This window comes from Ptychodera flava, chromosome 13 (assembly GCF_041260155.1).
Source record: "Ptychodera flava strain L36383 chromosome 13, AS_Pfla_20210202, whole genome shotgun sequence".
NCBI classification, from domain to species: domain Eukaryota; kingdom Metazoa; phylum Hemichordata; class Enteropneusta; family Ptychoderidae; genus Ptychodera; species Ptychodera flava.
Window position 1 is genome coordinate 12336716 of NC_091940.1, and position 283915 is coordinate 12620630.

The 283915-nt window shown below is 37.7% G+C and overlaps 10 protein-coding genes across 10 annotated transcripts; 5 read left to right on the forward strand and 5 right to left on the reverse strand.

Moving 5' to 3' along the window:
* The first annotated feature begins 4203 nt into the window (after positions 1–4203).
* Positions 4204–14615, forward strand: LOC139147444 (lysosomal protective protein-like). The gene is made up of 10 exons (XM_070718552.1): positions 4204–4495; positions 5135–5246; positions 6506–6643; positions 7080–7238; positions 8193–8284; positions 9562–9646; positions 10565–10732; positions 12371–12531; positions 13425–13584; positions 14086–14615. Exons 1-10 carry the CDS (start codon positions 4311–4313, stop codon positions 14254–14256), a joined length of 1431 nt encoding a protein of 476 aa, XP_070574653.1. The 5' UTR covers positions 4204–4310; the 3' UTR covers positions 14257–14615.
* Positions 14616–17225: 2610 nt separating this feature from the next.
* LOC139147443 (lysosomal protective protein-like) lies at positions 17226–29306 on the forward strand. Its single transcript, XM_070718551.1, has 10 exons — positions 17226–17486; positions 18220–18331; positions 19644–19781; positions 20270–20428; positions 21116–21207; positions 23064–23148; positions 23806–23973; positions 27044–27204; positions 27756–27915; positions 28785–29306. Exons 1-10 carry the CDS (start codon positions 17302–17304, stop codon positions 28953–28955), a joined length of 1431 nt encoding a protein of 476 aa, XP_070574652.1. The 5' UTR covers positions 17226–17301; the 3' UTR covers positions 28956–29306.
* Positions 29307–30704: 1398 nt separating this feature from the next.
* On the reverse strand, positions 30705–61719 carry LOC139147445 (phosphorylase b kinase regulatory subunit beta-like). The gene is given in 24 exon segments (XM_070718553.1): positions 30705–32312; positions 33048–33122; positions 33943–34112; positions 34527–34686; positions 37309–37363; positions 37971–38173; positions 39502–39650; positions 40022–40151; positions 42698–42824; positions 43473–43548; positions 43551–43624; positions 44722–44804; positions 45308–45496; positions 46139–46285; positions 49500–49597; positions 49943–50098; positions 50515–50650; positions 51234–51431; positions 52287–52446; positions 53226–53362; positions 54172–54333; positions 56012–56111; positions 57237–57375; positions 61462–61719. Coding segments are annotated over 24 exon segments (3246 nt in total). The 5' UTR covers positions 61580–61719; the 3' UTR covers positions 30705–32108.
* Positions 61720–61801: 82 nt separating this feature from the next.
* LOC139147446 (T-cell immunomodulatory protein-like) lies at positions 61802–75820 on the forward strand. Its single transcript, XM_070718554.1, has 16 exons — positions 61802–62053; positions 62939–63044; positions 63377–63534; positions 64351–64405; positions 64612–64686; positions 65628–65911; positions 66889–66983; positions 67503–67672; positions 68142–68304; positions 69202–69310; positions 69655–69698; positions 69876–69954; positions 70477–70592; positions 71991–72073; positions 74601–74718; positions 74956–75820. Exons 1-16 carry the CDS (start codon positions 61849–61851, stop codon positions 75013–75015), a joined length of 1920 nt encoding a protein of 639 aa, XP_070574655.1. The 5' UTR covers positions 61802–61848; the 3' UTR covers positions 75016–75820.
* LOC139147447 (histone H3-like) lies at positions 73309–74287 on the reverse strand. The gene is made up of 2 exons (XM_070718555.1): positions 74061–74287; positions 73309–73719 (listed from the first exon to the last, which is right to left on the reverse strand). Exons 1-2 carry the CDS (start codon positions 74191–74193, stop codon positions 73442–73444), a joined length of 411 nt encoding a protein of 136 aa, XP_070574656.1. The 5' UTR covers positions 74194–74287; the 3' UTR covers positions 73309–73441.
* A 1521-nt stretch (positions 75821–77341) lies between the features above and the next one.
* On the reverse strand, positions 77342–79544 carry LOC139147451 (transmembrane protein 42-like). Its single transcript, XM_070718558.1, has 3 exons — positions 79205–79544; positions 78596–78742; positions 77342–78031 (listed from the first exon to the last, which is right to left on the reverse strand). The coding sequence occupies exons 1-3, from the start codon at positions 79361–79363 to the stop codon at positions 77879–77881; spliced, it is 459 nt and encodes a 152-aa protein (XP_070574659.1). The 5' UTR covers positions 79364–79544; the 3' UTR covers positions 77342–77878.
* A 230-nt stretch (positions 79545–79774) lies between these two features.
* LOC139147449 (ER membrane protein complex subunit 8-like) lies at positions 79775–83413 on the forward strand. Its single transcript, XM_070718557.1, has 5 exons — positions 79775–80012; positions 80435–80511; positions 82035–82104; positions 82393–82493; positions 83071–83413. The coding sequence occupies exons 1-5, from the start codon at positions 79809–79811 to the stop codon at positions 83228–83230; spliced, it is 612 nt and encodes a 203-aa protein (XP_070574658.1). The 5' UTR covers positions 79775–79808; the 3' UTR covers positions 83231–83413.
* Positions 83414–95067: 11654 nt separating this feature from the next.
* LOC139147448 (kinesin-like protein KIF15) lies at positions 95068–116666 on the reverse strand. The gene is made up of 29 exons (XM_070718556.1): positions 116547–116666; positions 116138–116156; positions 115168–115345; positions 114626–114702; positions 114278–114315; positions 113743–113843; positions 112900–113079; positions 112373–112474; positions 111629–111862; positions 110688–111209; positions 109777–109984; positions 109109–109227; positions 108400–108579; positions 107683–107904; positions 107039–107146; positions 106608–106713; positions 105532–105857; positions 104852–105010; positions 103793–103879; positions 103024–103251; positions 102104–102250; positions 101615–101766; positions 100825–100915; positions 100224–100333; positions 99604–99729; positions 98931–99002; positions 98252–98345; positions 97158–97289; positions 95068–96719 (listed from the first exon to the last, which is right to left on the reverse strand). The coding sequence occupies exons 1-29, from the start codon at positions 116554–116556 to the stop codon at positions 96582–96584; spliced, it is 4266 nt and encodes a 1421-aa protein (XP_070574657.1). The 5' UTR covers positions 116557–116666; the 3' UTR covers positions 95068–96581.
* A 3625-nt stretch (positions 116667–120291) lies between these two features.
* LOC139147452 (uncharacterized protein KIAA1143 homolog) lies at positions 120292–126706 on the forward strand. Its single transcript, XM_070718559.1, has 3 exons — positions 120292–120537; positions 121546–121717; positions 124150–126706. The coding sequence occupies exons 1-3, from the start codon at positions 120430–120432 to the stop codon at positions 124335–124337; spliced, it is 468 nt and encodes a 155-aa protein (XP_070574660.1). The 5' UTR covers positions 120292–120429; the 3' UTR covers positions 124338–126706.
* A 94968-nt stretch (positions 126707–221674) lies between these two features.
* LOC139147453 (importin-4-like) lies at positions 221675–278131 on the reverse strand. The gene is made up of 23 exons (XM_070718560.1): positions 277889–278131; positions 276410–276496; positions 275378–275499; positions 274867–274999; positions 274236–274371; positions 273394–273436; positions 272641–272808; positions 271267–271350; positions 270927–271073; positions 270282–270445; positions 265658–265908; positions 265035–265268; positions 264149–264272; positions 261123–261234; positions 260304–260413; positions 259596–259673; positions 256459–256622; positions 254687–254880; positions 233838–234017; positions 230978–231186; positions 230068–230200; positions 226142–226316; positions 221675–223033 (listed from the first exon to the last, which is right to left on the reverse strand). The coding sequence occupies exons 4-23, from the start codon at positions 274928–274930 to the stop codon at positions 222903–222905; spliced, it is 2901 nt and encodes a 966-aa protein (XP_070574661.1). The 5' UTR covers positions 274931–274999; positions 275378–275499; positions 276410–276496; positions 277889–278131; the 3' UTR covers positions 221675–222902.
* Between the last annotated feature and the right edge of the window lie 5784 nt (positions 278132–283915).

Consider the following 283915-nt stretch of genomic DNA (forward strand, 5'->3'; position numbering starts at 1 on the left):
TTTTGAAAACTGAATTCTAATCCGGACTTATAAAATGACCACATCGTTTATAGCACAAAAACAGTGTTCAAAGTGAAAGCAACTTATACTGCGTACGAACTATTTGGAGCATTCAACAACGAACATTTCACCGGCGGTAACTGCTTGCCCCACCACCGGGCTGCTTGCCCCCTCGTGATCAATCGCGGATCGCGCAGAAGCTGATGGAAATTCAGTTCCATTCCTTATTCGAAGCTAAAGCAGTCAAGAATTGTTTTCGATCCGTCTTGTATGGAGACCAAGCCAATACAGCGCACTTCCGCCGATTTGGAAACTTTGAGGGAGAAATAAACTTGTGAAACGGTCGATCGATCTTCACTTACGGTATACTGCAGTCCACTACAACAGGAGGTGCACATGTACACTTTACGTACAGCGGTTGATGTACCCCTTTGCGATAGGTAATCTGATTTGTATCGAAACGATCGTACGACATTTGCGTTTTTGAGACATTTGAGTAAGTTGCTGCGTCATTGCCGACAAAGGAAGGACACAACGCATCGTATTTTCGAGCATACGATCTGTGTTTGTTTTTCATATTTCGTCCAAAAACCTACCCGCACGCGGACGGCAAACAAAGAATTTATCTGATACCACACAATACCATACGTATACAGATACGACTCACTCGCCTTGCGTACCAGGGGTACAGTCAAACCGACAGATCGGAAATATTGATGGTAGATCTGGGATGTAGATACATGGGTTTCCAGTGTTGACAGCATGATTTTTTAACAAATGTCAGTTTGTGTTTAAAACCGGACCCTTTCTCATACCAACACCTCGTGAAAAGTATACCCTTTCTGATACCAAACAGCGCAAAAAAAACGACCCCTTTCGCGCGGACCCTCCCCGTATAGCCATCTATGGGAGTTACCCCCCCGGGATCGAGGTACAGCGTTGTTGAACGGGATGCAGAAACTCTGCAGAGGGAGCGATCGTTGACATGAACAGTCAATGTACTTCAGCACGTAGTCCGCAGATAGCGGATCGAGAAAATAAACGTGTCCCAGTAAATAACGGAATATTTATGTACATTAACTCGATATTAATCAAATTTCCAGCTCATCGCAAAAAATGTATTGCAAAGATTAATTTGTCACTGACAAATACTGCACTGTTTGGAAAAACAGTCTGTAGAATAGTTCAACTTCAAGTGGTATTACCCGAGACAAACACTTGTGTTGTCAATTTTGATTTCATTTCATAAACTTCATACTTCATCGAGTATCGTGTATTTCAGCCTTTGTGAAGCCATTTTATTGATATTTTCAATTTTTGTCTTGGCTTTGTTGTGGAACATGTTGAATCGTCTCCGTGGACATGTAGGCAAAAGTGTGACGGGGTCGAAGTGACTTGGGTACCTGGGGCCGACCAAAACCAGTGTGAATTACTGGGGTCAAAGCGGACAGCGGCCGGGATGACGTGTTCCCCAAGCGAGCTACCTTCAGAAGTCTGTTTCATCGCAAAAAACGTCAACTTTTAAAACCCGTCATTTATTTACTGATGTTATTCTCAGCATCACAAACATATACGCCTCTGCTATGTATCACAGCAAATAGTTATATTTGAGCGCCCCGTAAATGGGATCCTCGTTTTTTTGCGAACCCGGAAGTGTGTCTTGCTCAATGCATTTCCTACCCATAGCGAGGGAAACTGCCCGCGTTCCCATGCTCCCATGCCCCTTTTTCAATGCCAGTGCAACGCCATCTGTGCAAATTTGTGGTGGTATGCTCCCGTGTGATGGAAAACCTCTCTTATTCTAACAATGACGTAGTTGACTTTGGACTTCGATTTCGTAAATGTGATGTCCATGCAGTGAGTTTGGGTTGGCGCGCTTATAATGCAATCTTCGCCCGCCTGCGGTCCGATATCCCGCATTTATTAGCGATATTTATCTGTTTTGACTTGACCAAAGTTGGCAAAACTTGCTATGTACATTAAAGATACTATGATACAAGATTATTGAAAGTCATTTGACATTTTTTTCAGCCAATTCCCAATATGCATATTTAATGAACCTTCCAAATTAGGGATATATACTGGCATTTACTTGATAAAATTTGGCGAAACATGCTGTGTACATTGATCATTATACCAGGTTATAACAGTATTGAAAGTCATTTTGCATTTTTCATGTCAGCTAATTCATAATTTGCATAAATAGCTAACAAGCTTTCACGGTTGGCATATAGAGCTTGAAGGACTTGACCAAAGGTAATTACACATGCTATATTGTGATACAATGACAGTACTCAAAGAAATTAATTATTTTTATTTCAGCTAATTACATATTTGTATACTTCATGACCTTTTAGAATTAATCAGCGGTGATTAGTTCATTATGTTGATCATAATAATTTCAATGAAGTTGCAAACATGTGGCAAAGGTTCAAATTTACACATAACTTCAATATATAATGAAACACGTGAGCATTTACAGTTCATATCTGGTTCTGTAAGATCTTCCACTTCTCGTTGTCATAAATCAACCACAAACTTGCTTGGTCTACCCGGATTCTCATGAAGTCAAGTTACGTAAAATTCATAGAGTAGGTTCACTTAAACTGTTACACACTGAACTCTGTACCATACTGAAAGTTTTCTGAGAAACAAATTTCCTTCGTAACAAATGTATAGCCGTTTTTTTCTAAAATCATTAATTATGCAAATGAGCAAAAAGTAAGCAAGCCACACCCACCAAAAACTAATCAGTTCTTGCCATTTGCAAACTTAATCTATGTACCAGATTTGATTCTGATCTGATGAGCCGTTTTTGAGATATTGAGCACACAGACAGACAGACAGACAGACAGACACACAGACACACAGACACACAGACATCGCTGCGACATATGCTCACGTGTGTAAACACGTGAGCAAAAATGTGAAGGAGTGAGTGCATAAGTGCTTTTAAAATTATTACTTTTCCACAAAAAAAGAATCAGGCAACTGTGATAAGTTGAATAGTTAATTAAACATAATGGTTTTATTCCGAATAAAAAGGACGCGACATAAAAAGTTAACTTATAGTCTATCGGCATAAAAACTTAACATAGTCTATCCCACGGACACACTGAACGCGGATGCGCTATCAACTCGTGATGTCGATTTCATGATACTATAGTAATTGTTTTGATGACAGATGGCGATGATATTGCGAACTTCTTCTAAATCTGAACGAAGTATTGCTAATACTCTGCACGTCAAATGTAAACTCAACCTTCGGAAAAGAAAAAACTTGGCAACAGTTTCTCTGTCTCATTAAGAAATCCAACTTTTGAGATTGAGAGAAACATTGCGACCGACAGCTTTAAAACAAACAGCACTTTTAAGCCCCAATCCAGTGACACTATGAAACTTATTTGTGATACTGCAGGCGCCATAAAAAAATATCGTAAGTCAATGAAGTTATAAGTGAAGTGAAATACCAATCAAAACATTGAACATGAAAATAACCTGTTCACTGACTGAAATTGGTCACTTTTACTTACCATTCGTGTTATATTCTACGCACATGCGCACACCTATTCACACATTGGCTGAAGGGGCTAGTAGATGTGACTTCTCTTTTTTGTTTTCACTGTTAAAATATTTTCTTAATCTGTATGTTGAGATATTCAGCTTGTCAATGCAGCCTGTACTTGGGTAAACTGCACCGTTCAGTGAATTCTGGTCCAGAAGAGAATTTCAAATGTAAAGAATAACGGTGCGCTTTACACGAATAGACATTGTGTTGACAAGCCAATACTGGGTGTTTACCATGCTTGGGGAGTAGGACAAGAACTTGACTTACAAAACAAAAATGGCGGAAAAATAATCAAAATTTACAGCCACATGCCATTTAAAAGTGTAGCCGGATTTGAGTATTGACAGTACAATACACTTTTACCGAAAGTTAACTACGTATGGTGCAACGTCCGCTTCTCATTTTGTTTGTTCCTTATTTGTCGATCATTCAACCAATAATTCTGTCGAAAAACATCACCGATACAATTTTGGTGCATGGATTATTGAGAGCTAAGCACATAGCAGCTGCCATCATCATTCGCAAAACTTTCGTCGGACTTGTAAATATGAAAACAACTCGACAGACGACCAAACATCAACCGAAAAATAGAACCACCCTTTGTCAGGGACCACGGGATAAAGGTTATCACCTCAGTTGCAAAAGTCACATGACAGGCGCATGAGCGACAAGTTAAGTAGGTGTGTGTGTGTGTCACCTTCCCTATTTGGCTCTACCTGGAAGGACGATTACCTTAATCAACATGGTAACGAACAAATTATCGCCAGGATTTCTGAGCTTTGTTGTTTTTTGTGTATTTTTTATGATATTTGTGGAGGCCGACAACCCAGACGAAATCAAGTCACTTCCTGGTTTGAGCAAGCAGCCCACGTTCAAACAGTATTCTGGCTATCTCAACGCCACTGGTTCTAAACGGCTGCACTACTGGTAAGTCCGTGTTAATATATCACCTATTGTATTCCATAAGGGTACCTATTCTTTGTATGGACTGCTGCAATGGAGATCATAGTAGCTGACAATGTTTTTGCCAGTCATTGATAGTCGCCTAAAAATGGCTAAAATATGAATGCATCATACACTTGAAGACAAGATCATGTTCAGATGTGCATTTTAAACCAATATTAAGAAGTCCTCCTCACATAATTTAAGTTCAAGTTCTGCGAATAACCTGTAGGTAGATTCCATGCTTTGGCTACAAATGCACCACTTTTTTTCACCAAAATCAGAAAATAATGGTTGAAAGACCGCCTGGACTTTATTGATTATGTTGAAGTCGATTGAACTGAACAAATATAAAATGAAAGATTTTGACTTCTATGTTGCATTTTGTATACCTTCCGTGGGTGTCTATTTTGAGGTCATTTAAGGTCAAACATTAGTCATGGTCGCATCACGTGAGGACGCTTTGATGATACAATAATGGGGAGTATATAGTTTCATATGATACATCGAACGATGACGATATACTCGAATCACGCGAACAATTTTCAAGAAATATAGGACGTATGTTGTGAATTCAGTAAAAGTGACAAGAAAACTATAATTTCATTTTCGTTTCGTTTGCAGGTTCGTTGAATCACAGAACAGCCCTAAAGACGACCCCCTAGTGTTATGGTTAAATGGCGGGCCAGGCTGCAGCTCATTGGATGGGTTTCTCTCTGAGTTAGGACCTTTTCATGTAAGGGGGATAAGCACGTTCTTCAAAAAGTCTATACCTTTGTCTGATTTGTTTCCCTGTTGTCTTCCAATTTCAAAAGCAAAACCTTCAGTTGACTACAGCATGTACAGATTGAAGCTAGAATTTGTTTGACTCGGAGCATTTGTAACGTGTACTTCAGTTTAATTTGCATTGTCCTCGCATGATAAGAGTACTGGATTGTTTGACGCTAACATTGAGGAAGGAAAAGCTGAACTAAATCGAAAGTCAATTGAGATGACAACATGCATTGACTTTCACTTTTACAACACACAGCACCCAGACTCACAAACATATATAAATATATTTAAATAACCATACATTTAATTTGATAATACACTTAAATGTGTTATTAATTTTCAGTACACTGAACAAAACTTCAGTGTCCAAATCTGTGCGAGGAAATGATAGCCGATTCATAGAATAGAACAATACTTAGGGGTGGACCATTTACCTGATCCATGGTACATTTTTTTCACTCTCCCACCTTTTTTGTCAAGCCTTCTCTCGCGGATTTTTTTCAGTGATATTTGCTGGGAATATTTTTTCCGAAAATCTTCCAGACCCTGCCCCAGGATATCAAATGGCCCACCCCTTTAGATATCGTGTTAAATATTCATGTCATACCATGCTCTAGTTTTCATGACGAAAAGGAGTCCAATATAACGTCACAACAGCATCAAGACATTGTCAAACCATGAATTGGGTATTACGGTGTTTACACAACAAGTTGACGTCATTGAGTCTTTACATCGACCAATATGTTGTTAAGGTAGTACGTGCCTCGAAAGTGAAAGACTTAAACTGTTGTTCAAACTTTCCTGGTTTGAACTTTCAGCCATTCTCTTACAAAACCAACAATAAAAATCGGGGGGGGGGTCACCGTGCAAAGTTTGGAACTAGCGAAACAAATAACCCAACATTTCTCGACTTTTGAAATTTAGAATGGCCGCCACTCCTGTGTTAACTCTATGGGGGAAATTAACTGAGACGGTGTAAGTTTTTCTTTCTTTAAAATGAGCCCCCACAAGTGCTAGATCAGAAAAGAATTGTAGAAATTCGAAAGTCAGGATATCTGTCCCCGAAGCGCGTTCTACCTTAAGAAACTAGCCCGGCTCCGCTGACGATGGTCAACCGTATCATAACGAGGAAAATCCATATTTTACAGAGAACCCAAAACACAGAACCTAGCGTATGACGTGGCAATGATGCTCATTTAATCTATGTGTCCTGTTTTTCAGGTCAACGATGATGGTAAAACTCTTTACGTGAACGAATACAGCTGGAACAAAGTTGCCAACGTGATCTTTCTAGAAGCTCCAGCTGGTGTTGGATTCTCTTATTCCGATGACAAAAATTATACTACATCGGATGACGAGGTAATCTTGATCCAAACGTTAATGCCACGAATGACACGGCACCTCCCATCGTGTGCACCGATGTTCAATCGCAATATGTCAAAAAACCAAAAGTTAAATTGGTGTTATTCAAATGTATAACGCATATCGCCCTTATGGCTTCTCTGGTTGTATATTTTTACCACAGATTGTGCAATAATTGTATTTAGATTTAATCAGAAAAGCAATATTTTATGGACTTTGGCTGGCTGGTTCATGATTTTGTACTTCTGTTTTCGCAGCTGCACCTTAGTCATATTTCTCTATGAAATGCAAAAGTTTTATATTAACCAACTGCTCTATAGTTGACAAAGTCTAGCAAAATCGGAGTTAACCTCTAAGAAGAAAAAAACCTGGACGGACTATAAATTGCACTCTAGGGTATATTATTATTATTATTATTTCTACTTCTCTGTAGACATCGCTGAACAATTATGCGGCCCTGCAGTCGTTCTTCAAGAAATTTCCGGAGTTTGTCAACAACTCGTTTTACATCACGGGCGAAAGCTATGGAGGGATTTACGTACCAACGTTGTCTGTCAGGGTCATGGATGGAAATGCAACGATCAACTTTAAGGTGTGTGTTTTTTATGATTTATATTTGTACGTAGACAGGGACTGACATGGACAATTTTAATACTACTTGCAGTTCTTGATGATGTCAAAGAAAGCATTCTAAAGCTAGACAAAATGCTTGATATGCGTTCAGTATATGAACTATTGACGTGTGTGGAACACCACATAACAGCGTAACGTCTCTGTATATCTGTAGGGGAATATATCAATACCTTGTATACGTAACGTATATTTATGCAGAACAAGAGCATACGTAATGGAGATCTTTGCGGATCGACCAAGTGTACACTACAGTTGAGTTGTGCATTTTTTTGTATGCTTATGTGTAAGCTTATACTTAGTATATCTGTTAAATGTACAGAATCAGTATATGTATGTATATTGTCGTATATCAAGCATTTTGCCAAGTAAAGTTACTGGCTCCCGCAAAGCTTTCACGTGATAATTTAAGTGCAAAATTGGTATGAAGGTTGCAATCAGGATGCTTTGGAGATGCACCAGACGTAAACCCAATAAGATTATAGGTATTGATTTGAAAACAATGTGAAAAAGGAATGACCATAAACAGACAAACAAACAAACAAACAAAGAAACAAACTCAAAACTTATGTACTTGTGAACATTACCTGACCCACAGAGTAATATCAGACAGTTTATTTTACTCTGTGCCTGACCCGAGCAGTAGTAGTTGTCAAAAGTTCATGACAGATGTTACACGGAGGGGTCAGTCACTCTCAGGTATAGGATTAACTGGGGACCGGGGACAGTAAAAATTAGGTAGGTATATGAGGTAAATTTGAAGTTAGGGTCACATGGAATAGTCTTACATGTAAAGAAGACACCCGCCACACTTTCTGTATGGCATTCCATTGCATGATTCTGCTAGAATTTTATGTCGGCGAAATTGTCCACTGTACATAAGTATCATAGGCTGCATCATTTGCCTTTGTTGTAGGGTTTTGCTATCGGCAATGGTCTCCTCAGCTGGGAACTCAACGACAATTCACTCGTCTACTTCAGTTACTATCACGGCATCTTCGGGGACGAGTGAGTATACACACTATAGACTTCGGTCAAATAAACGCCTCTTTGACCTTTCTGTGAGAATGTTTACTCACAATATATTTCGTTGGATACTTTTCTTGCTCAATTTCAACAAAGACAAAATCAGTCGCAAATTCAAGTTGGCACTTTTTTCTCTGGACTGTTGCATCGGTATTTATGAGACATGGATGTGAATGGTGACATCTCTTTGATGTTTGAATACTTTTGCATATCTTGCTCTCTATTCATGATTTTATTAGTGCGACCATTCACCGACAGACGGTAGTTGCAGGGATGCATAGACAAATAGTTTATTTAGGTGCCTCCTTAAAAAAGGCAGTCAATGTTTATCTTTTTAGAAGTTTGATTCGGACACTATTTTTAATCAGTGAAATTAACACATTCGATGCAAAAGCCTATCCACAAAATATATAGTAAAACCTTTGGGAACTCGGGTTTGCATGTACTTGTCAAGATGCGCTTGCTTGAAATTGGTGTATATGGAAAGCCATGACTAACTTAAGTGGTCATATCATGTTGTGCTGGGCATTCAATATATTGTGCTGGGCATTCAGCATACCATGATATTAGACCACTTAAGTCAGTTATGGCTTTCCATAGGTATATAGGCTAAACATTATCCCGCTATATGATATGATTCGTCTTGTTGCAAATAGGTTTGCATTGACGATGGATGTGGCATGACTTTATATGAAACCTACACACAAATATCACTGTGACAGGGGTTACGTGTCAGGTGGTCCTGGCACGATGACGTCGTTAGGTTTTCATTCTGAATTTATGTATCAGTAGCCTATATCATCAAGTCAAGTATCATCATCAACAATGTTGTTGTAAAGCTCTTCAGTGGGAATTTACTTTCAATGAGATCAAATTAAAAAAAGATTACCTTATCTGTATTAACAAGTACATAGGCACCTGTAATCTAAATATGCCCATATATGGTCAAAGGGGCGTTCCTTGGTATTAAAAATGCCCATATGAGGGCGCTGTTTTTAAAAAGCGGCCACCCGCTTAAAATCTGTGATTGGTTAGATTTTCTCTTTCCATAGTAACTATGGCAAAATTGGAACAGGTGACCTTATCTCTTTAACCAGTACATAGGTAACGCTGTGAAGGTAGGAGCGGGGCGTCCATGATGAAAGTATTGAGCCTAAGTTACGCTTGGTAAAATTTTGCATTTTACGCTTTTTCGTAATATCGACACAGAAGTAATGATGGTATTTTGATAATTGTCACTCTGTATTTTTTTTAATAAGTCTGTGGGCGGACTTGAATAACTACTGTTGCAGCAAAGGAGTGTGTAATTTCCATGACAACACGGATCCGAATTGTCGCATTGCGGTGAGTATATCAGGTCAATAAATACAAATATCCCCCTGATAGCAGTATACCCAAGAAGAAACTGTCAACGAATAATGTAGCTCTGCTGCAGAAAGATCCATGAACGAAGGTACAAGATAAATTACACTTCTTCAACCCGTAGTGAAGATGTTTCGAAAAGGAACACAAAAAAAATAAGCAAGCGTCACTTACTACAAGTTTTTCTCTACAAAAGTGTTGAAATATATGTCTGTTAAAATAGGCGAGAGAATGGGTAGTTTTATATAATTTATTCATATGAAACTATTGAACCTGTGAATCTCGCGATATTTCTGACAAGTAAGGAATGGGCCATTACACCTATAGATGGGTTGGTTAGAGCATAGACAGTAGAGAAACACCTACTGTCTATGGTTAGAGTAAGGACATGCAATCATGTTTCCGTTTGAAGATTTTTCAATTTTCTGATCATACACTTGCATGCTTTTCCCTAGACCTCTTTCAGTTTTGAGTTATGTGAATTTTTTTTCCATGATACGCAGCAATGTATGAAAGCCCATTAGGGACATTTTTTGTGAGAAAAAAATCATTATCTCGCACGCACGAGATACTATCTGGTGCGCACGTAAAAGTACCTGGTGCGCACCAGATACTTTTACGTGCGCACCAGATAATATCACGTGTGCACGAGAAACTCTCTCGTGGCCACGAGAGAGTATCTGGTGCGCACAAGATAGTATCTCGTGCATATCAATGATAGTATCTCGTTCACAGAGATAGTATTTTTTTTCCTCACAAAAATGTCCCTTATGGTCTTTCATAGCAATGTTTTTCGTTTTTTTACAACTTTTTGTAAACAGCTTTTCTCTGTTCGGGGCCATCCCTCCCGAGACCTCATAGTCGATCCCTCATATCTTGCAACTTTATTGACTCTTTCAGATGGACCAAGTAAATCATTTCATAAATGATATCGGTTTGAATACATATGCACTGTACATGGACTGTGCAGGGGGTATCCCACCGCACGCAACGAGATACTTGAGGGACATGAGAAATCTGTTCCGATTCTTCAAATTCGATCCACCAAAACTACGACCGACGAAAAAGGTAACATAAATCGAATTTAATCATAGAGAGGGTATCAGAAAATTAGGCCCAGTGTCAGTCCTGACACAATAAATCTAAGATATCTGGTGTTGTTTTATTATATGCCTTGATGTGAGTGCAAATCAGTGCATTGATTTGAATAGGAACATCCGGAGAGTTAGCGGGCTGGTGAACGATGTACTGACCGGTTTCGATAGTTACCCGGTCCAGTGAAGCCCTTCGACATTTTCGACGTCAAAGTATACGCTTAATGCCAGATGTAAAATATCAATGCTCGCACTTCTATTTTGATTTTCGTTAAAATCTGTTTGATGCTGGTCGATAATGGTAAAATTGTTTGAAAATGCTCTGCATGGAACTAAATGTCATAATAGCATTGACTGTGAAGAGGCATGTAATACAAATATTATTGCCTGAATACATGGGTTTATGTGCCCTCGCAGCAGGAGACAATTTGCCCTCCTGGCGTCGGGCAAATTGTCACCTGCTCTCCGGCACATAATTTAAACCCATGTATTCAGGCAATAAATATATAATGTTTGTTATTATGCGTTACTGCCGTGGCCAGCACATTGTACAATAACGTTAAAATTATTACTGGCCATCCTTTAGACTTGGTCCAAGTTTGTGAGCATTTAATATCAAAACAGAAGGAATAAACTTCACCAGACTGGCACCCTAAGTTGTAGGGGTGAACGCCTTGGCTTGGCCAGCCAGTAACAGCTGCCGAGAAAAGCCAGGCGACTGGGGCCAAGTCTAGCCATCCCTGACTTACAAGAGCTTTCACTTATTTTTCGTATCTTTTGTAAAGTTACACTTTTAACAGTCTCCCTGTTTTCCCGAGTTACCTTGTTCATATATGTGTGTGCACAAAATGGAAATAGAGGGGAGTGTGTGTAGGAGGTCACAACATTTTCACAGAGGTAATGCGAATGAACTGGAGGGCCAGTATTAACTTTCTTGCACATGTACTTACAATGATAACAATATGGAAAAAATGAATATAAACAACAACAACAACAACAACAACAATAATAATAATAATAACAATAACAACAACACAGATTCCCAATTTTATTTTGTCAGTACCAACAGATGTGATGTCTGAGCTCCATCCGTTAGGGTCCGACTGATGACATTGATGTCACGATATGGTCACAAATCGGAATTCCATATCGACACAAAAGTTACACTGTAATTATGAGAAAAAATATGAACCACGACACAGTTTACCACATGAACATCAAGGCGGTTAACGCCATTTCCCATACACATGTTGGCACTTAGCTGAGGGGATGGGTTTAAGCATAGGCCCTCCAGAAAGCGAGGAGCGTTTTTCTCGATCGATAAGTGTACCGAGGATGAATTGTCCGGGGGGGAGGGGAGTGAACTGTCCACCAATGTCACAAGTGATATAATTGTAAATTGCTATAATGGAACATTGTATTACTAGGAAGCACGTGACGCTGAATACGTTTTGGGTTTACGTTAGAACCAAAATATTGTGAGATTTGGTAATCTTATAGAATTATAGCGAGGCTTCGGGTTCTGATTCACGACAAGGGAATTTATTTCAAATCGGTGAATTTTCGTCCTCTCTCTGACAACGATTATCATTCCTTTAAAATTATCATTCAGGTAAACGTCACAGGACTTCCTACAGTCAACTCTGGCAAGAACGGTCTGAAAAGCGTTCCTCCGTGTCTTAACGTAAGCGCAGCTACTTCGTATCTGAATATGCCGGATGTCAGAAAAGCGCTGCATATACCAGAAAGTGTACCATCTTGGGAGATGTGTAGGTACGTTCAGGCAGAGTGATTATAGTCTTTTTTGAATTTGCCTTTCGCATCAACAGGTCAGTCCACAGCGATGATGACGGTCAATCAGCGGTAACTTTTGATGTATTTTTCGTCTTTGTTCTGCCTATAAAGTAGATTTCTTTAATTTACTCCCCAAATCATGTCAAAATGCATTGTGTGCAGCCTGTTAACTCATCCTAAAAGAGTGCTTAAACATATCCAATGTTTTTTTTTATAGCAACTTGACCTATATTTCCTTCTTGACCATTTGACAATAACAATACTGCATATTGTACACACTGGACTACTTTGCAAGGCTACTGATTTTAACGCATGTTTAGCAGAAGAAGAACTTGTTTTCATGATGAAAACAAAGTAAACCCCGTGATCCATAATTATGTGTAATGGCAGTATCTCTTTCCCCGAACTCATTATCCTAAGGTAGAATGCGCCTCGGGGACAGATATTTGGACTCTCAAACTTTTTTCAAATTCTTTTCTGATCTACCTCTTGTGGGGGTCAATTTTAAAGCTCTTGGTATCAGAAAAACTTTTACCGTCTTAGTTTTCCGGAAATCGAAAAGTTTATTTTCTTCCACAGAATAAACACAAGGACGGCGGCCATTTTGAATTTCAAAGATTCGGTAAATCTTTGGTAATTTGTTTCACTAGTACCAAAATTTGCACGGTGATCTCCGATTTTTATTCTGTATTTTGAAATAAAATTGTTGACAGATTCCTTAATGAAAGTCTGAGCAAAAGTTTAGGCCTTTAACTTTCGAGGCGCCTACAACCTTAATGTTGATCTTTGGGGCTAGCTTTTAAATACTTTTCGCCAACATGCAAATCGGACGCAAAATATCAAACTAAGACCTGATCATTCTATCTTCTCAGTGACGAGGTCGGTAATAACTACCATACGACCTACAAATCTATGTACGACCAATTCAAATCCCTGCTGACGCAGTACAGAGGCATGGTATACAACGGAGACACCGATATGGCGTGCAATTTCCTCGGCGACCAGTGGTTTGTGGAATCTCTGAAACTCAATGTAAGATAACTACATTAATAAGTGCCACTTATTATTTCAATTTAAGCAAAGTCTGCAATGATTACATTTTATTCAGTTTTCCATCGCTGATTTAAAGTAAGTGTGAAGTTTTGATTCTGTTATGGTTGTGCTACAATTATATAGCAGAACAGTATGGATGAAGACGAAGATAAAAGATTGGATTTTTATGGCATGCATATTATCATAATTACTTTAGAAAAGCCTAAATATCTAATTATCTAGATGTGTTCTTAGAAGTCAAACGCTTACATACTAGTATATATGAGTAAACTGTATGTTTTCTGACAGTAACACAGACTTAAATACTGTAGAAAGTAAATTTAGGCATAGGGCCAGGAGAGACGAATAAAGCTGCATCCATAGTATGTGTACTGGTTGGATGATACATATTGGATACAAATCATGGAATGTGGTATTGCCGATTGCAGCCTGATTTGATATTTTCTTTGACTTTATCGCCATCTTTTTCTTTTTCTTCAGGAGACACAAAAACGACAGCAGTGGATTTATAACAACCAAGTGGCTGGATTTTATCACAAATTTGACCGTCTGACTTACGTGACCGTGAAGGGCGCAGGTCACATGGTACCGCAGTGGAAACCTGGTCAGTCCCTACTGATGTTCGAGAACTTTCTCAACGGTACAATGTAGTGTACTTGTCGGACAGATAGACACGTGATCTTAATTTGAGGCCTGCTGATTGGCTAGCCATTACCTGTCATGAGAATACATTATCCCAGTCAGAATAGCACATAATATTTCAAATGCTTAAGAAAATGATATCCAGAAAAAAGCAAAACATTTCTGTGAGGAGTTCATCCCCGAGTTCATCATTCGACCCAATCCTGTAATTTTCTTTATCATTTTAATGAAATTCCAGTTTTTATAGATGTTTCGTACATTAGTATACTTTTAGGACTGTCCTGCCTAACTGAGGAATGAATTTTTTTAAAATTGTGTGATTTTTTAAATAATAATTTCAGAGCAGAACAATTTTGACAGTCAAACTGATGTAGTGTACAGTAATTTTTGTGTGATGTAGAATTATGATGTACATGCTTTTTCGAAAGAGGCTGTTGAGTATAGATTACTAAATCAGAAAAGGTATATATAAATACACACACACACACACACACACACACACACACACACATATATATATAATATATATATATATATATATATATATATATATATATATATACATGTGCAAATTTAATAAACATGCAAATTTAATGATATATATGCAAATTTAATAATATATGCAAATATGCAAATTTAATGAGAAAGGGGAAAATGTAAATGTAACTGGAAGTTGTTGTTATCAACATCTACACCTTGACTCAATGTCATCCAGTCCGATATCTATGCTATGATGGCCAAAAAGTGGTGCAATGTAACATCTGGTATGAAAAGTGTGACATGACCTGAAATACACAGCCAGTCCGATATCTATGCTATGATGGCCAAAAAGTTGCATTTGGTATGAAAAGTGTGACTGACCTGAAATATACAGCAAGAGTAGTCGTGGAAACCACACTCAAAGGTCATATGGGACCCATATGACCAATGTAAACACTGTACCAAGGTACCTTGGTGATTGATGAAAGGTAAAACATGTTTGTCATAATCTACATTGTAAAATTTAAATGTTGCAGCTATGATGATGTGATGCATATCAATATGCATATATCATGAATGGAATACATTGTTTGTAAACAAGAAAATCCCTAAGAAGCAGTTCCTACGACCCCTCCCTAGAAACTCAACTCTGCTATTTAGGTGAAACACGTATTGTGTAGCAGTATGCTCTCTGGTGAGGACTGACAGCAACATGGCCAACCCCTTCAACACTTTTGGGATAAAACAACTTGACAATTTTTAGCAAACAGGGGTAGCTGGATTGATGTAGAAGGGTTAAGATCTCGTGGTGAGACGTCAAATAATACCAGAGTAGCATGCCAGACACATAGCTTTGCCAATGTTGTACATGGCACATTTCACTGGGTAACACATTTACACAGAATTTTGAATTGCATGAACAGATGAACAAATTATTCAAGATCGGGGACATTTCGTACAATGGTATAGATAATGGAATAGCTTCAAAAGCACTTTATCCACAACTTGTACACAGGAAATCTACTCAGAACTATAGCACTAAATTGCAGTGTTAAGGTTGTATGCGCCATGAAAATGAAAGACTTAAACTTTTGCTCAGACTTTCCTCAAGCAATCCTTAAACCACTTCTTTCATAATCAAAAATAAAAGTCGGGGATCACCATGCAAAGTTTGGTACTAGAGAAACAAAACACCCAATATTAACCGATATTTGATAATAAAAAAATACTCCATAAGCTTCAAAATGAATTCCCACAAGTGGTAGGCCAAAAGGATATTGTGAGAATTTGAGTCCGAGTCTGATACCGAGGCGCATTCTTCCTTAAGCTTTTTTTCACGTCCCTACAACTGTGCAATGTTAAATTTCACTTCAACTGATAGTTTTCAACAATTACGAATTGAATCTTTATGCCATTGATTCTATAATCAATCACCGTTCCTTAATACTGCCTATCCACAAGGCAGCGGTATAGGGTAGTTCAATACACAAAGCTCACAGAGATTGGTGTGATGATCCACCCATCCGATTCAGTCTATTGTACATCTGTTACTTATTCAGAATGTTGATCTGTATCTTACCAATGTTTGTATAAATTGCTAATAAAAGATGAAATTAACAGACTGTGTATGAACCAAGTCATTTTTGTGAAATAAAGTACATGAAATATACATCTGTGTATACAGCTGAAATAGAAGAGTCGTCCAAGGTAGTTAGAACAGATCTATTGGCAAAGGAACTCTCTCGACATCATGGCTGGAGGACTCTAAATCTTTTAGAATATTGTCGTTTGTACAATCTACTAACTACACAAGTTACGTACATATCAAACAACACACATGCATCAGTTTAATCCATATCAGCAAAATATCTTCATCACCTCTATCATGAAAGAGTAGATACAGGCGGACTAACACAGTTAAATGATTTTCATGCACTGACTTATTACCCACCATTTGAATGGCATACAAATGTGACATAAAAAGCTTACGTGGCAAGACACACAGAAATAACTAAAAAGTACACACCATATTCATAAAATAAAGCAATACTATTTGAGTTGTTCTGTTTATAGACACCATTTATATAAATAACACTTGTTAGGAAAGAATCCTGTCATTACAGCCAATTGCCATTTAAAAGTGTAGCAGGATTCGAGGATTTACAGTACAATACACTTTTACCGAAAAGTAACCACGTATGGAGCAACGTCCGTTTTTCTTTTTATTTGTTCCTTATTTGTAGATCATTCAACCAATAATTCTGTTGAAACCATCACACAATACAATTTTGGTGCATCGATTATTGAGAGCTATGCACATAGCAGCTGTCATCATCATTCGTAAAACTTTCGTCGGACTTGCAAATATGAAAATATGAAACAACTTGACAGACGAACAAACATCAACCGAAAATATAGAATCCCCCTGTGTCGATTTTTTTATTGGCCACGAGATAAAGGTTATCACTTCAATTGCAAAAGTCACATGATTGGCGTATGAGTGACAAGTTAAGAAGTGTGTGTGTGTCAACTTCCTATTTGGCTCTACCTGGAAGGACGATTACCTTAATCAACATGGTAACGAACAAATTATCGCCAGGAATTCTGAGCTTTGTTGTTTTTTGTGTAATTTTTATGATTTTTGTGGAGGCCGACAACCCAGACGAAATCAAATCACTTCCTGGTTTGAGCAAGCAGCCCACGTTCAAACAGTATTCTGGCTATCTCAACGCCACTGGTTCTAAACGGCTGCACTACTGGTAAGGCCGTGTTAATATATCACCTATTTAATAATATATTCGATAAGAGTACATATTCTTTGTATGGACTGCTACAATGGAGATAGCTGACAATGTTTTTGCCAGTAATTGATAGTCGCTTAAAAATGGGTAAAATATGAGTGCATTATACACTTGAAGTCAAGATCATGTTCAGATGTGTATTTTAAACCAATATTAAGAAGTCCTCCTCACATAATTTAAGTTCAAGTTCTGTGAATAACCTGTAGCTAGATTCCATACTTTGGTTACAAATGCACCACGTTTTCTCACCGAAATCAGGAAATAATGTTTGAAAGACCGCCTGGACTTTATTGATTATGTTGAAGTCGATTATATTGAACTGAACAAATATGCAATGAAAGATTTTGACTTCTGTGTTGCATTTTGTATACCTCCCGTGGGCGTTTATTTTGAGGTCATTTAAGGTCAGACGTTAGTAATGGTCGCATCACGTGAGGACGCTTTGATGATACAATAACTTAGAAGTATATATAGTTTCATATCATATACCGAACCATGACCATGACGACATATGCGAATATGTATATTTTACAAAATAACAATACTTCTTCAACATAACTGATTCGGGGAGACTTGCCCTACTATAAGGTCCGATCACTGCTTCCAAGCGTACAATTTTCAAAAATATAGGACGTATGTTGTTAATTCAGTAAATGTGATACGAAAACTTCGATTTCATTTTCGTCCGCAGGTTCGTAGAATCACAGAACAGCCCTAAAGACGACCCCGTAGTGTTATTGTTAAATGGCGGGCCAGGTTGTAGCTCGTTGGATGGATTCCTCTCTGAGTTAGGACCTTTTCATGTAAGGGGGATAAGCAAGTTCTTCAAAAACTCTATATCTTTGTCTTGTTTGTTTCCCTGTTGTCTTCCAAATTCAATAGAAAAACCTTCAGTTGACTACAGCATGTACAGATTGAAGCTAGAATTTGTTTGACTCGGAGGATTTGTAACGTGTACTTCAGTTTAATTTGAACTGCCCTCGCATGATAAGAGTACTTGATTGTTTGACCCTGACACTGAGGAAGGAAAACCTGAACTAAATCGAAAGTCAATTGAGATGACAACAAGCATTGATTTTCACTTTACAACACACAACAAACACACAACACCTAGACTCACAAACACATATAAATATATTTAAATAGCCATACATTTAATTTGATAATAGTCTTAAATGTGTTATTAATTTTCAGTAACTTCAGTGTCCAAATCTGTGCATAGAAATGATAGCTGAGGCGTAGAATAGAAAAATACTTAGGGATGGACCATTTGATATTGAGGGGGCGGAGGTCTGGAAGATTGATGAGGTGGCATTATTTTTTTAACCTGATCCAAAGTACATTTTTCACTTTCCCACCTTTTTTGTCAAGCCTTCTCTGGCGGATTTTTTTCATTCACATTTGCGAGGAAGCTTTTTTCCCGAAAATCTTCCAGATCCCCTAGGATATCAAATAGCCCACCCCTTAGTATAGAGACATCGTGTTAAATATTTATGTCGTACCATACTCTAGTTTTCATGACGAAAAGGAGTCTAATATAACGTAATAACAGCATCGAGACATTGTCAAACCATGAAGTGGATATTGCGGTATTTACACAAGTTGACGTCGTTGAGTCTTTACATCGACCAATATGTTGTTAAGGTAGTATGCGCCTCGAAAGTGAAAGACTTAAAATTTTGCTCAAACTTTCCTGAATGGAACTTTCTCTTACAAAATCAACAATAAAAATCGGGGGGGGGGGGGTCATCGTGCAAAGTTTGGAACTAGCAAAACAAATAACCCAACATTTTTTGACATTCGAAATTCAGAATGGCCGCCACTCCTGTGTTAACTCTATGTGGGAAATTAACTGAGACGGTGAAAGTTTTTATTTCTCCAAGCGCTTTAAAATGAGCCCCCACAATTGGTAGATCAGAAAAGAATTGTAGAAATTTGAGAGTCAGACTATCTGTCCCCGAAGCGCGTTCTACCTTAAGAAACTAGCCCGGCCCCGCTGACGATGGTCAACGGTATCATAACGAGGAAAATCCATATTTTACAGAGAACCAAAAACAGAACCTAGCGTATGACGTGGCAGTGATGCTCGTTTCATCTATGTGTCCTGTATTTTAGGTCAACGATGATGGCAAAACTCTTTACGTCAACGAATACAGCTGGAACAAAGTTGCCAATGTTCTCTTCCTGGAAGCTCCAGCTGGTGTTGGATTCTCTTATTCCGATGACAAAAATTATACTACATCGGATGATGAGGTAACCTTGATCGAAACGTTAATACCACGAATGACAGGGCACCTCCCATCGTGTGCACCGATGTTCAATCACAATATGTCTAAAAACTAACAATAAAATTAGTGTTATTCAAATGTATAACCGCTTATCCCTATCGCCCTTATGGCTTCTCTGATTGTATATTTTTACCACAGACTGTGCAATAATTTCTGATTTAAGTTAAATTAGAAATGCGATATTTTATGGACTTTGGCTGGCAGGTTCATGATTGTGTACTTCTCTTTTCGTAGCTGACCGTAGTCTCTATAAAATGCAAAAGTTTTATATTAAACCAACTGCTCTATAATTGACTAAGTCTAGCACAATCAGAGTTAACTTCTAACGGTTCCTCTTTGCGTAGCTCAAATACAAGAAAAAGTACCTGGCGACGGGCTATAAATTGCACATTAGGGTTTATTATTATTATTATTATTATTATTATTATTATTATTATTATTATATCTCTATAGACATCGCTGAACAATTATGTAGCCCTGCAGTCGTTCTTCAAGAAATTTCCGGAGTTCGCCAACAACTCATTTTACATCACTGGCGAAAGCTACGGAGGGATTTACGTACCAACGTTGTCTGTCCGGGTCATGGAGGGAAATGCAACGATCAACTTGAAGGTGTGTGTTTTTTATGATTTATATCTGTACGTAGACAGGGACTTACATGGGCAATTTTAATACTACCTGCAGTTCTTGATGTCACAGAAAACTAAGTGAAGGACCTCGAATTTAAGCCATTCGAAAGCTAGGCAAAATGCTTGATATGCGTTCAGTACATTTACGTATATTGACGTATATGGAACACCTGGTATGTATATACATATTGTCGTATATCAAGCATTTTGCCAAGTAAAATTACTGGCTCCCGCAAAGCTTTCACGTGATAATTTACGTGCAAAATGGGTACGAAGGTTACAATCAGTATGCTTTGGAGATGCACTAGACGTAAACCTAATAATTGATTCGAAAACAAAGAAAAAATGTGAAAAAGGAATGACCATTAACAAACAACACACAAACAAAGTCAAAACTTGTGAACATTACGTGACACGAGCAGTAGTTGTCAAATTTCATGACAGATGTAGGTCAGTCACTAAGGATTAACTGGGGACTGGGGGACATTAAAAATATTAAGTAGGCCTATGAGTTAAATTGGAAGTTAAGGTCACAAATGGAACAGTCTTCAAGAAGACATCCGCCACACTTTCTGTATGTTATTCCATTGCATGATTCTGGGAGAACTTTATGTTGGTAAAATTACCCACTGTACGTAAGTATCATAAGCTGCATTCTTTGCCTTTGTAGGGTTTTGCTATCGGCAATGGTCTCCTCAGCTGGGAACTCAACGACAATTCACTCGTATACTTCAGTTACTATCACGGCATCTTCGGAGACGAGTGAGTACACGCTTTAGAATTCGATCCCATAATCATAATCTCGTTCGATGCTTTGCTGGTTCAACAAAGACAAAATCAATCGCAAATTCAAGTTGGCACTTTTTTCACTGGACTGTTGCATCGGTATTTATGAGACATGGGCGCGAATGGTGATCTCTCTTTGATGTTTGAATACTTTTTGCATATCATATTATCTTATCATGATTTTATTGGTGCGACCATGTTATTCTATTCACCGAGAAATGGTAGTCGCAGCGATGCATCGACAAATAATTTCATCAATTCAGGTGCCTCCTTAAAAAGGCAGTCAATGTTATGATCTTTTTAGAAGTTTGATTCGGACACTATCTTTAATTAGTGAAATTAACACAATGACATTCGATGCAGAGGCCTATCCACAAAAATATATAGTAAAACATTTGGGAACTCGGGTTTGTATGTACTTGTCAAGATGCGCTTGCTTGAAATGGGTATATAGGATATACATTATCCGGCTATATGTTATGATTAGTCTTGTTGTACCGTTCAGTTTTTACGGCCGGGGGGGGCCGGCAAAATCCAGGGGGGGGGGTTCATCAAAATTTTGGAATCCGCAAAGGGGGGGGTCATCGCTTTTTCACTGGTAGGAAAGGGGGGGTCACCACATTTTCAAAAACATAATACCAACAATAAAGTTCACTTTATGCCATTGCCATGATCGACCCTCTTTACCGGCGGGCCGCCTTCGGCGGCCCACTACAATAAATATACATTATGTATTACCCATGACCCTCTTAACGGGCAGACGCCTTTGGCGGCCTACTCCAATAAGGTTTACTTCATGCAATGGCCATGATCGACCCTCTTTACGGCGGGCCGCCTCTGGCGGCCCACTCCAATAATTGACTTTATGTAATACCCCACGGCAATCTTAATGGCCGTGCGCCTTCAGCGGCCCTGTCCAGTAAAGTCTACTTTATGCAATAGCCATGATCGACCCTCTTTACTGGCGGGCCACCTTTTGTGGCCCACTAGAATAAAGTTGACTTTACGTAATGGCCCATGACCCTCTTAACCGGAGGGCTGCCTTTGGCGAACCACTCCAATAAAGTTCACTTTATACAATGTCCATGGACATGAGTTGTCTATGGAAATGAAGTTAAAAATTGCCTTACAGTCGTCCTAATTAACAGACGTTTCAATGGATGTGGCTGAGAAGTTTGTGCACTGGCATCTCTGCTACACGAATAAAGTGCGCTGCGCACCGGAGTTCAAATCCAAACCATGCGGGTAATTTGACATATGGGTTTAGTTTATTTTTAAGCGGGGGGGGGGGGGTCATCAATTTTTTTAGTCTGACAAAGGGGGGGTCATCTTTTTTTCACGAAAAATGCAGGGGGGGTCTATATTTTTTTGAACACCGGCGACAAGATTTTGCCGCCCCCCCCCCAGCCGTAAAAACTGAACGCTCCCTTAGTCTTGTTGTAAATAGGTTTGCATTGACGATGGATGTGGCATGACTTTATGTGAAACTTACACACGAATATCACTGTGACAGGGGTTACCTTTGATGACGTCATGACACGATGACGTCATTAGGTTTTCATTCTATATTTATGTATCAGTAGCCTATATCATCAAGTCAAGTATCATCATCAGCAATGTTTTTTTAAAACTCTTCAGTGTCAATATGATCAAATTAAAAAAATATTATCTTATCTGTATTAACCAGTACAAAGGTAACACTGTGCACTTTGATGAAAGTATTGAGCCTAAGTTACGCTCGGTAAAATGTTGCGCTTCACGCTTTTTCGTAATATCGACACAGAAGTAATGATGGTATTTTGATAATTGTCACTTTATATTTTTTTAATAAGTCTGTGGGCGGACTTGAATAACTACTGTTGCAGCAAAGGAGTATGTAATTTCCATGACAACACGGATCCAAACTGTCGCATTGCGGTGAGTATATCGGGTCAATAAATGCAAATATTCCCTGATAGCAGTATAACCAAGGAGAAACTGTCAACGAATAATCTAGCTCTGCAGCAGAAAGATCCGCAAGCGAAGGTACAAGATAATGTAGACACCTCTTCAACCCCCAGTTAAGATGTTTTAGAAAAGGAAAACAAACAAACAAACAAGCAATCCTTACCAAAAGTATCAAATAGTCTTTTTTCTCTATAAACGTGTTTAACTATTTGTCTGTTAAAATAGGCGAGAGAATGAGTGGTTTTTATATTATTTATTCATAAGAAGTAATTGAAGCTGTGAACCTCGCCATATTTCTGACAAGTAAGGAATAGACCATTACATCAGTAGATGGGTTGGTTAGAGCATAGACAGTAGAATAAACACCTACTGTCTATGGTTAGAGTAAGGACATGCAACGTTTTCCCTTTTGAAGATTTTTAAATTTTCTGAGTTGGCATCACATGGCACGCTTTTCCCTAGACTTCTTTCAGTTTTGAGTGAAGCGAACATTTTTTCCATGGTACGCAGCAATGCTTTCGGGTTTTTTTTACAACTTTTTCAACAGCTTTTTCTCCGGTCGTGACCACCCCTCCTGAAACTTCATGGTTGATCCCTCATATCTTGCAACTTAATGTACTCTTTCAGATGGATCAAGTAAATCATATCATCAACGATATCGGTTTGAATAGATATGCACTGTACATGGACTGTGCAGGGGGTATCCCACCGCACGCAACGAGATACTTGCGGGACATGAAGAATGTGTTCCGTTTCTACAAATTCGATCCACCAAAACTACGACCGACGAAAAAGGTAACACAAATTGAGTTTGATTACAGATAGGGTATCAGAAAATTAGTGTTTAGTCCTGACACAATAAATGTAAGATATTTGGTGTTTTTATGTTTGTTTGTTGTCGTGGCTAGGTGTTTTTATGTTTGTTATTATTCGTTGTTGTCGTGGCCAGCACATGTAAAATAACGTTAAAATTTTTACTGGCTGTCTTTTAGACTTGCTCCAAGTCTGTGGGCATTTAAAATCAAAATAGAATAAATTGAAGGAATGAACTTCAGCAGCCTGTCCCGCTAAGTGGTTGGCTGTTGCGTAGATCGTCGGGTGTATGACTTGGCTTGGCCAGCCAGTTACTGCTGCCGAGAAAAGCCAGGCGATTGGGGGCCAGCTTAGCCATCTGTGTCACTTGTCGTTCGTATCTATATTAAGGGACCGTCCAGTTTTTACGGCGCGGGGGGGGCAAAATCAAGTGGGGGGGGTGTCATCGTAATTTTGGAATCCGCGATTGGGGGGGGTGTCATCGCTTTTTCACTGGTAGGAAAGGGGGGGGGGTCACCACATTTTCAAAAACATAATACCTACAATAAAGTTCACTTTATGGCATGGCCATGATCGATCCTCTTTACCGGCGGGCCGCCTTCGGTGGCCATGATCGACCCTCTTTACCGGCGGGCCACCTTTTGTTGCCCACTAGAATAAAGTTGACTTTATGTAATGGCCCATGACCCTCTTAACCGGATGGCTGCCTTTGGCGAACCACTCCAATAATAGTTTACCTCATACAATGTCCATGGACATAATTTTTTCATGGAAATCGTAATTTTGGAATCCGCGATTGGGGGGGGGTGTCATCGCTTTCTCACTGGTAGGAAAGGGGGGGTCACCACATTTTCAAAAACATAATACCTACAATAAAGTTCACTTTATGCCATGGCCATGATCGATCCTCTTTACCGGCGGGCCGCCTTCGGTGGCCCACTACAATAAATTGACTTTATGTATTACCCATGACCCTCTTAACGGGCAGAGGCCTTTGGCAGCCCACTCCAATTAGGTTTACTTCGTGCAATGGCCGTGATCGGGCCGCCTTCGGCGGCCCACTACAATAAATTGACTTTATGTTATAGCCCATGACCATCTTAACGGCCGGACGCCTTCAGCGGCCCTGTCCAGTAAAGTTTACTTTATGCAATGGGCCATGATCGACCCTCTTTACCGGCGGGCCACCTTTGGTTGCCCACTAGAATAAAGTTGACTTTATGTAATGGCCCATGACCCTCTTAACCGGATGGCTGCCTTTGGCGAACCACTCCAATAAAGTTTACCTCATACAATGTCCATGGACATAATTTGTTCATGGAAATGAAGTTAAAAATTGCCTTACAGTCGTCCTAATTAACAGACGTTTGCATGGATGTGGCTGAGAAGTTTGTGCACTGGCATCTCTGCTACACGAATAAAGTGCGCCGCGTACCGGAGTTCAAATCCAAACTGTACGGGTAAATTTGACCCATGGGTTTTGGTTATTTTTCAGCGGGGGGGGGGGGGGGGGTCATCAATTTTTTTCATCTGACAAAGGGGGGGGTCATCTTTTTTTCACGAAAAATGCAGGGGTCTATATTTTTTTGAACACCAGCGACAAGATTTTGCCACCCCCCCTCCCGGCCGTAAAAACTGAACGGTCCCTAAAGTTACACTCTTAACAGTCTCCCTGTTTCCCCGATACACCCTGTCCATGCCTTGTGTGTACACAAGGTAGCTAGAATTATAAGGATGGTGTGTGTAGGGAGGTCACAATATTTTCACCGAGGTAATGTCAAGGAACTAGAGGGTCAGTTTTTTAACTTTAACGTTCTTGCACATGTATAATAAAAACAATATGAAATACAACCATTTTCAGTAATAGAGCGCGAAGCCACTGCAGTGAACTGCAATAAAACTGCTTACACTTACTAGTTTCAGCTGTAGCCGTAGCCACTTTGGTGTTGAACAAGGCTTCTTGATACAGACTAAAAGTCTGCTTGTACAAAGGCAAAACTAGCTCTGTCTGAGGCTCGAGTTGTAAATGAGAGTTTACGATTGGCACCCTGTGTTCAAGATTAAGATACAATGTAACATTACCATGCACAAATCTTTTTTATTTCAATTTCCCCAGACAAACTGTCTGCATGGGAAATACAATGTTGTCGACTTTGCCAGCTGGCTACAGCTGAAACTAATTAGTGTGATCAGTTTTATTGCAGTTCACTGCAGTGGCTTCGCGCTCTATTACTGAAAATGGTTGTAATGAATATAAACAACAACAACAATAAAAACAACAGAGTCCCCTAATTTTATTTTGTCAGTTACCAAGAGATACGATGTGCTTAGCTGCAATAATTGTAGCCTTGGCTGGCCGTGGGCTTGTGCTTCTGTCGTGCGCTTTAGGGCAGGGCTAGGGCAAGGCGCGAGCCGCACGACAGAAGCACAAGCCCCATGGCCAACCAAGGCTACAATTGTTGCAGCTAATGATGTGTGAGCTCCATCCGTTTGGGTCCGACTAATGACACTGATGTCACGATATGGTCACAAATCGTGTCGACACAAAGGTTACGCTCATAATGAGAAAAAAGATATTAACCACGACACATTTTACCACGTGCACATCAAGGCGGTTAACACACGGACATTTCCCACATACCAGCTGGGACTGAGGTTAGGGCTATTAGGGGATGGGTTTAAGCACAGGCCCTCGGGAAGCAAGGAGCGTTTCTCTCGATGGTGTATGTATGAAGTGTACCGATAATGAATTGTCGAGGGGGATGTTGGGTTGGGAGTTAACTGTCCGCCAATCCATGTCACAAGTGATATAATTGTAAATTGTGATGGAGCATATGTAATTACTAGGAACCGCGTGACGCTGAATACGTTTTGGGTTTTAATACGTTAGAACCAAAACATTGTGAGTTTTGGTGATCTTATAGAATTATTCTGACAGAGAATTTTCTCATGTAACCGGGTTCTGATTCATGACAAGGGAATTATTTCAAATCGGCGAATTTTCGCCTTTCTATCTGACAACAATTATCCTTCCTTTAAAATCATCTCTCAGGTAAACGTCACAGGACTTCCTACAGTCAACTCTGGTAAGAACGGCCTGAAAAGCGTTCCTCCGTGTCTTAACGCAAGTGCAGCTACTTCGTATCTGAATATACCTGATGTCAGAAAAGCGCTGCATATACCAGAAAATTTACCATCTTGGGAGATGTGTAGGTACGATATGGTTAACTCAGACGGAGTGATTATTTTTGTTATATGGTCTTTTAAATTTGCCTTTCGCACTAACAGGTCAGTCGACAACGATGATGACGTTCCATCAGCGGTAACTTTTGATGTTAAGCCGGCGTTTTTTGTTCTGTCTATTTGGTAGAGTTCTTTAATCCACTCCCAAAATCGTGTCGAAATGCATTGTGTTCAGCCTGTTAACTCATTCTCAACGTGTGCTTAAAAATATCAAACGTTTTTGATGGCAACTACATTTCATTCCGGACCAGAATCCGTTTGACTATAACAATACTGCATATTGTACACACTGGGCTACTTAGCAAGGCTAATAATTTTTATTTCAACACATCTTCGTCAAAAGTAAAAATTCCAAACGAGCGTAACATGTACATATTATACCTTGAACCGTCATTACGTGTAATGTCTGTATCTTCTTTCCCGCAATTATTATCTGAACACGATTGGTAATCTTCTGGACTGACGAATGCGAATAGGGCGCATATTCTCAAACAAACAACTTGATCATTCTATCTTCTCAGTGACGAGGTCGGTAATAACTACCAAATAATCTACAGATCTATGTACGACCAATTCAAAACCCTTCTGACGCAGTACAGAGGCATGGTATACAACGGAGACACCGATATGGCGTGCAACTTCCTCGGCGACCAGTGGTTTGTGGAATCTCTGAAACTCAATGTAAGATAATTATATTGACAAGTGTTACTTATTATTTCATTTAAGGTTAAATGCGCCTCGGGGCAGATATTCGAACTCCCGAACTATTACAATTCTTTCCTGATATACCACTTGTGGGGGCTGATTTTAAAGCTCTCAGAGTAAGAAAAAATTTCACCGCCTTACTTTTCCGAAAATCGAAAATTTTACTTTTCTCCTTAGAGTAAACACAGAGATGGCGGCCATTTTGAATGTCAAATATCGGTAAATGTCAGGTAATTTGTTTCTCTAGCACTAACATTTGCACGGTGACCCAAAGTTTTATCCTTGATTTGGTGACCGACTGGTTTGAAATTTCAATGAGGAAAGTTTGAGCAAAAGTTTGTCTTTCGCTTTCGAGGCGCATACTACCTTAAAGCAAAGTCTGCAATGATTACATTCTGTTTAGTTTACCGTAACGGTTGCTGATTTAAAGTAAGCGAAGAGAATTGACTCCGTCATGGTTTTGCTGCAATAGCAGACTGAAAATTATTAAGAACAGTACCGATGAAGACGAAGATAAAAGATTGGATTTATTGCATGCATATTATCATATTTACTTTTAGCAAAACCTAAATATCTAATCATCCAGATGTGCTCTTAGAAGTCAAACTTTGGAACGCTTACAGATATATGAGTTAACTGTATGTTTTCTGAAAGAAATACAGACTTACTGTAGAAGCACATTTAGGCACAGAGCCAGGAGAGACGAATAAAGCCGCAGCCATACTATGTGTACTGGTTGGATGATACGTGTCGGATACAAATCACGGAATGTGTTATCGCCCATTTAATACAGCCTGATTAGATTTTTTCTTTGACTTTATCGCCATCTTTTTCTTTTTCTTCAGGAGACACAAAAACGACAGCAGTGGATTTATAACAACCAAGTGGCTGGATTTTATCACAAATTTGACCGTCTGACTTACGTGACCGTGAAGGGCGCAGGTCACATGGTACCGCAGTGGAAACCTGGTCAGTCGCTACTGATGTTCGAGAACTTTCTCAACGGTACAATGTAGTGTACTTGTCGGACAGTAAGACACGTTATCTTAATTGGAGGACTGATTGGCTAGCCATTACCTGTCATGAGAATACATTATCCTGTCAGAATAGCACATGATATTCCAAATGCTTAAGAAAATGATATCTTGGGGAAGCAAACATTTCTGCGAGGTGTTTATAATTCGGCCCAATCCTGTCATTTTTTTAGTATTTTAATGAAATGCCAGAGTTTTGTATAGATCTTTTGTGCATTAGTATTCTTCAAACACTGTCCTAACTTGGCAATGAACTTTGAATGGTGTGATTTTTTAAATATTAATTTCAGAGCGGAACAATTTTTGACAGTAAAACTGATGTAAAGTGTAAGGTAATTTTTGTGTGGTTTAGAATTAAGATGTACATGCTTTCATGTTTTGCTTTTGAAAGAGGCTGAGTATTAATTACTATGTCATATATATATATATATATATATATATATATATATATATATATATATATATATATATACATGTATATATATATATATATATATATATATATATACATGTGCAAATTTAATAAACATGCAAATTTAATGATATATATGCAACTTTAATAATATCTGCAAATATGCAAATTAATGAGCAAGGTAAGTGTAAATGTAACTGGAAGTTGTTTTGTTGTCAACGACTACTCCTTGACTCATTGACATCCAGTCCAATATCTATGCTATGATGGCCAAGAAGTGGTGCAATGTAGTATCTGGTATGAAAAGTGTGACTGACCTGAAATACACAGCTTGAAGGGAGGGGGTAGTCGAGAAAGCGCTCAAAGGTCATGTGGGATACAGAGTTAAGGTAGTATGCGCCTCGAAAATGAACGACTTTTAAACTTTTGCTGACTTTCCTCAAGCAACCCTTCAACCACTCTCTTTCAAAATCAAGAAGAAAAGTTGGGGATCACTGTGTAAAGTTGGTACTAGAAAATAATTTACCCAATATTAACCAATATTTGATATCCAAAAATACTCAATAAGCTTCAAAATGAATTCGCACAAGTGGTAGGCCAAAAGAATAGTGTAAAAATTTGAGTCTGAATATCTGTTCCAGCGGCGCATTCTACCTTAAGCTTTTTTTTCATGTCTCTACAAACTGTGCAATGTTAAATTTCACTTAAACTGATTTAGGTTTTCAACAATTACAAATTGAATCTTTTGTGCCATTGCCTTTCAAAATCAACCACTGTTCCTCAAGGTAATGTAGATATTTTTCAATCAATATGCCTATCCACCACAAAGCAGCGGTATACGGCAGTTCAACACACAAAGCTCACTGTGATTGGTGTGATGATCAAAACCCTCTGATTCAGTCTATTGTACATCTGTTACTTATTCAGAATGTTGATCCGTATCTTACCAAACATTTGTATAAATTGCTAATAAAAGATGAAATTAACAGACTGTATGAACCAAGTCATTTTTGTGAAATCAAGTGCATGAACTAGACAGCCTTGTACACAGCTGAAATAGAAGAGTTGTCCAAGGCAGTGAGAACAGACATATTGGCAAAGGAACTCATCATGGCTGGAGGAATACAAATCTTTTAGAATACTATCATTTGTACACTATCATTTGTACAATCTACAAAATACACAAGTTGCATACATATCAGACAACCCACAGGCATAAGCTTAACCCATTTCAGTTAGCTGCAAAATAAAACCTTTTATCATCTATATCAGAGGCATCAAACCTAACAGTGTACATACAGGCATACTAACACAATTAAAAGATTTTCATGCACTGATTTTATTACCCACCATTTGAATGGCATACAAATGTAACATAAAAAGCTGACTTGGCAAGAAACACACAGAAATAACTTAAAAAATACACACCATATTTACAAAATAAAACAATACTGTTTGAGTTGTTCTATATAGACACCATTTATATAGAATAATATTTGTTATGAAAGAACCCTGTCATGTTTTTTGGGGGGATGTACTGGGCGATACTTTGGTATTTACAGTAAACTGTTGTGAAAATGAATCTTGGCATGCAGGATTATTCAACTGTTTAAAAAAGCAGGGTAGTTATGTAAGGTCATCACAACAACCAATAATTATGCTTCAAATTTTGCGGCTGATCAGCCATACAAGTGGCAGCACTGCTGTAATTAACCACTGTTTGATACTGGGCATACAGCATGTATGATACTGAATAATTAATGCAACGTAGCTTCCCTCTCACATTTCACCAGTGTCTTTCACTTACAGTTTGCTTTTAATAGGTAGGCAACTGTCACTGGAAAAATTACCAACAGCGCCCTCGTGAGTTGCAAATAGTGTCAATAACTTACTAAATACTCACACAGACTGATTCTGCTTGAATGCGACTGATCTCCTACATTAAAATAGGAGTGGGAAAGTGCAGAAATAGTTTTAAGCAGGAAAGCATATGGCACATATCGTAACCTGACTGGCATTGTGACATCACAAGAAAGGTTTAGTATGTATCAGTACATAAATTTTGCTATCATAACTTTCCATGCACCAAGCCAGCCAGCACACCAGCACTGGTAGATACATTGATTGTTCAGTATCCACAAAAGGTAATCATATGCTAGATTAACTTACTATGAGTTGTAGTCTAAATATCTATCCCTGATCTTAAAACTAGAAAACACAAACCATGGCAAACGTAAACATGGGACAAAATCATGTCAGAGACGTTTTGACATCAACTGACATCAGTTATCACCAATGAAATCATATTACAGATCTGAGAACTAAGTTTCTGCTTGACATGATAAGAAACGTTAATTTCAAAAATCACTGATTCAAAACTTGTTATTTCAGTGCACAGTAATGTAACAACGTTCCTGCTGACTGGCATGATACCAGAGGTTCTTTTCTCACTGTATGATCACTTAAGACTCAGAGACAAAATTCCAAATATCAAATGATCGAAGCATACTCAGAGCTATGGCATTTTGTGGGATGGTGTTGACTGACATGTAAGAATCGTCTACAGATCTCATTTCCCCTTTCCCTATTGCCATATGGTATAATCCCACTGTCTTCAGTGGCATGGCAGGACCTTTTAAGGGGAAATGGTCAAAAATAGTGATCTTTAGTGGTACATGTAGTACCAAACAGTCTATAGAAGGAGTTCTCTCAACTTCTTTTTTTCACATAACACCACAGGAATCTGGAGAGTCCACTTGGACACCACCTTCCAGTAGTTTGTGAGTCACTGCCTTGGCCATGTAGCTTGCTGTTCCTCTCTTTGTGTACGGGGGTGACATGAAAAACGCCTGCATGTTGTCCTGTTTCTCCTGCTGCTCGTACTTGCTCATGTCTCGCTGGAAATCATCAAAGGCTTCGCGAAGCAACTACAGAGGAAAGAGTGAAGGGGTGAGTGCACACGTTGACAAAATTATTATTTTTCCACATACCGGTAGTGCCAAGATAACTTTTAACTTCCTCAGAAATATTTAAAATTTGCCAAAGAAGAAGGCACAATTTTTCCACACAATCTGACAACTATGATAACTTAATTAGCATAATTAGACATACAAGCAAATGCAGTTTTCGACCATAAAAATAGCTGTAACTTTGAAAATCAAAAGGTTGAAACTTGTAACATTAATGTACATATTTTCAAACTATAGATTTAGTAAACATGTCTTCGTCCAAGATCAACATAATTTATTACCGGTATATCAACTTAAAGACTATGCTAGGCAGAATCTCTTATAGCCCATATGTGTAACGTGGACCAATCCTTCTGTGTGTGCATATGCTCTTAGCAATGAAGCTTCAAGTAGCCAGGCTCTGTGAGCTGTTGTGGACAGCAAAGTCAAGTCATGTGACATAATGCCTAGCTTGCTCTATGGGCTTTACATCGTTGAGGTACCATCAGTGTAAGGCAGACAAATAAGGAACTGCTAAGTGAAGTGCATAAAATGTCCAAGCAATATGATAATTCAAGAAGTACGATTTACGGTATCAAATCCATTTTAACCTCATAATGTTGAGGACTGCTATGCACTGATTTGCCTAAGCACATAAAACTCATCTGCAACACAGGATGATAAAGCTATTGAGTGACAATGTATTTCACTTACTGCATCCATGTCCACACATTCATGGAACATCAGCTCTGGGTTTCTATTGAGGATAGTCGATACTACCACCAACAACTGATCGGAATTAGAGAAAAAAAAACAGAAACAAAGAAAGATGAGTGATTCATACAAAACAATAACAGAAATGTCATCACAACTCTAAAGAGACTAGCTGTTGAAAGTACATAAATAGCTTGTAGTGAACAGCAAAAATTACATTAATGTTACTCAAATGAGGGAAATTATTCATGTTTTTTCTAAGAATCAGATTTCTTGATTGAACAGTAGGTGCAAGAAGAGATCCAACTACCTATACATGAGACTAATAAATTTCCATGCCTCTACCGGACAGTGAATTGACAAAATCTCAGATTACAGTTGCAGATATGAAATTAGATCACTGTGTACAAGTTTAATATTCTACAAGTGTGTGATCAAAAGTACAAATACTTTAGAGAAAAATAATTGTACCGGCTGTGAAACTAGGTAAGACTGAATAATACTGGGCAAATGCTGAGCCATAGTACAATTCATCATCATCTTAGAGGGTATGCTTACAGTTATTCACCATTAAAGGCACCCTCAGACAACCATTCATTTCTACAATATGATGGAATTGGCCTGATGTTCTTCAGTATTGCCCCAAAAGTACAAATATGAAAATTTCACTACAATTTGAAAACACACAACTAAGGTTGTGCCTTGAAATATATTTGTCAAATTTCACAGCAATCAGACATGTGGTGTCAGAGAAGAAGATTTTTTGACCAAAAAAAGGAAAAATTGCCTCCAAAAACCTTCAGATTCCCGGTCTAAACAAAGTCCTCTGAATACACACGAATCCTGATTTTCACAGTCACTATGGCATAGTGAATGAAGAACTTATTGACTTTACCTCAACCATAATCTGTCTGTACTCTGGCTGTGAAATCCTTCCAAGCATGTCTTCCACCATCTTGGCAAAGTTCAATTCAGTCTTTGTCATGTCTGATATGGTGGGTTGCTGTGGTAGATGGTAGCCAGCTATCACCATCCCCTCCCTTGTTTTCTCTAAAATTTCCCACACTGCATGCAAAGAAATAAAACAAGTTTTTTATTGACATCTTCAGTGAAGTAAGGTCAGAGTAAATCATGCAGAAAGAAAATCCTACGGCCATAAATTATTCAGACTGTACACGTCCATTTTGGCTCAAAGTAACTCATTAGCATTCAGGCACAATACACTCAGCTTCAATAGTACTGGTCAAGAACTGATCTTTTCAAGTTAGGCATGAGACAAGCTTAACAAATATTCATATTTTTTGTGGAAACATGATATTTTTAAACTTTTATAATGTGTCTTTTATACATTTTCCTTGACTTGTGATCATGTGATATACTGGTTGAAAACATTCCACTTTGATACATTTGTGTTAGCAGAGCACTGGGAAATAACATATGCATGAAACCAGTCTGGAATTAATATGTATTAACAGAAACCTTTGTCATAGAATCCGGGTGGATTTCTGTTGAGGGCACCGTCCATCTGCCGGTTCTGAAGATAACTTCTGTCACAGTATGCACCATCTGTTGTGTCAGAACTCAGGACGCTGAATAGTAAATCCTTGACTTGAGTTGGTGACAAATCATGGACTGTGATCTACAAATATGAATGAGATTTTTCAGAAAACACTGCAAAGAATTTATCCTAAGCAATCCTTGGGAATGGAATGGAATGGAATTTAACATAGACACTTTTACAAAAATCTATCCCTAGACATTCTGTAGAATCTCTCCTAAAATACTTTCAAACACACTCGAGGCTTTTCATAGAATTAGTCCAAACATTTCTATAGGATTTTTCATGACAAAAGGAACAAACTTTATCAAAACAGTTATTTATCAAACATGTTTATTCTACCAGTACATAGTATATAATTGCACAACATGTATTCAATTTGACAAAATACGAATTTAGTTATCAGATATCTTGTTACTATTCTGTTACTTGTGGATTACATAAACAGCAAATCCCATCATTTATCCTGTCAAAATTACTCTATAAACTGAAAAAAATTTTCTGAGTAAATTCATGTAATATCTTGTAAGTAAACCAATGTGCTTGCATCTGTGTACATTTATGTGGTATAATGCCAAGTTTTCCCCTTATATCTACTTGACAGTGCATTTGTATCTGATTAACCCTATGCTTATTTAAAATGCTTTTTCCTCTGATTTTCACTGCTTAAAAGCTTGTATGGTTCTCTTCCTCCAAGGTTTTGAAACCCTGTCCATCAAAGTAGCATGAAATCAATGTCAGAAGGGAGGTATGTAATTGTCTCGAAACTGACATTGTACGAGCAGAAGTACTGGCTCGTACTTTCATATTACGAGTGACGTATGCAAGCTATAAGTCACACATGCCTTTTGACCTAATTTTTTTATGAATACGCCTAGGACTATGTTGTATTCCATGGATGAAAGATTTTTGTTTATGTGAAAGGATTTTACGACAAACGAACGCTTAGACACATTTTCTGTGTATATTCGAAACTCGGAAGTAGGAGCGGGTGTGAACTTCGTATGATTATTTTTTGGTCGTGAGAGCGGGTTCAGTGCAGTGCGGAGGAATACTTTTAGGCTTTGACTTTCGGACGAGTCTGTACGTACGGGTCAAGACTGGAGACGACGCGACACTCTGCCACGATGGTAGACTTTTTTGCAGACGTCGATTGTAACATTAAGCTGTTAAAGAAGAACCAAAGAAGAGGTTGCAATGTCCGAACATCAAGGAAGAGACCTCGATTGGTTGTAATGCACTTGAACCTACCGCCGTTGTATTAAAATCTTTTTTACTTTCTCGAATTCGAAAGTGCAATGATTTCACAGACATAAAACCTGCGTGGCTCGCGAGTCAGCTTATGACCTCGAAATAATCTGATCACCACATTATGTTAATCACAGTGTACAATGAATAATATGAAGGATTTTATGAGTTGGCGGGTGTTTTTGTGGCACCCGTGTGTACCTCATGTTGTACAGTCTATTTGAAAATGACCTCTACTCAACAATGATTTTAAAGACTAACATTTTTCTGACCTCGCATTCAACTTCAAGTTTTGAAAAAGCACATTATCGGAACCACACTATTATTGGTGTGTATTGTTGAGAATACGGCCCCGCCTATTGAATAATGGTATAGTCAGGTCACTGTGGGGTCAATATTCCTGTTTGTCATCGCGGAACTTGCAGAAGCCATACAAGATATCGATGCTCGATACTTCTATATTCAATTCGTTCGTTCGCGCTCCTGAACAACAAAAAAACATCACTCAAAACCAACTCATCACATTCCAAACTTACCTAGCTACACTCAGTTCGGTAGATAAGTTCCAGGCATCAGTCGTAGTATAAATGCTGACGTCGATTTGTCGACGTCAATGAAGTCGGCGTCGACGTAATAATGTATTTTTACAAATATATTTATTTATTTGGCGTTAATTAGAGGAAAATCACATCAGAGGGTAGATGACGTATATATTACAATATCCCGGGTAGGCTAAACTGGCCGTTTTGTTTATCGCTATTATTGCCTACTCCCACCGTACCGCCCATCGTCTGTAACTTGCACGCGATGTTTGCACACGAACGAACGCCCAATGCCAGTCACTCAGAGTCGTCGGTTTTCTTGCTACCCAAGTTGAAATATATGCAATTATGAATGTCATTTTTGAAAATTCACTAATGCATGCAATACCAATTACGATGAACCCACAGTTTATTGTTGTTGAGATTTTGTCAACAGTGTTATAAATATAGTGCTGCAAAGTCAGTAGTAGGGCCTACCCACGTGAAAGACGTTTTGAACTCGTTCCCGTAATTGCTATATTCAAGCTGAAATCAGTCAAGTCGTTACGTGTTTATTTCGCATATTTGCTATATTTCAGCACCCGTACTCAGAACCCCTCTTTGACATTCTGTTTGGCATGTTTCTACGTTCATTTCGAATCCTATTTTGTCTTTTTTTTTCAACGCTCAGTTCGACGCTGTTTTTGTTTTTCCACGCTCAGCTTGACGCTCACTTTGTCGATTTTGGGACCTGCATTACGTCACTCGTACTTTGAAAGTACGGCACATTACGTCACTCGTACTTCGCTCGTACGAGCTCGTAGGTCTGCTCGTAGTTCGTCCGTTTTGAGACGATTAGATAAATGCAGAAGGGCGTTGAAATCAATGTTGGTTTATGTCGTTTTTAATTACATAATATAAAAACTAAACTCACCGATGAACTTGGATTTTCAATCTGCAGTTCTTGCTTCATGGCATGAATGATCCACCTGTCATCAAGAGTGACAGAGGCTCAATCATTTTCAAATCGATATAAGATCAACAATGTTTCTTTCAAGGGGCAAATGCAATGGTAGTGTTTCCACTAAATCCTTACAAAGAAGGTGCCGTTTATCTATCTGATGGAGTGCATTTCATTGTGTTTCACTTGTACTGTACTTTGGATAAAACAGCACGGCTATCTCTCAAAAGTACATGCTATTAGAAGAAACAGAATGTGCTTCATGTCACACAAGCACAGATCAGCGACATTGCAAAAGAAGAAAATTTCATCAATGTGAGATGTAGTTTGTTATTTAAGAAAGACAACATACAAGGAGGTGTCGGCCTGGCTTCTTCCCAGCATTTTCCCTCTTTTCTTGAAATTTTCCAATACAAGCATTCATTGTATCGTAATTTGGCAATGAATTTGCAATGACTTTGGATTTGGTGCCTTTTGAAATTGAGAGTAATTCTGAATTCTTTATTCCTTGTCATGACAGTCACTTTCCTTTTCCGAGCTCCATAATTTTCACCAAGTGTCTCTGAAAGTTACGGTGGATTTAACTGCTAGGATAATTAATATCACTTTCACTGTTAACCGGAAAGTTCACCTACCCAACTCTTATCTTCAACATTCCGTCAAAGAGCCTGGAGTTGGTCTGCATAAGTTTTGCCAGATCAATGATTAGTTCCTGTTGCAGAACACATTCTTTGATGTCGTAGGGTCCACATTTACTGTAGATGATTTCAACCAACTCCTTGGGGGTCAAAGGTGCTGAGATGATCGCCTCTTCATGTCCAAATGACCCTACAGTCACCTACAAAAAAAGTTTAGAAAATTAGTTGAAAAAGTTGGACATTTATTTCAAAAGAGAGCTTTACTACACTTAAGTCATAGACCAGGAAGTATTGCAATATTAAAGGACAAGATTTTTTGTCTTTGGATATCATTTGCGCCAATTTTGGTTTACTTTGTGCTACCTGTATTTAAGAAAGCAGTGACATTCTAAAATTAGCATAGATGATGAAATTTATTGTTAAAGGGACAAAGTCGCCCATTTTTTCATGAATTTTGTTTGATACGAGATACTACTTATATTGTCTGACATGTTGAAAGATACTGATTGATGGGTTGACCATGCATATATTTGACCCCGGTTTTAGACACGATACATGAAACCATGGACAAATGAATAAATGTTCATGACCATTAATTCATTTTCGCCATGGTTTCAGTTAATTTGTCTAAAACCGGGGTCGAATATATGCATGGTCACCCATTCATTCAGTATCTTTCAACATGTCAAACAATACAAGTAATATCTTGCATCAAACAAAATTCATGAAAAATGGTCGACTTTGTCTCTTTAAGGGACTGTATCAGATTGTCTTGTAGACTGAATAATGAATCTTTTCCCTTGGGGAGGAGGATTTGCCTCAGTTCAGTTAGTTAACTTCACTTCATTTGGCAACCACATGTTTTTTATTTGATTTTTTCTTTTTATTAATTGATAACATCATGGAGCAAAACGATGGTGCTCCATGGTTACACTGATTACCTGACAATGCATATAGCCAGGGGCATAATACCAAAGGCAACAGAAAATTGCTACATTTTACACTGATGATGACATCAGCACTTTGCACTTTTGAAGTTTTCATTTACGGGAGGGAGATGATGAGGTTTCATATCCATTCAAGACAACACACAAGAACCTTAATGAAAATAATAGTATTTCGGACTCATAATTATGAGACAATCTGCGACATTCCCTAACTTACAGAAAGGAGGGTAGAAAGCACATTGTCATTTTTAGTAGTAAAACTTACAATTGTGATCAGCAATGATGTTCTCAGACGATACAAGCCTGGATGACAGGAATGACACCACTGACTGCATTCCGCAGAAAATAACTACATCCCAAGAGTAATGGGTCAATGTACCATATTAAAGGTATACTGTCACCTGTTCCAATTTTGCCACAGTTACCATGGAAAGTGAAAATCTAACCAATCACAGATTTTAAGCAGGTGGCCGCTCTTTAAAAACAGCGCCCTCACATTAGCGTTTTGAATATCAAGGAACGCCCCTTTGACCATATATTGGCATATTTAGATTACAGGTGGCTGTATACCTTTAACTCACCAGTTTTCCTTTGACAAGCATCGTGGTTACACCGGGAGCCAGACTGTCCACAACCTTGTGCAAGAGACTGGCACAGAAACGTACTATAGACCACTGCTTCAGTACACCGGCCCTTGCATACAGCTTCTCAAGTCTATCCCCTACAGTGCCTACAAGACAAGAGACAGCACTGATCATTATGAAGAGTAAGCGACTGATTTACTGTCCTTCATTAATGGGTCTGAAATATTATTGTGCAATAATAGTGCTTTTTGCCTCTTGTGGTGGAAACTGAAAAATATAATATCATCTATAGGAACTACCCGTTTGAGAGATGGAAAAAACAAAAAATTTGGTAAGTTTTGTTTGTGACCACTTTCTTCGACTTTACATTTGGTTCAAAAACCTGGAAATTTGGATCGACAAAAATAGACACTGCTCTGGTCTACAAATCATTTCATTTTTTGGTTTCACTGTAAAAACTGACTTTTGCTCTGGACGAGATGAGCATTGTCGTGTCCTCCACAACAGTGTGACTAACCTCCGTCGGTCAAATAGTGGGGTCCCTCTTTCTTCATAAGCAATCCAAGCAATATACTCTGCCACTGAAGACTGCCTTCATGTAGCTTCATCTTCATCACTATTTCCCATGATGATTTTTTCTCAAGATCCTGCCAAAAAATAGTGGTAAAATGTGTTTAATAGGGGATTTTTAAATTGAAACTAACAAACATCTCATGTGAAATTGCAAAATGTCATAAAAAAGCGACAATAAAGACCTTAATGGAACGCACCTCGGGGACAGACATTCGGACTCTCAAGCTTTTACAATTCTCTTCTGATATACCACATGTGGGGGTTCATTTTAAAGCTCTTGGTGAAAGAAAACTTTTCACTGGCTTAGTTTTTCGAAATTCAAAAATTTTTATTTTTCTCAATAGAGTTAACACAGGGATGGCGGCCATTTTGAATTTCTAATATCGGTAAATCTTGGGCAATTTGTTTCTCTAGTACAAAAATTTGCATGGTGACCCCCTGTTTTTATTCTTGATTTTGAAAGATAATGATTGAAAGATTCCTTGAGGAAAGTTAGAGCAAAAGTTTAAGTCTTTCACTTTCGAGGTACATACTACCTTAATAGAGAGGAAGGTAAAAAGAAAGGGCACTGTGCCCAGGCTACGCTGTTGTAACAATCAACATTATCTTAGGGGTATGTTTCTATTTATTTACCATTAAAGGTACCCTCAGGCAAGAACTGATTTTTCCATAGGGAGGAAGGGGCCTGGAAGGCAGGTGTACCACAGCCAGAGAATGTTTCTGAGTGGCAATATGACGGAAATTTGCAGCAAAAATGAACGACAAGCAATTTGTGTTCTTGGCCGTTTCAATAAAGTAACAGGGAATGGAGAGCATAATTATCTTGCAATCATCAGACATCTGAAACACAATCTCATTCTCATGCTGTGATGAAGCATGAGTCCAATCTGTACAAGCTGTTGTTCACAGTAGAAAATCTCTACACACTGCAAATCGTACTCTCTTCCTAAAATGGAACAGTGCTAACAAGAGCATGTTGCACTGGTGTTTCATACAATTACAAACTTAATTAGGTAGATACTATGTCCTATGCAATACATTGTTAACCCTTTGAGCACCGTAGTCTATTTTTGTCCCCTTCATAAAATAAACCCCAGTCAATTTTTCTAAGATTTTTGCCTAAATTTTGAGAAAAATCTGTAGCAATGTGATGTCTATTTGGTCCAAAATTATCAAAAAATTATAGAAAAATTCATAAAAATTGATAAAATTTTGCACTAAAATTTTGGCGGGAGAAAATTACAGTGCTCAAAGGGTTAAACCAAACTTGACATAACAGTCAGCAAGCAGTGACATTGTGAAGTAATGAATATTAAAAGGTGACCTTCTGTGCTTTTGATGGGTAAATGCTCTGGTCAGTAGTGAACAGTTAAGTGACTGGTCAAAACCTTTAAATGTTGTAACACGTTGCCTCGGCCTGAACAAACACAAAAATCACTTTGTGTCAATATACATTCGACGATTTCAATAATGTTATGGTGTTAGGTTGTAGAAAATTGACATCCATCCATGTCTTTGTTTTAGCAGTGAGGATTTTTAGCTGACACTCAAAGAGATGAGGATGTCTCTGCAGTGAGGCTCAACTCACCAATAGAGGGCGGTATCAGCAACAGTGTACAGTCACAACAAGGTTGTTGTAGGTGGGACAGGTACATAGTGGAGGGTAAGAGAAAGGAAAGCGTGCATTGGAAATCAATCACATCAGATTCTGTCCTTCCACCCCCTCAGTATCACAATACATAGATCCAACCACTCTTAGGACCAATGATTGGACTGTACCACGAGGTTGGTGGGGTAAGGAAGGGTAAAAGAGCTGGAAGAGAAAGCCGAGAAGCAAAGGCAAAACACACTGTGCTTTGTACAGATAGTGACATTGAGAAGATTTCAATAGGTAGAGAATACAGAAGACTGAACAGCAGGTGTTGCATCATGACGTTTTCTGTTGGTGTATGCTAAAAATGTCTGAAAAGCCACCAGCACTCTCTACAATGATCTGGTCTATGGATCCCACATGCTTTGTTAAACACACCTTCATAATAGGATCTAGCCATTACTGACTCAGCTAGTGTTATAAAATCTCTGTTGGTTTACACAGATTCATTTCTAACCAACATGACTGATGGATTTCTTCTGCAAAAGTTTATTCAGATCAAAGGTATAATTACACAACCACAATCCTTATTACATAATACTGCACACTAATTATGGTAAAATACATATATTTGACGGCTGGCAATGCAAAATTCTGTGCGACAGAGACGGAAAATGAAAAGATTTGTCATAATTTACCCTATCAGGAATTTTAAATCAGAAATTGTCATCCATTCAGAGGGCCTGAATAGCTCCTGCCACTGTGTAGCATCTCAGAAGCTTCTAGCATCTCTGATCAGCCAATCAGCTACCTGATTGTTTAAGACTCTGTATGTTGCTGTGAATGATCACAACCCACCAATCAGTTGTACCCTTCTGAGCTGCTACATGAACGATTCAAATACTACAGAAGGAAAAATTTGTCGCACAACGTCATAGGCCGAACTATTCATACTCACACATGTGCATGTGGACACACCCACACACACCAACACACATGGTACAATATGGATATTGGATAGAGATATACCTGGACATTGATTTCATGTTTTTCAGGTTCAAATGGACCTTGAGCAATGCTGTCAGACCGCATTGCCTTCAACGGAGCATGGCTGACATTCAACTCCTCAAGACGTTTGAACAGAACCATTGAATTCCTACAGAGAGAGAGAGAGAGAGAGAGAGAGAGAGAGAGAGAGAGAGAGAGAGAGAGAGAGATACTCAATCGTTTGATTCACGGTAACAATGAAAATATACCCTATATGGTCAATGGATTAAACCTGGAATTCGAATGGACCACAGTACAAACACAACCATATGCACAAATGCACATATAAAATACCTTACCTGTATTTCTATATGCACTATACTTGTACAATTGGGTTTGTTTGTACTGTCATCACGTGATCTCTTAGGCAGCCCAGTTGTACGGAGTCCGTGGAACACCCCGTGTCCTTTTTTCAGTGTAGAATCATTAGTCCAGAAGCGGTGACTTCAATACCATACCCGGTATAGAATGGTGAATGGTTGCAATGAAAGAGTACACCAGCCTGTCTGTGGTATGACAAGGTTTTCCCAGAATCCGAATGACATTACTTTGATACACCTTGGAATGCATGACTGACAAAGACTGTTCGTTATAAATAGTAATTACAACCCCTACACTGACACTTGAACTGTTTTAAACTGTACACTCCTATTGTAGAGTGTGCCCCGAGGACAGGTTTTGGACACTAAACTTTTCACACTACCACAGCAGCAATGACAACGTGTCTGATGTCAAGAAACTGAAATACAGGACCTACCCTCTGGTTTCATCAAACCCAATGAATTCTAAGTGTTCAACGATGGCAGTGTCAATCATTGTCTGTAGTCTTCCCATTTCACTTTGATACCATTGATGGAACCTCTTCTAAGGCTGGCCAGCAAATTCAGCATTTCAGTATGGCCGCTACCACTAAATGAGAAGCACACACAAAATACCGTATTTGGTCAGAGTTAATCGCATGGAATGTGTGCATTCAAGAGACAAAATAACAAATAGACAAGTACACAAGTGTACATGAAAATGATGAAAATTCTATCAACTATAACTTTTAATGTATTTTTCGAAAGTTTGATCGGTCGGTGAAATGAAACAACTTGTTTTATTCCCCAAATCCTGATAAAAGCCCAGTGTTGCACCTGTGAATACAGCCTCTGTGTGTGTAACGTCAGGATTTATTAGCGACAACTGAATCCACGTCTGGACCAGAATGAATTCATCATGAATGTGGTTACATATTACACAAAATTGCGTTAGTTTGGCTGGGGGGAATAAGGAGATGAGTAGGGAAATGTACTTATTGAAGGTACTTATTGAATGCACCTTGGCGACAGATATTCGGCCTCTCAAATTTTTACAATTCTTGAGCGGTCTACTGCTTGTGTGGCCTCATTTTGAAGCCATTGGAGTGAATAAGCTTTCTACTGTCTTATTTTTTATGAAAATTGAAAAAGCAATTTTTTCCCTTAGAGTGTCAACACAGTGATGGCGGCCATTTTGAATTCAAAATATTGGTATCTAGTAATTGTTTTTCGGGTAACCAAAATTTGCATGGTGACCCCTGGTTTTTTCTTTATTTTGAAAGAGAATGTTTGAAATTTCCTTCAGGAAAGTTCAAGCACAAGTTTAAGTCCTTACATTTGAATCAGACGCAACCATTACTGGAACATAAATATTGAAAATATTATCAAAGGGGTTTACAGGAATGTCCCTCTGAGAAAGGCGCTGCCTTATTGCTATCACACTGAGATGAGACACTTGGGCATCTAATTTCAAATTAATATTCTTTTGCACTGACTTGAAAGATAAGAACTGTGTTTTTGCTGATTAAGTTGGTACAAATGCCACTTCAAAGAGTCTTTGTGTATAGTGGCATGACCTTGACATAATTGAAAACATCTCGCTGTGCAAAGGTATCAGAATTTTTTTTCCGGTATATTATGGGGAAAAAAGTTTGAGTAGCTTTCATGATTTTCAGGAATAAATTTCCCCAAAAACGTCAAAAATACCTGAAATGCTCTTCCCTGATAATCATACAGAATGTAGGGCGTCCATGGAGAGTCCAAGCATTCCGGATGAAAGCAATGTGGGCCTGGAGGAAAAGATATTGTCAAAATAAAAATGAATGTTAATAAAGTGAAAATTTTCAAAATTTTTGGACAGAAGGTTTCCCATTCATACAGTTTATGCATATATTTGCATACTATATGATTACATTTGCATAGTTTATGTATTCTTTAGCCGACGATGTCTGCCGCACAATACACTGACTGACATTAATTGAAGGTACCTTCTCTCCTTTCCTCTTTTTAGATATATACTACAAAATGGACAAAATCAAGATGCATGATGCTGACAAAATATCATGCAGAACACTTTCATATTTTTCTTGGTTTTGACCAGTTTGGATTTATCAGAAGTACATGAAATTCACACTACAGATTATTGAATTGAACTGCTAATTACACACATTGGTGTATAGGGCAATAGTTGAACACTGTATTGCATGTCAGGGTCCATTTTCACAAACATCACATTGTTATAGCAAAGTGTAGTGCTACTGATAAATAGCGCCAGAGACACAGCAGCTCTTACCTTGACATCGTCAAGAAGTAATTCCATATCCTGGGCCATGTAGAAGTCAGTCAAATCAAAGACTATGGGATAACAGAGTACAGTCCTGCCAAGAATACGGTAGAGTTTGCTGGTGCCAAGACTTCCAATAGGTCTGGGAGGTCTGCCAGATAAACTAAGCTTCTTGTTAACTCCAAGGTTTTCAAATGCCTGTACAAAATATCAATTGAGAACAATAAATGTCATTCTAAACTGACAATATTTTGAAGCAAAGTGCACCAATTCCTTTGCCCTGGTGAAATAGTTTGGTATTCTATGGTAATCGTTTCTCATAAAACTACTGCTGACATTTTCCAATGGCTTCAATTTAATTACCGGTAAGTTCAAAATAATTTGGGAGACTTTTATGGTAAAACACACTTCGGAGACAGATACACGGACTATGAAACTTTTACAATACATTTTTGGTCTATCACTTGTGGGGTTCATTTTGAAGCTCATGGAGTAAATTAAATAAACTTTTCACCAGCTTGTTCTTGTGAAAATCACAAATTTTATATTTCCTCATAGAGGTAACACAAAGATGGCGGCCATTTTGAATTTCAAGTGTCGGTAAAATAATTTGCTTCTCTAGTATCAAATTTTGCATGGTGACCCCTGATTTTTATTCTTGATTTGAAAAGGTAATGATTTGAGCAAAAGTTCAAGATGTTCAATGTAAAGGCTTGTACAACCTTAAACTATCTTTTCAGGGAGGTTGTAGATTACAACATGCAACTCTATATATAATGAACATAAAACAGCACTGTTAAAGCAAACAGGTAACATTCAAATTTCATTAGAAAACCCTACCTTCACAAGTTCACTTGGTGGCCATATTTCATAGGGTTCTACCTGTACAGGTGTTTGTGATGGTATACCATAGGTAGCAAGTGTAGACTGAAGACGTGTTGACTCTGCTATCAGTGTAACCTGAATACACAGATCCTGGGGTGGTTTCTGTAGAATAGAGATTTCAAAACACATTGGTATGATGTTTTTGTTTATTCCTCATTCATCCAGTCATGCTTTGCTCCTCTAACTGAAGGGGTTTGAACAATTTCATATGTTTTCATATGTTCTGCTACAGCGGTTCACAACCAAGAGTCCTGATTTAAACAGCGCCCTCTATGTCAGATTATACCTTTCCACAGGCTTTGCTTTTTCACTTCATAGAGTTGATTTTTAAGTTGGGAATTCTTAAACAGATGAGCTTATGTCATTTAATTTGTCACCCAAATAGCCTGTACACAGGTTCAGCTATGCTTTTGAAAATATCATGAACATAGAAATGTCTGATGACAGAGGGTGAAATGGCACATGTTACAATATTTAACCCTCTGTTTATTAAACCTTTCAGAATATTCCATGCATATTTGGTCTGTGGATTTTAGATTAAAAAAGTGCTCCGTAAATGTGTATAATATCAATCGCCCTGAAAACTGTCGGTATCATCTCCAAACAGAATGAAATGGCACATGTTACAATATTTAACCCTCTGTCATCAGACATGTCCATATTCATTTAAAGGTCTGGTGAAATGCCCATGTTGCAAAATCACAGAAATACAGTTGATGGTCTATAAAACAGTTACATTCATTTCTTTTTTCGTTTAGCGGGCGTGATTATGAAATATGGCAAAAGAAAAATGCAATGTGGGCGTGTCCCCCGAGCCTCTCCAGTCGACTTTTTTCGGCTTTCCGAAGTTTGCCCGACTCCGTATCTCATAACGGGATGTAAAGTATTTCACACCTCCGGAAGCTCCCCACGGGGGGGGTAACTTCTAGGGTTTCCGCTTACATGATCAGGACAGTGTCCTCCTTCACTATGGGAAGACGTTGTTCTTTTGGTGGCTGTGACAGCGGCAAGAACATTAACGGCTCAACTGTAAACTTTTTCAGTGTTGAGTGTTTGAACCATAATGTGCTTGTTCTCTTCTGGTTCGTAAGATCGGCCACGGTCCCTCGGCTGAGCCTGCCTCGCTACTCACTACACAGAAGGTTGGGACCGTAATGCAAATCAACTGCATGAACACCAACACTGAACGTTGTGACTGCCACTTATAAAATGCACTAGTCTGAACGTCGGGACCGCAATGCAAATCGACAGTAACTTAAAACGTAAATGGGACAGTGATTAAATTAAATGAAAACGCGATGCAAATCGGCTGCATGAACAGCAACACTGAACGTTGAGACTAGCATTAAAACGAACAACAACACGGAACGTAGAGATCGCGATACAAATCATGGAGGTAGAGTCCTCCCTGATACAAATCGACAGCAACACGGAACGCGTCGTTGGGACGGCGATTAAATTGAAGAACAACGGGGAATACCGGATCACGAGGACTGGACCGCGATGCAAATCGACCATCAACATGGAATTAAAATGTACAACACAGAACATCTAGACCGCAATGTAAATCAACTGCAACACCGAACCACAGGTGTCCGGAGTTGCCGTGTACATGCATAGAGAGAATGCATGTACGCCGGCAACTCCGGACACCTGTACACCGAACCTTGTTGCCTCGATTAAAATGCGTATGTCTGCTATGTATAGCAAAAGTTTCAATTCTCGCGAGCGAGCGTTCCTTTGCCTGCTGTACACACAGGCGCTCCTTAGCTGGGTCGTCTGCTAAGTAGATCGATTTTCGGATCGATCTATTGATCCCGTAGTCGATATGCCCGCCACTGCAACCTAAATACTCACGACCCAGCTATGCGCCTGTGGCTGTACACTAGCCCTGCGTACGATGCGGTGTGTTCCGCTACAGCTAAATGTGGTGAGCGGGGCGATTAGCTGTAGCGGAACACACAGCATCGTACGCAGGGCTAGCTGTACACTAGACAAATTACGTCAAATTTATCGCGAGGGCTCGATTGCGTGTGTAAGGTTTCAATTCTCGCGAGAGCCATTTCTGCATGTTGTACACTAGACTAAATGACGTCAAATCTCTTGCGAGACTTGGCTCGATTGCAAATATGTACCACGGAAAGAACGCAATAATACGGAAGTAGACACAGTTTTTGTGAATCGCTGAGAGAGAAGCGCAGATTAAACAAAAGACTAAAAAACCCACGTTTTTTCTTTATTTTACCATATTTTTTAAACAAAAATCAGTTTCGCCACTGTGGCGAATTAGGATCGATTTTTTTCGCCACTTCGGATTTCGATTCGCATTGGCGAACGAACGTGGCGAATGGGCAGCACCGGGTACGAACACTGAGGCTGTTTTGTTAGCGGATACCGGGCAGAGATAAGGCGGCGTTGGACCGCTATTCGATGTAAATGAACACACCTGTGATGTCACAGACGGCCAACCATGATCCCCGCTGTGGGCGTGACCTGAGTGTCGCAAAATGACCCCATGAAAGCCGCGCATAGAAATATCAAAAAAATTAACACTTGCACGTACTTTTAGGTTGCAATTATGTTGCGAGTGTAATAGTATTGACCCCCTGGAAGATATTCAGTCACATGAACGGGACCATTTCACCAGACCTTTAAGTTGTCACCCAAATAGCCCTGTACACAGGTTCAGCTATGCTTTTGAAAATATCATGAATATAGAAATGTCTGATGACAGAGGGTGAAATGGCACATGTTACAATATTTAACCCTCTGTTTATTAAACCTTTCAGAATATTCCATGCATATTTGGTCTGTGGATTTTAGATTAAAAAAGTGCTCCGTAAATGTGTATAATATCAATCGCCCTGAAAACTGTCGGTATCATCTCCAAACAGAATGAAATGGCACATGTTACAATATTTAACCCTCTGTCATCAGACACGTCCATATTCATTTAATTTGTCACCCAAATAGCCCTGTACACAGGTTCAGCTATGCTGTTGAAAATATCAAGAATATAGAAATGTCTGATGACAGAGGGTGAATATGTAACATGTGCCACTTCATTCTGTTCAGAGATGATACCGACAGTCTTCAGGGCGGGTGATATTATACACATTTACGGAGCACTTTTTTAATCTAAAATCCACAGACCAAATAAGCATGGAATATTCTGAAAGCATAAAGTGATGAAGGATGATACATGAAGTGACCGCCGGATATGGCTCTTCAGGTTTATTTGACAAAAAACTTAAAGTATCTAGGTACAGTGTAGCCATGGATATCATTATACATTTCATAGGGCAAGTAGTGTTACCTGGAAGGTAGCATATCTTCCACGCTGATGTTTTTCAAGTCCAGTTCCTCGCCATCGTCCCAGGGGGTCTAGTTCTTGGAAATTCAGCAAATTTTCATCTGAAAGACCAACAAAAAGGTCACCACTAGATAGATAATTGGCTATGCATTACAGCATAAACTGAGACATTTTAATTTTCTTTCACAGATACAAACAAAATGGACTATCTGCAGGAACAGATTCAATGTGTATGAAAGTTTGTCAACACAAAAGGTAGCATAATAAATTTGTATTACGTGGCGACAATAAATCTCCAGCCCACAAACAAAAATTATAAAATACCCTTGGCAGCAAAGGAACAGTGTTAACGAACCCATAGGGGTGCTGTCCTAACAATAAAACACAAACACAGACACAGACACACACACACACAAAATTGGAAATTACTTCCTCAAAGTCCTCACCTAATAGACAAGATATGAAGTAAACAGCTTGCCCCCAGAGGAATACCTTGGCACCGTAGGCCTCTTCACTGGGTTCCCTATCCTGGCTGCAAGGGTCTTTTTTCTCAGCACCGATACGATTCTTTGGCACGTAATAGTACTTGGGGAGAACAGGGCCTGCATTGAAAAGAAGAAAGATGTACATGTGATATGCATGAGATAAAATCATGTGATTTTTGGCATGTGGAATCAATATTTTGATGGCTGGATATACATTGATATAGGCTGGAGGTACTATGTGATAACATATTGATGGTAGGATACACATTGAAATAGGCAGTCCGTGTCATATCAAAGGCTCTGCAGAAGAATATCATGAGAACTTGGTCAAAACAATATATGGTAGAACCAGGAATCCCATCTTATGGCCCTCTTGTACAACCGTTTTCACGTGTTGGGTATTAAAGTTGTCTGGAAGTATACATAAAAGGGGTGTCTTTTTCGACTGAGAAGAATTTGAATTTTATTTCTGGATTCATAATAAATTCTCAACATTCTCAACATACAAAGTATTTTAAAAATTGTCAACTGACCCTCGGATGAAAATTTCAGTAATGGTTTCAGAAGTTCCTGATACTCCGCTACTTGTTCTTTCTTGTTCTTGGCGATGCCGTCGATGATCATGTAGACAAAGAACAGAGGCCACTCTGACTCCACCTTGTCAAACAGCTGCCAATCAAAAGAATAGGGTTGAGGTCAATAGAGGTCACAACCTGATCCACGCTAGGTCAAATCTGACATGATGTTGTAATGAAATATGGACCAAATGAGCAAACTGCATGATGGGAATATATGGGAAATTTCAGCCATGGCTGAAGCAATCAATTACTGCTTTCTGTTCTAGGTTCCATGGAGCCATCAGCATTTCAGGGCACTGGTTTGGTATCTGTGTTCAATTGTGTGCACTGTTTTACTCTGACCTAACCAAAACCCTTCAGTATGCTTTGTAAGGAAAGGGGTCGTGCATTCAGTACAATATTTACTGCAATCACATCTATGGTAAAAGTTGCATCATGGTAAATATGGATAGTGTAAACATGAACAGTTTGTTTGATGTTGAGAGAAAAACCTGAAGTAAGTAATGGTGAAAAAACAAATTTGCGATATCTACCATTTGGTGCAGAAAGTGATATTGTACAGAAAGCAATACTGATAGCAATCAAGCAGTGCACATATAGACAAATTCTGTTTTCATATCCATGGGCACAAACTATTTCAACATAAAGCAACTGTCAATAAAAGTTCCACCTACTTTGATTTCAGCAGGTTTGTAGTGTTTTCTGTTTCTTTCCTCCAGTACTGTCCCAAAGCCATCTCTCAGGCATCTCTTGAAGCCATACCTTCCTTTCAGTTTCCTGACAACCTTGTCAATGGATCTATTTGTCAGATCAGTGGAACTCACGGCAAATGCAGGAAAACTTAGTGTGGGTATCAGGGAAGCATCAGTGTTCTGTGAACAAATGTGACATGAACAGTATTTCAGAAAATTCATAAAATCCATTTTAGATTTAGTATATTTCATATATGATTTGAGATTTTGTACAAAACAGACACTTTCAAACCTTTAACTGATGTTTACACACAAATATCATTTCTAATTTCAAATACCAAATGTAAAGTCTGTGGTTTGAAAAAACATACAAGTTTCAACCAAATCTGATCAAAGGTTACTGAGTTTTAGCGATTTGCAGGATTTTTCCTTTTTTCCCCCCTCATTTGCATATTTTGACACTGACATGCTAATTTGAACAAATTCACATCTCCACCCCTAGGTGCACCTGTACACCAAATACTAATACATGTACGGTAGCTGCTGCGGTTTAAGAGTTTTTGATCTGGACGGACTAACATACATACATACATACATACATACATACATACATACATACATACATACATACATACAAAGAGACAACATGTAAATGAGATGCAAATGAAATGATTCACCTTTTACAATAAGCTCTCTTTGTTATACCAAATGAGAGCTAAAAATTGCCATGTTATCCAGATATTTTTTAAAAGGTATACAAGGAGCATTTTTAATATTTCTATATCAAGTAAAGATTGAGGTAGCTTTCATTCCCTAATATGTGATGCATTTAATGTGTGTGGTTCCAGGAATTTTGGCTAGCAGTTTGCCAACCAAGGTGATGTGATGAAACACTTTCACTCAAGAAAACTTAACACATGACATATCTTGATCTTTGGCAAACTCTAGGAATTTTCAAAAGCCTATGAATTAAATGAGAGAATTCACACATCTTGTGTTAGAGGGCGCACTGCCTGTGAAAGAACAATCACTTGCCTTGGAACTGCTTTCCCTGGGTAGGAGTGTTTCTAGCGTTGTTCTATTCCTGTTGTGTGCATCAATGTCCACATACACCTTGGACCATGCAGCGCCGTGCTCACCAAAGAGATTGAAGCCACTCATTACTTCCAAAGCTGCTTTAGCCATACCTATTGAGCTGAGAACACAGATATCTGATCAGTAGCCATACCTATTGAGCTGAGAACACAGATATCTGATCAGTAGCCATACCTATTGAGCTGAGAACACAGATATCTGATCAGTAGCCATACCTATTGAGCTGAGAACACAGATATCTGATCAGTAGCCATACCTATTGAGCTGAGAACACAGATATCTGATCAGTAGCCATACCTATTGAGCTGAGAACACAGGTATCTGATCAGTAAGTTTGTTTTCAGACAGTCCAACATTTAGGGGGAGTGTGGTCTCTCATTTACTCATAGGTCTATGGCAGGAGTAGTTTGAATGACTTATAGTAACTCTAATGATATAAAACTGGTATTTGCCCAGCAGAGGTGTACCTATGGATCACAACTTGACAGAGTGTCCTGTGGTGTGATGATGTACTTAGCTACTAATTAATTTACTTGTTTTCAGTACGTTTTTGCTTCATTCAAGAAAGCATTCACATCAGCACACAAATACAATTTTTGAACAGAGTACACAGTGCACTGAGAACAATACAAGGAACAAAAGTGAGCATGGTGGCTTCCAGTAGAAGTGGAGATTAGAGAAAAATTGTCCAGACAGCATGGTAGGACGTGTCATCGCAAACATATGTAACAGTCACTTGGACAATGTTCTCCCTGGATGATTTCACAGCTTCATCATTTTTGTTATCACTCACTTTGCACCTGATCAACTGGCAAAATTGTATTTTCAGCTGGAACACAATAAACTGAGGGCCACTAACTCTACCAATGCGGGTCTTACCTGGCATGGAGTTCAACTGTACCGTTGTTGTATTTGCTACCTCTTTCCCACATGCCGTAGTCTGGAGTTCTGTAGGCACGTTCTAAGTAGTAGACAAGGTTCTGTATGAAGTTGACTTCATCCATAGTGTAAATAATCTGACATGGTGGAAGGAAAAAAACACACAGGATAGTTTGACATTCGCCATAAACTTTTAGAATAAAATGGAAAATATCTGATTCAGTGACATTCAGAATTCAAAAGCTTGCAAAATTTTGCCAGGAATCAAACATATTCCAAAGTATTTGTGTTTTACGAAGACAGCATGCATGAGATGTGAGTGATTGGACACCTTTGAAAGAGATTTATTCTGTAAATTGTTGCTTTCTTAAGATCTTGGGGAAATGAAATCACGTCTTCTTCTGAAGCAGGGTAACTTGGTTCAATGAATCTCCACTGGTGAAACTCTGAAAGCCACTTAAAGGATGGTAGTACTTGGGACACGGAATTGGACAAAATCTTCTACAGATACAGTTCTGCGACACAACTTTGGAGATTTGCGAAGCAGGCAAAAATTAACAGGCTGTGTGGAGAGGTCATCACCATTTTCATCATAAAGTTGGAGAGAATCTACAGTTTGAGGCTAGTTTATCAGGCACCAAACATACAATGTTGCAAAACTATCCGTGTAATGCTGATGTTTTGACATATTTTGTCTGTCCCCATATCTTTAAACATATAAAACTGCATTAATTTGACATTTTTTTTTCAATATCAAGGAAAGAATTATTTCCAACAGAGAGTCTGGAGAGAACACATACAAGCACACACTAGCTCAAGTCTGAAATCTTGATGATGCAACGATAATTTTTTCACTTAAACAGGTTGTTGGATAATTTATTCATTTATTTTAATAATTTATTCATTATTTTATATATTTATTTGTTTATTTATTTATTTATTTTACCTGTAGTCCAGACTGTATCATCTGGGCCATGTAGAGTAGATAGAGTGCGATTGCATCAATCTGTAAATGTTCAAAGTCTGGATCCAGAATAAATCTACCATCCAGTTGAAATTTGGAATGCAATGCATGATGGGTAGACTGCTCTATCTTGAACTTTTCAACCTGTAAGAGGGGCAACATGAATCAAGATGAACTTGACACAAGACAAGAAATAGTTTGAAACCAAAAACAAAGTTGTCAACATTTGGACTGCTGATAACTTACAAGATGACTTACAATCATCTATAAACTCTAATATCATGTTTTATTTTGTTACAGCGCATGAAATTCATGGAAAACTTTATCCTGACATTTGGTACTGTCTACCAAATAGGCATAAGAATGACCCTGGTTTTTTTTAAAGTACACATTTTTTTACACTGTAACAAATCTCAAGGCATTTTACAGTCTGATGTATTTCCTATTACTATTTTGAAAAAATATATTTTAAACAAGTCATCGTTGATGACACAGTCCCCACTTGTTAATGGGTACTTTGATTACAGGTCCTCAGAGAGGATAGAGTCCTCTTCATTAGGTCTGTGATCAAAATACTTTTTAATAAATTCGCTTGATACATGTCTGAGTTGTGGTTCAGGACATGAAAAAATCGTAATAAAATGGCCACACGGCGGCCATATGGATCTTATCACAAAACAATTCAATGTGCATGTGTGTGTCATAGGTCAAAGTCCTTGTACCAACTTTGAATAAAATCGGTTGAGATATGCCTGAGTTATGGCTCTGTACATGAAAAAATCGTAACAAAATGGCTGCATGGAGGCCATATTGGATCATATCACAAAACAAATTGATGTGCATAGCTATAACATTGGTCAATATCCTTATACCAACTTTGAATAAAATCGGTTCAAACATGCCTGAGTAATGGCTCTGTACATGAAAAAATTGTAATAAAATGGCCGCCTGGTGGCGATATTGGATTGTATCACAAATAAAATTGACATGCATATGTATGACAAAGGTCAATGTCCTTGTATCAAGTTTGAATAAAATCAGTTCAGATATGCCTGAGTTATGGCTCTGTATATGAAAAAATCGTAACAAAATGGCCGCATGACAGCCATATTTGATCGTATCACAAAACAAATTGAGGTGCATATGTATGACATAGGTCAATGTCCTTGTACCAACTTTGAATAAAATAGGTTGAAACATGCTAGAGTAATGGCTCTGTACATGAAAAAATCATAATAAAATGGCCGCCTGGCAGCCATATTGGATCGTATCACAAAACAAATCGACGTGCATCTGTATGACATATGAAGTAATCCATTTACTAAGTTGAATGAAATCGCTCCAGGCGTCTCTGAGATATCTGCGTGAACGGACGGACGGACGACGGCGGACGGACGGACGCACGCACGGACACACGCACGCACGGACATGACCAAACCTATAAGTCCCCCGGACGGTGTCCGTGGGGACTAAAAATTGAAATCTTTATCATACAAGTCAATTTTTCACTTCATATTTGTTTTACACAGTCAGAAAGGGATAGCACCTTGCCAGAAATCACTACTGGTTTGTTTAATCTTAGAATAAAAAGTTGCTGAACATGTTACCACATTTACAGCATTCAAATAAAACCTAGAAAAATTCCTAGGACCAACAGCATATAGCTTTCCTTCTAGTGATCAATCCCCTACCCTTTCCTTAATCTTATACCAGATGATTATAAAACATGTAAAAGCACTGATTAAAATACAAGGGGAAAAAGTCATGATAATGCCAGTAAGATTTCATTCGCAACACTTAAAAATCAATACTTGCTACCAACCTTTCCAGCTTGTCTCATGAAACAAAACAAAATACCCCTCATGCATTTCACTGCAGATTGTTCAAGTTCATAGGTCCTTCCAAGGTCATTGTCAATCCGCCTGTGATAAATGAATAAATCAGTGATATTTGAGAAAAAATACACCACTCTTTGTACCTTACCGATAAGTTGCACATAAATGCAAACTGCACTATAACGGTAGCGTATCACTTGTAATAAAACCATGAGAATTTTCAGTACTTCAGGATTTGAAGAAATTTGATATGGGATGAGGTAAATGAGGGTAACACAGCGGAACACCACTACAACTCATGACAAAAATCAAAGGCATTGAACACAGTAAACGTATTGGCTGTTGCAGGTGTTATTTACTGTTGCTGAAAAATATACCACCTGTTTATTTTGCAAACAATTTATCACCTGCTAATAACCTGGTTACTAACATCCTTTTGAGTTTACAGCATGTTGACTCAGTGGCTAAGTTCAGCCACACTCCACAATGTCATAATCAAACAGGTACACATAAGTGAGGCTACCCACAATTCCCCTTGATTTGTTCACTCAGACATTTTTGCTAAAGGCTTTTTCAATTTTATCAGTTTCGTAACAATTCTTAACTTACGATTTAAGTTCAGGATTATTTGTTAAAACTATGTTTCAAAATTATTGATTGTGTTTAGAATTCAACAGCAAATTGAATGAGAAGTCGATGTTGGTGGTGCTAAAAATTGCACACTTGTCAAGGTAAAGTTATCAGCAACTAAGATGGTCTAATCATACCACCTGTCAGACATGCAAATCCTTTGTCACAAACATTAAAAAAAATCAATACCCTTTCTTTTGCCAACACAGATGAAACTTATTCCCTTATTTTCTTTGAAAATATTGTGTATGGCTGTCAAAAATCTCTGTCGACAAAATTACTATCTCCTCCGCGGAAAAGGGATTGATCTTCTCATTATACACAGTGAGAAACCAGAAAATTATGATTTATATCAAAACTGTGTTGCCAGAATTTTGAAGTGTGGACCGAGTTGTTCTGTGTACAGAAGAAATTTGCTTCAGTTCAGTGAGTGATCTGTGTGTGTACGGATCGTGGAGAATTGTGGGTAGCCTCACTTACTGTGAGGCAGTGAACTAAAAATAAAGATTATTTCTGTAACCATAGACTCTTGAGAAAACGAGGGTCTATGCTATGAAAAGACATGGAACAATATTACATTACCTGTATGCCAGTGCCAGGGACCAGACAGCCACTGCACAGTAGACACTATCCCGTACATTGGCCTCATTTGTTTTACCTTCTGTGTCCAGTGGAAATAAACCAGTAATTGAACCTTGGTAACATAGTATCTGACTCTTTACTGAAATCAAAATATAGACAAAATAAATTAATTTCACTTTTCCATGTAGATTTAGTTAGTCTCAAAAAAGATTTTCTTTGTAATTGCAACATGGCATGGCATGCATCGTTGGCATCATTTATTATTTTTCTGGAGAAAGAACAGGTCACAAATAGGAAGATAGGCATCGCTGTGTACTTTTTTGAATCTTACTTATTGATTTGACAACTATATTTCAGTGTAATTACTAATTACAACAACCAGTAAATCAAATTTTGACACTTGACTGAAGGGAAGGTGATATATCCCATTCCCTTTGTACATTATAAAGAGGTTTCGTACATGTACGCAGCTATACAGTCCATGATTCCAAAGGCTCTGTTGTCAGGTAGTGGTTAGTTTTTTTTTGAAAGAAGTAGAGAATGAGTCATGTACAAGGCAACAGAATTTCAAGGGAATGCTCAGACTGTTGACTCAACTATGATACTATCACACAGTCCAGAACACTATTAAATATGTCTGACTTCACGGAGGTATGTGCAAACAAAGAGCACATGCAGAAGTTTGTCCTAAATAGCTTAACCCTGTCATCTCTGAGTATTGGGCCAAACCCAACTGATTTCTACACCATGGTTTGATCCATTCATCGAAAACAGGGGTGATACAGTGGGAAAAATGAAAGAAAAGCCTTCTGGTGTCAGCTACTGAGTTAAATCCACACATATTATAGGTTAGTATACATTTTATTTATATCAGGCTACAACCACACAAGTTGCAGGGCGATGCATTGTTAGGTTGTGGCTGACCTGGAATGACCTTTACGTCTGAAAGGTTAATGTTATAAAGCTTTGCAGCCCTGAGCTGTGCCCTAGTATATGTTGCTACGTGCTCTCAGACACTTACACAGGAACAAGATGTGTGCAATTTATTTAGGTGTGTCCAAAACACTAAACAGGCTCAGACATAAAAATAACTCTCCCTGACCATAACATTAATGTGAATATTTTACAGAAATGTAGAAACTTTACGAATTGGTGTATATTGAATAAATGCAAAAAAACATACAAACTTGGATCTGAAGGAGAATATATATTACTGATTTTAGAAAAAACCTGTTGACTGCTTTGCTCTTTGAACTTTTGTTCGTATTTTGGTTTACTGTGACAAATACGGACTTGAATACAAAAGTACTAGGTTTTATTTGGCTGTTTCACATCCTCTTCTGCCTTTGCACCATTAGGTCTGTCTCAGTCTGGAAAGTGCTTATGTTAGCTGATGTCACTGTAAACAGTTCATCTGCCCAACTTTACATTACCATATTGTTTTTTTCTTTAAAGAGTATGGAACTGATAGTAATAAGTTGAACACTGACTAAAAAAGAGAACACACTCATGTATTTTTAAGTTTTCCTGAACAATTGCTGTAATTTTTTTTGTAAGACTATTTTTTGAACTATTTAAAAAAAATGTAATCTGAATACCAAACACACTGATTTTAATTCAGCTGTCAACGAATCTTTAGAGTCAAAGGAACTGTCAAACGACACATAATGTACATCTCAGTAAAGTGAGAGAGCTGGCAAACAAAAGATAAGCCAAGTGACCGTAAAATTCCTATCCATGCCATGACAGCAATTTACAGCTCACATTTTTTGGCCACTCCTTCGTCAATTCCCTGAATTCAACAGGAGTCTTCAGTATTTGTATCATTTTGTCATATATGTAGTACAGTTGTTTGGGAATTATTAGATGCAAATGTTGGCTTCGATGCAGTCCCTGAAAGTCAAAATGCAGCCAGTAGCTACACTGGGGAATTTCAGTCATAGACTCAGAAGAATGCAGCTGGGAACTGACTGTCCAGGCATGCCCTATAAATTCTAGAAAGTGCAATTTTACACAGCTGTGTAGAATTTATGTTTCACAGCTGTATAGAGACATATAAATGCATTCTTTGTTGAATTTGGCAGACTATTAAAGGTGATCAAAAAGTCCACCTTGGTGTGAAATATCAATTGCTATGATGAGGATCAAAGTGACAAATCTGTGTATTCTGTGATGAATATTACGTGATTTTGACATCGATGACCTTTCATCCACTGGAACCTGAGTGACAAGCTGCACGTAAACGCCAAACGGCAACGACATAATATTCTGATCACAGATTACAACCAAAGCTCACACTTCTCATATGTACAGTGTACCAGTACCAATTTAATCATACAGCGACAAGAGTTAAATTTGCTTTTATATGTCAACGAACTCATCATGGTTGAATTGAGCTCATGTTTCACAGACTGCAATTCTCCAGTTTTCTGGTTAATTACAAACATGACTGTACCCTCTAAAGTACATATATACTAAGCATATGCAGACATGCAGACACACTCAGTGAGTGAAACCATGATCAAACTGCAATTCATAGGGTTCCCACTATACACAAAGAAATTATTGACGAGGGCAGTTTCAATCAGGAAGAAGAAATATCCCTGTAGATTCAATGATTTTCATTCATCTTTAAGGCCTGAAAAGTGTCTTAGGAAATTTCTCTGCTAGATTTGAACAGAATTGGCATTAATTTCATGATAGACACTGAAATGAGGCACAAAGGGGCATTTGTGAAGGTAGGTTTCCTTTTACCTTGAGACTGTCACTTAATACAGTAATTTGATGGCAATAATAAACCATGGTCTATGACATCCATATCAAGAAATACAGAAATTTTTAATGAAAGCTTAATTGCTCTACAAATCACCAAATATGTGCAGACAGATTTTTATTCTGTATTGGAGGCTAGTTATCCAACAAATTTCTACTTTCTATCATGAGGCTCATATGGTGCTGTATATATCGAATTTTTATTTACATGCCATAAATGTGTACAACGAAAACTATTTCTTCATTTAAATATATATATACGATCACAAAGTGCATTATCTTCTCAAAAGGGCTTATTTCTTGATGACTTTACAGTCTTTAATATGCAATTATAAATATTTGTTTGAAAATTTTGATGTTTTGGAAATTAATCTTACAGGAATGGTGAAAATGGTTCTTTGATATCACCAATGTTATAAATGAAACTATAAAAATTATAAGCCACAGGCTATGACACGACTGCAGTAAGGAGGTCAGATTCACAAAAACAAAATTTGATTTCATTTCCATCAGCAGTAGAAAATGTCAGTGTTGCTACAGTTAGTAACAAACCTATACTAGTATAAACGTGATCAGTTCTGTAATCCCCATTTTGATTGCTCTGATCTTTGGAGAAATATCCAGTATCTTTTTTTGTGTAAGCATGGAGCTAGAAATGTTCCTGACATCCCCTGTTGTAACTTGTACTTCTTGTGCCATCTGAAAATGTGGATACCCTAAGGCCGTGACGGAATACATCGATCACAACTCCAGGGCTATTGTGAGCCTAGCGCCATGGTGTAAGCAAATCACGGATGTAAAGACAGCTCAACCACGAGAGGGACCGTGGCTCAACCTATGATTTGGTTTGCCCATGGTCATGGACGTACCAGATGGTTTGTCGTCAAACCCACAACCCCAGGCACAACCTCGAGCTACTGTACTGCAGCAAACACCTGTCAACTGGTTGATTTGTACGTAGAGCTAAAAATTGAGTAAAGTTTGCATCAGGTCTGCGCATATGTGTATTCCCAAGCGCGGTTTTTTGGTAAAGAAGGCCCTGTAACGCCTGTGTGAGGTGTACTTGTGCTCGTAGTTGTAGACTGCGTCTCAGCCTTTGCAAATCAGTCATTCAACTTTTCTGACAAAACGTTTGTACACATTGTTTTGTTTTTTTGAATGTTAATTATAATGTGTCCTAAAATATAAGTTTTTATAACACATGATCGACTTGGATACAAGTGAATGTAGTAGGGAAAATTGGGGTCCTCGTGAGATCTTCGTTTATTTCGTGCAAACAACGAAACATACACGGGACACTCACAGCAGCTATTAAACAGCGGGTGCGAATGACAGACATCGCGATCTGAACGCGAAAGGACGGCTCGCTCGCATATTTTGTTAATTTTCGTAACTAGGACCTATCTACATCCTAAATAATGCTGCCGAAATAATGATGAATAATCAAACGAACCTCTTTTGTAGTAATGATCAAGTTTTTCTTCCACTAATTTGTGTTTTTCTCTCTCCCGTTCTTCCATCTTATCATCGCTCACTTGCTCAAATCCGAAGGTTCCTCCGATACCAGTCATCGCGCCGTCAAAAAGTAGCACATTTGCGCCCGATGTCGTAAAATTAACTAAAAACAGGTAAGTTTCGTCCTAAAGCTTCAAGGAACATAACGTACGAGAGCCTGCGATGTGTGATTCGGTTTAATGTTTCTAACTTGTAAATTATTCGAAGTAGGGTCGACTTTTTATCAAAGGTCGCGCAATGGAATGACCGATTTACGGAATGAGATGGAGAAAAGACAAACAAACTACTAAACAAACCCGGAAGTGAAATCTGACATGAAGCAAATATGGACCACGTAGTAAATATTGCAATATTTCTCTTGTTATCTATATTTGTAACGACAAGAGGGACGCAGATCATTCCCGGTACCACGCCATCATTCAAAGACATCACTAGTTCGGTTTTTCAGGGTTCTGCCGACGGCGTGGTAGCTGCCTATGGCGACTTCAACAATGATAAAAAACCCGACGTTTTCGTTATCACGGAACAGGGTGAGTGATATGCAAATTATGTTATTCAAACATGAAAGTCTACGAGATCGTATTGTCTTTCAGTGTTTGCATGTACTAAGTTTCAATTTTATACGCTCATCTCTGGTATTTTACGAAGAACTTCTATTGACAAGGTGCAGTTTCTGTGATCTGCTTTATTTTCACATTCGTCCAATCTATTTTTGTACATCCATGGTCCAATACATTGAAATGCTTGCTACAGTCTTGAAAGTACATGTATTGCACTATATACCAAACATAAATTTGCTTACCTTCACTTTAAGTCAGATAGGATTATCCCCATAAATTGATATTCACAATCAACTATTGTGACATTAAGCATAGTGCGGGTGTGTATATTAATTATTGTAACAATATATACATACACCGGTATGTGTGTGTATATATATATATATATATATATATATAATACACATATATATATATATATATATATATATAATATTATTGTTATGATTATTGTCATTATCATTATTAATTTAGTGTTATTGCACACTATACACTAAACATCAACGTTAATTCTCGAAATACAACTTGCCACATCATAGATGTTTCGATATACTGTATTTCACAGGGAAATGAGACTCCTGGTCATTACTCATTGATCTTTGTTTCTATTTTACACAGAAAATCTTTTCATACAACTGTGTGATATATTTACTATCCTTTTCCCTCGACTAATATATGTTCAGTTATATTCATATAACAATAATCACATGCAGAGAGTACTGGATTCAAAATCAACACATATTTAGTTGATCCAAATGAAAAGATGGTGAACAGCCCAAAGCAAATTTCGGGTCGTAATCTGGTAATAATTTTTCTCATGTTTACGTCTTGTGCTTGTTTTTGGTTTGCATACAGGTCACAAGGTCAATTTATGGATGTGGGTAGAAACTAGTAAGACTGTCCCTGGCAGCTCACCCAGTGTATTGCAAAAAAGTGACAAAGTAGTCATCTCAACAAAAACGTAAGTATTGTCCAGTTTTTCTGACTGTTGTATATAGCGAAAGTACGGTAGAAGTCTTTCCCCACTTTTGAGCCATATCATTGGCTTTTAAAGGTATTTACATGTAACGAGATTCAACTCAAATAGAATGATAATTATGTTATCGTGCTCTAATCAAAACATTCTTCATCATAAAACTCCTTATACAGGCAAACAACTTGTTTGCTTCCTTGCACTGGGACGTCTATGGTTTTTCCTCTTTATGCATTACCTCTTGATAAAAAAATCCAGCTGCACTTTGTTGATGCATTTTGGAATTGCATTCAAGATTATTTGTGTTGTTAACCTTACAGCAATGACAGTGTTGTAACCAGTGTTGTACCAGGAGATTACAACGGCGACTCCATGATGGATTTGTTGATCACAACGAAACCCAACAATAAAGCCAAAGATCTGTCAGTTCCTACATCTGCCTTCATATACTGGGGCAATTATCTGACACTTTCCATTGGTAAGATATCAAAATCTTCTCTGAGACTGTTTACTATCTGTCAGAGGATTACATGCAAACAAATACTATAGAATTTATATATAGAGGAGCTGTTGATAATTTACACGTGGGAAATATTTTTAGCACCAAAATGTCAATTCCATGAAGCCCAGCTTCTGTGTAGTGAGCACATGTGATTTAAGACAAACCATTGTTTTTGGATTTGAAGATTTCAAAACTGATGTAATCACATTTCTCAAAGTGGTTTTGTGGCTGTGGCTGTTGATTTTGGTACAGGATCAGAAGTCTTATGATATATCAGATCAGTGTACAATACCATCTCTTTTGTTTTGAACTAAAGTCTAGTGTGATTTAAGACATACAATTGTTTCAGGATTTGAAAACTGCAAAAACTGATGTGATCACATTTCTCATAGTTTTGTGGTTGTGGATTTGTGTACAGAATCAGTTACAAGTCTTATGGTATATCAGATCAGTCTACCTGACAATTTCTTTTGTTTTGAATGAAATTCTGGTATGATCAGGAAATCAGAACTTGAAACTTCATGCAGTCTACTGCCTTCTTGTAAAATAAATTAACATAAATACAATGAGTTAAGATTTCATCTCAATAGTGAGATATGCATATCTGTAGCAGCATCCTGTCTTGCATATTCAAATAATGAAACAGACCAGACCATTCTGTAAGAAACTGTGTCTGAAATATTCTACAAAAGGTAATCCATGATAGCAAAAAAAAAAAGCATGTACTCAGACAATGTCATACACAACAACAGAAATATTCCAATACCAACTTTTACCTTTGTGACATTGCAGATCCAGATCCAACAGTTGTGTCAGAAGATCTCTATGACCAACCTCATGTTATGGAGTAGGTATCAGCCTACGCTTTTGCCATTTTCATATAAAGAATTCTACTCATGCTCTTGGTTTATTTGCCTTCTGTTGAAACAGAAAACTTTGCCCTAAATATGAACTATTCTGGTTCAACAACTCTGCAATTGATACTTTGAGAAAAATTGTTATTGGCAATAATCACAATGCTATGTTTTGTCTTCTTTCCAATGCCTTCTCCAGTTTCAATGCCGACATGATCCCAGACTTGTTTGGTGCTACATCGAATGGAGACAGATACTTCTGGACAGGAAACAGGCAAGTGATTGCAGGTTTAGGGGAGATTGTTCCCATTCCAGAGGAAGTGTATTAGACCTGACCTAACTCACAACAGATATCTTGTAAATTATCCAGTCACACCATCGCTAGATTAAAACCTTGCAATTTGCAAATACTAGTACAGCCAACAAGGTCATGGAGAGTGATATCATGTGACCAGCACACTGGTTAGATGGAACTTGCATAATAGTATACATTGAGCATTTATTCATATAAACCATCGTCTGCCCTACAGATACTGTTTTAATTTTCATGTAGCCTGTCAGCTACACATCCCATATGTTGTAATGTTTGTAATAAAATATTGAGAGACTATGGTGTAGACCTTACACAGAGATGTTTGCTCATATTAGCATCAATGACTTCAAACATCGATTGTTGGAGTTCAAAGGTCATAGGGCAGGAATGCAAGTGAGATGTGAAGTAGCTCTACACTCAGAGGAGTGTTGTTCTCAAGCTGTGAATGCACAGTATATCAGCTACTCCAGATTTTAGGTTAAATCATGTGCACTCTTATCCAGACTTTTGTATACATGTGTGTCTTATCTCCATAGAGTGTTCCATGTTAAGATATGTCAAAGCTTTAACTTGATATCTATGGCAACCATTTAATGACTGTTCTACAGACAAATGTCAGGTTCTAGAAGTTCTGTACTATTTATATTAAAACTTTAGACCGGCATTATCAGTTGATACTCAAAATATAGACTAACTCATCCTCCATTGTTCGCAAAATATTTTGCCTTTATATTTTGGTAGAACAACAGTAATAATTAGCCATAAAATGAGAAAAGGAATCACAGAAGTTGATAAAGAGTAGGAATTTTTTGTTTACAATTTTTGTACTTTTTGACCAAGCATTGCCAATGCTGTTGAAATCTCAAGTTTTATGTCTTTTATCTAATTTTTTTTTTTCACAGCACTGACAGAAAGGCCATCGGACCCATTCCTTTCAATAGTGTAACCAACATTACCACAGGGAGCACTCTGTTGAAGCTGAGAAAACCTCACTCACACAGTTTTGTTGATATGAATGGAGACTTTGGTGCTGATCTCCTTGTCACAGCGGCTGATGATTCAGGTGTGCCTAAATATGAAAGCTGGTTCAACGTGAAAGGCAACCTGAAGTGGGATGGAGCCCATCTGCCTGACCTACCAATTGCCAACCCGGCTCATGTTGGGCAGTCAGTGTTTGTTGATATGGGTAAGTGTGTGCTTCAGTGTCTGTTTATTAGTTCAAATTTGGAACAAATTCTTCACAGATAGAGGGCGTTGCAGCAAACATATCACTGCGTGCCCTTTGTTTGTTTAACAGTCTTATGGATAGACCTCATGAAAGAGTGTACCTGAGGGACAGATAATCGAACTTTCAAATTTGTACAATTCTATTCTGATCTACTACTTGTTGGGGCTCATTTAAAAGCTCTTGGAGTAAGAAAAATTTTCACCGTCTTGGTTTTTCGCATTACGGGAAAGCTCCATTAACTTTGGAATACCCCACTTCCCTACTTTGTTATCAGAGGATTAATTTCACAGACCTGACTTTCCTACAATGGCACCAGCTGGATAAGATAAACGTAACAATGGAACATTAACACCTTGGGGGATTAAAAGTCTTCTGTTTGTCACCCGAGTTGGTCAGGCAAGGACCCGGGTTTCAGGTACCATGCAAGTTAATGCAGTCTTTCCCTAATGGAAATGTGAACATTTGATATTTCCCTATAGAGTTATCACAGGGATGGCAATTGTTTTGAATTTCCAAAATCAGTAAATGTTAAGTAATTTTTTTTCTCTAGTAGCAAACTTTACACGGTGAACCCTGATTCTTGATTAAGTAAGAGAATAGTTGAAACATTTCATTGAGGAAAGGTTGAGCAAAAGGTTAAGTTTTGAAGGTGCATACTACCTTAGCTTGACACTGCGCATTTTCAGTTCACAGAAATTGATTTGACGATAACTTATCAAGTGCACATGTCAGGCTCATAGGTGTCCAAATTTTAGAATTTTGTTGGAAACAGAAAGCAATCATATCCATGAAAAGCCATTTCCCTTCTTTTTCAAATTTGATATTTCTGGCATGGCTGTTTAATGCGAAAAAATATCGACAAGTAAATATATGTAGCCTAAGATGTTGAATTATATGCATTATAATAAGTGCATTTCACAAATCTGTTTTCTAAGATATGAATGGGAAGATGGATCATGTTGTACCACTATGTGAAGATGAAAAATGCACATCAAGTTCTATTTATGTAAAACCGTTTGGTCAAAAGGAGGTGAGTACTAAGTACCAGCAGTTGTGATGGAACAAAGTCTCCCACCCTGAATTTGCATATATCCATATATGGTGAGAGGGGTGTGTCACCACGTTTAACTATGGTATGCTAACATTGCCATGCAGTATTAGAAGTGCACTTTACTCTTTGGCCGTCCAAGTGAAAATCAAATATTAACTACTTTAGGTACTGATTCTATAGATTGACGGACACACAATGTGCAGATCAGAGAACTGTGATAGTTTACAGTCAGTAAATGTGTCTATATAGGCAATTCTATTCCATGGATGGAAGTATGTGATGGCTTTCAAAGTGATTTAGACATGATTGAATTCTACATCACATGTTTCACTGACCAATGCAGTTACAGTTTTTGTGTAGTGATGCAAGCAAACTTAAAATGCAGCAAATAACCATAATATCAGACCAAAGAATTTGAGCATTTTTACCTGGAATTCAACTGTCAAATACACCAGTACTCCAAGTCACTCATTTTGAATTCCTTCTGCTTTGCAACAGTGGGTGCTATTGGCTAAAGAGTTCAAAGGAGCCGGCAGCAGCTGGGGCTTTATTCCACCAGAAGATAATTCATTGGTTACGTCAACAGTTCCCATCATGCTCTGGGTTGGTGACTACACCCTAGATGGATATATGGATGCCATGGCGATCATGAGAAATGGCACTGATAGGTAAAAACTTTTGCTGCATTATCAATTGTATGTGCAATTTGTGATGAATAGAAACTGACGAATTCTTGTATAGAACTTTAGTTATTTGATGTACTTGGTGAAGCCTATGATAAACAAGAGTTACTTTAGGATCCAGCATGTCAGTTGAATGTAACTGTTATTGTGTACCAGCCACAGTATACAATTTGAAACTTGCCACTGAAAATATCACAGTTGTATGTTGGTGCAGTACTTTTTGTCATCTGTGCATGACAGGACCTAGATTTTCAACCAGAAAATCATGAACATCCTATATTCAGCAGATATTGATAGAAATCTTCATTCCTTCCCTTGGAGCAGGATGGCGCCTTCAAGAGCCAAGAGATAGAAATACCTTTGTTTTCAGGAGACTTTGACTTGTACAACATTGCCTCTCATATGTGGACAGGATCTACTACTTTTTCCCTTGCATTCTATTTCTTTTAAACAGCAAAGCTTCCAAAAAGATAATCCTTCTGGAGAATATCGCCTGTACATCTTCCGATGCAGATGTCTGCCAGCAAGGTGGCCGTACGTTTCGAGTTGACATTGAAGAAGGAATCATGAACATAGACAACCCAGTACTGACTTCATTTTGTGATTTCTATGACGATGTAAGTCCTGTCTGTGTGGCCATCAACTATCATTACACCCCTGTGTTCATTGTTCAATTGCATAACATCATCTGAATACAAAAATTTTACAGCAAAATATCAGATGTACCATTCTGTTCACAGATTTGCTATTGATCTTCAAAGTCTAAACTCAAAGTGTTTAATCTTGCAGTGTCATCTGTAGGGAGGTAGAGATTGTACAGAGGGTTGTCTGTCAGTCAAGAATAATGCTGCATTAGACATGCAGCAGCACTTGTAGACTTTTTACATGCTACAGCAGGAAGAGTAGTGAGACAATGTTATGGAGGTGATACTATTTTTTCTCATCAATCACCTGACACAAGGAAAGGAAAAAACAGAGGAGCTATATAAACACACATACTATTACAAATAAACAAGATTTTAAAAGTGACAGAAGCCATCACAATTGAGAACCTGTCATGTTCCATATGTAAGCCATGTTTTCTGTTAGTGCCTCTGTACCAAAAAATGCAGCTGGTCAAGCCATCTTCCCTGTGTGCATTTGCATAACCAAAAAGTGCATTAGCCCTTTTACCACAATGGTTTTGTCCAATCCAATTGTTTGTAGTGGTGAGGCTAGGCCTATGTACCTGGAAATTGGGGGAAAGTGCTTGGAAAGGGTTGTCTTTGTGTGTCCCCATTTTTGAGGCAGCATTTTGACTCGATGTAGATATATAATTTTGACTGTATGTGGACATATTTTTTGACAGTATATAGATACATTTACTATTGTTGCAACTTTGGATATCACAACCATGATACGATATTTTGACAAGCCCAGTGAAAGCTTAGATAAAACAAATGAAACATTCCAAGCCATCGCTGGTCTAGGATGGCAGCCCTAATGAAATGATTTATGCTTTGCCAAACATGTAGGGTGCTTTGGACATTATCGTGACTACAATGACAGGACCAAATACACAGCCTCTCATACATGCCTTGCAGAACAATCTCCATGAAGATGCAAGTTTTGTGAAAGTCAACGGTGAGCTTTCTAATTGCTGTCTATGGCCTAAATTAAATTCACCTTAGTGGTCTGAAAAGTGAACAAGTACAAAAGTACTAGGGAAGTTACATCTCCACATCAATATTGCAAGTTGATTGTTGCTATTATCAATTACAAAGATCATTCCCCTTTGTGGTTTTTGATTTTTTATGCCCATCACAGTTATAGTAAAACAGATCAGTAGAGACAGCATACCAGGTAACTGCTGTAACTATCAGTAGCTTTTTGCTCCAATTTTGCAAACCATTGTGTTATGCTAGCCTACCCCAGCTTTGAGGGTTAATGTCTGTAGTTACATATGTTTTCATGTCTTTATTTTACAGTGCTGAGTGGTTTATGCTTCGGTGACTGTCCCAATGGAATTGAGGTGAAAATTGATTCCAGCATTTTTCTATTAAAGTAGCTTGATTCTTCTCTCACTTTTATGTATTAGAAAGCAAATATCGAAACTGTGGCAAAAATATTCATCATTTTTCCTGTGAATCAAGATTTCTGTGAGTTTGTATAATTCTATGTTGAAGTCTTATTACCTTGTTTTTGCTAGCCGTATGGAGTAAATCAGCCTGGACCAATGATCCGCTATCAGACAACTGATCCAGATGGCAACCAGCAGTTCTGTGCAGGTACAATAACATTCATCACGTGTGGGATAGTGTAGCTTTAACTTGGACCATTTGACTGGAATAATAAAACCAATACATCATGTATTTGATGTGATATGTATTGTTCTGATACTGATGTGCAGTAGTTTCCATTGATTATTGCATATTTACCACTGTGGCCAATTCACTGGTCAGATTCACACTTGGCAGTGGGATGAAGTTGGCTGTTTAATTCACTTGAGCAACTTGATTCAACAGATTCAGTCATCTGCAAAATTAATGCTTCAATATTTATCAACGGTTTTACATTACATTTCCTCGTCATAAGAGTATATATACCAGTATTGACCATTGAGCACACACCAAGACAGTATGACATATCGATATATTGACTGACTGACTGACTTACTGACTGGCAAAGTTTTAGTAATATGCATATTTTGTTTCCTTGCTGTAATTAATGTTGCATCCATCACAAATGTGATGGTAATTTAGCTGTCAAATAATTCATGAATTTCAAAATAAAGCCCTCTCATCTTTCAGCTGGACAGCTTTCACAGTCGGCGTATTTCTCCCTTCAACAACCCTTTGTTCTGATGGGGCTTGGACAGACTCCCAATTTTATAGACTATCTCACAGTTGGTATCCCATTCACTGATGTAAGTATGACCAACTTGAGCAATTATACTAACAATTATGTCTGGTAGGTAAGTAAAATGTACCTTTTCCCCACAGTGAAATCGTTTACAGGCAGCGCAAATCTGAAACACCTTACACAATTGCTCTCACAAGAATTAATTCATAAAATCAAACTTGTTTGATGTAAACCCCAGTAAAGATCCTCTATAATCCTGTCATGTACAAATAATGTATACATGGTTTTTAATGTACTACAATCACAAAAATAAATACTTGTAAATGATTGCAGGAGCTGAATTTTACAACAATGATAATCTTTTACAAAATCAGGTGTACAACAACTTGAACTTGTAAACCCACACATACACAAATACCCGAAAGAATTGCTGTCATCTGGAAGTGAATTTAGTTCCTAATATGGAAACTCTTCTGGTGGTGCAATGTTTAGCACATCCACTGAATTCTTAGTATAGCTCTTCCATAGCAGTCTGTCTATCAAATATGCCTAAGAGCAGTTCAGTTCAGTTCAGTTCAGTTCCGTAAAGGGAATTGTTATCCATTGGATAATAAAGATCCCTCTTTGAAGTAAACACAGACTATTGGAATGGTAATTCATCACTGAGACAGCACTAAGTGCAACAATAGTAGTGGTAGTTCCTCTTGAAGATATTTACACTGCTAGAGTTCACAAACCCATGACGGTAGACTGTTCCAAGCATGAATCACTCTCACGGTAAATGAGTGTTTTCTGACATCCTTCTTGACTGATGGTTTGGCAAGTTTCAAAGAATGGCCTCGCGTTGCTGAGTGCATTTTCAAATTAAGCAACAGGTTACACAGATCCACACCATGAAGTATTTTATAGAGTTGTATCATGTCGCCTCTCTCTCTTCGCTTCCTAAGACTTGTCAGGTTCAGCGCTTTCAGTCTTTCCTCATAGGCTGTATGGTATAGACGTGGCACTAACTTGGTAGCTCTCCGTTGGACTTTTTATAATATATTTATGTCACTGACCAGCCATGGCGACCAAGCTTGAATAGCATATTCCAGATGTGGTCTAACCAAGTGTTTATAAAGCTGAACCATAATTTCCTCTGATTTGTATGTCAATGATCTCTTGATCATGCCAAGTATCATATTTGCTTTTACAAATAAAACATATGATGAATCTCAAGAAACTGTCCATCAATGAATATGAGATGGACAATAATAAAATGATTATAGTTTTAAGTTTTGAGATCAATATAGCTTATCATAGGTATTTTGAAGTCTGTACATAGTTATGACTCATAGTACACTGTATTTTACAGTATGTCAATCCCTGACCAAAGCCTCTCCACTTACATTTATCTGTTAGACTATATGATGACAAGACCTTACAATTGCAAGTTTCGTTTATGAATGTCGTTATTTTTTAGACTCCCAAGAAGCACACCTGGACACAGCTGATTCCAAATTCCCAGTTGATAGCTATTCCTTATCCACCGGATGATCCAAGCAAGTAAGTATCAAAAATGGATGGCAAGTTGGCAAGTATGTGCATCTGCAGTAATACACTTTTCATTCATACAGGACTTCAATTTATGGAGGTAATTGCCAAATGAAGGCAAAGTCACAACTTTCCTGCCTCAAACAAGTTTTGTAATAAAGCTTCTTTGGTTGAATCTCCATCAGAGAAATACTTTGTTAGCATTTTAGTAGCACTGATCGCGATTTCAGGTTTGTTACTACATATAGCTGCACTCGCTCATCTGACCCCACTGCCTGAAATTTGGACAGATTTTGTTGCAGCTTGGCAGTCTGTGCCATAAAAGCTTAACACTAGCAGGATTTATTTTTGTCGATCTTGTGGACAAACATTAATTTTTGCATATTAATGAGAGAAAAATGTGATTTGCAACCAGAGTTTTGCTCATTGGAACTTTCTTTCACAACACCAGGTCAAAGGGCAAACTCTAGGATTTCGATATGCAACGCTCACCAGCCATTTTAAACAAATTTAGAAAATCTTGACAAGTGTTCAAAGCTCCACATTAGACTTAAAGCCACATTTTCATTGTCGTACAAGTAAGTGAAACTACGGAATGTAAACATTTACAGGATTTGGACAAACAAATTTGAGAGGTGAGGGGGACATCTTAACATGTAAAGGAATGGACATTAGATCTTCAGACTGAATCCAGACCTACAAATTTATGAGTTTCGCCACCTTCAACACTTGAAAGTGGTCAATTACTCCTTGAGCAAAGAAAATTGTACATTCCAATTTTGAAGTTTGTTATGGTAATGAAGAAATTCGCAAGCTAATTCCAGTTTCAAGTAGTTTTCTCACATCAGTGGGCCACATTTGTGAATTTTATAGACTTTGGGGAGGCAGCCTTCCTTTCAAGGCTGAGCAATTTTGAGAAGTCTATGAACAAGTATGAAGTGGGATTTCATGTACATGCACACACAGAAATAATAAGATCTTGAAATTTTTTTAATCTTTTTATTAGAAAAAAATAATTTAACAAAACTAAAATTACAAAAAGCCAAATTATGAAAACCTTACATTTTACATATGCTGAGACTGGAGAATTAAATCAAATTGAAAGAACTACAATGTCAAATGGGTCCAAGCTTGGAGAAAAAATAGCAATCTGACTATATGGTAATGGGGTTGCTGGTTTGGTGTGACAGGTTTTGACAGTACTCCCAAGTAAATGGTGTTGTAAAAAAATAGAAATTTAAGCTCCCGAAGAACAAAATGTTCAGCTTTTAAATTTACATTTCTAATGATATTTTATTGTAACTGAAAATTCCAAAAGCAAGCTAAACAATTTGTAAACGTGATGTTAAAAACAGTGAAGCAAGCTCACAAGTGGCGGTTTTATGCACGTTCTCCGCGAATTCGCCTTGCGAGTTGTATGTCCTTGGGCATGATGGTTACCCTCTTGGCGTGGATGGCGCACAAGTTAGTGTCCTCAAACAGACCCACCAAGTAAGCTTCCGCCGCTTCTTGGAGAGCGAGTACCGCCGAACTCTGGAATCTTAGATCAGTCTTGAAGTCTTGGGCAATTTCCCTGATGAGCCTCTGGAATGGTAGTTTGCGAATCAGGAGTTCTGTGCTTTTCTGGTAGCGACGGATTTCACGCAGGGCGACTGTGCCTGGAAAAGATGGAAAGGACTTTTTCAGTTTGACATGTTACATGATACTAGTTTTAAGGCAAAAAAACTAGGATACTTTCTAGTCTCAGACGTCTTAACAAAAGTGATGCGTAGAGATGGATTTTTAGCTTACAACATTACAGACGTGAAAATTCTATCGTAAACGATGCGGCTAGTGCAGATGGACTGGACGAACGGCAAAGTTTTGGCATGAACGAAAAAACTTCCGTTAAATTCCGAAACTTGCTGTATTAGCGCGCCTCTGGTTGGCTGTCAGGCTTTATTTGAAAATTCCGAAACTTGTCATTTTTGATCGAAAAAACCACGTAATTTGTACTTACCGGGCCTGTATCGATGTGGTTTCTTGACTCCCCCGGTAGCTGGTGCACTCTTGCGGGCGGCTTTGGTTGCCAGCTGCTTCCTTGGTGCCTTTCCTCCGGTTGACTTTCGGGCTGTTTGCTTTGTGCGTGCCATGGCTTATTTGGCGAATCTTCCTTTGGCTTGCTTCACAACTTCGACGGAGCTAGATCTTACGCAGATTTTACCAAGGCGGAGAACTGAAGTTTCGCGGCAAAAGTTCCTTGTTTTATAGAAGTCAAAGTCATCTGATTGGTTGGCAACACCTGTTTGCAAGCATTATCCTGCTTTCCTCATTGTACCTACGATGCCATTGGTCAATATATGAATGCCCAGTTGAGCATGTCGGGAATGACGTGCCTCGCAACAAGCTCTACGCAGCAAGAATTTTGAAATGCATTCTCGTTTTGGTTCACCAGCTGAATATTTTGTTTCCTTTCGGCAAATTTATGTAAAAAAATTTTCGTTTCGTTTCGGCAAATTTATGTAAAAAAATTCTCATTAGACACAATTTTCTCTTTCAGATGGACAAGCAAACTGCTGGTTAGGCCCAGCCCGTTGATTTACATGACGGCTGGTGTTTTAGGGGCGACGATGCTGTTCATCGGAGCAGTTGTCGGGATATTACATTGGCGGGAAAAGGTAAGGTTCCGACCGAAGAACAGAAAACCACACTCGACAGCGTTAGAACGACATAGACTTGTCCAATTATCCGCTCTCGGGGGAACTTTTGTAATTAATGCCTTCGAACTGTATGTTGTTGGTTCCTGATACCCCATTTAACATGGTAAGGTCTGGAGAACATTCGAAAGTGAAACGTTTATATGCGTGATAATCCCGGCAATTTTCTGTAAATTTGTTTCTCACATTTCTCCACAGCGGGAAGACAAAGAAGAAAAACGTCAGGAGTCCCATCGCTTTCATTTTGACGCCATGTAAAGTCAACGAAAAATGCTAAAAAATCCAACTTGTTTTGAGTCTTTTGGCAAGCTCTTTCATAGCATTACACATTACCGCTGGTACAACTACCATAACTTCATTCAGTAGTATCACAGATATTGTGCTGTCACTTACGAAATCTGCACAGGAGGGATTTTCTTGTCCGTGCGGTCGTTTAATTGACACAACGAAGCGGGTTGGGAATACGCTGAGACACTAAAATGTAGAGCGTTTCAAGGTTCCGTAATTTACTCTTTCGATGGAAACTGCTGCACATTTCCATGCCTTGCAAATATCGTATGTAAAATTTTACTAAATAATAATGGTTAAGTTATGATAAATCACATTTAATCGAAAAACGTAAAAATCGATCTGCAAACGTGCAATACCGAATAATATACTGGCACTGTACATAATCAGGTAGTACTAGTAAATGAGAAGCTTCGCAAAAATTGTCAGCGTTTAGGAAAATATTTATTGAGTGTAACTTATTTTTGAACATTTTGCCGTTGTCTTTGTATATTTCGCTCGTGTCTTGTGTACTGTAATATTACATTAGAGAGTTTTAAGAAGCTTCACCGGCGTGCAGGGTCATTAACTCGATCACTGAGTGAGGGCGTGCTATAGTGCCAGCGTACTTTAGACTCAAGTTGATCTCCAGTTTCTTCCTGCCCTGATAAAAAAAAGTATGTGGATATGATATGTGGGCGTAATCGATTTGTATGATCTGTTGTATGCTGAGACAAAAACGATTTACTATTCATTTTGTATGCATAAAGAAATAAAACCAATTTCTAATACTAAAGCTACGTTTCGTCAAGTTTGTTTCCGAGTATCAGAATCGTGGAGCACGAGAACTGAACCCTTTCGTGTCTTCAGTTATATCGAAAATCTACGACAAGGAATGAAATCGATGCAACACTTGCGTGTAGCACAAATAAGTACAAAATCTGCTAATACAGAAGTTCAACGTACGCCCCGTTTTAAGAACTGACTGTCCATGCACCCAAGTGCCTAATTTTACTTCGGTATTTTTAATTAACAAAGGCTTCGTTACCAGTTAGATTTATGATCTGAGGCCTGTATAACGGTTACCTGTGACTTGTACATTATCCTTTCTTACAGTCTCTGTTTGAACGTAACGTATGCGATTATGAAGACCAATGCTTCATTTACGGTGTCATGATCATTTCACTTTGGGCAACACCTTTCATGAGCTCATAAGCTATAAGTAACCTCTGTGTATCTATACGAGTATCTGGATTTAAAGAGCAGTTGCGTGAAGGTTGCGCTTATTGGCTAACGAACGCTCAGTGCTGCCCTCATTAGAATTACACGGCGTGTCTATATAGCCTCTAGTCTCTCACTTGTCAATTATTTGAAGAGGGCGAGCAATGAAGGACTTCAAGATCGATACTAGCATATTTGCCCCTTGTTGATTCACAAGTACAACCATTATAGGAACGTATAAGATATACGAGTAAAGTGGGTCAGGATTTTTAAAATACAGAAATACAGTTAAATGTGGCAAATTACTGGTGGCGTAGCTTCGGTAACTTCGCTTCAAATGTCAATGTTAACTCTGACTCTACCAACTCAGTGACCAGAAATTCTGCTCGGGCTAAAGCTAAAATTAACTTAAAATGCGGGAAAATATATACATGCATGTATTATCATGTGTATCGTAACAAATCCACTGGATACAATGAAGATGCACTGCATAATATTGTTAATATACATGAATGCATTCTTCCAAGATATTCTATGTACGTGTATGGAGTTCATGGCTAATTCGAAGAGAATTGAGACAAAACCAGCTTTCTAAAAAGCTGCAAAAAATACGTCATATGTGTTGGGATGGCGTAATCGCATGCAGCGCCGGATTTGATTTCCCGGACGGTTTGTATTGTGCGTCAGTCTTATTACATGTAATATTTGTTGAAACACAAACTGAGACAGAATTGCACCTCTTTCTTCAGCCTGTAACATCAATCCAAACATTAAACGACAAAAGCTTCAGTGGATTTCCACATATACAATCACGTGTGATAACCAGTAAAGTATACGTACGATGTGTTCACTCATGACGGTGTGGGGTAGAGTAACTAACCGTGGTTCACTGGAGTACACCACAAACTATTCTCTCCCCCCCCTCTCTCTCTCTCTCTCTCTCTCTCTCTCTCTCTCTCTCTCTCTCTCACACACACACACACACACACACATACACACATACACGGTGTACTGATTCAAAGGTACAAAAGTCACTGGGATAAACGACATGCAGGTGTTCTCTACACCACAAAGAAAACAGTCAGCACGCTGTAAGTGTATTTCTTTATAGAAATTTAATCTATATGAGACAAAGTTTGTTTTTTTATGCAAATATCCGCATTTTCAAAATTACATACCCCTTCATAAGAGTCTTTATAGCGTTATATATATACAATCTAAAAGCTTTAAAGCGCGTGCAATTACTCTCGAACATTTACGCCTGACAGTGTTGACAGCACCTCAACTTTGACAATATGTCCAGTTCGTCTTATGCCAACGGGTCAACGCAAACCACTGTATACAAAGCGACCGTATAAATGTGTGATCATCAAATATCGATTCGAAAGTCTCAGTGCCACAGTCATGTCGATCTGTCCGCAAACTTGTATCCCATCATCCTGGCAGCAGTGCAGTGCGTCTATGTACGATGTCTCACAAACTCTAAGGTATGATCACCAGCAAAACAACATTAAACAAAACAGGCGGTGTGTTTTTTTGGAACCGATGAGTTTTCTCCTTTGCAATTGACATGAAATGTATAACTGCGAATGAAGTCACTATGAATTAAATCTAGTTGTGAATGGCTATTCCTTCATTCGGATTTAGCTTTTGCACTTTCTTCACTGCTCTCTTCGCTGGCTGCCGTACCTCTGTGCACGAACAGTAAGCCAATAACGATGAGTGAAGCTCCAAACCACCAAAGAAGTGACATCGTCTCGCCAAACAGCATCTGTCCCATAACGCCCTGTGAAAGATAATCAATAGTATCATTTAAAAGTTAGGAAGCCTTCAATCAACAACATCAAAGCCGGTATCCTTATGCGTTTTTTTCCGATGAATGCCACTGCTTTTTAGCCAGTCATTTTTTTATTCATAACTTCCCGAAAGTAACTGGGTACACAATGTAAATCATTTTGTATCCACTTGATTTCAAGCAAGGATATTGTTCACTGCTTTGACGAATTTTTGCTATTTTGTTTGCGTAATCTTTTTTTTCTTTTTCATGAGACCGTGCCTCGAATGATGGCAAAGCATAAAAAAATCCCTGGGCTCCTTCTGGTTCGCCAATAGATTTCCATGTTCTCGTTTTGGTCCAATTATTTACTATAGAAATTGAGAAGAAAATCGTATGTAGGCCCTATCTGAAGGCCTGTATAAACACACTGCAGTGAACTTCAGATTTGCTTCTGTGGCTTTGACGCAAGGCCAGGATTTTTCACATTGGGTCCTACGAAATTCAGCTGTGCAGGTGTTCATACGGAAACGAAATTTGAGAGCATAGTTATCATGTTTGTCTCGTGTAACTTACAGATACGAAAAAGTTTGTAGCAGTGTTGATGAGGGTCGCTTCAAGTGATGACGAACATTTCCTGAGTGACTTTACAAACAGCGTCCACATCATTGCATTGAAGAGGAATATCATGGCAAAACACAGGAAACGCAGGTACAGCGCTATCTGTGGAGAGATGTGATAATTTGAGAGTTTGGGAGAGACATGATCCTGCCCAGAACGTTAACGACACCGGCTTGCCTCCAGTATTGGTACTTTGGGTATATAGGCCTATACATGCGACTGAATAAAAATCCACATTGCTTTTCCAGTTTATGCATGATGTCACATTGCATCTCTAAAGTTTACAGGCTCGAATGTGGATTTCCTCACTTTGCAAGGGTTTGCTTTACATAGCAAGAGTCTCTCACTGATGAAAACTGAATAATATTACCGGTTACATTATTTGGGTAAAAGTGCCAACTTCTAATTCAAATGCTCGCTTGGATAAAACAAGCCTGAAGCCAACAGAGCGTAAGAAATGCAAGGAATGAGATAAGCTTATGGTTGAAGATGCTTTGTTTATCACATTTATTCTTCCACTCTCAGATTTTTCAGAAGTAAGCAATATAAATTAGTATAACAAACCGATTCACAGTCCGGAATGACAATGTCAAGAATGTCATACTTCAGTTTGCTCGCTATACAAAGCTGTGCAACTGCATCAGAAGCCATTGCTAGCTTGGCACAAACAGAGGCCATTGCTGCACACAGGCCAGCGCTAACGGCTAGGGAGAATCCTAACATGGCGATAGAGTAAACTTAGTGCACGATGACCTCATCTACATTGTACGGCTAAGGAAAATTTCCTTGGCATGCTGGCAGGGGTCCGGGTGCGTTAGTACTCTCGTGTCGACCGGTGAGTTACGAACACGCGGGTGGACGTGAACGAAGCCAAACAAGTGGCAACCATGTTAGCTCCTCTCTCGCTGATGCGCCCTCTATGTCGAGGTCAATATATTCACAGAGGTGATTTTAGGCAGGAGGGACGATATTTTTATGAAAATACGTGACCTGTTGAAAATTGTATGATCAATTTTTGTAATAATTTAGTATTTTAATTAAAATTCTTGTAAAATAAACACTATCAGTCATTGGTTGAAGATATCATAAAAAGATAAACCGTAATACACCGTTGTACACCCCTTTTGCAGATTGGTATTGACATATACCGAAGAACCGGCTGGCCAAGATGGCGGAGATTATTATGAGCATACGAGCGTACTCAAAAATTGTGTTTCATGCCGCAAAATATCCCCACTGTTCGGTAAACGGCGTATTATTGGCAGATAAAAAGAAACTCAAAGAAAACAAGTCGGTAATTTACGTAGACGCGATTCCGCTTTTCCATTTGGCATTGGGTCTGGCTCCGATGTTAGAGGTTGCATTGACGAGGGTGAGTTGACCATTCATACATTGTACTGTACAGATCTATGAGATTATTAAAACCGGTATAAAACACGTGTTCCGATAGGGGCGAAAATCACACTGTGGCCATGGCCTGCAGAGATCGTCCATAACCACACCACGCTCGAGAGCTAGAGGAAAGTAATATATGTCACTCGAGTCGAATCTCCTTTTAAGATGGCCCCACATATAGAAACATTGAATCCAAGGATTTACAGAAGCTTGGATCTTAAACAGTGTAGCAAACAAACGCATTTCTCTCCTCTTGTTTCGACTTTCATACAGGTTTGACAAACGTGCAATTGTTTGTTGGTCGCTGCAGCTAGATTATCTTTTTTCTAATTAAACTGTGTCTGTTTCTTGCTGACACTGATGATTGACGTTTATTATTTCATTCTTCCTTCCCCACAGATTGATTCATATTGTAAATTAACAGGCAGTGTCGTAGCGGGATATTACCAAGCAAATGAACATCTCCATGACTCTGAGTAAGTTTGATGTATTTGACATATCAAAGATATAAATTTGCACGAAAGACAGAACAAAAAAAATATAGCAGTCAACAACACCTGAGTTTCTAAGATGAAATAATGGAACAGAGATTCATCAGAAGATGTCACTAACTTTTTCCATTGTATGCAAAATTAATTGTTTTTCTCCTGAGAGGTCACAGGTCACAGTCGTCTTTAAATTGAACTCAGTTGAAGGTATGCTAGATTATTGATGAACTGGCAAATCAAAGTGTCTTCTGCAAAACTGAAGAAGACTGGGGCCCACACTGAACAATTTTACAAAGCAAGATAATCCTAGGTGGTCCAATTGCTGAAAAATCCATTGGAGGGTCCCCTAAGTGAATCCAGTTATCGTAAAGACCTTCTGGTGCACCATATCCTTTACTGTAAAACATGTGCCATTTGATTTTATTTGTCATCTGTTCAAGACCCATCAAGATTTTAATAGGGATATTTTTGAAGTTTCATAATTCTACATGTGATTGGTAGTTGTTTTGATCTCAAAGTTGAACTTCTTTTTGGATTCGCTTCATAGTCGTAGTCATGTGGGAGTCACTGACAGAAAGTGTCACTTGTATTACCCAGGTTTCAGCTATTAAAGATAATTTCTTATAATATTTAGAAATAGAGGTGTCGCAATATATTACACAGTACCTAACCATAATTCAACAACAATTCAAAAATCAGTCTCGTTTGTGTTCGTGTTCTAGAGTTGAGATAGAAAATACCCTTGCTTTAATTGAAGGAAAGAATTTAGAAAAACAAACTAAACGGTTGACACAATTTAAAACAATCAGTGTATCATGTTGTGTATTTTTTATTTTGTTTCTTTATGTATTCATTTTATTCATTTCTTTTCTCTGTTGTTTGTTTGTTTGTTTACCTATTTTTTATTCAGTCTGAGGCCTCTATGGTGTTATTAAACAGTTTGTAGAAAATATTGGCCAACTGCTTCCTAAAACAATGCAGAAGAAATCTCTAAAAACACAAAGACACAACTAATAACTTGCCATCAAACTTCAAAATTATTGTGTAACCAATTTTAATTAAAGACTTTTGATAAAAAGAGGAAAACAAAGTTCTTAAAAAGATTTTGCATAGGCAAATTTATGCAAATTCAATATAATTCGTTACGTGGAAGTATGAATTGAAATTGAATGTTATCACAATACTTAAATTTCTGTAAAAGTTGCATCATTAATACTTATTTTATGGTCGAAACCTAGGCTACAAATACCAACTACTCTCAGTGACTCCAATAGGAATATGAATACGAAAACGGATGCGAAAATAACTTCAGCATGGTTGTTTGATCAAATAGTTTTTGAGATGTCATGGGATCAAATGAGACTTTCTACAAGTTAGACCAGGTGAGACAAAGATGCAGTGATCTCAACGTCATTTCTTTGTCCAATGAGAACGACGCATTGTATGTCACCATTTACCTACCTTTACTATTGTACTTACATTGTCATTATTGTTTTTCCTCTTGCTCACAGAATGAACGCCATCGCAGTAAAAATTGCAGACAAAATCAGAGAAAATGCAACAGAGGCATATGTGTTTATGGTAAGTTGTAAGTCATATTGTCGTAGTGTGTTGTAGAAAGGTTTGAAAAACTGCACTTTTTTTTTCTCAACCTAAAATTGCTAGTATCAAAAGTAATTAGATATGTTGTGAATAAAAACTGAGCAGGATACTGAAAAATTTTTGTGGTAAACTGCTATAAAAATACAAAGATCCTCTGTATTATTACTTTCATCATTGATCTCAAATGTTACTAGACTGATACTTGTATTTGTAGCTTGACAGAATCATGCTGCAACAGTCTTTTTTAATTCTCTTTTTCTTTTTCAGGTTGACAACAGAAAAATGTCTGCAGATTGTAAAGATATAGCACTAAAATTATTCTCGTACCAAGAAAACAAAAATGAATGGAAATCAAAAGACATTGCCAGGTATTGAGAGTTAAAACATATTTTGAGGATCCTTCCTTGTCACCAGAGGGCGCTGTTGTCATTAATTTTCATAAACATACTGGCTATTTGGCCTTTCAAAAGTACTTATGCATGTCCAGACAGCTAGATGTTCATTTGTGGAGAGTTTCAGCTGGTATGTCAAAAATATGTATAATTTAAACGTATTGCCCTGCAACCAAATGCTTACATGTAGTATTTCAATATGCTTTAGGGAATAGTCCAGAAAACTATAGTAGCTTATGTAAGGGTCAAAAGCAGTGAAAGTATTTGTGAAAAGCTACGGTTACGTGGGCTATATAAAGGGCCAGACCACGAGGAGCATGACTCAATAAGATTTATATATACTTCATGATCATAGTTTCTGCTTACGGCATAAAAAAGATGCACCTGATTTTAATCAACTATGAATCTACTGCTTACATGTAAAATAGGTGGCAGATAGGTTGCAATCAGTGATGGTAAGAAAACGAAGTACCACATGTTTGTACGTCTATGACTTGACTTTTATTGAAAAACACGCAGCTAACTACTCTAATGTGTGCTTTCCTTCTATCAGCATCACACTGGAAGATGATGAAAAGTGCCTTGCCATAACGTCAGATTTACTGCGATCCAAGCTACAGAAGGACTTAGTGGACTTTGACAATCATCTGGATGATATTTCCCTGGACTGGCTCAATCAAGACATCAACAGCATCATAAACCAGTGTTTATAGCGATAACACAAAACGCACACACATATGTACACATGCACATATACATTCACCATTGACATGATTTCCATAAGTACTGCTTCCCCGTCTAAAATAACCAGCTTTATGGTTTCTGTGGCAATGACAGTCACCCCTACGGGTCACATGACATCACACCAGGGTATTCGCCAAAACAATATGTCGTCACTTTTTCCACTGTTTTGTAAGAAAATTGATATTATTAGACTTTGTGCCCGTGGGCACAAGGTACTAATGTGATGGCGCGGCCCAATATGGCCAACATAGTGGGCCGTATGCTGTGGACGCAGGTATCTCAGAAACGCTTCAGTAACTTTTTCTGAAATTTGGTCTGGTGGTCACTTGGGCATGTATCTCAAACGGTCTTTTTTCTTTTTTGATTGAATCATTTTAAAGTCACTTTTTAGCTTTTTTCTGAAAACCACTATTTTCACTTTTTCCTCAAAACCACTGATTTGATTATTGTGATGTTTGGCATGGGTGTTCGTATAGTTGAAATACCGTCAGAAATGTTCAAGATTTGGTGATACATGCCTCACATTATTTTTAAACAATATTTTTATCCATTTTTATTTTATATTTACTTGATTTTGCCTCACTTTCGCTAAAGCTACCGTCTGCGCATGCGCACAACTGTAGGACAAAATCTGAGTTGAAGAATCGAAACGGACGCCATCTTGTTTCTCGGTATGGGCACATTTTGGTAAAGTTGACAGTGATGCACTTTTGCAGCTGTCGTGTATTTTTTGGTACGAAAGGCGCCTTTGATCGACTGAAGAATGATGGCCTCCGTAGGCGATAAACACCGGTACTGGCAGGCATATCAGTTCTACTGAGGAAGTAATCCACTGGCCCGTATAGGTCAGGGGCTCACTTAGGGGAGAACCACTTGATTTCTGGGGGGGGTATAGAGGATTTCGAGGAAAAAAAATTGTCACCAGGTGAAATAAAAGAAAAAAATTAAGCCTGTAATGGCTTGAGAAAAAAATATTCTCATAACAGACAGAAATAAAAAAGGAATTGTCACAATGCTGTTGAAATGAGCAAAATTTTGGAAACTTCATTCTCATGTATTCTTTGCTGGCATGCTGCCAAAGGCACGCAAATGTTTTTACCACAAGTAATTCTTATGTGTTTTCTTCCAGCACTTATGATATAAGCATTCACTACTTTACACCTCGGTGCACTCGATGTTTTTCTTCCCTTTTCTGACCCAAAAAATCATGTTTCAGGATTTCTGTTGCAATATCTCAATGGTATAGGCAATATCTAGATGGGACTATTTGACTTCTGTAAATCGTGAAAATTTAAAACACAAGATAGGAGTCAATAAACAAGTGTTAAAACCAATACATTATTCTCTCAATATAATATGTTTATGTTAGAAAGATTACAAGTTGACAAAGAAAATTGAGGAACAACAAATATAATGAAATACAATGTATGAGCCTTGTTTCTCTGACCACAAAAGATAACATCTCCCCTGAGAACTTAAAAGGAATTGACTGTTGTAAAGAAAAGCAGGTATAGTACTGATCACAGTTGATTTGCTAAAAAGTGTTCTATAATTTAAAGTTGTATATATAATAGACTTTCCATTTTGTTTGTCATTTGTTGGAATGTAAAATGAATAAATAAAAACATCCTGTGATATGTGAAACACTGGCTTAAATTTGAAAAATTGCACTGCTACTCCATTTGAAAAAAAAATTGATGCAGGTCTGACTGTAGAAATCAAAAAATGCTGTCTCTCTAACAAAAAAAAAGTTCCCATACCCACTTCCTGCATACCCCCCCCGAAATAAAATGAGTCTCCCCTTAATATGCGCATGCGCATATAACAAGTTAGCGTTGTTTTTCGAGGACTTTGATAAAAAAAACCCCGAGGCCTTCATGTTTCTCGGTCAGTTGCGAATTTTGACGTTTTAAAGGTTTTAGCGTATATTTGATTGCTGTCATGTATTTTTTGGCACGAAACGCTCCTTCGATAGACTGAAGAATGATGGCCTCCGAGGCTCCGTACTCGGTACTCCCCAGTACCGGCGAATCCATTGCTTTTAATAGCGAGGCAACCCGACCGGCGGCCCGTACTAATAGCTGGGTGAGAGCGAGGGAATGCTCTGTCCTTCAACCTCCGGCCTCCATGTCATAACAAACTGGCGTCTTTTTATGTTAACGTACTGTCCTTTCGACACAGCGATTCCTTTTAGTTTTCTGTTGCTTATTTTGGGTAATTTCGACAGTTGTGCATTGATTTTGACATCATTTTGACTTCGATCGCTAAAGTGTGTGCTTTTAAAGTTTTATGTTGACCGATTTACTAAGGAAGTACGCGCACTTCAGAATCACGGCATAATCCGACATGGTAATTTGGCATGATCATCAGATCATACATGATCCGAGATTGCACTTTAGCAAGGTCACGATAACTAATGTTGTTTTGTTTCACTGTCGTTTAATACCTATATTTCCACTAAAAGACCATTAGAATTTCCTCCTGGCTACTTTGAAATCGTGCACTGGCATGCGTGTAGTTGTCAACACCACTATGCTTGTTTGTGGCGAACAGAAACCCATCGGCAATCGCCACGATCTCAAAAGCGTGGCGACAGCTGATTTCGTCGAAATTGATAAAACTAAGCAGTCCAAATATATGCTAAAGACAAAATAAAAAACTCTTTATTTAAAGCGCTTACTTGAAATTGTAAAGGAAGACAAAATATTACAATTACATTCTCGCGATCTCCATGAACTGGCCTTCCGATCACGCTGATACTGAGATCATGGAGGTAGTGCTGAGATAGACAACCATAGCCAAAAGCAGCAAAACTCAGCGACAATTCTGAGCTTTATTGACACAATATATCATATCTCAGTATCAAATCAAACTGATTACAAAATCCCTGGATCAGCGATATTTTAGTGAAATTTCCACATTTATCATAACTTGTGAAAAGTAAACGTGAAACAAAGACGTCGTGTATGCTGTCGATCGACAGCATTGTGAACCATAAAACCAGCTGGCATGGCATGTGCATTGACTGCACATGATAAAAGCAAGTCGACATTGCAATATCAAACGGTCTACATCTTGTGAAAACAACGACGTAGCAGTGAAAGTTGTAATAGTCATCGGTAAAAACTCTTCACTGATGAACTGATAATAGCGTCAAACAAATGAAATTGCATATTTAGAGAAGGAAAACCAACGTCTCCTGGCCTTGAGTGAGAATAAACAATGGCGGATGTGCGGAGTGGGACTATCTATTTAGGTAACGGGGGTACGGAGGGACACAGATTCATGAAGGTACTGGCAAAACGTGCCATTTTCCTAGCGATGCTGTCGCGGGAACTTCAATGTCCCATTGTTGTAACACCTTTTCAATAGTTTTTCTGATCGGAAAAGTAATTTTATTAACTGTAATGATCTATTATACGCTCATCACCTTTCTGTATCGGGGTTTAACCAGGGTAAGAGCACATAAAGTAAAGTGAAGTAAGCCTTTATTGAAATCCTATCCCCATTGGGGATCTTGATCATAAAGTGCAATACAGGTTTTGCAAAATCAACAACAAAAGAGTATATATAGATGAGGATGTAACATGTTCATCAATATTTTACTCTTTTTCATTTTTATTTTGGTCTGAGTTCAAACAATTTTCCCAAATCACATAATGATGATTTGTCTGTTCTTGAAAAATGTTTATAAGGTCTTGTGTGTCTCTGAATGTGTTTTTACAAATGTTTTAATTAGTTTACTTAAACATCATGTCTACTGTGTGGCTAATGAAAGTTGCGTGTGGCTAATAAAATTAGGACCAAATTAGCCACACTGAGTAAGTGTGGCTACTAACTTGAAAATCCTACCGCTAACCCTGATTGTATGTCCTTTCCTGCACTACATAATTCAAAATTAAATATTGTTTTTGGCCTATACATACTTGAGGGTAAGCTTATTTAGTCTCATACATTAAAGATGCACTGTTGACCTACAGAGTCCAAACTTTTTATCATTGTATTGTAGATAGGTGTACACTCCAAATACTAAGTACAAGTGTGGTGAGTGTAACAAGCAAATGTTTTTTAGTCAATGGTTCATATCAAGGTTGTTGATACTTACAATCCACACTTGAACTTATGCTGGAGCGGTAACCAACCAGTTCAAATAACTTTCATTTATGTCAAAACAATTTGACATTTTGCCAATTTCACATTTATGGCAATTAATAAACAGTAAGGAGGTACAAGGACGTCGGTGCCCCCGGGCCCCATGTTTTTAATCCAATGATGTAAAAAATTCAGTATTGCTTCAGAGCAGAGCAAAAATGTTATACATGTCCACATGCCATAGTAGTGATGCCATGTTCAAAGGCTACAGTCTCCCTCAGAAAAAAGTACTATAATTTGTCAATCTGTTGGAAAGATATGTATACATGTAGTTTCAGGTAAAAATTCACAACAGCATGACTGCCAAAAACACCACCTAGAGGTAATAACATATTTTTCTCACTGCGGGCTTATATTTTTGAGCCTTTAGGCATTATTAATGTAACTGAGTCTGTGTAAAAAGACTCAACCTTCGTAGCCCAGATTTGTCTCAATCTCCACCTAGTGTTTTCTGTAGGGTATTAAATTGGATCGATGTATGATGGAACAGGAATGGGGGTTGGGGGGATTACAAATGGAGTCATTTCCAAAGCTCTATAGAAAGTTGAAGATTGGCAAGACTAGACCGTACATGGACCAGGTCTCCAATGATATATTTTAAGCAAATACAGTATGTATGAGAACTGAAACATACCAATTGACTGTGTGATAGATCAATTCATGTAAAAGTTCAAATCAAATCTGCATTATGTGTCTTTCAAACTGTTCCATTCAACCAATCAGGGCATACAATAATCGATGCAGCAGCAGTTATCTGTACATTTGCTATATTCACAACCACCCTGCTACAGTCTGGTACTAGCTATCCTTTACATATTACCAGCTTTCAATTCATGTATGACAGCACATGTATATTACAGGTACTTATGTCATCTTCATTTGACCCGAAAACTTAATGATAGCATCACTGGTTTCTCAAACATTAAATGGGCATTTTTTTTCTTTGTTGTACATTTCCAGTGTGCTATGCTGGAAAAAAACCCTCTGTCAGGCAATTTCTGTCCACACAGATTTTAATGGAAAATTTTGTCACAATAAAATATAAATTATCCTTATATTTTTCAACGGGGGATACAATCTACATGATAATAAGATGCATTGCATTCAATGTGTCCTGCTATTGTGCAAAGCTGTGTGTGATTTGTTGTCATTCATTAGGGGGATCAAAATGCAGAAATGTAAGTTAACATGACCTGCTCTGTGTAAAGTGTTTCAAAACTAGCAGTGCTTGTCTTTGGCATTACTGTAAATGCACCATGATACCTTCTTCACTATTTATGCCCATAGCTTATGCGTGACACAGTAAGAGTTGGTTAGTTATCTTGATTTAATATGCATACCCTTCCAATACACTCCATGTCCACCATGCACTTCCAGTGGACCAGTGATGGCAAATTCATTGGACTGGGCAAAAATATTTGATCTTTGACCTTTGGCCAATAGTATTGCTCACCCCTATTATTTTATGCATCACTGGGTCACAAACAGCGTGTAAGAGATGGATCTAGAACAAAATTACAATATTTTGTAAGAAGTTTCATTTTCAGCTCAATATACTACATTTACGCAAATACTTTCCACTACATCCTTTACCATGTGGTAAACCCATGACCTTCTTGCTGTGATTCAAACAAGGAACACGACTGGGAGATATTACAATTATCTGTAAAATAGAACTTTTGTCTGTCACTGATGAATTCTCAAGAAAAAAATTCTAAATGGTCAACATCACTCACTTTTCTGTACTTTGAAAACTTGTATATTTGATGCTTGTATATTCTTTTTTGACACCAAGTCCGTCTAATGCCAAATTGAAAAAATTAAATCTAGTTCATTTTGTATGTCTGTGTGTACCTTTAGCCCATAAAGTAATAATTATAGGCAGATTTTCCCCAACTATTCAAGTATAAAGAGACATACCCAAGTGATAAGAGTTCAGACTGCCATCATGCAAAGTATTATTATACAAATATGTCTGCAGACACATTCATATAATTTCTGCTCCCGTTTGGTACATCTCTCTACATGGCATTACTTTAACGAACACTCCATAGTAAATTTTATGGCACATTGTAATATTTTTTTCCAAGATAAATCATAAATAAAATATAGGCAAACATGAAAATGAAAATGCCTGTAATAAGTAATGTGAATGAAGTAGTGCCTGGTCTCTTTGTTACAATCTTCCTGACTCACCACACAATACACTCACTTATGCATTGACATATACATCTGGTTGTAGGCGTGTTTTAACCCTTTGAGCACCAAAGTCAATTTCTGTCGCCTTTATAAACTATACCCTTGTCAATTTTTTTTGAGATTTCTGCAAACATTTTGATAAAAAACTGTAGCCAATGAAATGTGATATCCATTTGGTCCAAAATTATCAAAAAAATTGCAGAAAAATTCATATTAATTGGGAAAATGTGAACTAAAATTTTGGTGGGAAAAAATTACAGCACTTGGTGGCAAAAAGTTGATGGCCTTCTATTCACACACTACTCGGTGATCACACGGTTACTTGTGTCACAGGTTTGTATAAGATGCAACGTATCCAAGATAATCCCACCATGTTTCCTCTTGACTTTTTGGGTAACGCACAGTGTGTAATAGTGGTGCGGCATGGCAAACCACAGTCCTTTGGTGGAGGGACTGTGGGCAAACCCATTGTGCATTTTGTGATAAAAGCACCAAACTTTGCTCAGATGTGTCTTAATATGTGCTGAACAAATTCAGATACCGAGCCACTGAAAATCTACCAAAGCGTTGCCATGGCAACCATTTTCCCAAAATGGCTACCAGACAGGTATTTTCACCTAGTAAATGTCAACTACATAAGTCGTTGGGTAACTTTAGGTTGAATCATTTCAATAAGAAACTGTGAAAAGTGTTATTTGAAAATTATTTTAAATTTCCTTCACAACCTGACTTGTTAAACGGGTAAATACAGTCAAAAAACACAATTCTTATGCATAAAATGCACGGTATTAGATCCTATAAAAGTATGACGCTATGTAAGCAGTCAAGATATGTTAGACCGTGGGCCAGAGAAGTCTACTTGCACCCCCAGGATAACAACACCTATCGTTTTAGAAGACTTGGGATCCTTAGAATACGAAATAGAATTTTGACAGAAAAAATATAGGGATGAAATAACTGTTATTGTCGACTTTTGAACGGTACCGCAAAATAACCATTTTGCTATCCATGTGCTTTTTCTTGTAGTACATGCAAGTCATCTACTAAGTTTTTTTTAACGTAATCTGACTTGTAGGATATCATTAGAATGGAAATTTATTCCTCTTTAAAATGACATATGTAATATGCAATATCTTTGATAGATTTTTTTTGAAATGGGACCAAAACTTACCCATACCCCAAAAATCTGAAATTCTACCAATTTTTTACCTTGGCATAACACAAAAGGCAATGCTTTGTATGACATCTGTTTATTTGCTACAAGGACATGTCAAAATGTGAAATAGACTTTTGATAGGAAAAATATTGGGATGCTATAGGTCTACCGGTCATACTTTGAAGGGTACCGCAAAATTACAGTATTGCCAACTCGCATGCATTTTCGTTTAACCTATCTTGTTGTAAGTCATCTGCTGAGCTAATTTTTTTACATAACCTAGCTTGTGGGCTAACATTGGAAAGGGATTTTATTCTTCTTTTAGATAACATATTTTAATATGCAATATCTTCCATAGCTTTTATAAAATATGACCAAAACTTACCCCATACCCCAAACTTTATATTGCAAATTACTGTCACTGCCTATCTCAAATTCTACAATTTTTTACCTAAACATATTAAAAAGGGCAATTCTCTATATGCCATCTGTTTTATTTGCTACGGAGACATATCAAAATATGGAAGAGACTTTTAACAGAAAAAGCATTGGAAAAGGGAACTGTAAAGTCAAAGTATTGCGAATCGCATCTTTTTTGTTAAACGTCAAATTCTACCATTTTTTAACCTAGACATATAATAAAGGGTAATGCCTTGTATGAAATGCTTTATTTGCTATAAGAACCTGTCACAAATACGAAATAGACTTTGGGCAATGCCTTGTGAAAAATCTGTTTTATTTGCTACGAGGCCATGTCACAAATATGAAATAGACTTTTAACTGAAAAAAATATTGGGATGCAACAGCTGTCACAGTCCATATGTGAAGGTGCCGCAAATCACGATTTTGTATGTAGGCCTACACGTGAATATAGATGAACAAGAGTAAGAGATTGGGTTAAATTTCCCAACAATTTTCCATGTTAGGCCTTGTGATTTAACACCCTGCAAAACTTGTCAATGGCTGACTAATAAAAATTAGAAAAGATAATTAGTCAATGTCAAAATATTGCACATATTCAATATTTCTACTCAAGAACACTCCATCCATTGGAAGAACATGGAACACGCTGTTTTTACACTCGGACGCATCATACTCTGCCCACCACAGCCATGGGCCGATCTAGGCCTATTTGCAAAACCTGGTGAGTGTCGCACGTACCAGCTACAAGTCTAAAAACGCTTAAAACTGGTGCATTAACGATTACAAATAAGAATAAATAAAAAAAACTCTGAATAGTACCTTCTGATAGTCTAACTAGACAGAACAGCTGACAGCTGATCATCGTATAAAACATTCAATTTGACAATTTTGAATCTTCCACTTTTGCCTTGTTGCAACCATATTGTCAATAATTTTTCAGAGAACCCGTTTTTCTGGTAGAATGAAATTATAAAACAATAAAAAATGCAAATAAAAATCTTAATATGCATTTATGATGGTAATACATCCACTATTCACTGCAGAATCATCCGTAAGAGTAGCAACTACGGGATTTTACAGTAATTGATGGTCGTCATATTTAAAAATGGCCGTCACACCAGAACGAGGCTCTACCTGTGAGGGATCTGTATCAAAATTGATTTTAAAACAAAAAATATGCAAATGGTAATCTTAAAAGGCATTTATGATGGAAATACGTCCTTTATTCACCACAGAATCATCTGTAGAGCAGCAACTATGGGATTTTATAGTGACTGATGGTCGCCATATTTAAAAACGGCCGCCACACCAGAACGAGGCTTAACCCGTGTGTGGCTCGGTATCCAAATTGATTCATATCATGATAATCTACATTCGTACCAAATTTCATGCTTTTATCACAAAATGCACAATTGTTATGAAAATTTTGGTTATGCCGCACCACTATAATCAACTAATAGTGAATGTGCAATGGGAGGATTATGGGTTTATGCAGATCAGCCGTCACTCTTGTATCAGTGTACTAGAGTGACATTTTAAGGCGTAACAGCTCACAAAATTACACAAAAACAAATTAAAGACACAATATAAATTGCTCTAAGTTCATCAATGTGCACCTGTATAGTGCTTTTGTCATGCATTTTCCATGACAACTGAATGCACATTACAGAGATAAAATGTTGGGACTTAGAAAGTTTCACATCCTACAAGGAATCTATGCTTTGAAGACATTTTTACATAAAAAAACATTTACAATTTTTAAACTCCTCTGATAATCCTGCTGGTATTACTGCGATGATTTCACATTATTTTTCCTAGACTGAAAGATTGAGCAGTGTGCAGGCGATCTGACCCTACACCACATAGTGTAAGGTCAGAGGTCGTGAACTGCACACACAGCTGAACACACGTTTTTCCTGGTCAACTTTGAAGGTTTTACGGCAAGTGTTATTTTATTCTAAATTCACCAATGAGCACTGAAGTGCAGATTCTTGGGTTGAAAAGGTTTTGAGTTTTAAGCTTCATAAAATATCAAGAATTCAATGAAAATCCTGAAGCACTCTATCACATTAGGAAGAGGATTCATATTGAGAAATTGGGAAATAATTATGATATATTTTCGGGCAGACAAGATGCTACAAATGAAAAGGTTTAGATTTCTTTTTGCATCTTGTTTCAGTCAGTACCTGCAACCGCCGTGACAGTCATACAAACCATATCACCCACTGAGCACATCAATCATTGAAGACGACTCAAATCACTGAGTGTTTGTATTTACAGCTGGTTTATTTCAGTATCAGATCTATCAAAGACGATTTCATTTTATCAGCGTACATGATTCTCACAACTACAATAACACTATAAATATAAATTCTTACAAAATTAAAATAAAAAAGGAATGTGTATGAGAAATCTGCTGCAAATTGTGGCTTATACATTCTTGTTTCATATTAATAAAAAAAAGGATAAATGCTTGATAAATCGCACATAGAAACCCCTGGTTGCTTATTCTTGCTTTATCAGGGTTCATACACTTCAAGTAAATCAAAATTCCAGGACTTTCCAGGAGTTTTTTTGCCATTTTCCAGGAGTATTTGTGGTTGAAAAATGCCATTTTCCAGGAGTGTTTGCACGATAAAGCTTGCAATTTTAATAAGAATCATACACCAATTGTTTCTAATGTTTTCATTGTCCCCGAAACTTCAGCCCATAAGACATCATTTTGCTGACAAATGCAGTCAATGACGAGTTGACAGGTTTTGACGGTGACGACATCTTGAATAACAACGCTGACGACTGAGAAAGTTGCGAGTTGCGAGTGTGGTGTCAGGGAAGATAAACTCAGGGAAGGCTTAGAATTAGTCGATGACTTTACATTTGATGAAGATCGGGCAAAGAAATCATTAAATTTTTATTTACTTGCTCCTGTTTTTTTCCTACCAGAGCTCGATGTTTTGCTCCTTTAGCTATAGCATGGCTTTTCATAGCCCCGCGTATGATGCTGTGTCTTCCCTGCATTATAAAGCCTCCCACTACAGCCCTGCTAAGGTCCATAGACATGCGGTCCCAATTTGGACCGCACACGAAAAACTACTTTTCTAACTACTTTCGGCCAAAATCAACTCGATTCCAATCTATGCCTACCCGAATCACTCAACCGCTCACAGACGGCAAAAAAGAACTGTTCGCATGACGTCCAAAACCATTAGTTTGCTGGTGATGCACGGTGAAGGGCACAAAGGCCGGCAATATCTCGCATGAATGTACGGAATGGCGAGCCACGGGAACACGGAGCATCATACACAGTGCTAGGCTTTTCGATACATCGAAAGTCTTTTCACAAAGTTTGCATCTTGCCGCGAATTTATCTTGTGCCAGCTCAAGCCATCTATGTACTCGGGCTGTTTCAACCAATGATTGCTGAATAAACACTTTGCAGGAGGCATTGCTGTGACTGATGACCCGAACAAGCTTTAAATTTCAACACGGTCCCTCCACAACCTACTCATGCATACTTCGATGTCACTGTACGTGCGTGCAAAACAGTGAATAATGGAATACACAACATGGTCTCGCCCACGCTAGTACAAGGGTACCCCTTTACGATATTATAAGAAACAATACTACGCTTTCCAAATTTTGTCTCGGGAGGGCTCCCCACCTGTCGCAAAACATCTTTTCGCATTTTTTCAATTTTGATGTTCGACAATTATACTGTTTGACGTTCGCCCTTACGATCAGGCCGTTCTCGACCGTGTGCGATCGTAACTAGCGATTTTCCAGGAGTTTTCCAGGAGTAAATTTTGATTTTCCAGGAGTTTCCAGGACTTTCCAGGAGTGGTTTTAAATTCCAGGACTTTCCAGGAGCGTACGAACCCTGTTTATGGAATTAACATTCACATGTAATAAAATCATGTACACCAGCAGTTGTCAAAGTTCAAGCTGGGACATACCTATGTATAACTTTCTTTTGCTGTCAGTATATTCTTTATTCACTTTGTGACACAAAAATTATTACCAGGAGTGCAAAGGCAATTCAAAGTCTCAAAAATATCAGCATTTAAAATATAAATTCTCTAATCTTTTTTTCTAGTCCCTACCTCCCCCTTCTCTAGAGACCCTCAAACTACATCACACATTATCATAGTTGTTTAAAGGGACAATTTGTGATGATCACTTTCATGAAAGTTTGATATTTCAGAAATATTACATCTGCCATCTTTGGACATTAATGCTGATACATGGACATACTGTTTTCAATTTGATGGAATGTGTTCAAAAGTACTGTTTGCATACAGAATTCAATCTTGTCAAGACTACCAATGGTTGCATTGAAGATTTTATACAGAGTTTGTTGATGTGCTACCACAATTATTGCTGACAATACCTGTAGCGCTGTTCAAAACTACTGATAATAAGTCTTTGAATTACAACAGTACAATGTGAATGGACCTAATATGTAACTACAATAATTACAACAATCATACAGAATAACTTTTGGTTGATAAGTTTTTCTCAGTTTTACACACAGACAGTCAAACAAGATCTCTTTTTGGCCTACAGCTTGTACGCTTTTTTCCTTATCAGGATTGGAAAATAATACTGTATAAAAAACATACACTTCAAAGATCAGTCAATGATGCACTGACACTGCATGGAAGAGGACAGATGTGTGGTACAGGATGGAGGAAACTGAAAAACACACTACGATGAAAATATCAAATACAATCACAATTTCATTCAAGGACAAGGCTTTGATGAATCAATGTAGACATGAAATTTACAGAGACAAACACTAGACTGAACAGACTGACGTAAAAAAGACTGGCGCTGAGTCCAGTTTGATATGCACTTTAATACGTTTAAGATTAATGAAGACCAACATGGTAATGTCATTGCAGTCGAAAGACCAAGTCCCTGTTACTTTGTAAGTCCAGTACTGGACAACATCTAGTCACAGTTCCTATGGTACCATGGTATAAGGATCAACCCTTTCACCCTTAGAATGTGGTCAATTCCTATTGTTTCCCATAGGGTGGATGGATCTACTTCAGAAAAATAGGGTGAAAGGGTTAAACTGCTTACTGCTAAGCCCATGGACCATACAACCTGAACAAGAACTGTGCCTGTGACAATGCTATGACCACAATGTAAGAATTAGTACTGCCAATGTGGCAAGACTGGGGCCACACACGTATAAATGGCATTGCTACTGTGGCTGAGTCAGAAATAGTAGTCCTTCTGCAAGGGCCGCTTTAACCCTTTCACCACCATGGTTTGGCCCAAACCCATTGTTATCAATGGTGGGTGTGGACCTGTTTACAGGGAATTGGGGGTGAACAAGTTAAACATAAATATCCCACAAACTTAGGGTTTTGAGGTTCACTAGATCAGACAATGGTTGGTCTGGGGTCTAAGTTTTCTTTCAGTTCCGTATCACCCACATTCCTTGTCTTGTTGAACGTCTTCCTGTAGTGTTCCAGTTCCTGTTTGGCTTTGGCACACTCGTTCTTCACTTTGTTCAGTTGCTGTAACGCCAATACGGAAAGATTAGCAAACGTCAGACACCTGTACCATCATTCGTGCATTTTTATCCACACAGAACATGACTTGTTAAGTACTTCAAACACAGTCCCTCCATTCACCAAAGTGTTTTAAAAGATAACTTTTGGGAAGCCACTGAAGCCATTGAAGGTCAAACTGAGATAGAAATACAGCAATGATACGTGTCTGTGCACTTTCAGTCTCAGGATATTTTGGTGGTGGTATGGTGTGATAACAATGTTTACTCTGAGGAAAAAATTTTCCATGCAAAATTGTGTAACCTAATAATCTTTCATTTTGTCTTTGATTTCAGAAAAAAACATCTCAGCATTTAACATACTTTTGTTTGTTTTTAATTCAATGCACTGAGATAAACGCTTCAACAGTTTCACCATTAAATGGACAAAAAACTAGTCACCTACCTCTTTCAGATGAGTGTTCTCTTTCTTGATTTGCAGGTGATAGTGAATTTTCTGTTTTAAGTTTTGATGAGTTATCAGCTTGGCATTTTCTATCGCTGCCTCTTCACACTTCTCCTCAAGTTTCTTAATTTCCTGTAAGATGAAAACATTGCATGTAATGTAATATTTAAGGTAGAATGCGCATAACAGGTATTCAGACTTTCAAACTTTTACAACATTTTTTTAGTCTACCACTTGTAGGGGTCATTTTCAAGTTAATTGAGTAAGTGAAGTTTTCACTTAGTTCTGAGAAAATCAGGAATTTCATTTTTACCCAAAGAATTAATACAGGGATGGCGACCGTTTTGAATTTCAAATGTTGGTAAACATTTGGTGATTTGTTTCTCTAGTACCAAAATTTGTACGGTGACTCCCGATTGTTTTTCTTGATTTATTTGAAAGAAAATAGTTGAAAGATTGCTTGACTAAAGTTCGAGCAAAAGTTTAAGTCTTCATTTCTGAGGTGCGAACTACTTTCCCGTATGTACGGTAGTGCTGTTGAAATGGCCGCTGACACTTGCATGTATATATTTAGCTATACAGATGCAAAGCAAACACTGGACAGCATATATATCTTTTAGTAAAGAATACATGAACAGAATCAGGAATTCAACTCCCTGGACATTTAATACCCATTACATGTTGCTCAGGTCAAGGATGCAGTTAGGATGGATAGACCGTAAGTGTTCACTGATCAACTATAGCTGTTCTAGAATTACTTGAGTAGGCTCAACAAAGTGAATGTTGTCAAACTTTTACTTGGTAACAAACAAGTACGTTGGGATATATTCATGATGCCTCAGCGTTGAAGAATAAATGATATTGTTTTCAAAAATGGACCTATTTCATTCCAGTAATGACACGGCCAAGAAATAGCGACCCGCAAGTATTGTAGGATAGCAAATATTCTCAGCAAATCAGAGCCACCTTTTCTAGATTTCACAATCTACATTCTAGTGAGTGAATCACAACATTGTTAAAAAAAGTTCATGTTGTTGGAATGGACTATCATGAAGATAAATTTGAATAAAATGATGAACAATTAAGATACTCACCATACTAAGTTTGGTTTTAATTTCAATTTCCTGTTCCAGGCTGGAACGGAGTTCCTCTTTTTCTTTGAAGTGAGCCATTTCTAACAGCTGAGTCCTGCAATGGAGAAATGTACAGAACAAATGCAGTTAATTATTTATTCCGTCACCTGTCATTTATCCAACTTTTCATTGATTTTCGCTTTGAAAAAACAGTTTTATACTATTACTGACAGCTACACAGGAAGATTTATATCACCGTTAATAACATCATCTATTTTCATCTCACACAAACAACCTGTTTTGGGTTTGTGAAGGGTACTATAGAAAACATTAATGCTAAGGGTGGTAAAAGTTAAGGTAATACATCACCAATGGCTGGACGATGGCCTTTGGTATAATTTATGACTACTGCTTGGGTCGTTTTATCAATCAGGGGGGAAAAGTTAAGAGCAAGTGCCTAACTTCCTACCCTTGGCACTTGGCTATTCACAAATATCACCATATGCTGAAGTTGTGTTCATGGCACTCGTCTATTACGTGTACCACATTTACTTTCACCTTGGTAGTGACAGTGAGCCTAGCTACTGTATGATGCACACAAAAACTACAAAAGACAGCATGGTGACTGAGATCAGGACTGTCGACAGTCTAAACCTTTCAATGACGTAAAGAAGCCAAGTTCACCTGACAAAATACTCACCTTTCAAGTTCATCTGCAATTTCTTTATTATTCTCTAGCTGAAGTTCCATGTTTGCTCTCATCTGAGCCAATCTGATGGAATTAGAAAAAAATTTCATTATCAACCAACTTTATTGAGTGGTTTCCTGAAATTTAATTGGCAACATATACTAGTAAGGAGCTGTAACTTTTTTGACAATGTTTTCTTCCAGCTGTCTTATTTTTCTGAAATCAATTATTGTCTATATTTTGCTGTGTATTTGAAAACACTCTACCTTGGCTTGTGAATATATTGTAATCATGAACTTGTAAATGTAAAGTGTGAGCTGATTTTATGATAAAGTCAGCGAAGTCCAGGTATAAACGCATTTTGATAGATAATGTATTTTATGAGAGTTTGTAGATGTGTACACCACTATAAAACTTCAAAACACCTAGCCATTTTGCAATCGTTGATAAGACTGCTGGATGTTTGAAAAATTATAACAAAAATACTGAGATACAGCTTATACAGCACCTCAACCTACCAAAAAGAAAAAACCTGAGAATTTGAAATCCATTTCAAGCAGGACCTCAATTGATCATAAAGCCAAATTGACAGACAATAAGGAAAATCACTTGGGGTAAGGGCATCAAGCATCTTGTCAATGACTGGAGATGCATTAACACAGCAAATTCATCTACTGTTACTTACTCAGTTTCTAGTCTGATCTTCTCTTCAATGGTCTCGTCTTTGATTCTATTAGCACTGTAGTATGCAGCCTTGGCTTTGTCAAGATCTGTCCTGGCACTCTCCAGTTCCTGCTTCAGTTCGGCTTCCCTGTCATGCAAAAATGAATACTTAAGTATCAGTAGAAATATTTACATGCCATTGTCCCATTACTACAAGTCAAGGTAAACATCTATGCATAGTGTAGGAGGGGTAAAACCAATGTTTACTGTGGAGCATCTGTAACACTACACTGATTTGGCACTTTACTAGTTTGTATGACTTGAAAGAAAATCAGTCGATTATCAGTGATTGGCTACTGTAAATACAGGTGATCAAACTTTGTTGAAAATGTTGGCTTACATTTCTTAACACATGCATACTTCCCTTACACCTCATCTTATTATTTATGATTTAGTCAAATCAATCAATCAATCAATCAATCACTAAAGAGGCATTCATCAAAGAGGTAAAAGTTTACCCACTGTGTACTGACACATTCTCAAGCTATTTTCTTACTTGTAAAATCTGTTACCTATTTTAGTACTTATTCCCAAATTATTGTGCACTTGATAAAATTTTGAGAAGACTTTTGAAAGACTTACTTCTCTTCGCCTTGATCTTTGAGAAATTCAAAATCATACTTCATCATTTGGAAGTTGGTTGCCAGGACCTCTTTCTCAGCCATTACTCTGTCAATCTCTAGGAGTTGTGACTGTGAACAGAGAAATTATTTTCATGAACTTTTACAATAATGTAATAATTGACGACAATATATTTTAATGTGTACAGATAAAGAACAAAGGATTAGCAAAATATAAGAATTAAATAATAGTTAGTGCTTTACATGTACGCATCATGCATTTTATTTTCCAAATGTCTTTGACCATGTCCTAATTACATTCACCAAATGTATGCATTGTAAAAATACTAAAAATCTAATCTAACTGGACACAGATACATGGAAAAAGTTGCATTTAGAAAAATCTAAAAACTTTGTGCACTTTGAACTTTGAAATACATTTCATAGAAGGCTTACCTACAATATTCATCATGCATTTGAATAGAACTAATGGTAAGTGATTAAAATTGAATACAACTGGCAGTTGCTGATTGGCTGGTGAATAATTCATTAACCAATCACGCAATTCTTTGACGTGACCTCATTACGGTTCAATTTGAGGATTGATCACTTCATTTTCTCACCTTCAACATCTGAATTTCTTCATTCTTTTCTTTCCTTGTGTTTTCATATTCTTCAAAAATACTGGTCATCTTTGCCTGATCAGATTTCAGCTTGAAAACGGTTAAGAAGCCATACCGTACAACATAGAAGTTTTTTGACTTCCATTATTTTACATGAACTGCACTGGTACAAATTTGAAAAAAGTCTTTTGATTCCAGTGATGACAACTGGATAACAATACACACATGCATGTATAATCAGCAATAAACTTGAAAATCAAGCTTTGTTACAGTATCCTCTACACTTCTCTCAACTGTCACATTCTTTGAAATATACATGTTCTGACTAACAGTGGATGACTGGCAGAGAGTTTAATTAAAGAATAAGGTATTTCTGGTCAGGTAATATTCTAATTATCTTTTGTAAATTTTTGAATGCTCAGCTCACCAACAAGGTGAACAGGCATCATATATGCTTAACAACTATCAATTAATCAGTTAATTATACCAGTAACTTTTGTACAAACATGGTGAAAATTGTATTTATCATCACACACTGAAATATGCTCATGAAAGGATTTGGTCACCAGTATAAGGAACCTACATCTACAGTGGCCAATCAGAAATGTTCATTGGGGTGGCAACCTAAACAAAGGTGAGCTGCCTACACTGAATAGTGATGCTGATGTTGCAGAAGTAAACATAGCTGATATGCCACTTTTACTATATATGGACATATGCAAATATTTTTTACCATATATAGACATATGGAAATTTTCTGTTAGTACTATCAGACCATGGAAAAGGATATTGTTGGATTTCTTCCCTTTGTTCTTCAATGATATTCTGTAATTCACCATTTTGTGTCTCAACTACGATGGTTGAAGTGTTGGCTTCAGCTTCTTGCAGCTTATTCTCATATTCAGCCTGAATGCTCTTCAATTCCTCTTCTAATTTGCTAACCTGTTGGTATAAAATCAACAGAGAGCTGTCAGTGCCATAATAGGGTAGTATCAGACAAGATTTCTTGATTTCTTGGAGTCAAACATTGATGACAATGACCTTGAATTTTCAGATTTAAAGAATGTACACTTAATACAAAATTTCTTTCACACAATGTGAGTAAACACTTGGCACTTTCACTTCACTTTGAATATGAATATCGTGACAAAGTTGCAGAGTTATAGATTCGGTTTTCAAAAAAATTCACTCATGTCAGAGTAGAGGAACATAAACGTGTCAATCACACAAAATTGTACAATCGTAACCATTGGCAGAAAGTGTCCAGCAAGGTTATTACCTGTCCTTGTAGTTGACTGATCTGTTTGGCATTGGCGTCTCTCTCATTCTGTGTGATCTGTAGCAGTTCAGACTGGTCATGTAATTCTTTGGTTAGACTCTGGCACTGCTCTATGGTCTCTTCCAGCTCATCATGCAGCAAATCAAGCTGGTAAAGACAAAATAGTTTTTGCAGATCAGTTTGAATATCGTGTCAAAGTATACCGGATCATATTTACATGTAAGTTTATCTGTCAACGATAATTCCTTGTGGCCATGATTCAATCATGGTCTGCTGCTACCTCCATTGTAACACTTGGCTGATTGTATCAGGAGCGTTTAACAAGTTATGGCTGGACTCTCTTCTATTGTCTGTTGTGGCTTACCATGCAGAAAATTTGGCTAAGCTTAAAATGAATTTAAAAAAGCAGAAATGTTTACGAATGAGTTCTACAAATTTGTAGACCAGTTGCAAGACTCCAAGTTTTGTCAAAGTTTGCTTTTCTGACCCATAAATGTGTCTAAAAGACATATCCTTGGAATGTTTAAAGGGAGGGTGTCATCAGAACTCTGCTCAAAGGTTGCCAGGGACCCCTACGACCGATGTAAACACTGTATCTAGGGTACGTTGGTGATTGATGAAAGTTAAAACATGTTTGTTCACAATGAATATTATACAATTTAAATGCTGCAGCTACAGTATGTTGACCTGATGCATCTAGCTGTCATACATGAAATACATTGTTTGTAAACAAGAAAGTTGCACACGCGCAGTTCCGACGAGTGCCTCCCTTTAACTGAACTGCATGTAAACGCACTGTACATGACACTGCTTGTCACCATACCAGTATACCAACTTTATTTACATGGATCTACATCTATGTTCAAGAGTAAACAATGATCATTCCTTGAAGTTCTGATGTGATCACAGTCTTGCCCTACCTCCATGTTATGCTTGGCAGCTTGTGTCTGGAGCATCTCCGCATTCTTTTCAATTTCATTTTGTAATGCCTCAGTTTGATCGGTCAGCACCTTGTTTGATATCTGCGACAGCTCACACTGGCTGATGGCATCTTCAAGTTCACTGCCAAGGTTGAGTATCCTGTCGTCTTTGTTGCTGACACAGGAGCGAAGCTCCTGTATATTAGCCATAAGCTTGGACATTCCTTCCTGATGGATTGGAAATTGGTGAAAACAAAACAGGAGTTATGAAATGACTAGAACTTTGTGACTTTACACCCGACAGCCACTAGGAAAAAGAATGGACATTGCCTTTGTGAGATATTTAACCATCTTGACCTGATGGTGAAATATGAACTTGGCATGATAGCAACAACAAACTAATGTTGTCACAGATAGACCATTGGTAAAAATATTTGAATCTACCATGTTACTCTTGAATATCTTTGTCATTCTTAGGGTTATTATTCTTAATATGTTATTATGAACAATTTTTATGACTCGCACAGTCTGCCCAACACCATCCAAAAGGCCATGGAGCACTGTTAAGGTGTTGTTGTCTTATTGTGAAGGGCACTAGAGCAGTATATATGTTACAAAAGCTCCCAAGCTGTTTTACCTGGGTTTCCATTGGTATATCAGAGCAATAAGTGCAGACAGTAATAAAGCATTTGACTCACTGAGAAACATTTGTCTGACACAAAACAGTATGTATCAATGAAAGGAAAGAAAAGCGTTTGCACTGTAATACCTTATCTTCTGCTGATCTTTTCTGCAGTGTTGTCACTATTGTGTTGAGCACTTCCACTTCTGTTTGGGATTTTTCCAGATTTTCCCGCTGAAAGAAGGAAATGCAAAACATGTCACATACATATATTGTGTGAAATAGATACTGTATACATCCTGAACTGCCAATTGTAATGGGAAAATACAACCAGAGGCTGTCTGCACTGTAAGTCATTGCAAAGATATTCTTGCTAAAATTTACGGTTCATTCACTCCTGCAGACAACGCGCAATGGTACATCTCTGGCTGGCACATCATATTAATTCTAGTCAAATTATTGTCTGTTGGAAATTTAAATCTGATAGTATAATTGCATTGTAAATGAGCAAAATCCTCGGTTCAATACAATAATTGATTGAGATCCTTTTTCAAGTATCTAGATTTCAAGGAACAATAACTGTGAACTTTTGATGATATTTATGTTATTTGTGTTCCGGGAAATTTTTTTTTCTTACCATAGTACTTTTGAAATATGAAATTTAGCCTTGCCTACATAGTTCACTGTGTTCTGTATTAAGTTTTAATTGACAACTGAATTCTACATAATGGACAATTGAATTCTAGTCTGGTCTAAAATTTTCAGTTTTCAGCAATAGCTTTAAAGACACACATCCAGGCTAATGTGTTGACAAGTTGTATATTTTGACATGATTTCAGGAACAGAACAAGAAACTGTTATTTATAGATAGAATAAAAACAGTGGAAATATGTCAAAAGTTACAGCTACTATCTATCCCTGTGCAAGTTATGCTTATTGCACCAAACTTTGTTGGTGACCGACTGAACACTTTTGTTACTTTGGCTTGGTCCAAATCCATCATGTTCAATAGTGAGTGTAGACCTGTTTACAGGGAAATGGTTGGGAGGCAGGTTATAAAAAGCTCAACTTGTTCATCCCCAATTCCCTGTAAACAGGTCCACACTCACCATTGATAACAATGGGGTTGGGCCAAACCATGGTGGTGAAAGGGTTGAACCACAGCAAACACTTTGAGAGAATTCAGTGACTTGACATAACACATACCAGTTGCTGACACTGAGACAGTATATCCGTATTCTGTGCTTTCAACTGACTGTTGTCCTCTAAAGCCTTCAACAATTCCTTTTCTTTGTCTTCTTGTTTCAGCTGTGCTTCCAGAGCAGTCGTCTTTTCAGTTTCTGCCTCCAGTTTGTTGAGCAGCAACTGCCAGACAAGATATAGGACAAGAAAGTTTAAGAAAATGGCACTCAGAACTTTCACCAACTTACCAATTTATTGAATGGCAACTAGCAAAGAAAGGTGAAAGAAAGTTGTTCAAGAAATGATATTAGGAATCTACATGTACAAACAAAGATAGAAATGCATATTTCCATATACATTGATAATGGCTTTGTTTATACTGCCATCAAATCTGTAGAACTAGAACACTATGTATCATTTTTATTCCATAGTAGAACCCTTAACTCTTCTTTTTTTGTCCATGTCTTCATCATTTTACAAGTTCAATTATAACGCACGTAACTATAATTTTGACATCCAAAGAGAAATATCTGCACTCTGAGTACTGACAGGTATTGAGTGGATGACTGATCAAATTGATGAGAAATTACGGGAGATGGCTTGAACTACAAGTTTCTAAAACATTGGCCGTATTCTGGACCAATTCAAACCCAGGAATCATTAACTGTAACATTTTAGAAGCCATAGAATTACACGTCACACACCTGCATTTCTTGTTCCAACTGTTTGACTTGTTCTTTTTCCTTCTGTAGCAGTTCCCTAGATTCCTGCAAGTGTTTCTCTATCAGTTGTTTTTCCATCTCTGAGGTCTGATAGTCATTCTGACTCTGGTCTTTCTCCTCCCTCATCTCATCTAGCTGTTTCTGAAGGTTGAACATCTCAATCTCTATCCTCACCACCTTGGCGTCCAGTGCCGCTTTCTCTTCGCTGTGTTCGACGTTTATCTTCTCTTTCCTCTGTTTTTCCTCGTCTAGCTGTCGGTCGGCTGAGTTCAGGAGAACTCTGAGATCCTCCACTTCTCCTTTCACCACTGTTTAATTAGATTCATTTGATAATTACACTCACTTGATTCATAACAAATTACTATGTAAATGATCCAACCCAGAGTCTTTGCACCATTCTCTCATAGACACAGTACATGTGTATCAAAGCACAAAGGCATAATACAATGGCTGCATTGACCTTGACTTTGAATTTCTTACATGGTCATACATTTTTGGTGAATGTCTTTGTCTTTATATTTTCATGGCAGTCATTCAAAATTTCATTGTAAATGTGACATTCAAACATACCATTCCTTCCTTGATTATTGTCATGACAGTTTAACTGAGAAAAAAGGATTAAATTTGTTAGTGTTTTTGTAAAGGTTGGTACCCAGGTAAATTTTACGAGGGTTCCCCATTGTACAAAAATCCAATGATATTAGAGGACAACATTACAAGGGTTCCTTAACAATTACCCTTGTTCTCAAATATCAAATGAAAAACAATGTTTGTCTATGCTATGCATATACCAGCAGAGGATACTCAGACTAGAGAGGGATTTTGGTATTCCTTTTTTTATTAACTCTTCGCCCCTATCTTCCTTGAAAGAGATCTACCATATGTTTCACAAGGTAAACAGCTGGCCAATGATATAACTGAAATTTCTTGATGACAAGGTTTAATTAAACACAGAAAAATTACTATTGATTAATATACCGGTACAGTGTATCTGGTCAATTTGATTATACAACATTTCTTTCAGTCTCTACAATTCATATTCCATTACTAGTTCTTACCATCATGTTCTGTGATGAGTTCATCCAATTCAGCTGTTAACTTTGACACCTGATTGGTCAGTTCTTGCTCCTTTGTCGACCAATCAGAACGGCTTGATTGAAGCATCTGGAAACGAATGCAGGAGTGGTATAAAATGCTGTCCCCCGTATTTATTCAAAAAGCCTTGTGGCAATTTTACTTGATAGATAATAGTACACAAATGAATGGCTTGTAATTTGTGGTGGGAATTGGACCCCTTGGGTCATTTCAGTAAAAATACAGCCATACTTAACCCATTATCCTGCTGGAGCAATCCAGTTTTTGGGGATCAAATGTGGAAACACAACTCAAAATGACCAACCAGCATGTAACATATACTGGGTGAAACGATACTAAGACCAATTTTCAGTGCATATCAAAGAAATACAACTGGGTGGCAGTGAAAACTCACCTCATTCAATTGTTGGTTCTGTATTTCCAGTCTGCACACTTCAGATTTCAATTTCAGACTCTTTGATTCATCCTCCTGCAACTGCTCCAACATTGAATTGTACCGCTCCTGAAAATTACAATAGAGGAAAATTACATGCACCTTTCTGTATTAACACATCAACAGCTACAAAGATCTAGCTGGAAAGAGATTTTGTGATGAGTCTATACTTATGAAATTGTGTATAGGAAAAAGTTTTGTGATTTCCATAAAACACTTTTTGTATTAACTGTATGCAAACTACTAGTACACTATAAATTATCTTACAAGGATTTTTTCTCCATATCACTGGTCGACAAAGGTTTTAACCAATGGTTCTACTGCAGAATAAATGGGACACACAGTGTTCAACAGACACAGTGGGCTCAAAAGATCATGTGATGGTACAAAGAAACCCATATGCACAAACACTCATTTCTGTGTGGTTTGTACACACGGTTTTGTTTATACTGTGGTCCATTCAAAGTTTGGGTTTAACCCATTGATGTACTTGTATATAGTATTGTTTCAAGAATAATTTTTTTCAATATAAGCAAAGTTTTGGTCAATCTCTCTGCAGAAGACAAAGAATTACTATCAAGATTGGACACTCTCTCCACACTAACCCTAAATTTCTTGATTTCTTCAGTCAGGGCTTCACATCTCTGATCTGTCATTTCAATGGGCATTGCCACGTCATCAATACCCTCCTCATCACACTCATCTCCTTCATTGTCGCTGAGTGACAACGGTATCGGTGAGTCCCCACTACCATGGCCTCCTGATGATTTCACCAGTATCTTTCTGTTCCTCAGGTTGTACACAGCTCTCTTTGGTGTGGTGATGGTCTGCGGGGCAGAGAAGATGGTTGCCAATTTACATGTGGGCTGTTTCATTTACACTCAAAAACTTGACGGATTCCTAGATCTTTATGTGAATCCATCCTGATGTGAGGTAATATTTATTCATCACATGGCTTATTTTTACAAGATACAGAATGCTGAACTGCATCGTATTTTTCACTCTACGTTTTGACGCTTTGTTTGAATTATGCTCTGTGGTGTTTGTACACAGTGCTACATACATGAGTGCACACCACATGTTCTCAGTTGTTGCTTTCTCTGAGACCAGAGCAGTGTCCACCCTTGCACCAAGACCTCTGGACAATTGGTCACCAGACACCAAACACCAGTGGTCACCATGGCATCAGACCAATGGTCACTCTGGCATCAGACCAACGGTCAACCTGGCATAAGACCAATGGTCACCCTGACATCATGCCTGAGGTCAAAATTTGTGTTTAGAATCTGCTGAGTGGAGGTATGATGCATGTATCTACAAACCTTGATTGTCTCAGCATGCATATCTTTCATGGCTTCCATTTCCATCTTGTTTTTCACTTTGACACCTTCCAGAACCTTCTCCAATTCCGACACAGTCTTGTTGAGGGACGCATTCTCTGCCTCCAAGTTGACTTGCTTCTGTCTTGCTAACTCCTCCTTCTCTGCAAGTTCTTGTTTGGTCTGAAAGATGAAAAATTAAAATGCACATAAAGGGAATATTACATTATCCCTGTGCTATGGTTGAACGAAATCAGTTCAGACATGATAGAGCTAGGTTAGTCCATTCAGACAGGTCTTGATCTAGCTCAATGTCTAAACCTCCATCTCACAGGCACCGAACAGTATCAACATTAGGTTTCCTGGCCTGGAAAATTCATTTCCCTGTGAAAATGATTTGACTGAAAAGAATGATATGTTTAATGATTCCTGTATTTGAAATTACCTATTGATAAATGCACAATCATGTAAATATGAATACACAAGACGTACAAACAAGCTACCAATTGAAATGTGTATTTACCACAAATGGTAACCTTACAGAAATCTCACTCACACTATAAACGCTGTAATCTGCTAATATACTGTATCATTGAGAATCTACCAGTACATATGTTCATTCACATATGTACAAAGTGTGTCAAATATTGCAAGGTCTCATCTGTACAAATCCAACTCACTCTAAAACACAGAAAGACAAGAGTACACTCACTGATTCCAGAGCTTTCTGCAGTTGCTGTATCTGGGCCTTGTATCTCTCAAGCGTAGCAGCTGATACTTTATCAGCAGCCTGAGGGGTACTGTTTGGTGTACTAACATTCCCTGGTCTCTCTGGAATTGGTAAAGAAAGCAAAAGCACAGGTATAAGTTATTCAGTACCTGTTCCAATATTTATTTAATTCTTAGTATGTGTCAGGACAAAATTATCACTGGTCTTGCTGCATATTTAAAAACATTTATGTAAGAAGGCAACACATCATATAGAATAAAGTTCTGAACACTAGCCCCTATAAAAATGTATGAGCAGCAGCTCTTCAGATCTTTCAATCCTGACTAAGGAGGACTGAAAATCTGAATTTCTCATGAAATTTGCCTTCAAACGAAACTAATGACATGTACATAAACATTCATCCCTATGTTTCTTAACAAAGTATGCTAAATTTTCAAATCTTGGTCTAACTGAAATAGCACCACTCATTTGAATTGCATGGTATACGCATCTTGCATTCTGCAATGATTTTCCATCAAGAAATAATTCATCATAATGATTCTGTCTGAAAATGTCTCTAATGATTGTCTATAATTATTGTCTAAATTCTTTCATTATTATGATTCTGAAACTAAAAACACTACTTTTCCACAGCTCATTTCAAGTCTGACCTTCATTTTCATTGACCAGTTCCTTGTACTGTTTCTCAAGCTGCAGTATTCTTTCCTCATCGTACACTGCAGCACTGCGCACGGACTCCAGCTGTTGAAGTCTCTTGATTTCCGCCCGGAGGTTTTGATTTTCCATAGCATACTTGGTGACGCCAGGATGGTGGTTGATCTTCTCCTGCAGGACCTGGATTTCTTTCTTCAGATTGTCCTGGAAGGAAGAAGATATCGAGAGCCTGAATTAGAGACTTGAAGGATAAGGAGAGATACAGTATTTTACTAAGTTATGCTTATATTTCTAATTCTTTATAATGCCCCTCTATTGACAGTTTTACTTGTTGAAGAATACAATTTATAACTTCATGTCCATACATTGCAAAAGTTCAAAACCTACATGTATTATGATAACAAATTTCACACTGAAAGAGGAAGTTTATTTTCTTGACTTTAAAATTTAAAATTTGTATATGTACAATTAGCATAAGATTAAATACTTGTGAGCAGTATTTCATGCATGTCCTATTTTCCTTTGCCATTACAATGCCTTTCAACACTGTGTTAAACACTGTAAAGGTTGACATGAATGATACAGTCTCTCTTTTTTTAACAGGAGAGTCATGAAGTATGTATATGTATACTACTGATGTAACATCTATATTTATTGCACTTGATTTGAAGTTCTTATCAAGTATTGGTGATGACGTTATATGGCATTTTCTCTATCTCTGCAAATTTATACATTTGTAATCAAGTTATCATGAATGATCCTACTGATGGAAACCTAAAATAAACCTTCGAAATGGTAATATACACCAATGGTGATATTTTGAAAAAAGACAAAAACACCGTACTTGTTCTATGACAAAGCTGAACGATTATTGTAATGCTGATTTTATGTGGAAGTTTTCACTTACAATAATGGTAGCATTTGCGTCCTGATACGTCAGCTCTTTCTTCTGAACTTTTTCCAGTTGTATGATTGTATTTTCACGGAACTTGATTATCATTCTGGATGATTGCAGGAACTTATCCTTCTTCTCACAGTGTTCTTCCAGCCTGGAAATCCTTTCCACTAGTCCCCTTTGGTCAGTTTCCAGTTTTTCCCGGAAGTACATGGCGTCAAGGAATTTTTTCTGCCACTGTCTCTCCAACCTGGCAGCATTACCAGCTACAGGAACTAGCTCGCCACCATTGGGCATCTGCATCGGCATGTCCATGACGCCTGATTGGAATTTGTTGAGTTCGTCTCGGAGTCTCTTGATTTCAGCCTGCAAGTGGACGATGTTACCCTGAGTGTCCTCGTTGATCTTGGCCTTGTTCTTAATCATCTTGGCCCTGTTGGCAAAATGTAAGGTGGACAGGGTTTCTCCAAAGCACCTGATCCCTGGATGGACACAGGCGATGATGTAAGTTTTGGCATTGCCTCCCAAAGCATCCTGAATAGAAGACAGTAAAATGACCGTTTATTACATAACACAATTAACACAATAGCCATGGTGATCTAGACTACACTGTTGACAGCGATATGTGAATCTCAAAGTGATGTTATTGCACACAATAAATATATGGGTTTGAACACGACCTGTGTCAACTTCAACATAGTGTCTGAACTCTTTTGAGTCAATTTTAGAACTTAGTAAATTTTTTTGAGACAGACCCGTTCCAATATACATGTAATATGGAACATTTCCTGAACAAGAGAGAACTACGGTATTACATGTCAATGGAATGTAGGCACATCAAATTACCAATGTAATGCACAACACACAACTAACGTATGAACAATTTTTCACACCTGAATGCAGGGGCTTACAAACTCTTGCATGTATGTTTATTTTTTCCTACAGAAACTTACCCTCAGTAGGAAGCTCAGCTTGGAATCTCTATAGGGTACATGTCTAGTTTTGCCGTGTGCGATGTCAACCAAAGCCATGATGACATTGCCAAGGGCTGACAGTGATCTGTTGATACTGCCTGCCTCTTTCAGCCTAGCTCCATGAGTGTTTGTGTCCTTCTGTCTCTCACTGCCAGCCAAGTCAACCAAGCTCAGCTGAGACACCCTGATGTTAGAAACGCCGGCTTTCTTTTCCTGTCGTAAAGGAATCATTGACAGGGTAAATATTATGAACAACACTGGTTGCTACCAGAATGGTTGTGTCACAAGCGACAATGACCTGTACCGGTAACTTTTTTCAATTTTCAGTATTTTATGAAATAACGTATAACAATTTTAGAGTTTAGGTGCTGAAGTACCATGAACATCCTTGTGTTCAGTTGACCTTTTGTCCCGATTTTCCTGGTAGAGTTCAGAAAACATAATGTACCAGAATATAAACATCTCCTTTGAAATAAATTTACTTGTGCAAGCCCTAACAATTAACATTTTCTCTTGACAGGCTGGTGTTGACAGGCAGTTTTGAGCATATCAAGACACCATACAGTTCAGTATAGAACTCCAGAAACAGACTGTGTGATCTTGAAATAACAAGCAAGAGCTACAGCAAATGCGCTCTTGACCTTTTTAGCTGCCTTTTCTCAGTTCAAGTCAATTGTTTCAATAAATATGGAAAGGTTTAGAGTAATCCAAGTGTTACGGTACCTTGGACTCAATGGTAAGAGTGAAGACGGCATGACTTCTGGAACTTTCTCTGTTCATGGAAGTGGATGCAACCCTTCTGTTGATCCAGCCGGCTGACAAAACCTGGAATGTAAAAATTAATTATACTGGTGATCCCATTTCATGCAGGTAGTGGTGATGATCTTCAAGATCAGGGTCAAGTTGTTATATGATTAATTTTTTATTACAATTTCATAGAGGAAACTGGCAAAATTCACTTGTGTACAGTGTGTATGTAATTTTTGTTTTGCTTACACATGTGGACATGCGTGCACATGAATAAATATATAACCTAACTTAAAAGCTTTTCTCACCACTCTATCCTCTAATCCAAGCTGACATACAACAGACTCAAGATTGTCCCTTTTTGGCCAGAGAAAATATTTGGAATTGTATTTTTTTAATAATTTCATGTCATTTGCTTCAGTAAGCAAACAAAAACAACAGAGGTTTTAAAAATCATTTATTTTTCTCTAAAAAGTCAAGAGGAAACCTGAACAGGATCTTACCTGATAAGCATCATTTGAACTTGACACTGTCTGTTCTATAAGGCCATCCACGAAGACTCCTTTACGGATATCTTCTCTGAGGTGCAGACCTGGCGACGCAGTGTCCAGCAAGTCATAGATTTGTTCATTGTAGATTTCAAGGAATGAACACTTGCACAAGAATTCCACATTTTCACCGTGCTGAAATATTTGTCAATGATAGCGTTAACAGCTACAGAAGTAGTGGTACTCTCAACCTACAGTTTGCCTGATTCCTAAAAGTTCACAATTAGTTAAGTTGGAATCATAATTCTGGGATGAAAAGATGACCTGGTTGTGCCATACAATTCATTGAATGACCGCATTTCTGATATGTTGGCATATAGACACGCTGTCAGTGCAGACACATTGAATTTCACAGCACATGTCTGTTCTCTTACACTTAATTTTTCCACTCCAGAATAAAGAGAATGCGCCATGTTCTATGGACTCTGTACACCTGAGAGTTCATGTGGTGGCGGTACAAATAAACGTGATCGGGTATTTCTGTGCACATTTCAACACACGGTTTGGTTTGCACCATGGTCAATTTGAATTCCATTCTAGAGTTCAGTAATCCGGTGTAATCAGTTCGTCTTCGATTTTTACAGAAATTGTCACAATTCTAAAAAAAGCCGTGGGACGCTAACTGGTCATACATATGCATATTTATAATTTAATAATATTAATACGGTAAATGTTTTTTGCATAGTAGCTTATACCCTAAAAAAAAAAATTCATTTATCATTGCTGTCAGTACATTTCAACTTCATCTTTGGAAAGTAAACTTGACATGGATGAAGAAAGCATGTGGACAAAACTTACCCTTTCTCTTTCTCTGCTGATGAGATTAAACAAATACTCAAAGCTTCTTGGAATTACACCCCTCAGTTCATGATGAAAACTGTCACAGTCTTCATTTGGACCTATGTGACAGAGAGGCAATATTCAAATGAGTGCACTTGAACTCAGACTGTACTCCTACACACATCAACTAGTTTGTCGCACAGAACATTGCGACAAAATCTATTTACTTTTACTTCATTTCTGAAATGTGTGGTCATTGTATCAAGGTAATAATGAAGAAAATGTCATACTGAAAACTACAATTTATTATAGAATGACAAACTTGGAAAAACATAATCAAAAAAATTTTGTTCTTGCAAATTTCTACATCACACTTTTGCCTAAATCTAAATGATACACATGATAAAAGGACTTAAACTCTTTATTCTTCAAAAATTTGATGAGCATGTAAAGTGCTGTTCAGATTGAACAAAAATAACACAAACACCATATAAATGTGAATTTCAAATCTTCTATATATTTAAGTGAATAATTGCACCTTGTTGTTACTTACCTATCATTGTGAATGTTTTACCAGAGCCAGTCTGTCCACTAGAAAAATAAAATACAAATACTTATAATTAACCCTTGTACCATTAAATTGCATTGAATGTGTAACAACAGAAATCATATATAATGGAATTTCTTCACTGTAGAACAATGATATGAGCATTGCCGTAACTTGGTAAAAGTTTTTTAATTTTAATGCCACTCTCAATATGGTCATAAATGACTGAAGGATAAAACGGCACATTTGACAGAAAAGTTTCACAAAATCTTTTGAATCATCAGTAACACTTGTTGATGGTTATAATCATTGTGCATTTTTACTATAGTGGTATTATTCTGTACATTTACTTACTATGCAAATATTGTTCCATTGTATCCTGCCACACAGCTCTCAATTATTTTCCTACCAACAGCTCCAAATACTCCTTCCTAACAAAAACAATACGCCGAATGTCAACATATTTTTCATGAAGAGATACACATAGATACCTTATCTATCTGTACTTTGTCGTGAAATATATTGCATTGCTTGCAAGAAGCAGATTCTCAATGATGGTAATTAACATAGCCTATACGGTAAGCAATATGGGGAAAGCTTCATGGAATAGTAGTTAAAGCTGGATACTAATTTGAGTAGTTTAGTTTTGCAGACGAACAATATCATATTTAGGGGGATTAATGTTCTTTATTAAGTTTGTCAACAAGGCCAGTGTAAATAAAACATGACATTTCATTGTCAGTAAAAAATCTTACAGTTTATACGGTAAGAGATACAGACAAGTTAAAAATAATGTAAATATGAAATATAGAGAAAATACTTAGAAATAAAAACTCATATTACAACGACAGTAAAATAAAAATCACAAAAAAATACTGCAAGGAGGGTAAATTTACCTGCGTGGTATGGATGTCAGCAACATGGTCGTATGTGAATACCTTTGGTTCTGGTTTACTGAACATGAGAATACTACTTGGTGGTCTGACCTCCAGACACTGTTGTCCATGATCAAATTCACGGTCTGGGTTGTCTGGCGGTCGTACACGGACGTACACCTTGATAGAATCTCCATCACTGTGGGGAATATAATGTAATGTATGAAAGTCAGAACTGATCGGTCGATTTCATTACAAAATGACCACAGACAAACAAGAATCTGATGTGCAATTGGTGTGTGGTGTTTATAACAACTTGCAAGAACAAACACTTAAAGAAAATTTTTGAAGTGTTTTAGTGTGTTTTTTTATTCATCAAATCTGTCTCTACGGAGATCCCGTTACAATAACAAAGAAAATAGCAGGTTCTGTAGTGAGGCTTGATGAAGAACAGGAAACATTTTGTGTGCAATGGAGTGGCTAATAGTGTGTTTAGGATGGACTTGGTAATGAAGTGATCACTTTCTGGCAGAAAAAATTGTTATGGATGTATGGTCACTATGTAAATAAATAAAAGCAACTTTGAATCAGTAATAACGTATAAAAATAAATTTAATAAGCAGGAAAATATAATGTAGCTGTAAATTTTGGTTGTATTTTAGTTATTTTTGTCCAAGAAAACAAGTGCATTTTCATATAAACTCTATCAGAATGTTATGTTTAGAATCTTTTATTTAGAAAAGCAGACTATTTTAATACTTGTGAAGTTGTGGACTGTTATTACAAGTGTACAAGTGTGGAAAACAAATCTATAAAACTAGCTAAAGTTGTTAAGATCGTATTAATAAAGACTAAAAATCATTTTTAGGCCCATTATTATTAATATCATATCATAGGATAGTGTGTTTTGCTGTACCCCATCATCACACACCACACATCTCTTCATTAGTCTTGGAATACCAAATTGCTAGTACACAAACTTTTCACTCACCTCGAGTTTTGGCCGGAGTCTGCGATAGAAATGCGAATACCACGAACCAACATCAATGTAAAAAGACAATGAGACGTTAAAATGTACAAATTAAAATGTGCAATCAAGACTATGGATGAATATGAGACATATCGAGTGTCACATATCTCTCTCTGCACAAGGACTTTTAATCGCGCTTTCAACTGTGATGTACTGACAAGCAATGCATATCCCGCCTTCGTATATATTGGCACGATGCCCGAGCTACGATTCCATATAACTGAACATGCCAACAATGTTATCTCAAAGTTGTCATTCAACTCGATCCAAAATCCATGATCACTCCTCGACTCGATATCTGAAGCTGTTCAGTACAAAAACACAGTAGGATAATATTGTAGACGTTTTGTCGACATCATTTGAACCTTACCTGATGGCATTCTGAATTTTGGTGATTAAAAAAGTCCCGGAACGAACAAAGTGACGACAAGGTAGAGCCCCGCCAGGGTACGTGATATGTGAGTGGGTCAACAGTTCAATTTGAATTTGGCGGCCGCGAGAATCTGCGAGATTTTACGAGAATGGTTCTGAAAGGTCACGTTGTTATATCTATTATTGAGTTTTTAGTCCTAGATATCCTTTGAAGTCGTTCACATTAAATACTGAGTCGAGAAAATGGTAATAATCACACTGCACACTCAATTGAGGAATGCGGCGCAAACGAGTACATAAAGAAACAAGGTTAAAGAAACAAAGGGTAAAGCTAGTTTACATTAAGATTCTAGCTCGGATTTGTGAGCGTAAGTATTCCTGTTTGACGCCAGACGCGACGTGACGGTGTCTTGGAACATGGACAGAACATGGGTGAATAAAAAGAGATCCATGCTTGGAAGAAGGGCGCTTGTAAGCTCAGACGTATATTTGCAATTGGTCAGTTTCTTCGTGTTGGAGGGGATGGATGTTTTTTGAGGACATCAAATTATAGCTGACCTCATGGAAAAAAAAGAAAATTTATAAACAGTTACTCCCCCATGACAACTTTAAAAAACAGCGTTTTGGTAAAATTTTTGACATATCAGTTGTAGGCATAGATATTTCAACATGGGGTAAAAGTATGAATTCACTATCAGCTGTGAATGTGTGCCATACTTTCTGTGCATAACCAGATGTCTAGAACTGTTATATATGAATTGATGTCAATCATTAATGCAGAGAGAACAGCAGTAAATTGAAACTGTTACTGGGCATCAGGTTGAGTGTTAATGAACCTATGATTTTCTCACTGAAAGTCTATTAAAAACTCAATATTAAAGTGACAGTAACTATATCTTTCAGTAAAGTTTTCATGAATTTATTCTGTCTGTCAGTTACCGACAGAAATGACCAAAGTCCAGTTCGTCAACACTCCGTGTATATGAATACCACTTTTTATTGCAAATACATAACTTGGTCATGACTGAAAATCCACTCGCTGTCTGTATATTTATCTGTCTTTTCATAATAGTTTAGGTTTAAAGTTTTATTTCGAGTGACTTTGTACAATTTAAATTCTCTGAAAACATACAAAGTTGTCCATGTACCAACTCTCAAAGTATTGAACGTGACCTCTGCTATCTTGGTGTTCTTTGTTACCTTTTAAATGACGGGTTCAGAAAATAATTGATTACTAGTAATTGACAAATTGGAATAATCATACCGTGACCCAAACCATGGACAGAGAAGCAAAGAAAAATGGGCTTTAGCTTGAGATCTCATGAGAAGCCCTGGGGAGTTTGAGTTTTAGGGACTGGTCAGTTTCTTCAGCCTGGGAGGCGGTGGATTCATGGGGGGGGGGTCACCCTGTTTTTGACTTTGGTGATAGGGGGGTCACCATGTTTTGGAAATGCCCAATGGGGGGGGGGGGGTCAGTGTGTTTTTGAATTTTGACACAGGCTCATCATTGCCTAAATGCTAATGTCAGCCACAAATTTCATCATTCAGTTGTATTTTTCGGCGCGCCCTTCGGGCGAGTAACTTTAATAATCAGTCATATTTTTCAGCACGCCCAACTTTAACATATCAAGCATACAAACATTAGAGATATCTGTATGTTCAACATTTTTCAGCATGCTCTTCAAGCTCATTACTTTAATATATCAGACATTTTTCAGCATGCCCTTCAGATGCATGACTTTAATATACAAGGCATATATATCAGAGATATCAGGATGTTTCGGCGCACCCTTCGGGCGCCATACTTAAATAAATCAGAGATATCTTGATGTTTGCTTAGTGAAAGTGTACCATTATGAAATCTGCATTTCATATGAAAAGGATGACAAATTCCTGATACTTTTCTGTTCTCTCTATGAGAATTCAGTATGAGAAAGCAACATGCAAATATTTCACAATATATATTTGATACAGTGACTTATTTTAGAGATAGAAAAATGACAAGATATCTTTCCTCCTCATTGATGCAATTATTTTCCTTTGTGTCACAGGTTTTCTGTAGAAAGATGCCTTTTTATGAACAAAATAACAGTTAAAAAAGGCAGTTTTTGTCATTATTAGCTGTGCTTTTATGGTTTCAATGTTACAAGAAAAGGTCCTCTCAGGCACTGTACACATCAGATTTGGCTAAAAAAGCTCTCTATGGCTCCTCAGGAGGATTTAATAGGATGGTTGGCAAGTCTTAACTCCCATCAAAGTTTTTGATTCACTGCTTTTTCCTCTTTGATATTAATGATTAACATCCATTTCTGTACAACAGTTCAGGACATCTGGTTAAGCATAGAAAGTGTGAAATACATTCACAGCTCATTCAAAATACAGCTGATTCAAAATGTACTGTATTCAAACTTTAAGATTGACACATTGAAATTCCTATTACAACTGACATGTCACCAATTAATTTCATTAAAACATAGAATGACTATTCAAAATATAAATATATGTGAAACGTAAAATATAATATATATATATATATATATATTTTGTCCACCGTTTGTTTTACCTATGTCGCGCGCCGGGGGGGGGGGTTTCACCCTGTTTTCGAAATTTGGAATAGGGGGGGTCACCCTGTTTTCAAAATTTGGAATAGGGGGGTCAGCCACTTTTTGACGTCGGCAAAAAATAATCCACCGCCCCCCCCCCTTCCCAGGCCGAAGAAACTGACCAGTCCCTTAGCCAAATCTGATGTACACATTTGCTGAAAGGGTTTTTTCTTATATCTTTTAGACCGTGAAAACTCAGCTACAACAAAGACTCCTTTGGTCAGTTATCATTTTAATCATGAAACACATATTTTAATTGAAAACCTGATGCAGGCACAAATACATTAGTCCTTTCAGATAAACTAAATGAGGATGAAAAATGTCCTTTCATTTTTTCCTTTGCAATATGTGACTGCTATATGTGACTGTATCAATGTTTTATGAAATATTTGTGCACGTTGCTTTCTCGTATAGAGTTCTCATACAGAAACGTAAGGTTCAGTTTTTGTCACCATACTGACTACACTTTGAAAAAACAAATTGTCAATTTGCAAACAGTAGGCTAAGATACATGTATCTCCGAGTCTGATTAGCATCCGAAGGTGCGCAGAACACTGCGGAACAGGATTTGTGTCTGGTACAATTTTAATATGTGATTTATATATGGGCCGAAGCGATTGTAGGTATCTTACAATCAAAAGCACACTGACGACCTCCCCCAGCCCCGAGCATTTCCAAACATGGTGACCCCTCACCAAAATCAAAAACACCGTTCCCCCTCCCCGCGCCCCCGGTCGAAGAAACCACAGTCCCTTGGTGGGCTATTCAGCTCTGGGACTATTCGCCCCATAGACGAGTGTACAGAAGCGAGAAACAACCCTTCTGTACACTCGTCTATAGGGCGAATAGTCCCAAAGCTGAACAGCCCACCAAGCGACTGCGAAGAAACTGACCATTCTCTACTGAGCCCGAAGTTTTTGGTGAAAGGGAAATAAGATCCGGACCTTCTACTCTGTTAGGACGTAACCAGCATCGAAGTAAAAGGAATTGCAAAATGTGATTAAGTTCCAGCGCTTTTTCATCATCAACTGCAACAAATAGTTATAAAAATGCAGAAGCAGGCAAAAAGTATTAATAAGTTTGAAGCGCCGCGCTGCGCGCTTCGGTACGTTACACGCATCTGAAGTGCAATTTGATGCTGAAGTCCATGTCAAATCATCGTCGTCGATGCAGGCTGTTGATGTCGTCTTCTGCTGTTTCATATTGTGTGCAAACGCAGCAGTCTGCTAGTGCGAATGAATGCGGTTTTTAGGCTAGTTATCACATTATTTTCTCGTCATGGCGGGAAGACGAAATGTAGCTTATACTAAACCTTCGGAGCCGACCTTTCTGTCCAAGTTCAAGGAAAAGATCGGTTACAAAGAAGGACCAACAATTGACACAAAGGTACAGTTTGAGTTGTGAGTTGGGTAGCACAGCATTTTTTATGCCCTGATCCCGGCCAGTGTTTCTGTCCCGTTTCTTATCGTCTGTTACGGCGAAAATCGGATCGCCATTTCTGTAAATGTCAGTATAAAATGGATCTGTTGTTTCCTCAATATTTTCAGACCCACAAACACCCGATTGCATTGTGTCGGCCAGGTGAATTTCTTTTGTGTGGAACCATAAACATAACATCCATGGTGGAACACTCAAAATGCAATCCCTGTGGAGTGTGGTGTGGAAGCTGTTTAACTGTTTAGCAGTGCCATGCTCTCGTGTATTTGGACTAGTGATAGACATAGACCGAGGCTCCCGTTCTTCTGTTTAACCAAGCTCAAGGCACTGGCACACGTCCTTGGGTGTTCATTCGACCATGGCCGATATATGCTATCCTTTGTGGCAGGGTTTGATTTTGGACCATTACACGGACTTTTCTCTTGCAGCACGTCTCCCTTTGTTGTACACCACCACCATCGGCATAACATATTACCCTGTTGGAAAACAGGACCATGTACCGTGCACAGCCAAGTTTTAGAAATCCATCAGCACTCAGTCGAGGCCCTTCAGCACATTTCTTTTGGTTTTTATAGTCAAATACTGTGTTAGCTTTGAGGCAAAAAAATGAGACAACAGAAATGTTTGCAACGATCTATATAAAGAATCATTTGAATGCTAACTTGGCAGTTTTATTTCCACTCATCATCGCAATTTGTTTTATATCTGAGTTTGTACATTCACAGTCAGTCACAGTGTAGGGACAGTCATACCAGTAAATCGGACCCTTGAGTGAGAGGGTGCTATGAGTGGATGAGTAAGTGGCCTACTGATGTTTCCATGATGCCTCTTGAATGATGACAAACTACAATACACTGAATGGAATGACCAAGGTTCAAGGACCCCCCTAAAATTGATAATAATAAAATAATGATAAAAATTCTTTTTCTTCTTTTCATATTGTTGCCATGTTCACAGAAACAGTCCCACCCAGAGGATGATGACTCGTACTCTGATGAAGACAATCGACCAGAAAATGAGGATGAGAGGCCAACAATTGTTGCACTTAAAGAGGGTGATTTGTCTCAGGAAGAAGCTGAACACTATGCCAAGGTGACAGGAAAGAAATTAGAAGATCTTGGAAAAGACGGTGAGTTGGGAGTATGGTTCCCTTGAAGAAATCTTGAGAGTGGTAATCAACATTTAAAGGACCATTAGCTGCAACTTTTTATGACTATTTCACTCTTTTGTTTTTTTAATGTCAACAACAGTTTCTTGTTCTACTCCAAAAGCATGTTGAGATACAGAGTATTCATCTTGTCAACTCAGCTGTTACATGTGTAGAGTGCACAGTGTTCCCGCTAAGGCTTATTTGCACGCTAATTGGCAAATGTCTCCGACTGCTCTCGCAGTGAAATTTCATGTTTTGCGCAGTCTCAGTCATTTCAATCGGTATTAGTTTTGTAAACGATATTAAACTCAGGGCGAAATGTGCGATCTCAGCGTAGAGTTTACTTCCGCGTTTTGAGTTTAGCGCCCGTTGGCGGTGCAGTTGCCACCAACGTTCATTGTACGTTGTGACGTACCTCAAGAAATTAGCATACAGAGTTCGTATTTACGCAAAAATCGTGAGTATTTACGCATTGAAATTGACTCTCTACGCATTTTGTTCATTGTTATGCGTTTTCTATACGCAAAGGATAACACCGAAAGCACTCCCCACGACTGAGCTTAGGCGACAACAAGACGAAATTTTTTGCAACACATTTCTGTCAATCACTCATTTTGTGTTGAAAGTTTCGGATTCTCTGGGCGTTGTCTGAAAAATCGACATCGTAGTTGACACGTTATCACGTTAGGCACGTTATCATGTCAGCTGTGCCTATGAATTACGTTGCTAATTTTCAGGCGAGCGATAGTTTCTGAAACTTATGACAAAAAGTGAGTGATTGACAGAAATGTTGCGACAACTTATATAAATGCCAATCGTGCACGATCATCGCGTCTTGCTGTTCCCAAATTTTGATCAAGAACACATGCAGCATGGCGTCGAAGCAGACAAATCTGTTTTCTTTCAACTTTGCTCAACGAGTTCGTGAAAAAAATGATTCATCGGTAGAGCTCGTCGGAATCCCGATAAATTTTGAACACTGCAGAAGTGTCTGGATAAGCTGCCATAACTCTAACTTTTGGGTTGCCCGATGTGTTTTGACGGTCGCATGTATACCCTTTGCTGTTACGTTTCAACATTGTTCAAGTTGTTCGTTAAACTGTTTTCATTAAATAATGTTACATCGTACAATCCGAATATGTAGTGTAGGTTTATTCAACGGCACATTGTATTTTGCAGTCAGTTTTTTCATCAATCGAGTGCGGAAGTGAAATTACGCACTCAAATCCAGCCATTACGCAATTTTAGCAGACTAATGCATATGCCGTACGCGAGGAGAAAAAAGTCACCGCAAACACTGGCATATACATGAACGGACCCAGCTGTGAGGCAATCAGGCGTATCTCATGTTGCGCACCTTCTCAAAACCTTAGAGGGAACACTGAGAGTGCATCATTTTTGTTGACAAGTGAATTCTGGTCTGGACTATATATTATTCAAACATAAACAATAACAGTGCATTTTACTCATATGTGTTTGTTATAAAAGTTGGGAACATTGGTAAATGATTTGGGAACCCGGTAACATCTGCTGTCGCCTAATCTCATTGTATTGATATACCAACAGAAACTCTGGTAACATTTACCTGCTTACTGCCCGTATCAAAAACACTGCAGGTGTTGGCCATGTTGACAAGCTAATTAAATGTAATTGGTGTTTTAACGTGGCTTGGGGAGTCAAACAAGAAATTACAATTAACACACAGAACCAAAAATAATGAAAAAAATCATCCAAAGTTACAGTTTTGGCCCTTTAACATGTAGTGTCTGTTGTGTGCTCCAAACAAGCACCAAAATGGTTCTGATCATGATTGTAGCTTTGTTTTTACCAAATAAAGCAATGGATGCTTACATTTGCTCCTGCTAACAGAAATTCTGAGGTGTTGTCGTTATATATACATATACATATACATATACATACATATATATATATATATATATATATATATATATATATATATATATATATATATATATATATATATATATATATATATATATATATATATATATATACACAAGCACCAAAATGGTTCTGATCATGATTGTAGCTTTGTTTTTACCAAATAAAGCAATGAATGCGAAACATTTGCTCCTGCTAACAGAAATTCTGAGGTGTTGTCGTTATATAATATAATATATATATATATATATATATAATGTTTGCAGTAGTAAAGTAATAATACAATGCTAAATACTATAGTCGCAGAGTTGACATTATTGATAATGTTTACAGTAGTAAAGTTAAAATACAATGCTAAATACTATAGTCGCAGAGTTGACATTGTTATCCAAATTTCTATGTAACCACTTTAGTGAGCAACCAGATGCAATTCTTTAACTTGTAATTCCATTTATATCATACTATCAGATATTTCTAATGATATTTTATTTATATCTTCATGATATCAGACTCTCCAGCCGATGGAAAGATCAAATTCAGAAAACCGGCAAAGCGATCCAGCAGTGACACGTCAGAACTGAATGCCAGCTCGTCCAAGAAAAAGAAAGATAGTAAAGACAAGGATGAGAAAAAGAACAGTGCTAAGAAAGTTAAAAATGCCAGTTTGCTGTCGTTTGACGATGAAGAAGAAGGATAGTGAAGATGGTGTGTGACAATCAGCCATTCCTGCTTTCTGTTTCATTCCATTCGATCAGAGAATTTTGATGATATTGCCAAAATTGCCACCTCTATGATATATTTATTTTTTGGTTTTGTGATTTCGCTTTCAAGAGAGAGATGATTTCAAATCATTCTACTTTGGGCAAGAAACCATGTGCTATAAATCAGTTATGCAACACACAGCTTCCAGTCACAGTGGCGTCAGGTTGATAGTGATCCAGTTCTGGCTCTGTTTCCAGTTAAGCCACCACTTCATTTTCTAACATTGAACCAGCACTTCAAACGATGTAACAGGAGAGTATTTTGTAAAAAAACCCTCTGGAACCACTTTGCATCTATCATGCATATCACCTTATGTCATTAAAGTTCCTAAGATTTTACAGGCTGCACTGGATCCAAGTGAATCAGAAAAGACCTTTGACCTTTCAAATAATTGTAAGCCCAAGTTAATCAGTGAAAGGTGAATGAAAAGTCTGTAAGTGGTAAAATCTTCATGGAAAAAGTTCTTCAAGTGAAAATAGCTGTGTGTTTCCAGTAGGATAGCGCCCTCAGCGGCAAACGTTTACAATCTTTCATTTCTTCCCGGAGTCTAAATTTATACTGGCACATAGCCCCAGTTGAAAACTAATATAATTGCAAAAGATTGCTCTTGTCTCCTTAAGCTTAGCTACGTTAAGTAGAGATTACCAGATAACCTGTTCTTCAGACTGTGTGGAGCTTGAAAAATAATATGCAGACTAAAATACAGATGCATGGAATAGTGCAAAAAATGCTGGGTACATAATGTACATGATGTAACCTTTTCATTTTGTTTCCTTCACTGCCTAATTGCCCACTTTTGCATTTGTTATATTGACTCTGTCTATTGTCATGTTGTCTTGTGTGTGTTTGTAGTTGTTTCTAGTGCTCAAAAGAGTCGAGTACTTTTTCAGCATGCTTCTCTAATGTTTATCAGCTGCTGAAAAAAGTAAAATTGATGACCAGTGTCCTTAATTTAATATATGTCCTTATGAAAGTTGAAGGTAAATGACAACATATGCAATATGTTTGAAATGTGTGCCCTGTCTATCATGCACATCAAAATGTTGGGTGTAAATAATCTTTATACGTTTCAACTTCATCATCAACTCAATAGCTGTAATGGCCGTGTCACACCTTGACTATGTAGCCAACATATGAAAATTTTTCGCAAATAGGAATACGTTATGGGTAAGTTTTGTATAAGTTATGAGCACTGCTGAAGCATGCTGGTATTTTGTGCATGCACAAAACTTTTCGACGTATGCCAGTGTATGGCTCATACGTCCCGCACATGCAGGCCATAAGTTGTATGTAGGTTATGCGCGTGTTGACACACATCCACACACATTACTTGTAAGCTACTTATAAGTCAAAATGTGTCGCGATGATTGTCTAGCGTACCCAAAATGTATTTTTAACCTATGAGGATGTTATGAGTATGCTATTGTATACACCCAAAATTGAAAAATACATCTTTAGCCAGCGTTTTAGAGAAATTTTGAGACATTGGCATGGCTAAATTGTCAAGGTGTGACAGGGCTCTAACATATGATTTAACATTGCCTGCACTGCTGGAAATGAAAATTAAAGAAGTATCTTATATCTTCAAAAAATAGTTTTGTGAAAATTAATCAGTATTTGAATTTTTTTATTGTAATCAGAAGTTAGAACTTTACCAGAAACATTTTGAATTATAAATCACTACTTGAAATCAGGTTTGATATGGAGTTTAATTTATTACAAAAGTGTGTTTAAATTCATATAGCAACCACGGAAACTTCACACTTATGCATGTCCACATTCACACAAGTACTTACTGTTGATGTATGGTTACCCTGACAACAGTGTTTCACATAATATCGCTAGCATCTCAAATCATAGATACACTAAATGTAGTTCATAATGAAATAGTCTTGGTTACCCAGACTGCTCTGCGGGGCTCTCTTCCAGTCGCCCACGTGTAGGGAAGGCCAGAAGAGAGCCCCGTAGAGCAGTCTGGGTAACTGAGACATGTTGAAACTGAAAAAAAAATGTTCTTGTATAGGTCTTGTGAGGGCAGCCTACAATATGTCAAGAATTTTTACAATGGGTTCATTGAAATGTTTTGTTGGGATTTTCTATTGCTGGGATTATATGATTAAAGACCAAGTTTCAGGTCCCTATACCATCATACCTTACTATCATTAAACATTCGAACTGTAAAAGTTAAATTTTGTTTAAATTTTTGAATTTGAAAAAAAGATTTACTATTCTGGTCAGAGATATCTTTTGTATTTAGTGAGACATTGTCATTCGAATTTAATAAAAATAATGAGCTTCTACAAACGAGTGTTGTCGCGTTCTTTCTGTAATGGCGTTCTCCCTCACTCACCCATGACTGTAATTGTCACTTGTGAGTTCATCAAGCTGGAATAAATAGCCTTTGACATACTCAAGTAATTACAAAGATGTTTCCATTCAAATAAAGCATTGCAAAGGTCCTGTCTCCTGAGAGTGAACAGCGTCATTTGAATCGTGATTAGCAAGAAATCAATCAAGGAATGCAAGGCAGGGAATACTGTATCGCCTGATTGACCTTTCTGTATGACATTGAAATTCAGGGATTTTCTTTAAATGATGGCTGTTTTTCAGTTTGTGAATCCACTGAGTGAAGACTTTAGAATACTGGGTCCTTGCTAAACTGTAGGTCAATTCAGAATTATCTCATTTGGGTTTTTTTGTATATTCAAACTAGCACTGATTCCCACCACAGGGAGATTTTGTGCCCAAGTGTTCTTCGAATGTGCCTTTACTAACCTGTATAAATCACTTTGTTTGTTTATGCTATTCGACGTGTGTCCCATGAAGGTTGAAGGTTTTTTCACGATGTGTTCTGCACCGTGTAAAATCATGTAATCTGGCTAGTTAGGTAGTAAACAGCTGGAAGTTTAATCCTCAACGAAAATATGAACTATTCTCTTCCATGGGGCATCAGGCAAAGTTTGGCACAAGGGAAACAAAAAATTACCGATATTTATAATTCTAAATGGCTCCCATGCCCTATTTTGTCTAGGATCTCGAGTAGGCTATTAGTCCATATGGACGGACGGAGGCCAAAAGACGTTGTCGAGATCCTTGACGATGTCTTACGTTAACTCTACAGTGAAAAACTAGCATTTTCGATTTTCACGAAAGCAAGACCGTGAAAGCTTCACCTGCTCCGCAGTCTTTAAAATTAGTTTACACACGCAGGCTGACAAAGTACTGTAAAAAATTTGAAAGTCCGATAATCTGGCCCTAAAACGCGTTCTGCTTTTACCGAGTAATTTATGTTGTCAGCTCGATGGTAATACATCGCGCTTCAGTATAAACTCCACAGCATAGGTGAAGTATTATTTACAGATAACATGTGAGTTCGGTGACTTAAGAACGACAAACTCAAGACAGTGCCTATGAAAGAGCGAGATATTTAGAAATGGGTACAAAAACCACCAAGAAATTATAGAGAAGGAATATATGAATACACTGTCTCCTCTTGTTGTCATGGTAGTAAGTCAATGATCAGCACACTCAACGCTCTCAGAAGTATACAATGTATCGCAAACTGGGTAAAATATAAATTTCTTGAGTAAACCATGTTCGGGACATGTAAGCTATACTCCTTCGAAGGCTTAAACAGTATTGTTTCCATTAAAAACAAATCTACATAATTCATTTTCACGTATCACGTCCGCGAAAGGGCACAGTAAAAATCAGTGACAGTATTACAATTCAGTGGACAGCTAGCGACAGTTGTAGTCTATACTTGGGTAATAGGATTACGTACGTTTATTACGGTTCATAATAGCTTGATCACTAACCAAGGTTACATACTTTGTCTCAAAATCATCTGAAGTGATTCTTCAACTTGTGCCTGCCAGCAGCTCAGTTCCTATGTCTAAAGGTTCGTTTGTCTCTGTAAATGCATGCATGGCTGACTTATCAGCAGTGCTGTCTAATTACTCAGGTCTGGCAATTTATGGGACAATGGTCAACTGACAGAGAATGAGGTACCATACGCAAATAATAAAGGATGTATTTATTACTTGTCTTGGCCGCGGGCAGACGACATTTGAGATGGTGCTTTCAAATGTCACACTATTTCGAAAATGCACACAATTAGTAGTGTACTGTCTTGGAGGCAGTTATTGCTAATTGGTCATCAGTATGAGCTCATTTTTAGTTGTTTGCATTATAGTATAATCTGCTGTATTTATAGTATTATTACATAATAGATTTAATAATTTCATAGTTTGGTCTATAGATACTAAATGGTGCACATCAAAAAAGATTGCTGTCGAACTACCATTGATATAGATATACGTATGTAGTGTGAACAGCAAACAGTATACTGTATGCAATTTTTCTACTTTCTAAACTTATGAGATAAAGTGTGAAATTATGATCTTCTCGGTGTAATTGTTTAATTGACTTCTTGGAGAAATCCCTTAAATTAAACGCAAGTAAAAGTGATGCGTTGAAAATTATGCAACCAGATCTATCTCACACTCCATTCAGTGTACATTGCGTCAATGCGCGGATATATATTATTTTCACAAACGCATAGATAACGTCAGCCAGTTCCCTGCAGTCGCGACACTTATATCCCGCGGCAAAATAGCTGTGCCATGCAAACGTTCGTCAAATCAAACTAATAGTGTCATGTCCGTATGGTAGACCTAATCAGTATAACGTCGGTCGCCACTACAAACTTCTTCCAGATGTCAAACGGAACGTCAGGTCCTGTATTTCAAAAGGGGAAACCTTTTCTTTTGTATTTTTCATCTGCAAATCAACTTTGTCGGGGTTATTGTTGTTTCCGATGAAGACGACGCCATCCTGATGGAAGCGGGTGATCATGTAAAATTTGAATCCTGGGAATTATTGTGATATTTTGAATGGGAGAAACAATTCAAGTGCTATTAAAATTTGGCCTTAAGTATGACTAATTCAACACCTGACGTATTTGTGACTGTCAAAGTTTGCAAAAGAATACACCGACTGGCGAATGGGGAAGTCTCCTGCCTGGCGTGTGTCACACATTTTATGTGTGCTTCCGTGTCACGACGCCTTCGGTCTCATGGTCTGTCATCTGTATAGTCTAACTTCTAATCCACTGCGACTCCATGAACTGCTGAACAGAATTTGATAACCGAATACTCACATAGGAAAAGTGAACAAGTCCAAAGCATTTGAAAGACTGCACGTGCATTACCATTGTTGATCGTTGTAACTTGAAATTCCTATGTATTTGAGAGAGTGGGACGTAATTTTAAAAGAAAGGTGGAAGTACATGGTGTATCAAGTTGTTAAAAAACCCCACTAGACATGTCATACTTATCCAACGTTGTGCTGATATGTTCTAACGATTATGAGAACTCTCTCTGGTACCGAGAATTGTGACCCCTCCCACATAATGGTTGTGCCCCACAAACTTCAATCCAATCAAATTCTAGCTGTATGTTCTTCTCGTATTAATGACGTCACATTGGCATGGCTACAATGGAACTCTTGAAGTGTACTTGTTCTATCGACATCTTTAAGAAGACTAACTCCAACTCTTGCTGAGAATTTATTGTGCTATTTCTGTGAAGAGCCTTAAAACTTATCTTGACAATGTCTGCGAACGTATTACAGTGTCCAAATGAGACTAATGTGCGTATTATCTCAAAACATTTCAACGTAAGTATATGAACTTTCTCTTCCGATGCCTTTCTCATTCTATCATGTCTATGTTTGTATGCCACATGCCCCAAAGTGTTTCAGACTTCCCTGGCTGATCACAAACCGACAAAATCCAATCATTCATGAAAAACCAGCTCCATCCCACAATCAAATGGAACGTGCTGTCCTGCATTTCAACAAGGGAAACCCCTTTTGTATCTTTTCGTCTGCAAAGCAAAATTTAGTTGCTGTGAATTCTGCACATGCTGCATGCACGGTCAGTCAATGATTTGTTTACAACACCATCGTCCAGATCATCGTCTATCAGGACGCGTGGAGACGATCATGCAAAATTTGTTTGCGGAACTATGCACGGCAACGTAATTAATTTATTTAAAGGGGAGAAACAGTGCAGTTTATCATTTTGGTCACGATATCAATGTACGTATCGAGGTAAGTTTGTGACTGCCCACAACACATTGATTTTGGTATGAAAATGGAAAGTATTGTATTTGTACTACGGCATGACTTCTCTATGTAAAGGGCGTCCACATGCTAGCATTTTACACTCCCCAAGTAGTAAAATAATATCAAAATTATTTTCTTCGAACCCCGATGTCGTCATCTGAGAACAGTGCAACCAGTCTTAGTCCACCGTCCACGTCTGTTAAAATCACCCATCCCTTTGTTGTTACTCTACACTGCAGTGCACATCTAGTCCTTACAGCGTAAAGAATGCTATGAAGATTTTTAAAATATACATTATACTCCTGTTTACAACAACACACTTTGTTCCGTTGCGTCGGTTGCAAAGCAGATAGTAAATAAACTGCATTGCTACTATATATTGCTGATACAGGCTCGCTGCGGCAAGCGAGGATCCATGATCATACCTGTGAAGTGATTGCAAATTTTTTTTCCTTTTCACATTCAGTGTGGAAATGTTGTCTACGAAGACGCAATTACAATGAAACAGAAGAGGATTTCTAATAAATGGAAGAAATGCTCCATAAAGCTGACATATCCATTCTACATCACAGTCACAGATATCGTAAGTTTACTGTAAAGACATGAAATTCATATTTTTTCCTGTTATTTTCTATAAAATTGTAAAGTTGTTCTCATCAATCTATGCAGGGAATACATGTTGTAACAAGAGATAACAAGGAGGACAAGTTATGGAAAAGCATGCTCAAAATAGTTTCAGTTTAAATTACAGTAATGTCCTTCATGAGCAGATTTACTACTTTGTAAATGCATGGCTGAATAACAATTTTACTTCTGCTTTGAAATATTTTTCATTTACGAAAATTCAACCAGCAATTCATTCAAAGGAGCAATTGCATAGGTTGTTTATGATCCATACCTTCACTGGATAGACACAAAGTCTTGTCAGTGAATTTCTAGAGCAAAGAAACTCATGATGATTTCACTCGTTTCACATCACAGAGCGTTGAAAACTCAAGGCCAATGCCATACAGGGCAATAGAGCTTGTGGAACAGTGTCAGTCAGACTCAAAGATGGTTAGAAAGACACCTCTGAAATTCAAACTCATCTCAAAAGATCCAAAACAGGTGAGTAACAGTGACTACTCTTGGTCACATTGTGTTAGAAATTTCTACAGTTCTTGAGAATTAATGTGACATTTTGTAGGGAAGAAACGTAGGTAGGTTCCCCTTGCTGCTGTCTCTTGCTGTTGGACTTTGATAGAGCAAAATTGGGATCTAGAATGTTAAAAACATCATTCAAAACAGAGACATTCAACATGTAGATCAGAATGTATTTCTTTTGAACTATGTCCATGCCACCCTTTGAGTGTGGTGGTGTGTAGGCTGACTAAAACTTCATCAAATTTCACTGTGAAATTTGTTACATACAAGTTTATTTTTCATTTCTGCGAATTTTAATTGCAAATTTTGATTACTTCTGTTGTCTTCAAAAACAAAATAAACATGAAGTGTTATTGTCAAATTATCAACCACGAGTGATCATGTTTAAGAGTAAATTATTATATTGCCATATAAAGCAAATGTGACACTGACAGAAAAAATGCCCCCCCCCCCCGTTTTCAAAAAGGCTTCAATATTTTGTCCCTGGGTCAAAATGCCCCCAACTTTCTGAGCTGAGATTCAAAACAGCCAGAGTTATGTAGAATATCTGAAATACTCCTAGAATATTATAAGTAAAAATGTACTGTTAAACACACCTGCAAAATCTGTGATATTCAAATGCAAGAAAATGTGATTTAAGATTACTTAATTTGACAAACTTATAAATATGGATATAAATGTAAGTAATGTTTTCTTTTGTTTGATATAAGAACAAATTTTTGCAGCCAGGTATTGTGCTACTTCCATCTTATAGTTTCATATGAATGCCCAATCTATCATGAGGTTAGCAAACTATCATAGTTTGCTCACCTCATAATGTTTTGATATTCATACAGAGATGTTTCCATTTTCAACAGAATATGAAAGTCCAGTGTTGTGACATTGACCAATACCTGGATTTGACTTCATCCATCAGTTGTATGATTGATATGTACAAGTTTACTAATGTGCAGAACCTGAAGTCAAAGTATAGAATGGCTAAGACAGCAAGTGTTGATGCAGAGCAGAGTATGGCTTCAACAAGCGTCACTGACATCGGTGGTGACAAAGTGACAGAGGGTAAAATGGTTCCAGAAAATGGTGCTACTGATATCAGTCAGGATCATAGAGCAGACCAGTGGAGTGTAGCTTCATTTGAGACTGACTCATCTTTCGATGACTATGATGATGAGGAAGCAGGACCTGAACCACTAAGTTCCTCAGACCGAGTCTCCAATATGACATCATCAACGTCAATGTTTTCACTGCAATCGACCTCATCATCCACACTGTCTTACTTCAGTTGTGTTGAAGAGATCCACAATTCTGATATCGCCTCAGCTGGATCAGGTTCAGATTCTGGGGGATCTGTCTTCAGTTCTGACAGCAACCTCTCGGCTTTGCCAACTGTATCTCCAGGTGATGGCATCACCGACTTGCAACCAGCATGTCATTCTGGTCAGTGCCTGCAGGCAGAATCTGCCCAAGTACCACTCCTTGAAAATATTCTGCAGAGAACGTAACAACTGAAAGGGAATCATTTGGATCAATTCAAGAGGCTGTTCAAGGTTTGTGTAATTTGTTCAAATCCATAAAACGGTCCCTTTCATCCCAAACTTCTTTCACCTGTATATTTCATTGTTATATGACATGGTCCTCCACAATATGACATGCATAATTCATGTGCTAAATGATTATACTGAGCACGTGTGAAAAATTAAAGTACTGATACTTTAACAAAAGTGAATAAATTGTTTATAATAGAATAGTCTGACGCACCATTGTCAATCAAGGTGAGGTAACAACCTGCTGTATTAACTTTGGTCATCATAGCCTGTTGATAATAAGTTTGTTCACAAAGTAGTTTGTGTCTTACATTGATTTCCAGGTGTCAACATTGTTGCAGGCCACTTTGTTGATTCCAAACAAATGGGTGCAGGAGGTATGTCAAAATTACACTTATCTTTCACTGTCAAATGAAATCATGAAGAAAGTAGAACATTAAACGCCTCAGTTTTGTTATTCCAAACATATTTGCAATACTTGTTAAAAAATATTTATGTGGCATGTGTTAATGTAATATACCTGAATGCTATTTCAGGGCAAACTTAGTTGGTTCAATTATTGTTTATAAAAACCTGTAAATTTTGTTCACAGCATTAATTCTGTTTTCATTTGAATACGCTTCTTGATGATAGGTGTAAAAATGGACATTAACTATCATCAGAAAATGGATGAAAGTGAATGTATGTGCATTGGCACTTGGAACACTTATTTAATTTGAAAATATTTCTGTCTGTGTCATCTGGTAAGGTTGCTGTGAATTTCACAACCAAGAACCAAGTACAACAAATCAATACATCCTACCATATGTTGGTAATATTTTCATCTCAAACAGATTTTATGCAGTCAGAACAACAGTTGCGCTCTGCCAATGACAATGATGTCAGGGGTCGGAGTTCAGAGAGTAACGATATAGAGGTCAGCCCGAGTCTTAACCCTGAGCAAGCTGCCAAGCCACGCCGTCATCGCAGATCAAGGATCAGGAGAATTCTGAGATGGTTCACAAAGTGCATCAGGGCAAATGTAAGATTATTGTGATTTTTTTTTCACAATCACTCTTTATGACCATGCAGTGAAATGCTTTTGAACATTTGAAAATCTGTCATGGTGTCAACAGAAATGAAGCCCATTTACTAATCATAATTCACCAAGCTTTCAGATCCTAGGCTACCCTTAGGAGAAAATCTGTATCACTCACCACAATTTCTAACTTAGCAGTGCTTTTCTTTTAATGATATTCTATAAACTCATAATTTGTATGTCTTTGCATGAAAATCATGTTGTCATGATAATAGTCAAAGTTCTTTTTAAACTATGACCTGGCACATTATATATTTATAAAATTTTCCATCTTACCTCTGTCTCATTTTATAGGATAGTGATGTTGAACACTGATATTTCGAGAAATAGAAATTCTTATGGACGTGCCTGAAAATATTCCATCAGCCTCTGCAACCACCATTTGGCTTGTGATATATATACCAGGCTATCTTTTATCAACAGTACTTTCTCTGAGTGTCAATATGGTTTGGCTCTCAGCATTATAGAATATGCCTCACAAAATGGTATACATCCTATTGAGGAACACTATAGGTCAGTAGTATGGAACTGTGATCTATCATATTTATCTCAGAGATAATCAGCAAGCATGGACCTGTCATAGTATTTACTTAACTCACTGATAAGCTTTTATCTTTTGAAAGAATGATATTGAGTATTTTGTACATGATGTATATATTTCTGAAGTATTTATCTGATATGTAATTTATTAAATGTAGGCAATATAGCCTCTTTTGTATAATAAACTATTAAAACAGATATCCAAATGTTTGTGACTTGATCTCTCGTCCTCGGCAGAAACACATACCTATTGCAGAGAGTCGCCAAACTTCATTGTTATTATGTTATAGATACTGTGCTCATGCTTTTAGAGCCACTGAATGCAAATATCAGTGTTATCCCCATTCCAGGATTGAAGAATCAGTGTGTTCAATAGGGAAGGAGTGATGAAATTTTTAGTTGTACAGTTAGGGGTGGCCACAAGTCTATCTTTAAAGCGAAACCATCGTCGCAACTGCGCCTGTGCATGCAAACAGCGTATTTCGTGCATGATATCTAGCTGCGCCTCATCATCGTAGCTGCAACATTTAAATTATACGATGTAGATTATGACAGACATGTTTTAACTTTCGTCAATCACCATCGTACCTCGGATACAGTGTTTACATTGGTCTGTGGGTCCAATACAACCTTTGAGCGGAGGTACTATATAACCCTTTAACTAGGACATGTAAGCGTGGTATGCCACAAACTACACTAAACACTAAAGTACATGTATGTCTTAAGGTAGTTCGCGGGCCTCGAAAGTGAAAGACTTAAACTTTGCTCAAACATTCCACAATGAAACTTTAAACCATTCTTTTACTAAATCAATGATAAAAATCAGGGCTCGCAATTCAAAGTTTGGTGCTAGAGAAACAAATTACCTAACATTTACTGATATTTGATATTCGAAATAGCTGCCATCCATGTGTTAACTCTATGGGAAAAATATGATTTTTGATTTTCGAAAAACTCAGTCCCCACAGGTGGTAGATCAGGAGGAATTGTAAAAATTTGAGAGTCAGAATGTCTGTCTCCGAGGCGCATTAACGTCTGTCGCTAAGGCCCATTCTACCTTAATCAAATAAGGTGCCTTTAATAAATTCTTTGTTTACCGTATGCAGGCGGACGACGAAAAACAGTACAATTTAAAAATATCTACTTTCTTTACCCTACCAAAGAAATACATCGGAAAATAGGTGTAATGTTTACATAGTGTCTTCTTTCTGTGTTTGTTGTTTCACCGTACGGTAGAGTAGGTTTGAGCATAGACCCTCGAGAAAAGAGGGTCTATGGTTTGAGGCAGATTCAAGGATAGTGAACAAAGAATTTTGTCAAAGGCACCAAATTGCCGTATCTGCCGTTATGGTTCATGCAGAGTCAAAATGACAAGTGAAGTGAGAGTAGGGCCTTTACAGTAGTTTTTTGAAGCAGGAAATTAATGATTCCCCAATCTGGTTAGTAAGAGGGACTGCAGTCATTTTTAAAAGGGCCAGTATCTGTAACTTTTGATGATTTTTCACTGTATTTGTCTTGAATGTCAATCACAAGTTCTTGTTCTACTCCTCAAATCATGTTTAAACACCTACATGTAAATGTTCATGTTCCCAAAACAAACAATGGAAATTGTAATTGAACAAGAGGATAAAACATCTTTCTTGAGCCCCCATCCTACAGGTATATACAGTGAGTGAAAAGAACAAGGAATGGTAGTTTTTATCTTCCTTGGCGTTTGCAGTTACGGACTCTGATAGATTTGACCTCAGCTTTTCAAATGCTCTGTCCACAATCTATTTTGTTTTCCTCTCTCGATGCTCGATGAGTTCCTTTACCCAGTCACGCTCTGTTCTCATCAGCGGTTAAGTTGTTCAAGACATCGTTCGTTTCAGCTACGAGTTGCAGCCTCATATCGCGACAAATAAGCATGTTAGCAGCCCTCTATGACCGAAAAACTCGTCCAATCGTATCATTACCCAACTGTGTACTGTATAGGGAAGATCGGGATTTTTTGGTCATGCTTGTTGATTTTGATTTGTTGGTTGATGTGAGAAGAATTCAATTACGGTTTCTATTCTATAATTTTACATGTATGATGTAACGGTAAGACGTGCGAAATGCGTGTCTTCACAGCCTCGCCTTTCCTACAACAAATAAAGTGACGTAATATGACCTTTCACGGAAAAGGTACATTTGTCCAAGATTTTTGATAACATATGGTTTCTGCGGAATCATTAATGATTTCTGTTTCCCTTTGCTTCAAGCTAACATTCCCCTGAGCAAAGCGATTGGTACCACGTGTGTATTTGAATTCCCAAAGTTCCTGTGTCGTGCCAATTTTGACTCGAATACTGCGTCGGCACTCTAGTACAGCCACTATGCTACCATTAACACTACCTACAGTGATATTTATGTACCTGCAACTAGATAATTTTCATCCTTTCTCATTTCCTAAATCGCCGATTCTCATATTTTGTGATTCCCTTGTACGCATTCGTATTCTATTATATATTAGGTATGTAGGGCAAGGTACGCCTTAGCGTGGAGCTGTGACTGTTATGATCGTGGAAATTCAGTTACGCGTACTCGTCCCCCACCCTCCGGCGTCATAGGCGATATAGCTTGAAAATCGCTCTTGTGGGACGGTTAAATGCCAGAAAAATAAAGCCAGTAAATCTGCACTAATTAAATTACCGTTTTAGTTTGGAAAATCGTCTGGAGTAGACTTGTTTAATTGGGTTAGAGGAGGAACAGGGGATTAGCGGAACGTTAGAGATACTTAAGGTGGCATGCTGGTAAGAAAAAATGAAATCAGGATTTTTCTGAAACTTTGTACAGATGTCAAGCTTGGGTAGATATGTTAAATAGTAAAATAAAAAAATATGGTCCCCATGCAAATTTTGGAGATATGGCGCCCTCTATGTTGTCCCGCGAAAACATTTAGCTGAAATTGGTTAAAATGTTGTATTATTCGATTAACTAGTGTTATTGAATAATAAAACTGAAGTAAAGTAAAAACAATTTGACAGATTTTATACAACACAAGTCCCCGTATTGTAATATATTAGTTTTGTGATCTACTTTTGAAAATACCAGAAAATATAGCAACGTTTCCATGAATAGTGCTTTTATAAAAAGAGCAAAGTTTGGCCAAATACTGATATTTTCATTACAAATGTCATGATCTGAAATCTACGTTTTCTTTAAACTCTCGTAAATTAAGCCCAACAATATATAGATTTCGAATCAAACGAAAAAAATGGGGGTCACCGCACAATTTTTTAAGATATGGGCATTTTTAATACAAAAATGCTACACTGAAGCGCCCTCTTGCGACAGATCCCTTTTTAGTTTGATATATTCGAAACTTTTTTAATAGGTATTAAATAAAGTTTAGTTCATTTAAATACTGCAAATAATCCCACATTTGTCACAATTAAAACGGGCCTGTTACACAGAGTTTGCTATCTTGGTGTGAACTGTTTTGACAAACAAGATTTGAAAGTCGCACCACAAAGTAATTGTATGCTATATCGCGACAAAAAGACCACTTCCGGAAAGAACGCTCGCGGAAAGAACGTTCGTTCGCGTGCGCAGATACGATGCGCAGTACGATTTTCGCGTTACCCGCAAGCTACGTTAACGAGGAACTAGTGTGCATGCTATTTACGAGTGTCTTCATCAAAATGGGGGACAAACTTATGCATTACTGAGTAAACTTTAATTATAGTTTAAGCACTGTTAATCACTGCGTAGTTTGGCACAGCACCAAGAACTGAGCAAGGTAAGGGCACAGAATCACACGAGGAATATGGCTAGTATTTCCCTCGACGGATCGACTGTTCGTGATTTACCGGTTCAATGTGCAGCAAAGTACGCCGAATGTCGTTTACGAGGACTCTGGCATGCTAACGTGGTTTAAAATGCCTTACGATGGGGGAAAATGTGAAATAGCTATATGATCTCATAATTTTATATTTAAAAGCCGCATCATCTGTAACTTTTGAGTTATTTTCTATGATTATTTTTTCTATTTATAAAATACGGCTTCTCCAAACATTACATAGAATTGCCTCGTGTCCAACCTGTCAAAAAACATCTTGTATGCGTGTAAAGTACAATGTTATCGCTGTCAAAATGATTTTACAATAAAATCTTAGTATGTGTATATTAATTGTAAAGAAAATTTCACTGTGCACTTTCTCTAAATTTGAAATGCGAAATGACGTAGGGTTTCAGAGGTCGCAATTGAACACCTCCCAATTACACTTGAATAGCATATCAGATGGCACACTGTGTTTAGGTGGAAGAGGTTGAATTTTAACTGGTCAGTTTTGACACACATTTTGAACATTTTCTATTACGATCTTCAAGAGGATATTGACCAGTACATGAACTACTTTCCTGGAGCATAATGCAGTATCAAAGCTCATTACCAGCAAGACTGCATTCGGCCGATTTTTTTTTAACGAATGCGTCTGAACACGAGTCTAACTTGTTCGTCAACATGTATTACTTCATAAAAAAATGTTTGCGAACATTTTTAGCATCAACGTACAGCTACTTCCTCTGGCTGGAACACATTTACGTGAACACCTTAGTTTTGCAACAGCAAAATTTCCATGGTGAGCTACATTTAATTATTTGCACGTTTGGATACATCACGGTTACTCTACATATATAACCCTGGATACATACATACAGCTCACACAGCTAAGTGAACTCGAGAAAACTGGTAGATGTCGCGGAAATTGTATACACGCCTGTACCAACATCCAAACTCGGCTTTGGCGCCAAAGGACACTTCCAATTTCCCAGGACGTTGAATGCTCATAAATATATACTTAGCTAAAAAATCGTTGGTTCTTGTAGGGCGCTGTACATTCAATCAACACTTAGGAAATTTACAACCATGGGTAGGCCGTCAAGATCAATGTGTGTAGCACAATGTCTGATATATCAGTTCGGATTATCTAACTATATGTCTAGCAAATCTTTCTTTGGGCGAATTAAGGATGTGGGACAAGTATTGGGCCCTTCCGAACAACGAATTATCTGCCAAAAACCGAACTCATAACCCTATTATTAAAAGTATATATTTTCTGAAAGCCTAGATATTGTCAGATGCAGAGATTTGTGTTTTTACTATCACTGTTTACATAAGGATCATATGGCAGTGAATTTGAATAACCTCTCAAAAAAAAGACGAACAATTAAGCAATTGTCTCGACCCTTACCAAGTATTAGTCAATTATTTGCAATTACTTGCACTTAATGAATAAAACAATTAGACGACAGCACTTTACCGGCTTTGCGCAAACGGAACTTGAATGTCCTTCCTCAAGACATTTACCACAGCGTTGTTGGAAATTTGCCATGGGTTGTTTGCAAATGATCTTAGCCGAAAATGTTCCGATTTTAATGAAGTCTGGTAACGGTGCTTTCGGCTGTTCAATATACACAGACCGATCTCCATTGAAGATGTTGGTCAGCTTGCCTCCGAACCTCCACTTTAGACGAGTTATGTCTGTTTTTAGCTGCAGGCCCATAAAGGCCGGTAAAGTGCAGGAAATGTTCAGGAGATGGACACATGGCAAGAGACTGTAAAACAACCAGAAAAGACACGGTCAACGATCCTCCATCAAAACAACGTGAAGTACCGATACAAAGAGAAAGTACTCCAAAGACTGCAACTGTCATTCAGAAGGGTAAAGCGACTACCACATCCGACGGAAAAGAGCAAAGTTCTATCATTGCTTTTTTACGGGAAAGTAAAGGAAACAAGTCGAAAATAGCTGTAACGTCAGAGAGTCTACAAGATGATAAAAACGTGACAGATGTGGACGATGAAAATGTAACTGACGTTAGCGGTGACGATGAGAGATATAATACGTCTCGAGAGGACGTCTCGGAGTTATCTGCAGAATCACCGCCATTATTAACGTCAACAACTGTGAAGAAAAGACACACCAAGAAGAATCGTAAAAGAAGACGGAAGTTGCGATCCTATGATGAACAATATCAGATTTATTACCCTGAACGTCAGGGGTTTCAACGAGAAAACCAAGCGACAACATATCTTTCGATGGCTTAAATTTCAAAAGACAGATGTGGCAATTTTACAAGAACTTCACGGAGACGGAAGAGACACTGATCTGTGGGAAAAAGAATGGTGTGGCAGAATTTTCTATTCGAAAGGTGACAATTATAGCAGAGGTACAGCTATATTGGTCCGTCAAAATTTTCACTTTGACGTTGACACTGTGTGGAAAGACAATGATGGCCGAATTATCATAATAAATGGGAGTCACAATGGTTTGAAAATGTCAGTCTGTGGTATTTACGCCCCAAATGGTATGAAACAAAGAAAAGAGTTCTTCGAAAAATGCAACGATTACGTCAACGAAAATTGTTTGTACGAGAACACAATAGTGGTAGGTGATTTCAACTGCGCACTGGACAAAAATATGGACAGAGTATCCAATGCAAATTCACGCCGTACAAATGACAGCTCTACAGCCGTTTTACGGAATTTCATTCAGCGTTTCAGTCTATGTGACGTTTGGCGAAAATTGCACCCAGGAAAACGTCAGTTCACATGGCGCAGACTCACACCATCGCCAGTTCACAGCCGCCTGGACTACATTTTTCTTGCTAAGCATCTTCTTCGTCAAGTCAAGAAGACAGACATCAGACCTGCCATACTGTCAGACCATATGGCTGTATCCCTGGAGATTCAGTTAAGCGTCGACAAGAGGGGACCAGGAACGTGGAAATTCAACAATAAACTTTGGATAAGGAAGAATTCGTTACAAATGTAAAAGAACTTATACAGAACTGTCAACGTAAAAGCTTTGATAACAACCAAGTGAAGTGGGATCTTTTAAAAGGAGAAGTTAGAGAATATGCTATAGAATTTACGCGGAACGCGACAAAGAACTACAACAAAAAATACCGAACCTTGAAAAGAAGCTACAAGAATATGAAAGATTAATGATCACAAATCCATCGGATGAGAATATACAAAGATACGGTGAAACTAAGAAGCGGCTTGAAGAGCTATACACGTTATTATCAGAAGGGGCACAAATACGATCTCGTGCCACATGGATTGAAAAAGGGGAAAGAAGCACCAAGTACTTTTTAAGCATGGAAAAACATAACGCTGCAAAAAAGGAAATGAAAGAGCTTGTGACAAGTGATGGAAAACAGGTGACAGACACAGATGGAATTCTCCGAGAACAGCGAAACTTCTACAGCGAGCTGTATAAGCACAGAGAAAGTGGAATGACGTTGGACAGTTTTCTATCGGACACGGTTTTACCACAGCTATCTGATTCACAGCAGGAGCTATGCGAAGGTCTTCTCACAGAAGAGGAATGCCTCCACGCGTTAAAGACCATGCAAGGAAACAAGTCTCCGGGTTGCGACGGATTGTCAGTAGAATTTTATCGTTTCTTCTGGCAAGATATTAAATATTTAGTATTTCTTCTTTGAATGACGCTTTGATTTTTGGCGAACTTTCAACGTTACAAAAGCGAGGTATGATATCTCTATTATTCAAAAAGGGCATGGAAAGTGATTTTAAATAATTGGAGGCCTGTGTCATTGTTGAATATTGATTACAAGATTGCTACCAAGGTTTTATCAAACAGGCTGAAATGTGTTTTACCTTTTGTCATTGATCGTGATCAAACTGGTTACATGAAAGGACGTTATATTGGCGAAAATATACGTCTCATCACTGATATCCTGCACTATACAAAAAAGAACAACTTAGAGGGGGCAATTTTGTTTATTGATTATGAAAAGGCTTTCGACAGTGTGAACTGGAACTTCATGTTTAACGTATTGAAACGGTTTAATTTTGGTCACAATTTTATTCAATGGGTGAAAGTATTATACACCAACATTTCTAGCAGCATTTCGTATAAAGGTTGGAATTCCGATTTCTTTTCGCTTCAGAGAGGAGTACGTCAGGGTTGTCCTCTCTCTGCATTACTGTTTTTACTTGTCATAGAAGTCCTTGCATGTAAAGTTAGACAACACAAGCAAATTTCTGGTATTTCTATTCCAAATAACAAACTCTGCGAAAATCTCTTTACTAGCTGATGATACGACAATTTTTGTGAAAGATAAGGGTTCTATTAAGATTGTTTTAAATGTTATGGGGGACTTTCATAAGTGCTGTGGATTAAAAATGAGTAGTCGAAAGTCGAAAGCAATGTGGGTGGGTAAAAATAGAAACTGTACTGATAAGGTGGATGGGATTGAATGGACAAATGAACCTGTGAAAACCCTTGGAGCTTATTTTGGGTATGATGATGAAAAATGCAAAGATTTAAATTGGTCAAATAAAATAAAAAAGCTGGAAAATATTTTAAATACTTGGGGCAGAAGAAATTTAACACTTTATGGGAGAGTTGTTATTGTGAAAGTATTAGGTATTTCGCAAATTCTGTTTCTAGCTTCAGTAATCGGTATACCCGATGAAGTGAAAGCTGAAGTGCAAAAACTTGTTGATGTGTTTATCAAAAACACGATTGGAAATATTTTGGGTTTATAGGATTTTGAAAAGTTTGTCAAAAATTATTGAAAAATAAGGCACCAGACCATAATTTGTTGCTACAGACTAAGGTAAATTTCTTAATTTTGTTCAATCTACTTGGCAACAAAGTTAAGTTAACTGCGTTTTACTAAATCTAGTCAAATTTGCTTTTTTTGCAAATGTAAATACAGTGAAATAAACAAAAATTTTGCAAACTGTACTTATCATATAATTCTGCAGAATGTTTTGAATCTTACAAATTTTGATCCTTTGCCTGTTTTTGACATATCACGGTTGTCAAATTGCGATTTTTCGAACAGTTATAACCACTACTTTGTTTGACTGCTGATAGTACATTGTAAACTCTCCTATTTTGCTAAACTGTCATTTTCATTGTGTGGTAGATGTTCAGGAAACTAAGGTATTTCATACTTTTGAAGTTAGTACCTCAATAAGGCAAAGTAAAATAGTTAAAATTGTATTATTTTTATTCTATCTACTTAAAAAATACAAGGAGTGCAAGTAGCAGGTGAAATATTTGTATCAAAAAGATATTTTGAAATTGAAAAGTTGAAAATGTCTACAAATTGTTCATGACAACACTACCTTATATTTTCAAGGCCACCTTGAACATGACCCTCTATTTTTCAAGGCCACCTTGAACATGACCCTCTATTTTTCAGGGCCACCTTGGACATTACCCTCTATTTTTCAAGGCCACCTTGAACATGACCCTCTATTTTTCAAGGCCACCTTGGACATGACCCTCTATTTTTCAGGGCCACCTTGGACATGACCCTCTATTTTTCAGGGCTACCTTGGACATGACTCTCTATTGTTCAAGGCCACCTTGGACATGACCCTCTATTTTCTCAAATTACCAAAACTGGGGAATGGACAAAACAATAATGACAATTTCAAAGAAAACAATAGGATCTGTCATTTTGAAATGGTAGAAATCTAGTTATTGTGCAAATTTATCAAAAGTGTCGGGTACCCTATAGCTGAAAGTTACAATATTACAGATTTACCCTTAAAAACATGTGAATTGCAAAAACTGAAGAGTAGATGAGCTTAAATTTACTGAATAAACCAATATTACTACAATATCCTATTATCCCAAAATATTTCCAATCGTGTTCAAAAGAAAACGTCCAATTAAACAAACGACACTGGAAAAAGACTACCACAAGGGTGGTGTCAAGAGTATCAATGTTGATAAACAGCTTCGTGCTGTCAATGCCATTTGGGTAAAAAGATTGGTTTCTGGTAAAGGCAGCATTTGGGCTGCAATACCATGGCATTACTTTACTATCGATGAGTCATGTGATTTATTACAACAAAACCGATGTTGGAATTCCTTACCAAGAAATGTATCGTCATTAATACCTCATTTTTATGTCAGAGTTTTAAATGACTGGTACATAGCATGTGATAATGTCATTGCAAAACGAAATGTAACGCAAAGGTGGAGTAAGAAATATCATATTTTTTACAAGTCACTTACAGGAGAGAGTTTGCAGTATGGTTTATACACAGATAGTCAATTTATTCCAATAGACAAAATCACTTGTAAATTCATCTATTGTATTCTCCTAAAGCAACAATGTTCTAGCACTGACAAACTTGCAATCGATAAATGGTATTCGTCACTAGGAGTAAATAACTTAAAAACTTGTTCACAGTCAGATGATTTGGAAGAATATTTATTTATGTACAAGAGAAATTAAATTAAGAGAATTTCAATGGAAATTGCTACATAGGTTATTACCATGTAATAAGTATTTGTATTATTGGAAAAAAATCGATTCTGTGAATTGTAATGTATGTCAGGTTCCCGATTCTTTGGAACATAAATTTTTGGAATGCCGAGTGGCAAAACGTCTTTGGGTAAAAATTTCAATTATCATTTGTAATTTTTTGAGTAGAAATGTAGTTTTGACGAATGTTGACATTATTTTCAATTGTAATGCAGAAAAATGGCTTTGCACCAAATTCAATGGAGAAGTGATCAAACTGTTTATTTTGCTAGGAAAATGGTCTATTCATAAATATTGGCTCGGGGATGGGAAAGTACCCATAGATGTACTTTTCAGACAGGAGTGTGTTTTAAGATATAAGACTGAGAAAGAATTACGACATGATAGCAAATTTGTAGAAGCTTTTGAAAAAATAATGAAATCTTGCTAATTATTGTAGTTTGCTTTGTACTTTTCAAGTATATTACATTTGCCGTAAGGCATGTTCGATGTGAAACTCCTGGCGAATTTTAAATAAAAGATAAAAAAAAAAACGGAAAAAAAAAAAAAAAAACCAATTAGACGACAGATCAAGTTTTCATCTTCTAATTTCACGCATTCTTGAGCATTACACTTCCAAGACGTGCTCAATTACCAAAGTTTTCAGGAAAAAACCGTTCAAATTTCAGTTAAGAGAGTACATGATTTATGCTTGGTCGTGAACGTTCCAGGAAACGACTCTTCTAACCTCATTTTTTGTACTGTATCATATGATAAATCAGAATTCAGAAGACCAAAAGAATTGTTTCTGCCGGGCAACACCAAGATTGACAGTGGCATATTGAAAAATGCTCCAAGTTGTAACGTTGTTGCGAAGAAATTATTATATTATGTCGTAGGTATTGCTAGGTATTGTATGCATGTATAAACTATTTAATTTGAAAATGCAAATGCCGCTTAAAATCTTAATTTTCTCGCCTGTTTTTTTGTCATGAAACGAAGTTTAAAGAGATGATACGTCAAAATACAAAATGTTTTTATTAATGTGAGCTTGAAGTGAAACATATTTTTTTTTCATTGCATGAGTTACTTTCTAATGAAATAGTTAAAGTTCTTAAAAGTAAAAAAAGAGCAATTTTCAATGAAACAACAATCATCTTTTCACAGTAGCAGCAGTTGATCTCATTTCCAGTCTCGTTTTTACAACGCCCATATCAAAGTCGTGTACTTGAGAAAGAATGGTCTCAAGTATTGAAGGTTCTTTACCTCGTTTTGTCGAGCGACCCTTCCTTTCAGAAATCCTACCCCTTTGAGGATATTTGTTTGTCGACGTGGGTCGTGAGTTATCATGATTGCTTGCCGCAATAAATATGTGTGAGCCGGCTGTCGCGATCGAACGAATTGCCATCAGCAGTCATCGTGGTTGCACACTAATTGGCTTGATCCCCCAGCCAGAACCGTCTAAAATCGCCAATTAGTAACCCTATCGAGGATGCCAAGTCAGCATATCTGCTTTCACTCATTCAACTAACATGAAATATATTCATCGTTCCGGTGTTCAATTATACTGGCACGGCAAACATTGTAAGCTAAGCGTGTCTCGATAAACACGTAATGATTCTAGTTATCGATACGATAACAAGCAACGACCATTTCCGTGCATTTACGTCTTCATCATTTGAACAAAACTATATACTCTGGATCAGATATACATAATCACACTGCTATTGAAGGTATTGGATATCGGGTTCTACGACTTGCGTCCGAATCTGCGTTCGTGTTCACCGCAGCCAGGCTTTGTGACTATATATCCTCATTGTGGAAGGGCAGAATAGCAGAGGGTTGTAGTTTACTGGTGTCTAATATTTGAGTATACATCATTTAAAGGTATACTGTCACCTGTTTCAAATTAGCCACAGTTACCATGGAAAGGGGAAATCTAATCAATCACAGATTTTAAGCGGGTGGCCGCTTTTTTAAAATAGCTCCCTCACATGGGCATTTTGGATACCAAGGAACGCCCCCTTGACCATATATGGGCACATTTAGATTACAGGTGACTGTATACCTTTAACAACCATACATAACATATCGAGGTACTGTTGAGGTAATTCAAAGTTTACGTCCATTTTTCAACTGTTTGTACAGTAGCAGCTCGATGAACAGCGTGCATATGGTGACTTCATCGGGTGACAGGCTTTGGGACAGAAATTCGAAATATCAAACTTTTAAAATGCTTTTCTGTCTACCGCATGCGGGAACTCATTTTGAAGCTCATGGAGAACAGGAAGTGTTCAACAGCTTATGTTTCTGTAAATCGAAATCTGTTTTTCTTCCAAAGAGTTAACAAAGGGATGGCGGCCATTTCGCATTTCAAGCGTCGGTAGATATTGGGTAATTTGTCAAATTTTACACAGTGATCCCTAATTTTTATCATTGATTTCAAAAGGGAAAAGGAATTGGTTTGAGTTTCTTTGAGGAAAGTTTGAGCAAAAGTATTTCCGTTTCGAGACGCGTACAACCTTAACACTCTAGCAGGAGTGTGGACCAACAAATGTTACCTGCGCAGCAAAATATTTTTGATGACAAGACAAAGGTAACTATCAAGAAAATCTTGAAAAAATTCAGAAACACTACAAAGGTCCACCAAGTTCATTAATTCAGCCTGGTATAGAAAAGACATACATCGTACTTATTCATTTTTGAAGTTGAAGTCTGGACTAAATGTTGACATCGAATCGTCATATCGTCTTTTGACAAACGTGACGTTATCGATTGGTTGGCGTCCACAGTGATGGCAACGACAGCCAATTTATCTCAAATCATAACGATGCTAGATTAACAGTTAAAACCGGCCCAGCTTGTACCTTGACAATGCGACAACACACTAGTACTTCTAGGAGATTGTCCTGCAAAACACCTTCTCCAACCACCGTGCTTCCTTAATTTCCTCTCTCGTTTTCTGTCAAATTGATGCTAAATTCACGTTACACTGTTTGCCGTAAGAGGTCAGCATAAGTTAATCAAGACTGCCATGGTTCCAAGGTTTTTGAAATCTCAGCGGAACGTACACCTACGGCAAAGATAAATATCAAAGTGATTTACCAGCAGACGATAGGTAGGTTTTTCTAGATTGAAGTAGTGTAGAGGTATTTGTTTACAATTTCCTGAAGGAGAGCCTAAGCGAACGCTTCAAACTTTCAGTTTGGAGGTAAACTTCTCTGACTCTGTACAGAAGGCTAAAATCATAGACAGTAGAGTTTCTCTACTGTCTAAGCTAAGATGAACCACATAAGTGTGAACTCAAGAAATACGAATATCAAATCATTCAATATGAATTTCTTTCAAATACCTGACGACATTTCTCACAAACCTACAGTTGTTTTTATCTAGGTAATACCCTAACCCTACGAAATTAAATGAATGCTAGACCCGAAGTACCCCATTATACTGTACACTCGCCTGACAATGTTCATCTCCAAAGAAACAGATGCTATTGATAAAATGTGTTCGTACAAGGTGATCGATTCTGATAATTACGTACATGCATACATACATACATACATACATACATACATACATACATACATACATACATACATACATACATACATACATACACGTCTTCCATAACTGCCGCGCTTTTGTCGTGTTGCATTCTAATTTACACTCCACCTGTCTCTGCGGTCTCAGATCAATCGTAATTCATTGATCTCATAAAATTTCTTGATCTCATCAGGAATAAGCCCACAGCCCACAGACTGTAAATCTAAGTTTTTAGCTGATTTGAATTGTGTGCAAAGGTGTCAGATGTCGGTCTACAGCCTTTCTCACTCGTGATATGTCTGGTTAGGTCAACATTTACATGTGTTTGTATTTTAATATACCTATTTTAAAAGAATTTACTAAATGTGAACATGTCCAAGTGTCTAGTTCTTGTATCTTAGACAGCTGATAACTCCCCTCTCCTTTCTCTTCCCTCCGGAAATAGCTTGAGATGAAGTGCTGTGTTATCGCGTCGAAAATTAGCGTTACATTTCTGCTTGTTGATTCTGAAATATCTAACAATATGGCACTTCGGCGAATAAGAGACTCCTTCGGCCACCGTGACAAGGAAGCCGGGGTGGGCCATGCTATTTTGAGATCGAGTAGGGAAGAAGTGACACTAAATCCTGGAAGGCGTCCTTGCGACCCCTTTGATCCTAGTGATCCTGGTGATTGTCCTTAAAGATCAACGTGAATCTAGAGTAACTTTTTGCCGTGATCCCTCGATTACGTGACTCGATAGACACCAGCGTGTATCATTGTTTTCTGCTGCAGACGACAAAGAAAAAGTCATATGTAGTTATGCTGCCGATCCTCTCGAAATCAGCCTATTATTCAGGCATTTTAAGACATGTAATCCTCCTTTATCGCAGAAACTACTCATAATTAAATGTGACGAATCAAAGCTGTTAGTAAACATACAGTTCATGCATTAATTCTGAATGTCGAAATGAGGGAAACAATCTGTCGAACTTCCGACCCAACTTCCGCTGAACGTGATACCCAACAGATATATAAGTTGTATTCATAGACGATGAATCCGAAGATGATGAATCCGAAGATGATGAATCCGAAGATCCTGAGCATGTAAAACTCGAGTAAATGGACATTCTGCGTACTTCATATGATTACACAAATGTTATAGCACATATTATTGATTTATAAGCAAATGTTTACCGAAGAAGATTTGCATTCCCTTTACCGCCACCTACCGCCAAACCTCACTGAGTTGAATGGTAGATTCCTAATCATATGCTTCATCATGTACAATTTTAATTGCCGACCTATTACATTTCATCCCGACCTCATTCAATCATGGTTTTCTCAGCGCCCAATTATCAATGAACGCTTGTCGTAATTATCTCAGGGTGTATTGCGATTAGATTGATTAGTAATGACATGACACGGTGCGCAGACGCACAATGTCCAAGGTTGTTACGTTGCAATGATTGTCTGCAAGGGGTCAATAACGAGGTGATAAATCGCAGGTGACTTTCAAGAAAGGTAGCTTTGCGTTAGAGGAGCAGAACCTATAACTTTTGATAACGCTGTTATTCAAATACCGACCCTTGGCAGGGTCGGTGTTGTCTTCGTAAGAGCAGAATATCCGACTAAATCAAATGAATTTAATCAATCATTTACCCAGAGATGTACTTAATTCCATTCTTTTTTGTCTGACAAATGCTCTTGTTATCCTTCTCCCTACGATGTGTTTATATTCCATGCATTAGCCTTGCCGACAAAATGCAGTATCAATTAATATTGTTGACAAATGAATTGTAGTCCGGACTGGAATTCAGATGTCAACACTGGACGTCACACGCGCTCGTGATATGTGTTGACAAATTAATATTGTAGACTAGTACTGGGGCCTTCAATAATGTGTTGCTATCTTATCGGCATTTTCCCGTTTTTTTTTCTTCAATTTTGACTTTATTTTTATAGATATCCCAGTGAACGAAATAATCGATGACTGAAATACACGATGCAAAAATTGGGCTTGTCCACTGCAAGTCAATCACCAATCTGCAGCAACTTGCAAGATGCGAAGCGTACAAACTTCATGCGACTGCACATGGAACTGATTTTTGCTGATGCTGTTGGAATACGGTACAGGACATGTCACGTGTCCAGGTTCCCTCAACGTGGTCCATTGATATTATCTCTCTCATCTTAGAAACGCACCACCCTGGATGGGTAGTGCTGTCTCACCTGAACACGGTTTACTGGGTGGCTGATTAGCTGAATAAACCAGAGATATTGCCAAGGGCTTAAAGGGGACGACCGCCACATTCTAGGACTTCGAACTCGTCAGTTCCTGCACATCGCATGAGACACCCGCAAAACATTACGCCTATACGCTGTGATGTACATTATTTTTCAAGGATCTAATTTGAATCTGAAGCATATTCGATAATACGGGCCACTTAGTATAAATTGACATTTGTCTTCTGACTTAGCGATATATGTAGTCTCTGCAAAAAGCTTTCCTTGACGAAAATCTCAGTAGAAAAATGATCAAATACACATTTTGCATTAACATGTATCATAAAATGCATCTCTCAACCTCCTTGAATTACAAGTGTCGTATTTTTCAGCTGGAGAAGAACATTCGCTCATTATAGGGCCAATTACATGAAACAAAAGCGACACAAAAACATTTATGTTTAATTTGACTCATTGGCAGATAACTTCAAGCCAGGCCGAAATCGTTCCCAACTTATTAACATTCTGTAATGTTGTGATACAATTGTTGACACTGAGTGCCCGCCATTGTAATTGCCATACATATAACTTATTCGAATTTTATGAGATTTTCCTGTTTAATGCGCCTGTCCAAATATTGTTTTGAATTTTATCCGAATGAAAATATCGCTTCAAGTGTATTTTTTGCGTTAACTAATGGAGATTGGGTGGTAATGTAGGGGATTCTAACGCGTGAGACGACACAAAATCGGGACATGAGCGGCCGATAATGGCTTTCTTCTCGACCATGGTACTGCAAATTTGTGTAAAACTTCACACCCCGGGCGCTCTCCTTCGCATAGAGTTACAGCGTTCTTGTATGCTCCTCTCTCTCTCAACCGGAGAACGAAGCGTAATAATTAGCGCACGAATGGATATCTGAAACTATTCAAGTTTTAGTAACGAAAGACCGGTAACCATGACAATTGATGCTGTTATTAAATCGCTGGTTGAATCAAGCCTGGCATGAAACATCCTTAGCAATGCAATAGAGATCAACATTTCCAATGCTGACCGACGCCCACGCATTGCTTAGGGTAAGTGCAATAACTGCAAATTTTGCGACAGCTGTAAGCAAAAAATAAAACCAACAAGACAAAAAACACACCCACCCACCTCTTCCCTGAATAAAGCAATTCCATGAAGTCGTTGCTGAAGCAATCTCCCTAGATATAAAATTTTAATGTTTTGACAGCTGAAAGCTGAATATCTAAATAACTGACATTCCAATTTGACAAGTTTTAGCCGGCATTGCGACAGCCAGCATGATTTATTTCAAATGATTCGTGAGGATTCAATTGGACTACATGCAAGATGTTATTCAGAGAATCCCATTTTATATACGTCGGGAGGCAAGATTTAAATGCATGTTGGATTTACACTAGATATGGTTTCTACAATAAGTTTATTTTACCCCGGATGTAGACTCCAGAGATTACATCGGCTAAATATAAGTTTATCCCACGAAACTCGTCTTCTGATTTTCGGCATAGCCCCTGTTCGCGCCTCGAAAATGAAAGATTTAACTTTTGCTCAAATTTTCCTCAATGAAAGTCTCAACCATTCTCTCACAAAATCACCAATAAAAATCGGAAATAGAAAGTTTGGAATAAGCGAAATGAATTAACCGACGTTTTGCAATATTTGAAATTCAAAATGGCCGCCATTATACTGTGTGAACTCTATAGGGGAAAATAAAATTTTGGATTTTCGAAAAACTAAGCCGATAAAAGTTTATCTGTCTCAAAGAGCTTTAAAATGAGCCCCAACAAGTGGTAGATCAGAAAAGAATTGTAGAAATTTGAGAGTCTGAATATCTGTCCCCGAGGCGCGTTCTACCTTAATGCAACATCCCTAAGTCTTCCCTCCCTTGTAGTTCGCGTGTCAATAATACCATCCTCTGTTATGGCGAAATCACCTGACTTTCCAAACCCTACGACGTAAAAAGTGTTCATTAGAGCGAGAAAAGCCGGGTAAGGGCAAAACACAAGAGTAACGAACTCCGTTTCCGACATATCTAGGACTGTAGGAGAATATTATATGCCGAAAACCACATCTTTATTCATCTTAATCCTTAGGATCTCATAACTATTAATACGCATGTAATATTCTGAAGTTACACAAACTGTTATACACTGTTCTTTCCAAGGAAGCTTGAAGAATCGCTTTTTCTAGATTTTATAGACCCTGAACTCAAAAAAACAAAAAATTTAAAGGAGGTAGAAACACGAATACTTAGGGATGGACCATTAGACCTTGGGAGGGGGGGGGGTGGTCACAATGAAATTGTGAAAATTTTTTTTTTACTATTGTAAATTTCTGAAATTTTTTTTTTCCAATTGAGATTAGCTGTGCAAATTTTTTTTTTCAGAGTAAATTTTCAGATTTATAATTTTTTTTTCGTTCGTCGCTGTCTGAAGATAAAGAGGGCAAACATGTGGTGCCAAGCACCACAAGCGGCCACGCAAGCGGTCACTGGGAAGAGGTCAGGAGAGGGGTGTCCCCCTGCTGCTGTTGGAGCTTTTGAAAAATAGAGATTAAAATGGTGTTATTTGGTGGCACTTGGGGAGTATTTTTGCGGGGGAGGTCAGGAGGGGGTGTCCCCCTCCTGCCGTTGGAGCTTTTGAAAAATAGAGATTAAAATGGTGTTATTTGGTGGCACTTGGGGAGTATTTTTGCGGGGGGTGGTCAGGAGGGGGTGTCCCCCTCGTGCCGTTGGAGCTTTTGAAAAATAGAGATTAAAATGGTGTTATTTGGTGGCACTTGGGGAGTATTTTTGCGGGGGTGGTCAGCAGGGGTGTCCCCCCTCCTGCCGTTGAAGCTTTTGAAAGATAGAGATTAAAATGGTGTTATTTGGTGGCACTTGGGGAGTATTTTTGCCGGGGGAGGTCAGGAGGGGGGACACTGTTGGAGCTTTTGAAAAATAGAGATTAAAATGGTGTTATTTGGTGGCACTTGGAGAGTATTTTTGCGGGGGGTGGTCAGGAGGGGGTGTCCCCCTCCTGCCGTCGGAGCTTTTGAAAATAGAGATTAAAATGGTGTTATTTGGTGGCACTTGGGGAGTATTTTTGCGGGGGGAGGTCAGAGGGGGTGTCCCCCTCGTGCCGTTGGAGCTTTTGAAAATAGAGATTAAAATGGTGTTATTTGGTGGCACTTGGGGAGTATTTCTGCGGGGGGTGGTCAGCAGGGGGTGTCCCCCCTCCTGCCGTTGAAGCTTTTGAAAGATAGAGATTAAAATGGTGTTATTTGGTGGCACTTAAGGAGTATTTTAGCCGGGGGAGGTCAGGAGGGGGGACACTGTTGGAGCTTTTGAAAAATAGAGATTAAAATGGTGTTATTTGGTGGCACTTGGGGAGTATTTTTGCGGGGGGTGGTCAGGAGGGGGTGTCCCCCTCCTGCCGTTGGAGCTTTTGAAAAATAGAGATTAAAATGGTGTTATTTGGTGGCACTTGGGGAGTATTTTTGCGGGGGGAGGTCAGGAAGGGGGTGTCCCCCCTCCTGCTGTTGGAGCTTTTGAAAAATAGAGATAAAAATGGTGTTATTTGGTGGCACTTTGGGAGCATTTTTTTCGGATTACACATCTTCCTCTGAAACATGGTCTTCTTGCTCCTCAGTAGCTTTGTATAGTTTTGAAAATTGACTATTTTGGTTTCCTGGCTTCCCTTTCTACTGCGTGGTGAAATGCCTACATTCACCCCACCAAACATCATGCATATCTCATGATTTACAATTGATTTTGACAAGCTGAGAAGCTAAAATAAGCTAAATAATATAGTGAAATTTGCATTTTATGTTTTTAGAGCAATTGTTGCCCTTTTTTGATCAAAACATCTATTTCTCTGTAGCAGCATGTCCAAATTGATTGGATGTGTATAGATGTGTTGAAATTTCAATATTTGTCTTTTTAGGCAATTTATGCCATTCATGGTCAAGAAATCTGTATTCTCTGAAAGGGCTTGTCCAATTTCTTTGAAATTTGCTACACAAAAACGATTAACCATGCAAATTTATTCAGTATTTGCTATCGAGAAACTTTCAAAGTTCAACCCTTTTGTGTGTTTTTGTGTTGGGATTTGTTGGATAGATGGCATTCTACGTAGTGTATTGTTGAATGTTTAAAACATGTGTTGCTGTTGTTATTTGAGGTTTTTTTTGAGAAAAAGAATTGAAAATGCCTTTTAAAAGCAAAATAATACATAATGACTTGATATGTTGTTTTATCATTATTGACGTGTTTTTACTTGTTCACCCATTCTTGCATTCATCATTGTAATAAAATGCTGTGAAAAAAATGAAACTGATGTGGCCTGCATCTGTTTACCTTGATCTTAAAAGGCAAATACAACTTTCTGTCTTGACAACCATACAATAGTTTCAATGTTTTACCTAGTGTACCTGCTTGGTTTGTACGCAGGAAACAAGTAGAAAACAGGCTCTATAATTTCATAATTTTCAAGTGATCAGAATACAAAAGTCCTGAAAAGATAAGATAATCACAACTTCCAGTATAAGGGATACAGTCACTCTAAATGTATAAATTAAAATTAAAAATGTGCCGGGAGGATGTATTAAAATTATACAGAAAGTTGCTTACTGTCGGTAAAATCTAAAAAAAATTCAAAATTTTAAAGACTTTTGCAGATTTTTTTTTTTACGCCTTTGTCTTCTTATTTATTTTTTTTTTATTTTGCAAACTAGTTTGAAGATTTTTTTTTTCCTAACTTTCTGCTCTGAAAATTTTTTTTTTCTGTTTTTGACCACCCCCCTCCCAAGATCTATGGTCCATCCCTTATTCACTATACTTGCCACCTGCAGAGGAAAATAATTACTCGCAAGAGACAGTATGCCAGCTCGCACGCACACATACACACTCATACACATATCCTCACTTATTAGCGTACCAAGGTAGCGTACCCAGCAGAAAATAGGGAGCCTTTGAGCAATATGCGGCTCTAATATACTGGCCATTATAGACTCCTCAGATGTGATCGTACATTCAGATTCTTAAGAGGATACTGCTCCTCCAAGTGGAACGAAATCTTCAGATGCTAAATGCTATTAATGACCTCACCGCTACATTCAAAATAAATCTAGAGAAATCCACTGTGTCGTTTGGCAATTTACAACTGTGTGTACCACTATTAGGATATCATTTGTACAAGTAAATGTCTAACGCTGCGTCATTCACCGTCATTCATTTGATCGTTAGTGGGCCTGGATGTGTTACGAATACCAAGTTGAAAACTAGATATACAGAGGGGAAATTTTATATTTGAGATAGAACTTGTATGTATGTATGTATGTATGTATGTATGTATGTATGTATGTATGTATGTATGTATGTATGTATGTATGTATGTATGTATGTATGTATGTATGTATGTATGTATGTATGTATGTATGTATGTATGTATGTATGTATGTATGTATGTATGTATGTATGTATGTATGTATGTATGTATGTGTGTGTGTGTGTGTGTGTGTGTGTGTATGTGTGTGTGTGTGTGTGTGTGTGTGTGTGTATGTATGTATGTATGTATGTATGTATGTATGTATGTATGTATGTATGTATGTATGTATGTATGTGTGTGTGTGTGTGTGTGTGTGTATGTATGTATGTATGTATGTATGTGTGTGTGTGTGTGTGTGTGTATGTATGTATGTATGTATGTATGTATGTATGTATGTATGTATGTATGTATGTATGTGTGTGTGTGTGTGTGTGTGTGTGTATGTATGTATGTATGTATGTATGTATGTATGTATGTATGTATGTACAAAAGAATTGAAGAAAATTACATCACGGGATTTGAATAAGAATTCCGTATGTACAGCATTATCATACAGCATGGCTATACAGGAATGTCTTCCAGGTTTCGATGGAAAATGATAAAAATTTACAACGTTGTACCTGTAATCTGTGACTGTCGTGACGTGGTGATATTCATCTATGTGAACTGACAAACTACCCGTTACAAACGTTCATTTTACACAGACAAATAGAAAAACGACCAGAAACATGACTACACGTGCATGAACAGGCTCGGCTAAAGGTAGTTTTTATTCGTTCGGTCTACCAACAGAGAAAATAATGAAAATTATTACATTAAAAACCCAAGACACGAACAAAGTAAAAAAAACACATTGTAACGTTCGCTAAATGTCAAATTACTCTCATTTTCTGCAGTCTCTTTCATTCTCTGAGTTTTTTCTCCTGGCAAACGTAATCTCGTTTTTTAATCAAACCCGCCCGGTTTACCAATTGTAATTTTAGCAAATCTCATTTTGATAGCGTTTTCACGGTGTCGGTTACATAGAAATTGTCGGGTCTGCAGATGACGTTGATTGACAGCCGTTCAGCGTTTTTTCTTCTCTTAACCTCTACGCGCTCATTGTGTGGCTCGATTCGGCTATCTTCAATGCCGTTACGCAAGTATTGCGTTAGAATTCGGGTCACCAGCACGACCATCAAAGCTGTTCAATGTATAGGCTGCCACGGCACGTCACCAGATGGTAACATCCCTTTGTGTTGGTCCATTTCATCTCTGATTAAAATCACACCAGTCTTATCAATCATAGTAACAATGCCCGAGCCAAATTATTTTTTTCAAATATCCATCACCGCTCCAATATCCCCGTCGAATTAATTTTTCAAATATCCGGAAATTTCCCCTGCTGCCGCTAGACACCATCGCTCTTCAAGAAAGACTTAACGCATCTTTTCACCGTCACTGACGCATAACATGCCCAGATTTTCTCGCAATACTCCTGCTCAACAGGGTGTTGCTATTTTCAGCGCAGATAATTAAATTTAATATTTAATAAATCTTCTTCTTTAACCCTTATCAAACTGAATTATTCAGCCTTTGGATACAGCACAAAATGACAGTCACACTCAAAGACCCCGTTGAGAGTGATTGCTCCGATAACACGGGAGAGCTCACAATGTAACAGGTTTGTATTATCAAATTACAAATTACATACTTGTCTTTGAAGTCTTCTATAATACACACACACATATATATATGTGTATATATATACATACACACACACACACACACACACACACACACACACACACATACACACATATATATATATGTATATATATATATTAATATATATATATATATATGATGTACATACACACAAGGTCACTATGAATTCCATACATTTTAATAAAAAGAAATTACACACGTCTTATATGAACCGTGTCAGTGTAAATACGTGGACAAGTAGGCAGAATAATGCATTGCAATAAGATGAACGGATATTAAGAACGGCACGGCATGTTGCAAGAAGGAACTTGAATAGTAAGAGGTTTATCAGTTGTCTACCGGGATATATATATATATATATATATATATATATATATATATATATATATATATATATATATATATATATATATATATATATATATATATATATATATATCACGTTGTCAATGAAACAGTTTCCTGGTATTTCTTGTACGAGAAACTCCGGCTTGATCATCAGCTTCATGAAGTGACCGATCCCAACACGCTACTAAGTATAGTGCCCTGATGTAATGGATCGTCCAGTCAGTGGACTATGACGTCACAGTTTCGGGGAGGGGGGGGGAACAACGAGTCATACGGAGATGACACGTGATGACGAAACCAGTCCTATCTCACCAACTTCGGCTTCACTAACTTGGTGGGCTTGTTTGTTATTGAATTCAAATGTAACCTTTCCCTGTTTTTTTTTTAAATTAGTCATGTACGCGTAAATCAAAATATTGGAAAACACCCTATTCTGGTACAGCAATCAATCTTTTTTGGGACAAACTCGTACTACGCAAGTAGACATGTGTGTAAATTGTTTGACGTGCACAGTTGGCGTTTATTTGGCTGTGTACCGTGTGTTTCTGTTCTGGTAATGATAGACAATGTTATGCAACAATTGTCAACAAGAACAACGCAGATTGCGTGCGAACGGGTTGTTACATGTAAGCCAAATACTGGGAATTTAATACCGTCTACCGGGCAGTTGAACAGCACCACTTACATTTTCTTCCGTTGATGTAAATAGCAACATACAGAAAACATACGGACGACTACATTAAACGCTAACCAAATACATTGTGAATGCTCGTATCACAAAATTGCCCTAAGGCTATATTTTTCTCTGTAGCTTTACACAAAACTTGAATAACAGATTTACAAGACATGGTAACACGGTGGTTGGAACTTAAAAAAGAAGAAACTTCAGTTGTATGGAGTGAATAAGGAAAATAATAGCTTATGAATCGTCGAAGGCTTTTTAATTGCGAAACAGAAAATTGCCTCTGAGAAAATGCTACAAATTAAAAGGAACTTTCACAATACAGTAGTTTTCGATTTAGTGGAATAAAACGGTAAGGAAAATTGTTGATAGTAGTCACCTCAAAATCAAGCTGTTTGAAATTTAACAAACTGAAAAAGAACTCTTAAATTCACAGCACGTAATAACGGTCATCGACCTTACGTCATCAACACTGATCAATGCTACCACGAGAGGATATAACGCGTCTGTCTGTCTGTCTGTCGCGAAATACCAAATTTGCCTATCAAATAACTTTTGGGATAGACCATTAAATCTTTGGATGGGATAGTCAGAATGCTGACTAGAAAATTTGACAATATCTTTCAGCATGCATGATTTTGCAAAAGGAAATTAAATTTCACCTTCTTTTCCAGCCGATCGACAAGTGACTTTTGTTTACAACCTGTAGTATGGTTGCAAAACTTTTGCATCGATTTTTTCTTCAGAATTTTTTTTTACTGCTTTGCCGATCCCCCTATGGTCTAATGGTCCAGCCCTTACTACAGCACTTGACTGGATTACTTTCACATGACCCGACACCACGACGCATTAAAATTTAACCAGGTTTCATGTTGGAGTTTACTAAGAGGATTGTTATCGACAAATTTATTTGGCCAAAGTTCAGCATCGCGACAACCTGATGGGCGACTTGGGCACATGAAGACGTGGGACTGACCGTCTGAACCGAGCAACTCTGTCATATATGACAGAGTTGCTCGGTTCAGACGGTCAGTCCCCACGTCTTGGAAACTTGTCATGGGTTTTGGTTAGTGGTTATTGGGTTAGAGTTAAACAATACCCAGTGGTATTTTATTGCGCTCAACTGGTACTCTCTTGCGCGCGTACTGCCCAAGTCGCCCATCAGTTGTGTTATACAAGCTTGAGTCTAAGTAAGTACATTTACCCCCAAATTTTGTTGAAAATGTAGAGTTTTGATCTAAATATCAGGTCAAAAATGTAGAATTTTGACCCATTTAACAAAAAAATGTACAGTTTGGTACAGTTTGTACTATGTAGTTTGATCTGTGCAGGTTACACCTGACACCTGTACCCGATTCGGGAGCGACTTACCCCGGGGGACAACACCCTACATTTGGCGCATTACCGTGCAGTATGAACATTGAGGTACATCTGTTCAATGAATTTTTTACCATGTTAAGATTCATCATTACCCGTGTTGAACTGTGATAAGAAAATTATGTATCAAATTTGAAGTTTTTACCGCAGCGAAATCGAAGTTGTCTTGCTCACTTTAGACGGGCCATCGCTTGGACAGTATGGGAGTTTGGGTGCGAAAACAATGGCACTATGTATATCGATGTGTACTTATCTCTTGTTCAGAATTGGTAATTATTTCATGTCTCTTCGTTCCAGTTGATGAACCTATGTTGGCCAGATCAAAGTCATTTTCATTGCAAACGTAAGAGAAAAAAGCGTTAGAACCATTTCATCCAACATGAACGTTTTACAAGGCTAAATGTTGCTACACATGACGGTATGCAAATAGTTACCTTGGATGCGCATCTTGCGCATGCTCAGCTGATTATCTTTGCCCCTTACCATACATATTGATTTAATTTACTTATACAAATTGAACTCCAACACGGATATGATATCATTTAAACCCATATTTCAACCCGCCCAAACAGGTGTTTTTGTAAAAAAAATAAAAAGCGATCACGAGTAGCTAGATAAAAGAAGTGATAAACAACCAGGCCAAAACACAAACCCAAAACCGAACGCTTTCAAGATCTTTTTTTAAACTAGAAACATAAAAATTAGCAATCTTTGTTAAAAGCTACTAATAGACTCGAAATGCGAAAAAGTGAATTGCTGGCAAATTTGACTCTGTCACCAGGTTCATAAACTGTTCTTTTTTGTTCAGTTGATTGCCCAAGAATGAAAATCAGTTAACAATCACGGAAGTCGTTATATAAATATTTATCACAAATCTCTAAATCATGTATGCGAAATGAAAACATTAATGTTAGACTGCAACGTATGATATCACCAAGGACAAATCTATTACTGCCGAACAGGAGCATACAGCTGTCAGCACGTTGTTTATCCACACACACATTTCTCTAGTATTGTGTGGCTGTGGCTACTTTGCCCAACACAATATGTCTTAGCCGTTCCCCTTGTCAAATGGTCGAGGCCTCGCCATTATAAACATTTATTTTGTCACGACTTTTGCCAACACATACGGCTGAAAACAGCTTGTTCTTGAACGGCATTTGTAAAAGCGATAACAAAAAGACTTTTAGACCATTTACTAAACATTCGTTGAAATAACTTTATTGTAATTCGAACTCATAGTTGCATTACTAACAATATACAGCGCAATGTGAAGCAATCGTGACTTAAAAGTTCAAATCCATATCTGTAAATATAATCCATAATGTATGGATCGTATAATTTTATCAAATGTTCGGATCCATCTTTGTAAATGTGAGCCATAAGGAAACTTCAACGCACATTTCATGTTTTTATTTTTTTACATTTAAGACCATAAAACTTACAAAGCATTCATAGACTTGGAAATTACTCAATATGATCCAAAATGTTCTGCCCATATATTTATTGTTTTACAACCAAGTAATTATTCAAGAATATTTAAATACGAAAGATATGTCGGCCAAGGCAGTGCTGACTCTGAAACTCCATGAAACTCCGTGTCCTACCTATTCCGCTGTGTTATTTGTTTGTTTATTCAAAAGTAAACATTTGTTCAAATATGTGAGTGCGTCGTAACCTATAATTTGTTGTCATGTTTTCACGATTGTTTTGGGGTATATCGAACACGGTTTCACACATAGCCGTTGCTATTTGTTGTTTGTTTTTATTGGTGTCCTCGTTTAAACAAAAGATACGATAATGCTGAAAAAAGACAATTGTCGGCGATTTTTGTTGTGGTAAGGGGAAAAGCGTGCGCGAGCACTGTAAATACGGGCTCTTTCTACACAGCTAAGCTTGATGTGCAATCTCATCTTCAGAAGATTTGATATGTTGGGCTGTATCACAGTTGCCCTGATAATTATTTACCTGTCATTGCTACAACAAAGATCGCCATCACCATTTCAGAATCTACGAAAGAATGTCTCGAAAGAAAAATACAACACGAACAGTAATACTCAGGGCTCTTTTTTGAGTACTTATTTTAACAAAACATCGTTCGCGTGAATAAACAAAACAAAATATAAAAGAAACAATAATCGGGTGGGGCTCAGCTCTGTCAGTCCGTCTGCCAGTCTCTTTAACAACCCCTATAGCGGGAGAGAGAGAGAGAGAGAGAGAGAGAGAGAGAGAGAGAGAGAGAGAGAGAGAGAGAGAGAGAGAGAGAGAGAGAGAGAGAGAGAGGGGGGTGGGAGGGAGGGAGCGAGGGGGGACAGGGAGAGTGAGATTTCACGATAGACGAGCAATATAATACTATGGCGGGAAACTATCGACCGTTTCCCGCCGATCGGGAATTGACGGAACAAAACAAACGTTATTCTCAAAAATATGCTGAAGGCTAGAAATCACCAAATCTGTGCTCTTCTATAGAACACGATTTCCCCAATGTCATTTTGCTGAAGTTGGTCAGTTGAACTGAGAGCAACGGGCCAAAACATTTTTTTTTTGGGGGGGGGGGTGTGCAGGATGGTCAAACTTGCACGTACGAAGGCAATCTCGTCATCAAGGTAGACGTAACGTGGAAAGCATGATTCGTGTGAAGGGAGAATGAATCACGGGAAAAGATTTTATCAACTCATACTGTGACCGAAACCCTGGCAAAGATTTATTGCTCCGTACCTAAGGGGAGACAATATGCCCATCCTTTTGACCTTTTGTTATTTGGAAGTAGGAAATGATTACTTTATTTTGCTTTAGCATACAGCTCATTTAACCCTTGTGAGCAATCTATTTTACCGTGTTTGCATACAGTGTGTGCTTTCAACGACCTGTGTCACAGATTTTTCGGATTAAGTAGTCTGTCGATGTCTCCACACGTATGCAGGTACCGACGTGCAACTTCAGCAAAAGACCCAGTCGATCGTGATCTAAGCTAATCAGATAATAAACTTTCAAAATAATATAACAAATATATTTCAATATACTGGAATATAACTTAAAGTTTAACTCTTGTTACATAAATAATTCACACAGCCCCGCATTTTCAAAGCCGCAGGAACGTAACTGCACCTAATGCTATTAAAGACATCAAATAAATTAATACAAAATTAAAAATATTACACATGACAGAGAAAGAGCATTTATGGACGTGCTGTGTTATTTGGTATCCGTTCTAAAAATTTGGAATTCCGTTTTCTTCTTGCACTGCCAAATACAGCAATGGTTTAAAGGTATACTGTCACCTATTCAAATTGTGCCACAGTTACCATGGAAAGAGTAAATCTAACAAATCACAGATTTTAAGCGGGTGGCCGCTTTTTTCAAACAGCGCCCTCATATGGGCATTTTGAATATCAAGGAACGCCCCTTTGACCATATATGGGCATATTTAGATTACAGGTGACTGTATACCTTTAAGAAGCCATGAAAATTACATCTATGTATAGCATGGATCATTTGACAATAGAACATGGTCATTGTTTAACTTTTACTCATTATGTTTTAATTCCAGAAAGTAGAGAAATGTGACATGAATTTTGTGGTTTTATCATAAACCTATCATGATCTCAGTTACTGTTCCATTTTCGAATTCCGACAAGTTATCCAAGTAAATAAACCCCCTAAATTTCAAATGGTCTGTCCCTTAGGCGGATCATCAATCAACCCCCTAAAATTCGAATAGTCTGTCCCTTAGGCGGAGCATTAACCTCACCACGATTAATCCGAAGCTAACTTTTTACAGCATAGTTGGAGTCTGATTAACTTTGATATGTTCTGTCACCGTCTTCACAGAAATATGGTGGGCTTTTTTTTATTTCAACAAATTTACATCAGACTTTACAAGGAGGAACCTGCGTCATAACGGTTTACCACGCACCTAGAAATAATTGTACTGAGTCGACCTCGCATTGGCACGTGATCAATGTCGTCGCAGCATGGCATTGCATAATCGATTATGGTTGGGAACATCGTATTGTAAACGCTGTTTATTTGGTCATGGTCGTTGAGCGAGGAGCCGATGTCAAACTATATTATGGCGATAAATAAAATTGGACAAAAGGACGCGTTTAGAGAAAAGGGAAAAGAATGAAACTGACAAAACAGCATCGGGAAGTGAAATTGTAAGTGGAAGTGACGGGCCACGGACGATTCATACTAAGACATTATTAGGACAGTCAACCTCTCGCCCTCATAACCCTGAGACTACAAAGCAAGTTGCACTGTAGCTTTGTTAAACCCAAATTGCGAAATCGATTTAACGGCAGTTATGAAAAACAACACTTTGACGCACATATTCAATCCCCGAAGGGATATTGTACCGGACACCATACATCATAAAAATTGGCATTAAGATAGAACAGGCTTCAGGATAGAAATTCGGACTCTCAACGTTTATAACACTTATTTTGTCTACCACTTGTTGGGGGCTCATTTTGAAGCTCATTACATAGTAACTCAACTTTTCACTGGCTCATTGTTGTTGAAATCGAAAATTTGATTTTCCCACAGAGTTATCACAAAAGTGTCGGCCATTTTGAAATTCTAGAGTCGGTAAATATTGGGTAATTCGTCTCTCTAATACTGTTTGCAGTCAGGGTTACCCCTGATTTTTATTCTTGATTTCGAAAGAAAACAGATTTCCATTTCCTTACGGAAAGTTTAAGCAAAAGTTTAAGTCTCTCAATGTCGAGGCGTGTACTACCTTAAGCCCGTAAAATTCTCACTGACGTGTATGAGGATGTAAAAGTCACACAAAGATGCCAGGTGCTGTTGTACGTAGATTTATGCGGTCGAAAAGTTGAATAAGTAAGATCTCCTATACATAACAGAAAATTACGCAAGGCCTCGGGGCTATTCGCTGGGTCTCCTTTTCTTCACAAGGAGGATAGAATGCAACAATCGGAGATACTTATGTGCCGCTGAGAAATGCAGAAAGGGCGCGTGAGTGAGTGGAAGTAAAACCGTGTGCCTCCAATACGTTGTACGTGCATGCCATTCACAGAGAATATCAACACAGTAAACGTTTGAAAGGAGAGAAGCAGTTCCTATTCATCATACTCAGTTGTGTCCGGTTCATCCATTCAATCCGTTCAGTGGTATATGAATAAAGGGAACCAGATGGCCGAAGGGGAAGTTGTCTTACCCTGGGTTCCCTTCAAACAACTTACTTCTTGTGCCACAACAATCACGTCGAGGATAATCCTCCCCCGCACACCAGAGAGAAAGACCGACCACTGACGCTTAAAATATGCGCACAGGTGACGACCCGCCGGTTAAATGTAGGTTCCGAAGGATGAAATTTATAGGCAACAAGCAATCAAGCGCAATGATGTATAAGATGGGTTAGAATTTAGAGAAATATATCTTCGTTCTTCTGTGACTTCCACCGTCACGACAGAATATCCTCTGGGCATGTGGTGCACTGTTTCTCTGTTGAATAGTTCTGACAAACAACATATGGTTTTTTTTGCCGTCATACCGTATTTACAGGTATACAATGCCGCACTGTTCATCATTTATCAGTTGGCGCTCTTAAAAATACTGGCGTTATAAAAATGAGCCATTATATGCACACTTCTCCACTAGATAAGGGACGATGCGGTTTCGTCTTTACGCGACCGACGATTCGGCAGCTGAAATGTCGCCATGCCCTGGGGTGACGCCAAATCTCCGCACTCTTCGCCTTGTTCTTCAAGGATCTTTTCCTGGGTGTGGAACAGTTCGTAGTGCTGTGATATTGTGCGCAAAGTCGTGGTGGCCAGACTGTTCCGGCGGGGAACGGGGAAAATCTCCGTGCCGCGAGGGCAGACCGGCGTGACCGGTAGCGAGTATCTTCGATACGGATGCCATGTCTTGGCGGATTTACCGGCGAACGGCCAGTCGGGGTCGTTTTCCGCGTCGTCGTCGAGGTCGGCGGAGTCGACCGAATACTGACGGGTGCTGACTTTCCTGTTTTCCGCAGTCGACAGTGACGTATCATCGACCGGCAGCGAACGTGACCGCATGACCGGACTGCGTGGCGCCGTCGAGTCGCCGCTGGCCTCTTTTACGGTCAGTTTTTCACTTCTTTGACTCCTTGTTGACGCTGCTGAAGACGGTAGCCTCTCAGTCATCGTCGATGACCCGTCATCGATTGATAATGTCTTGATATCAACGTCTTCAACTTTAACGGAGGCTGGTTGAGAATTCTTTTGTTTGCCGGTTTCTCCGTTGGCGCTCAATTTTGATAATTTTTCACGCTTCTTCAACGGCTTTGCCTTCGATTTATCCACAGAACTCATGTTTCTTTTGTATTTTGCGGAGTTGTACACACACATACACACTGATTATCAATCGTAAAAATGCGGGTGCAGGGTAGTTATCGAGTGGCGTCTTCAGTCGGTGTGATAAACATACCGCACAAATAGTCCTCTTCAACTTCTCCAACGCCGTGATCGGAGTATAAGGAATGACCTAAGCCGAAGATCCTTTACTCGTGATATGAACTTCAAAGTGAAAGCGTACGCCTGTAGTATAACAACTCTAGATCTCTATGTGCTTTCGTCTATATCCGTACAGCGCTCAGCACCACCGCCATCACGCGACCACTGTTGGCGTATTACAAACAACTGCAAAACAAACCCAATGGTTTCGGGCGTAAAAATTCCAGTTTACAAGCACAATTGACGAAAGTATGCTTTGCAACTCGCAGAGCGTTGCTATGTGCGTATTGACCGTGTCGGTGTAAATATATATCCAAAGTTTCAAGGACTTGCTTCGACCGTAGCCGAAATTAAAACATCCGCAAGTGTTGTCCGCTCACGTCAACCGTTCGCTGAAAGTCGACTGAAATGCAGAAGCATCGTTCTGGCTTGCAGAGCCCCGACTTTCAAACGCCCCAGCTCGTTACAATTACATCAAGACTCCCTAGGTATTGTGTTTTTCTCGATACACAGCCTGAGGTAATTACCGTGTCGGGTCGCACGTTCATGCATACATCGTACACGGAAGGTATATACAGGAGGACGGAAAGAAATGTCCGTTCCTTCCTTCTGTATCAGGCACATGACCAGATCTCTGCGTACACTTTTAAGATTGATGTGTATGAATGTGCGAAAGTGTAAGGTTGTGCATTATTTAGATTCGTTCTGAAATGATTAAGAAATTTTAATTTATTTTGTAAATATTTACTTCTTTGTCTATTTTCACGATTGTCATCGATAATTTATATGTACAGGAGTATAAACGGTGTTGTCATAATTCATCAATGTTTAAGATTAATTCGTGGCTTTTTATGATAGAGGTAGGTTGGTCACGCATACTTAGTCAGAGCACATGCGTGCACAGTGCATGCATGGTGCAAGTACCGCATTGAGTTTAACCATTTCCATGAAACATCAAAGAGTGCTCCGCTCACAAGATTTATTCATCTGTTTTCATAATTTAAATCCAATCAATCGCTCCTTGGTATCACTTCTTGCTTAGACTACGTATAATACAGTCGATAGGAGCGCCACTGCAGTACGCTGATTGCCCAACGCAGCATGCAGACCCTGGTCGACGAGATACAGCACAGATTTTCGCTCACATACGTTTGCTATGCCGAGCAGGTATAGGGCAAGTCTACCTCGCTGATAGGAAACAAGAACGGGTTAGGAAAAAACAAGATTAATTGGTGATTTAGTTCCAAACGCTAATCAAATTGATGACATAATCATCTTGCCCTGGGATAGGCCTAAATCTTTGGTAATCGTGTGCCGTGCATTTCCCGTGTGTAGAGTGCAGTCTATGTCGATTTAGGTTCACACACTAATCGGATATACTCCCTATATATAGTGTAGGCTAATTATTGTGGTCACGGGTACAGGTATCGAGGGAAATTTACTGTTCTTCATCACAACCTAGCCCTGAAAAGCTTCAAAGGTAGGAGGTTTTCTCTAAATCCGTGTCCATTATTTGAAAACTCGATATTTGTCATTTTTGTCATCGCGGGGGTCTTTCGCTGGGAGGCAACAGAACACGACCTACAGTTAGCTGTCCTTCGAGACTGCGTCCTGATGTATTATCAGACGGTAATTGTGGTAGCCGTCTCAGGTGCATTTACAATAGTCCCCCCACACGTTGCAGGGACTGTGTCCTACCGACGCGACTGTTCCTGGTAGATCGTAACACTTGGGACCCGGACCATACACACACGTGAGCTCGTCGAATCCGATCGAGAGTACGAACCCTTGAGCTTGTCGAAGTGGAGCAATCCACGGAGTGTATTCATTTGAGAATGCAATTCTGAACAAGAACACTAGCATGCTAGTCCACTATGTGAAAGTGTCTGCGATTGCGTGCAAAATACGTTATTGTTGCCAGGACACACAGTCAGTAATCGTCTTCGTTGTTTCAAAGCTATGCATGAAAGGATTTTAGTCGCCAAATACAGGTACATGCCACTTAAATGCCGCCATGCCCGGAGGCGCATTTCAAATTACCGTGAATACCTACGAGTGAAAACGCAGCTTTGATGGCCAGTGACATAAATTATTGCGCAGTACCCATCTCAGCGACTTTCGTTATTTACAAAAGACATGACTAGCATGTCCAGCCTGAGAGGCGACGATTTCGCGGAATTTGTGCTCTGTCCGGTGAGCAGGCAGGACAATAACATGCCGTAAAACTGAATTCATACAGCCCCATACCTCCGTGATGGAAGACCGCTTACTGTCACCCAACTGTTGGTTTGTCAATACTACGTCAGCCCTGGGTAGCAAAGTGTGAAATACTTTATTTCAGTGTAACTAATTTATGCTGCAGTAAGTCTTGTTGGGTTTGACACTTTAAATACAGACTCAAAGTCGCTTCAAACCGCTTTAGAATATACTGCACTTCATTTCTCGTACGTCTAAAATATAGAATTGCAACGTAGCCCCTGTACTCTATCATTTTTTTATATCAGCGGAAAGTCTGAATTTATCATTGGCATTGTACAGCGTGCTATACTCTTATATAGAGGGCGAAGTCATTTTTTCAAAGATTGTTCGCTTCATAAAATGCGATCATTTGATTACCATGGCAACATCGTAGTAGGAGATTACCAGAGACGAACCCAAGGGCAAGGCAAAAAACATCGTGTTGAACTTGAAAAATAACTGTCCCGCATGTATTCTCATAAAGCATGAAGGTGTTCGTTGAGCCTATTTGCGGCATTTCGTGACAATTCAACAAAACCATGCACAGTAGAACGATTCGGAAGTCTGCGTCCCCATTCATAGAATTCGGCGTTGGGGAAAAGTTGAGCTATCGATTGATGGCTGTTCGCTATGTTGAATAACAAAAGCGGTATCCTCATCATAAATTCTCGCAACCTTTTCAACATTTTCTCGGCCCAGTGCGCATTCATCATTAGTCGCCCACTTACAACAAACCATGGATAATCTCGCTTCCTATTGTCTGTGAACATACAAGCCACCCACTTGTTTTCATTTTAATAGCATTGAGAGATGACAAAAGAAAGCGACTAACATACACGTTCTTTTCATCGTCTAATCGAAGATACTAAAATGAAGATGGTATTTATATTCTACTAGACAAGATTGATGTTTGTCTGAGTCGATTTCTTACATGAATAAGACGGTCACGAAGACCTTGAATTCGACGTCTGCATTGAATTTTGACACGTCCCCGTTGATTAAATTCGCGCTGTCGACAATCAAGCGCGATTTTTTATTCTCGTTCTATTTTGGCGGGAAAGCTTCGTCCTGGCAACAATAGCGCCCAATTTTATGACGTCATTAGGGAGCCTTCAGCTATTATGAGTTGATTGGCCAGGGGAATTGGGAAGGGTCAGTTTTTACAAAGCTGCCCTTGGGGAGAGTCGCACTTTACAGTTGCCAAGTTTGTAATTAATACAAATTTTCAATTTATTGTTTATAGAAGTTAAAACTTTTTACAATAATCCTATAAAAATAATCGTAGTAGGTCGTCTGCAGTACATACTTTACATCTCTTAGGTTTCATACATAAGTGCATTCACCGTAAATGGCACAGATGACGCTGATATGGTGTGTGAAGATTTGTCTAGCAATCAACATTATATATATATATATATATATATATATATATATATATATATATATATATATATATATATATATATATATATATATATATATATATATACCACATATATGTCTTTCTATCCTCATGATACACACATATATACATACATACATACATACATACATACATACATACATACATACATACATACATACATACATACATACATACATACATACATACATACAATAACATACATACAACTACATACATACATACATACATACATACACAGATACATATATAAATACATACCCACACACACACACACACACACACACACACACACACACACACACATATATATATATATATATATATATATATATATATATATATATATATATATATATATAATATATATATAATATATATGGAACAGGGGTAGTCAAATTGGAAAAGAAGGGAGGTCACGTTTCAGATATGGGTATGGAGGGGAGGATCACAATTTACATGATAGAAGCCCCTGTTTTCCCCGGCCCCTTCTTCATAATTTAAAACTCAAGGACCTCTGCTGCACCTAAGTAACGGCAAAATAAAACCGACCCACGACTATATTGGCAGTGCGTGTTGAATTGCGCTGATATTGATCCAGTGGTGAGAACACAGAGACTGGTCATTTGGATTAAGTGTCGGATTCAGGGTTAGCTTAGATTTCCAAAGTCGTAAATTTCAATTCGTCTTTTGGTTTTATGGTTCTCAAAGCAACGATTTTGTTTTTCAGTTGGACGGCAAGGACGAAAATGTCAAATTTTAGGAGGGGGGAATTGTGTTTGAGGTGCATAAAATATCAATTGACTCAAACTGAAAAAAAAACGAAAGCAGAATAAAACATGCGGTATGATACATAAAAGTTACATCCAGGGAGAAATCTGTCTGAACTGCCTACGAAAAGGGAAATGTAATGTTTACAATTATCGTGTCAGTTCCCTTAACCTTTGAGGGTCATTATACTTGGTGCTTATGCAAAGATGATCTTCAGAGAGATATAGGTGGCTGAAAGTGTAAGACATCGGTCGTAGTACAGCTGTGTGCCTGAGGAAGGTCCCTTTCAAATGACACACATTACTTTTTAGTTAGATAGTTACGTTGGAAGGCTGTGTATAAAGCTTTAAAGTGTTTGTGTCCTCATACGCCCACATGAAGGATTTGTGTTTAGGTACCGATTACTAGTGTTTTACCAAGGGATCAAAACAGATAAAGCACGGTATTTGATGATCGTAAATATATCAAATTTACATTTACATCTTCCAGGTCGTTTGCTTTTTTCCTAATATACCTTCGTTTTGTCCCTATTCTGGAGGGATTCAGTCGCCCTTTGTGAGTCTTTCATGGAGGCATGATCTGCAGCGGAGGAGAAAATGGCTGCGCACTTAAGTATTACGCATGCGCACTTGACGACAGACGCGCTTGAAAATGAAGTTGCTGACCAGAGGTAAAGAATAGTTTGTCTTACCATACATGATACACTGTAGATGCACCCTTGTCAAATTTAAAAACTATCGTTTTTGTTGACATTTTTAAGCGCCTTTTCAAAAGGAGAGAACACTTAAAAAGAGAGAGTGTAATGCACTTTTTCTCAACCATTTGTGTTCATCGTTGCCATTCATCTGATTTCAGCTTCGGCACCGAAAAAAGAAAGCCACCAAAGCTACGCATCACTACCGATGTTCGAGTAAACACAAATAACAGTGTTTTGTCCTGCCTGCGGATGCGCGATTTTCTTGTCGCCTCTTCTCAGAAATTGGCGATAAATGTTGAACAAATGTGAAGCAATTTTAGCATTTGATCCAAGTTCATGGTTCATCAATTTTGTAGCTTTCCAATCACTGCAAGATTAGGTATTTCCGTTCAGTTTTGGCTACATCCAGGAATTTTGAGGACAAGGGTACGTCAAATGTTACAACTGTTTGGAGTGGTATATCAATTGATGTAAATGAACCCAGGGTATATGTCTTACCGATTGGTGTTGAAAAGAAATGTTAATATTAATGCAAAATGGTTTTCTGATAGCTCCATTTTACCATGTCATGAATTAAATTAGTGTGTAGATCAGAGACTGCTTGCTGTACCCGTATAAGGTTTTGACAAATAGAAAACGTTCAGCGATTAAAAAACCGCAGACACGTGAACAATTTTAACAACAAGGCAGTCGCCGTGCCTAGTTTCAAAGATAAATTGGGAAAAATGTCTATGGACTCACTGTTATCGTAACAATTAAATAGCATAGAAAAGAGGTCGCCTGTCAGCCGTATTGGACTATATAAACAATAAATTGGCGTGTACTTACAAGTTATGTGACATGCTGTGTTACCGTATGCATACGAAACTTATCGTCTGTCTGTCGTGTTCGATGTTAACATGATGTTGACTGACGTGCATATGTAAACGACACTGAGTGTATCAGGGCGTTTGAGAGTTGACAAGGTTTGAAAAGCTATTGTTAAATGATAACTTGCCAAATTTTGTGTTGTACCTTTGGAGAGATTTTATTTGTTCGACTTCCAGTTCCCGCGAGCCCGAGTTTCTTGTTCAATGGTAAAAGAATGGGTAAAGGGTCGACAGACATATTATGCTCAAAGTCTAATGTAAATATGTTAAGTTAGGGGGACTCAATGCACAGACTGCGCAGGAATGAATTTTACAGAACGCTTCACAAAGTTCTGCGGAAGATGACAATTTTTTGCGAGTTGATTTCCATTCTAAACATATCGACCAAAAGACCCATATGTCCTCTGACGAGAATCAAAAACATTTTGTGCATTATACGATAATCAGGATACAGAAATTCACATAATGACAATCACCTCAGGTAATGTACATTTTGTTGGTTCATAAGCGGCAAATTTTCCCAAAAAGTCGCACGGTTCAAAACTTTATTAGGTTTTATCACCCGCCAATCTCATAATCCTGTATTACCGTGTGTTTCATTTACTGAACAAGTTTTTAAGATAATGGCATACTGAAATGCAATAAACGCCTAGAGCCATTTTGAAGTGTTATTAATCTATTCATGGCTTCTTTTTTCACACCTTTATATAGTCCATAATAATACTCTCTGTAGTCTGTTTACAAGTACGTGAACAAATGCAACGATTCTGATTTCTGAGTCACTCACAGTGACTAGTATCAAATAATTATTAGAAGGTACACTAGTCCATGCTAATATCCTAGGATCATTTCCAACATTCGGGATGGGGGGGGGGGGGGGTTCCGAAGGTAAATTCAGGGTAGCTGACAGGAAAGTGTATGAATTTAATGTTCATGAAGTTTGGGTACAATGTGTGATATGAACCTAGAAATGTTCGGCAAGTACTGCAATGAGCGAATTGTACCAAAAGTGGGTATTTAAACTTTGTAATTTCTCCATGGCGATTAATGGCATTGTATTGTATTGTACTGTGTCGTGTCCTGTTTAGTTGTATTGTATGGGATATTATATCATATCAGTATGTTAACGGCGCAAATACAGCGATCTGTTTGGTCGAGACGCGAAAAGAACCGTGGTATATTGGCGATATACAATGGCTGGCATTCGCGCGAGCTCTCGGCTTGAGCAAAAATCCGTTTTTGACGTTCCAGACCAGAATTTCAATAAACCGTTATGATATAATAGCATTATATTACCATGCCCTGCCTGTCGCATTTTGATTGGTCGAGCTGAACCACGTGACTGACCACAAATACACAGTAATGGTCTGTTTATAAGCCCGTGAATATGAATAATAAGATTAACAACTCAAAGTATCGTAACTTTACAGCTCAAACGTAAACCATAATCAATCACAAATAAAATGGAGCACTTGTGTTGGCCAGCAATTATGTTGGCCAGGTTGAGATACTTTTTTCAGAAAATATTTTCCAGATTTGCCAATATTTTACAGCGCGCGTGACAGTTTGTCGCGTATTGCTCAGTTCTGGGACCCAGTTGTCATTCGCTCCTAAAATTATCGCAAATTTTGACGGTTTTCTCCAGTTCGTTGATAATATAATGGAAATAACAGACTCCGCACTGACCATTAACGTGTATTTATGGTCGCGGGCTCGAGGAAAGCCAAATTAACGGGCTCGGCAAGCCTCGCCCGTTAATTTTTGGCTTTCCTCTCGTCCTTGCCCACAAATAAACGTTAATGGTCAGCGCGTCGCCCGTTATTTCTATAGTATTGTATTGTATTGTATTGTATTGTATTGTATTGTATTGTATTGTATTGTATTGTATTGTATTGTATTGTATTGTATTGTATTGTGTTGTTTTGCCCTGATTATCTTTCTGTGGTTTGAGAACTCGGCGAAGGCTGATTTTAAGTTGTAGCTTTCGCTTTTATTATCATCCATTGGTTATTCAACTATATTGTTCTGGCAGCGAATTTTCCTTGATAACTCTACGTCTTTTGTTTCGTCTATACTAGTCGGAGGGCCCGTTTTAGCACTGCTGCATCGAAGTAAATATAAAATTCTGTAATATTATGATATCATAATTTTGAAGACTCGTCAAGCCACCATCATGATGGCTTGAGAAATAATTGAATAATATGTAACGGCGCAAATCCCCTTGTGCATTATAACCTAGTAGAACCTGTTGTTGGAGGATTTGTTATTTTTCACTCTTTCCCACAAGTTGAGCGCTGATATGTAGCCAGTCTCGTGAAAATCTGGATAAGGCCAAAGTAATTAAATTCTTTGTTTTGCGTCCCCACCCGCTTAGGTTTCTAAGGTTTTCATGAAAAACAAACACAGTGTATTTGAATAGGAAATTTTAGGACGTAACCACTTAGCTTCTCTGAACTAAAAATGTTGTTACAATTTTTTATTTACTTCAATCAAATTACATTGTGTTAAATTTCTTGTGTGTGTTTTTCAGCCGCTTAGACGCGTACCTTTTCCCATTTTGAGTGGACGCAAAACAAAGAATTTAATTACTTTGGCCTAATTGTATAGTTCAAATGAGATTCTGTAATTGAAAGCACAAGGGAATAGTGGGGCACTAAAAGTAGTCCAGCAAAGCATAGGAAACTGGTCCAGGATGATTATTATAATGATGATGATGATGATGATGATGATGATGATGATGATGATGATGATGATGATCATCATCATCATCATCATCATCATCATCATCAGAGAGAGAGAGAGAGAGAGAGAGAGAGAGAGAGAGAGAGAGAGAGAGAGAGAGAGAGAGAGAGAGAGAGAGAGAGAGAGAGAATTTGAAGCAGACAAGAGCACATACAGATGGACAGACAGACCGACACAACATTCCGCCAGCATGTGCTCTTATAACCTAATATTAATATTGATTACCTAGAACATCAATATGGAGCTGAATAATGATGGCTTGTCGACGGTATTTATCTTCTGCGCGCTGTTCATGGTCACACAATATAAGGTACCAATATGTTGTCACGCTTGATATATGTCCGGATGTAGCAATCTTCGTGCTCAGGCAGAACTGTCAGACCAAAACATAATGACTTATGATCTTGCTTTTGAGACTAAGCCACATACGGCTGGCCTCATTACCAAGTACAGTTCATACAATGAACGAAATATGAGGGACAGGAAATTTCAATACCAGAAAAAAGAGTACCAGAAGCATTAGCTTTGGCCAAACTAATAAAGCAATACTAGGCATCCTGAGAGCAGGTGAATAGCAATGGAAACCATTGGCGCCTTTACTCATACCGTTGAAGGCCTATAGTGTACAATCGAAGTAACTGTCAGGTCTGTCAGTCTTAAAATTGATGAGGCTCACAAACAATTATGTTGGGTATTATGGACTGGTCGCATCGGCAACTACCGCCAATGTAAGAGTAAATTTGATGATGAGATACACAGATATCTTAATATATATAACCTAAATAACATACTTTAATTCAATACCTATTCTAGTCTTTTTACTTCAAAAGCATTATTGCTTGCTGTCGGCAGATCCCAAAGGCAGAAATCAAATTCAAAGTACACAGGAATGAAATTACACCTGCTCACCAACAGCAGGATCATTAACGTAGCCCGCGCCTCGAAATTGAAAAGCTTAAACGTAATCAAATTTTTCCCAAACAAGCTTTCAAGCATTCTCTTACAAAATAAATAATAAAAATCGGAGGTTACAGCGCAAATTTTGGTACTAGAGAATCAAATTACTCAATATTTAACGATATTCAATTCAAAATGGCCGCCATCCCAATGTTAACTGTATGGATTTTCAAAAAGCCGTTGAAAATTGTATTTACCCCGTAAGCTTCAGAATAAGCCCCCCCCCCCCCCAAGTAGTAGACCAAAAAGAATATTGTAAAAGTTTGAGAATCCGACTCTCTTAGGCGTATTCTACTATAGTTAATTTCGCGGATGGATATAGTTTTTCATCGTAGTGTTGTGTTGACGGCGATCAACGGTCTCTCATAATTTCCCTTCTAGCATATTCAGTCCGTTATAAGTACTTCCCAATTATTTTGTTGGATCAAAGTAAAAGGCAGGGAGAACGTAGAAAAGATTTGCTCCCAGCCGAATGAAGCACTCATGGCTGCGGTTGGTTTCGGCTTGTTGGAGTTAGTAGGTGTTGATATCGGTAGTTATTGCCCTCTTACCACTACAGCACTCCCTTCTTAGCTCTCATTGCACTCTAAGAATGAGTGCTTCTATAAAATCAAAGAGTTTTGAACATTATGTAAAGGTTAGATTCATACCCAAACACGCGAGCTGATCTGTATTTCGATGCGCTTGTTAATATTCGTGTTTCTCGTATCGATTACATTAAACGACACCCAGCGACGGTATACCACGAGATTTTGACCAGATCACTACATGTATGCATGGGCGATAGCGAGTGCCTATATTGAGTGATCTAGCCGAAACCGAGTGGAATGAATACCCGTTGCTGCTGTGGTTTATTGGTATCATATGATAACAGTACATTGTATAACAGTATATTGAAATTCTTAAGTGAAACGTCAAAAAACGAATTTTTCTTGAGCAGAGCTTTCGCGTATTCTAACCGTGCTATATAGCGAATACAACACGGTTGTTTCATGTCTCTACAAATTAGATCGCCATCAGTGTACTGCTATGATATAATCTTGAATAATATAATATATAAGCCTGGCACCATCGAGATTAGTAAGCTCACCCCTGGGCATGTGCTCTAGGCATAAACTGGAATTTGGCTCACCGAGAGCAAGTTGGTATGCATGCCAGGGATAGAAGGCGCCTTTTGTTCGTTATCTCGGTCCGTATAATCAGGAAACTGGTTCGCCTGATGTATTCCTTGATTTGTGATTTCCTAGAGTTGCAGCTTCAGCATAGCTACCACTGACATTTACAGCATGACCATCTGCAGCAGTACCTTTTCACTATGTCTGAGACAAGTCCACTACAAAGCCAGATGAGATCCAAGACCAACAGCAACAGAGGTATGGCCTCTCTGCAAAAACCATAGAAATTTAAAAAAAAACATGTGTGTGATGAATACAGACCACCGCTACATCTGGAGGAAGAAAGCAAAGGCCGCCTAAATGGCAACTTTTCCGTTTAAAAGTCCCTGCCCAGAAAAGATATCTTGGAAGTTTTGGTGATCAGCAGGGGTACAGGCAAGTACCACCACCGGGGTCGTGAATGACAATTTTGTCGAACCTTGGCCCAGAGCACAGAAGAAACACAGGTGACTCTGTCACGACATTGCCCGCGGCTGTTCATGTATAAATATTTCAATATCAGGATATCGCCCCCGCTGATCGTTTGATACAAGCGTAGGATAGTATAATATAAATAAATACTTTAATTCCACTAATACTCTTCAGCGAATCCTACAGGTACCTCGATCAGGAAAGTGCATTTAGTTTATCACAAGAGATAGGAGTATCTTTGTGTTTAGTTAATCTTTCTTATTTTAATGATCAAATGAGCTAATACAGGATTGCAGTGTTCCCTGTATAGTATATATTGCGATGCTAGGTTTACCAATGTATTTCTTGTATACATTGTATCGTGGGTGCATATCAGAAAGTTTATTAGATAATTGATCCTGGCTCTGATTCGCGTGTTGACGAGATATTGGTGCCGCGCAATTTTATGCTGCGTTTTACCGCACAGTGTTCAAATAAACTGAACAGTGCGTATGCCACGGCGATGCGGCATATAGAAAGAAATACAACATGAGATCACTTCATCTTACAAAAACGGAAAAAATGAGAAACAGTTGTAGCTACAGCCTTGCCTTTTTAAGGCCACGCTCTGATTCTTTCCAGAGATCGGAATAGCCGGGCTGTCCCGCCAGCTTGTTTCTCTAATAGTGCGGCTGTATAACGACGATTGTTTATAGCAGAGTCGAGCTAATCTCCACAAAACCACAACGTGCCGTAAACGTAAACTGTTATCTTTCCCTGGATCAAGACTCGTAAGCACTGACATCACCATTTGCAGGCAGTGACGTCATCATTTGATAAAAGTCAAGGATTTGCAACATAACAACACCACTTTCTCATCTGTAGTAACGACAAAAAGTGACCCCTGAGAAGTCACGAGATGACGAAACTTTGCATCCTGCTGCATTTAAATCCACTTTTACCGGTTCCGTTTCTTACCTCACTATAATTCCATGGCATGGAACGGAATAATAACCCACGCACGATCCTCAGATTACGCGTGATGGCTCGAGATTACGCTTATCAATCATAGGAGACACTATCATAGCACTATAGTACAGGAAACTCCCACGAGAGTTAAATAACCAGGAGACGAATGGTCGGTTCCTTCTATTCGATTTTGATGTAATCATGCCTAATTGTAGCAATGATTTTTTCGGATTGATTTCGTCCGGCCGGAGCTAAATCATGGAGTCATAATAGAATGAAACGAAATCAACGCGAGGTGAAACCGAAACTCGTACTTGCTCTTATTGTTTGTAGCAATTACAATTCTTAAACAATATCAAGTGTCTTGCCTGCAGCCAAAAACTACAGTGGACGGCCAGCCGAAAAGCTTACCGCTAAAATGCCTCGCTTACCAGTGTATTAGGATAAAGTAAACGATCGATACGGCAGCGAATTAATCAAGGTAATATTGGCCAATTACTGTGCATTAGAAAAGCTCTCACTGACTCTCACGGGATTCTATGGACTTCATTTTCTTTTGATGAGGAGTACTCTTGAGACCGTTGTTAATTTGAAAGGATGGTGACAGCAACCTTTGATATTTCTCAAGTGTTTTTGCTTTACCACTGCAACCTTATCTTATTGCTTATTGTTGGAGCGTGATAACTCGCTGGATGAATGTTATTTACGGTTGTTCCAAGCCTTGAATATCTGGCTTCTTTGTCTTCTGCGTGGGATGATACAATAATCACAGTCCCTGTGCAATAACGTTCGTGATGATGTTGATGGGATGTATGCAGTGTACTTGGAAATGCTGTAGGGAGTGAGGCGCAAGCTTTTTTTTTAGTGAAGACAAAAATAATTATTGAAAAATAAAACTCAAGTAAAATTCGTAGTCCTGTCCCTCTGTGCCGTAGTGTATTTAGAGAATAACGACTCTAATCGAGAAATTTTTGGAAACTGACATACACGATGGGAAAGAGTGAAATGTCGATTTTGAAACCGTTATCTTACAGGTTGTGTGTAATGTGGCCTGCCTTTCATTGTGGTTGGGGCGTACTAATTAGTCATTGCTGCGAAGATTACTTGAGTGAGGGTGTTAAAGCCAACGCATAGACCATTGTTACTCTGATGTACAGGGAGAGTGAGCGATGGGACATCTATTGTCAATGATGATAAAGGGGGCCTCATATATGGTTGTTTTGAGCGTTCATATCTGGGATTTGGCAAGTTACAAATTTGATCTGCTTGTCTAGCTTGACAAAACCTCGGCCATTTTGACAAATTGTGAATTTCAGGTGAATTTCTATCGGGAGCCTTATGAGGAGAATCTTCGGTGCAGCTGCTATGGCGATGTATATCATAGACATATGCATGTTGTGTCGACTTTGCTGTAATCCAATACAATATTATTTACAAGTTATGTTCATTAAAGGGAAGGGGTCGTTGGAACTGCGCTCAGAGATCGTATGGGGCCCATACGACCAATGTCAACACTGTATCCAAGGTATACGTTGGCAATTGATGAACGTTAAAACATGTTTGCCATAATGTACATCATAAAATTTAAATATTGTAGCTATGTTGACGTGATTTATCTAAATATTGTACATGAAATACATTGTTTGTAAAGAATAAAGTCGCACAGGCGCAATTGCGACGACTCCTTCTCTTTAAGCACCGCGCGCTGTTGATATGTTGTTAACCAACACTAACTGTTTGCTTAATATATTTTTCCACTGAATGGATCAGTGGATATATCACTTTCTACTGTTGTACCTCATACTGTAATTAAGATTTCCCACAATCGGAAACTGTTTATTTCACAAAATCCGTATTCAGCATCGATCTCTCTTGGCTTGAGAAGGACGAATAAAAGTGCCGGAGGTAAGAAGACGACTCGATGACCAGTTGGGCTAGGGTACTTGGGTAAGAAAACCTCCAATGTAAAACCAACGAACTGATCGCGCCAAATTTCTTTACATATAAAAAATTTGGCGAAATAAACCGCCGTATATGCATAGGGTGTGATTACTAATTGAGCTGTTGCCGCCTCTGTATTGATTTGTGGGTTCTTTCACATCTCATTTCCGCCATAGAAAATGAAGACTGTGTTATCATGGTGACCCGAAGGTCATAGATAACGGCAAAATGTGTACAGTCATCAATCAGGCAGAACTTGTTGTCACAGAAATAACAACGCCAGATCCTTCTAATGGCTGCCTTCACTTATATCTTTATCTCGGAATTTTGCTGTAAGGCGAATCCAACCGGGGAAACCATGCTCAATATCATTATGCTCATTATATTAATAATCGCTAACGGACCAAGGTAGCCAAAGGTCTTGCGAGAATTAGATGACCAATTAAATTCCGTCTTAAGGTGCTGACTAGCTTGAACAAATATATATATGCACATTTGCCTCAAACGATTAATTGCACTGACAGGCAAGATCCTCTTTACCAACATTACTCTCAAGGCCTTCCTCTCTCGGCACTTAATAAAACGAAAGTTTTGCTGACTTTGAACGCTAATTTAGGCCCGTCTTTCTTATTTATCACTGATATGGTGCACTCCATTCGTAGATTATCTTTTCGCCAGATGATTATCTGATACCCTCTTAAAACTTGGTAGCCCCACAAATCTGTATGTGGTTTTAGATGAGTTTGAAAGAGTTCTTGCCATCACAAAACTTTAGACGTACGAATGTCGAAAGTGGAAATTCAACATCAACCCATGCAGAGGAAGTTTATGACCATTGTGCGCAAACTTGACCTTCAACAATAAAGTCGCTTTATCTTATTTAGAAAAAAAGAGAAAATCAAAAAATATATGATATTCATTTGGTAACTTTCAGAATGCAGTACACTTTTCCTCTCAACGGCTGTGTTTGTCGACAGAAAATAATTATACAGAGAGGGCAGGACTAGTTCAAGATGTCAAAACGAATCCTTGATCGAATGAATTTTAAACGACAGTTTGCGTTATGAAAAACTCGTCCGTGCCAATATTGCAGCAAATTGAGCGCTCACTTCATGATGCACCGCGATTATTTCATAACGTGGCGGAATAAAAGTAAACTGAGTCGGCACATGTGATCAAATCATCGACGGCGCGTTGATAAGTTGAAACGTAATGGAAAATTTAAACTTTTATAGCCATATATAAACAGCGCCATGCCGAGGAAAATCCCCAATGAGTTGTATATTTCTCGGCTTAGCGTTTATAAATCGATCGAGTCGGGGCTATTTGATTCGGCTAATTGAGATTTACTGTGAGTTTGACCTCAATTGGATTATTCTGCTGAAATCGTTTCACCAATGATGAATCTGACTTTCGTCTCCTTCGTATTGATTCAATATTAGTCCGGACAGGCTGCTGTCACATCTCAACTCCAGACCTCATGCAGTTATAGTTTTATAGCTATCTATCTCTCACATATATATATATATATATATATATATATATATATATATATAATATATACCAAAATTGAACATAAGGAAAGAGTTGTAGGGTGGAACTAGGGTGGAACTAAATGGATTGATTCTCCTCTTCTTGGCGCAAAGATAAAAAAACTATAATTGGTTTTTTTTTGAGAATTACTAAAATGTGCCATAGAACATCTCATAGTAGAAAGCTATTTTCAGATAGGCAACAGAGTGCTTTAACAAACCATGGGCATTCCTATAGGTATTGATCCAGCGCCATTCTGGGCAAATTTATACACAGATATGAGTGTAGATTCATGTCAAAACTCATTCATACCGATATAGCTCGTGCTCGGAAATTTCATGGTTGCGCAAGATTCATCGACGACATATGTCTCCTAAACGATGATGGAGAGTTTTGTAGATCGTATGAGCAAATTTATCCTGCAGAACTCAAGTTGAAATATGAGCATAATAGGCAACATGCTACATTTCTTGAATTTGACATATCCATAGTGGATGGAATATTTGTCTATAAACTCTTTGACAAGACAGACGATTTCAAGTTTTTCATAGTGAAAATACCAGATCGCGAAAGTAACATACCTTCATACATCTTTTATGGCACCGTATTGTCAGAATATCTCCGCATTGCTCGTGCAACACTTCTAATAGAATACTTTCTTCAGAACGTTGCCAGCCTGTACAACAGAATGCTGTCTCAGGGAGGAGAACAACATAAAATCATCAGACAGTTTCATAAAGCTATGTCAAGATATCCTCTACTTTTTAAAAAATTCAATACAACACCTAAAGACATCATACATAACATCAGACTCCGAATAACTTAAGGTGTGGTGGTACCTGATCAGTACTGATTGGGGAGCCAAGGCAGTTGACTGTATCATTTGAAATCCCCGAAACAGTCGCCCTTGTAAATAACTGATGAACACTTATGTAGCTTTTGATGATGTTCATTCTTTGCTACATGATAATCGTTATAAACTTATCCTGCTGATGTCATATCTTCATCATTCATCTGACACCACCTTAGAGAACATATAATGATCCACTCTTTGTTTTTGCATGACGTTACTATACACCTACTTATTTCCGTTTGAGTGAATTTAGACTGTGAGACTTCTTCTAACTATATATATATATATATATATATATATATATATATATATATATATATATATATATATATATATATATATATCCCTTTTTACACATGTAGTGACAGAAATTAGCATGATAGGTCATTTGACACTTTTCAGTTGTTCTTGCAGTAACACTGTTTAGTTCTCATTACAGTTAAACTTTCATTGGGATGTATGATAGCTTTACTGGCCAAAGCACAAGTAAAGTCGGCTCAGGTTTTCTCTTGGGGAAACAAGATTGCTTCCCTTTCCACTCGTTTAATTGATCTGCAGACAGGTTGCGGATATCGCGAGTAAGTTGATTTACTCCAACGTTTTCCGTGTTGATGGCATTGTCTAATGAACCGTGGCATTTTAGAGAAAGGACCGGGAAAGGGGCGTGTCCTTCCTTTTCCTGCTTGATTCACCCTTGGCATTAGTGTCGTGAAAGCAAGCTTTGATTCAAGGTATATTTCTCAGTCATTTTTCCTGATATCAAGACATTAATGGCAGTAGAACGTGAGAGGTGTACGCCTGCTAAGCCCAGAGCATCTCCTAAAAGATCGTCAATAAAAAAATTTATATCAGCCTGGTACATAATCAACCACCCCCCCCCCCTCCCCCCAGAAATGTCATTCCTTCCCGTTTAGCCGATTAAGAGCTCGTTGCAAGGCCATTACTGTCTCGTCTCAATAGTCTCGCTAGAGAGGGCGTGAGCGTATTATTATCGTACTGAGAAAGCAGTTTGAAAACGTACATACTCCCTGATCACCGGAGTGTAATGGCATGTCCGTAAAATGTAATTTGATTACGGCCAGTATGAAAGAAATAAAATGTGATCAATAATTCAGGATCACTACTGTCTTTACTGCCTATTCATGTTATTTAGAAATGTAAACCTGTGTGGTTCAAATGTCAAAAAGGGTCAGCAGGTCTGCCTTTCCGTTTGTCTGCTTCTATGTCTTCGTACCAAGTAAGTATTAGATTCTGAACAACCACAAACCTGTATACTGACTGCGTGTGAGCACGTACGGACGAGTGCAACGCACACGTGTTCAACGTATCTATAACTGTAAATAAATACTCATGTAAGACTTTTATCTTCTGAATATCTTCTCACTGAGTATTCCATTTGCTGTCTATCAGCACATATATAGTTATCCTTTACGAGCAAAGTGCAAATACATTGCAATGCTGGACACTGTACGTTATCTTACGTCATTTCCTCCCATCCGTCTAATGTGCACATTCCGCCATCTTGGAAATGCAGTGAGACAACGTGATCAAATGAAGACAAATTATTGAGATTAAAATCCCGATGGAAAGGTAAAGATGGCTTCGGATGGTGTCTTACGACGTTGATAATCTTGCCTTTTTTTTCTTTTTTTACTATAATAAGAAACACTGAACAAATTCGAAAAACATCGAAGGCCCGGCACTGTACTTACTTTTCATATTGATTACATGATTAAAATACAATTCATGACGAGCAGTAAATCCACAGTTCCAAAATACTTAGTCTTTAGTAAACGACAACTTTTTCAACGTCTTTATATCTCGTGTTATATATCAGAAGTATAAGGTTTCAGCCATACAGACAGAAACCTTTCTTAGGATCATGAAAAGGAGAATGTGTCACAAAAGAGCCAAGGATAAAGGAAGGCATTGAGGACAATAACTTCGTTTTACCACGATGATCAAGAGCAACAGAATTACAATTGAAATTATGCCTGAAACAATGGAAGTACCAAACCAAAATGGCGAAAATAATCGATAGCTGGTTTATATTAATTTCTAAATAGGTCTAACAATGCCTTCATACTAGAAGATGAGTTTATCCAATAACAGTGGTCGATAAAACAGCGCAATTGTCTGATGGTATAGACGATAACACGTCACATATACAGAAGTACCAAGGTCAATGAGCGAGATACAGTGATTGGTGTTAGCAAACACAACAAAATTTCATCACCACCACTACCATCACCACCACCACCATCATCATCATCATCATCATCATCATCATCATCACCACCACCACCACCACCACCATCATCATCACCATCATCATCATCATCATCATCATCATCATCATCATCATCATCATCATCATCATCACCACCACCACCACCACCATCATCATCATCACCATCATCACCATCGTAATGTGGTATATCCACCATCTATTTCACTATGAAGTCCATTAAATACTTTATAACTCAATTTATGTCCCACTGTGAAAACGCAATAGCAGAATGACAGTGACGGAGAAAAGTGGCTCCAGAAGGGATTTTAGTCTCTGTTTGTGATCATTCAACAATGTAATCACTGCTGCCTTCTATACGCTAGTTGTGCATACATTGACTTGACCCCGAAAGCGAATTATAATCATATGCAGAAATGTTAATTGATACATCTGCGTTGCGTGGCGACTCAACTCAGAATCTATCGTGAACGTAGCTGATAATGTCCTTCACCTTTTTTGCTTGATATAAACATACCAATAATAGTATGTGGGAAGCTGACTTCAATAAAAGATTCACGAAAAAATCTTCTTCTCAGCAAAGATTTATTATTCAAATACCCCGTTAGAACGCCGAGGACCGAAGCACAGCTGCACACGAAACCCTCATCATTATTTCTGCTTTCCTTCAGGAGACAGACGTGACTTGGCTCACGGAAAGAAGTACAAAAAGAGAGATGGATGCAAATGCGCTTAACAACAGACAACCTATGTACCCTTAATTACTGCTACCAATAAAACGTCTTTAAATAGAAAAGAATTAGGTTGCTCGAGGCAACATGAGTCAAAATTTCTGTCTTACAAACTTTAACTGTAAATTAAATTCGGTTTCAGAAACGAAGAAAAATTTATCTGAATTTGTCACTGCTTATATTTCGAAACCAAAATTTTAAACCAATTCCATGTGTTTAATTGTGCTCTTCAAGCTGACGCCTGCGCCTCAAAAACCATAAATATCTGATCTGACAGCGAGTGGGTCACAGATGTTGACCCCGCTATTCATTGAAATTCGACATTTCCAATGATATTTATCTATCCTGAGACAAAGCGTTATTCAATACACTTACTGACGACCGGCAACTGAAACTATAGAAGTAGAAATTATGTATTATTCCACTTGGTCTTCAGCGGAAGAAAGATATAATGTTTTTTTTATTCATATTCTACTCAGTGGAAGTTTTCGTAAGTAGGTCTAAATCATGCTTTCCTTCCGCTCCGGTCTTGTTGCGTCTCCCTCATCGGTCTGACTGCCTGTCGTGTATAGAACGTCGTGACACCGTGAATATATTTTGCGATCCGGGTAAAGCATTTTTTTGTCTCTTGTGCTGCATTCTTTCATGGAAATAAACTCTTGAAACAGGGCCTATGACAGCCTGAGCCACCCATAATTTCTCTTGCGTGTTCAGTTCTGGAAATCCAAAACAATATGGAGCTCCTTCACATTTTAAAGTAGGTCCTAAGTGAATTTTCTCGATTGATAACTACTATAAGATGGGATTGTCCTTATTTAACAAATTTAAACGGACTTCTTGTACATTTTGTTCGAGTCACAACCGAACAGATGTATCCCTAACATAAAAATAAATGTCGTTTGAGATGTTGTACTTGAAAAGTAAAAGTGTCTCGTTCACGTGTCGTTCAATCGCATCTTACCAATGTTTGAACATTTATGGAGACAGTGAAGTGCAAAAATAAACATGGAGCTTTCTTCTTTTACGGGGACAATTTAGGACAATCTTCGATTTCAAGAGATACTAGAAATTCCGGTGATATATGAAATTCATGAGAACGTAGCCCTGCGGGAGATGTCGCGATCTCACGCGAGGAATAAATGATTTGCTTTAGTGTAGAGGCTAACAGATGGCAATATGCTCGTGTCCTCATCCATATTCAGAGAAAAGCTTTTTCCTTCAAGCGACAATCATGTCTTTGTTTACTTCTGCCAGTCACACAGTGCTGTTTTATTGAGGTAAGGCATTGAGGGGAAGGTCTCTTAACAAGAATTGCACCTTCAACCTTGTTCAGCGTGAGAAGTCGGGAAAGGGACTTTGGGATTTACAACGAGACTGTTGAGCAAATTGCGCCGAACAGAGAGCAGCATTAATGTAAGACATCCTGGAGAGGAAATCTTGAAAACATTAACCTAAATTATAAATAAATGCATGAGCTTTCCCCCTCGTTTTAACCAAGCTAAACCCTCGTGCACAAATCTAGTCTTGTGCCTTCGCAAATACCAGCTTTCAAAGCAGGAATGAGAAATATGTGAAAATTAACATTTGTAAATCTTCTTTTGTTTCTCGAGCCGACATTCTCAAAAACTCGAAGTCTCTCCTATCATAGAAGATAACGATGGCAAATGATAGTTCGCGACCGGTTGAACAGAGGGCAAAGCCACGCTCGCTTTGAATACCAGTTGCATCTTCAGTCCTCACTAGATTACAACGATTGAACGGTAATTGATACTGTAGGCTTTATCCAATTCTTGTCACATTTTCAATCAGTCGAGCTCGGACTAACTTCAGCGAAACCTAATACGTTTAAAGTGGGTCACATATATCGTGGTTATGCACAAAACGATTGCGATAGGAGAATGCGATCGAAACAGACATCTCAAGATCTGTCCGCTCGTTAAGTTGCATAGTACTGACACGTACACGCCTAATCGAACCAACGCTGACATAGTCAATGTAGATTTTTCGACTGAGAAAAGTGCAAGACACTCAATACTGAGGGATCCATATGTAAATGTAGATCAGTTGAGAGATTTAACCATTGCATAAAAATGACAATGGATAATACCGTTCTTTCTTCAAAATTTTTAATCATTAACGTATGTATGGAGTATTTTTTCGTCCGAATATACAATTTTCTAGTCACATTACATACGCTTGAAACATTTCTATGTCCGGCGTCTGTAATTTTGTAGTTGGAATAAATTTAAATCAGTAAATTTGTGGAAAGAAATTACAGGGATGCGTCTTCAATGTCATATAACCGCGTGAAATCGAAACCAGTGGGGTATAAGGTTGGTCGAGCATTACATCTGTGCTTTCAGCGACGCTCAGTCAACTTAGTATAAAATGGGTTATGTAGTGAAGGAACCGAGTGTCCCTGAAGTCGCATGTTTTAAATTTACAGATTTACAGACCAACGTTAGGAGCGCCTGTGATTACACTTGAACATCAGCAAGTATCACTTTTAAACAACAACACGAGTCCTACAATGTGTTATTTGCTTATTAAAAGATATCAAGTCCCATCCTGAAACGGAATTTCAAAGTTGATAACTTTCTCTTCACAGCGAAAAGACACATAAAAAAAATACTAAAAAACAAATATTCAAGATCAGCAAGGGAAAATTGCCATGAGAAAGCCAAGTCTACGTTAAAGAGACAACCTTTTGATCAGATCTATCAGAAACATGGAGTGTCATTTGCTTTGCTGTGAAAAACAGGGAATGGCAAGCCATTGTCGGTAACTGCACACAGTGTAGACAATAACGGTAAACAAGTACGGCAAGGAGTCAATATCTGGCATTGGAAGTTTTGTATTACTCTGAGGGAGAGAGAAACTTTTCTTCAGGGAAATTGGCGGGAAAAAGCACGAAGGACACTACGTCGTTCACACTGGATTTTAAATGACATCATGCAAGTGGTATAGGACAAGGGAATAGTGAGATAAATAGTGAGATCAGAGACATTACCCCTCACTAACAACGACTTATGTTGTGATTAAGTGTCTGGAAAGTAGATCTCCGGCCTGGATATATAAACAAAGACGATGACCTGCAAATACAAGAGTTAAAGTGAGTTTTCGATCGCTCATGTTGTTCGTAATGTTCAATTGTTGATAGTATTCAATTAGATCTTAATATTATAAAGTAAAAAGATACAGGTCTGTTGCTTGTCTTAGGATTTCAAGTTGGCATTCCACTACGCGTTCTTTTGTATTTTAACCCCGTTGAACTTCCTTTCATTCATTCCTGGAAGTAGCAAGTACCCCGAAAATACAAATTTCAAAACTTTTGTCTTTTTGTTAGCGAGAGAATACTTCGACTTTTATCTTTCATGATCTCGAAGAAGTCTTAGCGTAAGGGTTTATCATAAAAAACCTTTTGAATCAGAAAATCGCAAATTTTACATTCAAAATGGCCGCCAATCTCTAATTTTTTCGATCTTGACAAAACAAGACGGTTAAAAGAGTATTTTCTCTGTAAGTTTCAAAATAAGTCTACAGAATCTGTAAACCACTGAAAGAAAAATTGTAAAGATTTTGACTAAATTGAATATATATATATATATATATATATATATATATATATATATATATATATATATATATATATATATATATATATATATATATATATATATATATATATATATATATATATATATATGCTGTCCCAGCACACAATTTGATGTTTATGTCTGTTCCCGGTTGGTGTCTTACATTTGGTTTTATGTATTCAGTTTAGTGCTTTGGTTTCATGTTCTTCGGGTAACGACACCTCTGCTTGTCAAATCATCTGTAGCAATACCGCACAACAACAAGTGAATACATGTTTAGTGTTAGCTCAATGTGCGAAAACGTTTGTAGTCAAGACGTTAAAATTGATACTCCAGGGAGACTGCAGCACTTTAGCTAGTATTGGCGAAGTGTATCCGTATTAGATGTATGGGGCACACGTCGACTTCAGTAATTCACGCAATGTGAGGCTTAAATCCCATGTACATCATTCGTTTGAAGGGAAATTACATCGCCGCTAACCGTTCTAACATTCTTCTTCCATGAAGACACTTTAATTGTGTTCGTATAAATTCATTTGCCATTCAGAATACGGAACGTGATCTGCACACGGCAGCGTAACACTCTGTTACGACTCGAAACATTCATACGAAGAGGATAATTCAATTCAAGCTTAAGGCGGTTTGTCAAAACGACAATAATGAATTAAACTGACATGGGAAATTATGTAAGATTGGAGTAATGGAGATCATAACAATGTACGCGGTTTTCAGTTTTTGCGTTCATGTTTGGGCTTATTTCTTTACCTTACAATATTGTCATGGCTGTTTTTGTCCACTCTACCGTGTTCTATGTTAGACTTATAAATTGAGCGTTGAGGGTTGGAAGCCTGGAAACACATGTACACCCGACGGGTGCGCAAAGCAGGAAGTATATCACCGCAGATTAAGTGCACTCGAGTTTGATGCGGGATCGAAAAAAATAGACAGCTTGCTTAAACAGAGACGGCGATACTGATGTTTTGTTCTAATAAAGGAGTTTTTGCTGCAGGGCATGACGGGTAACAGATAACGAGGAAAGAGAATGTATACAGATATACAGGATTTAGCAGAGACTTCTTGTTAATCTTAAATACCTCGGGACAGGCAGGTAGCTCTTTTGAACATCGACTGAAAGAAAACAACTTCTGGACATGCGCGGTTCGGAAGACATGCAGGTTAGAGTGACTCGGTTTAATATATAAGGATTGTGGCCGTCGACTAATATAGAATTATACGTTCGTAGTGCGGTGAACATGTTCAATTTGATCGTCATAAAATGTTCAAAGATGTCACTAGCAAAATGAGAAACGACAACAATGGTCTGTTAAGTAGATTCAATACTTTTATTGGGCGTTAAAGGGCGGGGATTTGTGTTAAAAATAGAATAACTGTGTTAAGTTTGTTTTGTTTCGAAATGTACCTATTAAGGTAGTACTCTACCATTCTATATAGGATAGCGTCCTCTTTTGTCCAAGATGTACATGTTCCTTTTAGACTACCTAACCTGGTGAGCGTGAATAACAGACAAAATGGCAAAAAATCATGCTAGTGACCTTATAATATTTCTTTCAGAAGTTTTTATGAATCAAAACAATCGAAATTATATTTTTGCACTGAAAAATCGACAGTTATTTTTTATTTTGAAAGATCAGTAGAGAATAATTAACAATTGTAGCTCTGACATAATATCAGTAAGCTAGAGGGTCAAATCTCAGGTCTAACAAAATTCACCTTTTTTCGTCACTTTTTGCTGTTTAGTAAGAAAATTTGCGCGGTGACCCCAACTTTTTTTGCTTCTAAATCAAAGAACACTGTCTGTTTGATAGATATTACTGTACTTTTTAACATTTTGAAAATTATTTTGTGCATTTATATGAAGTTTATATTTTTAAAAAAGACTAATTTTACAGTTAAATGATAAATTTAGGGTCTAATATTTAATTTTTAAGACAAGACATCACAAATTTTAGTTGATTGTCCTAATGCAGCTGTCCTGGCAATGCAAAAATGTGGTATGCACACTGGGATCTGTTAATCGTTTGCGATAAAATAAAGATTCTGCTGGTAAGTGCAAATTTCGCAAAATGGGAGATTTATTGGTTTTCTGTCAATTTTGGCATGTGTTTTTTCAAAAATTTTGCATGGGTACCCCATATTTTTTTCATATCTTTGCAATGTACACATAAAGATTATTTCAGAAAAGCCAACTTCAAGAATGTCCCAACATTTTTTGGAATGGTAGCGTACCTATTAATATCATGCACGATTCATCTATATTCCAATTTTCGTGATGTGGCTGGCCTTGGCGGCCATATGCTTACACAGCAGTTTATACATATTTGATTGCATCGATTTCACACATGCATGGAGCGCAACGTCAAAAGCTATTATTAGAACAGAAGTAATTGCTTTTCAGTAAATAGCACGACGTTCTCGCCTTAAGGTAGTACACGCGTCGAAACTGAAAATTTAAGTTTTTGATCAAACTTTCCTCAACGAAACTTGAAACCATTGTCTTTCAAAATCTTGAATAAAAATCGGGGGCCTTGAGCAAACTGTGGTATAAGACAACAAATTATCAAAATTTTACCGGTATTTTAAAATTTGAAATGGCCGCTTATCCTGTAGTAATTATATGGGAAAATGACTGTTTCGATTTTCACAAAAACCACGCCGGGTAGCACTTAATTTACACCTCAAGTTTCTAAACGAATCTCGAGAAGCATCATACCAGCATATCGTAAAGATTTAAGAGTAGGTGCATTCTACCTCAAAATTGACACCACTATAAATGGTTAAAACAAACTGCATATCTTTAAATTTCTTTTTAGTGATAAATTGGGGTCAAAATTTTCACAATATAGCACAAATGTCAATTAACCCTCAACGGATGAAAAATTCGCCTCTTTGTTCAGAAATTAGCTTTTGTTTTGAAGATTGAAACGGGACAAAACTTAAGAAATGTGTATTTCTATTCATTGGTCATGAACACTCTTCTGCAGAGGCCACTATCATCAGACATAGAATATTCACTTGTTTTTGGGACGTGTTAGTTGACAAGAAAACCCTTCATTATATAATATATATATATATATATATATATATATATATATATAATATATATATTATATATATATATATATATATATATACGCGAAGAATGTAAGTTACCATGGTATCAACAGTTTTTTCGAAGGGTGAAAGGGGTACATATTTTGGGTAGAAAACATCAATTTTGCTATGAATGATAAAATTGATTTGCAAGCCAGAGTGCAGAGTTCTTTCAAATATTGAAAACGGGAGAAAAATGAAGCCAGAAAAACGGGTAATTTGCATAAATGTATTTAATTTTACACTTCTTCTCACGCAGCTTATTACTGCTTGTCATCTAAAAGGTGAACCAAACCAGTATTGTAATCTTAGGTTGACAAATTAATTTAAATTGAATGAAACTTTCCAAAAAGGCCTGATTTTGAGCAAAATTTGTCCTGTTATGTGCAAGCCACCTTAGGAGAGATCAAGGGGACCAAAAGCGGCATTTGCAAACCGGGTTACAAACCACACAGACACAGACACAGACACACAAAATACCTAGAGTATAATGGATACAAGTCTGGTTTCGAGGCGAAATCATAATGGGGAACCATAAGCTGGATTTAGAAACCCATGTAGGGAAAGATGCAATGGGCTACAACATAAGTTATAAAACTGCGAAGGGTTTACAACGGCATATTGTACCATATCGCGATAGAAACATCGGAAATGGATCAATCTGTCACGACCGGTGATTAAGCACACGCTATCCTGGTAACCAGTTTCAGTCAAAACGCACGGGGAAAATGTGTGGTTTTATCCAGCATCGTTTTCCATTTTCAACAAAAGCCAAGAAGCTGTTCAGATGACAGAAATATTAGGAAGTACGATCGTCATCGAATGACTTAATAATGAAATTTAGAACGCGTGGACCTTTGAGATATTTGGCAATAATTGAAGCCACAAGGGACTTTTAATAACACTGCTTGACTTGGCTTCGAGCCCCGAGGCAAAACGTCGTACAAATTGCACTCTTTCTCCGCTTTACAATATGTACCAATGAGCTGAAATTGGTTGCATGCCGCTTATTGAGTGAATACTTGTACGTATCGGATATTAGGAGGCGATCTTTGTGTTTCAGTCTCAATAGAGGCATCTCTGATAATAGAAGTCAAGAAATTAATCGAATGTACAGTATAATTAATGAGATATCCCACGTATAAAAATGTTTTAGCTGATGGGGAACAATGCAGTAAATGTTTACATGCAAAATCACTTACTTAACCATGGGCAAATATGTTTCCTTCCCATCATGACTTACAGAATGGTATACATCATACAGATAGAACATGCGAGGTGTAAGATGTGCTCACTCCTTTCGAAACACATGGCATTCATTCTTGGATTTTCCTCCGTTGTCAGGTATTATGTGTTTGTGTTTTTATGTCAGTGGTTGTGTTTGTTTGTGTCTGTCTGTCTCTGTGTGTTCCTGAATAATATGCTTTTGACTATAATGTTTTGATTTCATACAGTCTGGTCGGCTTTCTGAATATCTCGACACAGTGTGCTACATTCAGATTAAAGTCTATTTTAGCATTGAAACCTGAACACAGACAGGAAACGCTGGGCTACAGAGATACTCAAATCCAATCTGGTGTCAATCATGGAAAACTTATCAAGTACTGAGAAATTCGGACAAATAACCTTAATTTCGTGTGATAATTTTTGACCGTATATTCTTGCATAGAATGAGTATTTCGGAATGAAATAGTTGGCATTGAAGGCTACGCCCTCTCAAACTTGCAAAAGTGGGCTAGGATGGCCTAGACCGGCCCATGCTTGTAATAACCTCGATCGACGCTTCAAAGAGAGCAGCTACTTTCCTTTTCAAAAAGTTACGCAGTCTCGTTGCTTTTGGCGAATATATTTTGATTCTTATTCACTTAAGCCCAAGATCATCACTTCGTTGTCCTTGGAGCCGCTTCAAGAGACGCTTAGCCAATCTGTGTCTTCAGGTCTATCTCTAGTGAGATAGGGAAGATTACTGTATGCGCGTGGAATGCTAAGGAAATGGGATTTTCATTAAGCTTCTAATAAACGATGAAAAACGCCTTGAAATCAGACCTCAAAGACTACATAACAGGTTCGATGGACAAGCTACAGAATCGCTACACAGCGTAGCTTCTGTGGAAACGCTGGCATGGCGTTTCTTGGACGCGTATTCACTTCAGAAGATGCATCCGAAAATGTATTAATAGAAATATCGAATATTTGTGTAGGGAATTAGGTCCATATTTCCATAAGAGAAAACAAACATGCAGCAGGTGAACCGACAAAGCGATCGATTCATGGACACAGCTACCCACACAGTTTGGGTTTCTGTGCAAATTGACACAACTAAATGCACTGTAGTCATTCCTCGTTGATAGCTTGCATCCATGATCCAAGCAACACACTTACCCGATTCCTAACGCTTTATTGAAGAATACGCATCGGGATGAGATTTTCAGTCTGTCCTGCCCTTTTAATCCCCTATCCTCTCTCCCTTACGCCTATAGCTCTTCATGATTGAGCCATAGACGCTAAACGCTACGCACCTTTTAGCTCACGGACAATGCCATCACGGTGACCCTATAATATACGTTACCAGCAACCGGCATAAAATTGGTATGGTCATCGCTCCTTGACATCATTTAGCATTACATCTAAATAAAGAGAGCGATTACTCATTTTCCTCTCTGACATGTCCGAAAATGTCAAACACGCGCCAAAATACTGATGGGAATTTATTAGTTCGTTTTGTTAATACTTATCACATTGTATTTTACCGCACACGCCAAAATAATCCAGCTACGGATACGCCTTGCATATCATGCCAACAAATCAAACCTTGCTTATATCATCGACCTTCGAGGGTCTATGCTCATATGTTACTTTGAAATAGTTATGTTTCGTTCTGTTTTACATCGAAAGTTCACTGATAAATAGAGCAAGGAGAGAAAAACACAAGAGTTAACCATCTGCGGACCCGATGTGTTCAACTTGTTTTCGTGTAGACGTTGCGCGAAATCGTGCATCGTTCCCGACAATTACCCCTATAGCTATCGTACCTAATATCAAAAAACAAATCCATTATGCCAGAGTATACACGGTAAGTAAATTGAGAAAAATACCTAGAAGCTATAACATATCACCTACATTGATGCCAGTGTTTGTCAGTATGCCACCATTTAACATCACCTTGTCCTGCCCAGAAGATTGCAGAATAACAATCACCATGCAGCGGCGCCGGAACGCTGTTTATCCCGGCTTTTCTTTGGCTTGCTAAATCCTATTACGGTAGAAAAGAGCCTAGGGCCAGATTGTTTGAAAAATGAAAGTTACAAAGATGTGGGAACTCCTTGTGCCTCATGCGTCATATGGAGTCATTTGAATGAAATAAAAAAAGGTCGCCAGTCGTTATCACTCCGACAACTAAGCAGTGATGCAAGCATTGATGACTAAATATTCTTAAATTTGAGGACGTTTAGACGTATATTTACAAATGCATACTTAATATTGTGACTTGGCAAACTTGTTGGGTAAAGCGTGGGCAATAATGTCAGATTTGTAGTATCGGAGTTGAAATGGCTTGAAAAGACGGATTGTATACAACTGTGGCGGGGAGTATGGTACTACAGGACCGATGAGAGAATACCAGCACGGTAGATCGGACCAATCATCTTAGACATCCGTATCCACAGTATCGACAGGAATGACTTCAAAAATTAAAGTATACTTTGCAAATCAAATCTTGGTAATTGTTTGGCAAGTTGGTTAGTTTTAGACATGAACACTGTGAAAGGTAGATATTCTTTTACCTTATCATTAGTATACATCGCTTTGACAAATTAAGTCTTCTTGCCAGAGGTTGGTCGTCTGACCAGCGTCTAAGTACCGAAAGGACATCGTGCGTTTAAGGTAGTGTACGCTCCACGAAATTGAAAGACTTCAAATTTTTTGCTCAAACATTCCTCGAGGAAAATTTTAACAACTGACTGTCTTTCAAAATCAAGGATAAAATTTTGAGGTCATCATGTAAATATTAACACTATCGAAACAGCTTACCTTAAAACTACCGATATTTGAAATTCAAAATGGCCGACAACCCTGTGTTACTCTATGGGGGAAACTTAAATATTCGATTTTACAAAAACATAAGACGGCTAAAACGTAATTTAAGCCAAGAACTTCAAAGTAGCTCACACTAGCGGTAGATAAGAGAAAAGTATTGCAAATATTTGAGTCTGAACATCTAGTATGCCCCTGTCGCATTCAACCTGAATGTAGTTCAAATCAAATCAAATAGGCGTAAACGTGTTTTGCCACCAACGCACAATGTAGGATGTTATAAAAAGCGAAGTATTTCCCAAGGGACTATTCAAATTAACCAAAATTGGAACATTCCAGCTGATGTATCAATATCAGACAGGAACGATCTTCATCTAAAGGAACGATTTTCATTTTTAAAGGAAAGTACCTTTTCCACCATTCTGATTTAGAAGGCACCGTTTAACGTAAACGGACCTTCCTATCAGCTATCTATGTGCTTTAGGCTGGCCCCTGTCACAATCCCGCATTTCGTTGAGAATGTTAGCGCAAATAATTCTGTTTTCATGATGTGGCATATTGTCTGTTTCTTTAAGGTAGAACGCGCCTCGGAGACACAAATTTGGATTCTTAAACTTTTACAATTATTTTCTGATATACCCACTTGTGGGGGTTCATTTTAAAGCTCTTGATGTAAGAAAACTTTTCACTGGCTTAGTTATTCGAAATTCGAAAATTTTATTTTTCTCCATACAGCTAACACAGGGATGGCGGCCATCATTTTCAATTTTAGATATCGGTAAATCTTGAGTTATTTGTTTCTCTAGTTCCAAAATTTACACGACAACCCCCCTCCCCCGATTTTTATTCTTGATTTTGAAAGAGAATGGTAGAAAGATTCCTCAAGGAAGGTTTGAGCAAAAGTGCGATGTCTTTCACTTTCGAGGCGCGAACTACTTTAAAGCATTTAAAGTCATAAAGGTATGACAGCTCCTTACATCGGGTCTACTAATCTACATGGCACAGTGTCGTGATTCATTTAAGTTTTGAGGCTCTTTGATCCAGAATGTATGGGCAAGAAGTTTGGGGAACATATCTTTTGAGAAAGCAAAATCGTGACCGTCGGGCCTAAATTGATGCGTGCGATGACCGGACAGAATTTTAATTTCTACCTCACTTTATCGCTGTTTGTTCATCAGGGAAAAATTCACGCCCTTTCTTAGATTGTCGAACAGGAAATCGGTAAATTTACATAGCTAATGAAAAGGTGACGGAAGAGTTTCTGTCAGCTTGGTTATAATAGCATGAAGTGACAAAACTTGGGTTCGATCAAAGACCCTAGAAAAAACGTTTCTCTAGGGTCTGTGATTCAATAGAGATCTTATTAATGCCAACCTAACTTCATGGGTGGAAATTTCTGAAGAACGGAAAATTTCAATTTTCTGCTACAAGAACAACACGAAACCTTACCTTATTTATATAGCTCTCGTTGCTCTAGGCGAGCTGTACGGAGCGAGGCAAATCGTTGAATCCCTCCTCATGTTCTTAAGTTGATAAATCTTTGTATCGATTACTGATAAAAGTTAAAATATCAGTTTCGTCGTTATCTGCTCGGTAGATGAATTTACTGCCAAGATTGATTTGACCTTACCTATATCCTACCGTGACACGATGCAAACAAGACATTGTCTGTGACTATCTTTTGAAAATTGTCCTCCGTTGAATGTTTTAATCTGGTCAATCATTTCGATTTCAGAATGGTCTACGCTTAACAGATGCACTTAGGAGTTAAGGTATATCTTCATAGCTTAATTGTTAAAGTCATTTCGCTTTATTTGAGCAGTGAAATATATCTTGTTGTAACACACTTCATCAACTCTCTACTGTGATTCAGGACTTGAATTTACGTTCACGTGGTAATCACTATTTAATGCTCATGCGTGCAAAGAGCCAGTGACTGGCTAACGGTTTCTAAAACTGCTAACCGGTTAACAGTTCATAGCAACTGTTGACCGAGTAACTTTGAAAGCGCCGTCTACGCGTCTGCCACCGAGACAAGTGATTTCACAGGATATCTATCGAATTTCTAGCGAGAACGCTGGATGAGGTGCTTTAAAATATACGCATTGACTAGCCTTGGGCCTGATAGTCGCCCCAAATAGCCTGTCTCCCTGGGCCTACGGCTTCGTGTAACAGACTGTTATTGACGACTCTCACGCCCTTCGGCAACTTTCAGCTATGCCGTTAACCCTCAGGCCAGTCAATATGGGTATACTGTTTCTTGGAAGATGCTTTGGAGATGGTCGACCATTACACTCCTTCAGCCTACTTGCAGACAGTAAAGATAAAGAGTTCTATGGCACAACTTGTTGTAGATAAACATGCATTACATTAATGAGCTGTAGGCAACTCCAGTAATCAACGAACCTTGGCGTTGATAAGGAGAGTAAAATGATTATTTTTGAAGATGTCTTTTGCAGTGGAAAGTGACAAGACGAAGCGACCCTTTTCTTTAGGCGTTGGATGTATATTATACCACTTACTTTAGACGAATTATATTCTCCAGTCATCATTGTGTCAGTAAAGCTCAAAATGAGCCCCTATAGTGGTGACAGAATTATGAAGGTAAAGACAGTAACGAACGTTAATGCTGCGCCTTTAGTACACGCTATATCATGAACTAATTTTCAACCCATTCCGCTGTTATCATAGAATAGTAACAGTCTCCTACATGTAATTTATGAAATAATTGAATCACAGCTTTTATGGGTGTGTTCCGACGCCAGCACTCTGGCAATCGATGCATTTAGAACGATCCGGAAGAGAGTGTATTTATAAAACAACGTACAGTCAAAAGCATGAGCAAATGTTAGAGCAAGATGATATTTTCTGTTCAAAAAGGCAGTGTCTACTTTAAAATGGGAAAGTTGCATGAATATACAGCATCAGAGACGGCACGCAGACGGAACGTGATGTCTCTTGTACCTAAAATGATATTGCTCGCTTGATCATTTAAATGTGTGACGGTAGAATTTAAATGAATGATATACCGTCAATACGTCTTCACTGGGAACTAATGTGCTCGTTGTAAAGGTATAGATATGAAACTATTTCAAGCATGATGTAGTAACGTCTGCACTTCAAGTTTTGCTTATAATTAATACTTTACTTTATGCTTTCGTAATTTGAAAATTATGTATACGTATTTAGGTAGGTAAAGGTATGTATGTATTTATGTATGTATGCATGTATTAATGTATGTATACACACAAATATATATTTATATAAAAATATATGTATATTATATATATAAATATATAATGTATATATATATATATATATATATATATATATATATATATATATATATCGGTATATATATATATATATATATATATATATATATATATATATATATATATATATATATATATATATATATATATATATATATATATATATAGGTAGATGTACACGTTAAAAATCAAACTTTATCCTGTTTCCTGTTGTGGGAGAGTTTACAAAGTACTTTCATTTTGCGTTATCCTCTAAATGCAGTGTGATTCAGTCTGCATATACAGACTCGTAAAATCAGAGTGTTGCCTGTTCCAAAAATACTCTAAGGCCTACTGGGAAATCTGTTTGTTTGTACAGGAAATGGGCTTGTTATTGCTTGACTGAAAATATGCGACGGATAGGCGAGAAAAGCCCGGTGACACCGTACTAAATAACTGCTGAAGGAAATTGAGACACCGTGTTTTCTCACAAAATGATCATCCAATGCATAGCAAATACCACTGCGTATACAATTTATATCCACGGGCTTGGCACGTCAGTGCTCGCTGCAATTTCAAATCGATATCAAGATCAAATTCTCTCGTATTTCACATGTCAATTTTCAGAACTCTGCCAGTTAGAGACGCGTCTCTGATTTGTTAGGAAATGGAATGTCGAAGAGGCGTGTCTTTCATCAGCGAATGCTTGCACAAGGATGGGGAAACGTATTTGTAGTAATACATCTCGCTGAACCCCACCCGATTCTTCCATGTCATTAAGAAACATCATATCAACAACCCTGTAACTACATAAAGAAAATAAAAAATGAGAAATAAGGAAATGGAGGAAAGCAATTTCTGTCTTTCCTTTGTTTTAACGTTTTAAAATCCTGAAAGGAGCAAACATAAACACTACAAAATATTTTGTTCAGTAATATCAAACACTTGTTTACCCTCATCCCTTTCATATACCGCTTTGTCACTGAATAAAACATTGACAAAGCCTTGCCTTGTCTCTGCGGTTTAACTCGCCCATCGATTCCTAATGCGGCTGATTATGTACTATTTTGGAAGTATTACACTACATGACGTTATTGCACATTCATTTCAAGGTCGTAGAATGTCAAACAAGCTCCAGATGTCCGATAACGTGCTATTAGAGTTTTGTCTTTGTATGTATGTATGTATGTATGTATGTATGTATGTATGTATGTATGTATGTATGTATGTATGTATGTATGTATGTATGTATGTATGTATGTATGTATGTATTATACTGCTTTATTGACACACTTTACCCTAAGGAAAGGGTAAACATCGTCATACATAGAGACTTCAAAGAAGCAATACAATAAGTTGCCAAAAAAAGTCAAAATCAGAAATAAATAAATAAATAAATAAAGGTACATACATAAATGGAACACAAACTGGAAAGAATATTTGTTTTTCATCGTACTTGTTTGTTATTGATCTCTCAGAAGTAGACACTTGTTAATGTACATTGCTATGGGAATGTATAATTTCTTGTTATTCATCATGAATTCTAGTTGACTGTTATGTGATAATGATCGGAATGTTGGGTGTACTGATTGAATAGTATTGTATAATGTATCTCGTTCTGATTTATAGTATTCACAAATAAATAGGAAATGAGTCTGATCTTCAATATTATTATGTGTACATCTTTTGCAAATTCTTTCGTTGATAGGGGTTTTAGATTGTCTTCCAGTTTCTATGTGGAGTTTATGGTTACTGAGCCTGAATTTTGTTAGTGTGTCTCTCAGCTGTGGGTTTTTTATTTCTATAAGGTATTTTCAAGTGCTATATCCTTCTTGAATATTCTATATGTTCTTAACTTGTTTCCATTTCCTTTTTTATTTTTGGTGTCACAAAATATATCTTCTTTCCATTTGGACTTAAAGATATTACACAACTTGTTTTTAATAATTGATAATTTACTATCTGTACAGATGTCGTGGGAATTTAATATTTGTGATTCTTCCATTTTAGTTAAGAGTGACTCAATTTTAGTGTACCAGTTGCTTTTGCTATTTTTATTCACTATCACGGCTACTCACCCAAGCCCAACCTATGTATGTATGTATGTATGTATGTATGTATGTATGTATGTATGTATGTATGTATGTATGTATGTATGTATGTAAGTATGTGTGCATGTGTGCGTGCGCGCATGTATGTATGTATGTATGCATGCGTGAGTGCATGCGTGCGCGTGCATGCATGCATGCATGTATGTATGTATGTATGTATGTATGTATGTATGTATGTATGTATGTATGTATGTATGTATGTATGTATGTATGTATGTATGTAACTTTTTATGACATGTATCTTTTATTTTGCCAGCAGGAGAGGGTAGGGCAAGTAGAAATTGAAATGTCCACCTACTCACCCAAGCCCAACCTATCCAGCTGAGAAATGCGACTTCAAGGTATTAAAAGCAACCATCACTTCATTCGCTTAACAGCCTTTTCTCACGATATCACTTTAACGTGAAAGAAGAGCGGATCTCTGGATGTTAATTAGGTTTTGCAATCACACAAGATATGCTGCCGATAATGCAGTGCAGAATGCACTCTTGGTCATCTTTCAAGGACGTTTTCAGCAAAAAGGTCACCGCGTGATCCTGTTTTTTTCACCTTCATCAGAAGAATTTGAATTCAGCTGCTGACAGCTGCGGTGAGATAAAATGTGAAAACAGAGGAGAAGACTGTCCGTGAAAACACACACTTTAAATGCCGCAGTGAAAATATTTCAATGTAAGGAAAGGATTATCTCCATGATCATTTCGCGGCTGAGGTGTTCTAAAAGGATAGAGAAATGACGTCATAAGCTAAATGCAAAGCCTATGAGTAGGAAATTTAAAGACCCTATTCTTTGAGACTCATCTAGTGCACGGAATTTCTCGATGCGCAAACAAAATCTGATTGAACACAGCGGCGGAGTCAACCGAAGGTTAGGGAGCCTCCATTTTTTAACGGGGACGGTGGAATTTAAGAAACGTAATAAGTGTAAAAGTTGACGCCTCTCAAAGTCTTCATTCTAAAATATGACCCCTTCAATGCATCATTTGTAAAATGTGACCCCGGTCGAAATTATTGATTTGATTAGATTAATAAAACAATTATAATGTAGCCATGATGTGTCATCAAGCTGGTGAATCGTACGCGAACTCTACATGCGCAATAATCATTCTATCGTTCTCGTTAGTTTTCACGCTGATGTAGTAGTTCTATTCATACAAAGTTTGTAAACTGCTACACCTGTATTACAATATAGATTGTACACCGCTAAATCATGAAAAGATTGTTAACAGCTAAGATTGTACAACCTTAGCTGTTTACAATGTCGTCATACAACCTTGGCTGTTTACAATCTCGTCATGATGATTTCCAACTTACTTGATCTATGTAGATTCCAGGCTAGTATTTACCCTTTCAGGCCAGAAGTCTTATAGTGACACAAGAAGCCAGTATTTACCATCCCCATTGTACTACAAGCCGGTAGTTGTGCATTGGTTTGTTTACCATCATACAACCAGCACTGTTGTTGATAGAATCCTATTCATACTGTTCCTAGTTCATACAGAATAATGTTACAGTTCCGTACAAATCTTTTGTAAAATATAACCCTCCTCAAACTGTTTATTCTAAAATTGATCCACCCCTCCATGACCGTTTTGTAAAACTCGTCCCCCTCCGATTCCCATCGGCCCCCTCTCTCCATAAAAATGAAGGTTCCCTTAGTTGATCCCTTACTCGATCCTTTCCTTTTTTCGGTAATTTCATTCTACAAATTGAATGTTTTCTGTTATCCGGCTCACCGAACAAAAACCAAAATTCACCACACTCTGTTTCACACTGAAGTGAGAGATATAAAAGACAGGCAATGGAAAAACTAGTGCTAGCCATGCGCTTGTACTCGAGCTCGCTATAGATGCTTATTCTGCCCGATATTTATTCTGTCATGATTTCTAGAATTGAACACTTCCCTCGCGCAAACAATCAAACAAAGCGTTTTTGAGATACGTACGATGTGGCATGTGATATTTAAATTCATGTAAAAACTTGCGTTACTAATTACACAAATAAAGCTCCTGAAATGAAGACACCGAGAGAATGCATGTACCGCTAAAATGTTTAAACATAAGCATCCATATTTACATAGATATTAATGGCTTGATGGACAGCAAGACAAACATGCAGAAAGACAGATAGGAAGGCACAAAGGCAGATAGATACTAGATAGATGATTTAGACATGTGTGATCTTATTGTTACTCGCCTCCAAGATCCTATGACACGGTGTTTAGCGTATTTGAAGATACGCATATTCTTCTTCAGGTAGTATGTGCCTCGAAAGTGAAAAAACTTAAACTTTTGCTAAATATTTTCCTCAAGCAATCTTTGAACCATTCACTTTCAAAATCAAGAATAAAATCGGGGGGTCATCGTGCAAATTTTTGTACCAGAGAAACAAATTTCCCACGATTTACCGATATTTGTAATGCAAAATGGTCGAAATCACTGTGCTAACTCTATAGAGAAAAATAAAATTTTCGATTTTAGAAAAAAGCTAAGACGGTGAAATTTTTCTTACTCTGAGAGGTTCAAAATGAGCCCCCGAAAGTGATAGATCAGAAAAGAATTGGTAAAGTTTTAGGGTCCAAATATATTTCCTATAGGTGCATTGCACGTATAGGACTGGTGATAACATTACATTGTATAGTCAACACGATTTGAACTAATTTAGGATAGTTGGATAGTGAAGTAAGGTCATTATCACCTGCAAATGTAAGCTCATCTGCTTTTCTTTTTAAGTTACACTTGTTTTTATGAGTAATTTGTAATATCTCAATATTCAGCTATATGGCACCTAACACTTTTGAGAAATTTGAAAAATATGAAGATCTAATTATCCCAAATTAGTTCCAATCGTGTTAGTCAATGAAACTAAAATATGAGTTTGATTTTTTCAAAATGATTATAGGGTAAAACAACGCAAATGGGCTAATTATATGGTTGAAAATTGAAAACTCGAAAACTAATGCAGACTGCTTTGGTATTCAAATAAGGGAGAGATATTAAATATACATATCCCTTCATTTCTTACACGTATTTAGTTTTCTAGTTTTTGTGATTTTGCTGTTATTTCCCATTTTAGGCCCGAAAATTAATCTTGGAAACTGCTTGACACTGCCTTGAAATTTGTCTTGCGCACCCTTCAGGATATTTCTATTCAGACTTGTTCAAATTGTGATTATACAGTTTTGTCCCTTGGGGGGGGGGGGATAAAAATCTACATTTAACGTTTCGTCTTAGGAACTGCCATCAGCACAATCACTACGACGAAGGAAAGTTCCGAAAAGCTAAACTTGCCATGCGCCAACTTGCAGTCACATCAGTGTTTATTGCGTCCAGGACTGATCAATATTTCTTCAAATATATCACATGAACGAATGGTCTGCGAAAACTGAGTATAGACTTAAAATACGTAGCGCCTAGAGCGAACCAGTTAAGTCGTAAATACACCTTCAGCGAAGGTTATACATAATCGAGCAATTTAATATAAAACGACGACTCAGAAATGATTAAATTTCGAAAGCGGACGAAAGACGTCGGTACAAAGTTTTATTCCAGTCCAAAAAATACATATCTGCCGCAACCGAGAAAAATTCTGTACAAAGTCGGAGGTCAATAAGATACATACACCGATTATCAAGAGGGAAAAAAGCAATTTCTAGTAATCTTGTCAGCGGATAACCTTAAGCGGTGTTAGTAATGGCTCGTGAGGAAAATTAGAAATCTGAATCGACATTTTCCTTTCAACAATCAACATTAATTACAGTTAAAAGATTCCAGTGCATCTCCCTCTCTGTTTCTCTCTCTCTCTCTGTCTCTGCCTCTGTCTCTGGCTCTGTCTCTCTGTATCTCTGTCTCTCTGTCCCTCTGTCTGTTTCTCTGCCTAGGCCTGTCTGTCTGTCTGTCTGTCTGTCTGTCTCTGTCTCTCTCTCTCTCTCTCTCTCTCTCTCTCTCTCTCTCTCTCTCTCTCTCTCTCTCTCTCTCTCTCTCTCTCTCTCTCTCTCTCTCTCTCTCCTCTCTCTCTCTCTCTCTCTCTCTCTCTCTCTCTCTCTCTCTCTCTCTCTCTCACTGCATAAATGCGACGGCGTCCTGTTGAGATCTCACTCATCGTTTAAAGCGAATAGCAGTTACCAAATTCTCGCTGTTGCAATGTTGTTGACTTCTAGTACGACGTGTTCGCTTTCGTGTTTGCATATCAACGCAGCATTCACCTGGTATGCTTCCGTCGCTGCAGTCGGCCAAAAGCAATCGAGTCGCATAGAATATGCCGCGTTACCATGGAAATAGAGGACAGATGAATTTTAAGAACAGCTAGTACACTCTCTGTGGTGTCTTGTTCATGCAGGCTTGTGAGAGTAATACGTTGATGAATAATTAAGTAACGCTTAATCATGTAAGACCGAAATGCAATCTTGCAAACAATAAACAAAACAAGGCAAAACAAAACAAAAACACGAACAAGTGACTACCCAAAGGGGCAATAAAGAACAAAAACATCTTACTAACGACAACGATCAAAGCTTTCAATGTAGACTACACCTTTCAATAAATTTACAGTCATAGCCCTAGCTGACCCTCGAGACGACCAATTATTTTCACCAATTTTACATGTAATCAGTCGTCATGTATTTACATATTTCTCAGGAGTGAGGTACTCAACTGTAAAGATTTATTTGCCCATGCTTTACATGGAGATTACGGCATTAACGTATGCAACTTGAGACGATGGCAGAATTCTACGAGCGCTAACGTCACGCTGTAAAGAGATACCATTCCAGACAAGGTGTAATTAAGGTAGTTTGCGCCTCGAAAATTCAAGTCTTAAACTTTTGCTCAAACGTTCCTAATGCAAATTTCAGCTATTTATATTCAAAGTCAAGAATAATTATCGGGGTGGGGGCCACGGTGCAAATTTTGGTACTAGGCATAAAATTACTTTTACCAACACTTGGAATTAAAAATGGCAGCCATCTCTTTGTTAATTATACGGGGAAAATTAAATTTTTGATTTTCGCAAATATGGACCAGTGAATACTTAATGTAGGCCTACCTCATGAGCTTCAAAATAAGCCCTCACAAGTGGTAGACCAAAAAATATTGGAAAAGTTTGAGAGTCCACATTTCCGTTCCCGAGGCGCATTCTACCTTAAAGTAACGAGAGTGAGATTAAACCATGGAACTCAGACAAGATTCTAAGGGCTATGGCTAAACGTTAAGGTCTTACATTTGCGATTATGTTACCATGCCCTGTCCGTCGCATTTTCATTGGTCGAGCCGAACCACGTGACTGACCACAAATACACAGTAATGGTTTGTTTACATGCCCGCGAATATGAATAATAATATTAACATCCTAACTTTACAGCTGAAACGTAAATTGCGATTTGTACAAAGATAATAATCAATCACAAAAGTGAAGCACTTATGGGCCAAGTTTAGACACTTTTTCAAGAAAAATTTCCGGATTTGCAAAATATTTACAGCGCGCGTGACGTGCCTCGCGTACTGCACTACACACTCTTCAGTGAATGCAACATTTGTGTGATACAAGTTCTGGTGCCCCGTTGTCTTTCGCTTGGGAAATTTTCGTAAACTTTGATGGTTTTCTTAGGTTCGTTGATAATATAATGGAAATAACAGACTCTGCCCGACCACTAACGTTTATTTATTGGCCGCGGGCTCGAGGAAAGCCAAAATTAACGGGCTCGGCCGCCTCGCCCGTTAATTTTTGGCTTTCCTCTCGCCCTTGCCCGTAATTGATCGATAATGGTAAGGGCGTCGACCATTATTTCTAAAGTAATATATATGGAAGCGTGCAATGAGTGTGTGCAGTATATTTCTAGATCAAAGCGATAACACATTATATTCCTTTTTTTTAAAAAAAAGATGACTGGATTGTCTATGTAAGATGCCAAGAGTTTACGAATTTATTGGAAGAAATCCGCGTTTAATAAATGTATAGACAGTCAAATCATGTGAATTGTTGCAATTTGTGGCTCGCCACGTCAACAAGCTTCCATTGAAATTGCCACAGCCCCTAACTTTCGATACATGAGGCATACATATGCAATGGGATCCGGAGGGCCTAGGGCATATTCATTAAACCTTCCTTTCTCTTGTTTGTAATGAAACTAGAAAAACTCCAACATCGATTGAGATTCCTTTCTTGATAGCAGAGTTGTTTTATCGTTAATCCGGAAACATCTTTAAGAACATTGTCAGGTTTACATTAACTTCCCAAGGCGTTGTTCATCCTTAAGCCCTCTGGCACTGGTTTTTGTAAGTTCATTGCCCGATAACTTTATCGAAGCGCCGGTGAAATGATATATATATATATATATATATATATATATATATATATATATATAATATATAATATAATAGATAGATATAGATAGATAGATAGATAGATAGATAGATAGATAGATAGATAGATATATATATGACAGAAGAGAGAGAGAGAGAGAGAGAGAGAGAGAGAGAGAGAGAGAGAGAGAGAGAGAGAGAGAGAGAGAGAGAGAGAGAGAGAGAGAGAGATTAAGTTCTCAGCTCAGAAATTTTAATTCCCTCTAGTACTTTAATGAGGTAGCCACTGTGTAAAAGACAGGAGATCATTACGATAAGGAGTTCAGACGATTTACAACATCCTGATAAGTATTGTAAAAGAGAATTCCGACCCCGGAGTGATGGAAACGCTAAGCACGAATACGGATTTGCAGAAGAAAGATAATGCACGAAGCCCGGAGAAAGACTTGAATAACTATGTAGGGTTGCATGGTTGCACTAGATGGAAGTGCAGTCTAGAAAATCAGATGGGCATTGACCCCCACTTGCTGTCACCTACTATACCTTTTTTATCTCTGTGTGCCCTGCACTACATGTTAAAGGTCATAATTGTTGAGGTTTGTTTGAAATATTGACTTTATTGACGGTGGAAAAGGAAATTAGGTTTCCGTTATTTTGCACTGGATTTGAAATTAAATTGTTGGTACTCAATATGTTACGCATAAAGACAGTATAATGACAATGTATGTCGGAGTAAATGGATGCAGTAGATGGACAGCTTGTTGTTTCCCCCTCCCTACGAGTAGAGTATGGCCACATTCAACCTGCATTTATTTTTGTAATTCTTTCCTGAACCCCTTAGTCATGCGACATACCACAGGTCGCACATCAAAGTTTTTTTTTAAGTGAAGACTTAACATTTTTACATCACTAACTTATAGTAGTGGGTGAATCTGTCATTTAGTGTCACATACCTCGATCCGTTAATCTCTACTACACAATAAAGCTATAATTTTTGCTATAATGAACGCAATATATACACAAACCAAACATTGTAACAATTTCTAGACTTAGACTTTTTTTTAGCTTATCCCTACTTAGACATAATGCATCTTGGGACTGATTCTTGGGCTCTAAAAGTTTCTTCAATTCCTCTCTGGTCCACGGCTCACTTGGACTCATTTTAATCGATTCCTCGTAATGAAAAGCTTAAGTCTTGGTTCTGTGAAAAGCATTATATTATCCTCCCTGCATTTAACACAGGCAATAGCCGTCATTTAGAATTTCAAATACTGGAGCAGTCTGAGTGTTCGTGGATGACCCCAAATTATTGTTCTTCACATTAACAATGAAAGGATACCACTTAAAAAATTCTTGAGCAAAGTGTGTGGAAAAATGAAAAGCTATCATTTTCGATGTGCGCATTTCCTCGATGACTGGACGAATTGGCCGAAATGAGAAATTGTATGATCACAGAGATAACGTTTTATATTGGTGTGTACAGTAAATTTACCCATATGAAAAGTGTCAAATTATAATCACCATTTTTACACGCTTTTTCTTAGCTGTACTAAACGAGGTAAAAATTAAATCATTCGGGAAACCTTTGTCACTTTGTCTTTTATTCCTTTGGGCGGGACCATGGACGCCATAAAGACCCGTTCAAGTCCTTAAAATTACCAGGTCATCGCAAATTTGCAATTATCAATACGAACAATGAAACAAGGCATGCTGGCCATTCGTTTGAAGTATTCGTACCACTACCATAGTTTTTGTTTTTTTATTCTAGTTTGTAGCTTATTTTCCGTGGCGCCAAAGTGTAAATGATTGCTTGGCTTACTATAATATCTAATGACCAAGTTCTTGGTAAACAGTCATCTGTTTTAGTATCAAAGCTCTATCAGCTGGAAAACGTGTTTGTTTTCTAACATCTTCACAAATCGACTGTCGATAGCCTTGTGCATTGTAGTCTATGAGAGAGCTATGATCAATTTTTGCCAATATAAAACATAAAACTAACAATATCTGTGCATTTATAGACGTTTGATAATTGATATACGCTTTGCCATCTGTCCGGTATGTTTTTGTCCCTTGTCTTTCATCAGTTTTAACTGTTCAAGGTGTTTAATGTAGGATACCACTACTATGCATCTTCTTTGCTTGTGAAGCTTGTCGGTAATGTGTACTTATTTAAAAGAATGTATTTTGTAGGCAATTTCCTATCCAGGAAATATCAACTTGACATTCAAAGGTTTGCGCGTAAAAACATCTTCTGTCAAAAGTGACCCCCTCCCAAGATAGGTTTAAAATGACCCTCCCCCAATCCCCCGGTCCACCCCTTGTACTTACTGGAGGCTCCCTTATGGCCTTTGACGGTCAGTGCAGTTCGAATGCCTCAGCAATTGCCCTGGAGCCTTCGACTCTCGGTTAATATTTGGACAATCATACTTCACTGGACCTGCAACCGTGACACCAGTATTTTAGGCATAGGCGGCACGAGGGACAGTCGACTGTCTACTCATGAAGGATTCATCTCAGAACCTCACAATGAATAACATAGCCTGCTGTGACACTGATTCGTAAGGTGGGTTAAGCTATAAATGCAAAAAAAACCACTCAGCTAAATTGCTTCCTCAATATACCAATCAACACGGCACCTCTCATCACCTTGATATCCCGTCCCTGTGTTTTCAGTTGATTCACGAGCAATGATTGAACAATGCTTTCGGGAATAAAATCTGTTGAAAGCGAGTGTTCTTTACAGAATAGGAGGTTTCGTTCTTTTACGAAGATGATTAAATATATTAAAGTCGCACTGTAACCACAGATTTGCATATATCCATATATGGTAAAAGATGCGTGTGGGCCATTTATCTCTGGGTAGTAACAGTACAGCTTTGGCGGCATTCTCACGGCTCCAATTGAACGTCAATCATTGGCTGCGTAATCACTATAGGGAAAAAGTGCGTGACAAGAGCGAGAAACTGACACTTTCTCGCAATCGGTGAGAATCTGTTCTTATTCTCACTGCTGTCGGTGAGAAAATTTTAATCTCCACTGGAGATTGGTGAGAAATGCACTCCTTTGCGAGAATCAAGTGTGAGAACAAATTCTCACCGGTGAGAATGGAAATTCTCACTAAGTACATCGAGAAATGAAATTCACTGGCGAGAATCATCAAGACTCGCCGTTCGGAGTCTTTATGATTCTCGCCAATGAACGGCAAGTCTTGATGATTCTCGCCAGTGAATTTCAATTCTCGCTGTACTTAGTGAGAATTTCCATTCTCACCGGTGAGAATTTGTTCTCACACTTGATTCTCACCAAGGAGTGCATTTCTCACCAATCTCTAGTGGAGATTAAAATTTTCTCATCGACAGCAGTGAGAATAAGAACAGATTCTCACCGATTGCGAGAAAGCGTCAGTTTCTCGCTCTAGTCACGCACTTTTTCCCTATAGTGAATGCGACTGAATTTCTATAAGGTAGAATATGCCTTGGGGAGTGATTCTGAAATCTCAAAAACCTGCCAATTTTGTCCTGATGAACAGCATCAGGGAATTAATTTCGATACATAAAGAACTAGAGTAAATCGCGTTTGTACATCTTTTTAAATCGGAGATGTTATTTTTCCATAGAATCAAGGCTGAGAACGGCGGCCATTTGAAATTCACACATCACTTCGGGTGGGTTTCTTCTCTGTTCAAAAATTGCCTGTCGACCTTACTTTTTATTCTGGATCGTGAAAGGCGACAGTTTCGTGTTTCCTTGAGAGACACGTATGGGGGATTGTATAAATTACTTGCGGAAAGGCTGATATAATTTAGCAGTTTGTAAAGACTCGAAAACACACCCCGCGCTCAATTCACACCCTAAAGGCAGTACACGTTCCTTCTAGTTCGTAGCGAAGTTCGACTTCATGTCAAAACCTTTCGATACTTTCGCCACCTTTTACGAGTATCCACAACCCAGCATCTTAAGGTAGGTCGCGCCTCGGGGACAGATATTCGGACTCTCAAACTTTTACAATTCTTTTCTGATCTACCAATTGTGGGGGCTCATTTTGAAGCTTTTGGAGAAAGAAAAAAATTCACCGGCGTAGTTTTTCGAAAATCGAAAATTTTATTTTTCCTCCATAGAGTTAACACAGGGATGGCGGCCATTTTTAATTTCAAATTTCGGTAAATCTTGGTTAATTTGTTTCTCTAGCACTAAAATTTGCAAAGTGACCCCTGATTTTTATTCTCGACTTTGAAAGAGAACGGTTGAAAGATTCCTTAAGGAAGTTTGAGCAAATTTAAAGTTTAAGTTTTTCACTTTCGAGGCGCATAGCCCCAATTGCTGTAAATCTTATGCATTATTTTCATGATTTTATTTTCAAACCAAAGTTGGTTTGTGTAAATGTGCTAACTGAAGGACATGTATAGACCATGCCTATGTTTAAACAGGTTAAATAATAAACTGGTGCGGCACTCATAAAACGGCGCCCCTACAGAAAAGTACAAAAAAGCAGTATTTCCTGCACAAAAACATCGTGATCATACCAGAAACAAGCATGATACCATTTAGTTGAATGCACAGCACACGATGGCCAACATCGTGTTGTTGTAATCTTTATTAATTTTCGAAAATGGCGGGAAATCTAAAATGATGTTAAAACGTTTGAATTTACATGTCACTTTCGACACTTATGACAGTGTTCTACACTTCTTTTCTCTTTAATGGGTCTTATTCAAAGATAACTCTTGGAAAACGGGGGATATTTTAAGATAAGTTTATTGCACGTTTGCAGCTATTGGGGCTTTTAAATACAGGGCGACGATTCGACAATGCTGTGTATTTTAGCATACATAATTTGAGCATAGACAGTAGAAGCGCTTTTGTTGCATTGTACATGATTTGAGATTAACATAAGCCGAAAAAAATTCATAAGCTGCAGTTATTGAAGCTTTAATGGTATCGTTTCCCGCGGTAAGTGGAATTTAAACATTTTGTAAGCATTTAAGCGCCTATTTGACAGCGGCTCTAGAACGACGAGAGTTCACTTTCTTAGATGATACGTCTGCTCTCTGTGCCGACATGGAGAGACACCTTGTCGATACACTTTTATCAATCCCCGGCTCCCGGCAGCACAGACGGCTTCACAGGTACTCGTATCGCTTGAATGGTCTACTCACACCAACAGTTTAACACGTCATTAGGCGAATAGGCGGCACCACTCAAATCGCCCGGAGCATCCTCTCACATCTGCACTTCCGTGGTTTTCCCACTTCAGTCAACTACTGGAGCGCGCTTTTCCATCCCGCCTGACGTATCAAGCGAATTCAATGACTCGCGGTTGATAGACGAAAAAACCTAAAACCCCCAAAACCCTAAAAATGAATATATCTCTGGCTTCGGTTATTCACGCGACGCAGACTATTCAATGGCTGTTCACTCCGTTGCTGGTGTCACGCTTGTCCTCTACGCCATCTGCCAAATCGAAGGCTGAAAGTTTGATGATATTCAAGATACCAACAATACAAAATGTGACACGTGTCATTCAAGCGTACTCACAAAAAGCTGTGCTTCGGCGTATTCCGAAAATAAGTCGCATATACTAACGACAGTATTTAGTTTAACAACTATTCTTTTTCGAGGTGTCACCATTTCAGAATGCACTTACCAACTGCAGCAGTCCAGTTTCCTTCTTTACCCAATGAAAGAAGTTAAGGTACTATGCGCCTCGAAAGTGAAAGAGTTCAACCTATGCTCAAACTTTCCTTAAGGAATATCTCAACCATTCTCTTTCAAAATCAAGAATAAAAATCGGAGGTCACCGTGCAAATTTTGGTACTAGAGACACAAATAACCCAAGATTTAACATTCAAAAGGGTCGCCACCCCCTGTGTTAACCCGATGGAGGAAAATAAAATTTTCGAATTTCGAAAAGCTAAGACGGTAAAAAGTTTTCTTTTACCAAGAGCTTTAAAATGAACTGCCACAAGTGGTAGATCAGAAAAGAATTGTAAAAGTTAGAGAGTCTGAATATTAGTCCCCAAGGCGCGTTCTACCTTAATGGCACTAACATAGATAATTCGAGTATGGGATGGTTAATATCTGCATAATTTAAGAGAGACAGACTCACAAAATGAAGAGCAAATGCGTAAAGTTGGTACTCTTCGGGCTTTGAAACTTTCGGAGTTATGAATAACATCATCATGATAACGAACGCAACGTTAATATCTTTGTAAAGAAGTCGTTCTTTTCTGCTGAAAGCGTACTGCCTGAACCTAAACAACATTTTTAATTGTTTTCGTATTATTTATAGCTAAGCGTGATCATCTTCTAGATTTTCTTGGGAAATTTACGTCGCTGCAGGCCACAGCGAATTCAAAATAATGAAAGGCGGGCAGAAGATGTGTTGCTTTGTAATACATAATGAACTTAAATTTTACGACCAAATAAATTTTGTTCGACCAACGGTTTTTGAGTAGCTTTTCACAATAGTTCCCTAATTTATTTCTCCGTGAGTCTTACGTTGGCATCCCTTAGGAGCTATCGGATTTGATTCCATAAGTAACAACTCTTCAATCGAGAAAGTATGATCAGCAGGCCCGTATACGGCAAGCGAATACAAAATCGACGAGCGTGAAGTTGCTTGCCAAGATGACCGCGCCGTCCATATGGCACAGACAGAAAGTTTTATTTCGTACTAATTACAGGAAAATACATAATAACTGGACGATTTGACGGTTTTGAATAAGTTTGCGACAAATGCCATGTTCATTTTCACTTCCATATTCTTTTTTGTGCTTACGGTAAGCTGTTGATTTTGTGGACATACAACATTGTACATGCGCATCAAGCGACCTATTCCTCCGAATCTGTGATTCGCTGTATACCAATAATACCAATACTGATCTTGAGCTAGCCTAGGAACCATTTAATAAAGCGTGAGGAAAATTAAAAAAAACCCAAAAACCAAAACAAAACAAAACAAAAACTGTGTGTTTCCGCTAACAAGCCCACAGGAAATATTTTAATCCATTAATAATATGAAAGTTCGGCAAAATCATGCATGATTTTTGAAAATGAGAAAGTCGGGTTACCGGAACACACATATTGTTTTATTTGGTCCAAGATCAAACAATGTTAACAATAGAGAGAGATTAAGACTCGGTTCCGAAAGGACACGTAATGTACTCAACAGCCTATCCGTCGCGTTTGCGCTTGGTGTGACGTCAAAATCGATGAAGACGAGAACGTAACCTTTTTATGGATCAAGAAGCGCAATGAAAATTGCCGCGCATGCGAGAGTGATAATATATCCCACTTTTCAGCGGATGGGAAGCGTCACAAAAGTTACCATGGAGACTTTCTGCTGGTGTTGGAGAACAAATTACGCATAGCCTGCTCTGCACTGGTATCGACATAGATTGTGGATAATACGATAACAAGCTCATCAGCTTATGCCATGGAATTGTCATCGGCAACGTCAGTGTGACTTTCACAAAATATACATATTGCAAATATCAGTCAACTATCAATGGTAACGTGTAAAATAACAAGGAGGAATATAAATATGGGCATACAAATTGAAGTTTCTGTCCGAATAAACTCGTGAAATGCTTTCAGAGTCGACAGAGGGAAAAACCTACCTGTTTCACGTCGAAAATGTTCAGCAGACGACAAGCGAACGAGTGACGTAATCAAAATATGCCGAAAGGCGCACAGAAAGTGACGTATCCGTCTAAACGCGTTCTCTACTTCGTGTAGGCCGGTGAATAGGGTACCCATGCGAGCTCAAAAATACAGAAAATGTGGCGATTTTTGTTCATTACCAAGGCCTGTGAAAACAAGAAAAAAGTGGTACTATTTCCAAAAGCTCGTCCATGAAATACCGCTTCGAAATACCGCGGTTTGAAATTGAAAATGACATAGTTTTAAGTAATGATGTCATCATGGACATTATCCTTCAAAAGTTATAATGTTGCTTCAGACTATAAGGAAGATCCGCGGGTACAGACGACATTGTACTACGTTGATGTTTAAAACAACCCATTTGCTCTATGTTATACGACATTGACAGTAGTTGTAACTATACTTTGAAATTATGTCTCCCTTCCTAGATTTTGTAAATTAGGCCTAAGGGTGTTTATTTTGGGGTCTAGTTTTCTCCCATATAATTATCCAAAATATCAAAGGGTGTGTTTTTCGTTGCAAATTCCCTGATACGGGTTGCTGTGAAATTTTGCGGAACAAGTGTGAGTACCCAAACCAATCCTGTAAGTGTTACCGCCGAGGTTAGAGGTCATCAGTCAGCCGAAGAATATCATTTTCGCCGGCTGCGATTTAGGAAAAATATTGAATAGTTCTGAAATTGATGAAAACTTCACAAATTTTCCTAAGATATCAAGCCCTTAACGCAAAGGGCGATATTTCGGATCGATCAAAACGACAATCTTTTCTTGTGTTATTTGAGTCCACAATATCGCTCCATCCTTGGTCAGTGTACTGCTCTTGTATCATATTCCAAATGTCATTGGGTCAAAGTACGACAGTCTTTTGCAAGCAACAACATCATTAGTAGTATTTGCCTTGCCTCATTACATTTAACAGAATGTCACACAATATTGCGACCCAATAAATACCGACGTTGCCCCTAATGGTGATGAAATTTGCACACGTAATTTTTTGTTTAAATTTCCTCAGTTTTGGGCAAAACATATACTCCTAAACTACAGGTGTGATAGCTTCCGTATATTATAAGTAGGTTTCTGGAGATAACTCAATTTCTATTTGTAAAAATGTCATGAAAGTTGTATATGTGTAACGTTTTTTTTTGGAGTTTTTTTCATGTTGTTCAAGATATCGTTTTCCCTTAAAAAGTTCGCCCTACAACCGTCAAATTTAACTCAATATTCCTAGGGATGACTTCTTTCTGTTTTAGTAGAATATATTGAAATTTGCATACACTGGTATAATTTTAGGACCCATTCTATTTTTCAATTTTTTTTGTAAATATTAATGTACCTAATTGATTTTAGGCGTCATGCTATGATTCAGTTCTTGATAGCATCAAAACATTTGCATTATTTTCTTTGAAAAATTTTGGTGATTACACTGTATATTTTTCATCACCACAACTATGATATTATAGGGGAGGAGGCATGAAATCTTACCCTGCCTTTGACAACATATTTGTAAGCAAGTGGCCTACTCAAACTGCACCTTAATTTGCATCAAAATTGCTCAGAAATTTTCAATATTGTGGTTCGAGAGGGACGTTCTCTCGCCTTAAGACTTGCCTCAAGTCTGGGGCAATACTAGTATATCAAAACAAAGTACGTTGAACAAATAAACTTCAGCAGATGTGAGGTGATCACGAATATCAGCATATTTTCTATTCATTCTTTCAATTAGCAGTGACAGTTTTGAGAAAAGCAATCTTAACAATCTAAAGAAGTCATCGGTTTCTTGGAATGGCATACATGCAAGACAAAATTACCAAATCACGTTCTTACATGCTGAATATTTTATAGCCAACATCACTGAGCCATATCCTTTTACAGTGATTTGCATTGAACCGTCAATAATATGGGAACTCGACATACTGCATAAATTGTGAGGAGTTGCCAACACTGTCACGCGTAATTATCGTTTAGGCGTATATATCAGTCAACCACAAGTATATGTAAATCAACTTTGCGAAAGTTGAAACACTGCCCGGAAAGATGTAACCACAGGCGCTCATTGGCTGGGTAGTCTGCTAGATCGATCGATTGATTTTCTGATTTTCAGCTTGATCTATGGATCCCGTCGTCGATATGCCCGCCACTGCAACCTAAATACTCACAAGACTACGGAATCGATAGATAGAGCAGAAAATCGATCGACCCAGCAGACTACCCAGCTAAGGAGCGCCTGTGAAGGCAACTCCTCGTTAAAACAACACCGCACACATCCGCCTAACTGTCCAGAACGCACCATTTGCAAAAGGTATCGGTGCAGATCTGATACGTCTGACCTCCTTCCAGACAATGATTCAACTTTCACAGGACTGATGTTACCGCTAGACAATAGTTGCACCCGGCATCGACAGTGTTACCACTGCGTCTTTCCTTGAAACATACATAAAGTTGCTTTCAAGACGATACCAAGCTGAGACTGATTTTTAATTAAAAAACTCACGGCAGCACTGGTAGTATTAGTTATGGTGTCTCTTGATATTTCAGTTTGAATCTTCAAGGATGAGATTTAGGTGAAAAGCATGTTACTGAAGGCTCCCCATTAATCATAAGGGCTTTTACAGAAGGTACAAAACTGAATCATGCAGTAAATGGCTATCTGGGTTGCCCTTCTTTAGTAAGGGGAGAACCATTTGATTTCTGGGGGGGGTACGGAGGAAGAGGGTATGGGAGCAAATTTTTTTTTCCTGTCAGAGTGACAGCAATTTTTTTTTTCTACTGTCAGACCTGCATCAATTTTTTTTTTCCAAATGGAGTAGCAGTGCAAATTTTTTTTTTATTGTCATCAAGTTTGTAATGCGTTGTATATAGGGAGCCGTCATTATTGACGGCCTGAAACTCCGAAATTTCGAGTGACCCTCCCCCCTTCACCAACCATGATGAATTTGAGTAACCTTCCTCTCTAACTCTGAAATTTGACCATTCCCCACTTAGAAAAGTTAAATACCAATACATGTAATTGTAAAATTTACAAAATACAGCAACAGTAAAGACTGTTCAAATCCTGATGTACCCTGCTAGACTATCATCAGCTATCTCATGATGGTTCAAAAAGGTGAACATATCAAAATGAAATTCAAAGTCACAATAAAATAAAGATATAAAAGATCACGCAGTATCTAATCATATAGTATATTGTTTAATTTGGATGGATATTATGACAGGGTTTTCACTAGGATATCTGACCGGGCAGAATTTGAAAGTACAGGGGGAGAACATGAGAGAGGCTTAGGGGGAAAGTGTCACAGGGGCTTTCCCCTATCTTGCATGGACATTTTTAAGATATTGATGTGTGCAATGGTGCAGTCTGGTGCAATCTGAGAGGTTTTTTAATTTGTTTACTAAGTGAAACTGTTAGAATACCCATAGGGATAGAGCACGAGAGGGGTTCCCCCTCTCATATTGGAAATTTGAGACATTGATGTGTTTAATGGTGCAATCTGAGAGGAGTTTCAGTTTATTTTGCACTCGGTAAAACTGTTTGAAAATGACATTGAACACTGATATTTTTTACATTTTTGCATGATCAGTTTTTGAGTCACAATATTCAACAACCAAACAATGACAATACAATTTGTGAAAAACAGTTCTGTTTGCCAGAGACTGAAGACAAATGAATATACAGGAACGGAAAATCTGTGACCTTCTTGTGTCATTTCTACAGCTGCCAGCTTCTAATGAAAAGCCTGAATATGGTATGTTTGCGATCCGGTGTTTGTGGTCAGAAAAACAAGGCTCACACATTGTATTTCATTATATTTTGTTTTTCCTCAATTTTTCTTTGTCAAGGAACATCTTTCTAACAAATTTATATTGAGAAAATAATATATTGGCTTTAACACTAGTTGATTGACTCCTGTCTTGTGTTTTAAATTTTCACAATTTACAGAAGTCAAATAGTCCCCTTTAGATAGTGCCTATGCCATTGAGATATTGCAACAGAAATCGTGAAAATGATTTCTTGGGTCAGAAAATGGAAAACATTGAGTGTACTGAGGTGTAAAGTAGACCTATGTAGTGCATGCTTATATCATAAGTGCTGGGAAAAGAAACATAAGAATTGCTTGTGGTAAAACATTTGCGCCGCCTATGGCGGCGCGCCGGCAAAGAATACATGAGAATAAGGTTTCCAAATTTTGCTTATTTCTGGTGCATTGTGACAATTTTTTTTTCTCTTCTGTCTGTTATGACAATTTTTTTTTCTCAGGCCATGACAGGATCAATTTTTTTTTCTTCTCTCTCACCTGGTGACAATTTTTTTTTTTCTCAAAATCCTCCATATCCCCCCCCAGAAATCAAATGGTTCTCCCCTAAGGTAGAATGTACATCAGGGATGGATATTCGGATTCTCAAATTTTTCCAATTCTTTTCTGATCTACCACTTGTGAGGGCTCATTTAAAAGCTCTATGTGTAAGAAATATGTTCTTAGTCTAGTTTTTTCGAAAAACGCAATTTTTTTTTTCAATAGAGTTAACACAGGGATGGCGGCCATTTTGAATTTCAAACATCGGTAAATCTTGGGTAAAATTTGTTTCTCTAGTACCAAAATTTGCATGGTGACCGCCAATTTTTCTTGACTTCGAAAGTGAAAGGTTGAAAGATTCCAAAAGGAAAGTTTGAGCAAAAGTTTCAAGTCTTTCACTTTCGAGGTGCATACTCCCTTAATTGGCACATGGCATTATATATGTACATGTAAGTGTGTAACACAAAAAATTCAGTTGTGTGTCAAACACAAAATGATTATGTCTCTCTCAACCAATGATGAACCTTACCTCAAAAGATGTATTATTATTCCTGAGTAGTGGACAGGACCTTGGAGTGCAAGCTTTGGTGATTTAAGAAAAGATGGCATAGCAAAAGATATCTTGATAATAAAAAATGAAAAATTGGAAGCCAAACATTGGGTAATGAGGTAATTTTTGTGGCAATTGGCACCCACTGTACATTACTATGTATGTATCTGATGTGTATCAAACACAAATTGTTTTGTACAGAGACAAGTCACATATTGGTCATACCTGACTGAGGAGTGTATCAAAACAACTCAGGACGCTGTGTACAGCACATATCAAGCATGAAATCACATCAGATGATGAAGTTGCACATGACCACATCAGAGATCTGGTTCCACTTGATAAGAGTCTATGATTGTTATCTTGGAAACATCATTAGCTTTGCAATGATACTATAATTGCTCCTTAACTTCTGGCTGATTTCAGAAACAAGTCGTGAGGCACAGGGGTAATGAATGTTATCTTATACAAGAATGATTCCATGTTGGCAGTTCCTTCACTTTATTTCTTCAGAAATGCATGGCATATTGTTGGCGGTCACACAAGTCGTTGTCAGAACCCCGTTTTCCAAGATCTTACCACAAATAAAACAGAAATGAGTGACCATGCACAATGTTGCGGAATTATCTGTAAATACCCATGAGTACATGAATAATGAGAGCTATACTCAAAAAAAAAATACAGAAAAGTCATTCTGAGAAACACATTCAAAATAATGTCATGCAAGTATACATGTCTAGCTGAAACCACTGGGGAGATTGCATTCCAGTTTCTGACATTTTGTACTCATCTAAAAAGGCACTGAAATAAAACTTAACTTCAATGGTGGCAGTTTTGTTAATTCCATACGCGGCTGAGGTTTTTTCTCATTTGGTTTTACACTGATGTCAGTCTTTACTGGTAGAAATTGGTGGGTTGACACATTCAATGAGATATCATGTAGACAATTAAGGGGGCGGTCGTCAGAACTCTGCTCACAGGTCGCCAGAGACCCCTGCGACCGATGTAAACACTGCATCAAGAGTACATTGGCGTTTGATGAAAGTTAAAACATGTTTGTTAACAAAGAATTTTGTAAAATTTAAATGTTGCAGCTATGTTTACTTGATGCATCTAGATATCATGCATGAAATAAATTGTTTGTAAACAAGAAAGTTGCACATGAGCAGTTCCGATGACTGCCTCCCTTTAAGAAGCCTCTCCTACATTACAGAAACACAAAATAATAATTTATCAAAGGGGAATATTCGCTGTTAGATTACTTGATAAAAGAAACTAAAAACTGCTAAAATAAATTACTGAGTCGTGACATGCTGTTCTGTGGTCACACAGAAGAATAGAAGTTGCTTCTTTATCACAACATTGATGAAGGGTTCCAAATATCTTTAATTTGACTATTTCAAAATAAATAAACATTAACTTGAAATAATAAAGTTGAGATTTGAAGTCAGGCTTATGCTTAATTTGACAGAAATCATTTATTTTTTGAACATTAGACTATAATACACTGTCACGGAAATGTGATGCAATAAGCTATCACTGACCCTGTCTGAGACATTCAAAGACATTGTGAACCCATTACTAGGTTCTATAAAATTTCAATTATGTATGAACACTATTGAAATCATAGTCCTATCAAAAAATTGCATAAAAAAGGTAATTATTTTCTTCAACAATCTTCACACTATGTAACATAAGAATCTTGCTACTCCATGGCCACAGCAGCTGATAATTTAGAGACGATGTCTTCAGAAAGTGAAGTGAGAATATTCTGGAAGATTTCCGGTGACTGCTGCTGTAGTTGCTTCACCAGCTGTATCAGTAAAAGTTGCGTATCTGAAAGGCAGAGACACACAGACAAGGTAAGAAATGTCACCAATCAAAAGTGGTGTATCTGAAAGGCAGAGACACACAGACAAGGTCAGAAATGTCACCAATCAAAAGTGGTGTATCTGATAGGCAGAGACACACAGACAAGGTCAGAAATGTCACCAGTCAAAAGTTACATATCTGAAAGGGAGAGACACACAGACATAGTAAAAAATACCACCAGTTAAAAGTGGAATATCTGAAAGGCAGAGACACAAAGCCAAGGTCAGAGATGTCACCAGTCAAAAGTCACAATTACAAGAGTGACAGTTACTACAGTTGATGGAAATACAGTAAGTGCTACAGTAACCATGTTACATTAAATAATGCTGGCTTTTACATCAAGTTCTTTAAAGAAGTATTATCTATTTATTTGAAATATTTCAGTATATTTCAAAGAAGTCAAAAGCCTTGATAAACTTATCGATACCGCATCACAGTATAGCCGCACTTGTGATTTTATGGGCAAACATATTGATCAGGAGTAGATGTATCACATATGTGGAATTGGAATAAGTAATTTCACAGCAGCTGAAAGACTTTGCATTGGTAATCAACAAATTGAACACTGAATTTTTACAACATGCCATTTGAACTTGCTTTGGATTAATGCCATATCATTTTTGCTTTTCACAATACTTTTGGCAGACAAAAGGTACACCTGACATCTTGTCATTAATTTCCTTCAAGTATAGCAGAATAACATAGAATATGCAAAATGTAAACATGTCACTCTTTACATTGTATCTATAGGATATTATTATATAGGGCTCAGCCCTTGGTGTCGCGCCAGGGGTTAAGATTGGCAATGTTATTTGTATTGATTCATGATAAAATGTAATTAATTGTTACTTCATAAACGTTTATATGACAACTATGCCCAGTTTCCCTCTGATGAAAGCAGTTCACGTACGTACACGACGTCAAACCCTGCAGCAGAGCAGGTAGGCTATAGATTTTCTGTAACGTGTAAAATTTTGGACAAAATTGGCAATTTTTACAATGATAACAGCCTATTGCGTTAGACAAGGAACGTATTATGCAATCATTATCATTGCAATGGTAACCGCACTGCCCACCTTCCACTTGCAAGCTGAAAACACGGTCCCTCGTGTTGAAAACTACAGCGTTCCGTCTAAAAACTGGCTATTTTTGAATCTAATTATTGACACAGGGGGCGCTTTTCTAAAATTAAATCCCAGCATTCTTTGCGTGTGCCCCCGTTCATATGCAGGACAGTTTTCTCCCTTTATCTACATAAATGATATTTTGTATCGGCGACAAGGTGCATAATAACATTTACTGGCTAATAAAAGAGGTATATTTTATAAATGGCATGTTATATAATAGTAATTTGTTTCGTATTTGTTTATTTACGAGTACTCAAAAAAAAAACATGGCGGCGCCCATGAAAGAAGGGTACACTTCCGGTTACTCGCATAGTATATTATAAATATGCGCATGCGTAGTCAGTAAGCCGCTGGCGCGACTATTAACCTAAAAGGGTCGTAATCATGTTTGAACTCTTAATTGGACATTTTATATGTTATATTGAAACCAAACTTGACCCATAATATTTCCATCAATATCAACCCTTGACAAAAAATTGCTAGATATTGTTCATCATTAATTTTAATGAGAGCAAAGTTTTGAAATGTCAGATGTGACGATGAAACACTAAAATGCCAAAAGGCAAATGTAAATTTAGACCACCTGACAAAGTAATGTGTGTGGATTACATGTAATGTAATCAAGGTTAAGTAATGGCTTCATCATATGTGTGTTTGCACAGTTGTGACTCATATACTCTAAATTAATTTGTAATGCTGACTTGTTCATCAGTGGAATACATCAACCAGCTAATGGCTATGTTTGTCAGCCTAGAAAGTAAACTGTACAATTCATTTTACTGATTTACAAATTGGGCATGGTATAGTCTAACACTTAAAGGGACAAAGTCGCCCATTATTTCATGAATTTTGTTTGATACGAGATACTATTTATATTGTTTGACATGTTGAAAGATACTGAATGAATGGGTGACCATGCATATATTCGACACTGGTTTTAGACAAGAGACATGAAACCAATGCGAGAATGAATTAATGGTCATGACCATTAATTCGATGGTTTCATTTAATTTGTCTAAAACCGGGGTCGTATATATGCATGGTCACCCATTCATTCAGTATCTTTCAACATGTCAAACAATATTAATAGTATCCCATGTCAAACAAAATTCATGATCATGAAAAAATGGGCGACTTTGTCCCTTTGTGTGCCTTGAGAAAGAAATTCAGACCTCAAAACTTTTACAATTCTTTTCTGTTCTACCATTTGTAGGGGGCTCATTTTAAAGCTTTCAAGCAAGAAAAATTTTTACCACCTTTATAGTTTTTTGAAAATTGAAAATGCTATTTTACCCACAGAACACAGGGATGGCAGCCATATTGAATTTCAAACATTGGAAATGTCAGGTAATTTATTCCTCTAACACCAAAATTCTATTATATAAACCATCATACTGTTCAACACAGTAATCTCAACAACTTTTGTGCAGAGTTAATAATTTGCCAAAGCCATGCAGTTTATGCTAAGCAAGAAGCATGTTTCAGCTTGAGTTTTAATTAATGAAATACATATTGTAGCTGCGTGCCACTGCTGCAATGTATTGGAATCTTGTATTTTACTGGTTTGCGATAACCATCGTGGTGCTTTTTGTTTGCATGACATAGTACCATGAAATCTTTCTTTAAAATGCCCTATATGTCTAAGAATCCATCTAGTCTGTATTTTATGTTTGGGAACACAGAAGTCTATGAAAATCGGCTTACATAAAAAAGTATAGCCATGCATGGACTACGGAAGGCTCCATATAGAGCAAATATCGGACTTGTGTACAGCCAGTTCAACATGCCACGTATAGATCCCTTGTCTGAATGACATTGTTATGTGAATAACCCTACACCACTTTCTTCTACACACTCACCAATGCAACAATAAAATTCAATGGCAATTTTAATAAGTAGAAATCAGAGGAACAGCCCACATGGACAAGACGAAGCTAACACTCACCTGCATTGATCTGTTCTGTGCCAAGAACCTGGCCGATGATTCCCAGTATCTGTGGCAGCTGTTGCATCACCAGTGGATGCTGATTGTTGAATAGGTATGCTATGCAGTTGAACACCGTGGTGTTCTCTTCAAAGTCTTTCTTCAGCGGCAGACACTGCATCAAAACAGGAAACACCTGTTGACAAAAAACATGAGAAAACACTTTTCAATGACTTTTCAGTGACTTGGCTGCCTGCAACCCATATTGAATAGAATTACAACACAAATTGACAAGCATATATGCAGGTACGTCGAGAGACATTGCCTCTGTGCAAGATTTGAATGAAACTGACACTATTGCAACAAATCTCCATCTGGCAGCCATATTTGATTACATGCAAAACAAATTGACATGCACATGCATGTACATGTAACAGTGTAAAAACTGTCCTTGCTATAATTTCTAATAAAACTGTTTTGGCATATTTTGCTTATGATGGCTTTAAGACTTGAAAGATTTGCAATGTATGTCCACTTGGCAGCCATATTGGATCTTATCATGAGAAGATAATCAGGACAGGTGATTGTATGCACAATGTTTTTCCTTCAAGCGCACTAAAATCTACTGTGGTACTCCCATACTTAAACACTTAGAATTGTAAAAAAATTTTGTATTCAATAACTGCAATCTTACGAGGCACAGACACCATAATCTCACCAGATGTCACTTCAAAATAACCTGCTCTTGAGATATTAAGCCAACAGACAAACAACAGGTAGAACATGAGTTCTTGTTGATTAACACAGAAGCTGAAAATACTATACTGCCCTAACATGTAATGTAACCTTTGGCAAACAGCTCAATACAATGATGATGACAACACCACTTAATGAAATATTGGAAATCAAAAATGAGATAAAAAGATGTTGCTGCAATCATTTTTGAGATCCAGACCAAAGCAAGACAAGAACCTGTGTGGCTACTTTAAATAAAATGGCTACCATAGTTTAGATTGACGGTAAGAGATGTGTTTTCCTTCATTTTTATACAAAATGACTGCTCAACCAAAGATTATTTTAAATAAAGTGCAAACAGTAAAAAAAAAGTATGTGTGTTTTCCAACCTTTATTTTCATCACAATCAGTACCACAATTACCTGTTCTAGCACACTATAAATAAGTTCCCTTAAAAGTTAATGAGTAAATTGGTATTGTCGTCTATCTTTAGAACCTGCCACTGGAAAAAGAAAAGCAATCAATAGTGTCATTGACATGGCTCCTAAAAGTATGTGACTGCACATCGAATCTGATTGTACACACAACACAGGGCTATTAGAAGTTGCATGTCCTGCTGTGGCATGACAGAATAGATTTGCAAAGACAGGAAATTCAATTTGCTGGTGGCCAATCCATCAGTGGTCGGAGACAAATTAATTTTGATGGATTCAATACAAAACAACCTTCCTATTGTGTTGCTGCTCCCGAAAAGTGTTTCTCGACTGATTTTGACTGGCATTTGTTTTCAAAGTTTATCAACCAAAACCTACATTTTATCCATTGAAATATCTCTCCCAAACCAAAAAATATGCAATCAACATCGGGCATGAACTACAGACTTCAAATCAGGACTACAGTACACATCACAGTGATGAAATTACAGTCAGCCTTTGAGCATAGGACTTTTACTTGAGGCCATCAGCTTTGCACAAAGTCGACATCCAGTCTGAGAAAAAAATGCCTTAGCTTTAGGGTCAAGACACACATGGTACAACAGCAATGCACTGCCTTTGCTTTCTCAATCCTGTAAAGTGCTTTCTTTGTGAGATGAATCCAAAGCTAACTTCACTTTTGTTGATTACTCTATGCTCTGTCAGCTTTCTTTGAACAGATCTGATGAAAAGATACAGTCTCTGCGCTTTGACACAAACCGCACACACAGCAGAACTGCAATTCGAGGAGTTTTGGTATGATTCACATACTGGTATGGCTGGATTTGCATTGACATTGATCAAAAATCAGAAAAGTTTGTGTTCATGTGAAAATAAACAAATGACCTTGTGGCCGCTAAAACTCTGCACTTATCTTTCAGTGTAAAAAAAAGAATGATCGGGATCAGTGCCTATCACCAAAAAGTCAAATATTAAGATAAATGAAATGGCTCTTCGATACATTTTTTGCAAAAAGTCATTGTCACTGACATAGTCACCATGTGGTTAATCAAATGGCAATCCTGTAGCCATATTGGATCGTATCACCAAACAAATGAATTGTTACAGTTCCCTGCATACATAGCATATCACTTTTCCAGTAGCAAGGAGTCTAGTCATCATGTTTTAACTTATAAAGCACACCGTAGCTGATCGAAAAATAGTCCCGCCATTACTTTATGATGGTATTGCTCTCAAATATCTTATTCACATAACATTATGAATATGCTGCTACATGTCTTTTAATTACCATCTTGGCCTGAATGATTGCAGTTTGATCTGCCGACAGACATTCATTTATTACTGTTGTATCATCATAATGTTAATTTACAATGCAACAGCAGTAAGGAGTATTGTTTAAGTATGCCAATGATAATAACTCATTAATGGTGAATATTCACAGATCAAGTGTCATACACTCCATCACAGTATGCAAACAGTAGCCACTAATTATCAATGGTTGATATCACACGATGACCTGCCATGGGCTCCACTTACAGTCTGACGACCAGTACTGTCAGCACATAAATTTCATATCTACTTCATTACACACCAGTACATTAACCTTTTGAGCACCAAAGTCAACTTTTGTCACCTTTATAAAATATACCCTTGTCAGTTTTATCAGATTTTTGCAAACTTTTGGATGAAAAACTTTAGCCAATTGAAATGCGATGTTCATTTTGTCCAAAATTATAAACAAATTATAGAAAACTTCATAAAAATTGATAAAATGTTGCGTCAAAATTTTGGTGGGAAAAAAATATAGTGCTTAAAGGGTTAAGGTCACTTTGCAAAATTTTGTCAGACACAAACATTTTAACACACATGACCATAAGTTCAGTACACATCCATTCTCTCCACAAACACGCGACAAGAACACTTTTTAATGGAATTCTACCATTGGATTCATTATCATTCCATATTCCGGTATATGATTCTCTTTCCTTGCCATGCACTGCAAATCTCTTTGTACTTTCCCTATCACATTGTAAGTTGCTCACTCAATGTTTACAATGCACTCTTTGAACACACTGTCTCATGTATGGCTTCACTAGCTGCAAGCTATTTCCACGATTCTTTGTGCGCTGTGTGTATCAATTGCCCGTTTTTTCTCATCTGTCTGTTATCAAATAACAACCATTCACTTCACTTTTGATGTATGAATACGGTACAATGCATCAACACTTTCTGAAAACTTTAAAGTGTAACGTTTCAATAAATCATTCACGTTTTGATGATGATGAAGCAAATCATATATATTTGTTGTGCTGAGTAGTTTGTCTTGAAATACCAGTTGATGGAGCCCTGGTCTGCCTCTTTAGGTACATAGAAGTAGAAGTGAAAATCATATTTTGGAATATAATAGTAATCTGTATATACATTTTGCCTTGTTTTGGAATTCAGTATTATCTATAATATTTAAATGAATGACAGGCCCCTTTGCTCTGTCAATCAGCATCGCAACATCCTTTAAAGCCAAATTTGATGAACAAAATATCATATTAAGCAAATATTTCTAAAAATATCATTAAAAGGAGAATACTTTGTTCCAATGTGAGTGCACAATGCTTAGAACCCTTGGCTATTATCTGGTTTTCAATTGACACAAAGTCCCTCTCTGAGTGTCACCAAATGCATCATGCCCACATCATAGCAATACGTGACACTCATCTTAGCATCAAAACATATCATCAGCTATGTTACTTGCAGCCAATCACACTTCAAGGCAGGACTCACCTGTTCTACAGGTATGCCACTGATGTTTGTCACAATGAGTCTGCACACAGCGGCACAGACGTTGTCCACAACTTGAGGTTTGCTTTCCTTTGAAGCCAGAGTGAACAGGATGTTGAGAATCTCTGGGTATTTGCTGTTTGAGAGGGAAATTGTGTCAAGGATAATGACGTAAGATGACCTCAAATTTCTCTCTGGGGATGGGAAAATGACTACACAGTTGGTTGTAAATGAAAAATTGGGCTTCAATAGAAAATTTTCACTTGCTAGTACTGGTAGACTTTAGGTTACATGGTGTGAATTATCATGGATTTATAAACTGCTTAATACTAAATGAATGTAACTGTCCCCTATGGCTGGACGGTTACATGTATGTTGGTGGGATAAAATAGGAAATTAGTTTTTTGACTATCATATTATTGAACTTTATAAAGATTTTATCCATACAGAACTGTTTCTGTTTAGGTTACATTGGGACACTGGGCGTGTTATCATATATAATCAGCTTGAGATAGAAACAGCTTGGTGTATAGGGTAGAATTTTAAAAATGCAAGTGGCATTACTGTGTTGATTAGACTGGTTGGTGGGTGTGTATAATCTTGTTGCTATAGAAACAACTGGATGTTCTAAGGTTGACTTTTCACAATGCAGGAGGGAATTACAGTTTTGGTTTGATAAGGTAAATATTGTATACATGTATGACAAAACATCACAGGATGAAAACTTTGCTTGCAAAGGGATACTATTAAAGCTTTCTTATCATCCATAATTTAGAGGAATATGTGCTACACATAAATTAACAGTTCTCCCTTGATATGTAGGCTCAGTAACTTAAGTTTACAACAAAGTTATTCAACACAGTTCTCCTTTTCCAAGACCACTGGGACCAATTACTAGTTACAGTAAGGATACTCATAGAGAATTTCTCTACCGCTTTCAGCCAAGACTCCCAGTCCATAGACGGAGTTATTCCGGACTTCATCGTCTTCATCCTTGCTGCCATTCACCATGATGGGATAGAGATGTTGAACAAATGGGACTATCCCCAGCCCCATGTGTTTTATCGTCTCAGATAAGACTCCAATTGCAAAGGATTTGTCAGACACTTGACATGTTTGTTTCTGGAAATAAACAAAAGGAAGAAATGCTCTTACTGTTTTAGAATGGTAATGACTGGCTGAAACAGTAGAAGTTTATGTACCAAGTACTGTGGTAGTCATGTAGAACAATGCAAATGAAACTTACATAATCGTAATAACCATCTACAAGCACGGGCATTCTGTTGTTCTTAAATGATGGTGTATAAGCGTGTAAACATGATTTCGTATTTTAGTTTCTGTTTGCCGCTGGAGAACTTACATCATGATTTAAAAAAAAATAAAAGCCTAAAAAAAGTGAGGTATTATTAATACAAAAGAAACAGTCGCATTCTGCTTGTTCACCTAACTGATTATTCTTTCTTGCGCCCGGTTTCTCTCAGGCTGCACCGCGGCATGCACGGCAGAGTTCTTACCAGCGCGTATTTACCGCAATCATGAAGCGCGTACCGGTAGAATGACGATGGTACGTTGCTATGACTGCCGTGTACATGAGCGCGGTGGCTGGAATGGAACGTGCACGCAACGACAGTTATGCACGCGAGCGCCTCTGAACTGTCGTCTGCTGTCCCGGCCTCAGAGATGTATATATATGCATACCCTTGTGTATATATATCATGATGTGAAACGACACAGTGCAGGTCGCGCGCGTACCTATAGTACGCGTATATATGCGTGCGTCGTTCCGCCGCGACGTTTAGCATCGAAAGAATACGGTCGATGTGGTCGCTTGTAACGTTCCTGTAGACACGTCCGACCTTGATCTGGTTTTGTAGCTAAGTAGGCATTTCAATCTGAACGGCATTCTGTTATAAATTTCTTACACAGTTATCATCAAAGTTCGTATTTACATATAAGCAGCTTACATGTAGTTTATTCAGACTATCAATTCAGAACAACAGAGTGCCCGTGCTACAAGTTGTAACTACCAGATCACTATGTATTATAAGGAATTATATACACAGTCATACCTCAACTGATAATGTACGGTATACACTTGCAAACTACACACTAATTCATTCCCTGATCCTTTCACCTTATTTTCATTTCACTGATCCTTAATAGTGACAATAATAGGATGTCACCATTTCAATACTGTGAAAATGTGCGTTATCCCTACTGGTTTTACAGAAGGCTAAATATGATGTGTCCTCCTTTGTAAGAAACATCTCGAGTAATACAAATGGAAAAGTGCGTGTGAACCCGTAATTGTCCAACTGTCAATAGATGGACACATTAAGTAGTCACGAGGAATACAATCTATGAAAGGTACTGAATACGTATTTTCCCCCACAACACCCACACAACTCTCTTTTATTTATAAATTAACAATGAGCAAGAATATTGTGGAGGTTTTTTACAAGAAGAGGGAATGTTTAATTGTTAATGATTCTCAAAGCAACATACAGGGGCCACTTTTCTTGAATGACAGCAATTAATATTGTATTATGTAGCCTGTGAGGTTCCTTATTGTGTTTTAAATTTATGATTAAGGACTCATAAAAAGGTAATTCGTGCATCATAAGTACACAATGTGAATATTTTCATTCCTCCCACACAGTAAAATTTGAAAATTCACTTGGTCCCATAGCTAGCCATTCTCTACTGCAAATTTCAAATGGAAATCAGACAGACAGATGGAGCATTCTTTTATTTGAAGAGTTTTGACTGAAATGCAACTTGTGTAGTTATTGGATGCACATTTGCAGTGTGGAACTCCTTTAATTTGCCATAAGCCACAAAAAAACAGATTAAGCGTGTGGTCGGTAGTTTTGTGCAAGCCATAAGGTATGAAGCCAAAACATAAATCTTGGATTATAATAGTCAAGAAACGCTTCCAAACACAAAAGGACTCAATAATGCGATAAGCTCATTTGGAAATATGAGTTGCCTGAGATAGCTTTAGGCCTATTTGTGAAAAAAAATTAAAAGTACATGACCCACTGTTGCTAAAAACAAAATGTTTCATTAAAAAGTGAACTTTTTTGTTTCACAAGACAAGACCTTTGACAAGATAGAAGAGTTAGTTGCAAAAATACTAAATGTGTAAAAAAACGAGAGAGCCCTTAACCCTTTTGCCACCGTGGTTTGATCCAAACTGATTGTTTGTGGTAATGTGGACTTGTTCACAGGGTATTGGGGATGAAGAGGTTATAAAGGCTATGCTATGTTGCCTACCAGTAAAGGTAACTTTTGAACTTATGAATCTGGAACTAAACTAGTTGGTAGAACCTTTAATAGTCTGCCTGGAAATACATGTATCTTTTAAGAAACTCATTACAGTCACCTTGGTGAAGGCACCAAAATTTCTATTATATTTGTTGGAGAAAAAAAAATAAGTACGAAACTGAGAAAAGAAAATAAGTAAAGGGTCTTTCCATGGTGGATAGGGGAGAATGAATGGTACTGTACATGTTTCTGATGGGCATGGTGTTGTTCTTCAAGGTATTTCTCTCTGATTCTTAGTGAAGTATATTATGCTTACAGTAACATATAATGTGAGATAATGGTTGTTATAAGGCTGCTATTCATGATACATTCAACAGTGAGCATACTTTTGATTTTCCAGAATTGATAATCCATGAGAAAACTCCAAAGGGAATGGACAGAGTCATGGAAGAGTAACATAGGATGGAAGAAACAGGAATTTACAGACATTGGTTATCAGAACTTACCGTCTTTGGCAGTAACAGAGGTAAAAAGCCAGCAAAGTACGGTGCAAATCTCTGCCCTCCCATCGCGCCGGCCAAAGCAGGGACCACATCACCAGCACACTCGATAAGCATGGCATCATATTCCGCTTGCTGCTCATCATCAACAAAGTCATCCTCTTCTTCTTCCCCCTGGCACATCGTCTAGGTAACAAGAAAGAACAAAAGTGTGGAACATAACTGATGAAAATAATCATAGACTTTGATCCGGTCAAAATCAGCGCACTCAGTATTGAAAGCCTAATCACAGAAATTCATTAAATATGCAAATGAGCTTATAATCTGATAGCCATGCCAACCAAACTTTCCATAGTGAGACCATAGAATAATTTGAATACTTGCATAGCTACATCAAATTTGATTGAGTAATTCTTGAGATATAGCCTTGTGCGCAATTTCATTCATTATACAAATAACCACTAATTATGCATATCATACCTACCAAAATCTAGTCAGATCTAGATCTTTCCATGATGATGCTATGTACAAAATCTGCATGATATTCTGACAAACATTTTTTTAAGTTGTGACTGGAACAAAATCCATTTATGGATGGACAGACAGAAAGACAAGTAGACGGATGCACACATACAAACACAGACAGACATTGTGGCCACATTGAACACTATTTGGGCCTCCAGCCCATGGTGTCCAAAAATAATTGCAGAGTTCTAAAGTGTGGGACAAAGCACTGTAATAGGTGAAAGTATCTGCGTATCAACCCAATTAATCAAGTGGGAAAGACAGTCAGCCAGATGGTGGGATGAACACTCTAGTAAGCCAGAATGAATGGAAGCTTATTCCTTGCAAGCTGCTTTTCTCTTTATCATTATCCTTTCCTGAAATGCTGAGACAATCTTATGAAAGGGATGAAATGTATGAGATTCACTCCTTGTACTTTTGTTAAGAAAGAGAATCTTCACCAAGTACGGTAATAACGTCTTGAAATTATAGGGTGGCAGTTGAGTTCTAAGATCTATACAGTATACAGTCCTACTTTAAGTTCTGTAAAATGATGGGAAACTTTACATCCTACCTCGAACTTAATTTTGACTGTTTGTATATAAATAAATAGAAAATATGTAAAAGAAAGGCATTTAACCTACGAGACAGAACCAAATGTCTCAATTACATCAATAGTAAGTACACGCATATAAATGATTTGTGAAGTACAGATTGAAAAGGAGAGTAACCGTATTCATGAAATTTATATTTTTCAGCTTTAGTTCTTAATTTTTGTAGTGACCACATGTACGGATCACGAGCTTGCAATTTCTTGTTCTACTTACGATATGATGCCTACTGTATGCAGGTCAACATTTTATTTTGTAAACCCATCCACTATGTGCACACATAAAATAAATACATACTTTACACAGTTTTCATCTACTGAGTGGGCCTATTATCATGACAAAGTATTGCTGAATATGACAAGTATTTGTACATACACACAATGTGGTACACAGTTCTTTGCAATTTATCACACACTTCAATCAGAAACAAAATTGAACGCTTGCACCAACATCACATCAACTCAACTCAGTACGGTAACCATGTCTGTTTGTCCAATTGACTATTAAACCTTCCACCAGAGTGTTCTGTGCCACAATAAATATATTCATCACTGAGAAACAGCTGAGGAAACACTGCTGGATGGTTTGTTTCCTGAATTCTACAGATTCACATGATACAAATCATACCCAGCACTAAATTTTATGCATTAATGGCGACGTTATATAAGTTTACCCACTACCTCATAGAAGTATCGGTACATGTAAGACTAGGGTACAGCAAGCTCATTTACTTTCTTGGATGAATACACACATTTCATTTTACACGCATTTATAATTTTTAAACAACTACTGAATCCATGATCAAGATTTGAAATCTAGTGAAAACTGGTCATCAAAATGCACCTTAATTTCTAAACTGTCCAGTAACATTGCAGCACTCAAAAACATGTGACTTTTTTGAAATGAAAAGAAAAATCTAAAGAATATCATAATCTCACAGACCAGTCCTGCTAGTTCTGTTCCAGGACTTAAGGTTCCAAGACAAGTAATTGACCTTTTTAATCTAACAATTCTCTAGAGGTTAATAAGCCCAGAACCCCATAAATTATATATTTTTTGAAAGCCTTGATATAGGGGAACATTTTGGTAACCATAGTGTCACCATTATTTACATAACTATCATGTGACAGGTAATTTGCATAACCTTTCAAAAATCTGTTGTCCCTATGTTTTGTTTCAATGCTTTGAGATATGTGGCTGAAATTTGTGTGAGTGTAAGCTGTCCTAATGATCTTCCAAAGTGTCTCAGTATTTTTTTCAACCTTCTAAAACAATTTTTATTCCAGAAAAACTTCCAGAGCGGTGAATTTAACCTTAGTTGATTTCTTTAAAATTGCGCTCCAAAAAAACTAAGCAAGGTATAAAAAATCTGAAACACGCTTTGGAAGAGCGTTGTGACAGCTTGCATTTCAGCAAGTTCAAGTCAGATATTTTGAAGTATTGAGACAAAACATAAGGAAAACCGCTTTTTGAAAGCTTATGCAAATTACCTTTCACGTGATAGTTATGTTAACAACTGTGACACTGTAGTTACCAAAATGTTTCCTCTTATCTAGGTTTTCAGAAAATGTATAATTTATTGGGGTTTTGAGCTTATAATCACCAGAGAATTGTTAGATTAAAAAGGTCAATTACTTGTCTTGGAAACCTTAAGAACTGACACCAGATCACTTTATCCTTTCACAGATTTCAATACAACATTTCCATATATTTCAATGAGGTCCTTGAGCTATTACACCCCTATCATCACCTGCTGCTACACAATTGTAGGTATATTGGCGTTTCCATGACAATTGTGTATTGAAGGCTATGGTGATGTCGATTTTAAAATGCCTGGGAAAGATGTGGTATGTTATTGGTCATTTAAAAGAATGTCCTTCAACACAGAGGAGTTAATTAATGTACTCACTGCGAAATCACATAGCATGCTCAGATGCTTTCGGAAGAGGTTTCGGTGATAACAAACTACGACTGTCTGGTCATCAGGTTGACAAATTTTTCGGATGGGATGTGTTTCACGAAAGAAGTGCTATATTTGACACTGATCAAATATTTCTGTGAGAGAGGGTAGAATTTTGAAAGCTGAGGGCATGCTCCTTGCATACCAATGAGAAGAGAAACTGAGTAATAATCTTGCAGACAACAATTTGTGGTCGTATCTTATTATGTCCTGTATCTAGGTCCTGACAAATTGATGGAAATTAATACCGACAGTTACTTGCCTAGGCGATGCAAATGATTACATCCCTGGCAATTCTTCATAAAGCCACACGATTTGTGTGACACTCAAGACATTTATTCACTCAGTTGGTAAGACTATATCTGTATGAGATGACAATGCATTAATAAGCCATGAAAGTTGTTCCACGGAAAGGATAAATTTGACATTGAAAGTTGTGAAATTATTTGAGCTTCTTTCAACATGTCTAAACACATTTAGTTACCATGGCAACTGTCTCAATGGAAGTGGCTAAACAGTTTTCTTCCAGAAAAATGTATGCAGGTGGGACCCCAAAAATTTTGCCTTTACATTGTCTTATACATATATGACTGAACAGATATAATTAAAAGTTACTGAATTTAAACAAATACTTGACATCACAAATTGAGAGAGAGAGAGAGAGAGAGAGAGAGAGAGAGAAAGAGAGAGAAAGAGAGTGAGTGAGTGAGAGAGAGAGACACACACAGAGCTCATCAGATGGAGAAAGACCTGCTTCACAGCAGTTTGCAATGACTGATGGGAATATAATCACTGTTGAATATTACCCAACGGAGCAAAAAACTGTAAGGAAGGCTTACCGGAGATAATGATTAAGGAGATGGATAATGGGATTATTACTTTAAGTCCCCAGCCACAGATCAAGCTTATTCTCTTAAGATGAGTGGGTTCATCCATTAAGTGATAAGAGCACTCCAGCAATTATCCACTGAAGTCAAAATATAACCTGATACCTATAGGCATGTACAAAGAATTTTTTGTTGTTGAAGAGAAGTACCTTATAATGTTGCATGTCATTACTATGGCCGATAATAGAATTGGTGTCTAGGTGTAGCGTGTCTGTAACTTTTACGATCATTTCTACATGCATGTATTAGTTTTAATAACTCCTTGACATTTTAATGGTAACATTATTGTCTCATCGTAACCTCATGTAATATTTTGTAAATTGATTCTGTGCATACGCACACACACTGAGGATCGAACCAATCTGTTATTCCACACTGTACCCTTAGCAATGGCTGATTGCTTTGAACAAACCATGAGAGTGGGAGTCAGATGTGCTCCGTTGAGTGTGATTTTTGAATACTCAGAACAGAACTGAACTGATTCTAAAAAGACTCAACACCTTCCTCCTTAACAGTACCAACAGAGGACAGGAATCCACTGTTTTTATTGGTTCTGGGTAAAACCCTTGGAATCCGCTGTTTTTTAAACATTTCTGATTAATTTAACAAACTTTACATAATTACTGTGTACTGTACCAGTCTATTTTCATATCACTTTGTATTGGCAGATTGAATCAGTGCAAATGTATACTCAAATACATGTATTGACACAACTTACTGATCATATGCCTGTAATGCAAGTATCTTCATTGAAAGCTGTATTGCGCTTTATTGAACTCACAGGGACAACAACTGTACAACCTTTCATAATATTTTTGTTATCCTCACCTAAAAAATCAATAGATTTTCTTCCTTCTTTTCCAAAAAGTATGTTAAAGTAATGTCACTGATACCACGATTGATGAGTTTTGGAACACAGCACACATGTTCAGCATGCAATGTTATTATTGATGAATAAATTCTAGTCATCACTAAATCTCACTTTTTAACAATGGTGTTGGACATTATACACGTATTGTGACGACCGTGTTTACAAACCAAAACTGAGCATTTGGACGTGATTTTTAAAGTTAAAGGGATATAGTTGTTGGAACTGCGCTCAAAGGTCGTATGGGACCCATATGACCAATGGCAACAATGTATCAAAGGCACAATCGTGATTGATGATAGTTAAAACATGTCTGTCATAATCTATCATTGTATAATTTAAATGTTGCAGCTATGACGATGAGGTGCATCTAGATATCGTGCACGAAATACATTGTTTGTGAACAAGAAACTTGCACAGGTGCAGTTCCGACGACTATATCCCTTTAAACAAGAAAGTATACTTTACAAAAAAAATAGAAATGATCAAATAAATTGAAAGTTACAACAAAAGAGGCTTTTGATTTGATTAGGGCTAACTGCAGAAATGTGTTGCATAATGTGCATACATTGTATTACTGTCGAAAATTAAAACCCATCTTTTAAGGACAAATTGCTGGCATTAATTTAAGAATAAGTTAACGATGAAACAAAGTGTGTAGTTGTTTCAAGGGCAATCATGGCAGAAACTAGGCCAATCACTTCATTGATAATGGTTTGGCATTGTTAAACAGAGCACAACAAAGATCTTAAGTGTTACACTATAGCTTGAAATGCAGAGTGAAGCCATTGAGAAGGAACGTCACTAAGACCACATTTACCTAGCAACAGTCAGCATCCAGGTATGAGAAATACGACAAAATACACTGTGTTTCTGTCATAGTGATGCCACCTGTGAATAAAGCAGTACGTGTACTGTATTTCGTTTGATTGTTATTATTATCAGCAAGTTGCTGTAAGTCTTGTGAATGAAAATCTTCACGCCTCACTTAAATGTCAACTACATGTGTGTGAAATATTTGTTTATTAGCTTTTCGTAAAGCCCTTACAGCCAAGAATAGGTTTGGTTGATGGCAGATTAGCTTGAGATTTGAAAATAAACGGAAATTCGAAACGCTGAAGGGTGTTGCACAAATGAAAAACGCTATCCTTCTGAGGGGGCGGGGATAATTAAAACATACATGTGACAAATGAAACTAATCATGTTTACGGGAGGGGATGGGTTGGAGCTCTGTTTGTGATGATTTCACACAAACTTAATTCATGTACACAGTTATACCATGGGAACTGGGTATACATGTATGTGTGACATTCAATCTCTGATCATAATTGGCTTGAAGTGTTTGCTGTTCACCATTGTAAATCTTTCAGCAGTTTAAAACTTACAACACCTTGTTTAGCGAGACTTCTAATCATAATTTTTATAATGACGGATTTTTTGCACCTCTAAACTTTTGTTTCAGACAGGGGTAAGAGATTCGAGGCCAAATGCTGCTAATATGCAGCGTACTCAGGAGGTTGTATCTGATTGGTCGATTGTCACTATTAACAGCAGCTTATGGAGCATATTTGTATTATTCAATTATAACGGTAAGATTCAGCCACCTAATTGGATAACAGCTTCCAAGACACTGCACAAATACAATGTGAATTTTATTCCATGCTTGTTTTAATTATTCACTGTCCCCAATTAATATGCAGATTATTCACAATTTTGCTGACTGAACAAATATCATATCGACTAAAATTTATTTTTACCATCCATTTTTTCTCTGGTGAGGAGTGGGTATTAAAGATGAGTTATCACTGTTGAAAATGACAAATATTTTTTGGAAAAGTCTTGTTTCCAGAGTCCAAAGTACATTCTGTTGACAAGAAAACTCAAAAGAAACTCTCTTACGAATGTCCTTCTCTGTAAAACAATTGACCCTGCAGAGCTGATGCAATTTTCTAATCGAGAAAGTGCCGACACTTGCATGATGAGATGTTGAAGCCTACTCCACATTATATTGCGATTGAGCGAGAACAAGAACAAGATGAGTATTTGCGTCATCAAAAAAAACAAAATGCTTTCAACGCACTTGAGACAAACAATTATGCAGAATCCCTTGGAAAGAAATTTCACATCAGCGAATTCAAATGCTGTATTACATCTGTATCAACCATGATCAAGATTTTTGAGTCACGATTCAAAATATTTCTTGCCATATAGCTGACTGTCTCTGTAGATTTTATCTTCACTTCACAGGGATGGTCTTGTCAACAAATACAGTTAAATTTATACACTTTCAAGTTTCCCATTAAGGTAGCTACATTATTGTCAAATTTACAGCCCCCCATATTGATTACACATGTTTGCACAAGAACGCAAAGAAAGATCAGCCTTACTTCCAGGTAAAAATTATCTGTCTTATCAGTCTTTTTACAAATAAAAGAATAGGCATTTATATCATATCTAATCATATCTGTTTAATTTATCAGATTCAAATTGCGATATTCGTCATCTAAGAAATTTTCATTATGTCCTAGGCTATAATTTTATTAATTTCTTTTCACTCCAGGCTCTCACATACCACATGTAAGCAGTTCATTTTATTGAAGATCTATTTTAAGATTACAAGAAAATGACTGATTATGATCAAAATACAAAAATATATTACACCAATATTAATCTTTTATTCTATTAATCTTTTGTTTTTCAAGAATGGAGTGACAGAGTCAATAATTACGGAGATTTTGTGTTATTTTCCTGGTTTTTTTGTATTACAAATAACACATCAAGTCAATTAAATAACAAAAGACAAAAACCTGAAATTATGGCTTACTTGACCTTTTATAGACAGGAGTGCAATCTGAATACAGAATGCATTAACTTCTCGAGTTTTCACAGTTCAATAACAGAATGAGAGTTTTTCAATCTGTACTCATTTTTGTGCCGACATTTTGACCTGATCTGGGTATTATCCAAAGGGCACAGTTCTCCCCGACTGCGTCATTTTTGCCTTAATGAGTTTGAAGCCACGAGAACACTGGTTTTTAGACTTTGAATGTGTAATATCATGTTTTCATTTTCAGTTTGATCTACCAATTCCTGAATTCTACTATGAATCAAATGTCATCACGATCTCTCACGATTTCCATGGCAACAATGCAATTTAACTCTGCGTGTATTCACAGTACTCTTACGAATAACAAGTCATCGTTGATGACACAGTCCCCACTTGTTAATCGGTACTTTGATTACAGGTCCTCAAAGAGGATAGAGTCCTCTTCATTAGGTCTGTGATAAAAATACTTTTGAATGAATTCGCTTGATACATGTCTGAGTTATGGTTCAGGACATGAAAAAAATCGTAACAAAATGGTCGCACAGCGGCCATATTGGATCGCATCACAAAACAAATTGATGTGCATAGCTATGACATTGGTCGATGTCCTTGTACCAACTTTGAATAAAATTGGTCAAAACATGCGGATATGCCTGAGAAATGGCTCTGTACATGAAAAAATCGTAATAAAATGGCCGCCTGGCGGCCATATTGGATCGTATCACAAAACAGATTGACGTGCATATGTATGACATAGGTCAATGTCCTTGTACCAACTTTGAATAAAATCGGTTGAGATATGCCTGAGTTATGGCTCTGTACATGAAAATCGTAATAAAATGGCCGCACAGCGGCCATATTGGATCGTATCACGAAACAAATTGCCGTGCACAGCTATGACATTTGTCAATAAGCTTGTACCAACTTTGAATAAAATCGGTTGAAACGTGCCTGAGTTATGGCTGTACATGAAAAAATCGTAATAAAATGGCCACCTGGCGGCCATATTGAATCGTATCACAAAACAAATTGATGTGCATATCTATGACATTGGTCAATGTCCTTGTACCAACTCTGAATAAAATCGGTCAAAACATGCCTGAGTAATGGCTCTGTACATGAAAAAAATCGTAATAAAATGGCCGCCTGGCGGCCATATTGGATCGTATCACAAAACAAATTGATGTGCATATCTATGACATTGGTCAATGTCCTTGTACCAACTCTGAATAAAATCCGTTGAAACATGCCTGAGTAATGGCTCTGTACATGAAAAAATCGTAATAAAATGGCCGCCTGGCGGCCATATTGGATCGTATCACAAAACAAATTGATGTGCATCTGTATGACATTGGTCAATGTCCTTGTACAACTTTGAATAAAATCGGTTGGAACATGCCTGAGTTATGGCTCTGTACATGAAAAAATCGTAATAAAATGGCCGCCTGGCAGCCATATTGGATCGTATCACAAAACAAATTGACGTGCATCTGTATGCCATATAAAGTAATCCTTCTATCAAGTTTGAATGAAATCGCTCCAGGCATCTCAGAGATATCTGTGTGAACGGACGGACGCACGCACGCACGCACGGACGCACGCACGCACGGACGCACGCACGGACATGACCAAACCTATAAGTCCCCCCGGACGGTGTCCGTGGGGACTAAAAATATTCTTATTAATGTCCAGCATTCAGAAGGAATTAAATTCTCTTCTCTGTAGCCCTACCCCTTTTCTAACAAAAATTACCATATCAAGTATATAGCTTCTAATTTCCTTGACACACACTCTAATGCTGCAAAAGATGATGAGTGGCTGGCACCCTGGACATTCTCAGAGTTGAAATAGCAATGATAGAAAATTGGCGTAGAAATTAGCATGATCATAATGAAAAGTGACAAACAGCGATCGTAGCTGAAACTTTAAAAAATATTCTCAATATTCTTGTGAGATGTAGCACTCAAATGCTGCATAGTTCTGCTTACGTACATCTTAAAACAAAACCCTTTCCTTATCTTTTGCGTTTGGTTTTTATTTGCAGTTTGGTCTCATGATTAATGCAGTCCAACATCAGAGAATTTCAGTCTGTGGTATCAATAGAAAAATGACGACAGGAAAAAATTCCCTGAGGGATACTAAAATGATTTTTGTTACGCCTATGAATAAATATGACTTTTAGAAACATTCGTATGACTTTTCATTTTATACCTAACTTTAATAAGACTGGGTCAGAGTATCGTACATATATTATCCCATTGATGATATCTAACAAATCACATTTTATTGAGAATGTGAAAGTTGCACATGCCATTAGAGAATTCCTGATCAATTTCGAAGTTTCCTGTAATTCATTTGGGAGAAACATGCTGACAAGTTTTCCTGTATTGATGACTATGATGGATGACATGAAACAAATCACAATGCATAATAGATGGAATACTGAGGGGGGAGTCCTACCCCATTGATGCTAAGTATTGGAACAATCCAAATGAGTGTAAGAGAATGGATGGAAACACTGCCACAGAAATAGGAATGGAGGGTTGCCGATGAGGGTTGGATAGAAGTTCATCAACATGTCTGTTTTTCGTTTCTGAACAACAACTTTTATACCAGAGAACTATCTTTCACAGTAACTTCAAGCTTGTTTATCACAGTGGCTGAAGTAGAATGTTGTTGACAGCAAAAATCACAGCCACAGAATTATGACGACGTTTTATTTGATGTTCACTCACTTAAAACATCAAAAGTCCAGACATTTTAAACAAATAGAAAGGCCGGATGTCTGTTGTTTGCATCATAAATGCTGATAGAATTTTGAAATGGCGACTGGTGCATGTCAGGTGTCTTACTCACGCAGTGTACTTATTAAGAGCCCTAACTCCATCTATCAGATATGACGGTTCCCTTAATACACATGTTACTGGGGTTCCTCTTGGTACATCAATGTAATCATGCAAACAAGTGAACGAAAATAGTTATTGGGGTTTTCTAGGAATTCACTTCAGTGGGACTCCAGAACCTTCACAAAAAATATCTAGAGGAATGTGACACTTTTGCAGTGCATGAAAACGGACAGACTGTTGACACACTACATGTAGGTGAATTTTATAGAAATTCCTATTTCAAAATGCTCAGTAATAATTGCTTTATAGGTATGAGAAAATACATTGTGTGTTTCTGTTAAACATGCCCTCAGGAAATAGGACAGGTCAGAGGGTAAAGGGTAGGTCAGGTTACCAGAAACATACACATTTTTTTTGATTTGGTCTATGAGTTAGTGCAATGTGTGATACTAGTATTTGTGAAAACTACACTTTATAATTCCATTTTTCAGCAAATCCAGGCGTGCAGATACGTGGTTGCTATAATATTTTAATTTGTCACATTTGTTCCCACCATAATTTTCAATCCTAAAAGTAGAGCCATTTACTCAGCCCTTACAGACACTGGGATTATTTTATTTATCTAAGGTCTGATCCAAATGCGCTACTGTCATATGCACCTGCTTGCATTGCTAACAGATTTGAAGACCTTTTTGACCTTAAAAACACAAAGAGCGGAATTAAAACGATATGTCATTTTTCAGTATATAAATCAACTATGTTAGCTAGCATCTGTCAGCTATTTGACAGCTCTGATGATTTTTGACTGTTATATCTAAGATCGAGTCAAGTTGATTTCACGAAAGATGATTTAACTAAATACATTTGGCTGGCTATCCAGAAAAAAAAAAAAGGAAAAAAGCATTTGTAGTCAAGGAAACAAATCTAATTTGATGCCAAGTTCATCAGCGTAATTACTCAGTTTACTATCTACAACTCTCATCTTTGGAAATACAAATTGGCAAGGCTAGATGAACTGGAAGGTTGGCCCATGAAAATACATAAAGGCTACAGCCGCTGATAGGAAAGGACACAATATTAGTCTTGAGTTTGTAAGTAAGTTGAAATCCTCAAATGCAATACAAGGCAACCAGCTGCAGCATAAGGTCATGTAAGAACAAATATTCTGATATAGCCCACTCTGTCATTATATTACATACAATTTTTGGACTAAATCCCAAATCTAAGAATTACTGGTTAATTGCCACATCCAAAAACAAAAAGTTTAAAACATTTATCATGAGTTAGGTCATCATAATGCCCTTCAAAACAGTAAGAATATTTGCCCCTTATGAAATGGGTCCCGCTGTTTGATATTTTAAAGATCACAAAATCTGCCATAATGATAGCCCTGCAGGGTCTTCGTAAACCTTTGCGAGTACAGTAGATGACAAATTGCGTACGATGGGCAAACAGGAATCTGTGAAATTCACAAAACTACTCTATTCCCTACATTGATGTGACAGACTTTTGATGGAACAGGTCATTGTAAATGACATAGTCCCAACTTGGTTAATAAATTTGGAAACCACCTGACAGAAATCATGGTGAAGTGCAATTGGTCAACGCATATCCAGAAAATGGCTGAGAAAGTATTAACCTTGTATTGATGTGTATGACGTGCACCATTGATAGTACATACAGCACTAGTTTACCTAAATTTGTGTATGGATGTGGCTGGATGTTATGAGAGTGGGCATGGAAAAGTCAGAACAAAATGGCCACTTGGCAGCCATATTTGATTGCATTGCGAAGAAATTGACACACAAAGTCATAATGTGTTGTCCTTGTGCCAAGTTTGAATGAATCAGTCCAAGCATGTGTGAGTGTGAAGATTACAGATGATTGGACATGGAAAAATCAGAACAAAATGGCTGCCTGGCAACCATATGGGATAATATTGCTGAAAATACCGGTATTAGACATGCAAATCCATGTCATTGTGTGTTGTCCTTTTGGCAAATTTGAAAGAAAACAGAACAAAATGGCCATGTGGGGGCCATATTGGATCAAATCACAAAATTACTTGACATGCATGTGTCATTCATAGTGCGTTATCCTTATGCCAAGTCTGAATGATATCAGTTGAGGTGTGTCAGTATAATGGCTGCAAAAAAAGGAACGAAATGGCTACCTTGCAGCCATATTGGATCGTATCACAAAACCAATCTATATATGCCACAGCGTATTATCCTTGTACCAAACTTAAATGAAATCAACCTGGGGCATTTCTAAGATAGTCTGCATGGACACAAGGATGCACGCATGCATGGAGCCCAATCTACAAATCCCATGGACTTTGTCCGCAGACTAAAAATAACTAGCCAAGGTAAATGGATGGCCAGTCAGTTTGGCTGATACTGGCTGAAAATGAACACATTACACTCTTTATTCCCATCCTGTCATTTTCAATGATTACAGATCATTATTGCAGTTTGCTGCAAATCCCTTCACAAAGACGAAGATGATATGACATTGCATAATGCGTAAAGACAACAGGAAATACGGATTTTGGTCAAGTAGGCATCCTGTGTTGGATAGTGTTTCACTTGCTGGGCTAAAAATGCTGCATCCATGAGGTACAATCTCTAGGAATGAACACTTAATCATTCTAAAAGCTTTCATTTTGATTGCAATCAAGGGAAAGTAATTTCCTTCTGATTTGAAAATTCTAAAAGATATTTTTCACATCAGCATCTTCCAATTTTCACCTTGTTCTACAGGAAATCACACAATGGAGTTGAATATGTCTATTGTGTGTCATTGCAATATCTACAAAACGTACACAAAACAGCGTCTTGGAAGGCTTTCTCACAGAACAAACAGCGGCAAATGCCGTTATCTTGAGACAGAAACACCCTAAAGCCATTGATCAGTATATCTCCACCGTCATTCTTACGTGCTTCCTGAAAAAAATTCCCTTCCTTATCTCATCTGTATGTACAGCATATACAATCACACAAGCACAAACATAAAAGCTTGTCTTTTTTTTCTGTCGAGTTGTTATTACATTGGATTTCCATGGTAACTGGACTCTGCTTGGACATGACTGACGGCTCTGAAGTTTCATTCTACGATCTATCACATTCAATTTCCTGATAAAAATGCCAGCTCAGTGTACCGGGAAAACATTTTGCTGACTGAGCGAGCTTGCAGATGATGATCTACCTATAACATGTGGGCAATTTTCATTACTCTTACATGACCGTGCGTTCTTGCATATTTTTGGGGTATTGTGAAGTATTCAAAATTTCATTTTTTCATGTCATACACATAAATTGTGACAGCCAATGAAGAACCAAATTCAGTGAATATGGACAGCTGTTATGCAGTTTTTGATAAAACCAGTGAATTCATGCCGATAAAAATACCAGGATGTGAGAGGTCAAGTTGGGGTCATAAAAATGGCCAATGGTAATGGTCTTCACACCATGTTACAAGTGAGCATAGGTACTGGTAGTCAAGCTACACAGCAAGGTTTGATTGCGATATTTGTTCCATTGTCAACTGCATACAATGCCTTCATTAAGAAATGCTAGGAAAATGTAATTTGTTTTAGAACGGCTGGACATTAATCTGAAATCATTTATACCCTGGGAGACAAACAATAAGATCCATTGAAAATTGCCTTTCAAATGTTCCTTCCTACGAAAACTATTTAATTTATCAGTGATAAAACAGTACAGTCAGTCATCAGCATAGAACATATCATCAATGCCAAAATAATTTCATTACAACTGGCAATTTCTAGACAGCAACGACAGTATAATATCTTACAGCATGTATGACTGAAGAATTACGGCCAAATGAAAATAACAGAATAAAAGAAGAAATTTCATATTCCCATGACATCTAACCATTGATGGCATAATTGCTAGCAGACTAAATGTATTAACTGTGTTCCACATGTCTGGAAACTATGAATTCATGATTTGAAATACCGTAAAACCCCTATCATTCAACCAGAAAAAAATAATGGTTAAATTATTAGAAAGTTAACTAAGCCAAAACAATTTTAGTGGTTGAATTATTAGGGATTTCAACATTTTTTTGACAGTTCATAAGTGACGCTTCCCATCTTGGTTGATTGAAACATGTAAGGATGGCTTTCATGAAGTCCAAACTTAGACATTTTGTGCTGTACATTGTATTGTTCTGTGTATTTTATGGAAAATAAAATGTTCAAAACAGCTTGTAATGATTGGTTGGTTGAATTACTAGAGACTGAGAAAGTCCTAATTTCCATTGGTGGTCGAAATGAATGGGGTAAAATAATATTACGTTTTGAGAATAAAATACAGTGGTCGAATAAATAGGGTTTTTACGGTATTACTACCCATCACATCTTTATGTACATGTACATCATATGTTTTATTCAGTGAGTCTACATAACCTGTAGGTTTCTGTAAGGTTCAGAACAACAACAAGAGATAAAGGGAGATCACTTTCTACTTTTTCAAAGGCCAGGAAATCCAATAACACTTTAATCTCTGGAAAATCATCGGGCAATTTCAGAATATCAATGACTTGTGACTCGTATCGGGAAACTCATTTATCATTTACTGTAGAATAGCTACCGGTATATGTCTTTGCTAATGATTACTAGCCGGGTGGAATCGTTCTTCTAATTTTTCTTTTTTCATCGTGTCTTGTTTCTTTTCCTTTTGTTCAGCTAGTTACATTTTCACATTAATCGCTTCATTGTCAGAGGTAGACAATAAAAATGCGAACTGATAATCCAGTACAGGTACCATTGTATGTTCCTTGTACAGTATACTAGTACAATCTAGACTGAGCCCTATATTGTTGTGAATGGAACAACCCACCAAGCTGAATTGGAATGTTCCACTCTGGCATGGGGGAAAGGGATACAAAGTAGTGACTATGGTGAAAACAGCTTGATAGTGATGATATTCTGGCTTAGTCACATGACGGACGTCACAATTATTGCAATCTGAGTTATTTGCATTTCATTTTTCACAGTTGCATGATGTTAAAACCTACCATAACCTTTTCAAAACAAGGATTGCATTCACAACATGACCAATGGCTTCTTGTTTTCCCACAGGATTACTTCTGTTTATTGAACATATAAACAGATAAAAGACCCGCTTTTCCTGTTGCCGTCATAGTTTTGAAAATTAGGTCCAACAAAACATAAATTTATGGACATAAAAGGAAGAGATCCACAACGCAATGTTTCCATCATTTTTGCTTAATGAAACAAAAACAATCTTATTTTTATCCAGAAAATGTTTTGATATACAAAGTATTAGCTTGGCCAATACAACATGTTGTCAGTGGATGTTATACATGTATAAAGTCTATCTTGATTTCGTGATCACTGAGCATTTCATCTTGATTTGCAGGAAGAAAACAAGATACAAAGATTTAAAGGCACAATAAAATATGAGAAAATACATCGAGAGTTGGAAAGAAAATACCTGAAAATACATCAGAAGTTGGATGGTCATGGATCTTTAACCTGTTAATGATAATTATTCTTTCAGTAATTACTATTCAGCTCATGATGATCAGTGAAGAAAATATTTTCAGTCATTGTTCCACAATAGAAAAGATTGTTTCTCTGGAAATTTAATAAACTGCATAACTTCCAGGGTGCAATTATGTGTGACGTTAAACGTTTACACGTCATGTATGTGAAATCTTGAGATTTAAGCAAATGGGAGTTCAGGTCATTTCAGATCATACTTTGAAAGCAGAGACTAAGTCTGAATACATTCAGTTTGAAGCAGGTATCTGAAATTCAAACTGACAAGCTGGTCTACAGCCAAAGGCATTCAAACTGAGATGTCAATATTACATTCATTCGCATTGGCAACCTCGCAGCAGGATGAAAGTATTTGGTAATTAACTGAGCCACAAACATGGGCAGTTGCTTTTCTAAATCTCTAGTAATATGTGGGGAAGGCTTGCCTAAAGAGAGACAGATTGAAAGGGGCCTTAAACCAAGAGAAAATGTGATGTGAAATGACACTTGATAAATTCTATCACCTAGAAATTACTTAGAAGTACAGAAATTTTACAGGCTTTGTCTCGTAATGATGTCACCATGTCTGTACCTTTGAATTGATATATGTATACATGGGATAGATGGACATCTATGCAATAACCTATTTTAGACAATTAATTGCAGTAAAGAAAGATTTCTCCACATTTTAGGAGACTATCTTGTTTTCGAAAACATGTTTGTGTTATGGAAAAAAATTCATTAATCTGTTTGAAACCAGAAATGATCAGTTTTGCTGTTTGTTCAGGCCGGAAGTTGGATCTCATTGCTCCCCTCCTGTCCGTGGTTCCAACCTAGCAACCCTCGATTGGAAGTGCAATCTATGAAGCAGTTGCTAGGATACCACAGCTCAGTAATCCGGGAGAGGAAAGAAAGTGGATTGCCATATCTTGTGAAATTCATCATATTTACCGAGACCAGACTATCAGATGATGAATGCTGAGGTGGTTTGTGGCTAATGGATTTCTTCTCATCTCTCCTGATTAGACCAATGCAGGTATTACTGAGTTCATGGCTGGTTAAGTGTATAGTCAGTGAGATTCTTGATCTAGAAGAGGGCTGCATTCTCATGAATTAATTCATAAGGCAAAAAGAGAATAATAGGTTTATTTCTAATCTTTGATCTCATAGAAAAATGTACGGTGATGCAGTTTTTATGTATTTTCTTTTCATTTTTTTTGGTCACAAGATCCAAGTACCGATATGAAAATGACAAAAAGAGGAAAGCTTCAGTACAATGTAATTCTGCAAGATGACGATGATCAGGTGACTTTTAAAAACTACACAATACATGTGTGTAATCTTACAGGTATTACATTTTTCTGTAGTAGATACAGGTAGCAATACTGTTATTTTGTTGAATGAAATTTTTTTTGAAATTTTTTTTGACTAAAAAAGCTAAAATTCCTATCTAGATTGACAAATGCCAAGCTGAGAAACAAAAGCCTTTTTTGTTTGTCTTTTTGTTTTGTTTTGTTTTTTCGGGGGGAGACCTACATGTACATGTTACTACAATACAGTGACTTATGAGGCAGAGCAATGATTGGGACTGAATTCTCAAATTCTGACAAAAGATTATTTTATAGGTTCACCGTACTTTATACCTTTGCCCAAAATGCGGCCATTAATGTACAGAAACCTGACAGAAAAGTGCTAAATGTTTGTTTAAATCTTGTACATAATATGTTGTAACATCTGGCAAAATGGCTGTGTGTACATGCACGTATTACCCATTTGGTTTTATAGATTACAGGGTACCCCATTTGGTTTTATAGATTACTGCGTAAAATGTGAATACCACACTATACATGTCAACATATTAATCAACTGTCCATCTAATGTTTCTTTTGAAGAGCCTACACATCATTCATAAATAGAAATGGGAGGCCCGGATGAAGACAATTGGTTCGATGAAGAGTCCACATAAAGTGTAAGCTGCCCATTTTATTAGGCAGTATACAGTATTCCCGCAAAACAAACTTTAATTAAAAGTCAATATGACTGACTGTACGAGGTGACGTGAAAAATAACGATGGTGTGTTACAAGTATATAAATGCAGCAAATTATCTGTTCTTAGACTGCACTGTGGCAAGACTGAGTCAATCTTTTTATTGTGACTGGGAGTTCCGTTTCCGCAAAGGTGATGAATTTATGTGATGTGCTCGAACACCTTCAACACCGTGTGTGGATAAATGGTTTGCATGTTGTTTTAATATCAAGACGCATCTGCAACTAAAGTTCACTAGTGTTCATGTGTCCAACCAACTTTTTTTTTCCACATAACTTTGGTCTCTAACACCTTGCCCATTCTGAGCGAACTCATCTTATCAACCAGACTGATAATGAACTGACAGTTAGTTTTTTTACGATCTGGGTCCACGGCAATGTTTAGATTAAATAAGATCCCCATTCTCACTGAGTAGACATTTCGAGTGGCTGAAAAATTCTTGTTTGTGGTATTGAACACAAGGTCAAAAATACTGACATACCGTACTCGTCCGAGTATAAGCCCCTGCTCGTGTATAAGCCCCCCTACTGATTTTAGAGGATTTTAGAAAATGTATTACATCCGTGTATAAGCCCCTACCCTAGTGTAACTCAAATACAGAAAGGTTAGGAGAGTATATTTGGTCATTTAACTTGGTAAAATTACTTTTAGATAATAAAGAAACTATTAAAAGATGTTAAAACAATGGGAAACTGGAGTTCCCTTGACAGCATCGTAAGGAAAATGACACGTTTTTCCAGTACTATCTTGATTCTTTGACCCTGTTCACCCCCGTCGCCTAAATAGAATAGTCTCACTCACGTCCGCCATTGTTTATTTTCATTCACGGCCACGATGTTTTCATGCTTGAAACATGCAGTTTCTTTTGTTTGAAACCATTATCCTTTCATTTGTGAAGACTTTTCCTGGTGACTATTACAATTTTCACTGCTATGTTGTTGTTTTCACAAGATGTAGACAGTTTGATACTGAAATATTGAGTTGCCTTTCCGTGTAGGCAATGCATGCCTGTTCACATTACTGTTGATCAGCAGCAGCATACATGACGTCTTTGTTTCAAGTTTGGGGTTCTTTTCGACGCTGAAATTTCACCAAAATATCACTTCTGTATTCAGAGATTGTACAATCAATTTCTTTGGATGTGTAAGTCGATTTTGAAAGCGATAGCAAGATCGAGTGGTGTTGAAAAAAATCGTGCATAAAATTAGCATAAATTAAGCGTCCATGCCAGATAACATGGGGTTGCTCGAGTATAAGCCCCTCCCCTAGTTTTACCGCTGTTTAGTGTTGCCGAACCGGGGGCTTATACTCGGACGAGTACGGTATAATGACATGATTGAGTTTACTACTTGTACTTTATTTTTTAAGTTCATTAGCACATCCCAGGAGGCTGTTCAAGTGATATGCATATGCAAGCGGTTCACTACCTAAAGTTGCTCAATTACAAAAGTATGAAATATCTTTGAAATTTAGCAAAAAGTCATAAAAATTGCTTTCAGCACTGTATTCTCATGAACACAAAATAAGTCTTCCTGTACCATATACTTTTGATTTCTTCATTTCAAATATTCAAATACTGAAGAGGTAAAGCTATTACACAAGTGGTCTCAGCAGAGAAGCAGCATTTTTAGACAAAAATAACAAATATTGCCAGCTTAATACAATCTTGCTAATTTTGCCACAATTTAGATAACTATATCAAACAGGGGTCATCCTGATAAACCTGTATAGCAAAATGAAACCTGGTGAAAAAGCAGTTACCAAGAATAATTTTCACCAAAAATGACGAGAATAGCCTCAAAATGAAATCTTACTAATTTTGGTCATGATTGGAACAAATCAGACTGTCATCCTTGTGAACCTGCATACCAAGAGTTTTACCAGTTTTGCAATTTTAAGCTCATTTGCATATTTTGACACAAAAACTAAAAACATTCCTTCCCAATTCTCTTATACACTTTATGCCAAATATCAAAGTAACAGATGTAGCAGTTTCAAGTTATCTAAGTGGACAGACATACAGTACATACATACCGGTACATACATACAGAAGTACATGCATACATGATACAGAAGATGGACGCAGTGTGATCCCATAGGGCCAAAGTAATTAAATTCTTTGTTTTGCGTCCACTCTAAATGGGAAAAGGTACGCATCTAAGTGGCTGAAAAACACACAAAAGAAAATTAACACAATGTAATTTGATTGCAGCAAATAAAAAATTGTAACACAATTTTAGTCCAGAAAAGTTAAGCGGGTATGTCCTAAAATTTCCTATTCAAATACACTGTGTGTGTTTTTCATGAAAACCTTAAAACCTAAGCAGGCGGGGACGCAAAACAAAGAATTTAATTACTTTGGCCTAAGCTCCTATTGCAATACATCTATATAGCAAACAGTTGCTAAAAACAGGGTTCAAGTTCAATGGAAATTTGCATGTATTGTTAAATATTTAGAAAAAATGTGCATAATGTCCCATGATTTCCATAAATATGCATGAGACTACCATCTTTCTCCAGGGTTGTCTTCAGCCAGTCTCAAACTTTTTGAAGTCATGTTGATAAAAGAATATAGATGTTTCACCTCAAGGCTATGAAGGCTCGATCACAGAGGAAAGTAATGACGAGGCTAGAAAGTCATTAATCTCTTTTTAAAGTTTGCTATTGTGTGCGATTCAAAAGTCTTGTTCATGGACAACGTAACTGTGTGTGGATGAATTTTTGATGTAATACCGGTACACGTGCATAACTCACTCTCTGATATTTCTTCCTACCTTCTTTTGAAGCACATTTCTAACGCTTGTTGTCAGGGCATTCAAGTGATTCTCATCGGCGACGACTGAACCGCCTATCACTTTCAACATCTCGCTTGTGGTTTCCAGGGTTGCCATGACAACTGTCCGGTCCTGATCAGTGTTGATGATTTCAATGATGCTTGGCACGGAGTCATTAAGAAGTTTATTGAGAGCTGCAAGAAAGAGACAGACTCCTATAGAGAGCATGCGAGAGAGATCGGCTCCTCTTGATGAAGACCGTCCTCGTTCCCTGTGAATGACTTCCTGTCTTAACAAGACGAGGCAAGGCGACTGCTGATCAATAACGAGCTATTGTTGAAGCCATTAATTTCTGCGATAGCAGCACTAGTCGTAAATTTCAGAGAGTCAATATTGGCAAACATGTCATAAACATCTCTTCATTGCTCAAGACATTAACTTCTCTGTTTTAACCTTTTGTACATGCATGTAAGAGGCTTAGTACTGGTATATCGAGTGAAATAGGAGGCAGTCTTTATTTTTTGATGATTTTGTCAAATATTCTGTTCCTTGTATAATTCCATCATTAGCTAATCCTCATAGGCTTAAGTTGATTTTCAAAACATTGGTTTAATACTCTGGAGGTATAGTGGAATGATTATTGAAATCCACAGTTCCACAAATACCAAATTGATCTCTTTTTCAGCTCTCCCATGTATGATTATTCAAACAGAATTTTAGTTTGTTCACATTGTAATGCATTGGTTAATATTTGACCCAACAGTTATGCAGATAAATGGTAAAATTGAGGAGAAAAAAGAGAAAGTTTCTCGATGTGACCCTTGGAATCTGATATTCCTGACAATTTCAAAATTTAAGTGGAAGCATACAACAATTTTGTTATTGATGCTGTTCTGGATATTGTAGTCCATGAGAAACAAGGTGCACACCACTGAACAACACAATTCTTTAAACTCAACTAACTAATTTCTGAATGCATCTGAACTCCCTAGCTCAGTTTCCGAAAGTGTTAGTGATGAACATTTGATCTTGGGAACTTAAAATTAAAATACAAAATTTTTCAAATATGCCAATTACTATTCATTGATTTTGTGAGATAAGCATGTAAGGTCAAATACTGCATAAGAAAAGATGTTGCAAAGGGATTGCAAATGAGATAATCCATGTTAAGAGGTGTATTTATATTTCCACATATCAATTTTTTTTATCCACCTGTGTTTTTCCAAATTTCTGATACCTGATTTTCCTTTCCAATTCCACTGTTCATGATGAATAATGGAACTCTAGCTACCTTAAATAACTTTTGTTTTATGCTAAGGGGTCAAACTGCATGATATTGAAATGCATTGTGGGTAAAAACGTCAACTTCTCACCACAACAAGATTTTTTCATCTTTCTTAGGCATTTCTGGTACATAATTCCAGTATAACCAAAACTTTACTGACCGTGACTTCTGTAATCTTGTATGTTTTACCAGTAGAAACACGCCATGTTGAAAATGTCATTGATCGCCTGAGTCTTGCTTAGGTGTGTAAATTGTACTTAAGGTAACAGGAATTGCATTTTGATGATATCTTATGAAAGGACGATTTTGCCTGTTCTTTGTTTCTCATCAACTCAACCTATTGGCAGTGTGTTTCATAGTGATCACCATTTGTATCAGAGTACCGCGGCTGATTTGTAATGATGCACTGTCTGTAGGTGACATCCAAGAAAACAGCATGGAAGTATAATCATAGCTATACACCCACACCCTTTTTTTTAAGACTTACCTCCTGTCTGGTCTGGTGTGTTAGTCTCTGTAAATACTCTATGAAGGGAGCAACAGAACTGGCCTATGCAGGTAATCGATGCTTTGCGGATGTCACTGGCAGGGTGGTCGACGACCTTGTGGACTTCCGTGAAACACTGTTCCAAGTATGGCAGAAATGCCGCCCTAAAAACAAAAATTACAAATTTGACAAATGATCAAAATTGACGAGGATAGATAACACGCTCTTTTGTTTATCAGCTAGAGGGTAGAACTCATAACTTTGAAAGGCTTTGAAACTTCACTATACGACTTGAAAAACACAAGGCTTGTTCATACAAAGAGAATAAGGACTTAAACTTTTGCTCAAACATTCATGAATGAAACTTTCAACCATTCTCTTACCAAATCAACAATAAAAATCAGGGGTCAATGCGCAAAGTTTGGAACGAGCAAAACAAATACCCAACATTTTGTGATATTTGAAACTCAAACTGGCAGCCATTCCTGTGTTAACTCTATGAGCGAAAAATAAAATTTTGGATTTTCGTAAAACTAAGCCGGTGAAAGTTTTTCTTTCTCCAAGAGCTTTAAACTGAGCCCCCACAAGTGGTAGATCAGAAAAGAATTGTAGAAAATGAAAAGTCCGACTATCTGTCCCTGAGGCGCATTCTACCTTAATGGGAAATTAACTGGGCTTTTACAAATGAGTCAGGTTTGAGACAAGACAAACTGAGCAAACACCATACAACTTTCAAAAAATAATAAAACAATTAACAAACAATAAACATATATTATTAAATAAACAAATACATAAAAAAATAAATAAATAAATACACAATATAGAGGGATAATCCCAGCGAAACATTCAGAATAATGTTCACTCGGCTTGACAAGCCCTTAGAAGCCGTCATTGGTAGTGGAATATTTAAACTGTCAAACATGCTGTCCAGTGAGGCATACATGTTCATGTATAATTTACCGGTAAGTGTTCATGTAATGGTTTCAGAGATAGCTTGGGAATTGAGGCAGAAAATCCAATGACAGAAAAGAGAGAAATCTGCTGGCAAAAATGATTCCTCTTATCTTGGATTGAAGGGAAGTATAAAATTTTCATGCTATTTTTGTCAGGTAATTGTACGATAGATGACATAGTTTCAACAGTTGAGTTTACGATAATTTACCTCACTTTTTTTTTACTGACTTTTTTAGTGGATCATCAGGTTTTCAAACTAGATTTTTGTCAATCCCTCACAGGTTTTACTGTCGATCTAATCCCTAGGTTCATGGATGACCTTAGTGTGACCTTTCAGATGTATGATAAAAAGCCTGGTTCTGAACTCAGCCGAGATTGATGATAAGCTCGACTTCAGTACAGAAAGAACGAAAAATGCTTGCTACGCTTTAAATGAAATCCATTTGAGAGAACTGCACAATTTCAGGTGATGAATTTTTTACATTTCTTGAGATTTTATTGCTCTTTGCTTTGTCCTGACGTTACTATATGCATCAGGGGTCACCATGGAATGTCACGATCTGGCATTCCCATAGGATTGACTCAACTTTGACAGCCGATCCATTATTGATAATTTTCAGTCCAGATTCATGTGATTCTGTTGTGCACTGCCATTTCATTCAAAATTGATGATGGATTCATTTTTCATTGCAATGACCATACTCAGTAGATTTATCACTATTTTACTATGGATGGCTATCATGACGACAATGAAGAAAATACTTCTTGCTCCCTGCATGGCAAAGTTACGTGGTAGATAAACCTAAATTCACAAACTACAGCAAATTCCACATTACTGTTATATAGTAGCATAGATATCATGCACCATTTTCTACTTCTGTACAAACAGAACATGTTGATAACCCACTAATAAAAGCTGCTGACTCATTGAATCATTGCTTTTAACTTTTGTCAAATGCCTGCCATGTCTGCTCACCTATAAATTTTGCACCCACAGTGTTTGGTATTAGTGATCTGTCTCTGCCAAGACCATAGCCTCTTACCTGCTGGTATGCTATTCTAACTAATTGGTGTCAGTTTGATCGTTACTATATAGCAATGTCCCTGTTGTGTTTTTTCTAACAATGATTAAATGAGGCTATAGCTCTTCTGTCTAGATTATCAACACACTTTGTGTGTATTTGAGAGCAAAGTGTACCGGTATGTGATATACCAGTACATGCAATTGTCAGTGGTGATGTGAAATCTGCTGTATGACATTTATTGTGCCTTGCAGTAAAACAGATCAAATTTGCCATATCAAAAAATAATTTCAGGTGTAATTTTGGACTGTATATTCAAAGACAGTGTTCTTTAGATGAAGTGTATTTTTGTAGAGGATGGACCAACAACATAGGTTGTGTTGGAGTGCTTAGAGTGCACAATGTGCATCAGTGTTGCTGCCAGGATGTGCCCTTGCGACAATGTCCCCGAAACGGAACCTGCTGTCCTGCACTCTTGTGTACTGCAGGTAATCTCTGACGCACTCGTGAGTCGACTGTGATGGGTGTATAGTCTACAAGTAATATCTGTTACTGACGATGATCTTTGTTTTGCATAATTATTTTGACGTTTACACTTTGGTAGTTTCGGAGCTAGCTATGATTAAAAGTGATTAAAAAGCTGCGCTTGATATCATAATTTGCTTGTCTATAGTCCAGCTGAGCTTTGTTTGATTGACAGCAGATACGGTATACTACTACAATTGCCTGAAATTCAAGCATAGTGACGCGGTCCCGGTAGCTTGCACTTTGTTCAATGAAACTAATTTGTTACGAGATAATACAAAATTTGATGGACAACTGATGCATATGTTGTCCCCAAAATGTGTAAAATGTCTCCAAAAAGCCCAAAAAATAAACGGTAGTGGGATACAGTGTCCCCCGATTTAAAATTCTTGGCTGCAACACTGGTGCATTCTTTCAATATTCAAAACTTATGAGCTATCATTATCGTTGCATTTATGGACTTTGTTTTTTGCATTTTTTGCATTTCATGAGAAAAAAAGAAAAAGAAAAGACAAAATCACTGGCAAAGTGAAAGAAAGAAAGAAAACCATTATGGATTTGCAGACAACATCCTATAAATACACTTTGCTTAAATAAATTCCACAGGCAATTTGAGAAGCAATTTCAATTTCTCACCCGGTATTGCTGGCAATTTCTCCGAGTGCATTACAGCTGTCTTCTTTTTCGTCCAGATAGGCATTTCCAACACTAAACCTGCCAGGATATAACGATAACATTTGCTTATTGCAGTACTTTGCTCGTCTCTTGGGGGAAGCGGGAAAGGCTTGGACTCAATTATTCAGTAAAGGAATAATCTTGTAAATTGGTTGCGTTATCCGATCTGCGAGTCCATTTTTCAGTTGGTTGATCACTACAAAGAAAGGTTACTAGAGCAATGATGTAGACAAAATCTGGCAATACATAATATGTACTTGATATTTTTTCCAATCACATTATTGAAATCTTTTTCCATTTTCTATTCCTTGCTTTCCAGGTTCCACTTCCCCGGTGAATCAGATACACGGCGATTACAGCTGGCATTCAAACTGAAAAATATGCACTGACGCAATATGTCTACTTGTACACGGTATTCTATGGCAAGCTAAAATGTCTTAGGCACAGACCATATCATGTAAAACTATGTTGTGTCTGAAGCCTAACTGAAGAGTTATGCCCTTCAGTCTTTTTTTGAAGTTTCTAATCAAGATAAAAAGAAAAATTTAAGTTTTTTGAGATGAAAAAGACCTTTTAAAAAAGTCAATGACATAGTGAAAAATTCTTGTCTCCTGGTAACTGATGATGCCCCAGCATGTCCTCCCTTCGACCTCTGACCCCTGACCTTACCCTTCAATGTCATCATCATCAAGTCCATTTTCGTCATCCTCATTGCTTTCTTCCAGATCATCTTCATCAAACAGTTGGAAAAAACTGTTTTCTTCTTCTTTGTAGTGGGGCTGTAGAGTTTCGGTGAAAACAATCACATTTACCACAAATCAAAACAATTCTAAAAATTGTTATGTAATCTGACGGTCTTGAGATGGTTGAAAAGTATTTATCACAGCTCCCCTCTTATATCAGAGAAATATTTGACAAAACTTTGTGTCTTGCGCCATCACCTCCCATCTAATATGGGACAATAACCACTTGAAATCATTTTTTTTTTAGTTTAAATATGCATGAATAATTTATCAGAGAGTTGTGCAAATTTTTGTTCACATTTATCTTTAGAAACATGATTAATAGTTAATTTTTAATCAGAGCAATTGAAATGCACATACAAGCCTTTCGTGTTACTTTTGTTCTGATCTATTTTAACATCTAATGATGTCCTTCTTCTAAGGATAAAAAACTGAGAGTATGAAATATTCTAGATTAGTCCGATTGAAGCAATCATTTTCTGTCAATATTTGGTACTTTTTTAGCTTCTACTAATAATGCATTCATGAGTTTTCTTTATTCAGTCAAATCAATCTCTCATTTGTTCAAACAAAACATTTTCATCTTCCATAAATACATAATGAACTTAATCTAATTTTGCATGTAACTGGAACGCAGAACAATAATTCGGTTTATGTACTGCAATGTGGAAATAAAACTCTAAATATCTTTCAGTTTTTATTTCCAATATTTGGCAAAGTTGACTGTACAATACAGAATGCTTACCACGACTCCTTCGGCAGACATGATAGAATCCACCATTAGCTTGGTGATGGTTGCTAGGTAAGGCTCCATGTTGGATTTTAAGACGATGGAGATTGACGCAAACAGACCATACCTACAATGCCAAGAAAGTTTCAAGATAATATTGGAAATTAACATCTCAAGATATTTTCAAGCAAGAAAAAGGAAAAAACATCTACCATTTTGTTAAGGTAGAATGCACCATGGGGACAGATATTCGGACTCTCAAAATTTTTCAAGACTATTATGGTATACCACTTATCTCCTTATTGGGGGTTCATTTTAAAGCTCTTTGGCTGTAAAAATTTTTAAATGTCACAGTTTTTCAAAAATAGAACATTTCATTTTTCCCAACAGAGTTCACAATGAGATGGCAGCCAGTTTGAATTTTAATTTTAAATATCATATACCTATGTTAGATGATTTGTTTCTCCAGTACCAAATCTTACATGGTTACCCCCAATTTTAATTCTTGATTTGGTGAGAGAATGACTGAAAGTTTTATTGAGGAAAGTTTAGGCAAAAGTTTAAATCTTTCACTTTCGAGGCACACACTACCTTTGATGTCAGTTAAAAAAATTAGAATTGAAGTGATGTTCAGTCTTATCTTACGCTGGCAACAAAACTGTTCTTTAATTATGCATCATGGCTGTTACATTATTGAGTACAGAGTCCATAAAATATAGATTTCAAATGAATTAATACTGAGATTCTCCTTCAGAATGACATCATTCAGTCTTCAGAAGGATAGGGATGAGTTTTAATATCTCCGTCTTTCGTTGGTGTGCCGGGTTGTGAATAATTGAACCAGGCACATGACAAAATGAAACTCTTGGTACTAAAGGGGTGGAGATTGAGCTCTGTCTGAATTATCGTGTGCAAGTCTAGAACAGTTATGCAGTTTACTTGATTGATGATACTTGATCCATGTTTAAATTAAGTTTTTGACATTGTTGTTGTTCAAAAAACCTGTCAGCACTGTAAAACTTCTGACAACTGATCTCAGCAATTTCTCGTGTCTCAGGGAAAGTTCAAACATAGTTTTGTAATCCGCTTTTACACTTTTAGATGAGTGGCGGGAACTTAGGGAAGGGGGTGTGACATTAAACGCAATGAGGTTTGTTTGCATTGTGAGTGTATCAACTATACACTTCCCCTACGGGTTTGCATGAAGGCCATTAAAAGCTTTTGAGTTAAAGAGTTTTGATGATAAAAGCTTGACTTATCAGTAACCATGGGTTCAATGTCATACTACTCAGGTTTAAGAAAACCTAAGGAAATTCTCAACACTTCAACATACGTGTACTTCATCAGTTCTTTCAAAATTAAACACATGGGACATGGCAGATGTATTTGGACATTGTCTATAATGTGAATTTTCTGTTCTTTTAGAATTTTATTGGAACCTTCAAACATGATGAAAAAGTGGATGTCACACTTCTTCAGGGACAAATAGATGAAAATCTGAGACCTAGGCATGTTTTGGCTGTCTCTATAAATGAACGGAAAATGATTCTTGCATAAAGCTGTTAGAGGTACACTAGTGAGAAGAGACTTCCACTGATGTAAAAACTTTTAACACTACATTTTTTGAATGAAATGGACTGTTCTTGTCAAAAGGGGACAATATGAATCAAAGAAAATCATTGATGGCCATAGTATTTTCTACAATTAAACACAACAACTGTGATTTTTTGCAAGTATACTGAAGTACACATGTCAGGAGTAATCTCAGACCACTATGGGCGGAGACGGAATGTCTCACACTCTTTGGAGAATTTTACTCACAATTTAGCCCTTCAAAAATACCAAAATATTACAACTAGGGATTTTGATATCAACTTGAATTCATTGACCTTGGATACTGAAAGGAGAACACAGACATGCCCTTGACTTGCTATTGAAGATAAAATATTTTTTACAATTTCTGATACCCATCATGGCTTTATTGGTTTCAATGGATGTGCACAGATGTTACAGTGAATGCATCGCAGAATATGCCCCGAGCATATGCTAGACGTACGCATTCTGATACAACATTCCATCAGCCTGCTAGCCGTGGGCTGACATTATTGTGTTTGTCTGTGTCAGACATACATCAAAGACCACCATAATATGTAGACCGACATAAGCAGCGTTCTCAGTGACAAAGATATTGACAATTATTTGCTGGAAGCCATCTTTTTCATGCATTTTTGTCTGAAAAATATTTATTCAATGCAACTATGAAATGTGAACGCGCCTTGCTAACAATTAGACTGGAAATGATGGCTGAACTCATACTGTCTTTGTATAAACTTGATTGTTGAAACAGAACGAGATTTTTTTTCCTGAACCCTTAAAACACCTGCCTCCCAATGTTTTGGTTTAACATTACACTATTAAACATTACAATGTTAACAAAAACCAGATTAAGGTGATTGAAGAGTGAGATCGGGGTTTGTCGAGTTAATATTGACTTTGGGATGTAATCAAGACTCATGTTTGTTTTGAGACATCTATATGTTTAGAAAGGTGAGGGTCCTAGGGTAAGGTTGAGGGGAGGGTAGGGGGCTACATGTACCAGTTAAGAAGTGGTTGTTGCCAGGCAATCAGTTTTGAACAAGGTTGTACTGGTCAAGTTCATAGACATGAGATAAAAGGGAAAGAGCTTTCTGAATTCAGCACTTGTTGACATAACAAAATACAGTGATGTCAAACTTTACTCTTCAAAGGGCAAAAAGTTTCGCGACATCTTTTGAATCTAGATCATCAATCTTTTATGAGACAGCTTTCAATGTACACTGCATCTTTGGAAAGTGCAGTTTTACTGTATTTCATTTCAATAACAACAGATTGAGCCCCCAAGAGTGCTGGCAGCTTGCCAAAATTTTCAACAAAATGAAAGATAAGAATAAATGCATGAATGTTACAATGTATTACAACAAAAAATTCAGAATGGTGCAGTGGTTGTCTAGTATACATCAGTAAACAATGGACGCTCTGATCACATCTTCAGATCTACTCACGTGCATCTCCGAAGGTCCGGATCGTCATTGTCCTGTACCAGTTTCAATCCGAGTTGAATGCACTCTTCAGCCAGAGGAAGGAAATGTTCAGCTCCAATCTGTCTTGCCAAGACGCCCAGAGTATCTGTAACAGAATATTTATCTCAGACCCTCAGCCATTCCAGCACTGCTAATTGTCATCTGTTATCAGTTTTGGTTTTCAAATAGCTTCAGTTCTGATTCTTTAAAGCTTCACTTCTAGTTCTATTTCCCTTGAAATAGCACTAATTGGCAGTGACCATTAAAAACACTACATTCATCATTTGTCCTCCCTTTGAAGTTACAGTATGTTGATGTAATCATTTTGTTCAGAAATCAATATAGCTGATACAAAAACCTGCCCCCTTAAGCCTTATAAAACCACTACAGTTAGTATATTACCACAACGTGGACCAAATGATACGGTAGAACTGGGTAACTATGGGAGAACTCTACTGTATATACTGACAATGTACTCGTACACTGTGGAAGTTGTGAATATTGCATGCCTTGTATACAACTGTTAAATCTGCAGAAATAAATGTATCTTGCAATCATTAGCTGAATTTGAACCATCTGTATGTAATATTTGATCAAACCTTTGTAACCTTGCATGAACTCAACAACTGCATTCATAGTATCATACACAAGTTAGATAACGACTATGAACTATGTTTTCACCCTCCTCCTCCTCATTTCCCCTGATATAATGACAGGTCCATCCTCATATTTCTCCCTATTGAAACTATGGAGTGTGAGCAAAGTTTGATGACAAGGAAATGAAAGACTGAGTACAGTGTACAGTAAGCCTAGATGTTGACTAAGTTGAAGAGTCCCCCAACAGAAGTGTACATGAATCAACACCTACCTATTGCCTGGATCTGTAGGACCATGTCATCCTCAAGTTTGGAGTTCATCAGATAGACCTTGAGATGTTCAATGATTTGTTGAAAGTAAGGCAGCATGTGACCCTTGGCGGCATTGGCCGTGGCTCCGATTGCACTGATCGCCAATTCTTTGACATGGACAGACTGCGATGTCTGCAAGGTTGACAGCACGGTCTCCATCAAGGTCGGTAAATAAGGCAGCAACATGTCCGTACCTGAGAGGTAAAAGAGGGAAGGCAATGAAACGTTAATAAAGCATGATAGGGAAGTGTACTTTATGTATACTAAGCTAGTGTGCATTTTCCTCTGAAGATCAAAAAGAAGACAAAATACAATGGATATGGAGAAAAGACAGCTGACAGCCATATTGGCTCTTCTAAGAAAACAAACTTAAATACATAATACATCATAAAGCATTGTCCATCAAATGGCTTTGAAGAAAACCCATGAAGCTCCACCTCCTGTTTGACAGATTCAGATTTCTGAAAATATATTGATAACGACAAGATGGCACCATTTCTATGAACTGATCAGACAGTAATGAAAAAACAAACAAACAAACTTTTCTAATGATGGATGTTTGACTTTTTTCTCTGTAACTCACCTAGATTTTCACAGAACATTTCTAACGCATAGTACATCTTGGTGACGCCAACACTGCTCTTCTTTCCGGGTTGCGACTGTACCTGGTTCATGTACTCAAAGAGCAAGGGCAAGATTTCTGCATGATAGGAGCTGACGTCTGGCTGCAAGTGTTCAGAGAATTGTCCCAGAGTGAACAGTGCAGCATTGCGCACAACCTGATGGCTGTCCTGTATTCCCTTACACACGACTTGAAGCAAAGCTTGAAGGTATCTGAGGATTTGGGAGAAAATGAGAACAGTGAACAAATTGAAATCTTAGGAGTGTCATTCTTATAGCATACTTTTACAGTTTACTTTTGCTTCACACTTACACTTTAATTTTAATTTTTGATTATTTGTAAAAACACCATTTGAAACAGAATCTTACATTTTCAAAAAAAGATGTTGATACTGTACACATTGTACACCATATTCTTCCAATTCTGTCTCTTAAAGGTAATATGCACCTCAAAAGTGAAAGACTTAAACTTTCACTCAAACTTTCCCAAACGGATAAAACTTGGGAGCCTAAATATCTGTCCCCGAGGCACATTCTACCTTAACAAGTGTAATTCATGTGTTCAGAACAATCAGGCATGCAGATAGATTCAGATAATTTCTGTGCTGTCTACACAAAGGTTTCAAAATTGAGTTCACACAAGCAGCAGGGACAAAGCGTAAAAAATTTGAGAGTCTTATGAATATCTGTCCCTGAGGCTTAATCTACCCGGCCGTGCTAAAAGAATGAAGTCTATCATTTATGACAGGTCATGACATATTAATATCAATATCTACATGATTTAATGTATATAAATCGTGAGAGGTCACTTCATTGAGTCTGGAAACATTAATCATGGTTAGGTTGATAATTCTTCATGAATAAAGACTTCCATTTTTACACAAAGTTATACTGAACATACATCAGGGTGAAAACAAATATGAAATTTTGCAATCAAAATATGAGATTTAGGATAATCAAAATGTGCATGACATAATGTTGATATATTGCAATGTGTCACCGCAGTAGTGCTTTGGCAGAATATTATATTAATAATATCCACTATGGCGTAAAATTGTGATTTAATCTGTCTTCTCCTAAGGGCTTGCAGTTCATACCTCTTATTGATAACAAACCAACCACTCAACGAAATTGCTTCTAAAACTACCTCGGAGTCCTTCAAGTTCTACACCCTTTGACTATTATCCATGCCATTTCAGTGTGTAGCTCGACAAATCCTGTTCATTTTCCAAAATGATCATCACAAATTTGATGTTGTCATTAGTAATCAATCAACGTCTTTAGACTTGAAATTGCAACATTTGGGCTTTATCTTAAGCCTTGAGAGGTGATTAATAACATTAATCTGAGCAGAAGGTGATTACAGAAGATAAACTATTAATGCTTCACTGCCGGAAATAAAGGTCTTTTTCACTCTAAGCATTGATTACATTTCACAGGTACAATGATACAGCACTTGGACATGACCCATTAAAAGCAGAAACAGCAAACTCCATATTGTGAAAGTGCTGCTTCACTTTGATTCCACTTCTAATAATTAGACTGACAAAGAAAGCACAGATGGCTGGTATAAATGTACATTATTGTATTATCTATCGTGATTGAATAGATTTTCGATTTACCCGGTTTGAAATGATAATTGGTCACTCAACTCTGTCTATCACTCTCGTTGGAAAGACTGTGAAATCAAAGGTTCAGGTTTCTTGTCATTGTTGAATTCCCGGTGTATGGAGAAAGAATGGCAATCTAATATGGACACACAGTACATGTAAAAGTAGCTGCGACGATAAATGGATAACAGATTTCGGGGCAAAGGCACGGTTGTCATAAAGGGAAAGGGGCAAACGGTCACCCTCTAGTGCATAGTCTCTTACAGACAGAGAAAGAGAGCATTTTGATAGCAAGGAAAATCAGCATTAAAGCTGATTAAATGATGAAATATACAGAGCTACTTGCAAAAGCAGTGTAAACATTTAGATTATTACATGCCTCGATGTGATTGCAAATCAGATGTACATGTAGTTATCCAGTCCTGTGACGCCCTTTGACATTTTCAACTTCAAGATAGACCCTTACCGTTGGACGTAAAATATCCATGCGCACACTGCTATTTTGACTTTCGATAAAATCTGTTTGATTCTGGTCATTAATAGTAAAATTGTTTGAGAATGCCCTGCATGTAACTAAATCTTAATGTCGTTAACTGTGAAGAGGCATGTAATAAAAATATTATTTCCTGAATACATGGGTTTACATACCCTCGCAGCAGGTGTTGGGCAAATTGTCACCTGTTCTTTGGCACATAAACCCATGTATTCAGGCATTAATATACAGTGTTGCTCTTAGAACTGTTGTATTAGAATATTTGGCAGGCTGTCACTTTTTGTTGTGTGCATGGTTTCCACTGCCATTGCTGAATACACGTCCTATGTATCCATCGTATCAACAATGCTTGGCCCCCTAGAGGCCCAATTTCTGTTTGATGACAATCGCTGCACAAGATTCTGCTACAGTTTTTTATTCATACTTAAACTACCGGGAAACAGCTTTTAACGCCATAAACACCAATGTTGATACAATATAATAGCAATTACCCCTTGGCAGGTAGTGTATATACTCAACTTGGGTACACTTTGCTTCATAAAGCATAAGCCATCAGGCTGGTGTTTGATTATCTAATGCTCGATTTCCAAAAACAATATGTGGTTCACTTTAATATGCATGAGTATTGTTCTTGTAGGCAATCTGATTGTATGCACTCACTTTCAGTGAACAACAATAATCATCTCCAACATCATGTACTATTTGTGCTGAGTTGGAGAAGTTGTTAAGTTTTTGCAGAAGATATGAAAACCAACATTCCCGGACTGTAAAACATCTGATACTACTGAAGGTAGAGCTGTCATTTGCGACGGTCCAATCTCTTTAGTACGCATGATGAGACTACAAAATTGCCATATCGACCAGTTGATGGAGGTGTTTCAAAGCTTTTAGAGCTTTTGATTTAGACAAAAATATATAAAACGCTCCGTTTGTTAACAATGATGGAGCCGCCTGTCTGAGCCAATAATCACAAGCTGTAACTTTAGAATGGGTTGCTATGGAAACATTTTATAGCCAAGTTTCTTTCTTTTTTAGGGGGCATGCCAGGTTAATATGGGTGACTCCTTTGGAGATTTTTAAGGGATTTTTCTATGGTATTTCTTCTAATCACTCAGAAACATGCATATTGACTGTTGTTTTTCTTTAGCGCAATGAGCTGGAGGTCATTGCCATTAAGAATGTTCTACTATTTCCATCTTTGGCAGTGGCATTTCTCTAGCACATACACTTTCATATGTAAAAGCACTCTTGGTGGATTGAGAGCGGCCATAAACATGTGTTGTTTTGGTGAAGTGTTTCAGGATTCACACGGTAAACTGGAGAGCCATTTCATTTCACTGGTGACAGATATCTTGTAAAATTGGATGCTGAGTGTATGACATATGGTTGCTCTGAACCGCATGATTTTTCCATTATGCCCATTTACTACTTTCAGTAATCCCAGAAAACATGGAAAATGAAAGGGGATATCTCGCATTGAGTATGACATGTTTTTTCACATTGTGAACTACCTCATTATTTTACGTTTCATTCCATTACTATTTCAATAATGTCCGTGAATTGGGAAATATAATATGGACTATCTTGTACTGAGCTACATGTAGTCATGTTCATCCACAGCGTGGCATCGCCCTGTCCCAGTTATGACATACATTTTCAAAGGTTCAGAGAAAATCAACAACATTACTCAGACACAAAATGGGAACGTACTTACACTTTTACAATATGACACACCCTAATTATTTATGGCTATTGCTTATCACCTGACAGACCATATTTTCAGCTGTCAAGAAGAATTTTAATTATCAATCATTTGTATTCTTGACACTACTTATCTTAATTATTCATTAACATTAAACATGACATTGAAATGTGGGATTTGTAAAAAATAATAATACATTTGGCTAGTTTTAAGACCACAAACAATTACTATTATTTATCATGGAAAATGCAAAAGGCTTCCCTGATGAGAATTTTAAATGGTTAGTCAGGGAAAAGAGACGCAAAACACATGATCATTAAAACGACAACATAAAATAATCTGCTCTTCCTGATTGGGTGTAGTAGCCCAGATTCACTTTCAACTGTGAGATTATTTTCACTGTTAAACCAACCAACAGTAATTACAAGCATGAGTGAGTGGAAGCAGATTACTGGTAGCAGTTTGCGAGTTGCTTTCCAAAAATAATCAATCATAGGTTTTTCCTTAATGGTTTGTGGCTGTACTACAGGGAAAGACTGTCGGCATAAAAATTGGATTAGGCATTGTGCGCTTTTCCCCATATGAAGATGATTGCAATGCCCTGCATGTGTTAATGTATTGATGCCTTTCACGCAAATGATATTCCAAGTTGACTATTACACTGGAACCTTAATTGTAGAATTTGGAATGATCCTATTGTTTCCTACAAAGGAAGAGTCCATTAACTCATGCAAAAGGGGGTGTAAGTGAGTGGATGGTGAGTGTGATGCTTTTGACTCACTTGTTCCTGATACGATCAGCACACCCTTCAGCAAGGACTGCAAGACATATCAGTGCTGCCTTCCTATGGTATGGGTTCTCACTCTGCAGGGCTGGTTCTATATATTGCATCAACGGCTGGAGAAGCTTTTCTGGCGGAAGATGCAAGGCTAGTGTGTCTATGACCTGAGAGAGTAAAGATCACCATTTTTGGGTCAATTTTATTGCTGAAGAACAAAAAATTTAGTCAAAAGAGTTATCGCTGTATCATTTCTGTTTAAAGACGCGTTTAGTTGTCTCTACGGTCAGTGAACTTATGTGGCTGGTGAAAATTGTCATTGACCTGAATGCAAACAATATAAATTTATTTTTGAACACTTGGTGGCAGCATACACTGCCAAAATAACTGGCTCAAGCAACAATTGGTAGATACAAACATTTGGGTATGAAGCACAGGGGGTTTTCATGCCTAATCCAAACCCTAACAGCTACTCCAGAGGTTATTGGTGATGGATGCAAAACACATTCTATATTGACTTATGGAATAACTTACAAGATCAAATCGAGGCATAATAATTTTCCAAGTAAAGAAGGCCAACCTTAAATTGCAAATAAAACGTGAAGTGGTACAACTATGACTCCAAAAGTTTTAAAACATGTACTGTACCTGTGAGGCAAATGCAGATGGCCTGCTGACTTCTGCCTCATCTGTAAACTCATCCTCTTCATCCTCATCAATATCATCCGGCACGGCTGTCATTATCGGAAACACCACACTGATGATTGGTCCCACTAGTTTGTGCTTTATTATTGTCTGAATGAAATGAACACGCAGAGACATGATGATAAAGCTTACATTGCAAACATATTGAACAGTCGAACATTTCACACTAGTTTCATTGGCGTTTTGTTGATGAGTAAATTATGTACTCATCTAATGGTCTTTCAACTACAGTGTATTTGGTGGTTAGGTTTCATTTGAAATGGAAACACAAAGTAATCCTGACCTTCTTTTTAAGTCTGGTTAGCCAACTGATGAAAGACAAGGCTTTGACTCGGATGTTGTCACCAAGATTATCATTTGCAGCAACCTGAAAGAGAGCAAAGGCAATTGTATAGCTTCAGAGGCAAACACTGATACCTGAAAAAACCATATTTTTACTCGGTCAAAGTTTCATGTATTCACATATAGCAGCAGGAGTAGGATTTATTCAACAAAGTTATCTTATTTCATATTTATTACAGTAAGTGATACAATTTGGCATTCTCAAAATTATTAAGTCATGTAGCAGCACCACAGAATCTACACTGGTCTTACCCCAGTTGTCAGTAATATGGCTGAAGCATGGCTGGACCATGGTTAAACATGCGTAATTGTCACATTTGAACATGGCCTGAATCATAGTCAAGCAGGTCTTGCGTGTCCATATGATAAAATGATCCGGACTTGGATTGACAGCAATTCAAACATAAAGTTGTGTTTCTATGGTCATGGCTGGCTATTGACATGACTGAGAGAAAATCTGTCTAAGATGATAAAAGATTGAGACATTCTGAGTACTATGCAAATCTCACATGCACCTGATCTGGCACTTATCTCAAATGGTACAAATAGCTGCACAGTCATTGCTAACTGTGAAGTACGTGTTTGCAGCAAGAAACATACTGGGTAAACTGTTGAACAGATTTCTTAAATTTGCCTCACAGCTTTATTAAATTCCCTAGAATGCATATTCCCTCTACAGAGATCTTTGCAATTGTTTGATTGGATGGGGAGACCACATAATGGCCTTCCTATTTTGAAAAGAGCATATCGTTCTAGTAGCATTCTTCCAAGGCTTCACTATGTAGTAAAGCTATTCCATCCAGGTAGACATTCATGGTAAATATGAACTTGGTCCAAGATAAATCAATCCAAATTCTATACAAGACTTTGGTCAGCACAGACAATGGTATCGTAACATGTAAGCAGAAAATACATGTAGGGTTTAACCCTTTGAGCGCTGTAATTTTCTCCCGCCAAAATTTTAGTGCAAAATTTAACCAATTTTTATGAATTTTTCTGTAATTTTTTGATAATTTTGGAGCAAATTGACATAACATTTCATTTGCTACAGCTTTTTCTCAAAATTTTGGCAAAAATCTGAGAAAAATTTATTGGGCATTATTTAATAGAGGGAACAAAAAATAGACTTTGGGCGCTCAAAGGGTTAAGACCACCTGAGACTTTTATAGTCTTTTGATGCAATCATCACTGACCATATACCAGAAATAGGAATTAAAAGTTGGAATCAATGCTGGGTGATATACAAAACAGACACATTATGTATCAGTTTCCATACAGGGAACACTAGTACTGGGGTCAAAGGTAAGTCTCTTACCTCCAAACAGAATTCAACAAGGACTTTAATATGAGGCACAACGATAGTGACCTCGCACTCCACCAACTCATCAAATAGTTCCAGTGCTTCGCAGGCCTGGTCTTCATCTTCTAAAATCAGATCTCTGATAATTGGCAGCACTTTGGGAATCAGAGGACGAAAGACTGGCTGTGACACAACACAAATAGAATGAGGATAGATTTCTTTAGGCCTTGTGACAAGAATAAAATTATTATTGGCCTATAAATTTTGTCCAAACAGATATAGACACATTCATTGAGGAATAGTCAAATTTTCAGCTGTTCAGGTCTATCAAAAGAAATGTTGAGTCAGAACAAAGCTGAAAGTGAATTGATAATGTGACAGAATTTGGTCAGATTTCCATCCATGAAATAAAACTACCATGGATGCTGTTAGTATTATCTCCAGTCAATTTGTGCACATTGACTTTTACATTCTTATATGACTTTAGGGACACATGTATCTTAGGTATGTCTGTCTGTGTGGGTGGTAGGTTGAAGAGAAAGCTTGTTTGTTCAAAATTGAAAAAGGATCTCTTTTATAGTGAGTATATATCATTATTTTGTTTTCATTGGATGTTTTGCTGTGAACAAAATACATTTTCCAGTCAATGACAAACTGGCTCCCATAATCATTTTTGGCAGTTTGGACAAGCTACTGCTAAAATACAAGAATGGTATTTAGGCTTTTGTAACAAGGAAGTGCTTCACAATGTAAAATACAGCATCTCACCACATCATCTGTTCCAACATATTCTACTAATGCTGTCATTGTCCTGTAACATAAAAACACACACATTTACATGTCAGTGGTAAGGTTAACAACAAGTATTACAATAATAAATAAGAAACAGAACTGAGAAACATGCGTCTGTATCTGCAGGGTGACCTAAAGTATGAAGTACTTTCAAAAATATTTACAGAAATAATTTTTTGTTTTGTACTTTGTTCAGATATGCATGATTACTAGGTATTTGGGCAGTTATGCCAAGGACATTTTTTCATTGGACACTTACTCTAAAACCTATCTCTACCCGGTACCCCCTAGCTCACCTGGTGGGTGGGCAATATGCTGGGGTAGTCTAGCCATCCCCATGGCAATTATACTGCATATCTTTAAAATTAATATTGATTAATATTTAAAATTGACTATAGTGCTATAGACTAGTTGATTTTGGTGCTAAATCGCCATTATTTTGGATCTATGGTGATTGACTTTGTACGAGAGGTCTTTAAGTTTTTCCAAATTCTTTATTATAAAGAAATTTTGGGAAGATTTGGGACGCAAAAACACAATCACCAAACAGAAAGAAGCAAAGGTGATCTAGTGTAGACAAAGACCTCCTGATAAATGGTGCAAAAGTTTGAACCAAGTGGATGGAAAGGTTTGAGCATGCACAGTCCATCCCCGAAGAGACCATGGTTTGCTGGATTAGAGGGCTACTGTGGTATAGTACAAAAACATTTGGATAATTTCAACTGAATGAAATCTGCATTGAATATAAAAAGTCACAATGCACCTGCTTAAATGGTTATCGTGTTGTAATTCTGAAATGACAGCAAAAATTTACTTACTTTATGGTGTGGAAAGGCACAGTTTTGCTCTGCTTATCATCAAGTAATGTTGAAAAGAGTGAAAGTAAGATCTGAGATGTGGTTGGAGGTTCTCCCCCGCTGTGTGTGCCACTGAACTCATCACCAGCATGCCGACCTGTCATTGTAAGAACAAATTAGATAATAATATCAGTAGATCACAAAGAAATCAAATCTGCAAAAGCTGAAACATTGTCTTGAAGATGGTCAGACAAAGTCAAAACAACAATACCATATCTGCACAAACGACATTTGAAAATAAAGCGTTCTGGACAGTTTAGTAGTGGGATGTGTGTGGATGTGCGGCGTTGTTTTGATTACTTGTGACCCCTTTCCAGACAATATTTCAACTTTTGCAAGGTTGATTTCTTTGTTATTGACCATCCAGACGATAGTTACGCTTGACAGTGTTGGCAACTTCTCAATCTAGACAGTCCGTCCAGTTCCCATATTGCCAATGGTTCAACTCAAACCACTGTAAAAGGAGTTCTGAGGAGGTGTGCAATGTAAGACAGAATTACTAAGCACACCCATGGCAATGATTACTACAGGAATTCATTATGTAAATTTCACAGATCCATGAAAGCAGCGGTGAAATGTTAATAGTACTTACCTCTCTCTGGGTGGAATTTGAACTTCTGGTGTATTCTGTGAGGAACTGTAACAACTCTGGCCATTTGCCCTCTCCAAGGTCATGCTTTGCTATTGAACTGACCGCCTCAGCCACTGAATGACGTACCAAGCGTCTGTAAAGGAATGGGTTGACATTTGTGTGACTCACCTGACTGTTGTTTACAAGCTCTAAAATGGCCACTGAATGCATTTAGGTTGTACATGTACATGTACCACTATAATGCACTGGTTTCCTCATTTTTCAAGTCAGTATGGCTATAAAACAGTATTTATACACAACAAAGCAAGACATAATTTTTAAAATTGACTCCTAAACATCGCTGAATCTATGTGTACATGTACACTTGCCGGTCAATTCAATGCAAACTTTTGTACATGCCTAACTCTCTTTGAGGGTTTTCACGGACCACAGCAAATTACTTTTTAAAGTCTGCACTTGCCACTAATTGCGTTAAATAATTGTTAATTATTGAATTGAAAGTTGTACATACTGAGGTTCCTGTATCAGGACTTGGATGAACGTCTGCCTCAGCTGTTGTTGGCCTTCAGGTTGCAGTTTTTTCCATTGCTTCACAATCCGTCGTCTCAGCAGAACAGCAGCAAACTGTCTTATCTGATCAAAATATTAGACAAATAAAATTTCCATCAGTTGATTTTGTACTCTCCGAATCAGGTGACATGTCAAGGTAATTTAAACTGGGCATAAGGAATGGAAAGCGTATGTCTGAATGTGTGAATATTAGTCTATCACTTGCCTTAACTAACTCTACTGCATAAAATGCAGGGAAGCTGACCATTGAGATGGGTGGTCTTTACAAACACTTGTTGGTGACAGAGATTATGCTGCTGTGAGATCTAAAACATTATTGTCGGCACGAAAGATTGTATCATGGTGTAGGATGCTTATTTGTAATTTCAAAATGGCAGACAATTGGGGCATCGATGTTCATTTCATGGACACTTACACATTTGTTGCTATTTGATTCTATGGTTTCATGCAATTTCATTGCTTGAGGATACAGCCTCATTCACCTGTTCAGAACATTTTCTGGACCATTTCAATGTAAGCTAATATCTTCATTGGTAATCTTCATTTATTAATGTTTATCAATATTTGTTTTTTAAATATTTTCAAAAGGTATGTATACGCTGTGTTGCTTTCAGCATCTGCTGTTTTGTGATAAGGTGATTATGTTTTTATATCTCTGAAATAACCTGTTTGACTAGTATTCCCTGATGTCATAATGCATGAATTTAAGCTGTTATTTCAAATATCTCAGAGTTGGTTGTGGATTAAATGAGGGGTTTTGGTCAGGGGCTTTGAAGTTTGTCGGTTTGCTTGAAACACATCCATTTTGATTACATTTTTTTTTATCTTTTTGTTTAACAAGTCGGTTGTCATAGAATTTTCCATTTCTGTGAGCAAGTCAGACATTTTCTCAACAATCTTCCTTAAAAAAGTAACAGAAAATGCAAATTAGGATGCAATACACACTAGTACAATGGAAAGTGCATTGACCTACCTGAGCATTCTGTGCAGTACACAATACATTGCACAAAGCTGATGCAATGGTTGGATCTTTAAATGCTTGTCTCAGTTCATTTGTTGCCTGTGGACAAGTTTGAAAAAATCAAAATAGTGTTCATGTATATTATAAGTATTTTGAAATAAAATATCAATAATTCAGACACAAATATCCTCATAAATTAAAAGCCTGGTATCTCTTAAGTCATTAAATTCAGAAATCGACTCATCAATATTCATAACACGTGATTTGAGCGTGTATGAAATGTTCATGTTTAACCTTTTCACCACCATGGTTTAGCCCAAACCCATGGTTATTAATGGTGATTGTGGACCTGTTTACAGGGAATTGGGGGTGAACAGGTTAAAAGCTCACACTCACTATGTCACTCTCCTGTCATTGTCAGCTTGCAAGACAGCTATTTTGTATTTTGTTTTGCAGCTGACAAGTTTAATTACTCCAACGGAGCTGTTAACAAGTACATGTACACTAATGTATATTATATGATGATATTCTTGTTGACAGCTATGTCGGAGTATTACGTCTTACGATTGTAAGCTGCAAAACTAAATAACGACATAGTTGCAACTGTATTAAATACTAGTTGACGTTTGTTCTACTACAAGGAACCCAGAAATCCGGTTGTTGTTGTTTGTATTGTTGTTCATGTTTATATTACTGTAGTCATGTTGCTGTTGTAATTGACCAATAATTTAAATTCAACAAACAAAACTATTGTGTTGTTGTTGTTTCAAACGTAATGTACATGTCAAAAGAAACAATACCAGGACGCTATCATTATTTGACCAAAATGCAACTCTCTCCCAACATGTCCTTGTGTTTCTTATGTCATCTACGTTTGACAACACAAAAGTTATGTTTGTTTTGTTGAATTTTGTCAACAACAACAACAGCAACACGACTACTGAAAACCGTAAACAACAACCAGATTTCTGGGTTCCCTGCGGTTCCAGAAAAGTTTTAGAGAATGCTTGAAGGGAAATATCTGACAAGTATTTAAAGTTCTAAATTTCGGAGAAATGTACTCCATGTGTCACAGAATGTCATGTAACAAACGTTAACAGAATAACTCAGAAGTGAATTGCCTCGTACAAGTGATGTTATCTGGGTCACAGTTATCTGGGTGTTCGATAATTTTGATGGCAATGTCCTTGAGATAATTCCCATGCCTTCATGCCTTTCACAGTCGCTTGTGAACCGATACACGACGGCCACTGTGTGGTATGCATTAGCAACCTACTTTTCTAATGCATACCACACCAATACAGCGGCCGCCTTGTATCGGTTCACAAGCAACTGTGATGCCTCTGATCGTATACACGTGGGTACGACTACAAGTGTCGAGGACGATTATCATTCCGTGAATTCCACGGTAAGCTCTCCAAAAGGTCAACTCTCGCCAACATAGAATACACGGACTGCTAAACGATAAGTCTATGGATACCTGTCACGTACCTGCTGGATAACGGCGTTGTCAGGTACGAGTAATTTCTGCAGGATTTCTTCCAGTGATGGTGCCATGTTTGGCTTTGACCTTTGACCTAGTCTCACAGCGCCGCCTTTGGGCACCTTTGTGAGATCTTTCGCCTCCGTTCAATCAGGGTATTCTAGGAAAAACACGATCCCGATCCCGTGATAATATTCAAAAGACGGACTGTGAGAATATTCAAAAACCCCAAAGTGTGCGGTCCCGCCGGACAACAAATCATGGGCCCGTATCGTCGTTTTGTCATGTGCGTTGGATGCCCTCAACGATATGAATGGCATCAAACTCATTAGCTGTGGAAACGCAGCTATCTGTTGGCGAGGTAGCGTGCGTCTCTATGTGGGTCATCAAAAGGTAAACCCCGCCACGGATATTCCAAACAGTTTTCAATAAAGTCATACTTTTCCCTTTCAGCTTGGTGTTGTCGTTTTCTTAATTATCTCCTGAATTCACGTTTAGAATCTTTGTACTTGCGAAAGGATCCATATTGTAAGCCACGAGGTCTACCGGCTTGAATCCACTTACTTCGGAGCTCCCAATCCCGTTTGTGAAATGGTTTGATATCCCACCAATAAGGCTTTACATTATAAATATGGTTTAAAACGAGAAGCTGGAATGCATTTCTGTGCAGTATCGCGCATAACATTGACCAGTTTATCTGTGAAGCGATCAATATCAGGGGAACGGGAAAGCATCTCTCCGTTAACCGCATTAGGCCTAAGGGCAAGGTGATCTAAATTTTCAGAGATCGACTTGGTATATGAATCTTTAATACAGTCAGGGTCGAGTTTCGACCATGCCAAATGTGTTTTATGCGAAATAATGGGCTGACTGTGTGAAATTTGCAGAGTTAAGTCACAGAGAACAGGAAAGTGGTCTGAAAGGTTTAAAGCAGACTCATCGAGAACTCGGCATGACTTTATCCCTTCTGCAAAGCTTGACGGTACAAGTATAACGTCTATTCCTGGCGTCAGTCTACTTTGAAAGTGAAGCGAAACAAACGCGAAATCATTTTGATGTGAATGACTAATTACAAAGAAATTTGACAAGACAAGGAAAGTACATGGACATCGTACTGAAACTTGAATGTTGGAACCGCTCGCTTTCTCTGAGTTCGTGCCGCAACCCGTCGGTCAATGCCTTCACTATTGCATTTGTGCCATTACACAAATAAACGTCACTCACTTCTTTCTTGATCATGTGACATGTTAAGCTGAGAATGTAAATTACATCAGCGTCCTTAGTGGGTGCAGTAAGTGGGTATTAACATCGTAGGAGGGTTAGACATGACATTACGATTTATAAATATTTTTTTAATCGATTTAACCCCATGACATAAAATATGAGGTGAATTAAATCACTTTAATCACTTTATTGCATAACAACACACTTCGGAAAGTGCAGTATAGCAAGAACAAAACTAAACATTGCATAAAACATTGTTGTCTATGTCTTTACCTGCAGCTGCTGGGGGAAACATAGTGTTTGTAATATATTTCATGAGAGACAGCGTATCATCTGAAGTTAAAATGTACAAAAACTTATCTCTTTCATTTAAACTATCAAATATAGGATAATACAACTTCATTGCAGAAAAGAGAACTTCTCTATCACTATTATATTTTTGACACTTCATTAAATAGTGAAATTCATCCTCGACGGAAGACTTACAAAACTTACAAAATCTGGATTCAGGCGGAATTCTTGGTTTTGACCTTCTGCCCAACTCGATTTGTAAACAGTGATCAGAAATACGAAGTTTTGTGACCAATATTCTACAGCTTAAGTTCTTAATATCCAGTAAGTAATTCTCTAAACCAAACTTAGTTTTAAATTCTCTGTACGTTCTGAGCTTATTATTTCCCTTCCAAGAGACTTATTATCATTGTGTAAATCACTGTACCAAGAAACTTGATAATGCTTGCGTAAGTTATTCTGTAACAATTTTAATAGTGGCATTAATGTTACACACAGCTGACCAAATATTACCCTCGCTATAAGTATCTAGTATGTTTTGAATGAACTCAAACCACTTTGAATGATATCTTGCAGAAAGATACGCTGAACGTAACAGAATGTCATCACTGAAAACTAACTTATGCCAATATTTTAACATGCGTTTGACTATGGCAATTTTGATAGGATATCTACCAAGTTCACCTATAATACCTGCCTGGGGAGCATGTTTTGAAACTCCCAGTAAATATCTGTAGAAAGAAAAGCTAACATCATTTAAGAAATTACTCTTATCATTAATTTCATTCCCCCAAATTTCACAACCATAGGTAGAATGGGAACAATCAAATGATCAAAAAGATCTAAAGCAACTTTCACAGAAAAATTTCCATTATAAGAAATACCTTTACGAAGACTAAAAAGAGCTTTAGTAGCTTTCATCTTAAGATTGTGAAAATTTGCTTTAAATTTGCCATTGGGAGTTATAACAAAACCGAGATAACAATACTCTTTCACAACATCAAGGGCAAGTCCATTATAGGTAAGTAATGTACCTTTCAGTAAGTGATTACTTTTGTTAAAAACCATGACTTTTGACTTATAGAAAGCTTCCACTTCAAACAATAAGAGTGTAATTTATCAAGACAACTTTGCAAACCTTCTTGAGTTTCTGAAATCAACAGCAGATCATCAGCATATGAAAGACAGTTGATGTGCAATGAATCTAATGTAATGGGTCTGTCCTCACTGGAGCCAAAAGTACCTGGAAGGTCATTTATGTAAATGTTAAATAACGTAGGGCTCAGTAAATTAAAAGGCATCAGTAAGTCAAGATAAGTTATTTTATAAACATTTTACAGTTTAATCGTTTATGCTTTTGTCACAAAACAAAACTGTCCTTCTATCATGCGTCATGTGTGATAATTCAAGTAAGGCCTAGAAAAATAATTGTGCGTTCCCGGTAACTGTACCATTCTTCAAAAACCCTCCGATCTTTTAATTTTTTTCTCTCTACTTGAAAGCAAATTTCCCAAGGGTTGGCAAAAAGTTGAAATTAAACGTGATTTTAATAATTTAACGCATGCAAACATGGTTAAGTGTTACTTGCTCTAACACAAGCGGGTCCTCCATAACGACTGAGGAATGCAATCAGTATCCAGAAAGCATTGCATTAAAGGCAGGCCGTCCTCGGTACTCTGCTCAAAGGTTGCCAGGGACCCCAACGACCGGTGGAAACACTGTATCTAGGGTACGTTGGCGATTGATGAAAGTTCAAACATGTTTATTATCAACGAATATCGTAAAATTTATATATGCAGCTATGTTGACGTGATACATCTTCATGTCATGCATGGAATACATTGTTTGTTAACAAGAAAGTCGCACAGGCGCAGTTCCTACGACGGTCTCCCTTTAAACATAGGCGTGCATAGGAAGAGGACTACCACTCTGCAAAAATCAAGTTTTCAATGTATATTATCTTGCCATGGCCCGTGATTTGATGTTACTAACATTCTCCTTGGATAAGTAGACTCACATGGATTAAGTTTCGACTTTTAATGAATACCATCGAAAGTTACGATGAACGACCATGATATTCAATAGTTTTTAGTGCGTTTTTCGTTTGTTGTAGTTGGTCAACACAGCAGAAGTAGCATTTTTGGGGGTAGTTCGCGCCCCGAAAACGAAAGACCTAACTTTAGCTCAAACTTTTCTTGTGTAAACTTTTAACCAGTGACTTTCAAAATCAAGAACAGGGAAGTCAACGTGCATATTTTGGTAATAATGAAATAAAATTTCTCAATATTTACCCGATGGCCGCCACCTAAGTGTGATCTCTGTTGGGGAAAATAATATCCCTAATTTACACAAAACTAACCAAAGAAGCTGAAAATTTTATTAACTCCATAAGTTTTAATTTGAATCAACACATGTGGTAGGACTGTCCAAAAAGTTACAACAGTTTGTGAATTCTCATAATATTGAAAGTTGCGTACATTGATAGAAAAACATTGAAAGATCATAGTCGAACAATAATTAAAAGCAAGGTGTTGAAGTAAATCTTTGGTTTGAACTCGATATAACTCGTAAACAAAACCACTAAAAATAATAATTACTAAAAAGATAATATAATCCAATCACGCAGTTCCTTTCTTTTGGTGATGATAAACTGAAACTGAATCCAAAGAGGTACCTTCATGAAGTTCTAGTTGTTGTTCATAGTAAAACCAAAAATGTATATCATTTGGGAAAATTTCTGGCATTTTCTGTACAAGATAAAAAACAACTTTCTGACCTACCTACCGACTGATGGGGAAGTTGCATGAAACAAAATTGGTCTTCACAGGATATTTTTTGGCTATTTATTATTTTAGGAATGGTTTGCTTTATTTTTACTTTAAACAAGTTTAAGGAAGAATCAAATGTTTTGAGTGAGTAAAATACTGCAAGGAAATTACTTACATTCTGATGTTGATGTGTCCGTCATCCACTTCATCAGTTTTCATCAATTTTTGTGCGAACAGACATGTCAAATACGTTGACCTATGATAGTAAAACGGTTGACAAAATATAGACCTGAAAATTAATATAAATTTTATCCCAATTTGAATAATGATAGCCAGGAGTATAAACATGGATGAAATTCATATATCTATTACAATGAAGTAATGTTAAAAATGTTAAAACTCTCAGATTTAGTAGTCTCGCATGCCAGACCTCGAAACCTGCGTGCGGCACGAGCGGCGAAGCCGCGAGCAGCGAGTTACCGCGAGTAACCGCAGGTTGCGGTTACTCGCTGCTCGCGGCTTCGCCGCTCGCGTCGCATGCAGGTTCGAGGTCTGGCATGCGAGACTACAGATTTAGGTGATTGTGAACTGATGGAGTGTTGATTAATCAACTTCAGATTGTCTTGTCTCAGTACGTGTTCCGAAGGTCGCATTTTATCTTTGTTTAAAGGCGTCGAATCAAAGTATATTTTTATATTTTTGCATGGTTTATTTATCAAACATGATCATAAATATTGCTGTTATGATTTTCAGTCGCCAATGTTATTATCCCGTGAAACTTCTTGTATTTTAAATAGTTTCAATTGCAAATCATTCAACACGGAACATACCATTAGCTGCCATATACTTTGGAGTTCTATTTAACTACACGATGTGTATGGATAATCACAATTTTTAGTCACAGAAATGAGTAGCTCACGTCAGCAAGGTCGAAAGTTCATCGCCCTTCTTTAACTCTCTTTGAATGCTCTCAAAACCAACCGTGCCACATTCAACGGGTCAACGGCCCGATGCTACTTCATACGTTCATTGTGCTGATTGTGTGCAATATACATTTCGCATTCCCGTATACCTTACAGGCCCATGAGCTGTAACTCTGCGAAATTTGTCCAACCTCAAGTTACCTCCAATTTCCTCCGATATTCATTTCAATCTGCAAATTGAACAATATAATCATTAACTATGCCTCCACATAGTTTGCTTTAGGTAGAATAGGCATAAATTGAACAGATTTGTGCTCATTTTAAATTTCCCGCCATTTTCAAAATCTTCCCATGTTATGTGAAAAACAGAGAATTTTTTGTCAAAGTGGAGTGAATCCCTTTCCCGTCCTTTCAGTGGGTAGCACCATGTTGTATTTGTAAAGATTCAAATGTGTGTTACGCTGTTTATTGTGTAGTTGTATGGAGGGGGCCATATTTGGGTGCACGCACCCGTTTATTATTTGTCTTACTGAAACCTCCCCATGCAGTCCCACTCATTGGGTAATTAGGTACCGTTCAGTTTTTACGGCCGGGGGGGGCCCGGCAAAATCCAGGGGGGGGGGGTCATCATAATTTTGGAATCCGCAAAGGGGGGGTCATCGCTTTTTCACTGGTAGGAAAGGGGGGTCACCACATTTTCAAAAACATAATACCAACAATAAAGTTCACTTTATGCCATGGCCATGATCGACCCTCTTTACCGGCGGGCCGCCTTCAGCGGCCCACTACAATAATATACTAGTACATTATGTATTACCCATGACCCTCT

Excerpts from the sequence above, each read along its gene's own strand:
- LOC139147447 (XM_070718555.1), bottom strand. The coding sequence starts at position 74,193 with ATGGCACGCACAAAGCAAACAGCCCGAAAGTCAACCGGAGGAAAGGCA. Across the intron at positions 73,720-74,060 it reads ACCACATCGATACAGGCCCG|GCACAGTCGCCCTGCGTGAA; the intron begins GTAAGTACAAAT and ends CATCTTTTCCAG.
- LOC139147451 (XM_070718558.1), bottom strand. The coding sequence starts at position 79,363 with ATGTTAGGATTCTCCCTAGCCGTTAGCGCTGGCCTGTGTGCAGCAATG. Across the intron at positions 78,743-79,204 it reads TCATTCCGGACTGTGAATCG|ATAGCGCTGTACCTGCGTTT; the intron begins GTTTGTTATACT and ends ATCTCTCCACAG. Across the intron at positions 78,032-78,595 it reads CTACAAACTTTTTCGTATCT|GGCGTTATGGGACAGATGCT; the intron begins GTAAGTTACACG and ends TATCTTTCACAG.
- LOC139147448 (XM_070718556.1), bottom strand. Across the intron at positions 108,580-109,108 it reads TGCAGAAAGCTCTGGAATCA|ACCAAACAAGAACTTGCAGA; the intron begins GTGAGTGTACTC and ends TTCATCTTTCAG. Across the intron at positions 102,251-103,023 it reads CTGCCAAGCATAACATGGAG|CTTGATTTGCTGCATGATGA; the intron begins GTAGGGCAAGAC and ends TGTCTTTACCAG.
- LOC139147446 (XM_070718554.1), top strand. The coding sequence starts at position 61,849 with ATGGACCACGTAGTAAATATTGCAATATTTCTCTTGTTATCTATATTT. Across the intron at positions 66,984-67,502 it reads AACCGTTTGGTCAAAAGGAG|TGGGTGCTATTGGCTAAAGA; the intron begins GTGAGTACTAAG and ends GCTTTGCAACAG. Across the intron at positions 72,074-74,600 it reads CCACCGGATGATCCAAGCAA|ATGGACAAGCAAACTGCTGG; the intron begins GTAAGTATCAAA and ends TTTCTCTTTCAG.
- LOC139147444 (XM_070718552.1), top strand. The coding sequence starts at position 4,311 with ATGGTAACGAACAAATTATCGCCAGGATTTCTGAGCTTTGTTGTTTTT. Across the intron at positions 12,532-13,424 it reads CCATCTTGGGAGATGTGTAG|TGACGAGGTCGGTAATAACT; the intron begins GTACGTTCAGGC and ends CTATCTTCTCAG. Across the intron at positions 13,585-14,085 it reads TGGAATCTCTGAAACTCAAT|GAGACACAAAAACGACAGCA; the intron begins GTAAGATAACTA and ends CTTTTTCTTCAG.
- LOC139147449 (XM_070718557.1), top strand. The coding sequence starts at position 79,809 with ATGGCGGAGATTATTATGAGCATACGAGCGTACTCAAAAATTGTGTTT. Across the intron at positions 80,013-80,434 it reads TAGAGGTTGCATTGACGAGG|ATTGATTCATATTGTAAATT; the intron begins GTGAGTTGACCA and ends CCTTCCCCACAG. Across the intron at positions 82,494-83,070 it reads AAATCAAAAGACATTGCCAG|CATCACACTGGAAGATGATG; the intron begins GTATTGAGAGTT and ends TCCTTCTATCAG.
- LOC139147452 (XM_070718559.1), top strand. The coding sequence starts at position 120,430 with ATGGCGGGAAGACGAAATGTAGCTTATACTAAACCTTCGGAGCCGACC. Across the intron at positions 120,538-121,545 it reads GACCAACAATTGACACAAAG|AAACAGTCCCACCCAGAGGA; the intron begins GTACAGTTTGAG and ends CCATGTTCACAG. Across the intron at positions 121,718-124,149 it reads AGAAGATCTTGGAAAAGACG|ACTCTCCAGCCGATGGAAAG; the intron begins GTGAGTTGGGAG and ends TCATGATATCAG.
- LOC139147453 (XM_070718560.1), bottom strand. The coding sequence starts at position 274,930 with ATGGCCAGAGTTGTTACAGTTCCTCACAGAATACACCAGAAGTTCAAA. Across the intron at positions 274,372-274,866 it reads CAAATTCCACCCAGAGAGAG|GTCGGCATGCTGGTGATGAG; the intron begins GTAAGTACTATT and ends TTACAATGACAG. Across the intron at positions 226,317-230,067 it reads GTGGCATACCTGTAGAACAG|GTGTTTCCTGTTTTGATGCA; the intron begins GTGAGTCCTGCC and ends TTTTGTCAACAG.
- LOC139147443 (XM_070718551.1), top strand. The coding sequence starts at position 17,302 with ATGGTAACGAACAAATTATCGCCAGGAATTCTGAGCTTTGTTGTTTTT. Across the intron at positions 17,487-18,219 it reads TCTAAACGGCTGCACTACTG|GTTCGTAGAATCACAGAACA; the intron begins GTAAGGCCGTGT and ends TTTCGTCCGCAG. Across the intron at positions 23,149-23,805 it reads ATCCAAACTGTCGCATTGCG|ATGGATCAAGTAAATCATAT; the intron begins GTGAGTATATCG and ends GTACTCTTTCAG.